This window comes from Hakea prostrata, chromosome 2 (assembly GCF_041222555.1).
Source record: "Hakea prostrata isolate BN-2017 chromosome 2, UWA_Hpros_2, whole genome shotgun sequence".
Lineage (NCBI taxonomy): Eukaryota > Viridiplantae > Streptophyta > Magnoliopsida > Proteales > Proteaceae > Hakea > Hakea prostrata.
In genome coordinates, this window is record NC_142601.1 from 66,123,421 (window position 1) to 66,374,129 (window position 250,709).

Sequence of the window (250,709 nt, forward strand, 5' to 3'; positions counted from 1 at the left end):
AGGGATTGAGTTAAAGTAGTATATTCAGAATCCTTTCACGATATTTTTTTCGGAACAAGGAAGAGAAATGGAGGAGCAACTCATCCTTCCAATAATGTCTTTGATGGTAGTCTTGTTGTTCATCTTTCACCAGTAGCAAAATCAACAAAAACTTTGAAGGTCTTCAAACCCTGAACGATGGAGAGGTTTGAGAACCAAAAAAAATTCAAAGGTGGTAAAAAAATGAAGAACATTCCTTGCCTGATTCCCTTTGCCAACGTAATCATGAATAATAAAGGTCTCCGCCAGCGGCTTATGTTGTGGTCAGCCAACTAAAGCTTGCCTTGCTTCGCTTCTCTCCTCACCTTATTAAATTAAAATAGTCATTAATTAATCAATAAGTAAAAATAATTAGGTCATTTTAAATTTTAGAATTTTTTTGAAAGATATGTGTAAGAAATGATGGAACAACATAGAGGGAGAAAGACCGGCCTCGTTCGTATGTTCTATTAAAAAAAATAAAATTTAATGGAACTTTGGGGTTTAAAAGGGTTGTTCTAATTCTAAATGTAGGTTCATTTTTCTTTCTTTTGTTTTTGTTCATGATTTTTTTTTTTTGATAAGCAAATTTCATTAAAAAGACCCAACAAAACACAAGCATCCTTAGATACAAGATCAATGATTCAAAGAGCGGAAATAGACCAACAAGTCCAACTAGAGATGGACAAGGCCTTTCTAGCAAAGGAATGGGTAAAAAAAATTTCTTCGCTAGAAATATAGATCCTAGTTACATGTAAGGGTTTTCCATGCACGTTTTGGTTGAAATCCATTAAAGGAGATTTTATATGATTATATGATAATTAAACTATACTATAAGGTGATATCAATAATTATTCTTTTATATATTTTTTTAGTGATTGTCAATAATAATCTTAGTATTCTCCTATTTGCTATAGACACCATCCAAATCTTCATGTCATTCCAATAAACCTAGTGCAGAGGTAAAACCCATTTATCTAAATCTATTTTCTTTATATTCCATACGTTGGTTGGTTGGTTAAAGCTAGCTTCAACATTTATTTCATGCCTGGAGATTAGCATAACAATTAGATTAGACCATATTAAAAACATGTGAGTTCATCCTTGTATTTTAAGTGTATGATAAAGGATGTGTGCATTTGATTATCGTCTATTACAGGTTCTTGGATAACTCTACACAAAAATTAAAAAGATTTATGGCTATTTTTTCACAATGTTTTTAACATGTACTATACTTCTCTCAAAAACAAGAGGATTTTTTTATCAGCTACTAGAACCCCGGCCCATTAGGAGAAGATGCACTTGACAAATGGTGTTTTTTTGTTTGGTAAAGAGAATTTTCATTCCAAACATCAAGAAGGGGATAGACTTCCAACAGGCTAGAAGCCCATAGTAGAACACAACCACTTAGTCTTCCCTGCCAAAGTGAGGGCCTTCTAGGCTAGGGAATGGGCAATCCGATTATCCTCCCTAGAGAGAAACAAGAAAGAGCAAAACTCAAATTTCTTGTATATCCTGACATATGTGAGATAGATACAACAAAAGAAATCAAAGTTCTCCAAACAAACATAAAAAAGTCGGTACCATAGATTACTATTAGCTATACAAATAAAAAAGAAAAAGTTACGACAAATTGCAAGCTTGAAGGTGACTAGTCTTTATGAATGAGAACTGTGGTCCCTTCACCATAAAAACCCCACCCAAAATGTTTTAGGCTCTCTCTTGGCATCAATTTTCATTCTTTTGTTTATAAACATTAAATTTTTTTTTTTAAATATTCAAAATAAATTTTATTAAAAAATGAAAATTTGTGGTAACCTTGCAAACCTTGGTATCAATTATCATGAAAATGACAAGGTATCACAGATTTTCACACCTGAGTATTTATTTAAACTAGCCACAAACCCCACATCTATTTTATTACTTAGATAACTTTACACTTCTTCACCCAGAAAAACAACAACTTATACACATTTACATCAATATAATTTAGTTGAAACAGAAGGATCAGATCCCACTAGAAAAGATATTCTTTAAAAAAGAAAAAACTGAAAGTACAAATAAAATTTCACCAAATAAATACGCAAGAATTGGGTATTGTAACCGCCCAGTTTTTTTTCTTTTCAAAAGATACTTATGCTAAAAGGAAAAAACATCCTCTGATCCCTACTTATACAGGAATTCCAAGCCCCTAGGTAAACTTAACAATGAATTAAAACCCATTAACACTGAATTCAAATAGTGCAATTGGGATTCTTAGTTGTGATCAGAGCGAGCATAAAACTCCCTAGGGCTTTTCCAACTATTCTTATTCTTTTCCAAGACATCTTATAGCAACGACAAAAGTAACCTGAAGAAGTTCTTGAGCAACAACAAAAGCTGAACAAACCCAGCCCACAACTCTGGTCTTACACAGTCCCGTACAACAATCATACTGGATTAATGAACAACGTGATGATGGGGTCTTTCAGAACTTCTGAGGCATTAGTGTATCCATCTTTATGCTTATATATTACATCCACCATACGCGTAAAATTGAGCATTCGTAACAGCAATGGCGTTGGAATGATAGTTGGTTTGATGCATCCTTGATTTATGTCTTTCCATGCCTCTTCTATTTTTCTTCGAAACTCATCATATGCCTCTTGCTCGGTGACACTGTGTTGTTTCACATAGCACTCAACACTAGAGCAAACATGTCCTCTTTCTTGTTCCATCTTCAAAACAAATAATTTTACATCTCAATTGGTGTTAGATATCATATCCTTAGTTCCTAGTATAGAGTTTAATTTTATATATATCTGGTGTGGGTGCTAGCTAGCTGGCGTTTATATATTTACCTTGTGGGACACGATATCATCCATAAGCCGACATATTGCTGATGAAGCCTTGACAAGGGGAGGATCATTGACTGCCCAATCTAATATCTCCTCTGTCACAATGTCTCCCATGCCAATGAAAGATGTCACAATAAGCATATTGTAACCAGCAGAGGTTAGTGCAGTTTGCATATATTCTTCGAATGTTGGAACATATCCTTGGTTAAACCATTTGGCTTCTTTCAAGTAGGCTCTGACTGTTTTCTTCATCTGTAACAAAACCAAATAAATCATGATTTGAGTCCAGTACTAATAATTTCTAGCTATTGGGTAATTGAAAGGAAAAGAAAGGTGTAACACGATGATATGTGTGACTCACTGCTTCGATCGCATAATTAAGTCGATAAGATTGTCCTTCCTTTCTCAAATCTTCCTCAATTTCACTGTAAAGATTTAGGATTGCAGAGTAAAGCACTTTCATGTATTCAGGAAGTTGGTCTATGTCACTTGTGCCCCACCTGAAAATTTTAGCATCAAATTTGCTTCAAATCAACAATATTGTATGCAAAGGGAACAAATACTGAACTTATATTGAACATGAACTCATTGATTTTCACCTAAGTAATAGCAGCATATACTTATGCACGTATATATATATATATATATATAAAAGTATCAAACCTTTCAATTACATCTGTGAACAGCTCAAGTTCTTCCAATGTTCCATACACATCGTAGGTATCATCAATGATTGAAGTAATGGCTATAACTCTAGTTGTGATCATTCTAGCAAGAGAGTAATGCGCCTCAAAGTACACCCCCACTGACCAAAAATAGCATTCTACCAATCGGTCTCTGACAAAAGGAAACTTGGTTGCAAAGTCCTGTGCTCTCCACCATCTGCATGTGTTAATGGGTATATGAATATGACTAGAGCTCGTAAAAAATATGCATAAGCACACAAAGTTCCATGCATCAAACCACAAAAATTGAAGTGAAAAATATACTTGGACAAATTAAGAACTAATAAATTAACCCACCTTGAGAGTTGGCTTAGTTCTTGTCTATGAATTGACTGTAGTGAGTTGAAATCCAACTTTGCTAGCTTCAGTAGAGTTTCATTTCTTGTCTCCAATTGTTCATAAACAGAGATGTAATGCCTCGCTTCTAATCTTGGCATGCCCTTGTGGAGGGGTTGCTTTAAGGCTTGCGTCACTTGTGTTGCAAGAAGAGGCGTTAAATCATCAGTGACCACTACAAATTTAAGTTGAGAGGTTGTGAATGCTAGCGCTTCATCTAGAATGTCTTCTCCATGTACCCTAAGGTGTGTAGCTTCATACAAGCATAGCAAACCAGGGACATCTGCAATCAAGTCCTTCTTAAAGCTGCCTTTGCTGTCCTTGAACCCATCGAAAACATCTAAAAGGCAGTTGGAAACTTGATAATGAGATAACCTTGCAAAAGATGCCAGCATTAATGCTTATGAGGAAGGATGAAACAAAATGAGTATTCACATCACTTACTGCATGGGACTTTATACCCTTCTTGTCTCAGTAACCTAAACCAAAGAGAGATGGTGTAGAGATGGTTTCCATCATATCCATCAGGGGGGCTATCTTGCATTTGCTCTAGCACCTCCTTTATTTCTCCTTCGAAGTAGTATGCCACACCAAGCCGTTGTAATGAATCAACCAAGTTCAATTTCTTTGAAGGATCAATGACATGAGCACTTAACATCCTCTTCACTTCTTCTTTCATCTCTTCAATATGTTCACCATAAGCATTATCTGCCTGCATTTTACACCAGTAATAATAAGACACATAAATAAAGGAATAACTAAAACTATAGTAGATAGTTGTGACTCTCTCTCTCTCTCTCTTTTGTGTGTGTGAGAGTGTGAGAGTTACCATGTCATGAGGAGCATATTTGAGGAATCGATCACCCCAAATGTTGGGTTCAAAATTTGCTGATCGACGAGTACGATCTGTTTTTTCATTGTGAATCAAATGCTGGTGGGCAGGAGGAGCGAAAGAGAGAACATCCGACATCTTCCTGATGACACAAAGTTTGAGACAAGAAGCAAGAACAAAGCACCAGCTATGATACCTGAGATACAAAGTTTTTGTATGATCTACTACTATTTATACCGATTCTGCATTGGAGTTAAATGCTATTTGTGATCACATTAAATGTTCTGGCCATAAAATAATTTAATTTTTTTTGAAAAAAGATCTTTTTTCTTCTGATAACACAGTCATCACCAATGGTTATAAACATTTATGTTCTTCTTTTGTGAGTAGTTAATGGTCGTTAATTTTCTTATATTCTCCCATTTGTTGTGGACACTATCCAAATCCTTAGGCCATTCCAAGAAAACCAGTGCATAGATTTGAAAAAAATATATATATATTTATGTGGTTATTATTTGATAGTGTTTTTCACGTGTATTATATACAGTCTTATTAGAAACAAGAGAATCTTTTATTAGCTATCTAGACCTCACTTGAGGGACATACTTCTAACATATTCTAAGGAGATACAACAAAAGATAATAAAAATTCACCTCACAAATATCAAAGAATTAGTATGATAAATTATTAGTAGCCACAAAATTAATAAAGACAGAAATAAGACACGTTACAAGCTTAGTTTAAAGGCTTTTTCTTGATATCAATTTTTATCCTCTTGTATATAAACATAAAAAAAATTAAATATTAAAAATAAATTCTGTTCAAAAATTGAAAATTTGTCGCACCACTTCAAATCTTGGGATTAACTATCTTAAAAATTAATAGCAAGGTGGACTAATCATATACTTCTAAATTATAATAATAATAATAATAATAATAATAATAATAATAATAATAATAATAATAATAATAATAATAATAATAATAATAATAATAATAATAATAATAATAATAATAATAATAATAATAATAATAATAATAATAATAATAATAATAATAATAATAATAATAATAATAATAATAATAATAATAATAATAATAATAATAATAATAATAATAATAATAATAATAATAATAATAATAATAATATAAAAAAAGATAGCCATAATATAGGAAAGTGAGCCCACCTGTGTAGTTTCATTGTCTTAGGTGTCCTTAGATAATTTTACACCAACAAAAATCTATGGCTTTCATTTCATGATTGTTTTACACAAAAACATGTTTCATAACTTTTATATATAGAAACAAAAGGATCAGAATTTTACCTGAGAAATATATTTCTGAAAATTAAAAAGAGATGCGACAAAAGAACTAAAAGTTCACCAAACAAAAATCCAAGGAACTGGTACGATAGATTATTAGCTACACAATTAACAAAGATAAAATTAAGACAAAATAAGATACAAGTTTGAAGACAACTAGTCTCTATAGGTGAAAATTGTGATTAACTTACCATGAAAGCCCACCCCAATGGTGGATTAGTAGAGCGGTTAAAAGTCCAACTTCCCACGGGGAGGTCCTGGGTTCGCATCCATCCGGCGGCACCTATATTAGTAATATTCCTCCCACCCTATATATAAACTCTTTAGATTCCAAAAAAAAAAAAAAAAAGGTTTTGTATTTCAATAAATATAAATAACAATTACTTGGTTTTATAAAGTGTGTGGAGTTTGGATCACTACCAATTCAGAGGAGAACCATACATTTTTCAACCACATAATAGTAGAATGACCCACCTTTGAATGTTGACAAAGATTGATTAGACGTGAGAACCACTGGAGTTCAGAGTTCTTACATAAGTTCTCTGATTGTGCACTGAGAAGCATCAGAAGAGCATATTGCTTATCCTTGACGAGAAAAAGATCCAAGGGTATGGATTTCCTTTTATGAGCACCACCCAAAATCTTAAAGGTGATAGTGAATGGAAAACTTGTGTCCATAAACAAGAGGTGTGTTTTGTTGTCTTCTGTCCAGTCGTTCATTTCATGAATGATTTTCCCTATATTTGTTTCATTTGTATGTTAACATAAAAATAGGACTGGTTTGGTTGTTGGCCTTTCTTTCCTTCAATACCTCTCCCATTAGTCAGGAATATTTCTCTCAAATGAGTGGTGGTTTTGAGGGATAGTTAAAAGTTTCTTGTTTTTATTTTGAAGAACTATCCAAGCAAATGGGACCAACGACAATGAAACAAACATCTCTTAGTAATCACCATACGCCTAAAATGTATGGATGGATTTTACTAATAAAAAGAAAAATGGATGGACCACTTTAATTTTCCAATAGTTGGATGATGACCATAAAGGAGGATGATAGAAATATTATTAAGTATAAGCATTAATGCATGGCTTAAAAGTTTTATACGAGGAAAGATAATGTGTTGCAAAGCCTAATACATAGAAAAAGGGACCTTAATCTTCCATTTTAACTATTATAACGATACAGTTGTAACTTATAATTCGAATGACAGGCTCCTCAATACGAAGACTGTGTTTAATGCATTTCAACTACAATAGGCATGGGACGTCCTAATTATAAGACCTTACCAGCTTTCTTTTTCTTTAACAAATTTATTTAGATGTGGCACCCATTGCCGTGTTCAATAGAGGCCAGTAAATGCTTCTGTAAGGAGAAAAGATTTAATTCGAATTGAAGGAATTAAAAGAACTAACGGCTGACCAAAGATAACCTTAGAGAAGTGATACGTGATGCATAGCTCGAATCCGTGTTTAGTATAGTTTCAAAAAGAATAGATTAGAAGGCAAAAATCCATATAACAGACGCCATTTAGGAGACAAATTATTTGTTGTTAATGTTGTATTGCTGTAAGACATCAGTCTAAGGTAAGGTATGGCTAGAACATGTCACAACTCATTGGGCTAAAGAAACACTATACTGTACGCGGGAAGGTACAATTAAACCATGCATGTTTTTCGTTTCCTCCTCCAGGGTTCATAAATTCCATGCCATGGCCCTAACTCGGTGTCCTGGACTCCTGGGCATCATAGGTCTTCCTCCTTTTTGGATTCCTGTTTGATAATTTTATGTACAGGAAGATGTTTGAACTTCTTTCTTTTTCTCCTAGCTAGCTAGTGCACACCAACATTTGATTCAAAATTCGAAGCTGGTTCTCTCTCTTTGGTTTCGGTTACTAAGGCAACAAGGGTATAGAGTCTTCTGTAGTAAGTGAAATGAACACTCATTTTGGTTATCTCACTATCAAGCTTCCAATTTCCTTGCAAACATTTTCGATAAGTTCAAGAACAAGAAAGGAAACTTCAAGGGGGACTTAATCCTTTATGTGCTTGGCTTGCTATCCTTGTATATATGAAGCTACACATTTTAGGGTACAGGGCAAAGATATTCTAGATGAAGCACAGGCATTCACAACCTCTCAACTTAAATCTATAGTTGATGATTTAAAGCCTCCTCTTGCAGCACAAGTGATCCATGCATTGACACAGCCCCGGCCTCCACAAAGGTATGTCAAGATTAGAAGAAAGACATTACACCTCTATCTACAAAAAAAAAACTGGAGACAAGGGATGAAACTCTATTGAAGCTTGCAAAGTTGGATTTCAATTTACGCCAGTCACTTCAAAAGCAGAAGCTAAGCCAACTTTCAAGGTAAGTTTACTAATTCCTTGTCAAGTTGTCATAATATCTTTTTCTCGTTTTTTGTGGTTTCATAGATGCGAATTTCTATTCATATATGTGTTTTGAGTAGCACTAGTCTAGTCATGTTCATGTGTATCCCATAAATGCATGTAGATGGCGAACTTGACTTTGCAACTCAGCTTTCTTCTGCCAGAGATAAAAACATATTTTTGGGCAGTGGGACAAGGTTTAAAGTAGACCTGTAAACGGATCGGATTCGGCTTGAATACACCAGTATTCGAATCCGAATTCGATTAGCAAAATCGCTATCCAAATCCGAATCTGAATCCGCTAGAAATTTAGAGGAGGCATCCGAATTCAAATCCAGAACTTTATTGGATATTCGATAATAATCGAATTTGATAAACTATCCGATTATTGATTGGTAATTATCAAAAAAAAAAAAAATCCCAATTTCCAATTTTTGATTACGGATTACCAATTACTGGTTTCGGAGGTTGATTATTAATTCCTTTTCTAGAAAAAAGTATTTAATACTTTATTATAACTGATTAATTTCCGATTATTTGATTACCGATCATCGGTTTCCGAATCCGATAATCATCCCTTTTTAGAGAAAGAAATGTTGAATATTGATAAATTTTTATTCGGATATTATCTAATAAGCAATAATTCGAATCCGAATCCGGTTGCTTGACGGACCGATATGGATATTTTTCGGTAAGAGAAATCCCGAATATGGACATCTTTAAACGAATACAAATACGAATTCGAAAGTGAATTTGGTCTACCCATTTACAGGTCTAGTATCAAGTAACGAATTGGTCAAGTGAAACCCACATTTAGGGGTATCTACGGTTCGAGTTGGGGCGGTTTCGGGCCGGGCCTAACGGTTTCGGGCTGAAAAACACTCAAAACAACAAAAAAAAAAAGGGGGGGTGCGGTTTGGGTTCGGGCTGACTAATGATTTGGGCTAATGGTTTAGAATTGGGTTTACTAACGGTTTGGGTTCGGGTTTACTAGCGGTATGTTTTGAGTACCTTGTTAATATGTGAGATTTATCAAGAGTATGTGAACATATATAAGCATTAAGTTATCTCCAAGTCTTTTGGGTTGGGTATTTACAATCAAAAACTTTTTTCTACAAAGATTTATAAAATTTATAGAACTAATATACAAAAGAAAACTGGCATCATGATGAATTTTAATGGGTTGTTTCTGCTTATTTTCCTCCTTCTTCTTGACGCTTTTAAAAATGGATCAAAATAAAACATTAAAAGATTTTCAAATTATAATACATTTGCTAAATATTTACTAAACCCATCTTCCAAATGGCAAAGGCTTTAACAAGCTTATTGTTTGTATATTCCAAATCAAAATAATAAAAGAAAACAAATGGATACTTGGGGGTTTTCTTGTCTTTTACATTTAAATTTATTTTATTTTATTTCTTTATAACGGGTTTAATGGGCTGGTTCGGGTTCGGGCTGGTTTCGTGCCAAACGGTTCGGGCTAGCGGGCCACACACGGGCTGGCCCGGCCCAGCCCAAACCATTGCGGGTTGAAGTTGTTTAGCCCAAACACAGCCCATTAAGCTTTGGTTTGGGCCGATTCGGTCCGGTTTTAACGATTCGGGTTAGGTTTTGACACCCTTACCCGCATTGATTACTAAGTTTAGTATTTCATTCAAAGCCTTCATTTTTCTAATGCACCTCTGCATGATCGGCTTCCATCTCTGTAGACAGAAAGAATGTGTTATTTTTTAAATTCCATGAAAAACGAAGCTTCTACTTATCTAACTCAAATTCACCGGAGATGTGTATCCTCATTAGCACAGACTCACTTGAAGAAACCTCTCGCTCAAAACCTATTCTTAAATTCAGACAGTGATCTCAGTGTCATAAGCCGCCTCTGTAGAGAGAAGAAATTGAAAGAAGCAATAGAAGTTCTATTCCTACAGAGACCATTAAGGCAAACAAGTCAAATCCTTGATGTTTTAGATCATTCATTGACCTGCGCTACTGCTTCAATATATTCTTCCCTTCTACAACTATGCCTTCAACAACGAGCTCTTCAGGAGGGCAGAAGGGTCCATAACCACATTAAGAGTTCTGGTTTCGTTCCTGGGGTGTTTATCTGTAATCGCCTTCTTGACATGTACTCAAAGTGTGACAGCCTTGTCGATGCCCAGAAACTGTTTGATGAAATGATTGATACGGATTTGTGTTCTTGGAACACCATGATTGCGGGTTATACAAAGATGGGTCAGCTTAACAAAGCTCGCCAACTATTCGAAGAAATGCCCGAGAGGGATAATTTTTCTTGGAGTTCAATGATCTCTGGGTATGCTCGCAATGACCAGCCCAGGGAATCTTTGGAATTGTATAGAGAAATGCAAAGAACCGACAATCTAAAATCTAACAAATTCACTGTGTCCAGTGCTCTTGCAGCTTCTGCTGCGCTTCGGTGCCTAAGGAGTGGGAAAGAGATTCATGGTCATATACTTAGAACGCAGTTGGATTCAGATGACATAGTTTGGAGTGCATTGTCAGATATGTATGGTAAATGTGGAAGTATAGATGAGGCCCGGCACATCTTTGATAAGATGTTGGACCAAGATGTTGTTTCATGGACTACAATGATAGGAAGATACCTTGAAAGTGGGAGGATGAAAGAAGGGTTTGAGTTGTTCTCCGACCTTTTAACATCAGGGGTCAAACCTAATGAGTATACATTTGCTGGGATTCTGACTGCTTGCTCGTCTCAAGCTGCAGAGGATGTTGGGAAACAGGTCCACGCGAACATGACTCGGATTGGGTTTGATCCATCCTCATTTGCTGCTAGTGCACTTGTCCATCTGTATTGTAAGTGTGGAAACATTGAGAGTGCACAAAAAGTTTTCAAAACAATGCCTCAACCAGATGTGGTCTCCTGGACTTCCATGATTGTTGGTTATGCACAGAATGGTCAACCACTGGAGGCCGTTCATTACTTTGAATTGCTACTCAAATCAGGCACTAGGCCCGATAGTGTTACTTTTGTTGGGGTCCTTTCTGCATGCACCCATGCTGGATTAGTGGATAAAGGTCTAGAGTATTTTCGTACAATTAAAGAGGAACATGGGTTGACATACACAACTGATCATTTTGCTTGCATAGTTGACCTGCTTGGTCGTTCTGGACAATTTAAGAAAGCTGAAGAGATTATTAATAATATGCCAATCAAGCCTGATAAGTTCTTATGGGCGTCATTACTTGGTGGTTGTAGACTTCATGGAAATCTTAGACTGGCAAAACGAGCTGCTGAAGCATTGTTTGAAATAGAGCCTGAGAATGCAGCAACCTATGTAACATTGGCCAACATCTATGCCACCAATGGGATGTGGGACGAAGTGGAGAAGATCAGAATGGCTATGGATGACAAGGGGGTGGTTAAATTACCAGGTTCTAGTAAGATCAAGATCAAAGGAAAGGTCCATGAGTTCTTGGTGGGAGATGAAGCACACCCCCAAACTGAAGAAATCCATAAATTTATGGAATATCTTTCTATTAGAATGAAGGAGGAAGGAAATATTCCTGAGACATACTTTTTACTATATGATGTGGGAGAAGGGCATAAGGTACTTCGCTTTGTTTACCACCAGATGTAGCCTTTCTACTCATTCTTTCCTTAAAAGCGTTTTTGCATCTGACATCTAATATGTTATTTATTGTCTGGTTTCCCGTCTGGTTGTATCTTTGTTTGCTCCTCCCCCCCCCCCCCCCCCCTTCCATTTCTGTTTATCACTTGGTTTGTAATAATGAGTGATTTTCATTTCTTCCCAATTATATCCTGTTGTGGTTCAGGATATTGATACTGCTGGCTAGTGATGAACTTGAAGAATATTATTCTTATGTGCAATGACTGGTGGCTGGGGGCTGGTATTTATGAGTATGCGATCATTTTCAAAGAAAAAAGTCTGTTGTTTCAGAGAAGAAGAGTCATTGCATATCTGCAGTCATACCAGATATTGAATTTCAAGGATCACATCTGGACACACTGCTTGGCAGACCTTCTGTAAGGCAAACTGTTCAACATTGCCAATACTTTGTATGCAATTGCATTTCTTTTGATTTCCTTTATAACGGCATAACACTGTTTTCTCCGATGATACTTGCTCAGAGATGTTAGAGGTCTAAAATGACTGATTATACAGGTCAATGCATCTTTCCTTGCACAAGGAGTATACGAGTACCCATCATTTATATGAAAAGATTTTATTTTTCCCCCTTATTTAATCTTTACATCATTAGGTATTGCATTCAATCACCTTTAGGTATCTTGGAGAATATTTGGATTTCTATTATCTAATTTTTTTGGGGGGTAAAAGAATGAAGGTTTGTTGTGTTTCTGAGAATCATACTCTGATTTGACTAAAAAATCCCAATTCTCTGAGAGGGATGACCACTATGGGAAACATCCGATCTCCCTGAACAAGTCTAGTACTTAAACTAATGTTTCTAGGTGATTTGTTGTAATTGCTGCTTTTTTGTTTGAATATAGAACAAGATAATGAATTATGTGATGCCATCACAAATGATGGGGTCTGTGCTGCCTCTGAATTTTATAAATGGAAGTCCCCTAGTACCTGTAAAGTAGTTATGTTATTCTAATATATGTATTTGTTTGAAGGTATCCTAAAGAAAGGTTAAATTAATATTCTTCTTTTAACATTCTATTTTTCATCGATTCTAAGGCTGAATTTATATTCTCCTTTTACATTCTTTTTCATTAAATTCATGTACAAAGCATAAGTATCTTCCTTCTGCAGGTGCTGTCTTCGCGCAGAGTTTGGTGGACGTAATGATAAGTAAAGCATTATAAACTATTTACCCAAGAATGATTAAATTTCGTCAGGGCTTCAAGCAGGGGCAACTGATCAAGTGTATGCAGTTTTTACTATTGCATGGATTACCAGACTGGGATCAAACCAAAAAGAGTGGATCATTACTCAGTAACACCAACAGTTGGTAATAGAGATAGTGTAAGTTGGGAGTTGGGACTAAATAAAAGAAATTCCACTGTGGCTTTAAGTTGGTAGAATGATCAAGAAATACTCTCCCATGATCCCGATTTAGAGTATCCTCCATTGCTGCGGGAGAGCCTGTTGCATTGGCTGTTCTTTTGATACAACAAAAGTGTTGAAAAGGTTCTCTAGTGTTTGCCATGCCAGAGGTCCATGACAGGAACTTGAAAGGCTCCGTTCTCAATATGATGTTTCAGTACCATTACCAAGAAGATAAAATGGGGGCATAGAACGGCACCTGAAGAGATCTGAACTGGATTCTGATGACAACAACTGAGTTCTTCTAAATGCTTTGTGTGGATGAGCATGTTGGAAACGTCCCAGAGTTTGGTTTAAACCTTTTCATGATAGAACAGCATGAGGGAGGCCATCCTTATAACAAATGGCTGCTATGTTGTGTCAGCTGTTCTGATAGATTATTGCATCCAAGAACCTTGTGGCGGACAGATATTCCTTCCGGTGATTTTGGTGGAAAATTTTGTGGGAAGGCTGTGTTTCTGGTTTTTCCAAACAAGCCTTGTTCTTCAATGGTTCACAGGTAATGGATATTCTTTTTCCTAATAATTTTCATGGTATTGTATCGGTTTATGGGGAATTCAAATGGGAGTAAAAGCTGAATTATCACTTGATGACATGCAAATAAACATAGCAAGTTTTATCTCAGTGGCCCTATTACGTTTACATCCACAGAGAGAGGTGCTACATTTATAATACCATTCAGTCCATGTCGATTTCTCTGTTTTTTTTTTTTTTTTTTTTTGGTAAACCGATTTCTCTGTTTTCATTCACTCAAAATAAGAAGCTTACCAAGACAAGCTTTTCCACAATTGGCATAAATTCTTTCGTAAAGGAATCGGACCTCCACGTGGCCAAATGATACCAGAAAACACAGGAACATAACTGAAAACCATAACTCAAAATAACAGTGGCTAAGAGTTCAGGAATTGAGAGCTTGAAATTGTTCACAACAGAAGCCATAACCCAATTCACGGGGATCAGACTCTGGTCAAGCCCCGCATGAATTGTAACATGAGATAGGCATCTAGGGATAAAATGTGAAAGAAATCTATAGTCACCCAAACTCCAAAAAGTTTCCATTCCAAACTGTCAGTCTCACCGGAAAATGAATTAGTCATTGTTAACGTGACAATCTGACTATAAATGCATAATGCAATCAAGAGAAACCATTCCAAAGATAAGGTACCAGTGTGGTACACAGGTAAAGCCCGTCTGTCGTCATAGTTCATAGGGAAAAGGGCAAAAACATTCCATCATAAGCCATCAAAATCATGCATTGGTGGCTGGCTCAGGCTCTGTACCGGGCTGCTGGTCCTTGACTACAGCAGGAGCTTCCTGAGTCGAATCTGGGCCCCCATTAATAGCTATGTCTTTAGCAGCAGATGCGTCTCTGGCTGCTGCTTCCACCGTAGTTGGTGAAGGACCTTTTCCTCCTTTGGCATCCTTCCCATCCTTGGCTTCCTTACCATCCTTTGCAGGTGCAGGTGGGGGAGGTATCATGTGAGGTGGTGGTGAGTGCTTCAGCTTCACGATTATCTGCCTCATCCTCGAAAGATCGGTGGGCTTCCCAGGTTTTGGACCTTGGACAACCACAATTGATGGTTTCTTCTCTTGCTCTTTCTTTCCTCTCCTCTTCTCAATATTGGGGACCTCGTAAGGGATGAACTCTGCTATTGCTTTCCAATACTGCTTGTCTGCCTCTTTGTGGAACTTCTCTTGATTAGCCAAGAAAAGCTGTCCGAACAAACGTTTTCATATTATCAAAAATGAAATCTGGATTCAAAAAACAAAAATAGTAAATTGGAGAAAAATGCTTCAGCAGCTTTCTACCTTTTCTCTTTCTCTGTTGTTAGCTTTGTTGGTATCACAGTTAAGTATCCTTTTCTCATAGAAAGCTTGCTTATAATCTTCAGCTTCCTTAATAATCTGGGCCCGCATCTCCTTTTCCTTCCTCTCCTTCTCCTCAAGATGAATGGCATTTTGGCTGGCACCAATTGACACAAATAAGTTAACCACCCTTATGTATGTATGCATGCAAAACCCAACTATATAATCACCCATGAGAAATAGTGTGGATCTAAGTAAACAAGACAAAACCATACAAGCAATTTTTTTTTGAATTGAGTACTGGGATTCAAAAGACTTAAGAAATCCATACATTACATTTGATTTATTTCTCTTCCCACTGTTATTAAGGTCATCCTTAGCGTGTTGGTCAAGTGCTCACTTGTTGGAATATAGTGTGTTGGTCAAGTGCTCACTTCTTGGAATACTAAGGCACAAGTTTAAGTCCTGGAAATAGCCTTTCAGGAAACAAGGTAAGGTTGAATACAGTTGACCATCCCCTGACCTTGCTACAAGCAGGAGCCTCACGCACTACGTATTTTTCCCCCTTTCCTTTATTATTTGCATCATAATTTGTTTTTTAAAAAAAAAATTAAAGGGATTAGGAATGTTGTCCCCAGACTGTGGTAGTAAAGAAAAGAATCACTAGCAGCAATTTCCCAACATATTAAACAGAAAAATGAAGAAAAAAAACATGTAGGCAATTGTAATGTACTTGATCAGGATCAGATGACCTAGATAAGAAACTTGTGACGGCGACTATGTGCAATGATTTTTTTTTTTTTAATCCCAATCAAAGCTAGCCCTAAAATTAAACAGGCCATCAATTAATTCAGAACCAAACAAACTCAACAAGTACCTCCAACATGGTGGCATCCTTTATAGAATCATAGAAGGATGCTAAGGAAAACAAAATCTTAGAAGGCATATCATACAACTGGTGATCGACACCAACTCTAAGTATGCTGGACTTTCAAATCCTACTTTTGAATTGGTCATTAATGCACTTGGATCTACATTTTTCACCATTATTTTCCTTGTTAGTCCATAAAATTGCAGAACATTAATAAAATCTACCTCTTATGGCAAGATTTTCAAGACTTTTGAATCACAAACACCCCCCCCCCCAAAAGGGAAAAAAAAATCCTATATGTGGAGATTTTTGCTTCTACCAGGTTCCATTTTCTAGGGTTTTGCCTGATTACAACTATTTTCTGGTCTGACTCTCAATGTGAATCCCATTTTAAGTTTTTGGGGTTTTAAAACTAGGTTAAGTTCCTACACTTTTTTCTTTTCTTTCTTTCTCTTCTTCTTCTTCTTCTTCTTCTTCTTTTTTTTTTTTTTTTGGGGGGGGGGGGGGGGGGGTTCTGTATGCAGGGTGGAGGAGAGGGTGATAGATGCAGTTCTAAGAAGCAAGATAGCTGAATGACGAGACAGGTAATTAGGTTTTCATGGAGCTGAATAAGAATTAATGAGACATTGCATGTTTGGATTTTAAAAGTTCAAAGTTTTGAGCTCATGTATGATTTAACTAGGGAAACTCAGGGCTTCATAGGCATGACTCATGAGACAAATATAGGAGTCTTCGTGGAGGCAGCAAACTGTTTAATGACTATTGAAAGGTTTTTTATTTTTTTAATAATATTTTAGGGTCAATTGTTGCTTCTTTTTTTGTTTGAGGGGGGGGGAGGTGGAGGTGGAGGTGTGGATCAAATTTTTAATACTAAACAACGACAATACTTGTTTGAACATTAAGAAGCAAGGGTCTGATCTTAAGACTTGGTACCACGGATGGACCCAAACGACTATCACAAAATTAACCCTAGACTTCCCAAGTTGGAGTAAATAAACAAACAGCAAGCTGGCCCAACCATCTGTACAACCATCTATCCCCTACAGTGCTTCATGATTCCATGACATAAGGAAGCTCTCAGACAGGCCATGCTCAATAATTACAATTTACAGGTTCAAATCAAACTTTGTGCTCACGACTATTCCCCCTCGCTCTTATTGTCTATGTAGTCATTTATACAGATTTTCAATTTTTGTCCTTAGAAAGAAGGAAATGCGAAAAGACACAGGGTGCACAGTAAAATGAGAAATGCAACTATCAAACAAGTGGTGCTAACTTTGGAATTTCTGCTGCATATAAATTCAAGCGTGCCTAGGCATGGAAGAAAATTCGATCGAAATGGTTGAAATTTCAGTCGAAATGCCTGCAAAAATCCAAATCGAAACGAAATTTAGTGGTAGGCACGAAATGTATCCATATCGTTTCGTATCGACCAAAATTTCAATCGATATGAATCGCTATTTCGGCCCGATACCATATCGGGCCGAAACGACCCTTCCACAGGTTATAAAATACCCAAAATCGAGTCATTTTAGACATTTTGACGCTGTTTCGACATTTCAAGCGATATTGCCCTCTCCATTTTGACCTCATTTTAAAATTTTTGTTGATTTCTCTTGCTTTCATCTCATTCTACACCTAATTTCTAGTATTCCATTCCTTCAAACACTTGATTTGCTCCTCCATTTGTGCATTTTCTCAAATCTTGCAAGGTGAGTAACCAACTTCCTCATTTTTTGATTTTTGTTTCATTTAAGATTTTTGTTTCATTTGTGCCTTAAATCATGTTAGATTGCTTCCAAATTTATATATGTTTACTTTAGAGTGTTGATCTATGAATTTGTAGTGTCAAAATTATTTTTTGATTCTTCCTACTATTTTTTTATTTTTCTGTTATTAAAAATTATTTACTAAATTATGTATCTTGTTAAAAATGTTTATGTATAGTACATGAATAAACTTCAAATGAATGTATGTGAGAGTTGAGACACCATATTGCTGTGATGGTGTTGAATTAATTTTTTTTTCTGTTAATTATGTAATTTTACTGTATTTAATATATATTTAAATAATTAAAAAATATATTTAAATATTAAAAAATAATTAATTTCTGTTTTAAATTTAAAAATCGGAGAGTATTAGTGGAAGCATGTATGCAATTTTTTGAGCATGTTGTGTATATTTTATATATTTTAAAATTATTTATATATTAAAAAGAGCAAATTGCAATGACACCCCAAAATGGAGGCTTTAAAGCACTGACACCCCACTTTATGTTTAAAAAACACAAACACCCCAATTCATTAAACACACTAGTCCATTCTGTTAGTGAAACTGTTAGTCCATTGTTTGTTTTTCTTTAATTCCAAAAATACCCTTATTAAAATATTAGGAAAAATTTAAATGAACATGTAAAATTACCGGAAAACCCTTAGAAAAGTACATGTGGGTGAAGGGAGAGGGATTCTCCCTTCACCCATCTTCTACCTCTACCCCTCTCTGCCTGTTGGTGTTAGGGTCCAACGGCCATGGAGAAGATGCTAGGTCCAGTGCGGTTCTCATGTTGCTTTGATCTGGTCTAATCTCTGTCAGGGTACAGAATGGAGGAACCAATGCTCCATACTAAAGAGAGGATGAACTGCACTGGGCTCAATAAGATCTCCACTAGTTCCACAACTAAGCTGCAAGAAGAACTAATTGATCGATTAACAAACAATCCAGGAAGCTTTCAGCAGAGTTGCAGAGCAGAGAGAGAGAGAGAGGGGATAGAAAGAGAGGACAAGAGCGTTTCAGTTGGGTTTGAAAAGATGGAGAGCGTTGTCCGAAATAAAACCCTTTCTCCCAATCATCCGATTTGCCCCACAACTGCAAGTAGAAGATCAATCGATCGCTTGAAAATGGGAAATGCCGAACACTTACCCGCCATATCAATCGGTTGTAACCATACGAGAAAATAGACACAGAGACAAAGAAAGGAGGAGCATTGATTGTCCTTTTTCTTCTTCGGGTAAAATAGATAAGGGTTTGTGACTGAAATTTGAGAAGGAAAAAAAAAAAGCCAAATCTTCTTATTCGAATTTATGAGGATCTCGGTTGAAACCCACTTCAAATGAACATTCCTCATCCCCATAATCCAAGTAATGGAGATCTTTCAAAACCCAACAAATCTCAGGCGTTGTTCCGCCATCAGTTCCATTAATTTCTCTCCTAACCCACCACATGACTTCGCTGCTACATTCCAAATCTGAACTCAAATAGAGAAGAGAGAAGAGGGAGAGAGAGGGAAATGGCGGTGGTTGCCCGTAGAGAAGGGGCGATGAGAAGAGGGTCCTGACTCTCTGGCTGGGCTGAGCAGAGCCATTTCTGGCGCTGGTTGTCTGAACAAGAGCTTGTTACTACATTAAGACATATACTCCAGATGGGAATAAGGAAACCCAAAAGCTCAGCGAGAGGCCCAGCATTGATTGTGTTAGAACCGAAAGGAATGATCTAATAGTTCGACTGATCGTTAAAAACCACTTAACGGCTTTCTCAAAATTATGCAGAAATAGCATGGTACCTAAGTACTTAATCCTTGAGATCATTTCCCAAGAATCAATCGACTCAACCAGAGGTCCACTGGTGCGCATGAGCATGGATCGAACACGCAATAAGAGAAATAGGGGCGGGCTGTGGTCGCCGACGGGGAAGGGATCTGATCGCCGGCAGTGGACGATTTTTAGTGGCGGTGACTATTTTCCGATGTGGGATGGGAAGAAGATGGGTGAAGGGAGAATCCCTTCACCCACCTTTGGTTGGGTGAATATTTTAAATACTCTAAAGATAAGGATATTTTTGTCATTTTCTTTCATGAAATTTTCTTTTATTTTTTGATAAATGAAAATAAGATTTATTAGAGAATAAGTTTGATAAAGAAGGGTATACTAGTCTTTGCGATAATATAACTAACCACTCTAACAGAATAGGACCTATGTGTTTTTCAAACATAAAGTGGGGTGTCAGTGCTTTAAGGTATCTATTTTGGGGTGCCAGTGCAATTTGCTCTATTAAAAAAATACTTATATAGTTATACATATATTTTTTTTATATATTTAAAAATAGGAGGTTATTATTAGAAGCATGTATGTCATTTTTGGAGCATATTGTGGAGCTTTTCAAGATACTTCGTGTGTGTTTCTTGTATCAAGCACTCTATTTTAAAGATGTCAGACATAGCTTGGGATCGTGGGAGGCCACTGACAGCTGATAAGAGGAAGAGCAAGTGTAATTACTGTAAGAAATAAATAGGAGGAGGTGGGGCCACTAGATTGAAGGTGCATCTAGCTGGTGGCAACAGGGATGTAACAGGGTGCCCAAAGGTGCCTGTAGAGGTCAAGAGGGCAATGGCCTCATATATTAGTGGTATACAAAGCAAAAGAGGAAAGAGAAGAAAACACAGAGGAATGAGTTCGAGGATGCCTGCTTAGATGACCTTCCAGATCCTGAGGGTTATGGTAGGGATGAGCCAGGAGACAGTGACCCTGATCCAGAGGCCGATCAGTTGAGGAGGGCGATGATGATGAGTAGGGAGCAACAGAGGATTGATGACATGAGGAGGCAACAGAGGGGTCTGGGTTGTGGGTCCTCTAGAGAGCCAGTTGGTATGGGAGGCACAGGTGGCTCCCAAGTCCCTATGAGGTCTCAAAGTGTGAGGCAGGAGCTCCTATCCCACGGGCCCCTACAAGGGGTCGAGCTTCCTCAGCACATCTTACAGATCCGGATCTTGAGATTCTTCGCAATGATCCGGCCCTATTTGCGAGGCCTGAGCATAAACAGAGGAAGTTGAAGCACTTATGGGGGAGTGTGAAGGAGAAAGTGGGGATGGCTTTCTCCAAATGGGCGCATTACCATAGTGGTCCAGCACATACAGCCTAGGGGGCCTACTACAGAGATATGATTGAGCAGATAGGCAGGGCTGGGAGTGGTGTATAGGGCCCCACTCCATATGAGATATATAATGTGTATTTGCCTAAGCATAAAGAGGACATAAATGAGTACATTAAGGGATTAAAGCCCATGCGGAATCATTATGGAGTGACTCTGATGGCTGATGGTTGGACTGGTCCCACTAGACAGTCTATCATCAATTTCATGTTGAATTGTGATGGGAGGACAGTGTTCCTCAAGTCAGTAGATGCATCCGGTGAGAAGAAGGATGCAAAATACATTTACATATTGCTGAAGCAAGTGGTGAAGGAGGTTGGAGTGGAAAATGTAGTTCAAATTGTGACTGATAATGGCTCCAATTACAAGAAAGCTGGGTTGAAGATGCAGGAGAACTCCAGGTATCTAAAGTCTAAACATATAGTATTAATTTTCATTTGTAAATACATATATTTACATTACACATATACATGTACACTTTATAACTTTGTATTGATGGCTTGATGCCTTGATGGATGGACATATATAGGCTCTTTTGGACTCCTTGTGCTACTCACTGCATTGACTTAATGTTGAAGGAGATTGGAAAGGTCAAGCTTGTGAAGAATACCGTGGACCAAGCTCGACATGTTAGCACCTTCATATATAACCACACCTATGCATTAAGGATGATGAGGGACAAGTGTCAGGGTGAGTTAGTGAGGCCAGGCATAACCAGATTTGCTACTAATTGGATAGCACTGCAGAGCTTTGAGAGTAGGAAGACTGGCCTTAGGAGTATGTTTGCATCAGAGGAGTGGTTTAACTGGGAGGGTTCTTCATCAGTGGGAGGAAGGAGAGCTCAGTTGCCTATCCTTGATGAGACTTTCTGGCACAATGTGAGGATAGTGGTGAAGATGCTTGAGCCTGTGGTGAATGTGTTGAGGATGGTAGATCAGCAAAGAAAGCGTACTCTAGCACACATATTTGCTGCAGTAGATAGGATGAAGCAGCAAGTTGCTCGAGTCCACCCACGCGGCAACAAGAAAGTCCTTCAAATCATCAACAGTATATGGGAGTCTATGTTGCAGCATCCACTGCATAAGGCTGGTGAGTTGTTAAGTCTAGTATTTAATTTAATTTTCATTATGTTATCACACTATTAAGCATTAACTATTCTCTTTTATGACATACTTTTTCTTACACAGCATACTATTTAAATCCCAAGTACCATTACAAAGACAATCTTGGGATGATGCAAGATTTGATGGATGCTGTCCAAACTATAGTAGAGAAGTTCAAACCGGATACAGCTAAACAAGCAGTCATCCTTAGAAAAGGTGAGATAGTGATTAGAATCATTCGATATTCACAATTCGTAGTTTTATACTAAGTCATTAACCTAGTAACTAGTTATTGTTTTTTCTCTTTATATATTAGAAAAAGGCTTTTAGGGATGCCACTGGGAGCTTCGGTTGTGTTGTGGCCGTATCGGGACGGGAAATCGCCCCTGCGGGTAAGTTCATTCATTTATTTCGTTATACATTTAATTATTATATTCTATCTTTAATTTAGTTATTTAAGTATTAAAATGACTTGGAGTCTATGTTTGTTGCAGCTGAGTGGTGGTTGCAATTTGGATGTGATTCACACAACTTGAGTAGGATTGCAAGCAAAGTGCTCTCCCAAACATGTTCTGCCACTGGTTGTGAGCGAAATTGGAGCACCTTCAGCCTCATTCACTCGAAGAGGCGCAACCGATTGGGTGTGAAGCGTCTAGAGGACCTTGTCTACCTACACTATAATATGAGACTGAGAGAGGATCATATTAGACAGCAGATGGATAGAGAGCACCAATATCGAGTTGGCCGACATATTTGAGATGGATGATGATGATAACCCAGTAGTTGACTGGATCAGGGATAGTGGAGACGGATTGCTGGATGAGGATGGAGGTCTTCCCAATAGTCAGATTGCAGAGGAGATGGGGGCTGATGCGTGGGGGCTTCATGGCCTAGGAGGGGAGGCCACATGCAGAGCTCACCCGTCCCTTCGTGCCACACCTTAGTGCATCCACCCAAAGTGAGGATTTGATTTTCTGGTCCGACATTGAGGATGAGGTGACTCAGGCCTCCGGCGATGACGACGATGGTGGTGATGATGACGGTGATGATGGAGGGGATGAAGGAGGGTGTGGGACCTCATGATCAGGATTCAGCTAATCCTAGGGACAGACCACCACCACCACCAGCAGTACGTGAGAGTCAAGGGGGGGGGGGAGGACGACCACCGAGATTCACAGGAGAGAGTCAGTTCACCCACGCGACACAGGAATCAAACCATACTGGAGTTGCATCTCGAGGCAAAAATGTTTCCTCTACATATTCGAGGAAGGGGAAGGGGAGACAGCACGGCTGGTGCACAGAGGACACGCCATCATATGGGTCCTACAGTCCATCCGATGCCAAGAGCTTGGTGGGATCTATGAGATCGATGAGCATTGATGATGCTAGAGACTCCTCCACCTCCAGAGGATCCGGATGGCATAGGCCTGCAAAGTCCTCATATGATACTGTTGTGGAGAGTATTGGTTCTACCGAGTCGACTTATGGTTATGGTCCTTATGGACCATATGGTGTCCCACCTGGCTATCAGATTCAAGGTCAGGCCAGTCAGCCACGACTGGAGCCTTATGGTTATGGAGCGGCCTATGGAGCTTATGGTGTCCCTCCCACTGTCGATTATCGAAGTCAGCCACTGCGACCTTATCAGTATCCTTATCCTTCTCCTGAGAGCCAGGGGCAAGGTGCTCTTTCATTTGTTGAGCAGATCTTCCACACTATTCCACAGCCACAAGGCCCACCACCACCAGTTCCTTTGGAGATTCACAACTTCCCACCGTTAGGGAATCTTATGCATGTGGATGAGGCCACATACAGAGGTCCAGTTCTTGACTATGTCCAAAACTATATGGGGCGGGGTGTCACGGCCTTAGTTATTGACTAAGCCAACCGTGCCGACACTTAGCGCTTTCTTGCACTAAGTCAGCCTAAAACCCAGCTAGATAGAGTAGAAGAAAGCTTAGAGCTCAAAGAGAACCTTGAGAGAACTTGTATTGATCACTTACTTGATTCTTTGTACAAATGAATCCCTCCCCTATTTATAGGTGAGGTAGGATACAATGAATGGTTATGATTTGTACAAGTGTCAATAATCTAAAGGTTAGGAATATTCTAGTGGGTCTAGATATTTCTAGGGATATTTCTAGAGACAAGATACTTTCTAAATGTAGATTCCTCTAGAATCTCCCTCCTTTCTAGAATGTGGGCTAAGTGTAGCCCATTAGTATTCTTTCTAAGTTGGGCTGGGCCAAGTGTGGCCCATTAGTAACTTTAGCTAAGTTGGGCTAGACCATGTATGGCCCATTAATATTAATATCATTGAACTTATAATAAATTGGGTCTTGTCATTCTAATTAGGCCGTGTCAGGGGGCAAACATCATGGGAGTTATATTGTCATTTGTATGGGGTGCAGAAGGAAGAGGGAGACCTTGAGGCTTGAATAGAATAGACTTGTAAGTAATAACATTCCAGCTTCTTCTCTGATTCATGTACTAATGTACTATATACTTGGAATGTTGGATGTTACATTTTCAGTAGTTTTTTAGTAAACTAGTAGTTTATAGTGTTTATTATGCTTGAAATAGCTAGTATGCAAAAATCCAAATCAATTTGAGTGCATTTGAGGCTCGAAATTGAGTTTTCAAGAATCAGGAAAAAAGTATCCAGTTTCGATCAAAATTTTGACCAAAACCTCGAAATTTCGACCTTTTCCAAGGTTGAAATGTTCATTTCGATCGAAATTTTTACCTTGTGTCTAGGACATCCAAATGAGGGAGATGTCATTAAGACCCACAGTAGAACACGCCGAACTCTACCACCCCCACCCCCAAAAAAAAAATAAAGAAAAAGAAAAAGAATAAAAAGTAAGAACTAATGGAACCAAGTTGAGGTTGAGGTTGAGGTTCAGAATATAAAAACAAGTGGTATTCAAGAAAATAAGAGAGTTGATTCTCAAGGGAAGAGGTAACTTGCATGTGACACCCACATTGGTTGGGTTTTGAATTCTGGTTTCTATGTAACAAATGCGATGCAGTAGATCATGTAGCTGACAGAGTGTTGTGCATTAGAAGAACTAAGAGCCAATCCTGCAGGACCTCTCAGAGAAACAACTCAAATTGGATGGAAAAAAAGGTAGTAAAGAAATTCAATATCTAAGACTTAGGGTGTTACTCTGGAAAGTCTAAGAAAGCAGTTCTGGGAAAAAGCTTTGCCCTTGTTTTCTTAGCTTTGTTTTAAGACATCATAAAGGTCCAAGCAGCCAAGGATATGTCGCAATCTATAAGGATCATCATATTTCCTTGGCCTTGCTTTCCCTGCAATCTTCTTAGCTTTATTTCGGGCAAGTTTGTATCTTCAGGCCTTCTCCATGTTTTAAGACATGCTATCTTGGTCTTAATGGCTGCTTGGACAAAATCATTCACTGCCAGTTCTCCCTACGAGCATGTCATACACCTTTCGCTTCCCAGTTTCCCCCAACACCTCTGTAGCAACCTTCTTCATACAGTCATCTCTTTCCACGTCGTATTCAAGTCTCCCACAAGTTCCCACTTTCCTTTGTATGAGTATTGCTTGACCACTTATCCACAAATGGTTTCAAAGACTATTTTGATCTCCACCAACTATCTTAAGAGGCAACCAAGGACCACCATTCTGTACTTGATGGCTAGGCTCTTGATAAGAACCTTCTATTCACGCTAAAAATCAATACGAAAATACAAGAAATATCAAGGATAAAGCTGGTTTTAATGGTGCCAGTCACCCCCAACACCTCACGGTGCCCTTCAGCCTACGGCTGCCCAAAACTCACTCACATAACATTCGATGCCCTTGCTATTCAATTTCCCCTCTATTTATTACCCCTCAACTAACCCTAATACTCTCTCTCCTCCACATGGCGCCATCCTAGGGCCCTAACAGCTCTCTACAGGAATCACCTTACAATCATTATAGAACAAGTTGTTGGACCTTCTTCTTAGGAAGAAATCTATTTGGTGGGTATGAAGCCCATTTATTGTAGGTAACTAGGTGCCTCTCTCTTTTTAGAGAAGGTATTCACAAAGGAAATAACATAAGCAACTGCAGTTCTACAACTGATGCTCCCTCATCTATTTCTCCAAATCCAAAACCTACATGCAATTCTACTTGAGGTGCATAGGCATTTATTATATTGACCTTCTCTTTTTCCAACTCAAACTTGCTGGATATAATTCTATCTCCAACTCTTTAACATCTACCAAATACCTCTAGAGAACAAATAAGATACTTGAAACTTTTCTTGCTTCTTTCTTATATATAAGAAAGAAGAAACGTAAAAGGATACAAAGCAGAAGGGAATATGTAAAGGAAGAAGAGTCAGTCTCTCTGCCCCTCATCCTCTCATTCACAGACTCTCAATAAACCATCACCGTATCCAACAGCTTCGACTATATTTCTTATCTTCAATTTCTATCCTTTGCTCAGCCTCATACTCTTATTTAAAATACTTCAATTACAACGAAACCCAGTCTCAATCTAAATTAAGACACTAAATAGACTCTTAACTCTATGTTCCTTCTAATTATGAAATTAGAGACTAACCAAAAAAGAAGACTGAAAAAGTCTCAGAATTCCCCCTAAGCCAGCTGTTAAAGTGGACCACAACACTCTTCACATTAACAGAGACATACAAACAGCAATATATGGTACTATCAAATCAACACTAACTTCTAAAGTTTAATTTTAGATTGTTTCCTTCTGCATTCTTGGATCCACATCAGCTCTCCCCATCGTTAAGGGGAAAAAATCTCAGCCTTGATATGGTAGACGTGTTGAAGCTGACTTGCATAATGAATCTCCAATTGGGAAGCAGAATGTGACAATCATCAATCACATCTGCCTTCTCTCCTTAGATCTGATATCCAATAATATGAAGTCAACATTGAACCAGGGAAAACCAGTGAGAGATCAAAACCCAGCCTTGATATGGAAGAAGTGTTGATTGAAGCCAACTTGCATAATGAATCTTCAATTGCAAGTAGAACATGACAACCATCAATACATCTGCCTTCTCTCCTAAGCTCTGATATCCAATAACACAAAGTCAACATTGAACCAGGGAAAACCAGTGAGTAATCAATTGCAGCCAGGATCGACACAATGAGGAGAAACAGATAGGATAACTGAAACTCTACTTGCCTTTTGTTTCCGCTATATGTGAAAGAATAAACAATAAAGGATAAGAAGAAAATGGGAATATAAATTTGTGGGGCAAGGGTGAGAGAAATAGGGTCTGTCTGCCTTTCATCCTCCCACATACAGTATCCCATCAGTAATCAGAAGATCACTGAGGCTCACAACTTCAATAATAATTCATATCTTCAATCTTTGTCCTCTGCTCAGCCTCATAGTCGTTTTTATAAAAGCTCTAATACCAAGCAACTCAATCCCGATCTAAACAAGAAACTAAATGACTGGAAAAGGAAACTACTAACTCAGTCAAACCCAAATTTAGAAACTCAAGTCTATCTTCAAATTTTGAAATTAGAAAACCGAAAAGAATGTCAGAAATACTCCTCTAAGCCAGCTATCAAGGTGGACCACAGCACGTTCATCCGAGCAATAGCACGTGGTCGGTCACATGTAAAGTAATTTTTGCACTAATTATTTGTTGCAATTTTCTTCTTCATGCTTCAATATACATTATACCCACTCCATCTCTTTACTTAAGTCTCTTGAATATGAAAGCTTAAAGTTACCAACACTTACATCATTTTCTTCCCTTCCGTGTCTCTCAAATACAGGCAATGTTAACCATTCTTCTCCCCATAATATCTATAACTTCTAAACTCATCTATTAGTAATTCAACAGTCCAAGATGCTAATCTAATCTTGCACTTCTGGACTAGGTTCCGAACACACTTGTCTGCCATGCACAAGCCCTTGTAAACTTCACAAAGATAAGAATTTCTTAATCATTCAAACTTGACAAATTTATTAGAAGATTGTGGTAAATCAACCGAGTTTTCTTCTGAGGGAACCTTTGACCACCCATGGATACAATTCTCTTCAAGAGATTAAGCCTTTAATAATAATTAATCTGATAAATCTAACCATCTAGCTAAATCATAACGTATCCTCCACCCCAAGCCCCAAGGTAATGCACTTCAATCTTGCATTTAATGTTGGACAGTTCAGAGAAAGAAACTAAAGAAGAATGTTATCCCTACCAGAGCTAGGTTGCATCTCAGAGCTGCAATACTTCAAAACAAGAATAATTTAGCTGCTTGTACAAGATGAGACTTCTCTCATACTCGACAACCAAGATCAATGCTCAGATTTCAGAAAACCCCTTTATTGGGCCAACAACTTCTCATGGTAGCTCGACCAATTGAAAATGAAAATACAGAGGAGAAGCTGAGCATCCATATTTGAGAAATGAGAGAACAGACTACATTTTCAGAAGAGTACATATCAGCTCATCATGATAATTATTAAGAAATGACTTTCTAAGTTTTTTAACTATTATTGTTCAGTTTCTAGGGTCGGTCGTTTTTCCATTCAACTAGTGAAATCTGGAGTTTTAATATTACCATACGACCAAAACTATACATAAAATGCATTAAGTTTAACAGTACAGAATACCAAAAATTAGAACCGCAAACCAAGACTCCGGAATCACAAATAGAAAGAGTTCGAAGATTTTCTTCAGAAAAATCTAGATAACAGCATCCCCACAAAACCTAAACCTGGAACTCATAATAAAAGGAACAGAAGCGGATCTGACCGTGTAAGTAAGAAACGAGGTAATAACAAAGGTAACTCCAAATCAAAAAATAAAAAGAAACAAATACACATCTCAATTCCCAGAATTTTCAACAGATCAGCAGAATTAAGGTCTAAATCAAAAGACAACTAGAAACCTAAACCTCACCGACGCCATTCGCGAAGAGCACCTCCTTCCTCTTGCATTTCTTCCGGAGGGGGAAGCATCGGCCCATCGGATGTGAACAAACCATCGTCGTCAGCACTAATGTCGTAAGGCTTCCCATTTCCGTTCGACTGGGGCATTCCAGAGAAGGGAGAAGACGAATAATCGTTGTTCTGAGCATCGAAACCATACATTTCAGGGGAAGGTGAGATCCCATCGACAGAATGGGACATATGATGAACTGCAACATCATCCTCAGCAGGAAAACTGTCATGATAACCAGACGATGGTGGAGGTTCGTCAATTACATCTTCCACTTTGCCTTCTTCCTCTTCGGCGAAATTCGAGTAAGATTCGTAACGCTGAGACGGCAATCGAGGATCGTAACCTAAATATCCGTCGTCGTCAAATGGACGTGTTGAGTTCCTCATCACCTCGTCGCCGTCGTTACTGAATGTATCAAACGACGACATCTCTCAATTACTGTGTACCAGAAGAACTATTTCTCTGCAGATGCCAGATAAGTAGATCGATCGATAGGAAAACCGATCAGAAAGTCTTCGCAAAGCTCTTCTTTCTTACTTTCCAATCCTCGCGGAAATGATAAATGAGTTCGCGGATCTCACAGAATGACAGAATGGCTAAAGACGATGGAGATCTGATTTGATAAAAAACTGTTCCAGATTTGATCCGAGCCAATCCAGCTTTTCTTGACTCGAAGAATCTGGTTTCTTACGTTGGGTCACACTTTATGGGAGAGAGGGTTTTTCTTTTTACCTTTCCCGGTGATAAACATGGGAGAGGAAGCGTTTGTACTTTGTAGAATCATCAATTCAGGCGTTTGTGAACAATTCACGAGTGAAAATTCTGGAGAACCGAGTAAAGACTTGAAGAGTTACCATCCTACAGCTATATTTTTAGGGATATTTATATTTACCTCCCGAGGCACCGTATAATTTCAATTTTCTCCAATCAATTTTTCTATTTTAACATATCTCCCTGTTTTCCAAGTTAATTGATTTGTAAACCTCATCAAGTTGCAATATTTATGCAAACCTCCCTGTTTAATAATTGTCTTTAAGGTATCATTTGTTTGCTAAATAAAAAAGAGTGAGAAAAATAAATGTGAAACTCATACGTAATGAGTTTGAAGAGAAAATTTGTACAAGAGAATTTTAATTTTATCATGTCCCTTACTTTTTGACAAATTTCTCACAAAGTTTCCCTAAATACAACGGAATTTAGAAAGAGATGGGCCGAAAAAGTATCATGTTACATTAGCAGGCTTAATTTGAGAAAGCTTATCTACCCACTTTTCCACACATTGAACCAAACAAGACAATAAGCAATGCTCTGAAATTTCATAAAAAATTTTACTTTTTTTATCCCATTTTTTTCCATCCCACTTCAAATTTCAACAAACAAACAATGACCAATTGTCAACAAGATTTCAATTCACAAAATGCCTTCCAATTCCATTCGTTTGGGGTATTAATTTGGGTCCAAAAACTTGAAATTGTCACTCTAAAACCTCCCTAACCCACAGGTACTAAATGAGTAAGTAATATCCACCAGGTACAATTTACTAATGAAATTACCCAGTTTACTCCTATTTTTACTCAAAGAAAATGCAATCTTCTTGTCCAACAATTAGTTTATTAATTTTCTAGCCATGCAACACTGGTGGAGAGGGGAGGGGAAGAAAAGGAGCAACATTTTACAAGGGAAAAATTAACTCTGCCAAGAAAAATGCTTTCATTGTAAACTTACATTGGTAGTTTTCCCATGCTATAACTGCAATAGCTCCAGCTACTTGGTTTTAACTTTTAAATGCTCCACAACAGTTTACCTCTTCTGAAAATTCAGTTTTCCTATACAGTACGCAAAAACAAATGCAAAGGCAAAAGGATAGATAATAAGAACAAAAGCCACTGTGTTCAAACTCTTATGGTTAAATCCAAAGTAACTGCTGATGAAGGCAGACACTGTTTGGGTTTTACCAAGCGCCATTATCTCTTTTTCTACGTCTCCATATTGTGAAGTGAGAAGGCCATTCAGTGTCCAGGACGTTGGGACCAAATAATAAAGCCAAAGCCACCAAACCGGAATGTGCTGTAAGAAAGAAATGCATCAGAACCAAAAATTGATTCAACATAAAACTAGTTTTTTTGCCAAGTAGGCATAGAACTGAGGACTCGTCCAATACTCAGTCCATCCCTTGCAAATTTAGACAGGACTATGGTCACAACTTGTGGCCTTCAGTTTCTCAAGATCCAGACCTGAACATTGTGAAAATTCACACATAGAGATTCGACCAATTTCCTCCCCAAACTGGGAGCATGAAATGAAGTCACAAACATGGAAGTAATCAAATGATAAAAAATCAATGTATCTCAATGAATTCATCAAAGGATAAGATAACTGGCTTACCGGCTTGGGCATCAAGAACCCAGCAAAAAGGTTCATCACTATGTTACAGGCAGGGGACAGTACAGTGGCGATATGGATGTTTGGTGTAGCAGCAACAAGAAGCATCCCAAGGTAATTGAAGCTGAGAAGCACACAGAACATGGCATAGAAGTACCAAAATATCTTATAAGCTGATGCGTGGTACCCAATCATGGGATATGTGATAATCACATACATACAAACTTGACAGAAGACATAGGGAAGCTCAATTACCACCTACACAACAAAAACAAATGCTGTGAGGTAGCTGAAATTATTGTGAAAAATATAATAACATCTAACCCTTAAGAGGATACCAAGACCATTTCCCCGAAGTAGGAGAATCTGACTTCCTGCTGACGGCAATACTGAAGGTAGGAAGTCAGATTTCTAAGTGATACTTCTTTTATATGTCCGAAATGCCTAGATGTTAACTCTATATCTTGTTTTGTGCTTATACATATATCTTTTCTGACGTTTAGCAAAAAGAAGATAAAAAGTGATTGCAATCCTGGGATCTGGATTGGGAAGTCAAATACCAAAAAAACTAACCTACATTGAATCAAGTAAGAAGTTTATGAGAGTGGTCTAGACCTGTGCAAATGAATAGGCCCACGGAGAATACATTCCAGCAGCTCTTTCTCTGTAAAGAACAGTACGCTCTGTAGACACAAACTGTAAAACTGATGTGGAATTGTTTATGCCTATCTGGAGCACAGCAACATACATCCCTCCAAGTATATTGAACAAATCTTGCTCAGTGTTTCTGAAAATAATACAAAGAGAACTATGTCAGTATAGCATTGCATATCATTTCCAAAAAATATTGGTCACTATTCATACCTTAGAAGAACTAAACCTGAATGTGTTATTACCTTTTAAATCAGGCCATTTGCTTAGTTAAAATGCTCTTTCTATCAAGTAAACTAACATGCATAGAGGCAAAAGTAAGAAAATAGTTTCAAGTGGCAATTTGATATTTCAAATGAACCAATTTGTAGGTATGACTTAAAAAATCAAATAATAGATTATGCATTATTTGGTTCAACTTTCTTCATTGAAATTTGCAATTATATATGAAGCCAGCTACAATTCAAACATAACACGAATTATATTATATCGAACTGATAGACATATAGTATTGGATACTGGAGTTATCCTTTCAAGTGGAATCAGTCAAATGACAAATTTTAGCCAGCTACAGTTGTGCACAGTTTGCCACAGAAGCTCCAGTAAACAAATTATTTTATATTGTTCTCTCATAAAATTATAGACTACACAAAATTTCAGTTGGCTGTAATGGACTTACATTTTCTGCCCCTGATTCCAATACAGTGCTCCAAATAGCAGTGATGCAATAAAAGTAAATGCGAATCGCCTTAGATTATAACTAGGACTTCTCCAGTAAGATAACTTCTGTTTCCACAAGCATACTTTGAATTGTCCCCATCCATTTTGTGGAAATGGGGTTGGAAATTGCAGATCTTTTGCGGCAGAAGATGGCGAACTTAATTTACTTGCAAGCTCATTGTTGTCCCTAAGATAAGGAGTAAAATGCTTAGTATCTTATTTAAGAAAAGGATGGTTGTTTTAACATGAAATATTCAACAACCAAAACTAGCACAATATATGACAGTCATGCAACTTCTAATACCCAACTTAAATTCATCAAATGGGTACACCTGTGACCAAACCCAAAATTTTAGTCAATTGAAGGCCTCAGAACAGCCTAAAACTACACTAAGAAATAAGCTGAGTTATCTAATTAATGAACTCTTGTAAAGTAACCTATTGGTCTAATTTTCATTAAGAACTTGGTCATTAGTTAGAAAAATTAGTTCTATGAGAAAATGACCGCATAAATGACAGGTTAACATTTGATAGGACATGGTTTGGTAATTTGGTTCAATTCACTGTTCACAATCAAATCTAGATATGCATTGGTCCTCCCGACATGAGTAAGAACTGGAAAATAATACATTGTTTAAAAAATAAAAATAAAAAGAAAGAAAATTTGATGTAAAAATAGGTGTGAAATAACCCCAGTGAGGACCAAATACAACTAAAAAATCAAACAGGTTTCAAATAGGAAAATATATGGTTCCCTTCAATAAATAACAGTAGGTAAAGAAAAAAAAACACATACATATTTTGACAGCACCTTGTAAGATTATTACAAAACCCAAGTTGCATATTCAAACAAGGAAGAATTAAAGCTTGCCCAACTATTAATCTAGTGACTTAGATAAGGGAGTCTAGATCCGGACCGCACTCCCCTCACACTCTTCAACCACATATTTAGGAAGGGGGCCAACTTTTGAGCCCTAACAAGGAGGACCAGAGGTGAGTTCGCCTCTTAAAAGTGTGATGGAGGAGTGTGAGGGGAGCCGGTCCTTTACCCTCGCAGGTAGAGGACATCAACTCTAAAAGATGAAATAGAAAAGGAAACAAATTATTTAAAAGATAACTTTGACCAAGCAATCCATCGTCAGCGATTTGCTTTGAGTGAGTCAAAAACAGCCAGATGCATGGGCTGGCCAGGGCCCCGGACTATACTGGTTGACCCAAAGGCTCACTAATCTGGTCCTTTTATTTAAGATTTAATGAATCTGATTCCGTGGTTCCTGTGTGTATACATTTGGCCCAGAAACCTCTCTATGTAATTAGTTACTTGGGTTGCAAAATCTTTGGATCGAGGGATGAAATTCTTGAACACTATCCAAAATATGCAGATAACAGATAGCTAACAAACATCTTTTGTGTGTGGGTGTTTGTGTATGAATGAATAGGTAACAACATCTTGTTTAGCTATCTATGAAATGATCACCTAGGTAAGAAATTATCAATTAAGTACAGTAATAAAAAGATATTATGAAAAAAATCCCAATGTGCAGATCCTTCGATATTATGTCAGTATAATATTTCTCCTTAGGAAGTTCCGCAAAACATTAATGCTTCGATAGTAGATACACTTACTTGTATAAAGCAGAGTCCTTATAAATTTGTGCAAAATCTACACCAACTTCTGTCTCAGCAGATGTGGACGTGATATCCAATACCCATGTTGCAGGGTTGAAATTATCCTTGATCTTTGGTACACCAGATATGCCCTAGCAGGAAAATGCAGAAAAGTGAAACAAAGGTTTACCACTTTTCCCTAATAGACGTAGTATATAGAAATACAGATGATGTATACAGGAAAATATGTCAAGGCAATTAATTAATAAAAATATGATGTCAAAGAAAACTCACCTCGAAGTATTCAATAACTTTACTTGAATGTTGGCCTAATGGTCCAGCATAGATCATCCATCCACCAGTTTTCATTAGAATCAACTATACAAGTTATACAATATACATTAGAAGTTAGAACAAAAATTAAATAATAATGAACAGTTCAATAACCTGCTTATCATGCACATCAGAACTTGTTGCAATTACACAGTTTTGGTTATAAAAAAACATTGTATATATTTCTAGCTCAATGCCATAATCATCATTACTCCTATGAGAGACAACAAAGATTCTTATCTTGACATTTGGCATGTCAAAAACTTCATATTCATATTTTGTTTACATAAACTACAACTTGAGATCATACCTCATCAAATGCTTCAAATATGTCAATACTTGGTTGGTGGATGGTGCAAACAATTGTCCGTCCTGTGTCAGCCACATTTCTTACTGCTCGTATAACTATGGCAGCTGCTCTAGCATCCAGACCCGATGTAGGTTCATCCAGGAAGATAATAGATGGATTGGCAACAAGCTCCACAGCTATTGTGAGACGTTTGCGCTGCTCGGTAGACAAGCCATCAACCCCAGGAGTTCCTACCAAGGAATCTTTAATTCCATCAAGCTCAATAGTCTCAAGAACTTCATTTATGAATTCCTATGGAAAACACACCAAAACAATTCTAAGTAGCAGATTATTTAAAGGAAAAAAAAGGGTATATATACAGTCAATTATTTTATGAAGCCCTACAGATTTTGCAATTGCATCAATTTGAGGTGGAAGCCGTAACCAAGCAGAATACAAAACCGACTCTTGAACTGTGATTTGAGGAGAATGTATATCATTCTGCTCACAATAACCTGATATCCTCGCAAAAGTCTCTTGAACCTTGGGATACCCACCAATCATTATTGTCCCTTCAATATATCCACCAGTTTTTCTTCCAGAAAGAACATCCATGAGAGTTGTTTTACCAGCTCCGCTGACACCCATCAACGCTGTTAGGACCCCAGGCCTAAATGAACCAGTAATATCATGTAGAAGTTGCAGCTTTTTTTGTGTGAAACCTCGCTCTCGCATTTCCTAGTATCCAAATGTTAAAATAAACATCATCTTTTTGTCTAATAGCTTCTTACAAAAAGAAAATGCCTTGAAATGAACATAAGTGGATTGCTCTGTTCATTACCAAAGGAGTGTCGATGTAGTATTGAAGATCTTGAAACACAACTGTTAAGGGCTCAAAAGGTAGGACCATCTTTCCTGCAGAATTAGTAGCAGCATTCATGAATAAAATGAGAGACATTGGAAATTCACCCTTGTACAACAAGTTGGGAAAGATTTATTTGGCTTCTTTTCATAATTTGCCAAGGCAAATAGGCCACCAAAATTACTGGAGGAGTGTCCTAGGCAAACAAGGTACCAGCCTAAACAAGGTACCAACCTAAGTGTTTCCTAGGCCTCATAAGCTTGCAGTATATGACTGTAAAAAAATTTATATACCAATGTAAGCCATATGAATGTAATATGAAAGAAAATATGCTAGTAATGACTAATAATGAGAGAATCAACATATTATAAAGGAAGAACCCAAAGACAAAAAATAGAAAAGTGAAATTGCAGGAGCAATAATGAAGAAGATATTTTTCAGGATGTCAAAATGAATATACAATTTCTTTTCTAACAAGAAATCCTCTCGGAAGTCTGAGTTGCCAGAAATGTAATCGGTGTCCTGATGTCCCTCCCCAGCATCCTCCCCCGATGCTTCCACTTACTGCTTCTTCCTGCTCTGTTTTGAGCCCCTGGTCGTCTCTATTTTCAGCCTCCAAATAATCCCCATCTTCTGGTCAAAACCTTAGCTTCATCCCCACCTTGACGACGGAGCCTCTGTTAATGCCCCCTGCCCTCAAACCTGGTATTCTTTAATGGCAGTTTGCTCTTGTCAGCCAATTTCTGGGGCCTCACCCCACACTCAACAATGTCAAAACTTCCCTGTCCAAACAGTGGGAAATCCAAGGAAATCTCGATGTCTTCCTGCTTGACAACGACTTTTTTGCAATTCAAATTTTCTTTCTTCGAAGGATAGGACTCTCGAGGGTGCACCTGGTTGGCAGGCAACAAGCCTATTTTCCTACGCCAATGGGAGAGATCCTCTTAGCATCACAACGTCAACTACAGCACTCTTCCCTTGTGTGTGTCTTTGCCACGTTTTCCTCTAGAATTCTGGAATGCTGACTGCCTAGCTGAATTGGTTAGCTCCTTGGATATCCCATACGATCTGACAATTGAACTCTGAAGATGGATCGACTGTCGTTTGCAAGGATATGTGTGGAATTCTCTGCTTCAGAGTCTCCTCCCTCCCTGATCTCCATTGAAGACGATGAAGGATTCATTTTTTACCAACAAGCCAGTTGTCCTCCCCACTGCTCCTTCTGCGAAGTGTTTGGCCATCACACCAACACCTGCAAACCTGTTTCTGCTCATCCATTTTTGCCTACAGCTGCTTCATCGCCTGTAGCTGGCCAACTTGTTGCTGCAATATTGGAGATTGCCCTCCTGTTGGTCCCTTGCCGCCCAATGCTGGATGTAGTACCCCCCCCCCTCACCCTCAATCTTCTCATGAACCTAGTCAAGGACATGGGAAGTCAAGGCACCACCACAAATGTTTGCAGGAGCAAACTGCTTCTGGCTCTCCCCTGAATTGAGCCCATCCCTCCTTCCTGCTGCCCAAGGGAATAACCGATGCTGATAGGCTGCCTGCTATTGTCATCGCTGTGCCTGCCGAGTGCCGAACTCGTTGTCACTACACCCAGCATACCTTCTCTGCCATGCTGATGACCACTGGTTTTCAACATTCCACAAGGACTTCACATGCTGGTCCATTGCAAGGACCTCCCCAAGCCTCCACTTTCAATGTGATCGCTTTGCCACCAACCCCCATCAATCAACCTGTCACCTCTTCCCTGTTAGGGCCTAGGCCTCTAACCTGCTCCATACCTACAGCCTGCTTCACCCCTGTTTTGCCACCTTCTCTTCTTCTTCTTCACAACTTTCCATTTTGGCACAACCCCTGCTCTATCCAAGTTACCCTCTCACCCCTATATGTCTTTTGGCGCCATTGCCAATTCCTCCCTTACTGTTGTTTTGTCCTTAGCCCCTTACACAACATCCCAGGGTCCCACCACCTCACTCCTTCCTTCCTCCTCTTTATCCTTCCATTCTCTTCACCTCTCTCGTACCTTTCCCTCAAGGCCACAGCACCCTCCATCCCACACATCCTTTGCAGCTTCCACCCTTAAAGCAAATCCCAATCCATCTGATTCAACTCTCCCCAAACAAATCCTCCCCTTGACAAAAACCATCTTTGTTCAAACACCCATACACCCTCTACCCCTCACCCACATGCCGATCCCATCCCAACCCCCTCTCAAACCCAATACAGTTCTGTTCCCACCCCGTCTCTTGGATCTAATTCCTTTATAGATCCCAAGATCTTTGAAACCCCCTCCTCTCTTGGTGACCATCTAAGTGAGACTTTCAGAATCCCTCCCCACCTTTAGAGGCCATCCGGTTGGTTCTCCCCCTTATATGCCTATTGTTCCTGTACCTACTCTATTCAAAGCTAGGACTCCTATGCCAGGCACGGTAGTGCCCGCCTTGCTCTTCCCATGATTAACCCTAGCTAAACAAGTTGATCCTGAAGTTGCAATCACCTTCTCCAAGGCCTCTTTTTGTGCCCTTCTCATAATTCATGTCCTTTGTGACAATACATGCCAGGTTGCCTCCTCTATGATTCCCTCATAGTCCCTTCTCACCAACTATGACCATTCACCTAATGGTCATATATGGATTCTTTGGGACCCAACTAAAATCCAAATCTCCCTTTTCATCTTCCCAAATTCTCCATCTTTGCACCTCCTTCCCTTCCTCGCCTAATCACTTCTTCCACCCCATCATCTATGCTTTTAATTGCACTCTTGACCATGTTCCCACAAGAGAGGTTTTATCCTTGCTTAGCTCCTCTATCAATTTGCACCCTTGGGGCATTGATGAAACTTCAATGTGTGGAAAAATCCACCCATGAGAAGATTAGTGGCTGCTCCATTGATCGGAATGATGTTTATGCCTTTAATGCCTGCATTGAGGATATTGCTATGGCTGAGCTTCGCTGGTCAGGATCTCCTTACATAGCACAGCCATAGATCTCGCCAGGCCTTTATTGCTTCAAAGCTTGACTAATTCTTTGTGAACAAGGCTTGGCTTTCCTACTTTCCTCCTACACAGTCTCTCGGTCCAGTCCCCATGCTACTTTCACATCCATCCCTCCTCCTTTGACTATAAGCCTTTCAAACTCTTCAAACATGTATCCCTCCTTTCTTTCCACAGTTCGTGAAGACTGGGATAAACTGGTTTACTGCTTCTCCATTCCCCTTATTGCCTTTGCCAAGAAGCTTTGCAACTTCAAAATTGCCCTTAAAGGCTGGATCACATCCACTATTTGACTCCTTTAGGTTCTCTAGGGTCTGGTTATGGCTTTTGAGATCCTTCCCAGGCTCTACTATTTGTAATGTGGTTGGCAAGTTGGTGTTTGCTAAGCCATCTCTCACTTATGGTGGGAGTGAAACCTTAGACCCTAGATCCTTGAACTTGATCTAGAAAGCCATCTGCTTTGATGTCTCTTCTAAACTTTAGTTTGCTAGCCTGTCCCCCTCTTTTGGATATCCCAAAAGAACATGCATATTGTTGTTACCTAAGGTTTTGGTTCTTCTCTATTGCCATAGTCGCTTGTAGCACCAACCCCCCCCCCCCTTTTTCTCCCCTTCCCCCTAAATATTCTTACTTTACCCCTCTTTGGGGTTTTGGTAGTCATATTCATCAAAAAAAACATATGAAGAATAAATAAATAAAATACAATATAATATAAACATATGCATTGAAAAACATACAATACACAATCAATATAACCTTGTGAGGCACCAACAAAGCAGGATATTTCCTTGCATCCAAGAAAAAGCCTAGATACCTAGGTGGTGCCTAGCAGCCTCGGTGATGCCCTGACAACTCTGCAACTGTTCATGACTTAAAATTTTGATAGATATATTTTTCACTTAATAAAATAAACAACTAAAAATAATGCTCACCTTTTTTGGTTTCTTTAGTTCTTTTAGGATGACTGTCTCTGGGCTTATCTTCTACACAAACATTCACAGAATCATCGCTTCCTTGAATTTGGGAAAACTTTTCAAACGTAATAATAGCACGAGACTTTCCAGGAGCTGCAGAAATGTAGCATTTGACTAAAATACCATATAGCCTACACCATTCTATGGAAAAATCACCATGAAAAGAATGAGAAACTTACGCTTTGAAAAAGTTAAGGTCAATGTAAATGCAATATTAAAAAGTATTGCAAAGCCAAATAAGACACCAATTGATATCCAATAAAAGTTGCCTTCAAAGTTGAGGCCACGACTTTCAAGTATTTGTTGACTTAGGGTACTGTTTATAGACATCTAAGAAGGAGAACAAACAGTAGTAAGTATTGACAAATCGATGATCAAAATTTTGGTTTACAGAGAGCACAACAAATTATTAGTGAAGAATTTGTCTATTCAACAAACAGAACTGGGATCACTCAAGTACATGAAGGACTTTCATTTCCACAATGGTGAGTAAGAGACCAATCCATTGGTTATGACAACACGTTCTAGAAAAGAATCTGGTCAAAGCATCTAACCTATTCATCACAAATAAGAAAGAGAGAGGAAAATGGGGCAAAAGAACCTAGTAATCGAACGAGAGGGGAAAACGGGGGAAAACGGGGCAAAAAAAAAATCACTAAAATCTCCTTGGGGCCAGGGGCCAAGCCCACACAGACAATATTTAGAGTTCCTTCCTAAAGAGGAGAAAAAATGTTCAACATTAAAAATTTTTTAGGACATCAAAAAAGATTACTTACTTTCAAATTTGTCAAAAACAACTCAACTCCCAATAACCCCCAAGAGTGTGTGTGTGTGTGTTTGTATGTGTGTTTATGCATTTGTGTTAATAACAATATCCCACTTCACGAAAAGCCAATATTTCTACAAAAGTTAAGCCTATCTATTCCTTGTTGAAGGCATGGTGTGTTCTTCACTTCTTCATACAATATTTGATTTTCCAAAATAGACAAAATCTCGACCACAAACACATGCAGGTGCATATAAGCATATCTTTTACCTATTGTTTTCCGAAATATAAGCATCTATAACATGAATTATTTATCAAAAGTCACATTCCTCCACATGAATTATTTGTTGAAAGCTGTTATTTTCTTCCCTATGCCCTCAAGGTGTTGTCAATTTGGAAACATTTTAAACCATGCGCTTCTAATACATCTTTTCCAATTTTATGCATAAAAGGTTGTCCCTTGTGTAAAGGTAAGGTTGCTCTATTGTCAGTCTGTGACCAAATGGTCATGGTTCCAAGTCAGGGAACAGCCTCTTTGTGAAAGCAGGGGTAAGGCATCATACATTATGATTATCTCCAAACCCGGCAGTAGCAGGAGCCTCACCCACTGGATACCCCCTTTTAAATATAGCTAATAAAGTTTGATATCTGATAAGCTTGCTTTGAAGTAAATCTCCTATAAGTATGCATGCTTCCAATGTTTATATTTTTGTTAGTTACATCATCTAACAGTAGGAAAAAGAGCCATTCTACTTTTCCTCCACTCAATAAACGCAAAAAAATTTATATACAAACACAGAGTAATTTCTACATAGACAACTATTATGAAGCCATTCTTCGATTTGGAAGGCCGTTCTTGGCCAACCTCACTGAGTAGCTATTAGCTAGTGCCATCATATAGATTACTGACTTCTCAACTTTTTGGCCAATTTAAATTAGTAGGCTACTTGGCTAGTCAAATCTTGAAAAGAATATTCTCATTCTAAGGTACACATTTAATCTGGTTGACAGCTAATACTGCAATCCAGCCATTAAACAGGGACAATGCCACTTCGCCCTTTGGAAAACCCAAATTCAGTCATACATTCTTAGTCATATAAATTTTGATATAGATAGAGTTATGGATTCTGCCATGTGGTGATCATTTGATGATTCTTAGCTTATGGGTTGAACTTCCATGCAGAAAAAATTAGTAAATATATATATATATATATGCCCATCTAGAAGTTCTGGTAGACATTGCCTTTGTAGAATAATACCTTTCTAATAAGAATCAACCAAAATAGGTGGTTTGAAGCCTACCTTTTGCCAACGAGGAGCAAGAAATTCATTTACTGTGATGCCTATTTCCCCATACGTCAATGGAGAAACCCAAAAACCCCACTTCAGCCATACTGGCATATATGCTGCAGCCAAAGCATCTCTCAGTGTTTCCAGTTCAAACAAATAGGGCAGACATAATTTACAAAAAGAATATAAAGACTTACGTTGAGGGATAACAAAGCCACTAAATAAAAGGAGCACCAACCACATAAATACGCCAGCTGTCATAGCTGCGACAGTAGTTCGAAAAACCGAGGCAACAAACCGGAACATGGATATCGACATTAGATGCAGAGCAAAAAGTAGAACGAACTGGAAAAGGAACCTAAGAGACACACATGCAAATAAGTCAGAGATTGGAAACTACTGAGAGCAGTATCATTCAAAATCTCCTAACTGGAACATTTTTTATATAGATATATGTGTTCACACAGAACCACAGAACCAGTACGTAGTTAAATAAATATTGCAGAATGAGAATGATGAGGTGGATGAATGGAAACTAGAAAGATAAAACAAAAAATGAAAATAGTCCAGGTAATTTGGGACTGGATTCAATAGTGAAAGGTTAAGGGAGAGCCAATTTTAAGCGGTTTGAGCATCTAAAATGCAGACCATTGGATGAACTGGTAACAAGTGATAAGATGCTTGATTAAAGGAACTAAAATCATAAATATGAGGCAAAAATCACTTTAGCAGAACTAGTGAAAGAGACGTGGAGGTATTCGGATTAACATCCCATATGACCTTAAATAGAGTTAAAATTACGAAACAAAATTCAAGTAGCTGACTTCGTTGTCATTACATCAGACAAATCCTAGGTGTTGGAGGAGGGAAAAATCAACACAAACCAAAAAGGTGTCAAGCCTATGCAATCAGGGTGATGCCAGGCAATGCCTTGACAACTATGGGACTAGCCAACCCCAAATAGTTGGATAAGGCTTTTGAGTTGAGGTGACTAGTAAATTAGCTTCCCAAATCAAGAAGATTTTCAACAGTGTTACCAGAAAATTGGTACACCTCAGAAGAGGTAGAACCATTGAATTCTACTGACACGATATGTCAGTAGTAATCACAAAACTTGCTAGCATAAAATATTCATACCTATCACATCTCTTTAATCAATATAATATAGTTGAGTAATCTTGTAGATGTAGCTCTAAGTTGGAATGGTTTTGCATTTAATGCCAAATGGGTGGCAAAACCATCAACTGCAGGATAGTTTGTAATAAATCCCTTTAGATTTTGCATGGGCAAGACTTCTCTATAGAATATTCACCTTGCAAAATCAGGACTGTACCCAATGACATAGTAAGTAAGAGCAGACCAAATTAAGGACTCCATCAGTGAAATTGGAATTTTCACGATAACTGCTGGAATTGCATAAGCCCAAGCTGGGTAAAAGCAAGACTCTCTTTGTCTGTAGAAAACAGGAAGTCTTGAAACTGTCATAGACAACTCAGGGTATCCATCAGCCATCACTACCATAAGCCCTAAAAATAGAGAACCCATATAATAGTTTGCATGCTCTAGATCAACACCCATTCGAGTCCGTAAAAATGTAGTCATAGTGATGAATCCAATGATGATAAGCTGCAAGAAGTACATATCCAAGCAGGTGTTAGATGTATAGGGATTCAGGCCCTTTTTATCAGGAAGAGGAAAGACTGTCAAATTTAGCGACATTAATTTACCTGAATAGACTTGAACATATAGACAAAAGAATTTCGCCTCATGAGCAGAAATTCCCTGCTCATACAAGCTTTGAAGAGCTCCCATTTACTTAGAGAGTACTTATTAAACGATATAGCATTTTTATGGCTTTGAGACTTATCATATGGCTCTGAAAGCTCTTCATAAAGCTTACGACCGATATTTGATGCCTTGAATTTCCTAGAAAATTCATCCGCGGAAACATAGCTATATGGTTTTTGAGTGGAGTACCAGTATTGTGCTTGATCATTCTTAGAGACGATCTGAAATGGAAAGAAACAATACTAAAAGGTTATATATGAAGCAAAAGAGAGCAGAGAGCAGAGAGCAGAGAGAGAGAGAGAGAGAGCATAATCAAAGTTACAAACACACTTACCTCTTGGAGGAAATCAGCAGCTCCTTTTCTTTCGGGGCACCTAAATCCACAAGTCTCAAAGAACTCAATGACACCATCACGAGGACCATGGTAGACAATTTTCCCATCTGCAATCAATACAATGTCATCAAAGAGGTCATAGGTCTCTGGTGGTGGCTGAAGAAGTGAAATAAATGCTGTGGCATCCGTGAGATGCACCAAGTGTTGAAGACAAGAAACAATTTGAAAGGTGGTAGAACTGTCTAAGCCAGTTGAAATTTCATCCATAAATAGAGCCTTTGTTGGACCCACAATCATCTCCCCTATGTAACAGAAATTAAAAGAAGGTTATTGTAAGGACAATATTGAATTAACCCCTGCAAATTGATATCCAAAACAAATTTAGATGTGTGGAAAGCTATCTGATATCCAAATTACCTGTTGTCAACCTCTTCTTTTGACCACCTGAGATACCTCTTTTCATTGGATCTCCAACCATGGAATCAGCACAAATGTCAAGTCCAAGAATCTGAGTTGATTTAGGTGTGTAAAACAAATCATTATATTAGAAGGGAATATGAGTTGTACATAAGGAATAAGAAGTAAGCAAGACTTGGACGGCATTACTACCTTTAATATGTAGTCTGTTTGGAGGCCTTTTCCTATCCCTTCAACAGAAATTGCCTGTTAGAACAATTTGTGAACCATTGCTTCAGAACTGGGAACAGAATAACCAAATGCAAGCTACAATGTAAAGAAAGAGTTCCATGGCATCTTGATACAACAGTAAGGTTGCTCCATCCTAACCAAGTGTTCACAAGTTCAAGTCTTTTTCCATCTTGTATTGGTGATTTACATGGCTTCTTCAATTCTAAAGTAAAATTATTTGCTTAATAATGACCATTTCAGTTAACCCAACCCCCATCTTATAATCTAGTCTTTGGGCTGCCCATTTGATTTGACAAAATAAGGACCACATATGTCAAATATAGAACCATAGAAAACTGATTTGGACCTTTTACAGATGATCGGATTAGTCAATTGTTTTGCTTATGCAATAAATCGATTAGAGAACACTGCCAGTAGGTTTCCTCCAATATCATTGCAAAAGTGCTATCCAAATCATTTCTGTAAAATCACATTAGGATGCCCATATTGATCTAGTAGCAACTCGAAAATGAAGTATGAACATATAGCAACAGAGGGGAGCACATGGCCTTCCAGTCCTTCCCACATGTTTAGGAAACTTCTGAACAACTCAAAAGACTTTGGCTTGAGCTGTCATACCTCCCAAGCTTACGTATGTTCGTTATCCCATATTACCTGTGATATGACTTCAAATGAATGATAAGTAAGCCATTCTAGATCTATTTTCTTTAATTCTGTCATTTGTTACTGTAGGCAACATACACATGGAAAACAAATAATTTGAGAGAGATATCTAGAAATGGTAATAGGTACCTTCATATAAGTATCTACATATGGATCTGGGAGAATCCCTTCTTGCTTCTCCCTTGTGTTAACCTCCATCATAGTATCTTAAGACACAGAAGAAAGATTAATATCAAGTCACAAACTTAAACAAATGGGAAGCCAAAAGCAAAAGCAACCATCTGGCTAATACCAAAAGAAGGAGAAGGCTTGCTGTTGTTGTTGTCTAAATAATAACAAAAGAAGATTTACCTGCTCGGCTGCCAACACCCTGAAAACATGCTGAGAAATCAATTGTTTCCCTCACAGTCATCTCAGGAAGGTGCAGATCATGTTGGCTAATGTATGCTGATGTTTTATGAGGAATGAACTCTTCCAGTTTGTAACCATTGTAAGAGATTTCCCCTGTGACCTAAAAGTTGCACTGACAATAATAATCTCAAATCTATGATAAAAGGCATAAATGTAATATAAAAGGTGTAGAGAAAAGCTATGACAAATTTTTTATCCAACAGAATGATGTATAGATTTTAATGTCATTTTTATAACAAATCTTGTTTGATAACTTCAATAGTCATGGTAGGCATGTAAATAGACAGTTGGAATCCTGGACCCAGTTCAGATGTATAACCATTTATGTGAAAATATATCTGGATAAATTGAAATAAAAAACAAACTCAGACAGTTTTTAGTATCTGAATGGAAATTAGATTATATAATTCACTTACACCTTACACATTGCATATTATCCAGACCAAACTTGAGCAAATTTCATCTTTTTAATTGAAATGATTTATATTACCCATTAGGCATTCGTTATTTAATGAACCTACAAAAAAAATGCTGTAATTATTTTAATATTTGTTTTGGTATTTTAGTAAACTAGTAATGCAATTATTGTAATAAGCATTCGTCTAAAAACAATCTAGGAATATGAATAGAAAGTAATAAAGGATGAGAAGTATACTAAAGTTTACTCAGAAGTGTAAGAGTCAACGGGTATATAAGGAAATTAATAAAAATATTTGATGGAATGTTAGGCAGTAAAAATGTAGCCATGATTTTTGAGTTCCAGTACGTAGACCAAATGATACACTGCAAGCAAAAGTTCCTAGACTCATGGAGATATAGAACAGCATGTAAGTTATCATGCTTGCATATCCATCATTTAAGTCTCCAACAATTATTCCAATAATTGCATATCCGAATGACCTATACACTAAGAAATTGATCCATCCTTTTACTCTCAGTCTTTTTCTAATATTATCGAATTGAAGTTTGGATACCCCAATTCTTAGTGGATATGAATTCAGATAAACAAAATACCCAACACATAAAAAATCGCCTTCAGATAGCAGCTTTGCTATTTGGAAATGAACTTAGATACCAATTTATCCACCCCAACTATTTCTAGAGCTAGGAAATGTAAGCTAAGAAACCCTTTCTACGTGGAAAATATTATAACTGCTTATTTTAAAGCTCAATCTGCCAAAAAAAAAGCAACAGCCTATACAAACTCAAGCAGACACATGAACACATGACACTGAAGTGATCATGTGCCAGGGGAGCACAATTTCATGTCCCTGGGATGGAAAACTGGACCTCACTGATTCCATGCCATGACCACTAAGGCACTAACCATAGAAGTTCAAAATATTGAGCAACATTAAACACGATATATATTAACTGAAGAAAGAATCTTATTTTCTAGACTATAATTTAGCCAACATGATAAACAAGTTAGATGATGTCAATCCACAACTCATAACGAGGATACAATACCAACTTGACTGAATCATCTTTGCTGAGTATTTGAAGCGAATAGTCACTACTAAGCAATTCTTAGAAAAGAAAACTTTTGTGGATACCAAAATTTTTGGTTTAGCTTAGCGTAATCACCCTATGCATTTTATTCTTCAGATTAGATTGTTCAAGGCTTTCCCACAAGGATTAAGTTTGGAGGAACCTTAAGAGATTGATCTAGCTTTCCAGAAAGGGCCAATAAGAAGGTGGTTTTCCCACTGCCTGGAGGACCAAGTAATAGAGTCATCCTGCAACACAAATTAAAGCTATGTAAGTCAACTTTAACTTTTATATTACCATAATCCTTATTCAGTAGGTTTGCATTCAAAAACAAACAATTAGAGAAGGAACACATTTCAAAGCTTTTCAGTGGTTAACTGGACGACCATCATCATTGCTGTCAAGTAATGATTGTGTGGAAAAAGCTTTTAGAAACTTGGTATAATGCAGCACAAAGACTAGTTTCCATATTCCATTTGTCTAACCTAGTCCATTCTTGGCCAAAATTCCTGATATTCATATAATACCCAAGGCCCCATTTTATGTATTTTTCTCCCTACACCTCAATTATCCATTTCTCCCCCAAGTATAATGAATACTCGAAAAACTCTTTATGGTACTTAAAACATGAGCACACCAAACTGAATTGGCAGACTGAAAGAGAATTCTAAAGGACTCATGGAGGAACTAGTAAAGAAACTACTTGGATAGAAAGTGACTGCATAGGAATTCTGAGCCATCCTTCTCCACATTCAACTATAAGTGCATTTACCTAATTTATCGTATATTGGTGAGATGAACAGGATCCCAGTATTCTTCAGGATTGAGAAGCTCTACATTATTTTTTCTCTGTTGAACAGGTCCCTGTTTGTATCCCTTGATAATGCTTAATCATTTTTGCAATTCTACTATCCCAAATCACCATCAACCCCCCCCCCAAAAAAAAAAAAAAAAGAACATTAGAACCTTTAAAACTTCAACTAATATCAATAGCTAAAACACTGAAAATCTTCATTTAAATAGCTTTCTGATTCTCTTACACTTGGACCACCTATTTCATGTATCTGAAGACAAGGCACAACATAGAGCATGAGAAAGAAGAGGTGTTCATCAGGTGACAGCATATCATATCTTGACAGGCTGAGAGAAGCTCTTCAACATGTTCTTATTTTTTATATTTGATAACATGGTTATTGTTGAAATGAACACCAAGAAATCACAAATAGAAACTGAAACAAAATAATGGAACACAAAGATTTAATGTAGTTTACACACCAATGCAATGTGTTACGTACACCAGCGAAGAACAACTTTCACTGTGTAGGGAAGAAGATTAAAATGGAGATCTCTCAAAACCACAACAACAGCATTACAAGACTCTCACCCAAAACCCTAAGGATAAAATCCCAATTCTCACAATTACTCTATAAGAGAACATAAGGTACATATTTATAGAGTTTCAATCGGGTAACCAAGTCGACCCTTTGGGTTGGGTCGTGCCATACAGCAGAGGCTATGCCCCCACACCCCCATCAAGAAGGATATCAATCATAGGCTCCAGGACAGGCCCTCTACTTCCATCACAAATCTCAAAGAATGCGTCATTCAGGTCACCCATCAAAATATGTCAGGGCAGGTCAATCTTCAAAGTTGGGTAAACAAATTCTGGTCATACATAACAGCTATTAATTGATATTTCCTCGTTGTTATAAGTCTTAAAATTTTCTTGGTATTTAACATAGCTTTGGAATTGCATCATTTTAAATTAATAATGTAATAGAAATAGCTTGTCCTTGTGGTAAGATAGTTGATACTCATTGATAATTAATTAGTCATAAGAGTTCCTCTACAAGTTTGGATAACCTCACAATCTTTTTGAAATCCATTCAAAAAGTAACTCATATCTGCATTGTATTTAGTTTTATACCACTTGTTTTTTATCCATCTGCATTTGCATTTAAGCATGTCTAACACTTAGCTTCAGCTTTATTTTTTTCTCCCTGAGAAAATTGCATATAGCATGCAAGATTTGCTGGTAATAACTGTAACTAAATGTGAATGTATATTTGTCATTATACCAGTATCCTTGGAAGTCAATGAACTCAAATACAGACCTAAATCTTGTTCTAGCTAGCAACTCACCCAAAGCTTTAGTTGGATGTTTGTGGTACTTAGACAGTATTGATTTTATCGATTGGTTCTTTCATGAAGTGGACCGTTGTAAACAGACAAAAAATGAAGCACAATGCACACAGCACAAATGTTCGGATTTGGATCCAAATATCCAGGATCCATGTAACCAATCCCATCTAGTTGGGATAAGGCTTCTTGTTGTTGTTGTGTTGTTTACCAAAGACATCCATTTAATGTAATCATTTGACAAGAAGAGAAAATTAGAAGAATGGTACCGTCTGGTGATCAATGATCCTATTACCCAACTCATTACTTAGTCATATGATTTTTTTAAAAGAACATCAAATGGTAGAATCTCAATGTGAGAGCACTAATTTCTGTATGCACATGATGACTTGGCATAAAGAAAAAGGAAACATTAATAATTGCTGATCCCTTGCTGAAAATTTTCTAAATTAAAAACTTGAACTTCCAATTTTCTACCTCCTGGGTTTGATGATGCCACTGACATCTTTGAGGATGCTAATCTTCTCAACATGAGACTTGAAACCTGGTATCTTGGCAAAGGCCTGTGCAATAGAAAGGTCCAGTATCAAGAAGATATCAATAAATATATCATATGGGTAAAAAACTGCTGCAAAGAAAACAGGAGGGCCTTGAACGATTCCAAAACTCCAAGACAGGAAACAGGATTATCCAATTATTAGTTATAAAGTTTACCGAGTCCCAATTGTCGTTACTAATTTCAAAGTCATGGAGGTACAATATTCATTCCCCCCCCCCAAACACTTTCTTTTTCTTTTTTCTTGAGGAAGGGGGGTGGGGGGGGGAGGGAGGCAATTCATTATGAGTCAGAAGAAAGTTTACCAAAGGAAAACGCTGACAATTAAGTGAGGTTCACAAGTCAAAAGAAGAACATTTGGCTTGAGATCATTAGGACCCTAGATGATCCTCAGGTCTTAGTGATTCACCATGAGGAAGTTTGAAGGGCTCCATGGGCTTTTCAGTAATATGTGCTTATTTAGGGTTCACCATATATCCGTAGCAAGTTGAGTTTCTTTGTAATCTGAGATGAACCCACTGATAGTGAAGCAGATTCCATACCATCACCACAGGAAACTTGTTGAACCATGGAAGTCCTTGCGTGTGAGTGTGTGATAGACTGTTTCTAATTACGAAGGTTATCACTTTTCTAAAGAATGAGACAAGCAAGAGAGAAATTGGTTATTCTACGTAGCAATCAGGAACAAAAATAAATATCAATAAGTCACTTTTTGTAATGCTAAAAATTGTCAAATTTCTTTTCAAACATCCAAACCTCAAAGACAGCTCAACTTAGATCGCCAAAATGGCAAAATCCAAAGCCGTTTTCTGATTTCCATAAAACTCAAGTTGTAGTTTTTCTCTATCGATTCATTCCTTGGAACCATTCATCAAGTGTACGCCTCCCAAAAAACAAAAAAAATCAGCGGAATCAACTTAAATGCTTCAAATCGCACAAGGAAAACCTTGGTCCTATATTTTTCTAATAAATTAAATCATCTCTAAGTCTAAGCATGAGTTTTCCCGTGAAATAGACATTTCGGTGGGGGTTGAAGCGGAGAGGAAGAAGCAATAATATAAACCAACCTAATCTCGTGAAAGTTTTCCACTGACCTTAGAATGTTAAGACGCATGAGAACTGAGAGAAAGGCCGATAGCGAGAAGTTCCTCATCCTCACAATTGATCTTTGATTATACTTTTTTGCAGTCTTTCCAACTTCTGGTAATAAAGAGAGAAGTGATCGAATTGGCGGGAAACTACACGAACAGGCTGGGCCGGTGGACCGACACACAAACCGATCAGATCGGTTTCAACCAAAAAAAAAAATCAAAAACAAACGAAATAACCAAATTGGTGCGTCCACAAAGAAACCGAATCGACAGACGGAACAGTAACCTAAGCCCTAACCCTAGGCATTGCCAAGTGCGAACCATTGAGTTCACTTTGGAGCCGACATCTATTCATGGGTGGGTCCCACAGATTCCATGGAAAACAAGGCGAAAATCAGCCGCTGGATCCAACTGGCTTAGAACGGTTGGGATGTCGGTTAGAGTGTCTCGTTGTAATTCGTGGTTAACAGCCTAGGAGACGATTCAGACTCGTGTCTTTATATGTGAAGGGTGTCAATCCGTACAGTTTTGATAATTCGATAGTCCGACAATACAACAACGAAACAGACGCCACCAAGCACGGCAGTAGTTGACCAAAACGGTCGGCGTTGGTATTAAACGCGGAAACGGTTTAAACACGGTATTTAATGCAATACAATTTTAGTACAAACAAACCCATGCTACTTTTTTTATTAGTTCATTAAAATCTTAATGAAATTACAAACAAACAATCAATAAAATTTGATATTAACAAAGGAAAAGCAAGTAGATCTAATTAACAAAGACAAGGCAAATAAATCTAAGAAAATGAATGAAGGACAAAGCAAAATATTGAAATAGAATATTAGGGATAGGGTAAAGGTAAAATGTTTTAATTGTAAAGTTATATTTATATCTTTAAATTTGGTACGATACAAAATCAGTACGGTTTCGATACATATATACCGACAGTATGAGTACCTAAAACGGTACCGTACTGTCAAAATTTGGTTTGGGTATGTATAGTATCGAATTTTGAACAATGCCATATGGTGCGGTTTTAGACGGTAAAGTTCAATACGATTAAAATATTCTAGTACACACAATTGACACCCTTATATGCATGTGACTTTATGTGACAAGCAAGACTGTGGGGCTTTGAGTTGTTTTGATTTAACCTGAACCCCAAACAGAGTAGGCTACCAGCCCAAGCCCAACCCGAAGCCCAACTTGATTATGATCTTTCAAAATTCAAATTCAAAGGTTTAAATTTGGTTTTCTGTGTTTGGATTAGGGAGGGGTTTCATACTTTTATTGATTGGATTTTGTAGGTGGGCCACTCTGCAACTACGTGAGATTTTATCATGGTGGTCCACTTAAATCTGCATGAGATTTTACATCAAAATTAATCAAAGAGCCTTTCAATATTTAAACACAAGCAAGCTCCACAAGAATCTAGAAAAATGAAAAAATGAAAAGAAATAAAGGAGAGTAGAGCTTGTTATTTCTACGATACATTAAGTATATATAGCCTTCTCATTGGTAACGTTACGTACCGTTCTAAATAATTTATGAAAATGAGAGTGAATTCATCATGTTTTACCAATATAAAAAATAAAAATTCGTCATGATACTTACAGTAAAGGTGCTTCTTACTGCATGCCATAAGGTGGGGAGAGGCTTCCCATGAACTACCTCACATTCTGCTTCAACCGATAAATTTTTATATCTCACCTCCACTGCAGGCAACTTCACTCCAACCCTAAAGAAACCAAGAAAATAATTTCAGAAGCCATTGGAGAAACTCCCAGTTGGCCAAGGAGCTTTGAAACAACAGTTACAAACATGTTAGTGCAACTATCAGGTTGTGAGTTCAAAACATTAAATTGAAGTAGTAAAGCCTCCAGATCAACAATACTGCATTAGTTTTATATGTGGGTTTACATATAATTCAACACCAGAGATGAAGGAGAAAGAGTTTACGTACTTATCAATTCTTTCTCTAAGTTTCTGCAACAATCGGAGGTCATCATTCTCGATGTGTTTGATGAGCTTCTCTATGAACGCATGACGTTCTAGAGCTTCAAGTTTGGTAACATCAACTACCCGTTTTCCTTTGGCATCTCCAGTTTTGCTTTGGTTGTTAGAATCATCGTCCATCAGAGACAACCTCAATCTCTGATAAGAAGGTAGTCTCTCAATTGCAGCCCACTGTAAACAAAGCTCATCAACTTCAGCTGCTGCAGAAACAACATCACCATCACCATCACTCGTGAAACTCGTCTTCGAATTGTTTCGGGAACTTGAACTATGGCCTTGAAATGAATGCCGCAAATTTCTTCCAATTTCAGCTAACTCAATTCGCAGTGATTCGATATCATCTTCCCCAGCAAATTGAGCCATCTTTGATAGCAGAAGACAGCTAGCTCCAAAGTTTCAGAAAAACAAATTTGATGGATGAACAAGTGGGGAGAGAAGGAATTTTATAGCTAGCCAGCCATCTTGAGCCCTACCCAGATATTTTTTGTTAATAAGTTTTCTGTGCATGGAACAAAATCACGCAAGCTAATAAAATCATGGAATCTAAGTATGTAAGCATCTTGGATGACACGAGTATTTGAATCTCTATTTTGTTTTCCTTTTATGGTATGAGACATGCCTTTAGATACAAAAACTGTAGTAACTAGCTACTATGCTTGTATTGAATGGTAAAAGATTAGAACTACATATACATCAACCAGATTTTTCCCTCTCCCATATTCTACCCTGCATGAACCTAGACCTACCTGATGTTATTATTCAAATTAACCCATGCAGGTAAGAAGAAAATTCTCTCAATAACTACCAGGGTTACATGGCTCATGCATGGTCGAGCATTTTCATCCACCTACATATGTATAGTCATCAGTATCTTGTCACTGGGGACATCAACATCAATCACCGGTTACTATTAAACTCTTCATGCACCTATCCATGGTTTCAGCTTAAGTGCGAATGTCATATCCCTAATGGGGCCCAATTTAGTATATGAATGTTAAATTATGCTAACCTAGTATGAGATAGATTAAAGAACTTGTTCATCGGCTTCAGAATTTTTAAAGTACTGATCAAGTACGTAACTTTTAGTATAAAAAACTAACACCACGTTAAAGTTCGAAATTTGAAAAACATAAACCTACCTAAGAGAAGACAACCTGGAGTTAATATGCCCTCAACCATGCCATGTAAGTTGACAAAGACAGGATCGAAGTTCTCTAGTAATTGTTTTTATATATGAATAGTGGAACCGTCTCTTCACTCTTCAGAAGTTCATTTAACCTCTGATCTTTTTTCTTTTTCTTTTTTAGTTAAAAGATTTGATCTAAAGAAATTAAATAAATAAGAACACAACCTAGTGAATTTATGGGAGAAAGGATCTCCATCAACTTAGAGAAGAAAACGACAGGAGCAAATGTTATATAGATGTTTTAACTTCCCATCAATTTCTTTTTAAGAGATTCATAATCTTCTCCATGATAGTCTTCTGTTTTCTCTCATCAGAATGCAAACTTCTTGCCCAGCAAAATTTGAATTATTTTCTCGTTAATTAATTTATCCGATTAATTGGAATTCCGGAATCATAATTCATCCATTCTCAGAGCAAATATGTCATTTTCTATGCAATACCAGTCTTAGCACCATAACATTTATCATTTCAACCAATTTAGTTGCCAGTGCGCTTTCCCATCTTCCAAAATCTTTGGCATAACAAATAAATTTCTGGTCGTAAGCTTCACATGGAACAAATAAAAAATTTTCCCATTTGGTTACAGATGGATCCAAATGAGGAAGCCAAATAATGGTGAAGTAGTGGGTCAGACTGAACCTAACTCAATGTTCAAGAACAAGTTCCACTTGTAGGAAAAAAAATCAACCATACCATGAAAAGTGCTTTCTTCATGTTTAGTAGTGCAATGCTTCAATTGGAATGGCTTCAGCAACTTGATTACATACCTTTTAAGTGTTCTACAGCAGTTATCTCTTCTGGAAATTGAGTTTTCCTATACAGTAGGCAAAAGCAGATGCAAAGGCAACAGGGTAGGCAATAAGAACAACAGCCACTAGGTTCAAACTGAAGCTAAATCCAAAGTAATTACTAATGAAGGTAGATACTGGTTGGGTTTCACCAAGCGCCGATATCTCTGTCTGCAAATCTCCATATTGTGAAGCGAGGAGACCATTCAGTGCCCAGGATGTTGGGATCAAATAATACAACCAAATCCACCAACTCGGTATTTGCTGTAAGAAAGAAAAACATCAGAATCCACAATTGTTTCAACATAGACTCAACTTCTCTCTTCTTCTCTTTTTTGGGTAAAATAGGTTTAAGATGAGGACACATCCACATATCCAGTCCAATGCATACAAATTTACACGGGACTAGGATCGGCTGATCATATCGGAACTAACCAAGATGAAAGGATCCATCATTCTGGACTAAAGTTTGATCAAGGTTGAAAGCTGGACAAAATGAGAACTCCCATGTAGAGATGCAACTGATTCCATGCTCGAATTGGAGCATGAAATGAAGCACACAAATGACAGGAAATGAATGCAATTCAAGGAATTTATTAAATTAATAAGATAATTGGCTTACCGGTCTGGGTACCAAGAACCCAGCAAGAAGGTTCAGCAATGTGTTGCAGGCAGAGGCCATTATGGTAGCCACATGAATGCTTGGGGTCACAGCTACAAGAAGCATCCCAAGGTAATTGAAACAGAGCAGCACACAGAACATGACATAGAAGTACCAGAATATCTTATAAGCTGATGGATAGTACCCAATCATGGGATATGTGATGATCACATAAATACAAACTTGAGAGAAGACATAGGGAAGCTCAATTACCACCTACACAAAAAAGGTTTCTGCTTTTAGGTAGCTGAATAACTGTGAAAACATATAAATCAAACACTTAGGAAGATATTAAGACCATTTATCCAAGTAGGAAATCTGAGTACCTGCCAATGGCAATGCCAAAGGTGGGATCTTAGAATTCTTTGTAATACTTCATGTATCCATCTGGGTATGCTTAGACATTAATTCTGTATTTTCTTTTTTCCTAATACATATATTTTTCTGACCTTAATGAGAAGAAATAAAAAGCAATCCTGGTATCCGAATTAGGATAGAGACATCAATTTTGGAATAAACAACTTTTTTCTCACTTGATCCTAACGTCTTGAACCTCAAAGCAGTACGAAAAAATTCTCAAGCTTCATATCAACACATGCTAAAATCTAGGTTGACCTAAGTATAGAAGTCCAAGAGAGTTGTCTAGACCTGTGCAAATGAATATGCCCACGAAGAATACATTCCAGCGGCTCTTTCCCTGTATAAAACAGTCCGCTCCATTGTTACAAATGGTAACACTGATGTGCAATTGTTGACGCCTATCATGAGCACAGCAACATACATCCCACCAAGTATATTGAACAAGTCCTGCTCAGTATTTCTGAAAACAAAATCAAGAGAAATATTAAATAACTGGTATTGCATTGTATATCCCTTCAAATATTAAACTCAGGTATTGGAAACATTCAAGTGGTTTGGCACTCTCGTAAAATAATAGAAAATTTACAATTTGAATGGAGTATGGACTTACATCTTCTGCCCCTGCTTCCAAAACAATGCTCCAAATAACAGAGACGCAATAAATGTAAATGCAGATCGCCTTAAATTATAATTAGGACTTCTCCAGTAGGCCAAATTTTGTTTCCACAAGCATACTTTAAATTGTCCCCAACCATTTTGTGGAAAACGGGTTGGAAAATGCAAATCCTCTGAATCAGGAGGTGGAGTACTCAATTTCTTTACAAGCTCCTTGTTGTCCCTATAATCAAAGGAGTAAAATGCTTAGTATCTTACTCAACAGTACCATGGTTCTACAACACAAAATAAGCTACTGTACAACCAATAGCAAGTTTGCTTTGTATCCTTATACAGGAAAGATAAGATAGTTATACAACTTTGGTGTTCAACTGAATTTCATCCAACAGGTAAACAGGTTACTAACCCCAAAATGTTTAGGCAATTGAAGGTTTCAATACAGCCACAAAAGTACGCTAAATAAATTAGTCATATATGTATATACATATATACATATATAAGGCCCTGTGGGGATTTGAATTCCTGACCTCTTACGAGTTGTCGGGTCTTCTGCCAACTAAGCCAACCCCTTGGGTTAGATAAATGAGCCTTATTATCTAATCAATGGAATCTCCTATAAGAAGTGATCTGCTGTCCTTTATCTTTATTTAGAACTCTAGGCATCAATTGGATAATTGGGTCACTACAAAAACACAAAATCCAAACTAGGCTTGAGGGAATGTCACATGGAATCTCCTATAAGAAGTGATCTGTTGTCCTTTATCTTTATTTAGAACTCTAGGCATCAATTGGATAATTGGGTCACTACAAAAACACAAAATCCAAACTAGGGTTGAGGAAATGTCAGATAAATGGCTGGTTAGCACTAGCTAGGACATGCCTCTTTGGTTGGATTTACAGCAGCTAACAAGTGTATATGCTTCACTATCTGCTCAGTAGTTATTCATTTCACCTGTCTAACATGAATGACTAAGCCAAAAAATCTTTGTGATGGTGGTCAATTACTGGGTTTTTATTCCAAAAATATGCAAAATATAGCTCGTCAACAACATCCAGTTTATTTAATTAAAAAAATGATCTAAAAGGTATGAAAAAATCTTTTATTCCAGTAATAAAAAGATATATGGAAAAATTTATGGTTCAGATCCTATTATTTTCAATTGATAGGGTCAGATCTCTTCTTTTGAGGAAATTCAAAATCAATAAATGCATAAACTTACTCATATAAGATGGAATCCTTATAAAGTTGCGCAAAATCGACTCCAAGTTCTGTCTCGGCAGATGCAGATGTGACATCTAACATCCATGTTGCTGGGTTGTACTTATTCTTAATCTTTGGCACCCCAGGAATGCTCTAGTAGGAAAAAGCAGAGAAATGAAAAATAAAAGTATGTTGAAGCACAAAAATAGAAGAAAAATGTCAAAGACAACTTACCTCAAAGTATTCAATAACCCTACTTGAATGTTGGCCCAATGGTCCAGCATAAATTATCCGTCCTCCAGTTTTCATCAGAACCAACTATGGGAGTTGTAGAATATGCGTTAGAATAATACCCTGATTATTATGCTTCGTGAAAGCTAGATTCTTAACTTGACACTTTACATGGTCAAAACTTTGTATTTATATTTTGCTCATGCAAACTGCAACTTGATTACATGGTCAAAACTTTGTATTTATATTTTGCTCATGCAAACTGCAACTTGAGGTCATATGACTCATACCTCATCAAATGCTTCAAATATGTCAATGCTTGGTTGGTGTATGGTGCAAACAACTGTTCGTCCTGTATCGACCACATTTCTTACTGCCCGCATAACAATGGCAGCTGCTCTAGCATCCAAACCTGATGTAGGTTCATCCAGGAAGACTATAGATGGGTTGGCAACAAGCTCCACAGCTATTGTAAGCCTTTTGCGTTGCTCAGTAGACAAACCATTAATACCAGGAATGCCTACCAAAGAATCTTTAATTCCATCCAGCTCAATAGTATCAAGAACTTCATTTACAAATTCCTGTGAAAGAACATGTTGTACCAATTCTAGTATTAGTTTCATTCTTTTTAACCCAATAATTATTTTAATTTTATATATAAGGATGTCATACAGCTTTTGCATTTGCATCAATTTCAGGTGAAAGCCGCAACCAAGCAGAATACATCACTGACTCTTGGACAGTGATTTGAGGAGAATGTATATCATTTTGCTCACAATAGCCCGAAATCCTGGCAAAGGTCTCTTGAACCTTGGGATAACCACCAATCGTTATTGTCCCTTCAATATATCCACCAGTTTTTCTTCCAGAAAGAACATCCATAAGAGTTGTTTTACCAGCTCCACTGACACCCATTAATGCGGTAAGAACACCTGGCCGAAATGAACCAGTAATATCATGAAGAAGTTGTAGCCTTTTTTTTGTGAAACCTTGCTCTTTCATTTCCTGTTAGAAAAAGTTAACATAAACATCATTTTTGCATCTTAAATAATTCTTGCAGACAGAAAATCCTTGGAAACAAATTTAAGTCGATCGTTTCAGGTTGATTACCAAAGGAGTGTCAATGTAGTACTGAAGATCTTCAAATGCAACTGATAAGGGTTTAAAAGGTAGGACCATCTTTTCTGTGAAATCAATAGCAGCATTCATGAGAAAGATTAGGGACATTGAAAAGTTATAGTTACAATACAAGATGGGGATAGGGAAGAACCATATTGGTTGTGGTTTGTAACTTTAAATTCTGACTGTCACTCCTTCCCTTGAAAAATAAAATCAATAATTAAAGAATATGGTCACCTTTTCTGGTGTCCGCAACTATTTTAGGATTGGATTTGTTCTCCGCATGAATTTTGACTTTATCATCACTTCCTTGCATTTGGGAAAGCTTTTCATGTGAAATAATAGCACGAGACTTTCCAGGAGCTGCATACTTATAGATTTGGTCAATACTAATATACTGTATGTCCTGTTTTCCTGGCAAACCCACTAATAAAAGAAAAGGAAACTTACACTTTGAAAAAGTTAAGGTCAATATGAAGCCAATATTAAAAAGTATAGCAAAGCCAAGTAAGATGCCAAATGCTATCCAGTAAAAGTAACTTGGGAAGTTCAGACCACGGGTTTGCAGTATTTGTTGACCTAGAGTAGTGTTTGCTGACAGCTGAAAAGGCAAAAAGAACAATAGTATAAGTATTGCCAACTTTATTTCGGGTGAATATAAGTATTGCCAATTTGATGATCAAATTTTGAGTTAATAGAATATAAGATTAATTATGGATAAAGAACTTATTTATTCAGCAATAGAGAACAACAATTAATTAACTATACAAAGGATAACTATAAATGTCCATGTGTCAATGATGGTACCAATCCATTGGTTAACACAACACATTTTCAGGAGAAAAAAAATGATGATCTATTGTACAATGGGAAGGGTGGATGAGCTAACATGGTGGACGAACAAGAGGGGAAACAGGGCAAAAGAAAGATTTACAAAAGGACTAATGGGAGCAATAGTTAGGAAAACAATACTTAATGTTCTCTTTATGAGATAATATTGAGTACTTTGAAAAGATCCTGGGAACCTTGAGTGTGTTTCGGGTGTGTGGGTTAAGAACAAGATCCACCCTCAAGATACCAATATTTCTAATCAGAAATAAGTATACTATTTCATTTTGTTAAATAAATAATCACACGTCCTACCTTTAGTCTTTCTTCATACTGTATTTATTCTCCAAAGAACAAATTATAGATTACAAATATGTAAAGGTGTATATAAGCTTTTTCTTTTCACTTCCTATCATTAGTCTCTCTTTATACCCTTTTTTTCTTCCCCCAAATAGAAGAAATTATAGATTACAAACACATAGAGATACATATAAGCATTTCTTTTACTAAGCTTTTTCTTTTGAAACATAAACATATAGAACATGAATTGATCATCAAAAGTAAGCCTTTTTTTGCATCATGAAATTTTCTTTCATTCTTTTCTTTCATGCAATTTTCTTTCACTCTATTAACAATGCTTCAAACTCGTGCTTTGCAGATACAGATCCTCTGCTAATGTTAAGTTCAGCTAATAATGGATAAATACTCCATTATTTTTTGAGTAATTATACTCTGAGCATATGTGAACAATGACATCTTTCCAATGTGTATAGCTATGTTATTTATATTTTCTTATGACCGAATAAGGAACTAATCTACTTTGCCTCTATTATAAGAAGGCAAAATACTTTCTACAAATATATATTGAAGGACTCATCCCCAAGATCAAGGCTTCAAAACAACCTCTCAGCAAAAATTCTTGGGGTACACCCAGTCTCAACTAATTGGTCCATCATGTATAACACTCACTCCTTATAAATCAACAAAATCAAGTCATTTGATGCTCACCATTTGCCAACGAGGAGCAAGAAATTCATTTAGCGACAGGCCTATTTCCCCATACGACAACGGGGACACCCAAAATCCCCACTTCAACCAAACTGGCATGTATGCTGCAAAGAAAACATCTTTCAGTATTTCCAATTTAAAAGGCAGCCAAGACTTCATTAACCAAAAAAGTAGAGAGCCTTACGTTGTGGGATAACAAAGCCACTAAACAAAAGGAGGCACAACCAAGTCATTGCACCAGCAGTCATAGCTGCAACAGTAGTTTGAGCAATTGAGGCAATAAATCGGAACATGGACATTGACGTCAGATGCACAGCAAAAAGTAGGATGAACTGGCTTAGAAACCTAAGTAAATACATTATGTAAAGAAGAATCAGAGACTGGAAATAATTGAGAACAGTAATCATCCAAAATCTTCTAAGTGGACTACTTCTAATATACAAGCATGTTTATAAAGAAAAGAGTGTATAAATAAAATAAGTATAGCTGAAATTAGGATTTTAAGGTGGATGAGTATTAAATCTAAAAAAGCTAGAAATAAACTTATAACAGTGGTTATTTAGGACTGAGTTCCATTAAGTTATAAGTTGAAGGAGAGCCATCAGAGTTGTTTTTGATCATGTACAGATAGGAGCCAAAGACCATTGAGTGCACACCTAAGGGGTGATATGATGCAGATTAAAGAAATTAGAAGCACAAATGGTAAGGCAAAATTCACTTTTAGTGAACTACTGAAAAGATAAATGGTTTGGGTAGAGTTGAAATATTCTAAACCACCCCCCCCCCCCAAAAAAAAAAAAAGATGGAGTCAAATGGAAAATATGATTTGTATAGTTGACTCCATTTATTTGGAATGGGGCTTTAGAATTGACGTGAGTTCTAATTTGTAAATCATGGTTAAAAATCAAGAAAATTCTTATGTGTCAACTAGATAAAAGTTGTCAACTGAAAGATTGTTTTGTGCGAAAATATCCTCATTATTGATTCCCCTTGTGCTCCATATCTCCCCTCCATGACCATGTGCCCTTATGATCGTAAGTGTTCAATATGCCCCCATTAAAGTCATGTAGCAAAATGCTTCCCACACTAGGGACATGGGAAAACCTCTCCCATAGTTTATACAAAAATCTCTAGATTCAGTACAGTAAAGATTCTCCATAGAATACCTACCTTGTGAATTCAGGACTATATCCAATGACATAATAAGTAAGAGCACACCAAATTAAAGACGCAACCATTGAAAGTGGAATTTTCAGAATAGCTGCTGGAATTGCATAAGCCCAAGCTGGGTAAAAGCAAGACTCTCTTTGTTTGTAGAACACAGAAATTCTTGAAACTGTCATAGATAACTCGGGGTATCCATCAGCTATCATTACCATAAGACCAAAAAACAAAGAGCCCATATAATAGTTTGCATGCAGCAAATCAACACTCATTCGAGTCCGTATAAAAATTGTCATAGTAATGGATGCAATGATGACCAGCTGCAAGATGTAATATCGAGGTAGATGTTAGACAGCATAGGATAGTAGGAATCTTTTGAACAATCGGAGGAATGAATACCAAATGTAGTGGAATGAATTACCTGAACAGATTTGAAAACATATACAAATGAATTTCGCCTCATGAGCAGAAATTCCCTGCTCATGCAAGCTTTAAAGAGCTCCCATTTGCTTAAAGAGTACATATTGAAAGATATAGCTTTTTTATGGCTCTGAGATTTATCATATGGTAGTGAAAGCTCTTCATTGAGCTTATGTCCAATACTGGACTCCCTAAATTTTCGAGAAAACTCATCCACAGAAATATAACTATATGGTCTTTCTGTGGAGTACCAATATTGTGCTTGATCATTCTTAGAGACAACCTGAAATGAAACGAAATTAGAAAGTTAAATATTTTTGCTTAATTTGCAAAGACAGAGGCAGAAGGGGGAGTAATCAAAATTGCTAGCATGTTTACCTCTTGTAGGAAATCAGCAGCACCTTTTCTTTCGGGGCACCTAAATCCACATGTCTCAAAGAATTCAAGGATATGATCACGAGGACCATGGTAGACAATTTTTCCTTCTGCCATCAATACAATATCATCAAAGAGATCATAGGTCTCTGGTGCCGGCTGAAGAAGTGAAATAAATGCTGTAGCATCTGTTAGACGCACCAAGTGTTGAAGACAGGAAACTATCTGAAAGGTAGTAGAGCTGTCTAAGCCAGTAGATATTTCATCCATAAATAGAGCTTTTGTTGGACCCACAATCATCTCCCCTATATAATGTCATTAATAGAAGATATTATTGTAAGGACTTAAGTAAAATTCAGTTTGACTCATAGAGATTGATTCAAACATAGAACCATACTTAGATGCAGAGACTGCTGCAACATTGCTTTCCATTTTTTAATGCAAATTACCTGTTGTTAATCTCTTCTTTTGGCCACCTGAGATACCTCTTCTCATTGCATCTCCAACCATTGAATCAGCACAGAAATCAAGTCCAAGAATCTGACTTGATAAAGGTGTGCAAAAGGAAAATATCATTAATATAGCATAAATAATCGTTTACACGACAAATAAGAAGGAAGCCACTGTTGTTACTTGGGGTTTCAGTAGTATCTTTCGACCTTCCTCTTGAAGGCTGTTCCCCCCTCCCCCCAAAAAAACCACCCACCTGTCTTTTTCCCCCTTGCATCCTCTCTTCCTTTCCAGGGTTTTTGGTAATGACTATTTATTCATCCAAGAGGGGAAAAAAAACAAAAGAAGCCAGATTTTCAGATTTGGCAGCACTACTACCTTTAAAATGTAGTCTGTCTGGAGGCTTTTCCCCGTACCTTCAACAGAAATTGCCTGTTTAAACAGTTGGTAAGCGTTGTTATGGAACTCAAACATCCAAATATAACCAACTGCAAGCCACAACTATAGGAGTGAAAAAAGAAAGAAAAAGATGAGTTCATGCTGTATTAGTGATTTATGTGGCCTTCCTCAATTATGGGAGGAGAAGCATCTACCTCCAGTAGCAATTTCAGTCAAACAATTTTATCATTTACTCTTTAGGTCACCTGTTGGGTTTGAATAGATAAAAAACAATGATACTAAATACATTAGCCTTTTATAAATTTAATCAAGGGGGAAAAGAAGAAAAAAACAGATACTGACTTTGAAATTTTTATGGAAGATCTGATAAGTTAAGTTACGCTTATTTGACCAATCAGCTATCGTTTGTAAATTTCCCTTAAGTTCAAGAATTTGCGATGCTGTGGAATTCTAATAAAACTCCAAAATAGAGTTTAAACCCACAGGGTGAGGAAGGGAAGGATATAGGCTTTCGACATCTATTAGTAACAAATTTCCAATAAGGTATGAACAGAGATCAAGTCAAAGACTTCAGCATGAGCTGTCATATCTCCTAGATTTTATGTGTACAACTACTAAATAATGCCAAGTCTCCTGGCTCTATCTCCTTTGATTATGTCATGCGTTATCATACCTAAGCAGCATGCATATGGATTAGGAATCAAATTGAGAAGTCTATAAATACTAGTAGGTACCTTCATGTAAGTATCTACATCTGGATCTGGGAGGATTGCTTCTTCCTTCTCCCTTTTGCTAACCTCCATCATTATGTCTTGATACATATATATCAATTCACAGTCTCAAACAAACAAGTATATGAAAACCAAAAGAAACATTGGAATTATACCAAAAGAGTAGAGTACCTGTTCGGCTTCCAACACCTTGAAAACATGCAGAATAATCAATTGTTTCCCTCACAGTCATCTCAGGAATGTGTAGGTCATGTTGACTTATATATGCTGATGTTTTCTGAGGAATAAACTCGTCCAGTTTGTAACCATTGTAAGAGATCTCCCCTGTGACCTACAAGAAGTATTTAACAAAGTAGATTGAATATTTCATGATTTTGACATCCAAGGTAGAGATGCAAATATATAATGAATCTGAATACTGATGTCCTGCTTCCTCGATATCCCTTCTGACTAATGCTTACTGTTGTAGATATTATTTCAGAATCTATAAATAATAGCTTATATATATATATATACACACACACTATTTCTACTAAAATTTTATACAGCAGAAGACAAATGTACTTCCATCTTAAGTTATTTAATACTAAAGTAATTAACTATTTAACTTATTTTAGGCTTAATTAATTAACAAATTAACCAGAAATCAATTAAAATTTGGATATTTCAATCCTCAATGGGAATCATTCCGAAGATGAGAATGAGATATCCTTCTAATACGAATTTGGATCAGATTGCAGATTTCTAGTTGGGACTAATTTGCCTTGTTTGCAACCTAATTCAAGGGCTAGAAAAATGCAATCTATGGGAAAAGCGTATCATTACAACTCTTTCATCATTCAATTATGCAAACTTCTGTCTTTCCTTTTGAAGGCCTTGACTATACATAAAGGCTTAGAGTCTTTCAACTACATAGCGAGCGTGTTAATCAGGTTTTATGATGTGAAGATATCATTCCAATACTCGTAACAAGGACATACAACAATATTCGTGAACTCTCTTTACCACGTGACCAAAGTTTCAAAAGATGCATTATAAAGCTATTCTTAAGAACAAATTTTTTTGGTAAAAATCATATTATTTTATATAGATTAACAACCAAGTACATTTTTCTGCTTTAAGTTGGAACATCCAAGGCTTTAACACGAGCACTAAGTGTGGACAAACCTTGAGAGACTCATCTAGTTTTCCTGAAAGGGCCAATAACAAAGTGGTTTTTCCACTGCCCGGAGGACCAAGTAATAACGCCATCCTGCAACACAAAAAACATAAGTGAACTTTATTATATTTCTTCAAATTCGTCTTTGGCATCTTTCCCTCCAAAAACAATCAACTAGAGAAGGAATTTACTTCAAAGCTTTTCATTTGGACTATAATGTCTTGTATTTAGCAGTACAGTAGCCAAGAGCCTATTCTCTCTAGTAATGATTTGTGGAAGTACAGACATTCCAAAATGAATAGCAAAAAGCACAAACACCCCAAGGATATGTCAAATTGGCAGACCTTAAAATATCTCTTAAGGAATTTGCTAACGGAGTGTACCATTTTGCAAATTTAAGAGACATTTTGAGGTGTCTCTCCCAATTAGTTATACTCTTGATTTGTTTGTACTTTTTGCTATACATTTTGGAGTGTCCCTGAAATTTTCCCATGATATTATATTTCTGGATTTGTTTTCAGCCCAAATTTCATATCTTTATAAAATTGTCAGATCACTTACATAAGGAATTTTCTCCAAAAAAATCTGACTTATCCCAACCCCCCCCCCCTCTCTTTTCACTGAATTAGAATTCATACTTGAAAACTACTATACGACCGTGAACATGATTTACACCAAAATAGATTCACAATTTAAATGATGATTCTAAAAGGACTCTTGAGGATCTAGTGTAGGAACTACATATGGCTGCCATGTGGTTGACATGACTACCATGGACTCATGGAGGTGCCGGCTGCACTATCTTCTGATACATTAAAATTTACTTGGAGTTTTATTTAAATTAATGGATATAGGTGCTATGAATAGAACTCCAGCAGCAAGGCCTACTTCAAAAGAATGTAATTGAATTTCCTTCTAGAAGTAATTAATCAATGCACTGTATCTAGTTTTAGATTGCTTCGTTTTCTTTTTTATTCTCTCTGATTTTTCTAGCCTCAATATCATTTTGCTCCTCAAGAAATAAAATTGCAAATCAAATTCATGGTTACTGATCGAGTAGAACAGATTATTAATGGAAAATAATGCACAATAAGACAAATATAGCAGTTTGACCCCAAGAGAGAACCATTTAATGCAATCATCTTTTGACATGAGGAGAAAATTAGGAGAAATGATATACAATAAAGAGCATACCAGTGCACAAGGCTACTGGTACTGAGAGGGCCTGGAGAGGTCATACGCAGCCTTACCCTACTTCCACAGAGAGGCTGATTCCAAAACTTGAACCTATGACTACTTCGTAACAATTGAGCAACATTTACTGTTGCACCAAGGCTTTTCGCCTGCGCTCAGATGATCCTATTATTCAAAAGGATTTCTTAAAAGGTCACATCTAATAATTGAATCTACCTTTTATGAGCATTAATATCTATAATCACAATGATATTAAAAAGAAAATGAGAAAAAACTTATGATGCCTAATTCCTTTCTGAATTATTTACCAGACAAGAAACTTGATTGAACTTTAACTACCTCCCAGGTTTTATGATGCCATTGACATCTTTGAGGATGCTAATCTTCGCTACTTGAGACTTGAAACCTGGTAGCTTGGAAAAGGCCTATGCAATTAAAAAAATCCAACATTAGAAAGGAAGATTGTAAAAATTAATCTATAGAAAAGCAGAGGGCCCAAAATGACACCAAAACTCTAACACAGGAATCATCAGTAGTCAGTATTTAGTTAGAAAGTCCAGTGAACCCCATAGCTGTTACCATGTACAAATGGGTGAGCTTGGGACATAAAACCTATTTTCTATTGTTTTTCATATAAAAGTTGGGAGAAGAATGTCTATTTTCAGTCCAAGAGACAAAAAAAGGAAGCGAAAAGCTTTTAATGATCAAATTCAAATAGTCAAAAGAAGCACATCTGGTTTGAGCTCCTTGGGACCCACAGATTAGCCCAGGGCCCTCTAATTATCTCATGAACATAGAAACTAGGACCCATGACCAAAGCACTCACACAAATCAAAAAAAAAAAAAATAGAATGAAGATCTTAGGCCAATAGAGAAGTTTGTTCATGATTAACCATGTCATGCATGCATTATGTTGGTGTGTTTGTAACCTCCTACAAAAGTTTTCCTTTAAATTCCAAATGAATGTAGGGAAGAGTAACAATGGATTCAAGTTCAATCAATATCTAAGGTGAATGGTGAGTCAAATAAATGGGTGATCATGGAACTTACCAGAAAAAGCTTGCTTCTGAGGGAGTTCCATAAGGTAGGGAGAGGTTTGCCATGAACTACCTCGCACTTGGCATCAACGGACAAATTTTTGTATCTCACTTCCACTGTCGGCAATTTCACTCCAACTCTACAAAAAGCAGCTCAACAATATCAAATGCTATCAGAGAAACCTTTGGCATAATTCTTCATATAGTTTCTTAGAGAAAGAAAACAGTGATTCCTTTTTTTTTCCCTCTGCCTACTAGGCTGCATTTTGAACCTGGTACCTCATTGTTTATCTCTTTCCTCTCCCACTATTAGATGACATATTTAGCAGATTTTTTTTTTGGGGGGGGGAGGGAGGATTGAGGTTCACTCAGACCAACTTAGGCGCACCTTGTCTACTCCTCGGGGGTGGGTTCATATCCTCTGCAGCACCCAAGAGAGCGGACATCCATCAGCCAGCTACCAATGAACGCCATGTGTCCTTTATGAATTTTCTACCATTAAATTATAATATTCTTAAACTGGCCTAACCAATTTGGTTCATTAATCAAACCAAATCGTGAATAATCCAATGGTTATAGATTCATAGGGGGCACGAGGCGTTCATTGGCAGCTAACTCAACAGGGCTGGGCTAGGCTAGGCTTTTGCAATTCCAAACCCAGCCCTATATTATTCTAATCTAAAACCATTCCTGCTCTAACCTTAATTTAGGGCCAAAGATTATTATCCCTGACCCTAAGCCCTACAAGGCCAAGCCAAGTCCATTCCCTCCCTGATTGTCCCTAATTGGACTGGGTCGGGACAGGTTGTCCCTGGCCCTGATTGGCCCTAATTTGCCCTATCTCTAGCCCTAATTGGCCCTAGCCCCGGTCCTGATTGGCCCTATCCTTGATGGAGTATGTTTTCATTCACAATTGTTTGATAAATTACTCTTGCTACCTTAAAATTTCAAAAATAAATTTGACGACTGAAATTCTTATAATTTACCTTGACCAAAATGCCCTTCATGTTAAAAGAACCGATGTTTCGAATACCCAAACTAGCCCAGGTATTAGGATCCTTTTATCGAATTACCTCACCAGAGCGAATTGGTAACAACAACAGAAACCCTCCCCTGTTTCACGATCAAATCATCTGCAGCAGCAAAGCTGCGTGTTCACGATGGTTGATGTGAACAAAGCTGCGTGTTTGCTGAAAACGTAGTTGTAGTGTTCATCATACTCGACGCCTAATTCGTCCAAGAACATGTGAGTCGATCTAGAGATGACCATGGCGGAGAAAAAGCGAACCACCGAGCCAGGCATTACTGCGGGGCTGTTGGATTGTTCGGCGATAACTACGCGGCCAAGAATATTAACCGTCTCAATCTTCCCCCCTCATTTTTCTTCCATTCAAAACTCCCAATGGCATAATCAGATTGCTCCATGTAATGATTTAGGAACTCATGAGGAGTGACTACGATTTCTCAGCACAAACGGACCCAGAAGAGAAAACCAATCCCTGGAGTGTTGTTAGTTGTTTTTCCTTCTAATTTATGAGAAAAGTACAGCGGATCCGTTCTTATACCCTTCCACTTCTTCTTCTTCTTGACTAACACCATTACGCCTTTCTCTGCAACTTCCTCAAGCCACCAACAAAGGAAACCAGTGAATAGTTTACCCTTTTCCCTGCTTAATCTTCTTAGCCCTTACTCTTCCAACTCCAGCAACATCAGCATATCCACCACTGCCTCAAAGGCTTTCTGACTATCCTCCACCGCGTCAAATGCCTTACGCTTATCCTCCATTGCCTCAACTCTACGCCCATTCTCCTTGTTAAAATTGATTCTTCATTTGGGTTGTAATCCCACAACTTCGTGCTCTGTGGGTTATATTATACTTACAAAATCAAAATAGGAAACACATCAGTAGGGATGGTTACATGAGAGTTTCTGTTGGTGGAATGAAGAAGGAGAGAAAGATTAAAAATGGAGTTGCAGCGCCGCGCAGCTGAAGCTCCGGCAATGTAGCTGTCGGAAGTTTAACTGTCATTGCTGGGATTCTTCTTTTGAGCCCTAACGCGTTCTTTCGTGAAGACGACTTTTGGAGGGAAAATCTGGAACGTGGAACAAAGCATATACCGAAGGTAGATTTGACATTTGACATTTAGAGATATACCACGGTCGATCCGCCGGTCCACCCACCCCCAATAGGGGCAAAAAAATTTGTACCAAAAAATAAACCTTGAAAAGGGCACGTTTGGTTACGTTTTTAAAAAAAGTGTTTAGCGTTCTTCTGTTCTTTTAGAAAGGAAGAACAGGTCAAAGGCATTTGTTAAAATGGTTCATTCTGATGTTCTTTAAGAACGGATCAGTCAAAAAAGTGGTCAGAAGAACGCTTTTTGTGAAACATCAGAAAGATATTTTTGCCAAATAGAAAGTGAGAAAATCGGCCCGATTGAAACCTTAAAACGAGTTTATCAAACACCAACTAATTATAATAGTGTTCTAGAAATATTTTCAGAACGGATTTATCAAACACTCGTTTCCAAGTAAAGAACGGCCTTTTAGCATAGAAACACTAAAAAATGATTTTGCATAAGAACTAATCTTTCTTAACTAAAACGTTACCAAACGCATGTTTATAGTTAATAGAAAAGTTTCAAGGGTATGGGAAACTTTTGATCCCAAACCCCTTAAGTTATCCCTAATATTAACTATGTCCCTGAGTTTTTGAATTTATAAGTAAAGCCCTCTATTACTAACCCTTTTAGTCTTAATTAATTTTTATTTATTCATTTCCAATAATACCCGGCATCTTAAGTTTAAAAACACTACCATGAACCATATCGAAAATTTGTGAGGATTTAAAGTTTAAACAGGAAGAAGTCATCGACAGTAAAGGAAGATAAATAGATGAGCCCAGCTTTAGGGTTTTACATTTAAGATTATTCTTTTTTCTTTTTTTTTTTGAAAAGTTTTAACTTGTTTATATCACTATTTAGCTGTGATTTCATAAGGATAAGTTATGCTATTGATATATTTCCACTCTATATGAAGGCTGGTTGATAACTTACATAAATTTGGATGTGGCATTGAAAATTTTCCTTTTAAACACTAAAAAATGAAGATTGACTCTCTTTTCTAACATGTATCTCACCTTTGGAGATTTTTTTAACTGCTGATTTTGTTGTGGATTGTGATTCATGAGGTTATGTTGATTTTGGATTCAAGATTCTCAACTAACTCTTCAAAAACATAAGTCAAAGAGCTCCTTGCTATTCTACATATAGCGAGGCTTTTGTTTCTGTCCAATACATAATAACTGAAGCTAACTTTAGTTGGTTAATCCGATTAATTCATCGATGGTCAGCAAGTATGATGGTTCTAATGATGATCTGAACGTATTTCGTGTGCTTTTTATTTGTGTGTATGTGTGATTAAAATAGATGAGAGAATACCTGTCAACTCTTTTTCTAAGTTTCTGCAATAGTCGAAGATTATCATTTTCTATGTGTTTGATGAGCTTCTCTATGATTGCATGCCTCTCTAGAGCTCTAAGCTTGGTAACATCAACGACCCTTTTCCCTTTAGCATCTGATTCAGTTTCTTTCTTGCCATTGATAGAATCATCAAACAAGGACAACCTCAACCTCTGATAAGTGGGTAGTCTCTCAATCACAGCCCATTGTAGATTAAGCTCATCATCATCTTGTCTTCTTCAGCTGTAGAAGCAACATGATCAGCATCAGAAATGTCACTAATGGAGTTCCTCTTTGAAGAGAACAGCTGAAATGAATGTCGCAAGCTTCTTCCAATTGCAGCTAACTCTATTCTAAGTGATTCCATATCATCTTCCCCAACCAACTGAGCCATTTCTGAAGGCTCTAAAGTGTTTCAAATTTGTTGGGAATCAAAAATGGAAGATGAGATAGACATTTATAACTTCCACAATTAGAAAGGCATTCCTTTCCTTAGAGGTGTGATTAGAATATAGCACAGTCAAATTTAGTTAGCTTTTTGTCTTTTTCAAAGGACATTTGTATGGAAATAACATTTAAAAGGATTTCACAAACTCATGCAAAATATAGGGTCATTATCAAAAAGGTATAATTCTTGAGCATATTTTTGCTGTACACAAACGAAATGACATTATTATACTTGTAGTCAGAAAACTTTATACAGTAATAAAAGGGTAAAAATGTAAGATTATAAATTATTAGGCACCTGCTGTGAATAAAATAAATAAATTTAAAATTTTTTTGCGTGTCTTGTAAGAACTTTTGTGGATGAACTCACAATATATATTGATAACATCATGCAATCAATCACACTAAACTCGTGAATGATGCAATAGGATGAAATCCTTATTTCTTTAAAGGGTAAAAGTTTGACCCACTCTCTTTTTATTTTATGACAATAATTTTGTGATGTTTACCAAAAACAAAAACAATAATATTGTAATGCAGAGAATGCAATTTCACTTTTTTAGTTGATATAACCTTCTCTATTTGAGCTTTATTTTTTTTTCATTTAATGTGCGAGCCATGCTTTTGTATACAAATAACATACTATCAAAGTAAAGAAAGAAATGATAAACTGAACATTGGTATTTAATTTGCACCAGTTTTAGTTAGTGTTTATCAGTGGATGTATAAAATATTCAACATATCCATATCAAATTTGGTGGGATTCTTTTTGTTTTTTTTTCTCCTTTTCTTTTACATATATATTCAACGTGCCCATATCAAATTTGGTGGGATTTTATTTTTATTTTTTTTGGGGGGGCGGCGCAGAGGGTTGGGGGCTTTCATGTTGGCGGCCATGGATTTGGGAAATTGGCTAATCATAATATTATCAAAAGAGGCATCTTTATAAATTGTGTATTGACATTTATCTTAAACGTGCCAATATCAAATTTGGTGGGATTTTTTTTTTGGGGAGGGGGGGGGGGGGGGGGGGAGAGGGTTGGGGGCTTTCATGTTGGCGGCCATGGATTTGGGAAATTGGCTAATCATAGTATTATCAAAAGAGGCATCTCTATAAGTTGTGTATTGACATTTATCTTAAACAAATAACCTTATTGCAACACCCATAACTCCTTTTTTTTTTTGTTTTTGGACTGTTTGTTTATGTATATGGCGGAGGAGGGTAATTTAAATGTGCATGAAATCCCAACCCTAAGAAGATTTTAACTCTTGACCTCTTATTTATGAAGAGTTTATCTTTGCCACACCATAATCCTTAGAATTTGATCATCTCTCTCACCAAAACACACATGTAGGGTATCGACTTGAACAACATTGAGCATATACCCACCACCCTCTCCAATAAAAGAAAGAACTTCGCCAAAAAAAAAAGAAAAAAAGAAAGAACAAGAACGTTTCATGTACAACATTGGTCATTGCTATGGTTGACAATGAGCTAGTAAGCCTCTAGCATCTTTCAGCTGCAAATTTTGTCTTTGACCATTTGATGAGATTTACAAGTTTCTTGTTCATCTTAGTCATCACATGAGAACTTATTGACTTTCATCCCTCTGAAAAAATAACTCCTGCTTTCTCATTTACGGAAATTAGTATGCTAAACTTAATAATAAAGTTCATGCATGAAGAAATACTCATGGGAAAATGGGAATTAGATCTCAAATGGAATTTGATCTTATTATCTAAGAGACTGCTCTCTCTTTCTATTTTCTTCTCTACAAACACTGTATACAGCTATAATTTTGTATACAAGGAGGACCATGTTTAAAATCCATAAACTCCCAGACTGTTCTTAAGCTAGGCTTCTGTCAACTATAGAGGACCAACATAATATTTAGTGCAAACAAGAGAAACAGGAAAGAGTAACACAGCTTTATGACATCTACCTCCTTTGGAAATTTAGTTTACCCATACAAAATGCATAAAGACATGCAGTGGCCAGAGGAAAAACAATAATCAAAATAGCCACAACATATAATTGGTCATGGTGAAAACCAAAGTAGTCTCTTATGAAGTTTGATATTGTTTTAGTTTCACCAAACACCATTATCTCCTTATTTGAATTTCCATATTGTGAAGTGAGGAGACCATTTAGTGCCCAGGCCGTAGGTGTCAAATAGTACAACCACAACCACCACTTGGGAATATGCTGCAAGAAGGGTGAAGAGCATCAAATCTACAATTTGGCAAGCATGAACTCTAAACATATAATTGGATAATGAAATAAAACATTGTAATTATGCTGTTGAATGTGTTACCATATTTCAATCTGAAAGTCCAGACAAGGTGCAAGAAAAATTTACATACCTGTGGGAAATTGAAGGATTCATGGATAGAGTTATTAGAAGTTTTGGTACCCATTTATGACATATTGTTATATTCATGGGGGTAACTCAGAGACTAAGTGATGTTAATGTGGACACCCTATACCATTTACATGTCAAATTTAGGGTCTTAGTTTCAATCATATAGATGATCACAATGAACCACATGTCTGCCTTTCTAATTCTCCCAGACAATATCTTTCACAAATTTGTGGTTTGAAATATTTTTTATAATTGAAAAGTATAAGAGTCTATTCAGATTCAAACCAGGGAGACGTGTTGACAATCTCCCAATCAGTAAGTTGAGGCTTCAGGTCCTCAATTGACTTTCCACCAGTTGAGTCACCACTCAAAACCTGGCAATATATACTTTTTATACATTTTCTTTTCTTTTCTTTTCTTTTTGGGTGGGGTGGGGTTCCTGCATGAATGTCAAAGAATCATGGAGGGCAGAGTTTCTGACTTTCTAAGAGGAAGGGAAGATCATTTCATCCCATCTTGATGCAGTGCACGATTCCCTCTGCAGTTGTTTTTCCAATAATTGTATTCAACAAAAGCCCCAAGAGTACAAAGGGATGCCCAATATGAAGGTGGGAAGAGGGAAGAAGGAAAAAACATGAACAATTCCACTTCCCAGCCCAGGGATGGTTAAGTGCCAACAAACTTCAAGGAATATAGTTCTAGGGGAGATGACCCAAGGGGCAATCATAATTATAATATCAAAGGAGATGGGTGCCCAGAACCACAGGTCAACATTGAATCCAGAGTCTACCTTCACAGGTGTCTCTTTCACTCCATATGTGGTAAAACATAGCACAGAAGGAAAGGGATGAGAAAATTGTGCCAAGAAGCAAACAGGCGACACGGGTAAATGAAGAGAACTGAGAGAATAGAGGAAACAGGGAACTCGTAGCTATAGAGCCACTGAAGGACATTTGGCTGCCTTTCTGTTATGCCACATGTGAAATATTTACAAAGATCCACACTTAATCATGGTTTGATATTGAGTACCAACACATTTAAGTATAATATACTAAACTTCATGATATGTAAGCAGTGGGACTTGGCACAGTGGTTGGTGGATCATAGTTGTAGTCTGAGGTCTAGGTATGGAAACACACTCAGCAGATGAGGTAAGGCTGAGAAGGAAAAATTTGACCCCAACCCCCCACCACCCACCCCACCCCCCAAAAAAAAAAAACTTTGCTTCTCAGGGAGCCCTCAGCACTGGGTTCACCCTTTTTAAAATTAAAATTCACTTGAAATACTAGGTGGTGCATATCAAAATTCTTTGAAAGGTCAGAATGAACATATTGCCAATGCATTAGGTAGAGAATCTACCAAAATTTAGGAGGTCAATCATTCAATCATTTCCCCAATGTAAACAATTTCCACAGAAACCTCGAAGTGGTGTCCATGCAAATGTATTGAGATAAGATAAACTTCCACTAGTATCACAAAAACCTGGGGAGACCCGAAGAACAAATACAGAGGATAAACAATCATGCTCAAAAGCTTCTCAAATTTTCAGAGAAATAGACCCACAAATCTGCAAATCAGGAAATCCCCAGAATGCTGTATAAAAGATAGATGGTTAGTGCTTACCGGTTTCGGTATCAAGTATCCAGAAAATATATTCATCATTGCATAGAAAGCAGAAGATATAATGGCAGCAACATGAGCATTTGGTGTGGAAGCCACAAGCAGTATCCCAAGGTAATTGAAGAAAAGACTTAAGCAGAACGTAACATAGAGGCACCAGAATATCTTATATGCTGACACTCCAAACCCAATCATAGGATAAGTGATTATGACGTAAATAAGAGATTGAGCAAACAGATAGGGAAGCTCAATTACCACCTGCAAAGATCAAGCCCTTTTTCATAAACTGAAAAAGTACCAAATAGATAACAATAGAATTTCTTAGTAAATTATTGGACCAACTACTTGGACATGCTATACGAATCCTGCACCAATTCCACTTTTTTGAAGGCCACACCTGTTGTTGACTCATATACAATGATGTTGAATACCTTGCACATTCATCAACTTGTGAATGGTCCAGGGTCAACGGTTCAACCATCAAGGTTGGGCTGGGACAAATAAAAATCATTATAGGGCTTTGACATAGTTAAATATCAAATATACTTATGTACCAATTGAAGTTGTGAAAGTTAATGCATCCAGTATACTATTGGCTTATTTCAAAGATATTATTGACATGTTATCCGGCCTACTTTCCTAGTGATACAGTGTGTTTGTTCCCTAGCCAAGAATTAGGGTATTATTTCTATCCTATATAGCTCGGACAGTGAGCAACTATTAGGCTTAAGATCCTTGGGATGATTTCTCTACCATGAAGCTTGGTCTTCTGGGTTAGACATAATCAAATTGTACCAAAGTGGGATTTCAATGCACCAGTGCCATGTGGAGTCCTATGGCCCAGAGCTGCAGTAAGTGCTCCATGATCAGGATCCTACATTGCCTAGAAGTGTGAACTGTTGGGCTTAAGATCTAGCCAAGGGCCTATCCACAAATGTATGTCATTAACCTTCTACTTGGGGCACCAAGTGGCAAAGACAGTGACCAGATTGCTTGGGCTGAGCCAGGTCCAACCATCATTGGTGTGGTGTGGGAGATCCAAATACCCCTTCCCTCCCCTCCCAACCCACACATACTGATTTAGTGGAGAAAATTCTCCTATATACAATATATATGAGCTTAAAAGAGGGTCATAAATTTACTTCCCGATGTTGGACTTGTGTGTTCTTTCCTTCTTCATAGAATATGAATAATAGTGTTAGTTACCTAATAAGCCCAGATGGCTAGAGCCGGAGGAGACACACACAAAAAAAAAAAAGCGAGAGGGAGAGAGGTTGACCTGTGCCAATGAATACCCCCAAGAGGAGTACATTCCAGAAAATCTTTCCCTGTAAAAAACAGTGCGCTCTACTGCAACAAATGGTTGGACTGCTGAGCAATTGTTTACACCCAAGAAAAGCATACCAGCAAACATAGAACCAAATATGTTGAATAGGTCTTGCTGGTTCTCTCTGCCAAAAAAAAAAATGAAACGAATTATTTTAGTGCTTGGAATAGTCTACTCCCTAGTTCTTTGACATAAGAATTAGATATGGTAACCCCTCTCAAGTTGGATCGTTTTGGTTAACTGAATATACTTCTTTTCCAATCAAAACAAAAGAAAATTTTATGTATGCAAAAGTATAAAGGTCAAAAGAAATTCAGGAAAAAGGTGGCGGAATTTGTGTCATGAGTCCTACGGTGTCAGGTGTCTATCTCCCTTTGCCCTTAGAAATGATTCCCCTAATCCTCCATAATACCTCATCCCGCAACACCATTGGTGCCTGCTCTACCATGAGCCTATCCCTCTACCTAAGATCTCTCTTGATTAACTAAAAAAATGCTTCTTTTTCAAGTTTTTTTTTTTTAAAAAAAAAGGATAAATTTATCCTTGCAAAACTACCTTAGATTAACTTTCTAATTTTGTTTAGGCAAAAGTTCAAAGGAGAATCAGATTAGGTTTTATTGTCGCTATCATAAATGCATTGTCAATTGAGTTAAATTCACTTACATATTCTTTCCTTGCTTCCAGAATAGTACTCCGAACACCACAGATGACATAAATGTGAACATGAAGCGCCTTATATTATAATCTGGACTTCTCCAATATAACAAATTTTGTTTCCACAGGCATGCTTTGAACTGGCCCCAACTGTTCTGTGGAAAACGGGTAGAAAAATGCAAATCCTTTGAACCAGGAGGTGGAATGCATAATTGCTTAACCAATTCTTTGTTTTCCCTACAATGAAAGGAAAAATGAATTGTTATGAAGAAGATCTCCAAAGTGGAGCAATTTTTTGGAGTCAATTGTTATGTTTCTATGTAAATCAAACAATATTAAGAACCCCCACATGTACAACTACATTTTTATAGGAATAAAAAATACTAAAAACTCCAACACAAGCATTAGTTATCAATCAGCCACTCCTGTTTAATGTTATGTTCTTCACTTCTTCCTCTATAACATGTTTGGTCACAATTTAACTTGAGGGGTTATGTAATGGCCATAGCCTCAAAATCTCCAAAATATAGATGAATGATAATCTTCAAAATGAGTTGCTCTATTCAGTAACACTGACATTAAAAACTTGCATTGGTTGGGAATTGGGATAATAAGGCTGCTAGGAAAACCACAAAACCTGTGACTGTAATGTTAGAGTTTATGGATAAGTGACAAGTTTATTGTAACTTGTAAGTCATATTAAGTTATAATTTTCTCTTTCGTTCTTTTTTACCTTTTACCTCCCTTGGGAATTCATTGGTAATTCCAAGAATTTTGGTAATGAACCATATAGGCGAGCTGCACTGAAGCATACCCCCATGATTTCAGTCTCAACTCTTTCTCTCTTCTCAGCTGCTAAACCTTGTTCCTTTGGTTGAATCATTCCATACCTAGTTTCCAACCAGCCTAACATGTATAATATTAACCCACTGTTTCTTCCCACTAAAATAAGCCTCTTATGGTAATGTAACTTCATCATGAAGCCTCCCACAATTATTGAAGTTGAACTGAGAATATTCTTTGAGCAAACATTATTGTCCTATTTAGAGGATGAAGGGCCTACTAGCCTTGGATGTGTGCCTTACTGCACAAATCATAAAAATTGTGAGGTTAAGTATCCTAGGATAAGGTGGTGGAGCTTAAAAGGAGATTACTTGAAATCTTTCACTCATTAAGTGGTCAAACAAAGAAAGTGAGAATTTGAAGGGGACACTAATACGATTTAGAATAAGAAAGCTATGTGTATTAGGAAGGTGGCTAAAGATATCATAGGTGAATCAAAGGAGAGAGACTTGGTGGTGGGCTGGTGAGGTTCAAGCAGCCATTAAGAATAAGAGAGCTAGCTTTATGACATGGCAAAGGACTAAGCATGTAGAGGACCTACAAAGATCTTAGGCTCTTTTTGGTATTAATTCTCATTCTCTATTATGCCTATTTAAAAGAAATAAGTACAAGAATTCATTATTGGTTAAGAATGAAAAATGGTTTGGTGAATTTTATAGAAAATAAATTATGAATGAAAATAAGTTTGGTGTCAAAATAAAAATTGGTAGTAAATAATAGGAACAAGTGATAAAGAGGGAAAACTATGATTTTATTTTAAAAATGTGTATTTACTATTTCCCTCATCTAACCATAAAATTTTAAGTAAACTGGCATAAATGAAAAGAATGAAATTTCACCATAATTCATAATAGACAAAAAATTCATTATGAATTTTTGAAGTTTTTCTATTATTTTAAATAAAAATAAAACTGATAATAGATGCCAAACAACTTAAAATAATGAAAAAACCTCATAATAGAAAATGAGAATTGATACCAAAAAGAGCCTTAGTTGGATAGAAATGAAGCTTAAAAGATTATGGGAAAAACAAGAAGAAGAAATACGAAGATCTATATAATAAGCTAAGCACTAAGGAAGGGAAAAAAACCATTTATAAAGTAGCAAAAATAAGGGACAGGAAGAGTAGAGATCTCAACCAAGTTAGATGTATTAAAAGTGAAGATGGTAAAGCACTTGTACGTGCCAAGGACAAGCTATAATACCTAATTTGACCAGAATACCTATTTTTGACCTAACTAGACCCTAACCCTAATTTGACCAAAATACCTATTTTGGACCTATCCGAACCTATTGTTCATAGGTGAACCTATCTGATTAATCTAGAACTACATCAACTGCTAACTTGATAACCTAGTATTCTTTACCTTCTAACTCTGATCAGCTTCTGTCATTGACTTCCAGTTGGTCTCTGATCAATCTAGAACTACATCAACTGCTAACTTGATAACCTAGTATTCTTTACCTTCTAACTTTGATTTGCTTCTGTTAGTGATGTTCTGCTGTAACTATCAATTATCCTAGTGCAGATTGGCTCCGAGTTGAACCCATTCTCCATTAATAGGATAGTCATACAACCATCTCCATGTATAGTGCAGAATGTTGAGTGACCAAGAAGCATCATATTGATAAAATCACTGTTGCAGAGTGAGGGTGCTGAGATGGATGAGTGGCAAAACTAGGAATCTAGGAAAGATAAAGTAAGGATTGATCCTATCAGAGCAGGATTGGGAGTATCTTCCATAAATCATAAGCCATGAGCCTATGAGGAAGCCATTTGAGGTGGCATGGCTATGTTCAATGAATGCTTATGGATGGTGAAGTATGAAGGAGTAACTAAATAAGATTAAAGAGGCAAAAAGAGAGGGCAGTTCTAAAATGACCTTACAGAAGCAGAATTTTCAGCTACTCTCAAGAAGAACTGAAAACTTTCCATTTGCTGAGTAAATTATTGATTAATCAGACTATGATGGCTTTGCATGATAATGGTAACCATAACTCAAGAAAGACTGAAAATCTTGAGCCCACCTTGCACAAGTGAAGTTTGGAGCTTCCTAGGAGCTTTACCTTGAAATTGCTAAACTCATTATATTATCGTAAATTTATTAACTGTTCTCATGTATGAAATTATGAACTTCAGTAATGATAAACTACTTACTTGTATGAAGCAGACTCTCTATAAATTTGGGCAAAATCGATATCAAGCTCTACTTCTACTTCTGTAGATGTAACTTCTAACATCCAGGTGGCTGGATTATAGTTGTCCTTCATTTTCTGAATCCCAGAGATACCCTACCACGAAGATTTAAGGTTTGATCATTTTGTATCCACTGTAAGAATTATCATATCTTGAGAACAGGATGATCCAGAAAAAGTGTTATGGTAAACAGCACATATCAAACACATTACCGGTTTCACAAATACATGCATACCTCAAAATATTCAATAATCCTACTTGAATGCTGACCAAGGGGTCCAGAGTAGACCATCTGTCCTCCAGTTTTCAATAAAATCAACTGCCAAAAGAAGAAAATTTCCATTAGTTTGTTAAAAACCTATAATCTGGGTAATTTGTGTAGCACTTGATACAAAACACTACCCTATATAAAGTTTTAAAAAATTTTGATTTAATGTGGGATTCTCAAGTTTATTGTTGTTAAGTAGAATCTTAATTTCAGCAGATGGTAATGTGCTTTTAAGCTTAAAATAAGCTATGGATATAAGCACACCGTGAAAAGCCACAGTAATTCAAGGGAGTTTTTTTTTTTTTTTTTTTGTCCTTGGCAGAATCTGACACATGGAAGACTAGATAGAACTGAAGTTTCCTGAACAGACAGAGACCTCAAGATCACCTACTCAGATGCGATGTTTCAGTCAAAATAGAGATCTCATATGGCGAAATAAAGGTTAGAAAATCTAGTGAAGAAATGAATCTTCAGAGAAATGGATGGTTGAAACATACAAGGAAATACACATCCGCTGGGGGAATATAAGATTAACTCTCAGTTTGAAATTAAATATGTAGCCAAATTAACTCTAGTTTGAAATTAAATGTGTAGCCAAATAGACCTCCTATATGGCTGAACTTGCTGGATCACTTTCCAAGTGGCAAAACAAGGTGCCTAACTAGAAACCTCTAGAGTTTCCAGTCAATTAAAAACTAACCATTAGCATCCTATCACTGTTAGGTGGCAATAGTTACTAGCAGCGGTGCAAGTTTGGCCTTGAAGGTCCAACCCAACCTAAGCCCAAACAGGGTTTGGGCTCAAAATTCTGGCCCTAAAGGGCTGGTCAGTGCCAGGCCAGGGCGGCCCTGATTAGGGTAAGGGATGAGTGTACAACAAGGGCTGACCTCGGCCTGTTCTATCCCTACCACATTTTAGGTGACTTTTGCTAAAGTAGAGCAACAATATGGAATTATGCATTGTATGATTGTTTTGTGGTTATGGTCAGGGACTCAGGATCAAGGTTAGGATCACGGCCAGGGCAGGGTTAAGTATTTAACCTGAACCGACCTGATAGGGTTTTAAAAAGCCCAGTTCAACCCATCCCTTTTGCAGCCCTAGTTAATAGTGCTCTTCCTATACAAACTGTAAAAATGTGATTCGAAGAGATAACACCCCATTTCCTGGTGTACCATATGCCCAACCTCACCTCCCTCCTTTTCTATATTATGTAGGTGGTGTAATTGCCTTTTTAGGAAGTTAATGTTTTTTCTCTTAGTTACTTGCAAATAAGTAATACATAATTTGATATTATACCTCATCAAAAGCCTCGAATATTTCGATGCTTGGCTGATGGATGGTGCAAACAATTGTTCGTCCGGTATCAACCACATTCTTCACTACCCGCATGACAATTGCTGCTGCTCTTGCATCTAGACCTGATGTGGGTTCATCCATAAAAATAATTGACGGGTTTGCAACAAGCTCAACAGCTATAGTGAGACGCTTCCTTTGCTCGGTAGTTAGACCACTAACTCCAGGCATGCCAACCAATTTATCTTTAATTTCATCAAGCTCGATTGTTTCAAGGACTTCGTTGATAAATTTCTGCACAAAGAACATATAACTCATTATTCTGTCATTAGATTCTCTTCTTGTTAACAATTAATGAAAACTAAATTCTTCATAAAAGATCTCATACAGTTTTTGTATTTGAATTAATTTCAGGTGAGAGCCGCAGCCAAGCAGAATACATCACAGACTCTTCTACAGTGATCTGTGGAGAATGTATGTCACTTTGTTCACAATAACCTGATATCCTTGCAAATGTCTCTTGAACTTTTGGATATCCACTAAGCCTTATTTCTCCCTCAATTGTCCCACTTGATTTTCTTCCAGAGAGAACATCCAACAGAGTGGTTTTTCCAGCTCCACTAACACCCATCAATGCTGTAAGAACACCAGGCCTAAATGCACCAGTAATATCCTGAAGAAGTTGCAGCTTTCTCTTTGTGATGCCCTGTTCTCTCACTTCCTATTATCAAATCAACAATAAACTAGAATTGTCAGTCAATTTCCAAAACTTCTAACATTAAGAGAATAATTTTTCAATGATTACCGTAGGAACATCAAGGTAGTACTGAAGATCCTGGAATGTTATTGTCAGAGGCTCAAAAGGTAAAACCATTCGTCCTGTCCAACCAGCTGTGTCATTTTAAATAATACAAGAAAAATAACATGCCATTACCAAAAAACCAGAGACAAAGTGAAGCTAGTAATGAATAAGCCTACCAAATGATTCAAACACTATTACTGATTACATAATCTCAAAGATAGGATAAAAAACTGAAGTTACCGGCTCACCTTTCATAGGTTCTGCAACGATTTTTTGATGAGCAGTACTAAGCATCTCTTTTACATAACCATCATTCTGTTCATCTTTCCCTCGTAATTGGGAGGCATTCTCATGAGAAATAATTGCACGAGAGAGCCCAGGAGCTACAAGCAATTAGAAATCAGGTTAATAATCCACCATTTGAATGCTACTTTGTTTTTCTATTTGAAAAGAAGTCATATTGCATGGAAGATGAACTTACGCTTCAGAAAAGTTAAGGCCAGTGTAAATCCAATATTAAAAAGAATCATATAACCGAATAAGACACCAAGCGATATCCAATAATAGTAGCTGGCAAAGTTCAACCCATGGCTCTCAAGTATTTGGTGTCCAATAGTAGCATTTACCGATGCCTGCATGAGAAGCACAGAGAAAGTAATTAAGAAAGATAAGTTGCAGAGGTCCTCTCCAAGTTGATACTCTGTTCTAAATATCTCTCAAGAGATCGAAGGTTGTATGAGACTTCTAGAAGTTTACTTATCCAATTCTAATGAAAATTATGAAGAAATAGATTATAAGGTTTCTTATTCTTAACATGATTGTCACCATGGAGGTTCTGTAATGTGAATGAAGGTGAGAGATTCATGACTTACATGTTACATAATAAGGTTCACTAGACTCATGTTTCCTGAGATGCCAATTCTCCTACATAAAGGGAGGCTAACAAAGAATGTAACAAGCTGAGGTTTTCCAGGTTTTAACAGTGACAAAATCTTATTATGATGGGTGGACTTCTTTTAGAAGTGAAGAGGGTTGTGAAGGCGTGGACTTTTTCTGAGGGTTGTGAATGCATCTCTTTAGGTAAGAGAAAACGCAAACAAAATAATTAATTGGGAACATGTTTGCTCACCTTTTGCCATCGAGGAGCAAGAAACTCATTCACAGTCATGCCTATTTCTCCATATGACAATGGAGAAACCCAAAATGCCCACTTCAACCAAGATGGCATTGAGTCTACAACCAATATTATTAACTTAATATGTAAGTTTCAAAAGTTGTACTAGATTTCTTTTGAAAAAAAAGAAAAAAAGGGGAAGAGTTGTAGAAAGCCTTACTTTTTGGAATTATAAAGCCACTAAATAGAAAAAGGAATAACCAAGCCGTAAGTCCTCCTGTGAAGGCAGAAATTGCAGTTTGGGTGACTGAGGCAATGAATCGGAACATGGATATTGTTGTTTGATGCACAGCAAAAAGTAGAATCAGTTGGCAAAGAAACCTGGGACACAATAAAAACATTGAAATTACACACAAGAACTCAAACAAGATTGGCACAAAAGATATTCTAAGTGGGGTACATAGAGAGAAGAGATAGATACTAAAAATTATGATCATATATATATTGAGTAATTGAAACAGGACCACAATTCAATCTGTGCTGGGTGCAAGGTTTTTTGGAAAGTGACCGATGAGAGCAATCTAAGTTCCAGTAGAACTGTATTTTCCTTCAGTAAAGGAAAGTGCAAACCCAGTGCCACAGGCTTCCATATAAACAAAGTTCCAGCCCAAGGGGGGGGGGGGGATTTTTCCTGCGCTGCCTTACCCCACCAATTTTTGCTGAGAGGCCATTCCAGTACCTTGAGTGAGGCTACAACTGTAGCCCACCAACCATTTCACCAAGGCCCACCTCAGGCAGAGTCCCGGAGGGCATTATTAAGTCTATCATTAGTCCATGCAATATCTATCAACTAAACCCCATCCCACCCCTAAACAGATACGTCATGATCAAGTTCTAGCCAAACTTATAAAACTTATTATTTCCTTACGTAATGTTGATTGAGGAATTCAATTCTCCAAAAGTAATCACCTTTGAAATTCAGGACTGTATCCAATGACATAGTACGTTAGAGTTGTCCAAACTAAGGACTGTACCACTGAAATTGGAACCTTTAAGATAGCTGTTGGAATAGCATAACACCAGGCTGGGTAAAAGCAACATTCTCTCTGTTTGTAGAAAACAGCAAGCCTTGACACTGACATCGACAATTCTGGGTATCCATCAGAAAGCATCATTATAATCCCAAGAAATAAGGAACCCATATAATAGTTTGCATGGAATACATCAATATCCATCTCAGTCCGTAGGAAAAGAGTCATAGCGATGCATGAGATGATGACAAGCTGCAGCACAACAGTCTCAAGAAGTTATTTAAAGCTTAAGAAATTGTTGATTAAAAGAGAACACTTGGAAATAGTAGTCACCTGAACTGCTTTGAATATATATATGAAGGAATTCCGCTTCATTAGAATGACTTCTCTGTTCATGCAAGCTTTGAAGATCTCCCATTTACCTTGAGAGTACAAGTCAAACGATAAAGCGTTTATATGGCTATGAGATTTGTCAACTGGCTCTGAAAGCTCCTCTTCTAGCTTCCGCCCAATATGAAAAGTCTTAAATTTCTCACGGAACTGGTCCACAGAAACATAACCATATGGTTTTTCTTTGGGCCACCAGTATTGTTCTTGATCCTTTCTGGAGAGAATCTGCATTCAGGAGAAACTTGAAAGTCAGGTAGCTTTTTACACAAACGCAGGGGGAGGAAAGCGAGCAAGGTAAACTCACTTCTTGAAGAAAGTCTGCAGCGCCTTTTCTTTCTGGACACTTAAACCCACAATCTTCAAAAAAATCAAGAATGTGATTCTTTGGACCGTGGTACACAATCTTTCCTTCTGCCATCAAGACAATATCATCAAAGAGATCATAGGTCTCTGGTGCAGGCTGAAGCAGTGATATTAATGCTGTTGCATCTGTGAGATGAACTAGGTGTTGAAGACAAGAAACAATCTGAAAGGTAGTGGAGCTATCTAATCCATTTGATATTTCATCCATGAACAGAGCTTTTGTTGGACCCACAATCATCTCCCCTACATGATACAATTGGATAACAAAATTACTCATCAGTGAAATTGAAAAACGTAGGAAACCCTGAGATGTTTTAACAGGTAACTGCAGATGGTGAGCAAAAGAATGGAAGAGAAGAACTAGATTACAAAGGAAGGCAGGAAAAGGAAAGAAAGAGACTCCTAGCTGAAATGGGAAAGTCAAAGATCTAATGCTAATTACCCATGACAAGGACACCATCGCTATTGTGGTAGAATTCTTAACAAAAATGATAGCGTCGAACTTAAGGTTCATTGAACTATTTCAACTCACATATATATTCATATTACCTGTAGTCAATCTCTTCTTCTGACCTCCAGATATACCCCTTCTCATGGCATCTCCAACCAATGTATCAGCACAAATATCAAGTCCAAGAATCTGAACAAAGTGTGCAAAAAAATAAAGCACCAATGCTACACATTCATAATAACATAGAGAAAGAACAATCATGAAACATTTTCAGCAGAGAATCACCTTCAAGATATAATCTGTTTGTAGTGTTTTTCCTGTGCTTTTGACTGAAATTGCCTACAAAAAAAAAAGTTTCTAAATCACTGTTTTGCACAAAAATATTTCTAATTATTATTTTGCACACAAGAATCATCCAAATGTATCCAACTGGAGATTAACTATAAAGACAGCATGAATGCCATGTTGCACTATTTACCTATCATGATCAGTATTTTTATCTTATTTTGAGAGCTTCCCATGCCAATAATGCTTATACAAATCTTTAAAATGGTTTTGTCCAGTAAAAGACCCACATGACCAGGGAGGAGAGAGATGCCAGCCACATGGTCAGAATATCAGAGGATGTGGGAATGCATTTCCACACTGTTGGCATATGGTCTTTTTCCCTTTTTCAACAACACTCTTGATTTTACATAAATCCATGATTTTCTAAATGTGAATCTTTCATGTGTCATTATTTTGTAGAATATAGTCCTCGACTGATTCTCGTTAATATAATAACTAAGCTCATGTGTCATTAATCATCTATACGTACCTATTCAGAAAACCTAGGACTTAACAAGTAATGAATGAAAAGAAAGGAAAAAAAAGACCTTAATATGTACCTTCATATAGGTATCTACATCTGGATCTGGGATAATTCCTGCCTGTTTCTCCCTTCTAGTAACTTCCTCCATTATCTCTACATACATACAAGACCTGGTGAACTCATGGGCAAAACTTACACAAGAAGGAACTTCCATCAGAATATGAATCATAGTAAGCCAACGAAAGTCTACCTGCTCTACTTCCAACTCCTTGACAACAAGCAGAGAAATCAATTGTTTCCCTCACAGTCATCTCAACAATGTGCTGGTCAAATTGGCTAATGTAAGCAGATGTTTTTTGTGGAACAAACTCATCTAGCTTATAACCATTGTAGGTGATATCCCCTGTGACCTATAAGTTGCAATTAAAATAATCACAAAGCTGTGACAAAGTAATTTATAGAAAGTGGTAACAGAAGTTAAGTGTATAGTCAATAGAGAGAACTCTAGAATTGTGTACAAATTCTAAACTAATTTCAACACATTTCAAAATTTGAATGTAATTAAGAGAGATGAACATAATACACTTGCTATGGCTATGTTTATCTAAATGAATGATTTTATTGCATATGATGAAGGTTGACTATAGAAGAAAAGAGAGGAGGCCTATGGGCTATTTATAATTTTCATTTACCGATTGTCTAAGTTGTCCTGGGTTCAGAAGGTCAAGTTTTGTTAATCATAGGTCATAGCATCCTCTAGTTGCTTCAAGGGTTAGAGAGTCAAGTCCAGCAGCAGTAGTTGTTAAGCCTTCAAAGCTAATTACATTATTACATAATGACCCTTGAGGCCACTCACACAAGGTGATTAGTGGTCTTCATTGCTTTTCATGAAAGTTGAATGGTTCGCAATAACCTCAGTATGATCCAGTCCATGCATTTGCGCAGCCAGCATCCATGGGATTAGTCAAGCCCAAGGCTTGGATACCCGTGTTAGCCCAAAAAATAAAATAAAATAGTGACCATTTATATCCTATCAACAGATCTATAAACATCTTCATGAGCCATGACAAACATTTTCATGAGGTATAACAGATTACCAGCCAGTTTTGATTATAGAAGAAGGTTCAAAGAACAACCTTGAGAGATTGGTTTAGTTTTCCTGAAAGGGCTAACAGCAATGTTGTTTTTCCAGAACTGGGAGGACCAAGCAGTAGTGTCATCCTGCAATATAAACAAGCCTACATGATGTCAAATTTAGCACATATCTTACCCTAATTTTCTCATGCAGCTTATCGTCTCAAAAATAGCAGTTTGAAAATTGTTATTATTTTTTACGCATTCAAAAAATCAAAGGAGACGAAAATTTGTTTCAGGCAAATATCTATTCTCTTAATAAATGAACATATGACAGGCTCTAACCTCAGACTATTAATGCCAAAGCAAAACATTAGGAATGCAAAAGTTAAATTTTCAATGATGGCCTTCCTCGACAAAAAGATATAATAACTGTGATAGAAACATAAAGAAAACAATTTTCAAATATTTCCTAACTTGATAAATAGGATTGCCTATTTCTTACCTCCCTGGCTTGATTACACCATTTATGTCTTTAAGGATGTCGACCTTGGTTACTTGCGAATATAAACCAGACAGCATTGCAATGGCCTACCAAAAGGAAATATCAAATATTTAGAAATAAATAACAAAGCTTGAAAGCTCCTCTACTAAAAGGGAAGTGGAATAATCAACAAATTTAAGAACTTTACTACAATACTGCTGATCCAAGGGGAGTTGGAACTCTCTGTTCAATCTCTCCCCTAACCATGCGTAGGGTTTGCAATTGCACTGCGTTGAGCCTTGCAGCATGATGGACGATTGGTGTTCCTTTGTCCTTCGGGCTGTTATGGAGGAAGAGAAGAGAATCTATATACAGCAAGAAGAATGTCCTTCTCAATTGTGAAAGATTCCTTTTACGGCAATGCAAAGGGGCTAGAGAATTGGTGATATCCATGACAGATTCACCTTGGAGAAGGACAAACTCAAAGCTGCTAATAAAATGGTGGAACTGGAAAGGAATGGTGATTTAGGGTTTCTGCGCGTTGCTCCTTCCAATGGATTCCAATCAACCAAAACAAGGAGGACGCACCACAACAATGGTCCTTTCCTTGTACCGGAGGTGAGCGAATGATTCTGCGGGTTCTTCTCATCCATTGAACAACTCGGCCTACGAAAGTTTTGAGCCTCCAACTCCAGCATCCAGGTGAATTGCAGCGGCTCCGATCAACAAGGGAAGTGCTCCATTCTCAGGAGTCGGTGACACCGGCCCTCATTTCTGCCCGTTATAAATCAAAAGATTCACCCAGAATTTTCCCGCTTTAACCCCTCGATGCCAGTTTCTTTTGGACCGATTCCGATTTGAATCAGAATCAGAATCGACAAGCCATTAGTGATCCTTTGATTTTAAAAGCCATCAGTTTCAGGGTTCCACCCCAATGGCAAATTCACCAAGGCTGCGTTTGTTTGTTGGAATAAGGGGAATCTGGATCCTCAGCCCGTCGGGGTAGCACAGAGTGCTCCCCGACGGGTTCCTGACCACACAAAACGTGGGGCCCACGGGTAAAATTAAAAATGTTTTTTTTGTTTTTTCCAAAAAGTGTTTTTCACGTGGGCCCCACTGCTTTGTGTGGTTAGAAACCGTCGGAGGAGCACTTTGTGATAAAATTGTTGTAAAATTATTGTAAAAATTGTTGTAAAAAGTAAACTTTTTTCTTTAATGCGTGGAATTTTGTGAAAAAAGTGTGGAAATCAAAAAATGGGACCATGTTTTTTTTTTTTTTCATCATTGTTTTTCACTCCACCTTTACAAACGCACGCAGCCTTAGGAATCATGGCTTAATTATGTTTAAGTTATTCAAATTTTAAAAAACTTAAATGGCCCTTTGTGCAGTAAAAATGATGTAATGAATCTAATGATCCCCATTTAACTCACTTGCCATTTTCCTCGTTAGTCAACAATTTTTTGGTTCACATCCACCCTAATGGAAAAGTTAAGAATTTATTACATTCATATCCTAATTGGGTTTTAATTCTGACCCTTGGATAATTAATTGTCACATGTTACATTTAGGGAGTGAAAATTATCGAGAATGTGCACCCAGCCCAATTTTTATCTCCACCATGTGTCTCTCCCCACCGCTACTTCTCAACTACAAGTCTTCTTCTCTAACCACCACCATAACTCCTACCTGGTTTTGTAATCAAACAATTATCCGAATTACCATCTGTAATCTAGTCAGGTGGGTCAGTAATCTTCAATGCCAAATATTGATGATTTCAAAATGGAGTCCGGATCCTCACCCCGTGCTCCCCTAATGGCTTCTCGACCACACAAACATGTGGGGCCCAGATGTGAAATTTTATATTGTTATATTTTTTTCAAAATATGTTTTTTCACCTGTGGGCCCCACATGTTTGTGTGGTCGAGAAGCCGTGAAAGTAACCGGAGCTTCCACCACCACCACCGTTGCCGGTGGAGGCGTGAGGATCGCTGCTGGACATTTTGAGGGATGATGGAAGGGATCGCTGCTCAGAAATTTCTTTCAACTTGTCCTTTTACGAATTTTGGGGGTGGGGTAAATGCTTTTCAGAGAGACAGAGACGGTGGTGGGTGATTTGTAATTTATTAATACACTTACTCATGAGCATTGAAGTCATCTTTTATTTTAATTATTTAACGGTAGGAAGTCAAAACCAGGGAACGACATTTCGGATATTCCCCCCCCAAAAATACAATTTATATTATACTTACTATAGAAATTTCGCCCTAATTTTTTTTAAGTATTTTTATGCAATAATTTTGGTAAATTTGATGCTTATCCTAATCTGATGCAAATATGTGGTAAATTTGAATTATTTCCTAAAAATTATTCCATTTAAATTCTCTTACCTAGTCACATTTAATATGTTACCTTATAAAGCCTACATCATTAGGACATAATTGGAACGATTATCAAATCACTCTGAAGATTATTTTATAAGATTCATTACTAATTTAAATTGTTTGCATAAATTATGTCATGTATACACTCTTCCCTAATCACATTTGGCATGTTGACTTTGATAATTTAAATTATTTCTTAATATATATTTCCATTTAAATCTCCGCCTAGCCACATTTAATGTGTTACCTTCTAAGGCCTAAATCATTCGGACATAGTTGAAAAGATTAACCGACGATTCTATTACAAAATATCTTCATAATTAAATTGTTTCCATAAATTATTTCATGTATATATTCTTCCCTAACCACATTTGGCATGTTGACTTTTGAGGACTAGATCACTAGAATATAGTTGGTAAGATTGCTCATTAATCTTGATGATTTTACTATAAAAAGTTTTTCTATTTATAAGTTATTCTCTGTAGATTTTCTTCCGAATTACATTTAACACATTAACTTTTGAGTCTTGAATCATTGTGATAAAATTGGTAAGATTTGATACAATTCGAAATCGCCTAAAAAGTCAAGAAATAGTATAAAAGCATACACAAAAAAGTTAAAAATATTTTTTTCCGAAATATCAATATCGCGATATCTCATGATATATCGCCGATATCGCCGTTTCTCGCTATCTAATAATTTAAATTTCACGAATTAGAAACTTCTTTCCATGGTCAAAACTATTAGCTATGAATAAATTAATGTAATATTCAAGATGGTGACACGTAGTATTTACTACTAAGGTGGGGAATCTTGAATTTCACCCCTACTCTAGTGTGTAAAAAACTCTTTTTTAAATTTCTTCGAGAAACTTTCAATGTCGCCCCTTGAGTTTCCCTATAAAATTAATGCTACTCATGAGTTATATAATTTATCAATTAGACCCCTTATATGATGATAAAAATATTTAAAGACACTGTCTATGATAAAAAACCACAGCTGAGTATTGATATAAGCAAATTAAATATTTCAATATTTCAAAAGGAAGATAATAACTTTGAACAAAAAATACATGCTCAATCATAAGTCCTCACAAAGTTGTAGAGATATGCATCACAAATAATGTTTTTAAATTTAGAATGTTAGGGTAATATTGGAAATGAATAAGTGTTCTATCTAATAAATTAAATAACTCAAGCGCTAGCATTATTATTAGGAGGTAACTCATGGGTGGCTCTGAAAATTTCTAATTTTTTTTTATAGTCGGTTGCTAATGAATAGAGGCCAAGCCATGATTTAACACGGGGTCGAATAATAGTGAATGTTGTGTCTTGGTTTCTATGAATTTCTCCGATGGGGTCAAGCGTTATTATTTCACACATGAAGAGAGGACTATATGTCTCTCCTATATGAAAATTTCAACAAATCAAGAGGAAGGGGAGCTAAGTGTTAAACATGAAATTAAAGACAACAGTTGAAATATTTGCAAAGAAACTTCCAATAAAAGAAGGCAGGCCCATTACCCCCCTGGCCCAGGGAAGCTCCACTCCAATTAACGAAGGTAGTGATTTTCAAATGGTGGAGGTCTATTAGAAATTTATAGTGGCATAGTAAGCCTTTTATCTATGATAAGATGACTCATTCTCAAGTGTTTTAATTTTTTTTTTCAATTCAAGAATGTATATGAAATTTAGAAAACTGAATATAATTTAATCATTGGTAAAGCTTCGAGTTAGTGAGTCGGATACTTACATAAAGCTTGCTTCTAATGCTGCTCCATAAAGTAGTAAGAGGTTTACCATGAACTACCTCACACTCTGCTTGAACACAAAGGTTTTTATATCTCACTTCTACGGTAGGTACTGTAACACCAGCTCTACACAATACCAGTATGATTATATTAGAAATAATAAGCATATGAGTTATCCATACACTTTAATTGTCAAATTTAAAAACTGTGATTTATAATTCTCAAGGCATTACCCTAAGGTTCTATAGTATTCTTACATGATCCTATGAAAGTTAATACTATTACGAACCATGCTTTGACCTCCATTTCATGCTTATAATTTATATTTTTTTTAGGAAAAAGAACTTTATTTATTAATGCTTATAATTAACATATATACAGCTAGACGAATCTTACTTGACATGATCCCAATTCATGTATATAATTCATGAGCCAAATATTTTTTTCTGGTGGCAAGTTCACAGCATGGTGATTGACTAAAGCAATAATAAAATAGGAGATAGAAAGAAAGAAAGAACTAAAGAATGAATGAATGGATGAGAAGCTTACTTGTAAATTCTATCTCTAAGCTTCTGCAACAATCGAAGGTTATCGTTCTCGACGTGTTTGATGAATTTCTGAATGAACACACGTCTTTCTAGCGCTGTAAGCTTCGTGACATTGACCACTCGTTTCCCTCTCGTGTCGTTGTTGTTGTTGTTCTCGTTTTCATGGATGAAATCATCAAAAACCGAATACTTGAGGCGTTCAAAAGTGGGTATCCTCTCAATCTCAGCCCACTTGGAAACAATAAACTCATCAAGAACATTAGCATCAACAGCATCTCCATCAGCAATACCAAGTTCATCTATCACAGAACTAGCTCTGGGGTTGCTTCGAAAGCTTCGAAATGATGAACGAATACTCCTTCCAATCTCTGCTAGTTCGATTCGGAATGATTCTCTCTGATCTTCTTCCCCAGTCGTCATCTTACGAAGCTCTCACTGGAGAGGAAGTTTCAGAACTCAAAGGTGAGAACTAGTTCATGAAATAGAATAGTCTGGGTTAATTCATATATATTTATCTAAGCACTTCCCTTGATCTTTTGTTTTTGCAAATACTTGAGGCAATGCCGTAATGCAGTGCGTCATTTTTGAATCACAAAATGGAACGAAATCACTATTTATTTTTGTATCAACAGAATAAAATATATTTAGATGCATCTCTTCGCCTGATACTACGGAAGAAACCATTAGAGACTGATAATTACTCATTTAAAAATTAGAGATGACAGAAGGAAGTGTACATTGTCAGAGTACTTATATTTTTCTGAAATACGTTTCTCTTTCACAGTCACTATCGTGTCTCCCCCTCTTTGGTAAGTCTCACTCCTTTTTTTCTTTTTTTTCATTCTCTCCTAATTGAATTTACTGGCCTCATTCTATTTTACTTATAAATATCCTTGTTACCAATTTGTAGAAAATAAAGCTTTATTTGTTTAAGAAAAAACCACGAGAGATATTACATTTTAGAGAGTCATAGAACACGATCCATGATAAAAGTAGAGGTGGGATATGGTGGTACATGAATCAATCCTGAGATAGTGTTGCAGATTTGGTCTACTCATTGGCAGTGAAGTTTGCTTCACGATGTACATGTGTGAATGAACAATCCATGAAAGCTGTCACCAGCTTGAGAATATATTGAATAATGAGAGTTTTTCAGCTACGATAGGATGTTAGATGCGTAATAGCCTGCACTAGCACATGATTGTCACTTTCCGCAATGATATAGGGAATCTGGAAATCTAGAGCAAGAATGAATCCATGCCTAATGGATGGTGCTTCAATAGTAAGATAATCCTAACAACCCATTCCTTGGCCAAAGGCAATACCACATGATGATTAGAGTCACATGCTATACCGCCAATCCCAGAGCGTTTTGGATCAGGAAAGGAGGATCCATCAACATTGAACTTAATCTAATCTGGCTGCGGAGGATCCCAAGGAGCGTAGGTATCTTGTTTGAGGGATTTTGTGGGGAGGGAGGGGAGTAATCAGTAATCGCTTGTTGTACAACATCTTAATGCCTAAGGAGTTGGGGAGAGTGTGTGATAATATTATAGTATCCCCAAAGACTCCAAAGTACAATGAGGGTGTTTAGGTTTTGCTGTTTATGAGGGGATGATGGGGTAAATAGGGTGACACAAGCTTGAAATTGGGGGCATAAGGGTTTTGAGGGGTCCCACAGTTGAAGTTGAAGGGTGTGCTGGATGACAGGTTGTTACCAAACCTGTCAACTGGATAAATTATGTTTGAATCAATTAGGGCCAAGCCTGCAAACAAAGAAAGAGGGATTAAAGTGGCCAATCCTGTGCATCAAATAACTGCCTCCGACTGATTTTGCTTGAGGGCAACACTGCTCCTAGTAATCAAATACCCATATGCATTTTGGAGTTTAGAGCAAATTTGAACCGTTGAATGAAGTGTTCATTCATTAGTTCAGATTTGCCCTGAACCCCAAAATGCATCTGGACTATGCGCTGTTGGGAGCGGTGTTGCTCCCAAGCATGATTCGTCTCCAACACCCAAATCATATTCAATAACAAATACAAAAACCCATATGCAAGATTTAAGCTTTAACAAAGTTAGGAAAATAGCTTAGGCTTAAAGAAAATATACCCTTGATGTGGTGCTAGATACGATTTCAAGCATGCGTCATAGTTAGCAAAGGATTTTTCTAGAATCGGTGTCTATTTAAGATTAAGCGTTAGGAAATTTATTCAGCCCAGCAAACTTTTAAAAAAAAATGATGTGACTTATGAATGAACTTCAACCTTTTAAGCGATGTTGAGACACATATCACACATCTAAAAGGAAATGAATGGTCCATTTCATTGTCAAAAATTAACTGAATATTAGTCCGATCGATTAGGCATGCATGATTAAAGTTGATTCCCAAATTCCTAACACGTGTGTATCAAGTGGCACCATGCATGACAACGTACGCATATTGCCAATCTACTTTGTTGGGCCCATTCAAAAGGGTTCAGGTGTATATGTACTGATTTTAGCTGATGATTTGCTTGGTGGATACGGATATCAAAATCGGATTGGATTTGAAACAAATCCCATACAAACAGGTTGAAGAGATATTATTTTCTTTTTATAAGATTCATTTATATTCGTTGCTCGCAATTTGTATTGTTTATACATTATTAATCTTTTTTTTTTTTGGTATACAAACAAAAAAAAAAAATATTCTAATTTTTTAGTATTTATATGTTCTTCGCAGACCAGCTTTTAATAGTGCAAGTGCATCAACATGGTGATTTATATTTAATATTTTTTTATTGTGAGGTCAACTGTGTGTACCCGAGTGGAAAAACTATAATATCTACTTATTTGTCAAATTTCAAACTTCATACTAACTTGCCACATAGCTCCAACAAAAGTGACCAGTGACTACCAAACGTGTTAAAACGGTAACTTAAAATTTTTTAAATAATGTAATAAGTAACAGACCAATCGGGTCGAACCCTGGTTGGTTTGGTTAATTTCGATCGGGACCAGAAGACGAGGTTCCTTAGAGGCAAAGGAACTCTATGATTATGAAAAAGAACGTGATCCAATCAGATTTGAGAGAGGAAATAACAATTAACTTGAATTAGGCTGCGTTTGTTTGCTGGAATAAATGTGGGGTTGAAAAATTCTTGAAAAATGTGTAGATTTTTAACTTTTCCCTTAAATCCCAAAATACTAGTTTGTTTGGTTGCTTGGGGTGGAAAAGTGGAAAACAAGTTTTCTTGATTCAAGGAAACTTGTCTGCTAATGTGGCAGCCCAACTTTTCCACCCCATGCCATTTTAAAACCCCACATATTTGGTGGGACTTTGTGAAAAAGTTGTGAAAAATAAAAAGTGAGACCCACCCCTATCACTTTTTCACAAAACCCTTTATTTTTCTTTCCTTTTCCCTCACCCCACTACACATGGGACCCACATGTTTTTTTTTCCCACCCCACCTTTGCAAACAAAATCAATCTTAGGGGATTAAACCTTACGATCGAATGGCTTTATAAAAAAATCTTTAATTGATCTAACGGTTGAAGTTGCAAGTTACCGAAAATATCTCTGATAATGCTATTTCAGAGTTGAATTTGTCACTTCCATTCTTCAACAAGTATTAAAATTATATTAAAAGATTACCATATATATATATATATATATATATATATAAAAGGAAAAACTATAGATTACTTGGGATTCCTCAAAATCTCAATTCTTAATATTTTCCAATCAACCCAATTTCCGCTTTCTAAGCTCTTTGCTGCAGGGTTGCTATTTTTTGGGACAATCGCCTTTTCCAAATATTTTTGCTAATTATAGATTTTTAAAATTAGAACAGATGGTTTCTCGATTGATTGAAACAAAGACTTTTCTTTTTTTAAATAAATAAAGCTATATACTTGTTTCTTATTATAATTAAAATTATCCTATCATTTATAATGTCAAAATTACACTAAATGTTTTTCCTATTTTAAAAATAAGGAAGACACATATTATATTATAAGAGAAGAAGAGTTACAATGCATTTTTTATGAAAGAATGAAAAATGCGAGATGATTAGGTAGTTGTATTGGGTCATAAGAGATAACTTGACCAGCAAAAAACAAGCTACCCAACTAGTCAGCACCTCTATTAATCTCTCTAACCCCATGTTCGAATTCACAGAAGATGGAGTTCGCTAATTTCTTTTGGGATGCCTAGGATAGCCCATGCCACTTTGAAAGAGTCCAAAAAGGTTCGAACTACGACATAAAAATATGATTGCACAATCACACAATAGAGTTGCCTCTAAGAAGCAAATAAGGGACTTTGCTTTGGACCTATGCCATAATAGCAAGTATTGAATGTATTTGCTACAAAGAAAATTATAATTACGCCCTCGGATTGCCGGATTGGTATTTTGTCTGAGATACGGTTTAGGCTTCTGGACCATGAACTCCGAGTCTAACAAACCCAATGACGAAACCTGGAACTGACTCCACTTTCCATATTCGGAGATCCAATTGTCTTCATATTCCCATTAACCAAATTGATTCTCTCACTTAGGCTACGTTTGTTTGCTGGAATAAAGGTGGGGTGGAAAAAAAAGGGTGAGAAAATTCTTGAAAAAAAACAAAATTTTGTTACTTTTCTAAGGCTGCGTTTGTTTGCTAGAATAAAAGTGAGGTGGGAAAAAAGGATGACAAAATTCTTGAAAAAAGTGTAGATTTCTTATTTTTTCACTTAAATCCTAAAATTGTAGATTGTTTGGTTGCTTAGGGTGGGAAAGTGAGAGACAAATCAAGGAAACTTGTCTGGTGAGGTGATAGTCCAACTTTCCCACCCCAATATTTTTTAAAACCTCACAAATTTAATGGGATTTTGTGAAAATATTTGAAAATATTTGAAAAAGTAAAAAATGGGACCCACCATTATCACTTTTTCACAAAATTCTTTCCGTTCCTTTGTTTCTTCTTCACTTCACTATACATGGAGCCCACGTATATATATTTTTTTCTATCAATTTTTTTCCACCCCCACCTTTGCAAACAAACACAGCCTTAAGGCGGAAAGAAGTTTTTCTTCTCTGCCACATCCAAAGAAAATCAAGAAAAAGAAGTCATGAAGAAACAGAAAAAACAAGAGGCGACGCAAGTTTATCTCTCAGATGATCTGAAGGGTGAAATATTCTTGAGGTTACCTATAATGAGTCTCGTGAAATTCAGGTACGTGATCAGAGACTATTCTCGTCTTCATAACCCTAAATTCTATAACATACACTTGAATCGGCGGATTAAACTGGACAAGGGATCAACTATAATCATCACTACTGCTACCAAGATATATAAACTAGATATTGATACATTTAGTTCCGTGAAACTTGATTTTCCTTACGAGAATCCCAAATGCTCGAAGCCAATTGTGTTGGTAGGTTCTTGTAATGGGTTGTTGTGCTTAACCCACAAGTCATTATTTTACGGGCATATTGTGTATCTATGGAATCCTGTTACTGGAGACTACAAGGAATTGCCACCAAATAGTCATGACATGACTCTCCAAGCTAGAGTTGCTTTAGGGTTTGGTTATGATCACAATTCTTGCAAATTCAAGGTGGTGGTAATCTCACATCTGAGGACGAAAAAGAATGGCCTCCCTAAAGTTCAAGGGAGTGTGTATACACTTGGGACAGGTTCTTGGAGAAGCATTGAAGAAGTTAAGTACCCTATTTGGAATTCAATATCCACACGAGTTTTTGGAGGTTGTCCCCATTGGATTAAACCTAATTCAAAGCTCATTGTTTCATTTGATGTTGGAAATGAGAAGTTCAAGAAAATTCCATGGCCCGATTTTGGTGGTAATTCTAAATCACGAATAGTGGATTTTGCTGCATTGGGCGATTATCTTTCTATATATGCCCATTATTTTGATTTGGAACAACGATTTGAATTGTGGGTGAGGGTGGATGATGGATTGGAGAATGCTTGGACTAAGCAGCTCTCTGTTAGTCAGTCAGACATACCTAGGAGTTTTCCAAGTATTCCTTGGAGATGTTACGGCTTCAAGCATGGTCGGGTTTTATCATGGAGCAGAGGTGGACCAATTTTATTTGACCTGGAGGCCAAATATGAGAGAAAGTGGTCAATTCTTGGTAACCCAATCAGGTTTGATGTTTATTCTTATATCGAGAGTCTCGCTATGGTATCCATGGAAGACACAAAGTTGTTTTACCATAAATCATAAAAAGAAGTAAGGAATTACAGGTGAGATATGGATTTTCTTTACCCTTCATTAGTTGTTGTAGTTGAAGATGAATTTTAAGTCTTTGGTACCTAACATTGGAAGTTCTAAATTTTGGTTCTTTTTGCTTAGCAATTAGCTAGAGAAATTATAGGTCACCAACCCTTAGCCAGATACTGCATTGAATATCAGACTTTGATGTCCATTATGTTTATTTCCATATTGTTTTCCCTTGCTTCCTTTTAGGTGGCTTTATATTTGTTAAATGCATCTATGTTAATGTGCTTCAGTAGTTTGAAAGCAAGAAAGCAAAATCATGTGCCTAGGATTTGATTTATTAGAGCTCAACATTGCCGAATTACACATGGCCTAGTGGGATTTAAAGAAAAAACACCACATTAGTCAGCAAAAACAATTGAAGGGGAAAAAGAGTAGCTAAACGCTGAAATATTCGCTTTAAACTTTGCAAGTTGCATTATATTTGTTACAAAGCATTACAACATACTGTACAAAAATAAACTACTACTAAATGCTGTGTAGGATTTCTTGTTTTGGCTTCTAATTTCTGTTTGTCGGTCTATTACCGGTCTATTATCCTTAGTTGATTCGTTGTATAAAGAACATGCTATTTAGTTTTCAAACTATCTAGGCATAATATCCATATCATTATCTGATTATAGGTTAATTTGCAGTCGGATGAGTCTTGGTAAAATATTTTGAAAGATGTATGGAAAGCCATTTCCTTTTGAAGAACGTGGATGAAGAAACAATTCTAACAATTCTTTGTACAACAACAACAACAACAACAGTACTTTTGAAAGATGTATGGAGAGCCATTTCCTTTTGAAGAACCTAGATGAAGAAACAATTCTTTGTACAACAACAACAATAACAGCAAGCCTTGTGCCAACTTAATGGGGGAGGCTACATGGATCCTTGCCTTGAAATAGTTCTAATTGAAGGTATAGTAGATACAAGGCCTAACTAATGCATATCTTTTCTAAGAAGTTCTTCTAAGGCTATCATATTATTGCCTCTTAGTTCTATTTCCTTTGATCTGAATTAAACCACTTATCTCCATACAAAGGCACACGTAAAAGCCTCCATTAAATTGGTCATCCCATCTCAATCAATTTTCTCATACCTTATCATTTATCGGAGCTACTCTAGGCCAGCTCTAATATGATCACTCCTTACCTTATCCTTTCTAGTTTTGTCATTCATCCATCTTAGCATCCTTATTTTTGCTACATTGAGTATGTCTATATGATTCTTCTTTGTTTGCTTAAAAAAAAAAAATTTGCAAAAAATAAAACCCTAAAACTGCAGGTGGTAAGGTTTATATTTTTGGTCCGAAAATTTGGCCACAAACAATGTGGTCCAAGGAGGAAAGTCCTGATGTAAACCAGGTCTAGGGCTAGGGGTATTTTAGTAATTTGCATAGACTTAGGGTTTGCCCAGGAAATTCCTGCAACGGAAAGGGACTTCGAGTATTCCAGGGCTTGCTGTCACAGAACTTCAGACTTGTATTCTTCTGAAAAACTAAATTCAAAAGTCAGAATTAGGGTTAGGATGGACGCGGCTAGGGTTTGGGATGGGGAAGGCCTTGCTGCAACTGTAGTTCAGAGCTACTGGAGCTGCTGTTCTGCAGTTTCAGAACTGAGGTGATTGGTCTGGGACTTGTAATTCAGAACTTGAGATAAAGGCGGATTTCAAAGAACTTGAAATTCTGCAGAATCTCAAGGAAGAAGATGAAGTGCAGGTTTCCTAAGATTAGGGAAATAGGACTGAATTGCAGAAAATAATGATAGGGCCTGAGCCTAAGGTTTCCTGCGATTTTAATGGAGGTGAAAGGGGTTTGAACAAGGCTAGGAGTCAAGGTTTCCTAGTGGGAGTAGGATGTGCTGCCATGAGGAAGAGGGCAAGAGGGGGGAGGGTCAAAATGGCTAGGGGAGGGGCTGGGGCTTGAAGGAAACTAAAGGGGGTAGGGTAGTTTCTAGGTCTTTCAAGGAGGAGGGAGGCTGCAGTGGTGACGGATGGTGCTCTAGGGTTGTGCAGGAAAGGGGAAAGGGTAGGGGATGCTTTGAATTTACTTGTTAACAGCTGGTAGAAGGCTTGAAGGCTTTGATGATTACTTGAGAACTGCTGGATTGTTAAACAAGATGAAGAACTTGAACAAAACACTCAACCAAGGCCTACCCAACAAGGAGACCCTGGTCCTCAACTCAATCAAACTTGTTAATCATCAAAAAACTGAAAATAACATTGCATGAAGAAGCTATTTATAGCCTTAAAAAGAAAGACTCTTAACACAACTTTGAAATTCCTCATCAGATAAGGTTCCAATTACATCTTGCATTGGACTCTTATTAGATAAGCAACTCCTAATAGATAAGATAAGGAATCACAACTAAGAACAACTCCTAACAGATAAGATAAGGAATCTTATCTTATCACAACTAACTTTAAAACAACTTCCACTCACAATAAAATTCTCTAAACAATACCAAACCTAACTCAAATTAGCAAACTGGACTCAATGAAAATTTGACTCACAATAAAATTCTCTAAACAAAACAAATCCTAACTCAAATTAGCAAACTAGACTCAACGAAAAATCTGGAAAATAGTTTCAGACATAAAATAAGGGCTAAAAATGCCCAAAGTACCCCTCAAAATGGATTCAGCCAGCTTAAGGTGGCTTCTTGGAGCCATCCTGGAGCCCCACTTAGAATTTTGGCCAGGAGGTCTTTGTGCTCACATCAAGTCCTCCAACTATCTCCGCCGTCAACCAATAAGAGACAGTGTTCATGGAAGACGAAGCTTGCCTAATAACTGCCTGCAGTTATTACTTATTTTGGGCAGAAACAATGAAATTTGATCTTCCAAATCAGATGAACATGATCAGTCCAGAAAAAGAATTCACTATGATTTCTATGACTTGCCAGAGGCAATCTGTAGTACTCAAAAGCTAATGCACATAGGCCAGAACAACAAAGGATAACTGGGAAAAGGATGTCTTCAGATGAAGAATATTCTTCCTCCAATAACTTCAGTTGCAGTGGTGTGGAATCCTACTAATACACGATCAATAGACTAGGCTTCTAAGAGAAAGAAAGCAAAATAGGTGGTTGTATATCAAAAAAGTAAGGAGAATCCCTAACCAAACTCAAAACATAAATAAAAGGGGAACCCTAGGTACTAAACTGAAAGCTAAAAAGGACTCCCAAATGCTCAAGGTTATCGTATAACAATAACAAAATCTGAATCAGCACTTGGTCATAGGAAAGAGAGAAGGTCCCTTGTACTCATGCAGTCATGCCTAAGGGAAAATGCCATACTATTATACTCTATTTTCAAGGCCTTGGTGATAATGGATCAAGGTACCATTGATGCTTTTCAGTTGCCATTGTCATAGATATTCAGTATGTGTTTTTCTTATGAAAAATTAAGGTTCAACTGCTTTTCTATTTTTTAAATCTAAATGACATTATTCACTAGAACCGTTCGTTCCAAATATTAATAATGAGCTGGAATTATAACCAAGCCAATTGGTAAAATATTTCTTTATATTTCAGTTTATCTAGTAGTTTTTTGTCAATGGTATATAATTGTACCATGTCATGGTGGGTGGAATTTATGTTTGCCTAGGGAACTCTATGGCCTATGCATGACACATCAACGGTGTATGGTTTCATACTTGGGATGTAACTTTACTTCCAGTGCCCTCAATTCTGTGCCGGGATACCTGTTTGACTCAGGTAAGATTTGAGTGAGTCATTTGTGAACTGTCTACAGGGGTTGACCTTTAGTTTCTTCAATAATTCTTATTCTTTCATTGAAACTTTGCAGATCAATTTCTCTTTTGCAAAGCATGTCTATTTTGTTTTCCAACTTAATCAGAAGAAGACTTAATCAATTCCATTTGCTTTCAGGACCATCACTAATCAAGAAGATCTCATGAAATAACCAGAGTTTGAGCTGCTTGGTGCATTGATTTTTTATTTTTCCCATTTCACCTACGGAAGGAATTTCTTTGTGCAGACTCTACTTGTGCAGAAGCCCTTGGACTAGGCCTGCTATATATCTAAGGAGTTTGTTAGATCAATTTTAAGTTTTTATTCAATCCTAACTTACTGCACTAACATTCATTTTTTTTTCTGTCCAACATTGAATTTTACTGTTGAAGATTTCATGACTGGTTTTATATGTGCCTTTTCAAGCTTGCTGTTGTGTTTTTGTTTGATTATTTTTTAACATAGATTCCTTTGTTAATTAATCAAGGTTATTTGGATTCATAGCTTTCACAGAGATGCAGTCAGAATTTGTATTAGTGAGTTGATATATCTCACCCATAAACAAGAGTTTATGATTCTTTTAGAAACCCATCTCGTGGTGTTGTTTTCATTTTCATGGATGAAATCATCAAAAACCAAGTACTTGAGGCGATCAAAAGTGGGTATATATCCTCTCAATCTCAGCCCACTTAGAAACAATAAACTCATTAAGAACATCAGTGTCAACAGCATCTCCATCAGCAATATCATGATCAAGCTCATGTATCGCGGAACTAGCTCTGTGATTGCTTTGGAAGCTTCAAAATGATGATCGAATGCTCCTTCCAATCTCTGCTAATTCGATTGGAATAATTCTTTCTAATCTTCTTCCCCAGCCAGCAACCCCGCCGCCATTTTACGAAGCTCTCCCTGGAGAAGTTTGAACTCAGAGGTGAGAATTGGTTCATAAAGTGGAATCTGGGTTTATATGTATATAATCTAACGACTTCCCTTCTGTTGTCTTTGCAACTACTTGAGGCAATGCCGTGATGCAGTGCGTCATTTTGAACAAAAAAATAATAATTTATAATTAGGCCCTCGGATTGCCGGATTGGTACTTTTTCTCAAATACGGTTTAGGCTTCTGGGCCATAAAGTCCGAGTCTAACAAACCCAATGACGAAACCCGGAACTGACTCCACTTTGCATAATGGGAGATCCGATCGTCTTTATATTCCCGTTAACCAAATTGATCCTCTCGCTTAGGCTAAGATTGTTTGCCGGAATAAAGGTGGGGTGAGAAAATTTTTGGAAAAAACAAACTTTTATTACTTTTCTAAGATTGCGTTTGTTTGCAGGAATGAGAAAATTTTTGGAAAAAACAAACTTTTATTACTTTTCTAAGATTGCGTTTGTTTGCAGGAATAAAGGTGGGGTGGGAAAAAGGGATTGGAAATTTTTTTAAAAAGTGTAGATTTTTTATTTTTTCCCTTAAATTTTAAAATTGTAGATTGTTTGGTTGCTTAGGGTGGAAAAGCGAGAGACAAGCTTCATTAAATCAAGAAAACTTATTTAGTGAGATGGCAGCCCAACTTTCCCACCTCAAGACATTTTAAAACTTGGTGGGATTTTTTGAAAAAATTTAGAAAAGTAAAAAGTGGGACCAGCTACTATCACTTTTTCACAAAATCTTTTTCGTTCTTTCTTTTTCTTCCTCGCTCCACTATACATGGAGACCACATATATTTATATATTTGTTTACTTCTTTTTTTCCACCACACCTTGCCAAACAAACGCAGCCTTAGGGCGAAAAGAAGTTATTCTTCTATGCCACACCCAAAGAAAATCAGGAAAAGGAAGTCATGAAGAAACCGAAACAACAAGAGACGAAGAAAGTTTGTCTCTCAGATGATTTGAAGGGTGAAATCTTCTTGAGGTTACCTATAACCAGTCTCGTGAAATTCAGGTACGTGATCAGAGACTATTCTCGTCTTCATAACCCTAAATTCTATAACATACACTTGAATCGGCGGATTAAACTGGACGAGGGATCAACTATAATCATCACTACTGCTACCAAGATATATAAACTAGATATTGATACATTTAGTTCCGTGGAACTTGATTTTCCTTTCCGGAATCCCAAATACTCGAAGAAGTCAATAGTGTTGGTAGGTTCTTGTAATGGGTTGTTGTGCTTAACCCACAAGTCATTATTTTACGGGCATATTGTGTATCTATGGAATCCGGTTACTGGAGACTACAAGGAATTGCCACCAAATAGTCATGATATGACTTTCCAAGCTAGAGTTGCTTTAGGGTTTGGTTATGATCACATTTCATGCAAATTCAAGGTGGTGGTAATCTCACATCTGAGGGCGAAAAAGAATGGCATCCCTAAAGTTCAAGGGAGTGTGTATACACTTGGGACAGCTTCTTGGAGAAGCATTGAAGAAGTTAAGTACCCTCTTTGGGATTCAATATCCACACGAGTTTTTGGAGGTTGTCCCCATTGGATTAACCCTCATTCAAAGCTCATTGTTTCATTTGATGTTGGAAATGAGAAGTTCAAGGAAATTCCATGGCCCGTCTTTGGTAATTCTAAAGTACGAGTAGCGGATTTTGCTGCATTGGGTGATCATCTTTCTATATGTGCCCATGTTTTTGATTTGGAACGACGATTTGAATTGTGGGTGAGGGTGGATGATGGATTGGAGAATGCTTGGACCAAGCAGCTCTCTGTTAGTCAGTCAGACTTACCTAGAAGTCTTCCAAGTTTTCCTTGGACATTTTACGGCTTCAAGCGTGGTCAGGTTTTATCATGGAGCAGAGGTGGACCAACTTTATTTGACCTGGAGACCAAATATGAGAGAAAGTGGTCAATTCTTGGTAACCCAAGCAACTTTGATGTTTATTCTTATATCGAGAGTCTCGCTATGGAAGACACAAGGATGTTTTACCATAACTCATAAAAAAGAAGTAAAGAATTACAGGTGAGATATGGATTTTCTTTACCTTCATTAGTTGTTGTAGTTGAAGATGAACTTTAGGTCTTTGGTACCTAAGATTGGAAGTTCTAAATTTTGGTTCTTTTTGCTTAGCAATTAGCTAGACAAATTATAGGTCACCAACCCTTAGCCAGATACTGTATTGAATATCAGACTTTGATGTCCATTATGTGTATTTCCATATTGTTTTCCCTTGCTTCCTTTTAGGTGGCTTTATTTGTTAAATGCATCTATGTTAATGTGCTTCAGTAGTTTGAAAGCAAGAAAGCAAAATCATGTGCCTAGGATTTGATTTATTAGAGCTCAACATTGCCAAATTACACATGGCATAGTGGAATTTAAAGAAAAAACACCACATTAGTCAGCAAAAACAATTGAAGGGGGAAAAAGAGCAGCTAAACACTGAAATAACTTGGCTTTAAACTTTGCAAGTTGCATTATATTTGTTACAAAGCATTACAACATACTGTACAAAAATAAACTACTAATTGCTGTGTAGGATTTCTTGTTTTGGCTTCTAATTTCTGTTTGTCGGTCTATTACCGGTCTATTATCCTTAGTTGATACGTTGTATAAAGAACATGCTGCTTAGTTTTCAAACTATCTAGGCATAATATCCATATCATTATCTGATTATAGGTTAATTTGCAGTCGGATGAGTCTTGGTAAAATATTTTGAAAGATGTATGGAAAGCCATTTCCTTTTGAAGAACGTGGATGAAGAAACAATTCTAACAATTCTTTGTACAACAACAACAACAACAGTACTTTTGAAAGATGTATGGAGAGCCATTTCCTTTTGAAGAACCTAGATGAAGAAACAATTCTTTGTACAACAACAACGATAACAGCAAGCCTTGTGCCAACTTAATGGGGTGGCTACATGGATCCTTGCCTTGAGATAGTTCTAATTGAAGGTATAGTAGATACAAGGCCTAACGACTGCATATCTTTTCTAAGAAGTTCTTCTAAGGCTCTCATATTATTGCCTCTTAGTTCTATTTCCTTTGATCTGAATTAAACCACTTATCTCCATACAAAGGCACGTAAAAGCCTCCACTAAATTGGTCATCCCATCTCAATCAATTTTCTCATACCTTATCATTTATCGGAGCTACTCTAGGCCAGCTCTAATATGATCACTCCTTACCTTATCCTTTCTAGTTTTGTCACTCATCCATCTTAGCATCCTTATTTTTGCTACACTGAGTTTGTCTATATGATTCTTCTTTGTTTGCTTAAAAAAAAAAAAATTTGCAAAAAATAAAACCCTAAAACTGCAGGTGGTAAGGTTTATCTTTTCGGTCCGAAAATTTGGCCACAAACAATGTGGTCCAAGGAGGAAAGTCCTGAGGTAAACCAGGTCTGGGCTAGGGGTATTTTAGTAATTTGCATAGACTTAGGGTTTGCCCAGGAAATTCCAGCAACGGAAAGGGACTTCGAGTATTCCAGGGCTTGCTGTCACAGAACTTCAGACTTTTATTCTTCTGAAAAACTAAATTCAAGATTTGAAATTTGGATTCAAAAGTCAGAATTAGGGTTAGGATGGACTCGGCTAGGGTTTGGGATGGGGAAGGCCTTGCTGCAACTGTAGTTCAGAGCTACTGGAGCTGCTGTTCTGCAGTTTCAGAACTGAGGTGATTGGTCTGGGACTTGTAATATGTTCAGAACTTGAGATAATGTCGGATTTCAAAGAACTTGAAATTCTGCAGAATCTCAAGGAAGAAGATGAAATGCAGGTTTTCTAAGATTAGGGAAATAGGACTGAATTGCAGAAAATAATGATAGGGCCTGAGCCTAAGGTTTCCTGCAATTTTAATGGAGGTGAAAGGGGTTTGAACAAGGCTAGGAGTCAAGGTTTCCTAGTGGGAGTAGGATGTGCTGCCATGAGGAAGAGGGCAAGAGGGGGAGGGGCTGGGGCTTGAAGGAAACTAAAGGGGGGTAGGGTAGTTTCTAGGTCTTTCAAGGAGGAGGGAGGCTGCGGTGGTGACGGATGGTGCTCTAGGGTTGTGCAGGAAAGGGGAAAGGGTAGGGGATGCTTTGAATTTACTTGTTAACAGCTGGTAGAAGGCTTGAAGGCTTTGATGATTACTTGAGAACTGCTGGATTGTTAAACAAGATGAAGAACTTGAACAAAACACTCAACCAAGGCCTACCCAACAAGGAGACCCTGGTCCTCAACTCAATCAAACTTGTTAATCATCAAAAAACTGAAAATAACATTGCATGAAGAAGCTATTTATAGCCTTAAAAAGAAAGACTCTAACACAACTTTGAAATTCCTCGTCAGATAAGGTTCCAATTACATCTTGGATTGGACTCTTATTAGATAAGCAACTCCTAATAGATAAGATAAGGAATCACAACTAAGAACAACTGCTAACACAACTTATCACAACTTAACACAAATTCCTTATCTTATCACAACTAACTTCAAAACAACTTCCACTCACAATAAAATTCTCTAAACAATACCAAACCTAACTCAAATTAGCAAACTGGACTCAATGAAAATTTGACTCACAATAAAATTCTCTATATACAAAAACAATCCTAACTCAAATTAGCAAACTAGACTCAACGAAAATTCTGGAAAATAGTTTCAGACATAAAATAAGGGCTAAAAATGCTCAAAGTACCCCTCAAAATGGATTCAGCCAGCTTAAGGTGGCTTCTTGGAGCCATCCTGGAGCCCCACTTAGAATTTTGGCCAGGAGGTCTTTGTGCTCACATCAAGTCCTCCAAATATCTCCGCCGTCAACCAATAAGAGACAGTGTTCATGGAAGACGAAGCTTGCCTAATAACTGCCTGCAGTTATTTTGGGCAGAAACAATGAAAATTGATCTTCCAAATCAAATGAACATGATCAGTCCAGAAAAAGAATTCACTATGATTTCTATGACTTGCCAGAGGCAATCTGTAGTACTCAAAGTTAATGCACATAGGCCAGAACAACAAAGGATAACTGGAAAAAGGATGTCTTCAGATGAAGAATATTCTTCCTCCAATAACTTCAGTTGCAGTGGTGTGGAATCCTACTAATACACGATCAATAGACTAGGCTTCTAAGAGAAAGAAAGCAAAAAAGGTGGTTGTATATCAAAAAAGTAAGTAGAATTCCTAACCAATCTCAAAGCATAAATAAAAGGGGAACCCCAGGTACTAAAGTGAAAGCTAAAAAGGACTCCCAAATGCTCAAGGGAAAGCTCAATTATCGTTTAACAATAACAAAATCTGAATCAGCACTTGGTCATGGGAAAGAGAGAAGGTCCCTTGTACTCATGCAGTCATGCCTAAGGGAAAATGCCATACTATTATACTCTATTTTCAAGGCCTTGGTGATAATGGATCAAGGTACCATTGATGCTTTTCAGTTGCCGTGGTCATAGATATTCAGTATGTGTTTTTCTTATGAAAAATTAAGGTTCAACTGCTTTTCTATTTTTTAAATCTAAATGAAATTATTCACTGGAACCGTTCTTTCCAAATATTAATTATGAGCTGGAATTATAACCAAGTCAATTGGTAAAATATTTCTTTATATTTCAGTTTATCTAGTAGTTTTTGGTCAATGGTATATCGTTGTACCATGTCATAGTGGGTGGAATTTATGTTTGTTAGAAAACTCTATGGCCTATGCATGACACATCAACGGTGTATGGTTTCATACTTGGGATGTAACTCTACTTCCAGTGCCCTCAATTCTGTGCTTGGATACCTGTTTGACTCAGGTAAGATTTGAGTGAGTCATTTGTGAACTGTCTACCGGGGTTGACCTTTATTTTCTTGTATAATTCTTATTCCTTCAGCGAAACTTTGCAGATCAATTTCTCTTTTGCAAAGCATGTCTATTTTGTTTTCCAACTTAATCAGAAAAGAAGACTTAAATCAATTCCATTTGCTTTCAGGACCATCACTAATCAAGAAGATCTCATGAAATAACAAGAGTTTGAGCTGGCTTGGTGCATTGATTCTTTATTTTTCCCATTTCGCCTGGAAGGAATTTCTTGTGCACACTCTACTTGTGCAGAAGCCCTTGGACTAGGCTTGCTATATATCTAAGGATTTTGTTAGATCAATTTTAAGTTTTTATGGAGCTGATCCGGACTCCTAACTTACTGCAGTAGCATTCATTTTTTCTTCTGTCCAACATTGAAGATTTGATGACTGGTTTTATATGTGCCTTTTCAAGTTTGCTGCTGCGTTTTTGGTCTGATTATTTTTTAACATAGATTCCTTTGTTAATTAATCAAGGTTATTTGGGTTCAAAGCTTTCTCAGAGATGCAGTTAGAATTTGTATTAGTGAGTTGATATATCTCACCCATAAACTCTAATTCTTTTAGAAACCCATCTCGTGGTGGTGTTTTCATTTTCATGGATGAAATCGTCAAAAACCAAATACTTGAGGCGTTCAAAAGTGGGTATATATCCTCTCAATCTCAGCCCACTTAGAAACAATAAACTCATTAAGAACATCAGTGTCAACAGCATCTCCATCAGCAATATCATGATCAAGCTCATGTATCGCGGAACTAGCTCTGTGATTGCTTTGAAAGCTTCAAAATGATGATCGAATGCTCCTTCCAGTATCTGCTAATTCGATTGGAAATAATTCTTTCTAATCTTCTTCCCCAGCCAGCAACCCCGCCGCCATTTTACGAAGCTCTCACTGGAGAAGTTTGAACTCAGAGGTGAGAACTGGTTCATAAAGTAGAATCTGGGTTTATAAATTTATAATCTAACGGCTGCCCTTCTGTTGTCTTTTGCAACTCCTTGAGGCAATGCCGTAATGCAGTGCGTCATTTGGAACAAGTAAAAAAAACTCACCATGTATATATTAATTGATGCCTTGATGAATTGGGTAGAGAGAAAGAGAGATCTTGAGCTGCAGAAAAGGCCTTAAAGAGAAAGGGGGCTCACCAGCGTGGCCATGGATGCTCTGATGTTGCAGCATGTGACCCGTCTCGAAAGCCGAGGAGGAGTGGGGTGAGTCATCGTGTGGCTACACCTGGTGGTAGATTGCTCAGGCAGGTGAAGGAAATCTCCATCAATGAGTTTCAGTCTTCTGGGTCTTGTGGGAATACTAGTAATGGCGGTGAGGGCTTATCTGTGCCGGAGAAGGTCGAGGTCGTGAAAGGTGGCAGGGCAGCAGTTGAGGCACAATGTGACACTATCCAACATTAGATATCATACCAGAGGCCTTGTGATGGCAGGTGACAAGTTCCCAACAATCTCTGAAATTTCTCATACCTGTTCCCCCAACAACTGTTCTATTCAGTGCTTTCTCATGGGAAAAACATTGCCCAACGCTCCTCCCCTCAGAATGTTAAGATGAAGGCTACTACTGCAAGGAACCATACTCTCACAACATCTGAAATGTCAACACCATCTAAGCGACCATGTAAAGTAAAGAATCTCAGTAAGAAAGCCATTATGCAGGGATTGCAGTATTGCACTCTGGAAGTTAATATCAGCTTCAATGAATCAAATTGAGAGGAGTATTTTTTTTATCCTCTTGACCCGATGGGCTCTAATGAATATTTTTAGTTGGAACCACCGTGGGTTGGGGAACTCACGAAACAGTTCGGGCATTGGGAAATTACCTCAAATTTGACCCCCCGGATATTGTTTTTTCTTAGGCTGCGTTTGTTTGCTAGAATAAAGGTGGGTGGGAAAAAAGGGTGGGAAAATTTTTAAAAAAAGTGTAGATTTCTTATTTTTCCTTTAAATCCCAAAATGGTAGATTGTTTGGTTACTTGGGGTGGGAAAGTGGGAATTAAAAAAACTTGTCTGGTTGATGTGGCGCCCAACTTTCCCACCCCATGCTATTTTAAAACCCCACATATTTGTAGGATTTTGTGGGAAAGTTGGGAAAAGTAAAAAGTGGGACCCACCCCTATCACTTTTTCACAAAACCATTTCCTTTCCTTCTCCCTCACCCCCACTACACATGGGACCCACATGTAGGTCCTACATATAGTGGGGTGAGGGAGAAGAAAAGGAAAGGAAATGGTTTTGTGGAAAAGTGATGGGGTGGGTCCCACTTTTTACTTTTCCCAATTTTCCCATAAAATCCCACTAAATATGTGGGGTTTTAAAATAGCATGGGGTGGGAAAGTTGAACTGCCACATCAGCAGACAAGGTTCTTTGATTCAAGGAACCTTGTCTCCCACTTTCCCACCCCAAACAACCAAACACTCTACCATTTTAGGATTTAAAGAAAAAGTAAGAAATTTACACATTTTTCAAGAATTTTCCCACCCCACCTTTATTCCAGCAAACAAAAGCAGCTTATTATGGAATCAATGTGTGAGGATGATAAGGTTAATCCGGTTGTGAAAAAAAATCAACTCCGGAACTTGTCATGTAGTTTCTCCCTGGCGTTGTAGAAAGGGTGGGCTCGTGTTGATGTGGCACTCAGAAGAAGTAAAGTTAAAAGTGTGTTTGGCTGACAGTAATTTTGGGATTGTTGTGTTATTGATCAAGAAGGGAATGAGTTTTACTTTTACCCTCCTATGGTAAACCCGAAAAGCAATTTAGACAGAGGGAATAGGACAAACTCATCTCCAGCGGAAGGTATAGAGTGATGATTGGTTGGCGGTGGGGACTTCAATTCCCACCTCAGCTGGGAATTGGGATGAGGAGGAAGGTGGGAACCGAACTGGTCAAAGGGATTCTGAGCTATTCAGAGACACGATGAACCAATGTCAACTATTGGATTGGGGTGCCAATGGACCTACATACACGTGGCACAACATGAGGGGTTCGGATACAATTAGGGTGTGGCTAGACAGGGTCATGCTCCATGGAGGGTGGAGACTTAAATTTGGTAATGATGGTCAAACCAGCCTTTGCATCAGACCATAATCCTATTCTTGGAAACACGAAGGGAGGCGTGGTGAAAGGGAGGAGGCCCTTCAGGTTTGAGGCAGCATGGATGAGGAGTGAACAATGTAGGGAAGTGGTGTAAACTAGCAAGGGGGTCAGCGGCCAATATTCTTTTGAGAAAGATGGCGAGATGTCAAATGGAGTTGAGAAGATAGATAAAAAGGACTTTGGCCATATCCAAACTCAGATTGATCAGTTGAAGCCTGAAAGCTCGATTAACAGTTATACAAAGTAAGCCCTATTTTGGAGAGAATTTGTGTTTGGAGATGGAGGTACAAGCTCTACTGGAGGAACAATTGGAGAGAGAATATGTTATGGAGACAAAAATCAAGGATCACATGGATAAGGGGGGAAATTGCAATCCGTCTTTCTTCCATGCATCAACTCTTCAAAGGAGATAGAGACATAAAATCCTCAATTTGAAGGTGAGTAATGGGGAGTGGATCAAGTCATTAAGATGTGTATGCAGGGTTGAACCACCATCTTGAGGCAGCGATATCATCAGAAGTAATTGATCAAGAGGCTTTGCGATCGGTCCTACAATAGGTACAATGCTTGATCACCGAGGAACTTAACGATAAAGTGTGCATCTCCCCTTCTCAAGATGAAGTTTTGAAAACATTGGCAGATAATGGCCCATTAAGAGCCCTGGTCTTGATGGTTTCCCACCCCTGTTTTACGGATTTTCATTTGCGGCAGCCGCTGCTGCCAGCAGCTAGCAGCTGCGATCGCGCCACGTGCGCTGACGTAAATCTGACGGTTATAGATACATGTGTGGGATGTAAATGTCAATATGAATTTTTTTTATTTTACAAAATCTCTACTAATTTTTTTATATTTACAAATACAACTCCCTGTGTTCACCAACTCCGACTGAGATGAATTCGATTTGGGTTTTTCGATTCTCCCACTTTTCCTTCCTCTCTTCTTTTCCACTTGTTCCCGTTTTCACTTCACCTAAGTTGCTGTAAAGAAATCTTTGATGGATGAGGCAGCAGTCAAATAGTTAAGGGCATTCCTCAATGTCTATTTTTTTCTCTTCAATCTCATAGCAGTGTCTTCCAACTCCAGCAGAGCTTGTTGCTCCATGGGATCACCTTCGAAAGTACTGCCAACAAAGGAGAACGGCGTGGGAAACATATTCCGCCTCAAATCTTTGGTGTTAGCCTCTAGTTTACCATTCACTCGGTTAGAATAACGGATAACATTCTTCATGTAGGTCGTGACATCATTGGCTAGGGTTTCGACATTATTGTCGCCGTCCGGCGAGGGTCTATCTTCCATCCAACTGACCTTGCCGACCAAGTAAGGACTGTTACGAACAATTGTGAAACACGGAATCTCTCCTGACCTTTGCATGTTATATAGAATCGGTCATCGAGGAGGCGTTCATGCTTGATAACCTCGCCGACGCAGCAACATCGGCAGTGCCGTAGTTGAAGTTGTGGTAGACGACACCGAACGACACCGAATCGGAGATTGGTCTGGAGAAGGGTGTGCATCATGATGCGATGTCGGAATTCAAAGATCTGCAAGGCAATGATGGATTCAGGGAAGAGCACTAGCGGGAGAAAGGGAAGAGAGGAAGAAGAAAGTGGGAGAATCAAAAAGCCCTAAATCGAATGCATCCTCCTGTGTTCTGTGTTCAGGGAGTTGTATTTGTAAATTTTAAAAAATTCGTTCAGATTTTGTAAAATAAAAAAATTATATTTACACTTATATTTCTGCCCTTTAATTCATAACATTAGATTTGCATCTGCGCACGTGGCGCGATCGCAGCCGTTAACTGCTGGCAGCAGAGGCTGCCGCAAATAAAAATCCCTGTTTTACCAACAATTTTGGGCCATCACCAAAGATGATGTGTACAAATTAATTGTTGATTTCTTTGAGTATGGAGTGTTGCATTAGAACCTTAAATAGAATATTCATATGCCCCATTCCCAAGGTTGCCTCTTAGGAAAAAGAGGAGAATTTTAGGCTTATTATAGCTTGTGTGTGGTGTTGTTGTCAAGATTATATCTGAAATCATGACTAAGAGATTGAAGGGTCCGAGGGATATTATTGCACCTAACTAGTCACCTTTTGTTCATTGATCTCTGATGACATCTTTATTGTTCATGAGTTGTTTCATTATATAAACTATCAAAAGAAAAGGAAAGCAATGTTTTTGGCACTTAAGTTTGATATGAAGAAGGCAAACGACAAGTTGAAGTGGCAATTTATTAAAGCAATGTTATTAAAGATGGGGTTCTTAGAGAGGTGGGTGTTTTGATCAGGAAATGCATATGTTCAGTATACCTTCATGGTGAAGGGCACGGAGAGGAATTCCTTTATTCCTATTAGAGGTATTCAACAAGGAGACCTGCTTTTCCCTTTTTTGTTCATCCTGTGCTTGCAAGTTCTTTTGGTTGTCATTGGTGAAGCAGAGGAGAGGGGTTTGGTACAAGGGATTAGTGAGTCTCATTCGTTGTTTATATCATACTATTATTATAAAAGTACGAACTCATAGAATAAGGATATATATATATATTTGTTGTTGGAAATGAGATTAATCGGAGCAGCTTGTACACACCACGATTACATCCTCAATGGAGCTTTTATATATATTCTTATTAATCCAATCGTGAATCGGCCAGAGAAAATCAAGAATAAGAGTAGTTTTTTTTTTTTTTTTTAAAATTTTTTTATTTTTTGGGGTCGATCAAGAATAAGACTAGTTATGAAGATACAGCTGCAAGAAGAAGAGTGGAAATTGTGTCATATTCACTGCCGCTACCGGAGAGAATTAAGGAGAAGAGAAGTTATGAAGAAACGGAAACGGAAACGGAAACAGAGTAAACTGGGAAAGGAGACGACGATGGTACAAGTGAGTAATCTCCCAGATGATTTAAAGGGTGAAATTTTATTGAGGCTACCTATAATGGCTCTCGCGAAATTCAGGTACGTGATCAGAGACTACAGTCGTCTCCATTACCCTAAATTCTTTAACATACTCTTGAACCGACAGATTGAACTCGATAAGGGATCAACTATAATCATCACTACTGCTACCAGAATGTATAAAGTAGATATTGGCGCATTTAACTCCCCTGCAGTTAATCTTGAATTTCCATTTCCGAATACCAAAAGCTCGGAGTCAATTGTGCTGGTAGGTTCTTGTAATGGTTTGTTGTTGTGCTCAACCCATAAGTCATTATTTTACGGGCGTATTGTGTATCTATGGAATCCTGTTACTGGAGACTGCATGCAATTGCCACCACACAGTCATGATATGACTCTCGAAACTAAAGTTGTTTTAGGGTTTGGTTATGATCACAATTCTTGTAAATTCAAGGTGGTGCTAGTCTCATATTCGACGAATAAAAGGACTGGTCTCCCAAAAGTTGAAGCAAGTGTTTATACGCTTGGCACAAGTTCTTGGAGAAGCATTGAACAAGTTCAGTACCCTCTTTGGAAGGCAAAGAGCACACGAGTCTTTGGAGGTTGTCCCCATTGGATTATGCCTAACATGAAGCTCATTGTTTTATTTGATGTTAGAAAGGAGAAGTTCAAGGAAATTCCTTTGCCTGTCTTTGATAATTCCAGTACAATAGTAGTGGATTTAGCTGCATTGGGTGATCATCTTTCTATATTTACCCGTGTTCCTGATTTGGAACAACGATTTGAATTGTGGGTGAGGATGGATAATGAATTGGAGAATGCTTGGACTAAGCAGCTCTTCTTTAGATCGTCGGACTTACCTACAAGTCTAAGTTATGAGAGGGGTGTTCGAATCCATCCTTCTATGCTACAGTTTTACGGCATCAAGAATGGTCAGGTTTTATCATGGAGCAGAGGTGGACCAGCTTTATATGACCTAGAGACGAGATGTGTGAGAAAGTGGTCACTTCCTGGTCACCCACGCTTCTTTAGTGTTTATTCCTATACCGAGAGTCTCGCTATGGTTTCCATGGAAGACACAAGGATGTTCATCAGAACTCATTAAAAAGAGTAAGGAATTACAGGTGAGATATGGATTTTCCTTAGCCTTCATTAGTTGTTGTAGTTGAAGATGAATTTTAGATATCTGGTACCTAAAATTGGAAGTTTTAAATTTTGTTTCTTTTTACTTAGAAATTATTGGTCACCAGCCCTTAGGCAAATATTGTATTGAATATCAGACTTTAATGTCCAGTATGTTTACTTCCATATTGTTTTCCCTTGCTTCTTTCTTGGTGCCTTTATACTTGTTAAATGCTCTATGTTGATGTGCTTCAGTAGTTTTAAAGGCAAGAAAGCAAAATCATGTGTCAGGATTTGATTTATTAGAGCTCAACATTGCCAAATTACAGATGGCATAGTCAGATTCAAAGAACAAAAACCACATTAGTCAGGCAAAAACAATTGAAGGGGGTAAAAGAGTAGCTGAAGACTGAAATGATTTGTCTTTAAACTTTGCAATTTGCATTATATTTTTTACAAAGCATTACAGCATACTGTATAAAACTAAACTGCTACTGATTGCTGTGAGGGATATCTTATTAACAATTAAGGTTCATCTGCTTTTCTACTTTTAAAATCTAAATGACATTATTCACTGGAACTGTTCTTCCAAATATTGATTATTTATGAGCTGGAATCATAACCAAGTTAATTGGTAAAACATTGCTTTATGTTTCAGTGTAAGGTGTATCTAGTAGTTTTTGGTCAATGGTATATCATTGTACCATATCATAGTGGGTGGGATTTATGTTTGCTAGAGAACTCTGGCCTATGCATGACACATCAAGGGTGTATACAACATGGACTAAGGTTTCATATTTGGGATGTAACTCTGCTTCCAATGCCCTTCAATTCTGTGCCTGGATAACTATTTGACTTAGATAAGATTGAGGGAGTCATTTGTGAACTGGACCTTTATTTTATTGTATAATTCTTATTCCTTTGATGAAACTTTGCAGATCAATTTCTCTTTGCAAAGCATGTTTGTTTTGTTAATCGGCTTAATCAGAAAAGAAGACTAAATCAGTTACATTTGTTTACAGGACCATCACTAATCCAGATCTCATGAAATAACCAGAGTTTGAGCTGCTTGGTGCATTGAGTTTTCATTCTTCCCATTTCACATACTGAAGGAGTTTCTTGTGCAGAAGCCCTTGGCGCGGGGCTTGCCGTATATCTAAGGAGTTTGTTGGATTAATTTTAAGTTTTTGATTCCATCCTAACTTACTGCAGTAGCATTCATTCCCCCCCCCCTTCAACATTGAATATTAATGTTGAAAATTTCATTACTGATTTTGTATGTGCCTTTTCAGCTTGCTGCTGTGTTTTCTATCAGATTATTTTTAAACATAGATCCTTTTAATAATTAATCAAGGTTATTTGGATTCGAAGCTTTCACAGAGATGCAATCAGAATTCGTATTAGTGAGCTGATATATCTCGCCCATAAACAGAGATTATGATTCTTTTAGAAATTCATCTTTTCCTCTTCCTTTTTTAAGGATAAACAGCTGCGGATCTGTCTCTTCCAAATTAAGCCTTTTTAACAATTAAGCTTCATTGAAACCAACCTACAAACCTCTCAACAGACAATCTGGTTATTAATAAAGATTATATTGACATCAACACCATTGACAGTCTTCGGAGGATGCTCAAAAACTGTATGTATGTAAAGTGTGTGTTTGTTTACCCTAGTCTAAAAACAAAAGGTTACCTGTTTGTAAATCCACTTACGAATCTGAGAAAGAAAAAAGTTACTTCACTGCAAGTATAAAATGTTGGAGACCAGCTTCTCCAAGTAACTGATTTCTCAATTGTGGAAGGGCCAAAAAAGATAGAAAGTTTACAGGTTCTAGACATTGGTGTTTAAGAGTAGGGAATAATTATTGGTGTCTACACAGTCATTGTTTTTGGGTCACCAACCAAAGTGGGTATAGTGGGTATTTGTCCTTCTCTAACTTGTACAAGTGTTTGGCAATATATATTAAGGTGAATAATATTTGATACAGCAGACCAACTTCTCTATGTTGTCAGTAGGTGACAGTGGGGAGGAAAGAGTAACACAGTGAATCTGTTCCATTCCTCATTTTCATACACATTGGTAGGTAATACAGGTTTTAGAAAACTTGAATTACAATTTATATACAGTTAGGAGAACTTTTACATTTGTTAAACTATTTAGAGCCTATAGTCAATGTGAAACAAAAATATTTAGTATTGAATGAGGAGTGAATGAGGAGAGAAAGCTGAGGACTCAAATATTTTTCCAGAAAACTCACAGACTCTAAAATCCAAGATTTCTGAGCCTTGAACAATGAAAATAGAGCAGCAAACAAGAGTTTCTTCTGCTACTGTGTTTCCTTGTTGTGCATGCACAAGGTCTGGTTGCACCTGCTTTGGTATGCATGTAAACTAAGACCAGGAATTTTCAGAACATCCCTCTCATCCATGGATCTCCTTACACCCTCAGCATCCTCAAACCTTCCAACGCTGGTTAATATATTAGACAATAGAACATAATCTCCACTGTACCCTTTTTCCATCTCCAACACCTTCCTCATTACTCTCTCACCCATCTCCACATTCCCATGGAAGCTACAAGCACCCAAAAGAGTCCTCCAAACAATCACATTAACAATCTCTTTGGGTATTTGCATCACCATTTTCTCTGCATCCTCTAACCTTCCAGCCCTTCCTAACATGTCTACTACACAACCATAATGCTTAATATTTGGCAAGATTCGATAAGTGTTAACCATTTTTCTGTAAAACTCAAGTCCTTCATCAACCAAACCTCCATGGCTGCAAGCATTCAGAAGACTCAAGAAAGTCACCTCGTTAGGACTCAAGCCCGTTTGCTCCATCTTCTCAAACCACTCAACCGCTTCAGTTGTCATTCCGTGCATGGCGAATGCAGTAATTATTGATGTCCATGAGACCAAGTTCTGACTCATAGTCGATATATCTTCGAACATTCTGAATGCACTATTTATGCACCCACATTTAGCATATGCATCTATAAATGAATGAGTAACACGAATGTCAAGAGCATTAAAACCAGCTTTTGCACTGTAGGAGTGAATTGACTGGCATATATCAAGTGCCCCAAGATTTGATATCGAAGGAAGGATGGCCAAGATTGTTAATTCATTAGGTTTTATGTCATCAGATATCATCATCCAGGTAAAGAAACGCAGGGCTTCCACAGGTTGATTCATCCGGCTATACCCATCAATCATACATGTCCAGGAGACAACATTCCGACTAAGCATTCTATCAAAAAGTGACTGAGCCATACCAATCTCGCCCCCTTTTACCAAACCACTGATCATGACGTTCCAAGTTACTAAATTTCGTTCAGGCATTTCATCGAACACTGTTTTAGCTTCAACTAGCCTGCCACAAACCGAGTACATGTTAACCAAAGCTGTCTGCACGTATACATGAAACCCGTATCCCACCTTGATGACATGAGCAAACACCTGACTTCCTTTGATGGGTTGGTCCAAGTTAGCACAAGCCTTCAAGAGGAAAGAATATGAGAAGCTATCAGGCGTATATGAAGATGCAGCCGGAACTCCCAGGACTTGTTTATAAAGTTTCAAAGCTTCATCAGGGAAAATGCCAAGTGAGTATTCCCTAAGTAAAGTGTTCCAGATAAGAATCCCAGCATTGCCCACGTTAAATCGACAGAACCCAATTGTGATCAATTTGGAATGGATTTGGAGCAAGTGGCTTCTTGTTGGGTGTTTGGCCAGCAAAGAAAGTAACTGCTTCTCATCAGGTTGACTCACCAACGCATGGGTTTCGATGAAGTGTTCTGAAGGAGAATTCAACGAAGCCAAAAGCGAGCCAGTAGAACTACGAACAATCAAATTCACACGATTCGGAGATTTCAAACTAAGCATAATTTGAAATTTCCAGTTACAAGTTCAGACAATTTATAAAGCCGCTCTTCCTAATAACGATTAGAGATTTTATAGCTAAGTTCCACGCATTTCTACTCGGAGCATACATAGATCAGTTAATCATGAATATTAACAGAAACAAGATCGATGTCAAGATTATCTTGAAATTTGCCATGATACCCCCACAATATTTGGCATGTGGCAAATTTTGTGAGGGATCAACCCAGAAAATTATAGCACTTACGATCATGAATCACATCCATCACTATCATTTTGTAAGTTTTGACAATTTTACGATTCAAATTTTCTCCCAAGATTTGCAAGAAACTAAGTAAATTTTAGTCTTTTCTCATTCCGCTATCAGCAATAGCAACTCTAGAGGGTCTAGAGAAGTCCTGTATGGTGAACAAACAAAGCCAGTAAGCCACTACACCTTACCCTTTTGCAACCCCTCTTTAGTGCAGTTAACCGGAAAAACAAAGAAAATGATTCTGTGGGCCACCAAAGAGGTAGGCAAACACTCTTCCAATCCCTTTCATTTTCACCTGATATGAAACCCTCCACCAAAATGGGGAAAACAAACCCCCTTGAGATAACTCCAGCTTCCCTAGTTCTATGTTAATTTGTTCATGAATCAACCAACAATGATAAAGGACAGGGCAAAAATGAAATGTAATAACATAGAGAGGGTAGCTCAAAATGTCAATTTTAAAAAGGGGGACAAAACGCATCATTAAGTTGCTTAGCTTTAAATGGTACTTGTTCAAGCTACAACATCTGGATTTCAAGCTACAGAGCTTGGATCGTTTTCATTGATATTATAACTGGGGAATTGAAAGTTCTCTTCAGTAGATTAGAAGGGGTTCACTTGAGTTGAACAGCAACTTGTCATCATTCAAGCTGAACCAAGGAAGAACAAAATTCTCATTTGTGAAGACTGTCACCAAATAGCAGAAAGAGAACGAAGTTCAATAATACTGCGATAGATCCCTGCAAATTCATAAGACCAAGCAACCATGTCTTAGCACTAGCAAGAAGAAAATGTCAATTATATGTGAAAAAACTAAAATCCCAGTGTACACACCCGACAAAAATTTAATAGAAGGAAATGCTATACAAAAGCTTCCGCCGATGTTGTTTCTCAAATGCAGCAACAATGTCATCAATTGAATCCTCCCAAGATTCAGTACCTTCAATCTATGTATCAGAAGGAACATCAGAACACCATATGTATCAAAAGCCAGAATAGGCAAGATAAAATGAGAGATTAGGACTTAACCACCACTGTACCTGTTGACAGAGTTCCAGAGCAAGCCTAGCTCCAACAGCTGCCTCCTCATGGTTATCTTTCACATCCAAGTTTAATACTAGTACAGTTTTCATAAGAACATGCTCTCGGCTCTGAAGATCTGCAAAAGTTTATGCACTGCTTAGGCACCTAAAACAACTGCAATTGTGGTTCTACACATTTTTCACCATAATAGAGAAATTGATGCTCTGCAGGTGTGCTCAAGAAAGTAAGAGAAGGCCGCAAAGATTAAACTGGGCAGTGTTTGGGTTGATTTATTTTAATTGCTTCTGCCCTTGTGAACCAGTTGGTTCAATGAAGTAGTGGTACAGTTCAGCAGTCTAGTAGATGTTAATTGATTTCTTTTCTATTCTATTTATTATTAACTCACAACAATTAGTACACGTCCATTTAAAAACTGACTTGGGACTCATATTCCGAGGAAAAGGGGACTGTTGGAAACATCCATTCTTGGAAACCTTCTAATTTGGGACCATTGCTCCTCCTTTCAATTATTCTAAAAAGCAACCCAAGAGGGCACAAGAGAACCTACGCTTTCTATTTCAACTCATTGCTGCTGTTTGCATGTTTGTTTATTCTCCAATGGAAGTTCCTTGATGTTTAAGGAGGGAGCCAGTTGCTGATCCAGTTGAGTCTTTGCAGTGGGAAGCCAGGGATGCTGATATCTTTAGTGTTCTTCATCCTTAGATCAATCTATTGCTGTTAGGAATTTTTTTTTCCAATCAACCTTCATAGTTGCAGGTTCAGATCACAAGCCCTGGTTGGTTTCTAATTCTGTTAATTCTTTCTAGTTCAATCACCTCAACCCGCAGCAAAATCCCATCATCAACATCCTACCATCTACAGGTCAAACTACAACCCGCAAAAGACCCAGACCCACTCCAACAAGTTTGCTGGTCCCTCAAATTCATGGATCTGCTAGTACCACCTTTCCCTTCAACCTGCCCAGAAATTAATTCCCGCAAGTTTTATCCCCAGATTACAAAATAGGTAGTAAACGTTTTAACCTGCTGACTACAAAATTCAGACCAACATCTTTTATTCCCTGTTCTGTTCCAGGATGCTAACTGCTCTGCAACAGCCTGACTTTCTTCTGTTCTGTTCCATAAACTTATTACATAGCCTTACACACGCCCTGGGTTGAGATCCTATTCTGGGATCATTTGAAGTTTTCAAATCTGTCCTATATTCATAGTTATCTAGGCGATGGTGTCCGAACTCCCTTGATGATTGCCTAGGGTGGCTAAGGCACCTAGGTTGATCAATTTGACCACAAAGTTTTATAAGCCGAGGGAAAAAAATCCTGTCCTCAAGTATAGACAGAGAAAGTAAGTCAAATCCCAAACAAATCCTAAAAGAACAAAATCTTCAAAGTGAAAAGGTAAAACCAAAAGGTCTAGAATATACAACTTGAAAGAAATATATATATATATAATGTGCCAATGTGGGGCTGAACCATTGAACCAAAGAACCGGAAGAATAAATCGATCTCAATAAGGGTGCAACACATTATTCTTTGTCCTAGCAACACGGTTGCCTGAGAACTCATCATCCATCCATAACTCTGTTGAAACTAGACTGATCTAAGCAATGGTTAAAATCAGCCTCTCACGAGTCCCTGTCCCTTCATGGTTCTCCTCTCGTCTGGTGCATTTCTCCTCCTCCTCCCTCAATCTCCTCTTGGTGAGAAGGTAAGTTCGACATCCCCCTCTCTCCCATTGTTTCTTTTGTTTCTTCTTCTCTGTTTGTTGCAGCTACAGTACCATGAACAATAGCGCCATAAAGTGGAAAACATGAATTTCTTCTACTTGTTCTTCACCAATTGTCTTCCCTCCACTGATCCACAAAAAAAAAAAAAAAAAAAACCAATTCTACTCAGATTCCTTTCCCCCTTCCTGCATGTTATAGTCTTACTTGCTAATGCACTGTTCTACAGGTTATTTGCATTGACTATCTTGCCATTTCTCTGTTTATTGTCTGCATATTTAAAGACTTAACGTGGCAGCCAATTTTCCTACTAAAAGTTGGAATTGTATTAAGGTGAAAAAGGAATCTACAGAAAGGAACACCGTCAGCAGGAACTAAAAAAAATCAAAACCTGCTATGCTACACCCGTCCTATAGAAGCATCATTTTTTTGGGTGAGGAGGAAAGCAAGCAGCTACAAAGAAAAATAAATGAGCAGGGGCACTTAAAACCAATGGAATTTGGATCTTCCTTGGGCATGACTATGCAACTCATCCAATATCTAAGCTGGCCAGAATCTAACTGAGAGAACAAATCCAACTTTGTTGCCAATTTTATAAGAAAATAAGCCACATGGTTGCTTCACTGTAGCCTTCAGTAATCTTCCAAAATGGAGTTCAGATATTTTTAAGCTCCGACTAGTGCTACCAAACAAACCAGGAAACCAAGTCCATTGAGACCATAAACACCACTGCCACTAAGTCACACATGATCCATAAAAAGGTCAGCATGAGACGAGCACCTCTTTTCCCCTCCAAGTTAAGGCAATGAACTCTGCCAAAATGTTGTGGATGTATCCATGAAAATTCTAAAGAAATCACCTTTACATCCTCCACCTGCCCCTTCCTGGGTTGCCAAGAGAGCTACTGTGATATTCAATTCAACCAGCCAGCCTGAGAGGCAGAGAAAGTTAACGCATTGTTCAATGCTTCAACGAACTCTGTTTTACTCTGATGTTTAACAAACATCCTGCTCCCAGTCAGTAGTTTTTGTCCATGCCTAGGGTTTATTACTTTTAACATAGCTTACCAAACAGCCTTCATAGGAACCCCGGCCTTTATGTTTTCCTGGACATCAGCATCCCAGTACACGAGAGTCCTGCAACTGCAGGGTCTGACATGGACAAACATGTGCAGCTATGTTTTGAAGTCTCTATTCAGTTTTGAACTCGTAACCAAAACTTGCAATAGTGCAACTTAACCATTGTACCAAGACTAACCGATGTAGACAAGAATATGGAGACAGTAAACTAACCTTAATAGCTAATGCCTCAAATGATCAAAGCCCAATTTAATATTTTAAATCATCCCTATGATAACATTTTAGACCACAAATACCTCTCCTTGACGTTGAACCACTTCTTCAATTTTCATCAAATGCTCATGTGAAAATTTCTGGGCTAGCATCCACTTGGAGGGAAAAAAAGAAGAAGAGTGAAAGAAAGAAAAGAAACAAATATGAGGCTTGTACTTTCATAGTGCTGAACCCTTCGTGCTCATAAAGAGTAGCTGTTATCTGTGCCTCAAAGTGTTTTACCTGGTTGGAAGATTGACGGACTCTTAACATATTTGATGGTGACCCAAATGATCTGTTCTTCTGAGATCTGTGATGGTACTAGAGGGCTTGGGCCAGCCCAAACATGGAATCTGTCGCCAATGGATCAACCTGCTTGCCCGTTTGATGTATTATTTATATGCCTTATTGTTATCCTGTAAAGCATGGAAAGATTTGGGCTCTCGACTTAGGATTTTGGATGAAAGCCTATAATGCTGTTTTTGGGGTGTTTGAAAGATCTCCATTGTAATATTCTTCCATTATATAGTGAAAACTTCTTTAGCTTCATGTACCACATGATGTTGGTGTGTGAATCACATTAAATCTTTGTGTAATCTTCGATTTGTTTTCATTTTTGTTTGTTCTTTCCTTGGTGTTCATTCTAACAATGGTATTATGTTTGCCATTAGAATTTTAGCCTAATACCACAGCTAATACCATAAGAAAGGAATCCACAAAAAGTATCAAAGACAAATGGCCATTAAACTAACAATACATCTCTAAATAGCAGCCTAACTTGAACCATAATAACTATTCAAAGCCCTGATGCAGTTCAGAGAAAATCAAAAGAAAGAGGACTAGGGAAGACTATCATAATCTACATTCATGTTTCAAGCAAAAATTATTATCGAATTATAACAATAAAAACTACTCAAAACTCTGTTCATTTGATTCAATATATATAGGACAGAACATTATCCAGATTACCCTACCAGCAATAAACAGCCAATGCAATGAAAAACATATTAACCTTCAACAACCATATCAAAAACCTTTTCTTCGAATGTAAATACCACATCAAAGGAACCATCAGCAGCATTGTCTTGCCAACGTTGAGGGGCAAGTTTCACGGTAGAATTCCTTTTAAGCATTGGCAAGATACCATTCCTCTTGTATCTGTACAACGTTAGGGATATAAACTGGCTTAAATTTCACAGCAGATCTAATAGTGAAAAATAGTTCATCTCGTTTGGTACACACACAAAAAACGGTAAAATCATAAGGTCCACTTCTCAACCTTTCTGAACTTGCTCCAACGGAACCACCACTCAGAGAAGATTGGAAACATCAGTGAATCAAAACATGTACCAAAAAACTAACTACGAGAGTTTAGAATCACTTTTTCCTTTATTACTTCCTGAGGATCAGAGAAGACGAATGACTATCATAGCTAAAGCTCATACTTGGATCGCATTCATTCTCAATTCATAGCACATAGATTTTTCCGTTGCCTGATTGATCAAGCACCTTAAATTGGTTAACCATCAACTCATTCAATGTGAAATGTCAACTAGTTCACTACAGTTTCAAGGTTAACTTGCAACAGTAATCAGCTTGATTTAATGTGCACAGTGCAGCATGGGAATCTAAACTATTTAGGGATCCATTGCCCTAATGTCTAAATTTCAGTTAATTAGAAAGACTAGTTCTGGGTCGTATGAATGGAGAAACAGCGATCGTGAATTAACCATAACTTCTTTGAAGGTATGGCAACTAAATCATCCATGACATAAGAAAAAATAAACTTAAAACCTCGAAAGATTGGCACAAACAGAAACAATATACGAAACCCAATTCTCAAACAAGTCAAATCAGTATTCCACTAAGCTAAACATTAAAATTATCCGCACCCTAAGATACCCAAATAAGATTTCTATCCACGCTTCAAAGTGCAAGAAAAGGATACAATTCAGGGTCTTTCCGTCTAAGATCATCGAACATCTGCTTGTACGGCGTACCAAACTCGTAAACGTTAGGTTCCCTTAATGACGGCCCAGGAAGCTTAACATGACCTCCAGTACCATAAGAGGAGACATCTAATCCCTCCCTTTTGAGTAGCGAATGAGCTTCCATGCTCCGATTCTGATTCGAAGAACAAACCATGGCGTATCGAAGTTTCATTTTTTTCCAAATACACGAACGGCGAAGTTGCAATTGGAGAAGAATAATAGAGAAAACCTTGAAGATTCTAAACTGAAACCCTAACACAGAGGTAATACGGAGGTTTATAAGAAATCAAGGAGTCTTCCGGGTTTGCTTTGAAAAAGCAAAGAATTGCTGAGCAAATAAAAATGGAGAATGATTTACAAAAATACTATAAGTTGGCTATGTTCTTGTCTACGGGTTTGCTTTATGCGCCCATGGTCGGAGCCGATTCAGAACCAGCGGAAATTTTCAGCTCTACCATCTCAACTTGTGCATTTCAATTATTTTTTTATGGGTGCATTTCAAATTTTCAATCCACCAGGTGCATCTCAACATGTTTCCATGAAAAAATTTAGGAATATAAATATTTTTTTCTTGGCATTTTGCATTTCGATTGAATACACGAGTCAAACACCCAATTATGTGGATAGGAACCTTACCCGGAAGGGTTGCCCTATTATATATAAAGAGCAAAAAAAAAAAAAAAAAAAAAAAAAACCTATTGATAAAAAATCAACAATTCTAAATAAGAGAACAAAAGTTTTAATCCCATCAAGACCAACACTGTAATTTTCCCTGGAGTTCAACTTTAGTGCTGCTCATGAACTGCATAGTTTCATTCTATCAAGAAAAAAAATTCCTATCTCCAAATTTTCACTTCTACCATAAACCAAAAAGAAAAATCCCTTGATATTCTTACATCGTTTTTCCTTTTTTTTTTTTTTTTTTTCCTTTTCCCAAACAGTTGAGTTACTGTTATTTTACTAAGTACTGTGAATTTCATATTTTTATTATTTTTTCAATAATTCGATCGTGTCCAGCCCATGGTCTTGACTCCTGCTATAACTCTCACATTTTATTTGGGTATATTAAAATTTTTTTTTTAATCATATAGATTGAACTACTAAATCCACAAGTCAATTTTGCATGAGCCATAAATTTAAATTTCAACAGCATAACCCCCGCTACAAGAAAAGCTTTTGCATCAAATCTGATTATGTAGACATTAATTCATCCATCTCTCTCCTGTTTAACCAACGTTGCTCCACAATGATGTACAACATGCTTTACATTGCCAAGCTTGGGAAGGACTAACTCAAACCGTAGTTCTAATGGTGTGTAAATATCTTGGGTTTCTATACAATTTACAAAGCTAGATCCATTCAATTATGTGTTACAACAGATTACACCTTAAATCAGTGAACATCTTCACACATTGATGAGCTGCAACGGTAGAGAAGACAGGATCATTGCAAAGGTACTGGTAAATTAGCATCAAGCATAGACCTGCACAAGGCTCACAACATCAAAGCCAGAAATGATGAATTTGTAATATCTACAATATAATTCATGGGCAGACCATGTACTAAATGCAGGAAAACTTCATTTTCCTAATCAATAGAAGCCACAAAGGCATGAAGCAACCAAAAATCAAAGCATTTCAGTTGAACTTCTATACTCTCGCATCAATTCCAACATATTAATAGATTATTAGTTCATGGTCAGTTTCTAGCTCTAAACTTATACCAACATGAACACAGAGAAGCTTCAAAAAGAAGACTTCAGAAGTTATAACTCGGATGACTCAAGCAAAATGAGCAAGCATTGCAATTTCATTTTTGACTTTAGCACACTTCACACAAACTAACAGAAGGTTAGCCAAAGAAGCCAGTCAATGATTCAGTAAAATGCAGGGACTGCTAACAATAATTCACCTGCAGTACACAGATGGGGGTTAGTAATCCTGCCTGCTCTTTATTATTGCTCATAAATGATTCAGTCATGTACATGACAAAATGATGCATTTCCAACTAGATGCTGCATAAGCATTACATTTTGTTATGCCACCAACAAACCAGGGTGAACTGTTTGATTTAGAACGAATGGTTTGGCTGTTGGTCCAATCAGAGAGATAATAATGAACTGCTGGATACATTCTGGAAAGTGACATTCGAGGAAGCTAGCTTTATGATAAGCACCACATTTGGAGTGAATTCTTAAGCGATGTCATCAAAGATGTTAATTCTTAGGAGATGAATCAAAGATGTTACTTATCGGAGAGAATCAAAAGTGACATTTAATGCACCGTCCCATTATCTTGAAAACTTCACGTCAACCGGCCAAGAAATCATTGTACATTAATTGCACATCAAATCAAAGGATAACATGAGGTGTGTTGCACTTAAAGCTTTTTCAAGAAGATTTGGGTCTTGGCTTTGAGAAAACAACAACATTTACTCTCCTAAAATAACTCTTAGAATTGAATGTTCTTTGAATTCTAACTCCACACTACGAAGTTTTGTGTTATCCTATCATTTTTAGCCAGGCTCAAGTAAGGCCTAAGTACTTGAGATAACCATCTAGAATATTTTTTTCTAGCTAACCACTAGATGTTATACGAGTGCCACTAACAAAAGTAAACTTCCACATCAACATGTATTCATATATATCAATGAAAGGTAGAAATCGAAATTATGACACCCATAACCTCAGGTCACTATTACTGGCAATGAAGGGTAGAGATCAAGAGTAACCCTGTTAAAAACCTGAGTGGATCAAATAATAAATAAATGAAAAGCATATTTCCTGATGACTTGCAAGTTTATGAATGAAGTGTTGAACTTTTGAAAAAGAAAAAAAAAAACAGAATCAGAGTTTGGTACAGTTATTCAAAGAAAGGAACCCTCAAAATTGAAACCCATATAAGATAACACATAATAAAGCATAGTTCCATCGGAAGCAGATAAAAACACAAATATGAATAGCTATCTGAATTGAAAGTCCATAAAAAGGAAGAAGGAAACTTACAATTGGTTGACCATAACAAGGATTCGAAAAAACAGACATCATTGTCAGTTCCAGGGGAGAATGCATCAAATTGTCATCAATCTTGCCTTCTAATACACACCACTTGAAAGATTGATATTGTTTACTGGGTCAAATGGACGAGGCAATAGCAGTCTTTACTTCCATGATTAGTTGGATATATATAGACCCAAAACATTACCAACACTTCACTAATTAACGGCAATTGCAAGTCCAAGGTTCAATCAATGAAGCCGAAATGCCCAGTAGGTTGTTTGAAAAAACTTTTTAAGTCTCTTAAAAACTCCTGAATAAGAGAAAAGATAATTCCCTGGACTTGCCATAGCAGTTAACTGTGTAATATAGGCAATAATGATGTCATGGTTATCCCACCTCATCATAGAAATGAAAAACCTCCATCGCCTCACTCATTTGACCCAATAAACAGTAACCAATGTATTGAAGATAACTAACTACATTTGAACTCCTGCCTTCAAAATTCTTATGAAGTGTGCACCTGACAGGCTTTGCCTGTGAATCTGTGATAAGTTCACCAGTGAATGTGAAAAGAACTAAATTGATGGAAAACATGGCTATACTCCATATTGAGGACGAGATGAAAGAAAAGGGAAAATCTGCAATTCTCTTTGAAGAAGTATCTGAGTCACTAAAACCAGAAATCTTACACCAACATGCTGGAGATCATCCTTTGTACAACGAAGCTCTGCCTATAATGCTCTGTAATCGTGACTGCTTACGGTATCAATCAGCAACTCTTTAACTTACAGTCAAGGAGAATTAGGTTAACTTATACAGTTATACCTAGCCGCTTTTACCAGAAAAAGAAAAGAAAAACCCTAGCCGCTGATGTTTGGTCTTATCTACCTCGATGTGTGACACGTTTCACTCTTAGATCCAACGGTTGCAATTTGAAGTGGGTAAAATAATAAATAGTGTTAGATATATAAAAAAAAAGGTAAAGTTGGAAGAGAATGAGAGTTTTCTTGATTATATCTGTAATTCGTGTGAGCTTGATTTGAAATAGTGTTTGTCACAAGGAAAAAATGATAGGACTCTGCAACTAGGGTTTCACTGAAGATGAAGATGGATTTGGGGTTTCGTTCGTTCTTTTTGTATTTTGTTGGTTTGGAAGAATCCCGGTTTGGTTTAAGTGGATATATTCGCCACATGGTCATTTCAACGACTCAGATTAAACTTTATCAATTAGTGCAATCGCAAGTTCGCAACCATGAAAATCACAGACTGCACAAGCAGATTAAAGGTTAATTTGGTCATTATTTGTTTATAAACATCCAAGTGGTTGTAAAAATCTTTGGATTCATGAAATCTAGAGATTCACATTTTTACAATAAAAACGTGAATATGTAGATTTATGGGTATGGGGTAAAATCTAAATATTTTATCTTTACTATAAAGGCGTTAAATATTTACGCATTCACAAAAATCACATTTGTGAACAGTTAATTTTATGAACTATGACTCCATAGATTTGGAATATCTAAATATTTGAAATCTCCAGACAACCCTTAAATAATTCTTTATAATAATAATAAAAATAAGAATGTTAAATACAAGAACGTTGTACACCATGTATGATCTTTTTTTAAATAGTGGGACAAGTAAACCTCACAGTTTGCTAGTATGTATAATTCCATTATTGGTACACGTCTAAGTAGCAAAATAAAACTTTGATAAAGTCTAAGTTGAAAAATCATGAAAATATTTGGAACATATAAATCTCAATAATTCATATTAAGTGTATGGTTGGATTATACAATATTAATACATTTTATTTACAAAACTAGTTTGACACGGACGAGTGATTAATGACAATACAATACATGTAAATTTAATGTTGATCTACAAGGTCAAGAGTTTTGAATATGTTTAAAGTCAGAGGCAAAGTCTTGTCCTATATATATATAATATACTTTCTTTATCGTCTCTTCATATATAAAACTACCTATGAGAAAGTTGTTGAGGCACACAAACCTCATAAATAAATAAAAAAGATGTATTGTTGATATGAAAACTTAAGTATATTTATATTATATTAATGAAAGTATGAGGTACAATTTTATCAATAGAAAACCCACAAGATTATAGAAGATGAAGTTTTAATTTGAACAAATTCCACTGGCACCCCAAAATAGATACCTTAAAATACTGACACCCCGCTTTATATTTAAAAAAATACACAAACCTCAAAATTAGATTTTCATTGGATATATTTATCTAATTTGTCATTTAAAAACATAAATATCTCTTTTAAATTTTTTTTAAGTTTTTTTTTTGTATCTAAGTTTCATCTAGACCAGCTTGCACGCACCTTGCTTACATCCTCAGAGAGAGCTTTGTCGTTCACATATGGACCTTACCTTTGCCAACCCTGCATTGACTAATTTTTTTTTGAAGTTTTGCCAAATAATAAGTAAAATACAACTCTCACTTTAAATATTAATTATTTATTAATTAAGCATACTAATGTGAAGAACCACAATGTTGACCTTAGATTTTAAAGACCATTATGAAGTTTTATATATAAAAAGGAAAACATTAAACTCTCTACATGACTACATCTATGTATCTTTGGTACATAGACGGGATCAAAAGACCCAAAAAATAGACAGAAATAAGATTAGCTAGTTTGAAAATAAACACAGAGAATCTCCATTAAATCCGGAGGTGGCTCCTGAATAAAAGACCATAAATTTTCTGGATCCATAAAGAACCTAGACAACCAATCTGCAGCTTGATTATCAATTCTTTCCACCTGACTGAAACGAATATGCCCTTTAGAGACGAATAGATGTTGAATTCCTTCAGTTATCTTGCCATACTTTCCCCTCTCTTTATGACTTGAATCAAGCAAAGAGACTGCCTTCAATAATTGACCCAAAGAGCTCGTTCAGTTGTTAATTGGTTTCCATGTCTGGTGGTTTTGTTCACTTCTTCTTTCTTTAATAATATGATTTTTATAATTTAAAAATATTTTTTAATTATAAAATAAAAATAATATAAATTCATCTTGCCGCCTAAAGTACAGGCACATACATATATGAAACGAGTAAAAATCTATCATTTCTTGATGTGTTTCTTGAAAGCATGTCTTCAACTAAGCTTGGATGTGTGGGTTGGTGGCATTCTAATTGGAAATATACCAAACAAGAAGACCTTTTGGGAAATAATGGCAGACAAGGTCAGTTCTAGGTTTGATTTCATGTAGCTTAAAGAGATATGAATGATTAAGATTCCACTCAAATATATTCATCTGTGTCACAGATTCCACACAAACCACCCTTTTTTTCTGGTTAACCCACCAATCAATGAAAACTTGTATTTCTTTAATAAGATTATTATGATTCACAATTTCTTTTAAGTACCCAAAGTCAACTACAGAACTAGTTATAACTTCTAATTACCGGGTCCACCCTATGAGATAAGTTCAAGAGAAGGGATTCACATCCGCTCTAATTCATTTTTCTGTAATACACTACTATAATTGGGATACTTGACATTATGTTATAAAATTTTATAAGGAATACATTAGAGACACTTTCTAATTGGTTTTTAAGTAAAGAGGTCATGGGTTCGACCCTTGTAGACGACAAGCATCCCCCTGAGGATGTAATCAAAGTGTGCACAAGGTGCCCGGATGAACCTCAGATACCAAAAAAATAAAAATAAAAATGCTGAGCATTACAATCATAGAGTGTATTAAAGAGATTTGTATGAAAATAAATTACAAAGGATGTGAGGTAGAATAAGTCGAGGGTTAAGACAGGACAAGCATATGATAAATATGATTTTGCCTAGGAGCAGCGCTGTTCCTAGCAATCAAAAACCCAGATGCATTATAAAATTTAGAGCAAATCTGGACCATTAAGTGAAGTGTTCATTCAATTGTTCAGATTTTCTCTTTTCTCTAAGCTTCAAATTGAATATGGACCATACTTTGCTGAGAGCAACGCAGCTCCCAAGCACGATGGTGTTCTTGTCCTTTTGACTTTTGGTTTTTGAAGTGAGCCCCAGTCTAATTTTGGCCCGATCGATTGTTGGTTGAGACTGAACCTTCATATTTAATGCAAATGCAAATTGAGACGAAATTTTTTTTTTTTAATTTTATTATAATTATTTTGGTATCATTATATTTATAGAAGCAAACGTACATACTAATTTCTATTAAATACGTGTCCTTATATGTACAAAACATGGACGAGTTGGACAATTACATACTAATAAAACCATGCAATATTCACCCAGAAAGAAAAAGAAAAAAAATTGTCATAAACAACTGCTTCTCTCCCTAGAACCTGCCCCAAAACGCATAAACACAATAGTGCACAGGTGACAATCTTGTTCTGATTCTTGAAGCCATGTAGTGTTTGTAGGCAGCTTTCTGTGACTAAGTGGCAATTAAGTTGGAAGGAATCCAAACAAGATGACCCTCTGGAAAGATGTGACAGACAGGGTTTCCAGGCTTGATTCCAAGAAGTTGAAAAGAGATGTGATTAGGGTTCCAATTACTGGTATCCATGTGGCAAACTGCAACAGCTTCTACGTTTTCTCCAGATTTCTCACCCACCAGAGAAACCTTGTAAAGCTTGCTATTACTTGTCTGGTGGCAATAGAAAACTGTGAAAGGGTAAGACATGGGGTGACAACCCACCTGCTTTGGAACCCAAATCTCAATGGGTACTTCATCTATGGTGTAGTTCTGTAAAACTGCAACTTGTGGTGGAGATCTATGGATTTTGGAACTCAGAACATTGAAAGAAGAAGACGATGAAGAAGCAAGGATGCTGCGAACAGAGTCAAGCATGGATTCTAAAGATGTAGCACAGAATTTAGTTTCCCCTTCAACACTTTTGAATTCACACTCTCTCAGAGTATTTTCCATGGCTTTGGCTTGTGGGGATTCTTTTGAGATGGAGAAGATCTGGAGAAGGTCAGAGAGCTTACTTAATGTAAACGGAAGGGAATCAGCTTCGTCTCTGGACAAGAAATGTGAAGTGGGATGAGAAGGATGATCTCTTGCACTAGGAAAATACAAAGGCACCTTCTTCCCCATCTTGAAATCACTGGTTGAGAAGAACATCTTGACTGCAAGGTCATTCATCATCATCATATGATCCATGTGTGGTGCAGATGAATGAGATTCATGATCCATATCTGCCTCTACTAATTGCTTCCTGTTTGTTCTTGAACAAAGAGTGCTGCTAACAAACTGCAGATGAAAGGAACTATCATCAGCACTGAACATTTTAAAAGATGATAAACAAACATAGATGAAGAAGAAGAAGAAGAAGAAACTGATATATATGATTGAAGACAAAGCAATTAATGAAGTGTTAATTTAAATTTCTCAACTGGGCTTACCATGAGAAGTAAGATTGAAGTCAAGACAGTGAGAGAAAGCGATGAGGCCATCTTGTCGTTGATGAATAAACTAAAACAGCAGTAGTAGGGGAAAAGGAAAACCTGAAATCTATCTCTATTCCTTCATTCACTTTGTTGGGCAAGTGGGCAACTGATCTCTTGCCTGTCTTTATAGCTAGAAGCCTCAGACCCTGAAACATTTTTTAAAGCATTATTTATATTTGGTGAGGTGATGAATCAGTGAATGTAGACAAAGACAAACTATATTGCACACACACGTAGCCATTTGACTTTGGAGGCATTTATGTGTTTTTTTAAGTGAGAATCATGATGCAATCTGAAGGAGAGATTTGCTCCACTTACAATAAAATGATAAATTAAGAAGCATCAGTGATAATAATTGTAGGGAATAATGATGCATGACCACACCAATGGAGTTGGAGTTGGAGTTGGAGTTGGAGTTGGAGTCAAGGTCAATTGAAATTTGTTTATACTTTTTATTCATTTTGGTTTGGGTTTTGAGTTAATGAGTTATTTGGGGAAGGGAAACACTCAATTGATAATACTATATTATTGAAATCTGGTGGAGAAATATAATTATTTAAATAATTTGAGCATTTGGGTAGCTAATGGATTTATAAGGAACTCATTAAGATAAATCAGGGCAACCCGATTCAACCCGACCCTATCAAGGTGAGCCGGATTTAGCGAAACCCTAATACATTCTCTTATAACGTTCTAAATGAAAAGAAATTCAAATTTAGTAATGAGATAGTGGAGGAAATTGATAACCTAAATACGTATGTTTTTTATTAAAAAATAAAAAAATCTTTTTCTTTATCTTATGTGTTGATTTTTTTGTATAATTTATATAGATGATGTATTATTTAATGAATTTTGTTTACATTCAATTGCACGTTTTACTACATAGATCAGTCTAACGAAATGGGTTAACATCCTCTGCGGCGCTCTAAGTAGCGGCCGCGCTCTAAGTAGCGGCCATCCAGCGGCCGCTACCCAATGAGCGCCACGTGGTCATAACTAAATCCTAACCATTAACTTTTAGAAAAACGTTTTCACTTGTAAACCGATAAAAATAGGCCGGTTCACTGGACCAAACCCCACCATGACTAAAAAAAAATAATCAATGTTCGAGATTTCGATTGATGCTAGATCTTTAATTTATAATTATAATTATGTTGTATAATTTTGATTCATTAGTTTTTAAAGTTCTTGTTTGAGGTATATTTCTAATTAAATATTTTTCTTTGTGTTGTAAGAGTTTTTTTTTTTTTTTTTTTTTTGAAATAGCTAAGTGGAAGCTTGGCAAAACTAGAAGTGATTAAATAGTTGGGAAAATTCTTTTAAGTTGGCCATTATACTAGTTGGAGTACTTAAACTTGAAATGTTAGTCATTTCATGACGAGACAGGATCAGCTCTCCGATAGAGAACACAAAATGCTCCTTGACAACTTTCCGACCACACAAAACAGTGGGGCCCACGGTGATAAACACTTTTTGAAAAACATTAAAAAAATTTCAAAATTTCACCTGTGGGCTCCACTATGTTTTTGTGGTTGGGAAGCCGGGTGTTCACCCGATGGAGAGATGATCCCGATTTATTCATGACAGTCTAGTCTTAGGTGAACCAAGTCATGCCTCTTTACCCAAAAAAAACTAAGTCATGTATTTTCATTATACAAAATACTGAGAGCACTATTAAAGTCAAATCTTAAATGTTCTAATACCACATTTGAATGTGGGTCTCTACATTTTTTTCTCTATCAAACTTGCAAAGTGGAATTTGTGATTTATTGTAGCTGTGCTTAAAGAATGAAATATACAATTGTCACCTCTTTTACAAGAGCTTTTGAGCTAGTAGTGGATGTAGATTTTCGTTCGGTAAGTATCCGGTGAAATATCTTTTGTATTTCTTTCTTTCCTTTGATGTGTCTGTATTTCTTTCAAGTTCATGAATGAAGTTAAAAAGGTACGTAACGGATTGGTAGGAGAAGAGGATTGGCATATGCAAAAGCAAAGGTATTGTTTTTTCCCTCCATTGCTCTGTATTAGAGTTCTGGACAAAAAAGGGGGTTCTTGAACTTTTCCTTATATTGAGTATTGAGGTTGTACTATGACAATCAATCTTGAATGCTTTGGTATTACATGTGAAAGTAGGTCTCAACATTCTCTTTATGTATTGAACTTGCAAAATGAGATCCGTGATCTTTCATGAATCATCCTTTATATAAGAGCTCTGAACAACAAATGAAGGGTTTTCATTGCAAGTTATTAGTCATGAAGAGGTTTAAAAGAATATGAATCTAATTGGTAGCAACATAACTGTTTGTATGAAGATTTTCTTTAACATGGGATATTTAGACTCCACCTGCAATATAAATGCTTGTTTTCTTCATTTTTTTTTTTTCAAATATTTTTCAATCTTATCCTCCTATACTGTACCTTTCTGGAGATTAATTAAATTTAAATGTGTTTAGCTTTATTGGAAGCAACAAGATCTAAGATCACTCACAATATATATAACATGCAAGTGTCATCTGGGGAGAATAGGATCTTACAGCTGATACACTTAGGCTAGCTAGCAAAGAAATCTAAGAACACGATGAATCATTAAGAACAGATCAGTATCTAAAACTAACCATAATTATAAACTTCTAAGGTTGGAAGCTCCTGAACTAAAAATGAGAGACAGTAGTTGAATACCCCCATTACTCTCATGTTTCAACTATGAATGTACAATAGAGAAACAATTTTTTTTTATGAGGCAACTATAATTTTTAAGTTAGTAGCAACTTGTTGAATTTTCACTCGATCTATATGATCTAGGCAATTTGGTTCTTTATTGTTTCAATACAATCAACTCTTTAGTTTGTTTTTCTTTGAACTGCAGTTCTAGTTCTAGTAGCTTGATTTTTGGAAGGAACAATATTAACTAATTTTTTTGTTAAGATGAATCATAAGTACCTATATTGTGCATAAAATTTTGAGAAGAAATTATTGCATGATTCCATTTTAAGAAACCTCTCTAAATGGTTTACCATTTTTGAGCCACATGATGATTGGCTTTTGATGATTTACAACCACGAGAGTAATTTAAAATTTGCCATGGCACAATACGTATCTATTAACCTGGTTAATTATGTTAATATGCATGCTTGTTTACTCATGCAAGATTGAGAAGAGAAAACCTACAGTGACTCCTCAGCTATCGCAAAGATCAAAGATCCTCTCCTCATGGGTTTCTCCATACTGCATTACTAGAAGAAAGTATGTAATCATTCGCTCATTAGTTCTTGTTACAACACCAAAATATATCACAAATCACGACTCCCTCATTGTGGATTGGATAGATAATGTTAAATTAGATATTGCAAATTTAAGCACATCAATGATTTTTCCATATCTCAAGAAAAAATTTCTAATCAAGTTCTAAATAATTGTTAGTTTTCTCCAATATCTTAACCTTTTCCTCGTAGTTTTTCCGTATTCTTGAGTTTAGATTATAAACAATAATTGAACGGGTCCAAACTGCTATCAAGTGCAATTATGTGGTTTAGGGAGTTTTTGTACATAAATGTCATGCCAATTATTTGTAAGTATTTGCATCTTCTCACAACAATTGAATGGAGAATTTTTATTTTTATTGCTTGAACATTTTCAATTTTTATCATTCATATTATGTGAGAAGCCAAATAGTTTGTTAGGGAAGATCATTCATAAGTTTTAGGTTTTTAAGTATTGTGTGCGTCCCAAGTAATGTGTTGAAGGGTTGAAGCATTTTATAAATTTGTATTAAACTTTTGCATAAAGTCTGACACAGGGCTAAGAGACTTTTTTTTAGTAGCAAAGATTTACAAAATAGTGTAGGCCCCACACTCATACAAGTTTGAAAGAATGAAGATATATTTGGATCAGAGTCGGGCGAATTCGAATATTCGATTCACAACTCAAAAACCTTCTCTCTGTCTCCCGATCCCCGCTGTAACTCACTAACTCATCCGTTTCTCTCTCCACCGTCATATTGAATCAGCAATTTTCTCCACTGTTTGATCTTAAAACCTGCAGTTTTGGGATCAACTGAGGAGTTCAATTGGCCTTTGCATGGTGGGATTAAAAGTTAAAGACATCACTGTAAGAACCCTTTTTTGCGATTCCTGATTCATTCGTTCATTTTGGTTGAACAAATCAATAGCAAACCTTATGGAAATAGAGAAAGGGGACTCCGAGTCAAGAGACCCTATTTCAGTCCCATCTTCAGAGAAGCAAAAGGGTATCAAGATTGAAGGGTATCCTATCGAGGGTCTCTCCATTGGAGGACAAGAGACGTGCATAATTTTCCCTTCGCTCAAGATTGCCTTTGACATTGGCAGGTGCCCTCAGCGTGCCATCTCCCAGGAGTTCCTCTTTATTTCGCATGGTCACATGGATCATATAGTGAGTAATCATTTCTTGCTGTATATTCCAATGCCCAGTGCTATTAGGTATTAAGGTGATAAAATCGTGGTCTTCGTTTTTTATTTGGATGGCTGAAGCTCTTTGCTGAACTGAACTCATTGTGGGAATTTTGCAGAGGAATTGGTGTTATCAATTATATTTCCAGTTGTTATATTTACCATTCACTGAGATTTTCCTATGGTGGTTTTTAGGGTTTTCTTCACTCCATTCTATTGATTTGAAGAATGTATCTTTTATGCTAGTATTTCAATTGGGTTCGTTATGCTAATGCACTATAACCCTCGATCAACTATATTCTCTTTTATTTATTCCTTGAAGTTTCCACTAGTGTTTTTGATTCCTTGGAGGTTTGCCTATGTTGTTAGTCGTAGAGTTGAATGTTCAGAGGAAATTCAGAGGGGTTGGGAGTTGAATTTAGAAGATAGGGGGACTGAGGAAGAAGAAACGCTGAGAGGAGAGTAGAGTTGAGAGATGGGAAACAATATTCTTCATTGCCTCTTCATTGTCTGTTTTTTTTGCATACAGACACATAAGGTCAGTGTGAGTGAGAACAGATGATGCATAACCCAGGTCCTTCATTTTCTGAATATGGGTTAAGCATTTATCTTGTTCCCCGTTCAAGAGTTAGAATCCTAGCTAGGTGAAGATCCACTGGCACTGGATGGCGGGCGGAGTGGAAGCAGAACTGGAAAAGGCTGCAATTCCAGAGACACGGTTGACTGAGCAGAGGCATCGTGTCAAGAATCTCCTTACGTAACACTTCAGGAGAGCTCCATATGTCTTCTCATTTTAGTGAAATAACTTTTAGTAGCATTAGGTCCATGAACTTCGCCAATCAGATCTAATTCAACTGCATGGTCACCTCTGGTGAAAACCTGGAAACCCGATCTTATACATCCATTTAGGAACCCTATTATTTGGTACTTTCTCAAAAAGAGTGGTAAAAAAGAGCACCACTCTTTTTGTTACTGCAGAAATCAGTGAGGAGAGGCTTGATGCTAACCAGGGAATCCAAGTTGCAACTGAAAGCAGATGTGGGCTGTGGACATCAAATCTATAGTGTAACACTAAATGTTTTTCTGTTGTTGAGGCTTGAGACTTGTAGATGGAACTTCTTTTTGGAAACTTTCCCATTCCTTCCATTCCTTCTCTACTTGAAAGGCCACCAACCATGACTTCAACAGCAACATTAACACACAGCATTTGTGGGCTGAGTTGGTCCTTACAATGTGATACCGATCCTTTGAATCTAACTGGAATAGGCATGAAAGAGCTCTGTGACAAAGATTGACCTGTTGATATGCTTTCACTTGCCATTCTTGCTGCTGTTCTAGAAGTAAAAACACATGGTAAAAGATTAGCATTTGGTACCTTCCCTCTAGAAGAAAATGTCACACACTTATCTGTGACTTCACCAGCTTCTTCTGATTCTTGTGTGTTGACATTAATAACCCAAATAGAATTTTCAGGTATCCATATGGTTTTTATGCTAATCTTAGTAACCCTGCTTAGGTATTCTTGATTTTTTTTTCCATTCCAAACCACCTGTTTCTATTTTTCTTTGCAGGAACAGACCTGACCCTGAGGAGGTAAGGGCCTTGAAGAACCTGTGTGATAAGGTGTATTTGTTTTGTAATTTGAAGATGAAGTTTCCTTGCTCATAGTCATTCCCAGAAGCTGATCTTAAAATGAAGACAGCAGGGTAATTAGGAAACCCCTTGTGCACATTAATCTCAAATTCCCCTTTCCCTCTTCTCATTGCTCTAACGTTTTTAATGTGCTGCATACCATTTCTAGCATCCAACCGTTTACATGTTCCAAGGTGAAGGGCTGCCCTGTGATTTTCTTATGACAATAAGCAGTAATGGCCAATAAAATCCATGTGCTAATGGTTCTAAGCAAGTGGAATCCATGGCATTGCATGAATCCTTAAAGAACATACTAAGTGACCAATTATCCTGCCATGGCATTTCTTCGAACACTCCAGGGGGAGAAATAGTAGTCTGAGGTCTCTCACCAGGATCAAAAGGCTGAAGTACATTTAGTGTTGCATTTCTACAAACAGGTGGTGGGTGAGAGAGTTGGAACTTCCCCATTAGAAAGAACCGTAAAAAGGTTCAAATGTGAGTAATTCCAAAGCAATTGAATCTTCCCACAATCAAATACGGAATCTAAAATTTTGGGCCAGTAACTGCGAGAGGTGAAGTATGCTACCTCCATCAACCAGGAGTAACTCAGAGGAACTCATCAACAAGCCTTGGTGTTGCATCATTGCTGTTGTTGGCTGATCAGCAAGCAGATTTGCCTTCACCTCAATTGGGTCCAAATGATGGATTTGAATCACAGAGGAAGACTCTGTCAGTGGTAGACTTGGTGTAACGCCATGGGGTTCCTCATTTTCTGAGTCTGGTGGTGGGGGCGAATGTGGCAGAACTTGGGATCTGGCTTCTAGCCCAACCTCCTTTGTCATCTCTGGCACCAGAATAACATTGTGGGTTTTGGCCTGGGGTTGCTCAACCTCTTCTGCCGATGTAGCCACCTCCACGGCACTACCTTGTAAAGCTTCTTTTCTCAACATCTCCGGTGATGGCTCAGGTGAGACAGACGGTGGACATGGGCTGGGTATAGGGGCAGCGCACCAATTTGTTCAATGCACTGATCAAGCTTCCTTTCCATTGATGATAGGAGAACAAATAGTTCTGCACTAATCGCATGTAGATCACCATCCATCTGAATCCTGCAGGTCGGATCAATGTTATGAACCCAAATTTGTGAAGCTTGGAGCAAAGGAAATTCAGAGGGGTTGGCAGTAGAATTTAGAAGATAGGGGGACTGAGGAAGAAGAACCGCAGAGAGGAGAGGAGAGTTGAGAGATGGGAAACAATATTCTTCATTGCCTTGTCATTCCATACCCTATTACATTTATAGAAGGGACTACTTCCCTATTCTTAGGACCATTTTACCAGTGATATTCCCTAACATGACCTACACATTCCCTTGCAATTACCCGCATATACCCAGAGTTGTAACATTTTGATTCCTTGGAGGTTTGTCTATATTGTTAGTCATAGAGTTCCATGTTCACAGAGTATAATAGCTATTGTAGTTCATATGATCTTGCCTTATTTGGTTACAATGCTTTTAGTTGCTGCTGAAATGACTGCAGGAAATTCCAGCGTTATTTGTTAATGAATATAATTTTATTGCTGAAATGAGTGATTTTAGTTCTATGCTTATGTGTGTACGGGTGTATTTGTGTCAGGGAGGACTTCCAATGTATGTTGCCACCCGAGGCTTGTTCAGTATGAAACCACCTACAATAATTGTACCCAGAGCTATAAAGGAAAATGTAGAAAATCTGTTTGAGGTGCACAGAGCAATGGACCAATCTGAATTGAAGCACAATCTAATTGGGTTGAATGTGGGTAAAGTTCTACCTGTATTCTGAAGTGGTTAGCCTTACCCTGCCAAGAACTGGTTAGCTCTCAGAAATTTTATAGTTGTTCACATGCAGGTGAAGAATTTCAATTGAGGAAAGATCTCAAAGTAAGAGCATTCAAAACTTACCATATCATACCAAGCCAGGTAATGTTGGTGATTTATGATTTTGTTCATCTTCTATGCACTTTATAAAGAATTCCTTTGAAAACCAGTCTTCTTTTGTATTTGTATCTGCTTGTGCTAATTTCCATAACTTTGTGGTAGGGTTATATTATTTACTCTGTGAAGCATAAACTCAAGCAAGAGTATATTGGCCTTTCTGGGAATGAGATCAAGAACTTGAAGTTTTCAGGTGTGGAGGTCTGTCTTCGCATTCATACCCCCAGTAACATCTATTTATATTTGTATTTCTAAGGTTATTGTTATACATGCATTTCCCCTTGAGGGTCTTGAATGCAGTAACAGAATCATCTAGATACTTGCAGATTACAAACACTGTCGTGAATCCCGAGATCGCTTTTACGGGAGACACCACGTCTGACTTCATAGCTGACCCTGACAATGAGGATGCTTTGAGGGCAAGGATACTCGTGATGGAGGTTTCAATTGCATTCTTGTTGTATTCTTCTGTCATGCAACTTTCCTAGTGTTGTTCATTACTTCGTTCTCATGTTTTGCATTTGCTTTTTTCCCAGTTTGATTCTTTTGGCCGTTCAAAAAAAAAATACTGTGGTTTTTTATTATTTGCAAAGACAAAAGGATAGACCAAGTTATAGAGAGTTTCAAATCATAGAGGCTTAGGTTCCTGGGATGATGGTTGGGAAAGTTTATGGTTTTACTAGTAAGGTATAACCGTATAACTTTGTCTGGATCATCTATCCTTGTGAGTATTAGACAACCATTAGATTTTCATGTGCCATATGGCAATCCCGTGGCATTGTGATACTTTTCCGGACAAGTGAACTGTAAATCTCTACTGGGTGGCTGTTTCCCACTAACTTTCCAGGCAAGGTTTTGAGTATCCTATCATATCTGCTGATACTAAATTACATGTTTCGTATATTTGAGGCACTGATACAATACCTTCAAAATAGGCCTGATGCAAATATGATATGCTGAATGTAGTATGGTGCCGGCTGCCTACCTGGTACACCAATAAAATAATACAGCAAGGATCCGAGTAGCCGACCCATTTCAGTTGCTTGATGTTTTTGTTGATTATGATACCTTAAGAATTTGGTATTAATACAGTTAAGAATTCTCATCCCTTGTATAAAATCAATTGATTGGACTTGCATTGTCGTACATGATTTTCCTTTTATACGTGATATATTTTACATTATTCTTGTTTATCGTTTTATACTTTAGAAATGTATTTTGCATGTCTGTAGCATTTCCATATGTTTCTTGACCATTTTATGCTTTAAAATGTATTTTCCTTGAGTGCTACGCATAAATACGTCGTTGAGTAGCTATTAGGACCTGTGAGATGCTCGTCCACTCTTGCTTTCTTTTTTGCTTCCTTGGTGGTGAAATGTATTCTCATTATTCTTTTCCTCTAAAACACAGAGCACCTTTGTTGACAATGCAATGACAGTGGAACATGCGAGAGATTATGGACACACTCACTTGTCTGAGGTCAATTCTTTGAAGCAGATACCAGTATCCATTATGTCGTAACAACCTGGTATATGTGCTTGGGCCTTCTAACTGATTGCTCTTTGTTCTTGCAGATAGTTGATTATGCTGATAAGTTCGAGAACAAAGCAATTCTTTTAATACATTTCTCAGCTCGCTACCACGCTGATGTGAGTCATGATACTTTCTAGTTTTCTTTCTTTATTCAAATTTTCTGGAATGGAATTTGGATCAGTGAAGTTTTGTATGGTTAAAACCTTATGCATCCAGTCATAGTGATTCCTAAACGGCATCCCTCATTTTCTAGTCCAAAATATCATTGCAAATGCTTCGCTCTGGCTACTTGTTGGATAGCACTCGATGTTTTTAAGCAGAATAACATTAACTTCACAGTCAATGAGATTCTTTTATACTGACCATACTTTATATAATTTATCAGGAGATTCAATCAGCTGTTTCGTCCGTGCCACATCCTTTGGGTGGTCGAGTATTTGCATTTACAGAAGGTTTTTGATGAGAGATTTAGAGATTATGGTATGAGTATTATTCTTCTGGGAAAATGTTTGTAACCTACTCATTTTCCCCCCAAACCTTGTGTGGTCATTTGAGATGATGTGTCAGTGACAACCCTAAGCATATTATACAAGTTCAACAAATGTAAATGATAACAGTGGATTCCAATTTTTTCAGGGGGAAGCAGTTCAAGCATATCATGAAAGAATTAGTCAGGACAGATGGCCAAGGAGAACTCTGGATTGTATTGCTAACAAGAATCAGCAGCAGTTGGATATTTATACAAGCTTTTTATTTTTATGATGCTCAAGAAGCCTCAGAAAAGGTCACCGGCACGGGGTGCCTCAAGATTGAACTTCAGTTGAAAGAAACAACACGAAGAAGGATCTGAGAGAAGAAGCCACTGGTATTCGGTTTTGCTGATTAATTCTGTTTCTGATTTCCTTATGAAATACTAGGATGGTTTCAATCTGAAACCCTAGATTTGTGGAATTTCCTTGTGTATTCATCTCTATTTCATCACATTCCTATGTTTTGATTGAATACGGGATTCCCCTCTTGAGCTTTCCTCTGTTGTTGCTTTACGACATTTGCGGAGATCATCTTTTCTTTTGAAACTAAGGATTGTACCATTTGCAGAGATTTTCTTTTGAGTTCTTTAGTGTGGCTATAGTAAGTAGGGGTAAAACTCTGGTCTTCTTCATTTAGTGGAAAAAATTACGAATGGCCTACTTTTAACAAAATGAGAATTTATTCATTATTGAATTCCAATTTTAAAATATAAATTATCATTTTGCCCATACGCTAGGTTTTATGACTAAATTACCCTTATAACTTTTACTCTTAGGTAGGTGAAGCATCTTTCTTTACTCTTCTTCACGCATCTTTTACTTACACCTTGCTTGTCAAAAAATACATATAGTGCTGGCGTCTTGCCGTAAATCACCTATTGATATCCCTTGTTGAAATCTCACTTTCTCCATGTTTAAACAAGTCCACACGAAAAATTTGGGATAATTATTTTTAAGGTTTTGATGAAAAAAAAACCCTTCTTGCAATGACTTTTGGGTGCTTTTAATATATCTCCCTCTAAGGTGTTTTACAAGCTAGCTAAAAAATAAGGTTCTGAGTCTTTTGACTACAAAACAAAACTTAAAGTAAGATTCTTAACAACATGTTTGTTGAAGAGTAATCACTAATTTTAATTTTGAATCCAATAAAGCTCTTCATCTCTAGTACTATTGTGTTATGCTCAATCGCTCAAAGAACAAAGAAATTAGGCTAATAGAAGCTTGGATTGATAAAGAAATTTTGTCCCTCAAATGTTTAACAAGAACAATAAATATTCAGCTTCTTCAAAAGAAGTACAAAACAAGGATTTATAAGGTGATAAGCAACCTAGAACAACAAAATTGCGAAAATGTCACTAAAAACAGAAAAATGCCCAAAAAGCTCCCAAAATGACGATGAAAAGACGATGTCGTTCACCACAGAGCCGTGAGTCTCGCTTGCGGGCACGTGTGCATCGCTTTCTCTTTTTTTTTTCAATGCCTCTATTCTTTGTATTAGGTTCAATGGATGATGAATTATACAAGAACCAGTTAGAAAAAGGGCAAAAAAAGTTCAAATTGCGGCAGTAGCATCGATTGTCATGCTTATGTAATCTTCTGCAATGTCAAAAATTTTGACTAGTTAATTCAAACAAGTCCCCCCTTCCCACCCAAATCCCAGAAACCATGGCTAGACATCATTACTTGAAATTTGAAACACTGGAGTCCCAAAATTCGTGAGAAAGCTTCTTCAAAGTGTTTTGTTCAATGCAAATGACCCAACTCCCCCTCCATCAAGGGTTATTTTCATATTGACTTTAAGATAACATATAGAATGAACAAGAATTTGAAAGAAGTTTACATATTTCAGTTCTCTTAATTAGACTTCATTTTCAACTAAACTCCTAAACAATAACAAAACTATTACGAATACTTGTGAGACTTACACATATTCAGTTTGATCCCAACCGTTAACCCAAAAAAAAAAATAAAAAAAGTTTGATAACAACCACAGGTGTTCTCTTTTGCTCGTCTAGATGTTGAGTGTTGGTTTAAGATTTGAAATTTGGTTTTATTTTGTTTGAAATGAACATCTTCTCATCCAAGCTCAAGACCAATCACTTTCACTTTGGGGAATTATTTTCTAGAGAAAGTTGCAGAGATGTGATTGATTACAATGGTTAGAAGTAGTTGGATAATACATTAGTGGATCTTAGATTTCTTCCAGGTGCTTTCAGCCTTTCTGGTGTTGAAAAGGATGTCCAACAAATGAAAAACGAAAATGAAAATCCATTAGACCATTTATGGGTTCAGCAGTTACATCAGTATGCATTCGGATAGGTTACCATATGCTTCATATGTTGTGGCTTGAACTCTTGTACCTGACTTCGAAAATGGACCGGCATCGATATATTTTGGTAGGTGATTCGAACAATCTGATTCAGAAAATTTGTGATGGAAGCATCCGACTTAATGGATTCAGGATTTTCGCCTCAGGGTTTTGAGTGCGATTTTTGGAATGATTTCCATTCTGTTCTTCTTCTACATGGTGAAAGTTTTTCTTCTTTGCCAACGAAACACAACACATTAACATGTGAAACACGATAGATCTTTGCATATTTTCTTTTTGTTTATATTTCTATCCATGATCTATTTGTTAGTATTATTTCAACACCATATTTCAACACAGCCTCGGTAAGCTCGAACTTGGATTGGGACGAGAGGTGTCTCAATCCATTGTTACCTAAATGATAAAGACGGCATTAATCAGGTTTAATGTCACTAAGTGTGGAAACAAAGCTAGTTAGGAATGGATGAAACAGTACTTCATAGTGACTCAGAAGATCATCATTTTGACTTTGTGCAAATCTGTCCAAAAATTTTTCGTCACACCCAACAAAAAAATACGCGTCCCCGCCCCCCCAATATTTTTCGTCACCAACTAATTCCTTTAATTTTTCCGTTTTCCCCCCCCCCACCCCCCCCCCCCCCAAGAAAAGCGAACAAGTTTAAAGGTAAAATGATGTATAAATGTGGTCAATAAAGCTAATTTTCTATTATACTCTCCTATATCAACGTGGTTAAAGGAAATTTTGGAAAAAAAAATCTTATAGGTATTCAAAATCAAAATGTATTGCATAAAACTATCTATCTTTTATCTCTTATTCTTTTTCTTCCCCCTTTCAAGCAAGAAATTGACAAAAAGCTTTTCTCAATTATTTATTGTTTCTTTTTTTTTCTTTTGTTATTCTTTTTAATTTGATTTATATATGTTCTTTATCTTGAATTTTGTTATTTGATTTTGTATTGTGAATAAAATGTCTATAGAGTAGGAACTAACCATTGATTTTTTTTTGTTTGGATTACTTTTAGGGTTTAAGTGTGTATATTTTTTATATTATTGCTTTAATTTACCTATATTATTTCGGAAAAAAATCATTATCAATAATTTATCATTATTCAGTGGCTCTAGTTAGCATGTTCACGCTGGTTTCTTTCATGGCTGGATTATGATTCAGATTAGTGATTTCAAATTTTATTATTTTTATTGTTTCTGGAAGGAAAGAGACAAGATGAAACATGCTGGGTATCATGGCGGCCTACTATTTAATCTTGTTGCTTCTTCAATACCCATGAGATTTTAAAGCTTAATTATTATAAGCCATCAGCTAATGTGGACTCTTTGACCATAGAATTTTGAGATTAGTTCAATAAAAGGTCAAAAGCAATGTCAGCTAGGGAGTGATTATGCGACTGTATCTATATTAGAATCAATAACTAACTTAGATAATAAATGGTCTAAGTAGATCAAATGACAGAATTTCTCTACTTAAGAGTTTGTCTCTTTGCATTTTTTCCAAGTGAGATCAAAGGTAAATTGGATTCTTACGATGTATTTGATAACAGTTTGGTTTTCTCTCCTTCTTAGAGAATAGAACAAGTGACAGATGTTTGATAAGAGAAAAAATATCAGGGAGAAGTCGTGTGAAGAACGAGTTTTGTAGAAAATGAAAAATGTTCTGTCGAGGGAACACATACTTGATACAATGATCTCGATGGTAAAATCCTCTTGAGACCACCCCACTCCGTCCTTGTTCAAAGACCCTCCTTTGTCATGTACTCCCAACTAGTGTTTTTGCTCGAAAATTAGAATTTTCAGATTGTGAGCCCAATTGAGAGGGAGAACCACAACAGATTTATCAGAAGTTCGTTTCCAAATAAAAAACGATTGTCCAATACAAAAACATGTAAAGAAAATTTTACACAAGAAAAATGTTACTTGATCACCATATGTAAGCATCAAAATGCTAAAAATTATAACCTAATATTTTTTTAAAAGAAAAAAAAGAATATATATATATATATATCCCTATGCATACCTCAATTGTCAATTTTGCCATTCAATCGATTTCTTGACATTAGAGATAATAAAATACACATAAACATAATAGCCAACCTAGCTATAGATTTGATCATTTGCTCTGGTCAATATAATAAGATGACCCTAAACCCCATAAGTGTGAACCTAAAAAATGATATAATATTGCAAGCTAGCCACCTTTGGTATGCAATTCAGTGAGATATTTTTGAAAATACATTCCAGTTCATTGACCAACGTGGCTATCTTGTGGGACCCTCAAACAGTTGAACATTGACTCATTCTCACATACCACCCATGCATTTTCAATTGTTTAAAATTTGCAGACCCAACTTATGATATGTAGTAATTAATTTGGTTCAGTTTCATTTCAGCTAAATCTATCACTTTCCTTCCAACTTCCTAGCAGTTATTTTGAGTTAAAACATCAAATCATCAATGATAGATAGCAAGTGAGCGAGAAAGAGAGAGAGATTTTCCATTAAGAACTTGAAATAGAACTACTATATCAGCTTTGGTTTCTACAAGAACAGATGATCAACTGCAATATTAATAATTAATACTGCAAAATTTCCCATAGAACTTCCTATGAAGTACTTGTATTATTCTATGCATCAAAGGTTAATTCTTACAGAAGCAACTAGAAGCAAAGAAGCCCTAAATCAAAGTTTAATACTTACAGGAGGAGGAGGAGAGGGAAAAAAGAAAAAGAAAAAATAAAGAAAGAAACCCTATTTGCCACCTTATCTGCTACCATACAGCTGAAAGGTTGGATCTATGGCAAACTCAACTATGGATGCAAGCTCATCCCAGTTCCCTTCTCTGAATAAATCATTCCCATTGCTATTTGGAAAGCTTGGATACAATGAAGTTAATGGTGTTTGGGCTATAGAATTCAACTGGGTTGAGAACAACTGGTCCTTTTCATCGATGTAATTAATAGCTGTTGGCTTCTTATCATTCTGTTGAGTGACAGAACTAGCTACAAAGCTTTTGCTCTTTTCTGTAATATCAGACTCGAAGCTGCATGTTTGAGAACTTGAATCAGCAACTGGGTTTTGTTTGTTGCTTGTGCTTCTTTTCCATTCTGTTGTGTACTTATAATTAGTCACGTTTCGCTTGAAGATTCGACATAGTGTCCAGATTTCCTGTCACCACAAAACCCGTAAATCATATTAACTCATGTTTAATTCACTGCAGTAGAAATGATCAAGACAGAAGATTAAATAAAAGAAATAGTCTTACAGCTTCTTGAGCAGTGTTCTTAGAATTGGGATTGTTGGAGCTTTTCCCATTTGCCGGAAGCCGAAATTCATGCATCATCCAGTCAGTTTTGGTGCCTTTTCCAGCCCTTCCTCTGTAGTAAACTAAGGATTTCTTGAGGCCTATGCAGTCATGGTTTTCTGCAACAGAGTATATTGGCCTATCGATGCCGGTTGCTTTCCAAAAGCCAGATCCTGTTACTCTATTAGGTCTTATGCTGTTCCTATACTTTCTCCCTCTAACACAAAAGAAATACCACTCCTTGTCCCCAGCTGTAGTGATTTCTGTATTTGCACAAGACAAAGAAAAGATAATATCAATTAGACTGAAGCTTCAGAATTTGCCGTTGGGAAACAAGACAGCTAGAGTAAGAATGTAACCAAGAAAAGAGAAGGATTATTAAAAAATGTAACCAAGAAAAGAAAAGAAAAGAATTATTATATTTTTTTTACAAAATGATATCATTTCGAGCACCTACCCTCGGAAGGTTTGTGCTGATCACCTTATGTTTCTTTATAGCACAATAAGGGTGACCAGGCCACTTTGGTAGAACCCAAATGGGACCCACTTCTAATTTGATTCATTTCATTAGTACCTAAAGGTGGACATTACACTTGTTGTATAGTAGAAAAACATGAAGAGAACAAATTTCTTTACCCTAACCAACAAAGGATCCAGACTCTCATGGGCATTGGGGGTCTGGGGAGCCTTCCTATATTAGTCACTTTTCAATCTGGAACATTTTTTATAAACTGACCAACAGGAATTTCCTTACTGAATTCCTAAAAAGCATTAAAGTAGCTTTACATGAGATTTGGCTCATCTCCAAAGAGCTCAGCCTTTTTAGGGAGTGGTAGGAAAGCAATGGTGGACTGGAATTGGACACTATAAGGGCGGCGAGAAAATTTATGTCGGTTCTCTCTCTCTCTCTTAGCCCCACAAAGAGAGGGATGGGTATGAAAGAACACCGGAGAAGCATCCAGCTGAAGCTATCCAAATATCTAGAGATAAGTTAGAAATGAAATAAAAACGAAAAGAAAACTTACTTGGGAGATCCCATGGATCGTACTTATAGATGTCAATCTGTTTGATGAGTTCAATACTAATTGGCTTCTTTTCCACCTTCCTTCTCAGGTAAAACCCAACAAGCTCTTCATCTGTAGGATGAAACCTGAATCCTGGAAGTAGAACATCATCATCTTTGCTACTATCCCAATCACTCAGCTTATCTAACTCCATGTCTCTCCTCCTCTCTACCTTCTGCTAACTTGCTGGTGCTGGTTCTCTATGTTGTAGACAAGAAAGAGAGAGAGAGATTGATTTATGACTATTCCAGAGAACCGTACTTGCCCATATATAGAAGATCAAACTATATAAGGTGGAGGCGAATGCTTGGTCCAAGTCTTGAGGTTTGAATTCTTAAGCTTTAGGGGCAGAAAGGTCTTCAACCCAACTTTTTCTTTTGATTCTCTCAGAACACTAACAAGGTACCTCTCTCACATTACACTGTGCTGGCGTTTTGTGTGATAAGCTAAAGAGGTTGCTGCTTGCTTGAGGCCACGTAAAAGCCCATATGACGTAGTCGCTTGTGTGTGTGGGGGGGTTAAAAATTGATTTAATTTTCAAGTGTTAGGTGAAGAGTCATAAGTGAGAGAGCTCAAGTTGTTTGACTATTATTCGGTGGAATTTTGACTTGCAAAAGCTGACATTGTCAAAAGCCAGAGAGAGATAGAGCAGAAATCAGTTTTTATTTTTATGGAAGCAGAAATCATCATTTTGTCCCATACTAAAAAATGTCAATTTGTGGGTCATCCCTGCTTGATGGGTAAGATTTGTGAATAAGTCAATTGATGGAGACCAGAAGAGATTTCATATCAATCGTTGATGTGGTGTCTTCTGTTCAAGCAATGGTCCACACATTGAATGGCTCAGGATCATCACATAACCAGTGGTGCAGACATGAATTTGATAATCTAGCTTTAAAACAACTTGGCCAGAGCAGTGGGTCACAGTTATAAAATAGAAATAAATGCAGGTTGTTTTCATAGCCAATATGAATTCCTTGTTTACTTCCTATGCTTATCCTTCTGGATGGAAAGAAGTAGCATGCATTATAATACCGTGGGTTATCAACTTCAGAACAATGTGTTAACTTAACTTTAAAATGCAGTAGCTTTGTTTCCTTCGCTACCATATGTTTTTGGTAAAACGTGTAGATGTAGATCTGTTTCCTTCTCTACTAAATGTTTTTGGCGTGTAGATGTAGCTCTGTTGTTTATAGGTGTTGCTGATAAGGTTGAATGGATCTAGTGTTTAATCCATTAACGTTCACACAAGTGTGTTCTACTGTCAGAAGCTCCTGACCCACCATCGTTTGAGATTAAAGAGTTAGCATAGACTGCAGAAGCCATCTTAGGCTTGGAGGTTTAGATCGAGGGTGCCTTGCTAAACCAAGAACAGATACTTTTGTTAAGAACATCCCTGTATGAATAGCAATCATGGACTTTAATTTCGTAATCATTTCCTTTCTGAATTATCTGAACATTTGATCATTAAGATAAATGTCAATTAAGCATTTTGTTATGTGAACAGAAGTGAGATAGAAGCACCTTCAGCTATTTGCCGAGAACAAAGAAGGAGTTTGTTTTCAGTATTAAGAGGAGGTTGACACAGCTGAGTGCTTGAAGCAGAAGATGATAAACTGCTAGCAATTTAATTGACAAAGAGAGAATTAATTTTTTTTTTCGGTAAGAGACAAGAGAGAATAATATTCATTATTCAAACCAAAAGATAACAAGTGAATTTACAGGAACCCTTACATGTATTCCATTTGAAATAAATTTGTGAATGGTTCCAAACTAAGTGACAACTCTGAGAGTAACAGTTCTTAATTAGATTTTAATTTGCTTTCTCAAAATTATTTTAATGCCAAGTGTACTTCACAACCCTAGCTAGAAAATATTACTGATTGATGCAAGGAAGGTGAAATGAAACTTTCAAATATGTATTTATTTTGATGATATACATGTCACCTACTTAATTCCTCATTGCACCCTCAATAATTGGTCGCATTTGCATTATTTTCCTTTTTCTTTTGCTGACTGGAGAGAAAAATATATTACAACAAAGACAAGACATTTAAAAGTCTTATATTACAATTGACAAGTTGGAATAATTAAATGATGCAAGAGCAATTAAATGCATAGAAAAAGAAATCTCTTAAGTTTTAAGTATCTTTCAAGTTTCATTCTTTTTATTGTTCTTAATAATAAATTCTAAAATTTGGTTTGCACCTTGGAAGTGAGAGTGTCAAGCAACTGCAAAGAAAAGGATCTCGCTTTTTTAATCAATTATAATTAGCTCTCTAGTACCTTTCTTCTTAGTTATAATATCCTTGTAGAAAAACATTTTCCTTAATTCATCCAAAAAAGTGAGAAAAAAGTACAGATGCAGCATTTGTAGAAGAAAAGAATATTTATATTATCTTTTTTAGATTTTTTCTAGATATGATCACATTTTCTATATAAGTGGAGTTTCAAATGGAACATATTTATACGTAACTTAGTAACTCATGTGATTGGCTGTTCTTTAGTTTTTCTTATTTCGCAAGTTTATTTGAATATGATCATGGAAGTTTGTAATACATTTGAATTCTCAGTTTTGATAATTGGGTTTGGTATATATGGCGGCACGTCTACATTTCTCCAACCCCATAAAATATCTAAGGAAATTGCCTCACTGGGTCCTGAAATTCCGGTTTAAATTTTTATTTTTTTCTTAAACCTTTGACAAAAATCGAATATTGCCTTAGAACATGAGTTAGTCAACAGCTCAACGTTTCAGACTATAAAGCTTTGATCAACAAATTCAATTCAATTGTTGAATGCATGACCATTTAGAGAAAACAATGCTTATAATAGGATGAATAACTGAAGGTCCAAGACAAATAGTCCTTGATTTATGCCAAGAATGCTTCATCTAAATCCTATTAAATTGTTTAATTAAGTTCTTAAGTTAGTTTTTTGGAATTATCATATGTATATGCCACTACTTTTGACCTTAGAAAGTAAGACAAATTTTAAAAATTGTTCTTAGAAACTGGGCACCAAATACAGTATGATGATCTCAATGACCTTTCTGTACAATAACAGGAATCACCAGCCCAACATTCTGGTTCAGATTATTAGCTAGAAACCCCTAAACTCATCTCTTTCAGTTCTTATCTTAACTATTCATGAATGTTGAACTTATACCAAACCTCTTGAAGTTTGCACCATATTGAATCTAGCTAGCTACTAGAATGTTAAGAAATGCAAGAAAATTTCTTATCTGTCATTATCATATGCAAAACTACAAGAAACCAGCAACCCATTTGTCCATCACTCTTACAGTCTTATGTACAGGTGTCATTTTGAAGAACCACCAACAAAAAGCTAACTAAACAGTAATCTGAACCTAAAGTCTCTTACGAGAAGTTGACAACAAATAGAAGTAATAGATCTGGAAATTTTCAGTGTATATCCTGTTGGGGTCTCTCTTTTTGAATAGAATTGAAAAATGATTATATCATGAGGTGTTCCTGTAAGATATGTTTCATTGTCAACTTCACACCCACCAATCTTTTGTGACAATAAAAGTTGTAAAAGTCATTTTTTGTTCATTTTCTCGGGCAACAAGTTTCAGTTCTTCCCCAGATACAAGATCCAAGCTAAAAGAGATAACTGTTTTATATGAATGCATTGGATCCCGTCTCTCTCTCTCTCTCTCTCTCTCTTTCTCTGGGGAATGAATCGGAGGTCCAAAATGGTATGTTTCCGTTAACACGAAAAGGATGGAACTGGTGAATAACCCAAGAAAAAGTCAAAGTCGGACTTCAAATTAAACATAATCATTCAAGATAGAACCTTCCAGATTAATTACAGAATTGATAAGAACACAGTCAAATATTTCTCAAATGTTTAATATATTGGGCAGCTTACGCTGACATTAAGGGACCTGCACCTCTTTGATTAGAAGTTAGACATGAACCAGATGACCAAGGAAAACCAGTAATGGCCTAAGAATCACAAGAAGAATACTTCTTCTTTTTTTCTCCTTTTTTTTCTTTCTTCCTGTGAGAACTCAAAAAGATATTTAACTCACTGATTTCATAACTAGGGTTTTCTCAGTAACCTTTTGCAGCTTACGGTTCGACCCAGAAGGAGGTTCATGGTGCATCAAGGAGAAAGAAAGAGTGGGTAGCTACTAGCTAGGGTTCAAACCCATTAAATACTCAGTATCTTAGTCACCTTCTATATGTTGGCAGTGACATGCTAAGCGGTTTCTTTAGTGTTTGACATTTGTTTTTGGAAAGAGTCAAAAATATTAATGCGAAAGAGAGAAGGCAAGCATTTAATGGTATTTCCATGCATGTCTTTTGATATCTGAATTATTTGAAGTGGTCCAATTGAATTTTTTTTCTTTTTTTATTTTTAGTTAAAGGCTTCATTTATTCAATTCGAAAGGATTACACTCATGAAGAAGAAGAAAAACTACAAAAAGTATATGCATGAAAACACAAGATTAGATCCGAAGTAAGAAGCGAAAATTGATCAAACTGTCGTCCATGTAATATTGTGGATACCATTTGAAGTGGTCCAATTTTGCAGGCATGCAAGATTGAAGTTGAAAGATGATATGACCCAACAATGACTAGTTACAGAAGCTGTAATGGCATTAATGGGAGCATTGCAAGATGAAATGATCGGACAATGAGCAATTAAGGAAGCTATAATCGAATTAATGGAGGCACTGGTTTTCTTTTACGCCGGCTGCCTGATCTGCTCATCAAATTTGTTCTCTTTGGTCCCATTTTGAGGGTACCATTCACATCTATATCTTCAATATCTTCATTGACTTCAATTTTGTTTTTCTTGAATCAAAATAAATAGAGGTGAGTAACTATATTTGAAAGTTTCTCTTATTAACTCCATCTAACAGGACAAGAATTAAACAACTTCAAGGAAACTGTCATAGAAATATTGTTTTCAGGTTTGAGTTCCTGTGTCCTTTTCATGTAAATAGATTAGAAGGCTTGTTTCATCATCTCTCTTGAACTCCTCTATGTCACTTGTTCAAAGAATTCCTTTACAAAAATTAATACTTTTTTATCAACCAAAATCAATAAAAAGTAATTTTTCCACTCAAGGGTTACTTTTCTACTTCTACCCATATGATAGGAAGATCATTTTCGACTTTAATTAATGAATGTCAATCCTCATCTGTGTGAAAGCTCCTCATCAAATGAAGATTCTATTTTGCTTCTATATTCCCAATTGAAAGACTATTGAAATACACAACAAACATTTTTTTCAAAGAAAATCAAGACCCTCAATTGTTACAATTCTCATGTTTTGACTCTGGACAAAAGTACAACGATTTATTTATGTATTTTTAAAAGAATTTTAATCGAGGGAGAATAAACTATCATATAGGGACCAGTTAGACTAAGATTTAATTGTGGATTTGTAGTTCATCATGTAAGTTTTCATTGTTTTTCATGTATATCTTATTGTTTTGTGTGAAAATTGAAAGCCCTATCCATAAACTTGTCATGGCTAACTTGAGAGTTTTAACCACCAACCTTTTCACTGAGTACAGACGAGGGAGTTTGAACATAAACAATTGAGATTTGACGAACTTGGCACTCAGACCAAGAGGGATCAAATTTGATTTTTGGGCCCTGAATCAAGGGTAGCTTCAGCCGGATTGATACCTCTTAGCAAAGAGATCATAAGTTTGATTCTTATTGATGACATATGTAATATTTTTGAAAAATAAATATATGTCAATATGTGTATTCTCTATCCATTATCAAAATTCTCCATAAATATTGACGCGGTAAATTCAAAATTTTCATTTTTTAGTATTCAAGTTCAAATGATCGGTATTCATTTTATATGGAGTAGGAAAAAACCCCACAAATAGAGAAAAAAGTGATTTTGTCTACGAAGAGGGCCATAGCAAAAACAAAATTAATACAATCCAATAAGCGTAATATTATACAGACCCAGAGATAAAAGAGAGAATAAAAAGAGGCCCAAGCCCAAGCCCAACCTCCAGCCCATCCCAGCCCTAAGATTGATTTAAGATGTTTCACTCAGGCCCAACGCTGTTGAGCTTGGCCCAGTTTAACTTGGTCCCAATTGACCTTAATTTGGGTAACTTGTGCAGTCACTCTGTAAAATTTGGACAAAGAAAAAAGTAAAAATCAATTTGTGTGCACAAAATTTTTTTCAATGCCACCCGTTAAGATACTTTATAATATTAATGTTATTCATTGAGTTATTTAATTTATCAATTAGATCCTCTATTGTCAACATTGTAAGTCTTAATTAGTTTTTTTTATATCTATTTTCAATATTATATTTATCGGAAAAAAAATGAAAATAAAAATAATAACGCAAGAATAGAAATCACATAGATTCAAGAATGAAAAAAGATATTTTAGACTTGAAAACAGTAGATACAAAAAAGATGTAAAAGGAGAAAGAAAAAGTGAATCGTGCGTGGGGTTTTTAATCATGAGGGTATTCAATAATGTGAAAAAAATTAACTTGGCTAGTAAATTTTAGATAAAAAAGTGAGAATTTTTCACTAAAAAATGTCTTCTAATCTCAACCATTTATTTAGTATATTACACGTATCGCGCTGTCCATTTATTTAGTAAATTACACATATCGCGCTGTCGTCCTTTAAGGCGGTGACCCACAACCCGTTTGTCTATCGGATATAACCCGGTGACCCACGATCCGTTTTTCTATCGGATATGGATCCATTATCCGGATCGGTTGTTGCCTTGCTGCGTTGTCTAGAATGTTTCCAGCACTAACGCCTTTGGCTTTCCCATCTTAAAGGTACTTTGCGCTGCTGCTGTCTATTCGATTCTGCAATTCTCATTCGCAACATCTGGTTAGTCCTTCTTCCTCCCTCTCTGTGTCTGCTTTTTTTTTTTTCCTTAGTGAAATTTCGAGGGTTTGGCCAAAGGAATCTCTTTGGGTTTTTATTTCGTCGTCCGATTGAGTTATTTTGATTGTTTTACACCAACTATTGAAATTTAGGCATCGGTAGGTTTATCCCTAGCCATGTTGAATGGTGTAGCTAAAGACTGGATCTCTTTGAAGCCAAATAGGTTATTGAATTGCAAGTACTTCAAACTGGATTGAACTAATTGCGATCTATTTTTTTTTCTTTTTTTCCTGAGAAATTTGACCAGCCCACATTGAGTTTGCTTAACGTCATTCATCATCGTTTTGGTCTTGCTTTTGGTTGCTTCAAGTTTTTGTTAGAAAAGTACAACTGGTTTTGGAATTGGATCTGACTCGAGTAACTTAGTCAGGAGTCTCACTCCATTCCAACTTCTTTGAGGTTGCTGTGCACACTTCTCAGAGGTTTTGAGTCAGTCATCGAACCAAGGAGCTTGAAGCTCACTGCCCTCTGCAGCTTTGCTCTGTTCCTTACATCATTCGCACTAAGGAAAAAAAATCAGGAGAAGGTGGTTATGGGGAGACTCACCCACCACACCCAGCCACCACAGCCAGGTGTGCGATGCGGGTTGAACCACTGGTATATAAACCGGGGTTGGCAAACCCAAAAAAAAAAAAGTGAGGTACAGCCGCACATGAATGTGAAATATAATTTAAGACTCGTTTTTTATATCAATTCTCATTGTATATTATGAGTTTTTTTAATTGTTTTAAATTGTTTGGGATTCATTATTATTTTTATTTTTATTTAAAATAATAAAAAAACCTTCAAAATCCACAATGGATTAAAAGTCGATTATGGATTATTCTTGAAAAGTTATTCTCTTCCTTTATGCGGGGGTATACTTAAAATTTTGAAGTTAAGATAGGGGTATATCAGTAAAAACACATTATTTTATAAAATCACTTCTCAAACCCTACCGCATCTCTCATTTCCTGGAAAAATTCTTGTCAAGTCTACGGCGGCTTCTCTCAGACCCTCCTTCCCTGTCTCAAGGAAGCTCTCGATTCTTGCAAAAACAATTTCTCAATTCTGAAGGTGGATCTGCATTGATGAATTTCTTTTCTAGTTCTCTCTATTTTCTTGTTTCGGAGTTTTGAAAGGATTTATTTTTAATTTTATTTCATTTCTTTTTGGACGATCTGTATCACAAAGCTCTCCGTCGATGCTTCCTCCTGGTTGAGAAATCGTTGAGCAGTTTTAGATTTTTATAATACAAATTAACCGAGTAATTTACCTGATGTTTTGGATAATCTCTTCTTTTGGTTTTCGAATTTTTGGGTTCAGCTCTATTTCCTTGATCGATGTTGATCTTATTTTGTGACTGTTTGGTTAATGAACAGATTCAGTTTACCTGAAGCTTCACTGCCCAAAAGCTCATCAGCAATTCCAAGGGTTAGCAGACTAAGCAGGGCCTCAAAGATCGACTGACCTCAAAGACTTCTCCCCTGCAAAAGCCTCGAGTTTCAGTTGACCGTTCCTAAGGTAAGTGAAAGAAAGGACAGATTCTATTTTCATCGGTCATTGTTTTAACTTCCTAACAATTTAGGTGCCTGCCGATTAACAATCTGGAAAATACCGACTGATGTGTTTTGCTTAACATGGTCTTGGTGAATGTGCTACATTAGAATAACAACTTTGTTTCCAAGTGAAGGATGTTATTTTTTCTTGGAGTGGTCAGTGCATCAATTCTCCATGTGTAAAATACTGTGATTGGTATTGTCATGTATGCCTTGAAAATTAATGTGTATGTTGAACCACAAGTGAAAACAGAACTTCTATCAGAGTCTTCTAACTTTAACTTTGTACATGCTTGGGAAAATGGTGAGCATACAAAGCTATTATCCCCCAACTAGTGTCAATCATGTTCAGTGGATTTCATAATTTGTCTTTTAAAATTGCTAGGCAATGGGCTTGGTTTCCTTTTTCTATCTGAACACAAAAGGAAAAAAGAAAGCAAGCAAGAAAGATGATAAATTTGGACTGAATTCATCTTAGTTATTTGTGTTGCTTCAGCCATTCGGCTTTTGCAGTTTTCTCTTTCAGATTTAGTTTTGTGAAAATTTTCTCAACTCCTTTTCCTTAGAATAAGCAGATACTTTTTGATCTGTACCTCCTGATTTGTAAGACTGTTCACAACTCAAATGAAAAAAAAACTATATTTGGGATGCTGCACCTGCAAAATAAAGAAACAGTTAACACGTGATGCATGTACACAACATACTACAGGCACATATGTCCAAGAAGTTCAAAGCTCACACAAACATGTATCTGTTTTTCTTTTCACATGTAATACAAAATAAAACATGCAAGGTCAAAATAATCAAAACCAAAAATCTACATATAAATCATCTAAGCATAGATACCCAAGTCAAAACCATGAAGTGATGCTCTTATGGATTGATGAAACTGAGATTTTCAAAGTACGTGTTGTCTTATATCAAGTATTGTATCGCATTGGTATGTATAATCTAGCGGGCCCTTTTAAAAGGAAGAGTTAGAAATACTAAAGTGTCTCCCTGGAAGATGTAAATTATTGCGGAAGCTATTGGAGGGCTAAGTTTTAACTAGATCTGCTTGTAAATTTTCTGCTGGAAGTATCCTAAGGCCAAGGATTGAAGTATCGAAGTTTAGTATTGTATCATTAGGGGAATTAAAAACAGCATTGTTTCATATGAAGTATTGTGTCGTACAAGAAAATATTGAATTGTCTGCATGGAAGATGTAAATTATCTCGGAAGGAGTTTGGCTCTAAGGTTTGGTAAGGTTTAGTATTGCATCAAATCAGTTTGTATAATTTGTGTTCTCCTTTGAAAACAAAATGAAGAGGTGTATGGATATGCATTGTATTGATTTGATTGCATCCAGTATAGTAAAGTACCAAAAAAAAAAAAAACTCTTGTCAGAGGGGGATTTTTATTTTTTATTTTTTGGGGGTTGGGGGTGGTGGGGTATAAACATATCCAGGAATATTCCAAGAATGTAGGCTATGTTATGCAAGTCAAGCCAATAAAGATCATAATCTTCTGCATTTTATTGCCATTGGGTAAATGTGGGACCACTAGTCATCAATTTAGAATGAACAAGGGATCTACTCATCAAGGCAAAGACATTGTTAATAGCTGACCAACATGTTGATGATGAAGTACTCTAAATTTTAGATCATCTAGGTTACACCAAATGTATTGTAATCTTTGTCGTCTATCTAATCTATTCAATTTCTTCTTTACACCATTAATATGTTGATTTGCGCTGATTAATTGTGGTATTTTAGTCTTTATATTGTTATTTTTTAATCTATGCTATTCAATTTGAAAGCAGTGGTAGCGATGATGATGAGGTCTTGGACATTGCCGATGTGGTAGGCCGCATAGAACAATTACGATGGGAATCATATCGAAAGAAAATTGCAAAACAAATTGTGGAAGCTTATTAGGATAGATGATGAATGTATAGATACTTATTTTCTTTATAAGTATTTGGTGTAATTTTAATTTTAGTAGACATTACATTGATATTGTAGTAAGTATGATTGTTTTCTTGGAAAATTTATAGTTTATATGAATATTGTTAAGCTAATATTTTGTTTGATGCATTTTTTGGTAATTAGTTAATTGTTAATATTTAGATTAATAGAAAAAAATTTGTATTAATTTCTAGAAAATTTTCATTTTGACATACCAAACTTATTTTTCATTCTATAATTTATTGTCGACAAATGTCACCAAACCATTTTTCATTCTTGACCAATAAGGAATTCTTATACTTATTTATTTTAAATAGTCATAATAGACAATGAGAATTGATACCAAAAAGAGCCTAAATTGAGTTATTATGTATCCTTTAGAATTTCTTGTGTTACGCTGTGACCTAGAGAAGCAGGTCATTGGATCCAAAACCCTAGAGGGAAGTAAGGTTGCGGTTAGGTAGGAAGCCTGCTTTGCAGCCCAAGTGGGAGACATAAACTTATATTTTCCTCTTTCTCTTCTTTTTCCTTTACTTTTGGAGGTGGTATTTTGTACCAGCTTCTGCAATATGCACCCCCGTTATCTTTGTCCATGGTTCAGTTTCAGTTTCAGGTTGAGTTTTAGGTAATATCAGGACTGTTTTATTGCTTAGCAACTGATAATGTTTGCTTTTTAATCTTTTTTGCAATTCTAATAATTCTAACCAGCCTTTTTATATGATTGCCCTGTTTGATAGCATCATGTGTCAATCTTATTTAGTGTACTACTGAACATCTTGATGTTGTTTGATTGTGTTGATGTTCTCATATAACATCTGGGATTCAACAGAGTATCAAGATTGATATCGCAACAAATTTTGGTACAGGTGTTCATGAATGAACCAGAATATTAGAAGAAAGTGTTGATGCTGTGTGCTGGGCATTGGTGCATGTTTGTAGATACCTTTTTTAAACAGAGATTAAGAAACATAAAATAAGCTCTGAGCCCATCTGTCAATGGCGGACTACCATTTTGTTTATAAGGATGTTGAAGGAGCATCCACACAATGGGATGATATACAGAGAAAACTAGGTAATCTACCTGCCAAGCCTGCTCCTTTCAAACCTCCTAGCTTTGTTCCTGCTCAAGATGAAGACTTAAAGCCCAAGGACAAAGCTTGGATTGATGAGAAAACTGAAGAAGAGCTTGAAGAGCTTGAGGACGATGACACTCTTGAAGATGATCGGTTTCTTGAAGAGTACAGGTTCATTTTATGAATTCAGTCTTTCTCCCTTCCCGCAAAACTCTTTTTAAAAAGCATTTTTTTTTCCTGCATGGTCTCTTGTCTTAACTTTTAAATCCAGTTTGAAAATTGTAGCTTTTTATTGTGTCTAAAAGGAAGAAGAGGCTGGCAGAAATGAGAGAAACATGCAGGGTTTCAAGGTTTGGATCAGTTATTCCAATATCAGGATCAGATTTTGTTCGGGAGGTTTCACAGGCCCCAACAGATGTTTGGGTTGTTGTATTTCTGTTCAAGGAAGGGTAATGTTTGATCTTTTTCATCCTTCTTATCACTTGACTATTTTATTTTCTTGAGACTTCTTAGTTTTAGCTGTGCTGGATTTCAAATGATTTATTGTATACCTTGTTGAGTTGGGAAAAGTTGGTTCTATGATGTGGGCTGCTTACAATGTTATGACATCATGAGTGTATAGTTTATGATTTTCTTTTATTCATTTTTTCAAGAAAAATATCCATTAGAGATTGCACAAGCATGTCAAATTCAGAGATGCTTATGCTTTAGGATGTTAGTGGAGCATCTTGAATTAGTAGTTATAACTCTAGCGTGTCAAATTTACTATGCTGATTCTCTCCTGCATGCTAGATATTATTTGTCTATGCATACTTGCTTGTCAGCTGCTTTTGTCTTATTGATATTTGTCATAATTTCTAACAGAATTCCAGAATGTGGTCAACTGATGCCTTGTCTAGAAGAACTGGCTGCAAGATATCGAGAAACAAAGTTTGTTAAGATAATATCTACGGATTGTATTCCAAACTACCCAGACCGCAATCTTCCTACACTACTGGTGTACAATAATGGGGCTGTCAAAGCAACATATGTTGGCTTGCATCATTTTGGTCGAAGGTGCACACCTGAAGGTATTTGTTTAATCAGTGTTTTTTAGTGTCCATTTACATTGCTTTTCATGGGCATTGTCAACAATTTACTCCAGATTTTTATGGAAAAATTTTACTTGACTGTGGGTTAGGGTTGTCTTGGATCAGAGCTAATGTATTCAGTTTGCTTTTGGTTTTTTTTTTTTTTTTTTTTTTTTTTTTTTTGGGGGGGGGGGGGGTTGTTGAGTGAACCTGTTTGCTTTTTTTTTTTTTGTGAGACTTTGAGATCAAGTCTGTCAATGATATATATCAGGAGGTCTTGGGTGTCAGCCTCTTGGTTCTCATCTTCCCTCCTTCCCCATAGAGTATACTTGTAAGATTTAGGTAATGAGATTGGTTCTTATTAAAAATCTGTTTCTATTTGCACTCTTTTAAGTGTTGACTCATTTGTTCTCTAGGTCTTGATGGATTTCTTAGTTATGTCTTTATTAGTTGTATTTTCTGAAAGAGGTGGATAGGCTATGGTTTTTCACTAATAATTGGAGACTCTCAGAACTGACCTAGGTTGGGTTTCATTAGTTATTTATTTAATTGAGATTGTCCAATGGTGCTTGATTATATCTGATTGGCATGCCCCTTGGGTGATCGAAAGTGTGCTGGAAGCATGTCTTCAGGATTTGAGGCACCGTTTGTGGCTTGGACACCTCTCTTTATATCAAAACCATATTTTGTACAAACTATGATACACTTTCTACCTCTTCATCCCAAACTCTGTTTGGTTTCCTGTTTGAGTGGCATGGTGCATAATTGCTGATGTGGTAGTGCCACAGTGGGTATTGGCTTGAGGTGTAGGCTGCATGACCATGACCATCAGATCGGCAAATGGAGCAGCAATGAATGGGTGCACAATGCCATACCACCAGTCCTCACATGGCTGGGCCAAGTTGCTAAGCAGCAGGGCACCAGGGGCCATACATGGCCGTTTCAGAAGTGTTTTATAACAGAAACCTTTGTTGGTCATGACCACAGTACCGGGCTATTAGTCATGCTAAATTTTGTTTTCCAGGAGCTTTGTTGAAATTGCTGTTGCCTCCGTTTCTCTAATCCTTTTGTTGGTCTTTGTGAATAACTTTTACTACTCAGTTGGCTCGATCATTCTAAACTCACCTGTTTTTAAATTATCAGGTATTGCTCTAGCCCTATGCCAGTCAAATCCAGTTCTAGATGATGGTCAGAGTGGAAGTGACCCATCAGGAAAGGCCATCATTGATGGAGTCCGTAAGAGGTTTATAGAGAAGGTTGTGACACAGCATGAAGATGATGAGGATGGATCCTCGAGTGATTAGAATCTCGGGGCTCTGCCATTCTCATGTGATGGAAGGCAATGCTTTGTGACATAGGGCCAGTGTAACACAGATGGTTAATTAAATACTTCTACAGCATGCCAGTATATTTTATCAAGATTTGTGTGCAGGTTCGTTGAGCATGGTATTTATAGTTTGTTTTGGGACATCTTTAATTTGTCTTTCTTGCCAAAGCTCCATCATATGAATGAGGTAGATGATACTTCAACTTGTTGAGAATTATGTTATTATTGTCTTGATTAAACTAGGGTTGAATCTCTGCTGTACCTTCTTACGTATTCATACGGATTCCTTTCGGATGAAGTTGGTGATCTAACGTTTCTACATTTTAATAGTATTCTTCTTTGTAATTGATCGTGGCATTAACCAATCAAAATAAAGTCTTATACTAACCTAGTTATCGGTGAGCACTTTCGGATGAGTTGGTGATCTAACGTTCACTTTTAATAGTATTCTTCTTTGTAATTGTCGTGTCATTCCAATCAAAATAAGTCTTATACTACCTAGTTCAGAAGAGTATTCATACGGATTCTTTTCGGATGAAGTTGGTGATCTAACGTTTCTACATTTTAATAGTATTCTTCTTTGTAATTGATCGTGTCGTTAACAAATCAAAAATAAAGTCTTATACTAACCTAGTTATCAGAAAGTAAGGGGTCGAACCAGGGGAATTAAAAGACTATGTTACCAAGACCAAGGTTGAATTGAAAAATCCTAGTTGAAAGTAAATTTGAGTTTTTTTATTTTATTTTAAAAAACCAAAGAAATTAACTTAATAATTAGTGAGCAAAGAAAAGATGATTTAGAGAAAAGATGTACTTTTCTTCTTCTTTTGTCTCTATATCAGTCCAAAAGAAGAATTCTCTTACTCATTAGAAACAAAGATTAAAAATGAGCACATATTGGGGAGGCTTTCATTTGCCATGAGACTCAAAAACGTATAAGAAACAAATATTATATACACTCCCTTAACATGATTCGGTTATCTAATTTAAACTAAATTTTAATTTTATTTAAACCCACCCATAAATTTGAATTTTATTTAAATTCTAGTTTGTTGGATAACCTTTGAATTACTTAAATTCCACGTGGCACAATCCTATGAGGGAATTACTGGGAATTGTAGGGAAAGGAATTACAGAGGATGTGAATCCGTTTTTATTTTTATTTTTTATGCATCCTTACTTTAGAATGATTGAGTTAAGTGATAAAATTTCAATTTTCCTCTTTTACTTTCAAATTTGATTCATCTTTTAGGGAAAAATAAAAAAAAGAATGTAAGAAGGGATTTTTATTTGTATTGATCTTTTGGGATGCTTTAAGAGCAGATTTTCGGATTAACCCACAACTATTAAGAGGCAATCTACTATGAGAGACACTTTGTTCTATGTCATTTGAATTAAATCTATAAATGAATTTATAAAGCAGAAGAAACTTATTGACAAATGACCTTACCACTGCAAATTAAGAAGTTTCTTCTCAGGTGGGACTGTGGAAGGTGTTAAGAAATGCCTAGTTCGTCGCCAAAGATGATTGTAGAGACGGTACGATCCATCGTGGATCAACGACCCAAGAAGAGACTCATTCTTGTAGGATTGAAAATCCAGAGATGGGTTTTTTTCATGGGAGATCCAACATCCAAGAACCTAAGTTTATAAATTTCAAATATATCTATAAAAGTAAAATAAAAAAGATTAATTTACACTTAAGTCCATACGCAATCGTTAGATTTATTGATATACATGTGGCAAAATCATAAGTGGCAGTGGCAGCAGCCGCTGTAAATAAAAATCCAGGAACGAGTGAATAAGACTCAACAATGGTAAATAAGTCTTTTTCTATTTTAAAACGAGGGTTAGATTATTGGTTTCCTTCTGATCTTGTTGTCATAAAACCGGACCAGCTAACGAACCGGACGAATAACCCACAATAAGACCAACTGATACCCCTATCCAACGAGGCAATAACCTGTTCCATGCAACAAAATAAAATAATATTAAAGTATATAATTCGGGTTTCGACTTTCGAAACCACAAACGGAATGTGAAAGAAAACACCTCATTTTTGCTTCAGTTACATCCGAGCTCTCCTCTCTCTCTCGCTCTCTGATCTCTGCAACTATGGAGTCTGCCTCTTGCTCGATTCTTTACACTCTTAATTTTTCGGGCAACCGAACTCTTGAACTGAAGAAATCCTTTCTTCATTCCATCCCGTCCTTTGCTTCTACTTCCCGGAGGAATTTCAGATATTGCGGCAAAAGCCTGCAGTTCAATCGAGTTCTTGCTTCGAACTCATTCTCTGAGCCTCTTGCTGAGAATCCATCTCAAGAACAACTCGCTGTCATTCTTGAAGTGGAAGGGTGAGTTTTATGTTTGGCTTGCTTGATATCCATTTTGATTTATGGTTTAGTTAGTTCTTTGCATCTCGACTGTTTCTGGCGTCAGTCTTCCCTTTATATTGTTTTCTTTTTGTTCTGCAATTAATTTACTGCTATTTACTTCTGCTTATTTGTCCAATTATCCGAGAATCAACCTCTCGCGGAGTAGATGGATTTTGCCTTTAAAATTTTTTTATTTTTATTTTTTATTATTATTTTTTTTTTACGATTAGTTTTCCAATTACTTAATTTATTCTTGAATGCTTATTGGTCCTTGTCAACCTCGATTGCGAAATAACTTGAAATCTTGGCCAGTAGATTTAGTCAGAGCCTGAATTTAGAATGATTTGAATAACTATCGCATCTATTCTACTTCAAAATAGAGAAATCTTACTTTCCTGGATGAGGTTGACCTGGATTTAGAATGATTTGACAGTTCTTATGTTAGGTTTTTTTATTAAAATCTATATTATCTATATATTAAGTTTCAAAATTAGTCTTTGCATTTCTTTTATTTAATTGTTTTGTTTGTGTGTGGGACCCATGAGGTAAGGGTGGTAATGAGGCACCATGTGTAAAGGAGGCACTTCATGACCTTGGTTATGAGACTCTTCATGACATTGGTCATGGGTCTTAAAGGTCTTGAAGTTCTAACTCTTGACATTCATTTCTCATTTCAACTTCATGACCATTCATGGCCATTACCATGAGTGGGGTTAAGGTCTTTGAATGGATTCAATCCTATTCATTCCAAAGAAGTGAATATGAGAGTTACTTCTCCAAGTAATGGGGAGGTTAGGTCAAGGGGTTTTATTCACATTAGTGGAGGAGGGACAAGCCATTGATTCTCCCCCTTGTGAGGAGGTATGGTTTAGGCCTATATAAACCCAACTCTTTCCTTGCATGTGGTGTGCAATTGAGACACTCTTCACTCTGACATTATTTGTGTTACTAAGTTAATTTCTTTATTTGAATTTGTCTAAGTGTTGTGCTCTAGCTTTTGGCTCCTTGAAGGGACTAGAAGAACTACCTTATCTTCTAGTTGGAGGTTGCTTTATTTTGGAGGTGGTGGTGCGAAGAACCCTTGGTAGTAGGGTGCATCAATTACCTTAAAGGCAACACTCAAGGTGTGACTCAACCTCATCGATTGGTGGTTCGTTCGGTTGCAACTTCAAGTTCTCCGGATTTGCTAAAGATCTTCATCTCTCAATTGTATTGCAATTTCATTTTTGTGTGTTTGAAGAATTTGTAATGCAATTACCCCAACATCTTAAGTTTTGAGTTATCTAATCCAACAATTCAAACGTATTCCTGGATGCGATTGGCTGTTGACTGAACACATTGTGTAATTCTTTGGTTCTTTAACTACAAAGATGGAAATGTTGATTTAAGTGCAGATTACCTGCCCTTAATTGAAATGAAAAATATAATTGAAGTAGAACTAAAGTTGATTGACCTAGTCTGAACTCTAGAATGTGCGAGGTGAAGGTAAAATGTAACTCAGTCTCATGACTGGGCATTTACATTCCCATTAAATATCTCTCTCATAGGCTTTTTTATAAAGGTGAGCTAGAAGCCGACAGAAGATGTAAATAGACACTATACATGGCAAAGATTGGATAAAAAAAGAACATAAAAGTACATTTATTGCTCATAGGTATGTATAAAGAGTTATAAATGATAGTTACTGAATCATACTTAGATATAGCTGGGAATCCATCTTGTCTGGTTGCACAAATGGAAAATACATGTAAGTTATAAATTTTCTTTTGTTTATTTTGGATGTGGACTTCTCCTCCCCTAACTTGGACTTTTCGTTAAATCATATCATTCAAGTAAAATCGGTTGTTGCTGATCTCCCAAAGAAGAAAAGTGGCATGTTAATATCTATCAAGTCCTTTATTAAAGATTTTTTGCTGGGACTTGTTAAATGCTGCTCATTTCATATTGCACGAAAGTGCTAAAACAATCCACTTGGACAAGGTTTGAAGAGATCATCCCTGTTGCAAGTTTGTCTCAACTTGAATCTGGAGATTCTGATGATTGGTCAAAATGGCTGATCTATTACCAACTCAAGCAATGGATGGAGATCAGACTCAAAGAGATCCTAAGATACCACTCCTTGTCTCGTTGTTTGGTGTGTATGGATAATGAGAATAGATATTTTGATAGCTTTGTGGGATTGCTTTTGTCTGTTGAGCCCTCCTACATTATCTTTGTCATAGATGACAGAGTGGCTTAGACTAAAATATTCTTCTGTTGTAATTTATTTTTTATTTCAAAAATATATAGGTGATGTTGGATCATTGTGTTGGTTTTTTTTTCTTACTCATTTCCCTTTTTCAGTGTCCTTATGGATGTATATCGCTTGGGCAACCGTCAAGCCTTCAATGTAGGTGCGCATCGTGTGACACAAATGAGCTAAGGACCAGAAGTTTCTTGTTACTTCATATATGGCATGTCATTTGGTGCTTATCAATGATCTGCTAATAGCACTATGCTACTTTCCTCTTGATGTCATCAGCATTTCAAAAACTTGGGCTGGACTGTGCAAATTGGACTGAACCAATTTACTTAGACCTTTTACGGTGAGCTTACTGAACCTTCATGGTCTTGTCAGTATCATTGTTACATCTGCTGGAGGTTCTGCCATACCACAAGTCCTTAGTTGATTAAACTTATTTACGGGCTGATTATGATATTATAGATGACATAGTGCCGTCTTTGTGTAACATATTTCTGTAACTCTGTTTAGCAATGGAGTCATATTTGTAGATTTTCAGTTATGTGATTTTCTCAGATATGATATTTCTTATGTCAGAGACATCATTTAACAGTTCAATTTTTAAGTCTTTGAATTTTGGGGCCTTGCTTTGCCCTTCTGTTTTAGAGCCTTATAACGAGCTCACAGTTGATTTGCAGGAAGTCTAGCGGTGATGAGGAAATGATGTTGGCCTTGTATTTTAACAGGGTAAATAATTTTCTTGTTTTGATGAATAAAACATCATTATTGAAACTTCAGATGGGGTATCTTTCTCTCAGAGATATTGGTATTGGTGTCTGCCAATACTGATCTGGAATCTGGATTGGCTGGGTATTGGTCAATTGTACTCTACTTTCCATTTAAAATTGTTTTTCTTTTATTGGCCTTGGCTGATGCTAACCGGATATACCAATACCTCAATCCATGCTCCCCCCCCCCCCAAAAAAAAAAAAAAAAACCCAGTTCAGAAAATGATTCTCTAACTTTTCATTTAAAGTTGATTTATTTTATTTTATTTTTTATGATGTTATCCTTGATCCTATTCCAATACCCATTTAAAATTGGCCTTGACTGATACCAATAATGATCTGGCTGATCTGATAACAATATCTCAATCTGTGGTCTTTCTCTGTTCAGAGAGAATCATTCCAGTTTTTTTACCAACTCTGAGTAGTTTCATTAATATGTTGTTTTTACTATCTATTGCAGATTGGTTGGCCTACTTCGTTGCCCACCAGTGAGAAGGAAACATTTATGAAAAGTGTTTTGAGGGAAAAGGTGCTAATTTGTTCCCTACTAATAATAAGTAAATAGTTGTCAAAATTGTTCTGCTGGAATAAAGTAGTTGGTTAATTTGTTTTGTACAAGACTCACTTCTTGGAAGTTCCTTCTTGAGTAAATACATTCTTCCTTGTGTATGTTTATACCTCGGAGCAAATTGAACAGTGTCAACTGTGCTGCTTCGAGTGAAGTAATTCTACTCACTGCAACCCTGGAAACTTCAAGTATGAATTTCCAGTAAGTTTGCATCGTGATTTTCCTATATGGTGTCGATTTGACAGTTCATATGGAATGATTTACCATTTAGATTATTTTCTGGTTTCATATGGTGTGATTTTATTTGGCAGAAAGCTAATTTTAAAAAACATAATGAGCTCCCTTGCTTTCTATTTTTGTCATTATTAAAATTATTTGGATCAAGTTGGTGGACCGTATGGTGATTGCAGATGCTACTGGTCCAGTCCTTACATATAGATTTCACGAACTTAGTTGCTATATATTATGTAGTTCTGTGTAACTGGATAAAGAAGCTCTCTGCATTTCTTTTTGCAACCTTTGAGGAGACTGATGAATTGGTTTTATATTTTACAGTTTTATATTTGATCTTCTCTTATTAGGGGGTTGGCCTTGGTGCAGTAGTTGGTGGCCACAGTCGTAGCCTGAAGTCAAGGCATCAAAACATATGGTGCAGATGCCTTCAGCAGCAGTTAAGGCTGCATAGGAATGCAATAGCCTTAACCCCAGCCTCTCAGCAAAAACTACTAGGCTGTATAGGAAAATTGCCCCCCGGACTTTAGTTGTGTGAAAGCCTTTGGCACCGAGTTTGCTGTTTTTTATTTGATTTTCTCTAATTCATGAGCATGTGCATATGGTGTTTGCTTACCTTATATGTTTGTATACGTAGATTTGATGGTGCCAATTATTGAATTGCGGGTTTCTTTCTTTTTTTGGGTGGACAGAAGAATGCATTGGAAGAGTTTGTGACAGCGAAAAGTTTGCCTTTACGACCTGGAATTGAAGAGTAAGTCTTTTAATTATTTTCTTGCAGTATCTCATCTTCTAGGGTACAAGTTCTAACTCTCTTGGCTGGATATCTACTTTGTAAATTATATTCTATAAACCGTCGACAGTAGTATACTCTTGGTTTCTAGAGTGTGCTTTACTGCAGTTTGCTACAGATTCTATATTTGCTCCTCATAGAGGTAATGTGGTGATTCCCCGTTTTATCTGAAATTTCCTTTTTCAGTTTTCGCTACCTTTTTGAAAAGTTTGATTACTAGTAAAACAGTTTTTGCCTTTGTTGGATATCATTTGATTCACTATATTGGATTCATCTTTTGAATACTAGTACACTTACACGTGCATATGCACGAGTAGCCATATACGATGGTATATAGAAATATCAGACAGTTGAGAGGATTAACATATCTCTATATATGGCATGGGTAATTATTTTAAAAAAAATGGTAATTAATTAGTTTTCAGATTTGTGTAGAGAATTACTAATAGATCTCATATACTTTGTCTACAAAGTTTGAACATTTGATAAAACTTGTCAAAATTAAGTTGGGTCAGCTCTCAACTAGATAAACCCATTCCAAGTAATGCTCATAGGTGACCATTAGTTATTAGGTTGTTGGATGTATTATGAAGGCAAATAATATTTCAAATTATATAATGTGAAGTACTAAATACAAGTGAATTAAGTGAACACAATAAAATGTTTAAAATTGTGATGTTTATAGAAATACTAGTCACGTGAGGCATTTTAAGAGTACTTCATTTCTTTTTTCTTTTTTTCCTAGTAATTTTGTACTACTTTGTTCATACATCATGCTTAAGTTATAATTGTGGAACAAAGTTGTATTGAAATGGTATTAAGTTAATATGATAAGAGGATTTTTTAGTGTTTATTGATATTCTAATTTTGGTTAAAAAATTATATATACATATAGTATTTTTTTCCCCCTCTTCTATAGTAGTGGGCAAGTAACTTCTCTCCTACAATTGAGAGGAGGGGAGAGAATAACTAATTAGTTAAATTAAACACTATGATAATAAATGAAAAAAATATTTATGTAATACAAAAATTAATTAATATAGAACACAGAAAATGATTATCAAGTAATTATGTATTATTGAACATGGGATGGCAATTAATATTGATTACTATTATATTGTGAAATAAAATTACAGTTTTGGGTATTATTTATTATTCTATACAAATCAAATGATTAAGGACTTTTAAGGAAATAGAAATGTAGCCATTTCTCTTGAGTTCATGTTTTTATAATAGTAGTATGATAGTATGTGTATTCCTACTGATTAATCTTTAAAATGATGGGAGATTCATCTAGTTCAATCTTTTTATTTGTATACAGTAAATTTCGTTATTTACTGCCATCCATTTCTTATCTGATTGACATTCTTTATTTGTAGTTTTATTGATGATGCACTTCAGCAAGGTATACCTGTGGTAATTGTAACGACTTACAGCAGAAGTTGTGATCAAATGGCCAGGTTTTTCTTTCAGACTTCAACTCCAAGTTAGAACCTTATTATGTAGGTTTTGATTGTTTAGATTGAACATATGCAGATTTTTTTATATTTTTATATCCACATGGTGTTATGTTTACTGTCTATAGGCAGAAAAAAAGTAAGTGGAGGGAGACGGGGAGAATACCACATCCGTGATCCATCCACAGTTGTCCTGGTGCCAAGATTAGCCATGGCAGTTGCCACCTACATGATGCCTTGGTGAGGCTAACGTGGCCCAAGGCAAGCGCCTTATGTTGTGTCCCAACCATATTTCTAAGTAATTTTCATCAGATTTAGGTCTTGTCTTCCACCCTGTTTCTACCAGGCCACAAAATCAAGTAATGCCAAGTTCCTGGCAAGTTAGTGTTTTTTCCCATCTTGATTCTGGAGTGGGTTTCATTGGCCATATGGCCAAGATAGTCCTGAAACATGGCATTCACCATGCCTTCTAAAACAATGGAAACATTGATTTACAAATTCAAATCCAGTGGTGCTTTCCTGCAGGTTGGTAAGCTATGCCTTTATGGAATAGTTGAGCTTTTTATCCTGAAGTCAAGACTGACAGCTTTTTAGTTTCTCTTGAATGTAGCCTTCTTCCTTTCATTGTGAAGGCTTTTAAAATGAGTTTCTAAACCCAATCCCTTAGGCTTCTAGAATTCCAGTGCCTTGTGTTCCGAGGTGGCCCAGTCAGCACGTTGGCACTATGCATCCATCCTGATTTAAAGAGCAGCATAGAGGCCATCAATTTATCAGCCAAGACTTGGACTTTTTCCCAATCACTGGGCCTTTATTCACTTCGGCTTCGTCTCATAGTTGCTGTCTGAGTTTTCTTTGAGTCTTACCATGTTTTTATAAATTTTCATATATAACATGGAAAAAACTTAATTCCTTCTATTTTATTGTACACTGTTAGGTCCATAATTGAAAAACTTGGTCATGATAGAGTTTCAAAGATAAAGACTGTTGGAAAGGAAGAAGTGGAACAAAGTCTTTATGGTCAACTTGTGTATGGTGAATGTTTTAATTCTGGTATGGATGAGCAACTAGCAAAGGAAGCAACTAAAGCAGGTAAGTATTGATCCTTTTTTTTCTTGCATTTTGTTCAAGTGGGAAAGTATTACCGTACAGCGAGATTTTGTACTAAGGTTTGTACCTGTTGTTCTGGAGCAGTCTCTGCTGAGAAGCAAAGGATCGCTGAGGAGGTTGCTTCAGTGCTGAAACTGAAAGTTGAGATTGACACCACTTCATCTGAAAGGTCTGTTCATTTTTCGTTAAGTTCGGAAGGTTTTTTCGTTAAACAATATAGATATATTTGATTCTTGTTGCCTCCTTGTTTACGTGTATTTTAGATGATTGAGGAAAGCATAAGAAGCATCTTTTAGTGGATGTGGTAGGGAAAGCATTGCTAGCTCACTTTTGAGGCAGTGAGGTGATGCCATTTGAGTTTCATTGGAAAAGTTCATTTAATTTGAACTACTTCTATTCTTGGCCAGCATCTTGTGAAGAATGAAGCAACATTTTTGTCCAATTTATTTATAATTCAATATGCAGGACAGCACACTTTTTTTTTTTTTGGGGGGGGGGGGGGACACCCTGCCGCCCTCTTTTCCCTCACCTCTCCTCTCTCCTCCACCTCCCAAAAAATATAAAATAACAAAAAGGGGAAAAAGAAAAAAAAAAATAGATGTTTAGTTTTTCTTGTATCTACGTATCTCCCTCTTATAAAAATGGTTCCACATTTTTCTCTTTAAACAAATTCCAGAATGTAAACTTTATGGGTCCCTCTTTTCTTTCATTCATGATCCTACCTCTATTAAGTTCTTCCCCTCATTCTTTGGTCAAGAAGAAACAGAAAACCTAATTTCTTTCCTGTTATATAACCCCCTGTGAGCATATCTGTGTCTAAACAGAGTATGGCATGGAGAGCCAATATCATCATGATTGTTCCTGGGCGTTGGCATACTCACTATTTTGGTAGTCTTAAATTTTTCAAAACTTTCTTATCATGGGCTAATCTCATTTTAGGTGAACTTGACAAGTGAGCAGGCAAGACTTAGGGTCTATCTGTTCACAAAATCTAACCTGCCTTTTGTCATGGCACATGGAAAATATATTGGATCAACCGAATGCTTAGGATCCACTATTCAGTGCATTTTTAGCTGTCCCTGTAGTCACACAATTTTCTGGACACATTCTGATAACTTCCATCTGAAACCACTCCTAAGTTTAGAAAGCAGAATTCTATCATTTTTCTGATTTTACTTTGCAGTATCTGACACCTTACCCCAATTTCAGAATATGTCGTTGTCTTAGTGCCAATTTTTAACTGAAAAATGAGAAGTCAAAAATGGAGATAGAGTTTGGAAGCAATTGGTGGGGAACATTTTGGGTTTCCGAAGACTTTACCTTTGGATCTTTTTGTGAATCTCTTTTGTATATGCTGTAGCATATCTTATAAAGGAAGATCTCTTTTGTTGGCAATACATAGAAAAAGAAATAATTTTGATGGATTCTCTATCATCATCTTGGCCACCAGATAGCCTGCAATGCTCCAAGTCTGGAACTTGCTTGCTTCCCAATATAATGCCCAGTCTTCGCATCATAGTACCCTGGCCATCCATCCTTCGAGATCCGATGCTCCACCAAATCTATGGCTCCCTTGGCGACCTGAGGCCTACCGCTCTTGATGCATGCTGCTGTCAACAGCCATAATAGTACAACATCAACAACAGGAAGTTATATCAGTGAGGAGTCTATAGAGGGTTCTTTCCATTTTTTGTACAGGGGTGGGATGTTCCAATAATCTGTTTCCCATGGTATTCATGCATAACTTTTAGCATAATATATGACTGTTTTCCTTTTTTTAATGTGCACAGACTGTATTATTGAAAAGAAAGATAAAGCTTCTGCATCTGATATGTCAAATTGTCAATTAGTTGGATACCTGAATACAGAGATCCTTCCATTATTGTTAACCAATGAAGTTGCTAGATTTTCAATTTTTAATTTTTGGAGTCACGAGAACTGAGAATCCTCTTTCTTTGTGCTTTATTCAGCATTCGAGATATTGTGGCAACATTGCGTGCAGCAGCAGAAAATGCAGGGTTGCCTGTCCAAAATTGCGTGCTTATTGCAGGAAGTCAATCTGGGGTAATGGGAGCTGAGCGAATAGGCATGCCCTGCGTTGTCCTTCGCAGTAGGTTGGTCCTTGTTCTTGAATCTTTTCCTTGTTCTTGAATCTTTTAATCATGCCTTAATTTAAACTTTGCCTAAGGCCCTGTTTTAGAAGGGTCTAATTGTTTCACTGTTTTTTTGCCACTTGGATGGATTACTTGGCAATTCTGCCACTATTTAGAGATTATATGATCTTGATTAGCCACGCGTCAAATTTGAGAGCTTAATTTAGTCAAATAGCCAGTTGTATATTCTCATGCATGCTTTTGACTAATGGGCCTGGGAGTTTGGATGTGAGAATGGGAGACCGGCTGAGTGGCTTTGCTTTCTGTTTATTATCTCATGCCTTTACTGGAACTCTTCCTCTGTCCTGAATTTTTAAAGCTCCGCTAGTGCACTGGGAAAACTTGCTTGGGCTGGAATTTGAAATGTGAACTTGAAACCTATGGGTCTCCACCATGGGGCAGATTTGTAGTGCTGCTTTATTAAGGCTACCCAAGTGGACTATCTAGAAAACGTATCAACAATAACACCAAATCTTGAGATTTGCTAGGATCATTTATCACTCTGAAGAAAGGTGTTCAGTGAATGAACAGTGAATGATTGAACCCAAATCAAGCGTTATTACATATTTTGCTGTAATCCTTTCATGTCTAAATAATTACGTCATGTAGCCCTTTTCCAACTCGTTTATCATCAATTGATGTATTCTTCAAAGGTCTCATATTTGATTCTCTTCTAACTTAGTTGTTTGATTTAATTGTTGTTCCTATAGCTTGACTTCAAGAGCTGAGTTTCCTTCGGCGAAGGCTATAATGGATGGGTTTGGAGGGGCAGACCTTACAATCTCGAAGCTACTCAATAAAAGATGGTTGTGACTTCTATGTTGTAAATCCTTTCTGAAATGTCACTTTTTTTCTGCTGTAGAATATGATTCAATTTCGAATCCCCTAAGAAGATGATTGACAAAGACAAGTTGTCTACCATTTGTTCACATTTTGAAAATTTTTGGTTCAGTTCACATGTTCTCTGCACAGTAAGCACCAACTGATTTGCATTCTTATCATCGTAAAACACTGTCACAGTAATCAAATGTTGCTGCTGTTGTTGCCAACCATCAGTGGAAGGTTAATGGAATAGGGAGGCTCGTGGAATCATCTTTGTTTCAATGGGTTGGCTTTCACTCACAGGGCTCTATCGGACAGGCCACCTGTTTTCTCCTTGTTTCTCCTGATAATAATGGAAAATGCTTCACCTTCAATTTTATTCTTCATAATCTAGTCTTTTAAATTTGCTGGCTTGTGAAATTTCCTTTCCAAGGGATTCAAGATTCCTGATGGGTAAATGGAAATACAACATTTTTCTTTCCAAATTTAGAGGATGAAATCATTCTTGCGAAATCAGTTCTGGAATCTCCATGCCTTTTCAGAGTTTCTGAAGTGTTTGTTAGCATTATAAGGACTAAAGAAAGTCTTATTTCCTACCGTCATGGGATGATTCGGTTGATAAAGCCCAACACTTCACGAATCAGGAGTAAGAGGTGAAGAATTTGAATCTCCTCGCCACCCGCCAGGATGATTTCTCTCCCATATTTTCACCTTGGAATTTGAAATTTCTAGATTTGATTTTGAGAGAGTATCATTTTATATCAAGTGTTTTATCCTATTGATCAGTACATTTTGGGGTTGCCTTTTACAAAAGAGTGAGACATGTTAATATGTATCGTATCGATTTTATCCAATAGGCGGTTATTGGAGGGTACCTACCCTATTTGCTCCAGGTTTCCACTGTTGCCGATCTTTCCGATTCCGACCAATTCGATTATTTGTTCCGGGTTCTGAAACCCTAATAACTCGGCTATCATGCTGTACCTGGTATCCTTGATCCGATTCTCGTGTTTCGGTTTTCGAAACCCGTTGTCCATAGATTCATTGAAGAGAATAGTTTTGGCTTTGGCCACGCTGCCGTCACAGCGTCATAGTTCTTAGATTCCCTTCATTTGTCCTTTCACAGTTCTTAAAACCCCTTATTTCCCTCTCTGTCTCAACTCCGTAACTCCGTATAGAAGGTTACTGATTCCTCACTTCCTCAAACAGCCGCGAAGCTCAGGTCTTGGATTTCCAATAGTATATGATTTTTTCGTGCTCGAGTTCAACCTGACGACGCTTAGTTCATTCTTCCAACCAACGAATACCTCTCTTTATTGCAAATGCAAGGTGTCGATCACTTCTGACCGTTCTTTCATCAATATAAACGAAAGAAAGAGTAAGTTTTTTCTTTCTATTTTGTTCTGATTCCTCAGTCATGTTTGTGGGTTCTTCATCATTTCACCATACGCGAAGCTAAACTATCATTAATCGTGTTGATTCTATCACTTTATGTTAATTAGATTGAGAGAGAGGAATTGTTAGTTATAATGTTATCGGTATTCTCGTCTACTTGTATCCGACTTCTGTATGTCGTTTCGAGAGAGAGATAGAGAGAGAGAGGCAGGCAGAAAATCTTTGCTGTTCTTACTCCGTTACTTCGACTGTGACCAAATCACCACCCATTAGTTATAATGCTATCTGTATTCTCGTACATTTATAATGAAATTTTGTAAAATGCGAAGAACATTATCTATATTTAAGGAGCCTCCAGTCTTTTTGCCTGAAATTAGTACTACGCATAATAATTGCTAATCGAGGATACAATTTCTAATGTTATGCGGTGAGACCTAAAATTGCCATTTGTTTTTCAATGCCCAAAACCTCCACTTCAAATACTTTAATTATCAATGTTCGACACATTTGGTTTTTTTCACTTTTAGTGTGGTTTTTCCTCCCTTTCTTAAATTTGATTTCTCACTTTTAGTGTGGTTCCCCCCCCCCCCCCCCTTCTTAAATTTGATTTCCATGGACTGCTGGTGTTATATAGTGGTTACATACAAAGGGTGGAGTGAAGGATAAAGCATAGGTGCCTTATTTAGGGCTCATTTTTTTAAATGTGGGGATTCCTCCTTTGGAAGATAATGAGAAACTGCCTGCCCATTTGGACCCATTATCTTCTTTATGTAGGGCTCCTATGACAAACGTTTTTCATGAAATCAGTAAATAGCAGTCATTCAGATGACATTTTATCATTCACTTAATTTTCCATTTGGATCTATTATTTACTTTATCTGTATTGGTATTTGGTCTCTGTGATTTAGAGTGAAACTAAGTCTACTATTTACATCATATTTCCCTCCTCCCCCCCCCCCCCTCCCCCCCCCCCCCCCCCCCCCCCCCCCCCCCCGGCTCTTTCCTTTTTGAAAGAAATAATATTCCTGAACCCTTTTCAGGATCAGAAAACACTCATCAATCATGGTGGCTAAGATTGCTTTTGACTTGTAAAATGTTGTACTGAAATTTACTCAAGCCCTTACACTACTTTGATTTTGCAGAAGAAGCTTCAGTTTTCTACCGAAGGTCATTGCAAATCTTCCAATCATTATCAGTGATGGAACCAGTCCAAAGTGACCAAAAGATCCTTGACAACTCAACCAATGATGATTTACATCCTCCTGTCCTGTCAAAACCAGACCAGAGTGACCAAAAGATCCTTGACAACTCAACCAATGACGATTCACATCCTCCTGTCCTGTCCAAAAACGCCCAAAAGAAGCTTCTGAAGCAGCAGAGATTTGAAGCAAATAAGGCAAGGAAGAAAGCTGCCATTAAAGAGCAAAAGCAAAAGAAAGCAGTGGAAAAGCGTCGAGAATGGGACGAGAAATTAGCAGGTTTATCTGAAGATGAGAAAGCGAAATTGATAGAGTCCCGAATTGAGCTCAGGAGGGAGAGAATGGAAAAAGTATTGGAGGAAAGGGGGAAAAAGATTGAAAGACTTACTAGAGCCAAAGAAGAAGGCCAGAAGATCATTATTGATCTTGAATTCTCCGATCTTATGACACCTACTGAGATTCACAGTCTTGTGCAACAGGTATTGTTTCTTCCTTTGACATTATTTATAAGATAATAATCTTTCCTCCTTATAGGGTAAATGGAGTGAGTTGCCCTGTTTATTTCCAGCTAAATTTGAAATACCAGTGAACATACTTGAGGTCATACATGTATTTGTGGTTATGGAAAGGGTGTGAAGACAATATTTATTACTTAAGTAGTTAAGTGGTATTACGTTCATGATTTACTCCATTAGTTGGCCATCCCTACACATGTACCTCCAGATTTGATGGTTTCAGATTTACTTGCCGTACAGTGCCTGTGAACTTTCACAGTTTCATTTATGTTGTAGTGGGATTAGTGTTCATGGGATTGTAGGATTATGTGATTTGCAAAATTCTGCTGGAAATGACACTTTCTGCCTGTCGTAAGATGGGTGTCATAGCATATAAGGATTAGTGGAGGTTTTGGGGAAAAAAAAAAAAAAAAAAAATACACCCGCCCCCCGGCCCCCAACCCTCTCATCCCATCTTTCTTCTATATCCCCAAAGGTTCTGGTTCAGCACCACCTCTTGGTTATTTGGTGGTGATAACCTAAATCATAGAGGGCTTCTGTCATCTTCTTTCTTCTCTGAGGTTTGCGATTTCATGACCTGAGGAAGTAACTTTTTGGTGTTTGATCCCATGTTTTGATTTCATCCCTAGTACCTTTTTCTTAAAGAAAAACCATTTCCCATCTTACTATGACATGAATAACTTCTAACTTTTTAACCCAAAAAAAAAACTTCTTCTTTCTTGTTTCTTTAGAATAACTACAGTGGGCATTTTGTTTTATGACCCAAATGAATGTTGCAGTTTCTACCATTTACTGACTTGTGAATAAATATGAAATTTAAGGTAATCTCATCATAAATGTGTTGTTAATTGTCTGTTGGAACTTGCAGATTATGTATTGCTATGCAGTAAATGGGAAATCTTCTTTGCCAGGTCATCTTTGGTTGACTGGATGCAGGGGAGAAATAGAGACACAGTTGCAAAGGCTCCCAGGATTTGACAAGTGGACAATTGAGAAGGAGAGCAGATCATATGTTGAAGCTCTGCAAGATCAGAAGGATAATTTAGTCTATCTTACAGCCGATTCAGAAACTGTGCTTGATGAACTTGACTCAAATAAAATATACATTATTGGTGGCTTGGTGGATCGAAATAGGTGGAAAGGACTGACCAGGAAAAAAGCAGAGGAGCAGGGCATCCAAACTGCGAAGCTTCCTATTGGAAATTACTTGAAGATGTTGAGTTCTCAGGTGCTGTTCCTAATAATTTTTCTTTGTTAAATTATGTGATGTTCCTAATGTTGGAATCTTATTGGCTAGGATTTATGCTTTGGCTACAGTTTTTTATGCATATCTTAGATTTTAGACTTGGCTCAACTAAGCCTAAGCACATCTTGGCATCATATACACAATCATGCCCTGCATACTCATTTTTGAGGTGCGTCTGCTCTTTCTGCTTTCTACTTTCTAATGGCCCATCTCTAGAATATTTTAGAGGAAAATTTTTTTTGGCTCTAATGTATATCCAGTGATTTAATTATTCTTCCACTTTGATCAACCATCAAAGACAACCATTAAAATTTTTAAATGGTTTACTGAATTCATGAGGTTCTGCTCAAGCTGATCAGACTGAAGTCTGCTCCTCCAAACTAGATGTGTGTGACGGTTAGCATTGACCATCTGATGCTTTTTTCTGTCTGCTAAACAGTGTCATAGTATGTTGACGGTCATTAAATCGAATCAGTTTTCACATTGGACATAGATAACTAGGAATAAAGTCCACAGGGACATGTTCTTGCATGCCGTCATAAAAATTTTCCCTTGGAAAAACTGAAATACATGCCTAGGTGATGGTGGCCTTCTATTATTTATTTATCTCTTTTTGGATATTATTTCCTTGAATAACCAACCACTGATGAACTTGAGTGAAGCAGGTGCTGACGGTGAACCAAGTTGTTGAGATACTGCTGAAATTCTTGGAAACAAGAGATTGGAAGATGGCTTTCTTCCAGGTGATTCCCCAGAGAAAAAGAAATGAATCTGAAGCAGAAGTTGAAGAAGGTAACGGTGAGGAGGATGATTCTGGTGAGAGAAAAAAGAAGTGTATTGAGCAATCCTCCATTGAAGATGGGAATTTATCTCCTTGATACTGTATGGAACTAAACCCAAATTAGGGGAGGGATATTTTGTTCAGCAGGAAGAGTTGTAACCAAATGGATTCAGTCTTGCAGTTCTTCATTATATAATTATGGCTTTCTGAAAATCCTTTTTAATCCCTATTTTAGATAACTTCTGGGGGTTTAGTCTAAGGGCAATTGTTACAACTTCTCACTTTGCCATTTCGGTGACACCAAAGATGCACCTTCAGAAAAGAGAGTTGCATTGTATACTGAATTTGCCCATCAATATGCCAAAGCCAAATTGATGCTTGGTGAGACAGTAAGCAAGTCCACCATACTAATGCATACCAATCATGGGTTGCTCAAGTGCATTTCATCAAACATCTCTGGTGAAGCCACCGAACTAATCATTTCCATTAACTAAGAATCTCCTTTGGCTTTAAATATGCATAACCCCAGGAATACGGTACGCGAATTTATCAAGAAAACAATCACCAGGCCTGGCTCTGGATGTCAAGATAGAAAAAACCACATAAACAGGGCACATTGCTGCTGCCGCTGTAGGGTTTGAGAAGGATATCTGAAATCTAAATTGGGGTATTTCGCCATTAGATATTACGGTTCAAACCCAATTGAGCTCGACCATTAGAAAACAGAGGATCAGCGGAAGTAAAGCTTTCCATTTCATCGCCGCAGATGAGATTCTGCTCTTCAACTGGTCTATTTCCCCGCCTGTACTGGAGATCATCTCTCGCAGGTTCAATCTCTGCAACCGAAGCAACATTTAGCTTCCACGCCACTCACAAAGAGGTAACTCTTGATCACTACCCTGACGTCGTTACAGAGAAAGACAAGGGTTGTATTCTTTACTTGAAACGTTTTTGCTTATTAATCAATAAACTCTCCAAAAACCATAGAGATTATGGTGCTTTGCGTGCTCTGGATTCTATGCTAACCGAAACCAATTATCTAGATTCTGCAACTTCTGTCCTGGTAATCGAGGGCCTGTCCCGATTGAGGAAACTTGGCAGAGCTATGGCTGTTTTATCAAATCTGAGAAAAAGTGGGAAAGTATCTGATTACTTCCTGTATAGTTTGGTAATCCTTTGTTTGGTTAAAGAGGGTAAAGTTAAGGAAGCTGATACTATATGGGATGAGGTTTGTGGGTCTGAATCATCTTCGAACCGAAGAATTGATGCATCTGATTTCGTTGTATATCTCTCAAAATCTGGAAAAATTTTCGAGCTTGATAGAATTAGCGCAAGGGTTTTAATGGGTGGTGGGGCTTTAAGGGAGCAGAGCTATATTGCCCTCATTGGGGCTCTGTGTAGGGAAAACGAGGCTTTTCTAGCGAAGGAGGTTCTTCAAGAGATGAAGAACCAGGGGATGAGACCTGATGACCTTACCTACCTTATAATGTTTCAGAGCTTCTGTAAAATGGGAGACTTGTTCGAAGGGGATTCAATTTTGAGAGAATTGATTAGGAGGGAGTTTAGTATGGATATATGCATATATGGGAGCTTCATATATGGGCTTTGTAAATCATCTAAGTTTAGAGAAGCTGATAAGTTGTTTCGGAGATTGATAAGAAGAGATCACTCCGGAGTTTCTGGAGTTAGGAATTTAAAAATGGGGAAGAGAGCCATCTTCCAATTGGATTGCCATGGTGCCATTCCTGAGGTAATGGTCTATGGATGTTATTGCAGATCCTTGTGTGCTGTGGGAAGACTAGATGATGCTGAAACCTTACTGAAGGAGATGCTGAAGAAGAGAACTCTGCCTCAGATTTGTGTTTACAAGGCTTTCATTAAGGCTCTTTTTCATGCTGGTCGTGCTGAGGATGCGATCAGATTCTTTAGTGTTGAGAAAAATAGAGGATTTGTTGCTGCAGAGGAGTTAGGGGCATCTGTTGTTGAAGGGCTCTGTGAAATGGGTAATGTTGATGATGCTTGGAGGATATTCAATGAGATTATCATCAGCAAACAGTACTATCCAGCAGCAAGCATTGTTAATTGTATGCTTAGTGGTTACTGGAAAGTGGGAAGACTTGCTGAAGTGGAGAGTCTGTTTGATAGCATTCAGAAGGGGAGTTTCTCAGGATTACCTGATGTCTCCACATATGTTGTCATGGTTGATGGGTACTGCAAACAAGGTAATATTATGAAGGCACTTCATATATTTGAAGAAATGCTCCATAAAAATTTGCCAGTTAACGGGACATCTTATGCAATCATTATTAGAGGACTCTGTGTGTGTGGGAGGGTTGAGGAAGCACACAAGTACTTGAATGAAATGATTCAGAATAATTGTTTGACTTCATATGTTGAATGGAAGGTGCTTTTTGACTTGACATTTGGTGCAGACGGATATGGTCTTTCATTTGACTAATGAACTTGTCTGTCCGAGGGAAAAGTCTTCTTCAGAGTTAGAATGTAAACTCTCATTGGGTTATGATATATTGATGTAACTTCATGTCTCTCTGATATTTTGGGGGTTATTTTTATCTTCAATATATGTGAATTTTTTTGGAGACCCTCAAAAGTTCTTGGAGGAACATGTCAAACCTCTTTTCCCAAAAAGTTCAGAACATCAATTTTCAGTGGCCCGTGGAGTGGCAATTTCTTGTGAAGTTTCTCTAGCACATTGTCCTCCATGAAGTTTCTCTTGCAGAGCCCTTGTTGGTTTAGTGTCATTTTGTACATGCTGGTTTGCCAACTTATGATTGCTCACAACCCTGTAGATCAAAATCAAACATGAACCCTAGACTTGACTGTTGGTGCTGAGCCCATCTGCAATGGAATTCTTCTAATACTTTTTAACACCTTCCCTCAATGGGATTCTTGAATCCTTAAAACACCCGAAGAACAAGCCTGAAACCCTAAAAAGCAAGGTTCCACATCTAAAGATCCAGTCTTTGGCATCATTATATCGAAAACAGCGAACAGGAGTTTCAACTAGGGTTTTGACAGGCAAAAACATGCAAGAAGACATCAAGATACAGTAAAACACACCATAAATAGACGAAACTAAACAGACACACCCAGACGCAGAAGAGATTGAAGAGAACAGCCTTCAGAAGAGTAAATCATCACTAGGCCGAAGAGAAGCAAAGAAAGAGGGGAAGAAAGAAGAGACGAGCAGCAATCCGTCGATTTGCGATTCAGATTGAAAACTACAACATTGCAATCACAATCCCCGTAGGGGACTCCTCTGTTTTCTTGTCCACATGCTCTTCGCGTTGCCGCTTCAAATCTTTTCTTCCATTACCCAACTGTCTGCCTTCTCTTCCCCGTTTGCTTCGTCGCTCTCTCTCCTATTTATAGGGAAAAAAGGAGAAGATTATTTAAGTTACCGAATATACCCCTTCAATTTTCACTTAATTACTTGTTACATGTCTCCGTGGTACATCGTAGTTGTAACGTTGTCCTCTTTATAACACCAGCCACCCCGTGATCGAATAAGGCATTGTTTGACTACTAAAAAAATAATTTAGAGATGAAATTTCTAGTGGATCCCACTTAGACCTCACTGCTATTGTGCTATGAAGAGACCGAGAAGTGATCCCAACTCCTAATACCAAATGCTAGACTTCGAAGTTCCAAAGTAAAGAAGCCATAAGTGGTCTCAATCTTAAATAGATGGTTGGAAAGCATAATTCTCTACCCCATCAGAAAAATTATCCCAAACTCCAACCTACTATCCTTACGCCTACATAGTCACATTTGAGAACTTCTCCACCAATATCAAAGAATCAAAACCACCGCCCTCTCTAATTAGGGTTCAACTTCAATGCTGTTCAATTAATGCACAACACTGAACTGCTTACGGTCGAGATTCAAAGTGGTAGTCAAATCTCAACCACCCGTTTTGCTTTTTTTTCTTTCCCTTCACTCGATGTAGTTCAATAAAAGAAAGAAAAATGGTTGAGATTGGCTTTTGATCCTCACCATTCAAATGTTGTGCATCAATTACACAACACTGAAACACAATTACCCTAATTAAGGTAGTATACATACCAATAAGAACGATTTAACATTGCATTTGCAAGATGAAAAGGGGTAGAGATGGGTTTCCTCTAATAATCTAGGCAATCTCGATGATCATGAATTACAATTTTCCAAATACATTTATGAGCCAAGCACTGTGAAGTAGTTGGTTGAAGCTCTGCAGAAATAACTTAAACATGCAGTATCCACATTGCCAGACATACACTAACCATAGCTTTTCACACAATTATCAATACAATACGTTTTGAAGGCTGTATTATCGAGCTCAAGAATACACTTCATTTCAGTCAATAAGCCCTCTCATACATCTTCCAAACCACGCGGCAGGAAATTTTCTTTTGAACTTTGCAAGCAGAAGTGAACCAAGGAGGTTAACACCTTTGAACTCGACCTGTCCATCCAGATGTAGAGAAGTCCATATCATCTGTTACATCAGCTGGAGCAGTCCACTGGTTAGGTTACAGCCAAACAAGAAGATCAAATGCAACTTCACGAGATAAATCTCTGACCAAGTTGACATCACATGCAAAATATAACAATCCCTGATTCTATTAACAGTATTGACATTGCCCGAGCCATCAAAATGAAACCACTGATTCAGGTTGTGCTGAAGTATGTAGTCGAGATACAGCCGTATCCGTCTCCTCATTCTCTTCAAAAATGAAAGGCCTCCCACTGCTAGGCTTCCTATCATTGAATAGACATTTATAAGAACTAGGAGTGTTCCAAACTCTAAATGAGATACATTGTCAAAATAAATAAACAATAAAGCGCAACACATCAAAGCTTAAACACCACTGAATCTATTCATAGAAGCTTCTTCTGTACTTTGGAGGACATTAAATTTATGTTTTAATAACCTATACAGGCAAGTAATTTAGCTCATCAAAACCTTCTATTGATCTGTATCAATTTCATGGTTGCTTCAGTTGAATCTAAACATGCAAGTAATACAAGCTTCAGAAAAGGGAGTCTGGAAATGTTTAATCCAGATAAAGCTTCTCAAAGAAGCCATACTACCTTAACCAAAGGGAATGACAGCATAAACTTGCTACCATATGTAATGTGTCGCCCATATCCAAGTCCCTGCAATCTTCAATTGTGATTGAATACAAAGTCCTTTTGGGCAATCCTTTTTGGTGGTGGGGGGGGGGGGGGAGAGAGAGAGAGAGAAGGATACATTTAAAGAAAATGGCCTCTCCGCTAATATAATCTAGATGACATTGTCCCGAAATAGGCATTGAGTTCTATGGCACCACACGACAAGTCATTTGAGGCTGATTAGGGTCCACAGTTTCCAGTTTACAAGACATTTTCCAGGCTAGACAGCTTCTCGCATAGTCAAATGAAGCATTGAAAACTCTCAATTGCCACGAGGGGTGAATGGGCTAATGAGTGGATACATGGACTACATGGAACAGTAAATGACTAAATTTGGGTCTGAAATCCAACATGTGTTCAATCCAGGCCATTCCCTCCAGATCTAAAGTAGAAATTACAGCAGCATCCTTCCACATGGAACAAACAGGTGTACCACCATGGTAGAATCATGGTTGGTCCAACTAAAGATCTTTTTTTGCCAAGTTTTATTGTTACATTCTTAGTTTTGGCAATTTATCATTACATTCACAACTATCAGAATAATCTTAGAACTATTCCCAGAAGTGCATCAACATATAACTGCTTCATGCATACAAAAAGTGGAATGAAAACAACCCCAAGGATTTGGTACCAGGATAACTCACATCAAGATAGACATCCTATGAGTAACCTCCAATACAAAATCCAGACCATAGAATCAAAGTGAAGTGCAAAGAATGATAGACTAACCTTTGGCAGACATTACTCTCTTCTGACAATGCCTTCTCCAACCTCTCCTCAAAGGGGGTCGCGTGCCAGCTTACTGTTTGATCCTATACAGAGGATTTAAAATAACAGGAAAAATCCTCTCCTAAATATAACTCCCAAAGCCCAAAAGATAAAAATAATAAAATACACAGTAACCAGAAACGCATGCTATATAAAAGAATATGAATATAGATGAAAACAAATTATAAGATTACCTCCTTGTATTTGTTAGTTGAATTTGGGATTCCATTACCATCCCACCACTTAGGCGAGACATGGGGAATCTCATCTGCGTTCCAGTGTGCGGCAACCATCCCAATTATAGGTCTATCCTGATCTGACATTTTAGAAGATCTTCCAATAGATCTAGACCCATCACTGCTATTTTGACTCCTATCATTCCTTGATGAAGATGGCTTTAGCCACTGAGCCAAGCTTGCATCCAGCTTCATGTCTTTGCCAGCTGTAGCTGCTTCATCATGAAACATTTCTGACGTACACTGAGGAGTTGCATGTCCACTTTGCTCAAAAGATTCTCTAGGTTGACCAATATGCTGGTCAGTACCATCTTCTTCTTTCAGAACCTTCCACTGAGAGAAGTTCTCAACAGGATTGAGAACTGGATAGACATACTGGGACCTGATCCGAGCATTCTTCTCATTTACATGATTCTGTTGGCTTACTGGAAAAATGGTTCCAGGAGTTTGCATTTCATCAGTTAGTCTCAATGGTGTTGGATAGGGAGAACATTTAGATCCATTATGATTACTTGGGGCATCGGATTGCCTAGAACTGCCATCTGATGGATGCTCACATTCAAACCGGACACTCTTGTTCCTGCATTTGATATTTTCTGTCAGATGCTCAGGAGTCGCTGAGAAGAGTTTATCATCATTAATTGGGTGAACAAATTCTAAAACTTCTGTTCCAGGGCCCTCAACCTTGCTATCTTCTTTGATATCATTCTGCTCTATCATGTTTCCTTTGGACAAACAGCTTTTGGAAGTAATGGATAAATCAAATCTTTTACCCAAAAAAAAAAAATTTGAGTAAATCAAATGTCAGTCAGCTATACAAAATTGAGAAATAAATAACTAAATTCCTGTATTCATGATACAAAATCATCCTATGAGTAATCTGCCAGAAGGGTCATCTATATTAGAGACATCCTATAAATATTACCCCATACTTCACAGATCTTATCCAAGAGGTTTATGTCTCACTTTTTTTTTCTTTTTTCTCTTCCCATCCTGAACACTCCAAAGGAAGAAAGATGTTGAATGGTAGCAGTCAATCAAATAAATCAACCAACACATAAGATAATGATGCTCACATTATTGTAACTATCACTTATGGAAGGCCAGTTCCATGTTTACCAAACAATTTCCTCAATGCAACTAGTTATGAAAAATGATAAAACAGTAGTTTACAAAAGAGAGAAATCAAACCTGCTAGGCACATTCTCAGAAGGACCCAATTCACCTCCCAGATCTTCACAAAGCTTAGCGGGGGAAATCGAAACCTGACCCGGTTCCTCCTCCCAGTGGATTTTCTTGACAGAAGAACTGGAAAGCCATGAATGCAACTTGGAAGGTTTTGAGTCTCCATCACAAGTTGGTGAACTTTTCACTTTTTCTGATGCATTTCGAATTTCTGCGGGAGTTTCCACGAGTGTGCCACAGGCTTTAAGGAATTTAGCCTGTCAAGAGAATCATAAGCATGAGCTCATATGGGGCACAGTAGTATAAAATGGCGAAGGCATGAAGGATGAATAGCCAAACTTCTAGTCTGGCGAACTTCAACAAAGAAACAGCATATTGAAGTTCCAGAAGCTCTAATCAACTTCTTATCTTAGAATTAAACATGATCAACAAAATGAAAGATAATACATTTGCATTAGAAAAAGGAGAGCTAAAAGAAAAAAGAAAAAAATCATTAGCCATAAACTAAGGCATATTTGTCATCATCCATCTGAGGTTATACCATTCATGGTACAAGATTGACTAATCCACTATAAGGTAATAAAACCTATCTGTTATGTTATGAAGGAACCATTAATAAAAGCTTGACTTCTTGTAACTCCAGCATCTCCACTTCAGTTACTGGAGTGGATCAAGTTGTCCACAATAACAATCAAAGCCGAAACAAGATGATGATTCAACGATATAAGCTCACTTGGAGTTAAATTAGTTGAAGTATATTCAGAAGTACAGCCACTTAGAAAATGGGAATCCATTCATGTGGATGCTGACTTTGAGACACTTCATTCACCAATTTTTGAATAGGTTATTGAAGCAATTGGTTAAATTTTTTAGTATATAATATGTATTTATATTGGTAGTGTAACTCCACAGATGCAAGTATGAACAAAATTTTCACCTTTTTGTGTTTCATTCTATAGAGAATCACATCAGCATCTCGGTACTACTTCAAGGCATTAGACAAAGATAGGCAACTTTTGTATATTTCTTTTTCTGATAAATATATATTAACCAAATGAGTTAATATACACTTCTAGTGCAAATTGAAAATGCACTAGAAATCAAAAGCCGAAATTGTCAAAACACCACATGAAATGTCAACACACTATCATATCATGCATAAAAATAAAAATAAAGTGATTTATGCAAGCACTTTAATTTTCAGTTCCACGGATAAGAAATTTAAGGACATTAAAAATAAAAAATAAAATAAAATAAAAATAAAAAAATAAAAAAAACCCAACCCAACCCAAACAAGCTAATCTGTCTACTGGTTCAATAAGCAGTATGTTACTCATTATATTTGAACTTCACAATCTGCTCCTAAAAACCTAAAAGGTAAGGCATATTTATAGAAATTACAAAAATAAACACTATACTGTCGAGATTAGAGTGGAAATCATCAGCAGTTTACCGGCACTAAAAAAATAATCATTTTTTAAAATCCAGATGTATCTTTTTGAACAGAAAATGGGTCCTCATATAGGGATGCAAATAAAGATGCACCACGGACTTCAAATACAATCAACAAGGACACAATTTTGAATTGTCATTTTCTCACAGCTAGCACATGGTCCAATACCATCAATTCAATCATGAAATGCAAAACTAACACAGCCATTAATTGCGGGGGGAAAAATAGGAACAAACCTCATCTCTGAGATCCTTCAGTTCATCATCTCTTTCAAGCAGTGCAGATCCTAGAGTGTGACATCCTTTGCTCTTGCTAGGAGACGATTCTCTCTCTTTGGGGGATTTGGGGGAATCAAAATTATAGCCAGCAGTAGACTAAGTTTCTTACGGTAGAAAATGAAATGCTGAAAAACTAATAATTTCTACATGATCAAATTCTTCAAATAAAAAAGCCCTGAATGGCAACATGCAAATTCCAACTCCAACTCCAACTCCACATTTCCTGATCCTAACAAATTTAAAGGACAAACCAACTGAATTTACCTTCAGAAAGAAATAACGATCCTAGATTATTTCCTGATAGCGAAGCATCCTGGGGAGAAGAAATCCGTTCAGTGTTCTCAGCATCAATCAAATAAACGAAAGGTTTAAACCCATTAAAGGAAAAATTCAAGATGAAAGGAAACCCATCACAATAAATGAGATTTCATAAAAAGAAAAAATTTAACCAGACCCTCTTCTTTGATGGCGCTGCGTCGGAGACAACATGAGCAAGAGGCGGATTTTCATATTTGACGCGAAAACATCCAAAGAGACAGCCCATCCTCCTCAGGAAGCTTATGACGAACCGAAAATCACTCCCTGATTAGATCACATTACCATGAATCAGAACAGAAACGACACTAAAGCTCTTATCAGAAAAATCTTTACTCGATTAAAAAAAAATTAAGAGGGTTTAAAACCCTCTTTTTGTTGCAGAGCTGGGAGAAAGAGGGTTTATCTGTTTGTACGCACATGGAGAACGAGGTCGAGAGAGAGAAACGAGGCGAGTCGAACCGGACTCTTGTCTGGATTCCATTGTGTAATGTGTTTCTGTGGGGTTTGGTTTGTTGCTGCTTAGGTCGTTTTTGAAATTTAAATTTGGTTTTCAGAAAACGAGGGAAAATAATAACGCCATCATATGTAGTGTAGATACATAACCAGTAGGACCCACGTCGCTAGATCGATCTTGACCGTCGATTTAGTGAGTCATGAGTTTTACCAAAAAAGAACCAGTAGGACCCACGTCGCTAGAGCTATCTTGACCGTCGATTTAGTGAGTCATGATGTCCTTTGGTCCGATTTCGCGAGGTAAGATATCACCGCATGTGGACCCTCATTGACGGGACGGATCTCTACTCCCGAAATCGTAGCCATTCATAACCTTAATCTCAACGGGCAACTACAGTGAGATGCCTCCATACGCTTTTCTTTTTAATACCGAATTAAATATCATTAATTTTGATTTTGATTTTTGGGAAAAGTGGTTTTAACAGAATCTACGGCTCTCCCGTCTTCAAGACAAAAGATTCCAGATTGGCCGTTCATATGTAGAGTGGAACTGGGCCCACAGTCTAGTCATCTACTTCAGAGAACCCTGAACCGTTTGATCGTCATTTTTGAACAAAAAAAAATAAAAATATGGTGAAAACAACAGATCTTCTGGGTGAAACGTTTGAATTGCTTTTCTAAGGAGCAAACAGTGACCATCCACCGACTTGAAAATCTCTGTTTTTGTGAATGTGTATGTGGGGTTTGGCCCCTGGGGAGGGTTTGTTCATCACTGTGCCTCTTAGATAGATTTTCTTAACCAATTTACTGTAGATCTCAGCTTATCTCCAAGGTTTGATTCAAATTCTGATATAGATACAAAAACCCTAAAGTTTGGCATATGATGATAATGATGAATTCCATTTGGATTAGTCTTCATTAGACTTGGTTGGCTTTTTTGACCTTGGTACATATAGCCTAGGAAGCTATGGGTTGATGCAGGGGTGTAACGAAATAGCCAAAAATGGAGGATTTGATCCTAGGTCAGTGGGTCATGGGTCATTTTCTAGGTGTGAGATTAGATGTTTAATCCTCTATTAGTCATTTCAATGGTTTGTAGATTCATCCATGTTTGTGTGACAAGAAAAGAATTAATTATGGCAATGCAACTTTAAATATGAAGACAGAAACACTAAAGAAAAAAATACAAAAGGTTAAGAAGATTTCGATCTCTACAGTTGACAGGACAGTGTTGCACATCACTAAAGTTAAACACTGTTGAAAAAAACCCTATTCATGGCTGAGCCTATGCTGTGCCTTGGGCTAAGCAAAGCTCGTTTTCTCTTCTTGGTTTTGGCCTATGCTGGTCAGCCTGGCTGAACCCTGACACGTGTAGTGTGGAAGATTATTGGAATCTATAAACATATAATATGTATCTAAACAATAATAGAATATTCACATTCTCACACCAAACATGGGGAGTTTATTTGTAACGTTTGTTTTTCTCTCATAAATTTTGTTAAGAATAGACACCAAAGAGATGAGGTGCATGTAAATGAACTCTTTTTATATAATAAAGAGTTTTTTTTCTTATGAATGTCTTTAATGAGTCACAAATTAATATTGGGTCCCTTTAATATAATATATTACGTGCCAGTCCTAACCAGATTAACATAGTTAGTCGTCATTAAGTATATTCAAATTTTAAACGTGGAAGGACCAGAATACCCCTCAGATTATTTAATACATCGTGTTATTATATTTTTTTCTTTTTTGAAGTAAATATTTTTTTAATAATATAAGTAATGCTTAATGTCCAATTATCTTTTTTTAAAACCATATATTAACACAATGTATTAAATAACTTGAAGGACACTTTGGTCCATTCATGTATGAAATTTGAATATATTTAGTGGCTACAAACGGTGTTAGTTTGCTTGATTCTCACCCGTAATATATTTCATTAAGGGGATCCAATATTAGTTTGTGATTCACTAATGTTGCATCTCTTTAATGTAATATATTAAGTGTATGTCAACCAAACTAACAACCTTAATTGCGATTAAGTATATTCAAATTTCAAATGTGGAGGGACCAAAATACCCCTCAGGTTATTTAATATATTGTGATATTATATAAATTTATTTTTTTTGGAATATTTATATTTTTTAACCATATAATTAATGCTTGATGACCAATTATTTCTTTTTAAAACCATATATTAACACAATGTATTAAATAACTTGAAGGATACTTTAGTCCCTTAAAGTTTGAAATTTGAATATATTTAATGCTAACAAATGATGTTAGTTTTCTTGGCACTTACAATTAATATATTGCATTAAGGGATCCAATGTATTTGTCCGTCATGCAAACTTTTAGTTTATATATGGTTTACCTCCCATCCTTGACTGTTTGATCAATCCATGATTTTCCTTTGTAACCACCTGATGTAGGGTTTTTCCCATTTCCTTTGAGTTGGTTGAGGTTTCTATATTAGGCAGGATTGTCTGTCTCAAATTTAAAATGATCACGTCTCCTTCTATAACCGTTCAGGTTCCTTCATATTTACGATACCTCTTAACTTGATTCTTGAACCGGTCCCGACCGTGGTTCAGTCCGATTGATTTTCTTACACTTATCAAATTGGGTTAAAATTTCTATTGGCTATTTAAGTGGCTTAAATTATGTATTACCTAAAGTAAAATTACGTTTGGTGCACAACTAATAGTCGTCTAGCTAGTGCTCAGTTAAATCCCAAAATGAAATGACCAAAATACACTCATAATATTAATTTATTAAACTACTATTATGTCTCATCTCATATCCAACCCTTATGTAGGTGAAAGATACCATTACCAGAAACCACATCCCTCTCCCCCAAAAAACCACCATTGACCCACGCTCTTCGTTTCGAAAAATCACTTGCAAAATACACTCCTAATATTAATTTACTAAGCTACTCTTATGTCTCATCTCATATCCAACTCTTAAGTAGGTGAAAGGTACCAATACTAGAAACAACACACCCACTCCCCAAACAACGATTATTGCCTCACCTTTCTTATGTCAGAAATCAGTTGCAAATTTCAATTTTAAAAAAATATTATTTTGACCATACAAAAAAAAAAACCTAGTTGAACCTTAGTTCTCAAAAATTTAAAAATAAAAAAAAAATTTGAAAAAGAAAGAAACATTGAAATATCAAAAGTACAAAAATGTTTTTTTGAAACCAATTTGACATGAATAAATAAATAAAAACTTACTTTTATTGGAAGTTTACCAAGGAAAAAAAAGGGAAAAAAAAAAGGCCATGGTCAGGGTAGAATTCGTTGACCGACGGATGGGTATTTTCGACCATTTGTATGCTTGAACGGTTGTAACGGTTGTTTCAAGACACCGGAAGTTAGCCCTTTCTTTCTACCCAAAGAAAGAAAAAAACGTTAAAATTTTCCCCCAAAATATTCCACCCAAAAGAAAATTTCATAAATGCTATTCACATTCTTTTTGGGTAGAGAGAAAAGCAGAAGCTCTTCCGTACGTTTAAATGTAACAGTAGCGCTGTGTGATTGACAGCTCGGTCGAATCGAAGGAAAACCAGGAGGAGCATGCTGGGCCATGGAATGGAGAGGATCAAATCTTCATTCTCTGAATTATATTGCTTCCTCAAACATCTCTATTTAGAGTCCGTCGAAGAATTAATAGATCAAATTTCAAATACTAATAGGAGTTTTCTGACAGAAGAGAGATCTCTCAACTGTTTGGAGTTTAGTTCTTGAGGGGATCGAGAACCAGCAATGAAGGGGAGAAACCAACTCCAGCTTCTACTTCTACTTCAATTCTTCATCTTCATTCTCTTCTCCAGTACTGTTCGAGCTTTCAATTACTCCGACGCACTCACCAAGAGTCTACTCTACTTCGAAACTCAACGATCAGGCCGATTACCTTATTATCAAAGAGTCACCTGGCGATCCGATTCTGGTCTCACCGATGGTCTCCAACAAGGTGTAAGTTTTCGATTTGATTAATTAATTTGCTTCTTCAAGTTCAAGAACGTTCATTTAGTTAATTTACAGAGTAATCATATCATATCATATCATATCAGGTCGACCTGGTCGGAGGATATTATGATGCAGGTGACAATGTCAAGTTTGGGCTTCCGATGGCTTTCACCATGACAATGTTATCATGGAACGTAATTGAATATGGCGAACAGATTGAAGCGATCGGCGCCGACGAATACAAGCATGCATTGCAAGCAATCAAATGGGGAACTGATTATTTGATCAAAACTCACTCTAGCCCTAACGTCTTATGGGTACAGGTATTAACAATTTAAACAGTTTTTTGATTAATTAGTTCCAGAAATTGTATTGAGAAACTGATAAATCGATATATAGGTGGGTGATGGAGACACCGATCATTACTGCTGGCAACGTCCAGAGGACATGACAACGCCGAGAAGGGCTTACAAGGTCGACGAGAAGAATCCAGGTTCGGAAGTTGCAGGAGAGACAGCGGCAGCCATGGCCGCAGCATCAATCGTGTTTCAGAATTCAGATCCTCATTACTCGCGTCTACTTTTGCTTCACGCAACACAGGTGAGACCTGCAGAGACTCTACTTGGGTTTTATGTAGAATTAATATCACCATCACTTTGGATCCTTCGTCTGGTTAATCAATAGGGCAAATTACATATATACTCCTTGAGTATGCAAGTTTGCCACAGAGTCTGGATTCTATCTCATCCCCTTTAGTACAGATATGTATTTTTCTCATACTTCTCTATCACACGTACAATACTACCGCCCATTTCTGAGTACTGAGAAAATGAATCCGGATCTCCTAGTAGTTACCGTGTGGGTCCTATCATTATAATGTGGTGGAAAAGCATGAAATGAGCACATACCTCTTCCTTGACAGAGAGGTGACAAGAAATTATCCAGTCCATTTCACCCTCCATCTCTGACAAGGAAATGGACCATCATTTCTTTGTGGATTTGTGACATGTGTCCTAACATCACATCAAAGAGTTGATCTTTATTTGTAAGTCACGTCAAAGGATTGTGATTAAATTTTTAAAAAAAATTGATGTGACTTATAAATGGATCTCAATCTTTGGATGTGATATTAAGATACTTGTCACACATTTACAAGAAAATGGATCATCTGTCTGAGATGATCCGGACTTTGAGTTTGCAAATTGTTAGGTTTACAATTTTGGAATTTAGTATATTACGATAATGATCTTTATGTTTAACATGCATTAATTTAAATTTTAAATAGAATAAAAACATAATTAGCTTTCTAGAAACTTTACATAAATGAGAAAAAAAGTTTAAAAATTATTTAAAAGTCATCATGGTTGCTCTTTTATTTCTTCCTTTTTTTTTTGAAAGTCCAAACAAGTTTGATGGAGGAGGGCATTTTGAGAATTTTGAAAATATTATATATGCTGAGACATCACTTAACTTTTTTTTTTCAAAGACTTTGTTTAAGTCAATATTCTAGTTCATTAATTCTCATTAAAGAATCATTTGTCTCCCCTCCTTTGAGATATAAAATTTAAAAACATATTTTTCAAAGGACTTGCAAGATGGAGTTTTTAAATTCTCACCATGTATGTTACCCGTTGAAGTTAGATTCATCGTATGCCAAATTTTATTCTATGTTGTTATTATAGGATCCAAAATTTGTTGACTCTTCCGTTTAATTAAGTCATAAACTTTAGTTTGAATGTTTCGTAAACTAAAATGAAGTACATAGGCTAAAGATAGATTTTTCACAATGTTTCAATTCAACCCAAACTGAGACTTTGGTTTAACATTAGTGTACGAAACTCCTTCTCATTGCAAGCGTCCAAAACTAGTTCTTTCTAACAATATAAAAAAATAGTTCCAATTGGTATTTTCTTCATAACATCCTATAACAAATGTCATATCTCGATTTTAATACACAAATACTATCAAAAGAACACAAAATTCAGATGACCCATGGATATTAATTTTTTATAGCTCACGAGGGACATTTTAGAAATCAAATAAATGCGAAGTTAGATTCAGTCAATCAATATTCTTAACACGGCAACAATAAATTGTTCATGTTGAGATTTCTCTCTCCTTGGTATCACTTGTTTAATATAAGATTAACATGATATATCATCCATCATGAAAAGGCTGATTTGAAAAAGTCTACTTAGGTGGTGATCTTTACGATTGGTTTACCAAAAAAAAAAAAAGAAAATGCCGATCATTACAAAGATGTACATTTTAGTTCATATCGATCTGTTCCAAGGTCCATTTCAGCTTCCCATGTCCGTTTCAATTGTCCAACTCGCAAGTTGAAAAAGACAACCAAACGTCCCCTCTTCCAAAATGACCTGAAATGGTCTAGTACTCTAGTTGACCCGGCATGCTTTGGTGTGACCTATTGATTAGATTGTTTTACTGATATATTGAACTAATTGAAGGGTTTGATAACTACAGTTTTGATTTATATACATGCTTGTTTAGAAATAGAGTGAAATTGACTGTTAGCTCAGATCCATCAGAGGATTAATTTCATAGGTTTTCATGGATTTTGTAGGTATTTGAGTTTGGAAATAAGTACAGAGGGAAGTACCACCACAGTGTTGCAGCAGCAAAGAACTACTATACGTCAGTAAGTGGCTACAAAGATGAGTTGTTATGGGGAGCTTTGTGGCTTTATAAGGCCACTGGCAATGAAGATTATTTCAAATACATTATCCAGAATGCTCAGAGCTTTGGTGGAATTGGTTGGGAGATCAAAGAGTTCAGCTGGGACGTAAAGTACGCAGGTGTTCAAATAATTGCTTCTATGGTTAGTTTCTTCATGAACAATCTCTGGTTTAGATTTTCATCAACACAAGCTGGAATTGCATCCCTCAAGCTGTCTATTTTTCATGTTTGCAGTTGATGGATGAAGCAGAAACTGAAGAGCAAATGGCTGTTCTGGAACAGTATAGGTCGAAAGCTGAAATTTATCTATGTGCATGCCTCAATAAAACCCAGAATTTTAATGTTGATCGCACACCAGGAGGTTTACTATACATTCGGGAATGGAACAACATGCAGTATGTATCAACAGCGGTATTCCTTCTCACGGTTTACTCGGATCACTTGCAGAGCTCAAATCAGAAACTACATTGCCAACGAGGAATAGTGGAACCACATGAAATGCTCTCATTTGCCAAATCTCAGGTGGATTACATATTGGGCTCCAACCCAATGGGAATGAGTTACTTAGTAGGGTTTGGATTAAGGTTTCCATTGAGAGTACACCACAGAGGCTCTTCAATTGTGTCTTATCGACAGAACAAAGATTTCATAGGTTGCACACAAGGGTATCATTACTGGTTTGGAAGGAAAGGAGCAAACCCTAATGTTCTGGTGGGGGCCTTGGTTGGTGGCCCTGATCCTCATGATCATTTCAAGGACAGACGTGATGATTATGGGCAGTCTGAGGCTTGCACCTACAATACTGCTCCATTGGTTGGAATTTTCGCAAAATTGCATCACTTGGAGCAGCAAACTGACCATATAAACCAGTCAACAGCTTGTTCTTCTGTATATATTTGATCATTCAATCAGATCAGAATAAATTGAGATTTTAAGAAAATTTAGTTCATTCTTTTCTATGCCTTTTCTAGGTGTTCTTATTTGTTCATTGATTTGTTCATTGATAGGAACTGGCATGCTTGCCCAATGCATTCATGATGCTTCAGCCATTTTGAGATTGGAAGACGATGGATCATAATGTAATTAAGAAGCCTTACTTCTGATTTCATAAAGATATTGTATATTCATCTATATTAATGAAGAAATAAAAAGAGCTTAATTTTGTGCAGTGATGGATACACCCCCGTACTGTTTTATGGTTGCATACAACCATGTTGTACCACATGATCATTTAATAAACCCTTAGGTGTACTAATTCTTGAGCAAACAAGGTCAAGTTTCGTACCTCTCCAAGGTCAATCCAGGACAGAAATGAAAATCTATTTGGTATTAAGTTTTCACAATCAGCATAAATTAACAACTGAAGATATTGAGCTTTATATAGTGTTTTTATGTAAAATTTTTAACTTCCCACAAGGCCACAAGTAACATGGAAAAAATGAATGAAAATAGATGATTTTCAGAGTTGATCGAACACGCTAAAACAAAGAAATGAAGTCATTTTTTTCTGAGGCACATTTATCATATTTGCCTGCTACTTCCAGCTTAGGACATACCGAATCCAAGGAGCGAAAAGATCAAACAAAATAATACTCCCAAAGAAGATCAGTGAAACTAATTTCCATTGAAACAAGCTTTTAAATTGCATATATAGTTTCTTGCCATATGAGTACCTTTCTAAGTACTTCTTTTCAAATGAAAAATAAAAGGAAGGATAAGACTTAAAACATTCTTATGCAATCAAAAGTATGTGAGTATATTCATCAAATATATATATATATATATATATATATATTGGATTCATCTAGAAAAAATATTAATTTCCCATATATTTAACTTCTGCATGGTGAAATTGTCATCTTAATTGCAGTGCACCACCTAGTTCATCCACGTGGTGCACGATACCGTACTTGAGATCAATTTGACCTTTGCGTTGGTATACCACCTTTGGTATTACGTTTCCACAATTAGCATTAAAACAACTGGAACTAATTGAGCATACAACTTCAGTAATTAGGCACACAACTTTACGTAGTCTTTTATGTAAATTGTTAACTTTTCATGATTAACGTAAAAAAAATGAATAGAAATAGATAATTCTCATAATCGAATTCACAATCGTAAAGGAATGAAGTCATTTTTCTTAGCAACTCCAAAGCCCTCTATCCATCAAATAACTATTACTACATAATTAAAAGCATCACCTGAAAATCATATATCTTCTCAAAAAACAATAATATGTAAGGCTTTGAAGGTGACAAGATAACAAATGCAACCACATTTAAATAAATCAACAAGGTAAATAGTACTTGATAATATAAAAACCGTAAATGTAAAAGCTATAGAGCCTTGAAAATTTGTACGTCGTAGTCTCACACAATACTAGATAATATTCTTCTAAAAAGATCTCTAGAATAATCCTTACAATCAAGTATTAAAATTGTTAACTTTTCACGATTGACGTATTAAAAATGGATAGAAATAGATAATTCTCATAGTCAAATACACTACAGTAAAGGAATGAAGTCATTTTCTTAGCTACTCCAAAGCCCTCTGATTACTACATAATTAAAAGCATCACCCGGAAATAATTTTACTTCTCAAAAAACAATAATATGTAATGCTTTGAAGGTGACAAGATTTCAAGTCCAACCACATTCAAAGAAATCAACAAGGTAAACAGTACATGATAATATAAAAACCATCAATGTAAAAGCTATAGTCTTGAAAATTTGTACTTTGCAGTCTCACACAATACTAGATAATATTCTTCTAAAAAGATCTCTAGAGTAATCCTTACAGCCAAATATTAAAATGTAAAGCTAAAAAGTCTAGATAACATAAAAAGATCTTCAGAATAATCCTGGCAGCTAAGCCATAAAGAGTATTATCATATGAAAATTAGATCATAGACTACTGCACAGATTGCCATGAAATAAGACTGTTGAAGTGCGGCAAACAATGATATCTGTTCGCCTTGACCTTTGGTGCCATCTTCACCTGCTTCGTTTTCAAGTCAGCCATATAAACTGGACTATCAGGAATATCTCCATGAACAAATAATATGAATTGACCATTGCAAAGGCTACCAATTGGCACGACAAAATGCAAGAAATCTGTACGACCGAATCGTTTGATTCGTGGGAGGATCAAGTGTGTTCTAGTCCAATAAAATTTTCGCCTTAAGTGATCTGCTTCATCAGGTAAATGTTCGTTCAGATTCCATACTTCAACATATCCATTGTACACAAATCTGGCAATCAGTGACATAACCCCTCCTAGATCCACTAGATTATAATCCATAGGTGTGATAGGAATCGGCCAATAAGGATATGGGACTCCAATCTTGTGAGAAGTTTCAGTGGCAGTGTTTATGAGAAACAAGAATTCTGTGTCATCCTGATGATCAGGGTTTAGTGCATAAACAGAACCATTAACGGATAAGGGTTCTTTCATGGTAGAAGAAACCAATTGAGGCCCATTCACAGGTCTCCATTCATTAGAACCCACAGTAATTATCATATAAATGATAGAATTAGCTTCTTCATCAATCATCTGGCACACCACCTTGTATTCTCTTGTTTCCTTGACGTAAGTGAACCCAATTGCTGCATGCAGAGATAAAGGACAAGTATCCAAAGGCAATTTCATACCCTTTTTAGCAAAAGGGTTTCCTATGGATAAATCTCCATGTTCAGGAAGATGTCTCGCCAACAGAAGTCCATTGCATGAAGCACAAGCTGGCTCCTCTAAATGCATACCCATGTTATCAACTTTCACCTTCCCATCTTCCATTTTTATAAATCTAAGTGAATAGCCATGAGGGCCATGTATTTGCATCATTATTCCATTTTTCCCGTTAGGGAAGTTGGAATTAGCAAAGCCAGGATCAGATATGATGAGGTTGTACCACTGTTTGCATACAATCCTTAAATTGTACAGGGTAGTAGCATCTAACCGCTTTAGAATGTTGTAGAAGATGTTTTCATCGAAATTTAAAACATCAAGAGAAGCAGATACCTTTTTTTGTCTTTTGGTCTGGTTCTTGGCCATTTCAGATTGGTTGAAAACCTAAACAAACATTTAAATATCGATCATGTCAGACAAGCCAAAGAAAGAAAAAGAAGAAGGCAAAGTACTATTTCGATCGATGAGTAAAACCCTTACCTAGGGTTTGGGCTGAACTGCTCGATAAAGCTGAAAGGCTAAAAGAGAGCTCTTGCAGAGAAAATTCAGATGCAGAATGCCCTGAACTCAATAGCGAACTCTTTATACTTGAGCGGAAACGCGTGAAACCCTAAAAATCGAAGTTTAGAAAGTAACGTCGGAGTGCAACAACTGCAAGTGTCGCTTCCAAACGGAAGAGTTACCCGAAAATACCGCTTACCCCAAAATGGCCCCACTAAAGCCCACGTGTCATTTGAATGGAATAAGGAAAAATACACGTGGACAACCTCCACCAATCAGATACTCCGGCGTAACCCAGAAAGATTATTTATTTACTTTTCTTTGTAGATTTAAGGTTGGTTGCCCTAATTAAGACCCTATATTTGCGATATGCTTCTGCGTTTGCCCAAAAACACTGATTTCTTAGGGTTTTTTTTTTTTTTTTTGAGAATTATCCGCCGAAAGAGCTATGACTTCAGAGAATCGAGGTAAGAATCCAATTTCCTTTTCACGTTGAGCTTCAGTCATTTTTGTTTGTTCATTTCTACTCACCTGAAATGACAAACAAGATGGCCAAAAGAGAGAATCTGCTTCTCTTGTTAGTGTGGATTTTGATGAGAACATCTTTTACAATATTCTTAAGAGAATGGAAGCACACAACTTATACAATTAAAGGTTGGTTTGAAATAAATGGTATGACCTGATGTCTGATCCCTATTTTGCTAATGCCTTATCTTATGCTGAACCTGGTGTGTTGATACAAATTAAATGAAAACACAGAACGGCTACTCACTGAGTTTTATAAAGATGATGGAAGGCAAGATCAGGGTATAGGATCTGCGTACGTACCTGTTTTCCAAGGCCTGTAACCATTTCATGCAATGACCTTATCTTGTTGGAAAACTTACCGAAACCCGGAGACCTAACATTAGGCTACATTGTTACTGATAAAGCCATGACATTGTCTATGCATTCTCGTAATTTACCAGTGCACAATGGTTTTGGGTTCACAGATGTGAAGGAAACTGGAGAATACAAATTGTTTGCCAGATATTGGATGAAACTAATGGTCTCCTTGCTTATGTGATACTAACTCTTGGTGCTCTACTGAATCATCAGTGAATCATAATCATGATTCGACCTCTGTTAACAGATTCGTTCACTCAATACATTTTGATGATGGTGATACAAATTTTTGTTGCCGTTTCCTATAGATACTCTAGATATGAAACTTCTTATCGAACTCAACTCCCATATTATGCACACCATTCCATTAAGCCTAGGGTAGAGTTTAACCTAATTGATTTGGGAGTGGTTTTATCTTTAATAGCAGCATATGGTGCGAAGCAGAAGTGTGGGCTTTGGAAGACTTTTATCAGCAAAATTGATTAGAAAGCATCGCATCATCAATCAAATTCAAAGATTTAGTCATAGAGATTATGAATTTTTCCTTACAGCAATTGGTAGCCTTGGAAATGGAAAACTGACATTTTTTTGATAAATATGCATCAATTTCTTGCTGCCATGTGTTTGATGTTGAAATGCACCGGGTGAAGATGCTATCTCATGTCAAGGCAAACACCTTCCATTGTATGTCTCACCTGAACAGCCTCATTTCATGTGAACCATCGGAGAAGCCTGATGATACCTGCCAAGGTTGATAGATTTGATCTCAAGGATCTTATCTATGTTTCATGTTTTATGAAGATTTACAAGTATACTTTCATTATCTAGAGATGTTCTTGGACAAACCAAATATGCTTTGTAGTTTCATATCTTAGCTTTGTATTCTGGGATTACCCTATTGATGGCAATGCCAAAGGTGGCCTGGTCTAACTCCAACTGTTTTGTTTATGTATTCATCTAGATATACTTGGATGATAATTGGTTTCAACTCCTACTCTTTAATTTTTCCTTTGTTCATCCGGATATGCTTGATGTGAATCTTAGAATCTCTTTGCTTTTATTATATTTATTCTTGTGATTCCAATACCTAAACCTTTTAGCCGAAACTGATGCTTTTCATTTGCAAGTGTTAATGTTTTCTATACACTGTTGGGTCCCAAGATTTTCTGTGTGTTTAAATTTGTTATTTTGTCACCTTCCAAGCTTTATATATAAAAACTGTCTTGACATATATTGAGGGAGAGCTATGATTTTCCAAGTAAAGGTTTCAATTATGTATTTATGCAATGGCTAGAGGATTCTTGAGTAAATCTTCTATGGGTATTGGAATATTGGATATTGTGTCCAACCGAACAAGTTTAATGTGGTATACGTATTGTGAAGGTGGCCAACTTAGTTAAGAAGGGCAAAAAGGGAAATAGAGTTGTTGATTCCGTTTTCGCTTTTGTAAAGGATGTTGACGAGCCTTTGAATTTTTCTCTAAGAGATCGATAACTTGCTAACGCATTTTAATTATTCACTTGTATGAAGTATGTTTATAAGTCTTTACATTTTTGTCTCTGAGAGACAAGTGTTTGCTTGTGTTTCACTTACATTTCGTTTGGTTTTTGTAATTCTGAAGAATGTTGTTTTTCAATATTTTCAGATTTCAATATTTGTGTTATTTTTATTTTTATTTTTTCATTAAGTTTTATTTATTTTCAAATATTGGTTTTTTTAGATTCTTTTTTAATTTCAGTATTTTTAAAGTTTTATTTCTGATCATTCATTTTGATTTTGCTTCAAGAGCTTTGATAGAATGTAATTGTGTGGGGAGATCTCCGAGAATCATGACTTTCATAAATCATATGAATTAAAAGAAGAAGAAAAATAATGCTGATTTGTTAAAGAATCAGATTTTTGAAAACCAAATGACCATTAATTGGAGAACTGAAATTCTGAAGAATCACATTCTAAAGCATCATGTAAATCAAAGGTATTGTTAGCTAGGCTGGGATATAAAGTACGCAGGTGTTCAAATAATTGCTTCAATGGTTAGTTTCTTCAATCTCTGGTTTAGATTTTCATTCACTCAAGCTGGAATTGCATCCCTCAAGCTGTCTATTTTTCCTGTTTGCAGTTGATGGACGAAGCAGAAACCGAAGAGCATGCAAATGGCTGTGCTTGAACAGTATAGGTCGAAAGCTGAAATTTATCTATGTGCATGCCTCAATAAAACCCAGAAATTTAATGTTGATCGCACACCAGGAAGTTTACTATTCATTCGGGAATGGAACAATATGCAGTATGTATCAACAGCAGTATTCCTTCTCACTGTTTACTCAGATCACTTACAGAGCTCAAATCAGAAACTACATTGCCAAAGAGGAATAGTGGAACCACATGAAATGCTCTCATTTGCCAAATCTCAGGTGGATTACATACTGGGCTCCAACCCAATGGGAATGAGTTACTTAGTAGGGTTTGGATTAAGGTTTCCATTGAGAGTACACCACAGAGGCTCTTCAATTGTGTCTTATCGACAGAACAAAGATTTCATAGGTTGCACACAAGGGTACCATTATTGGTTTGGAAGGAAAGGAGCAAACCCTAATGTTCTGGTGGGGGCCTTGGTTGGTGGCCCTGATCCTCATGATCATTTCAAGGACAGACGTGATGATTATGGGCAGTCTGAGGCTTGCACCTACAACACTGCTCCATTGGTTGGAGTTTTCGCAAAATTATATCACTTAGAGCTGCAAACTGACCATATAAACCAGTCAACAGCTTGTTCTTCTGTCTATATTTGATCATTCAATCAGATCAGAATAAATTGAGATTTTAAGAAAATTTAGTTCATTCTTTAATTTCTATGCCTTTTCTAGGTTCTTATTTGTTCATTGATAGGAACTGGCATGCTTGCCCAATGCATTCATGATGCTAGCTTCAGCCATTGTGAGATTGGAAGATGATGGATCATAATGTAATTAAGAACTTCTGATTTCATGAAGAGGCTGCTTAATTTCCAGATATTGTATATTCATCTATATTAATGAAGAAATAAGAATTTTGTGCAGTGATGGATACACCACGTACTGTTTTATGGTTGCATACAACCTAGTTGTACCACATGATCATTTAATAAACCCTTTGGTGTACTAATTCTTGAGGAAGCAAGGTCAAGTTTCGGACCTCTCCAAGGTCAATCCATGACAGAAATGAAAATCTATTTGGTATTAAGTTTTCACAATCAGCATAAATTAACAACTGATGATATTGAGCTTTATATAGTGTTTTTATGTAAATTTTTAACTTCCCATAAGTAAAATGGAAAAAAATGAATGAAAATAGATGATTCTCAGAATTGATCGAACATGCTACAACAGAAAATGAAGTTTTTTTTCTTCTTTGTCCTAAGGCACATTTACCATATTTACCTATATATATGTAATTAAGGAGCCAAAAGATCAAAGAAAATGGTACTCCCAGAGAAGCTCAGTGAAACTAATTTCCATAGAAACAAGCTTTTAAATTGCATAATTTTTGCCATGAGTGCCTTGTTAAGTACTTCCTTTCAAATGAAAAATAAAAGGAAGGATAAGAAAAACATTCTTATGCAATCAAAAGTATGTGATTATATTCATCATTTTTTTTTTCATCTAGAAAAAAATAATAATTTACCCATATATTTAACTTTTGCATGGTGAAATTGACATCTTAATTGTAGTGCACCACCTAGTTCATCCACGTGGTGCATGATACCGTACTCGAGATCAATTTGACCTTTACTTTGGTATATCATATTTGTTATTACGTTTCCACAATTAGCATTAAACACTGGAAATAATTGTGCATACAACTTTAATAATTAGGCACACAACTTTACATAGTCTTTTACTTAAATTGTTACTTTCCACGATTAACGTAGTAGAAATAGATAATTTTCATAAATCGAACTCACTATGGTAAAGGAATGAAGTCATTTTTTCTTAGCAACTCCCAAGCCCTCTATTCATCATATAACTGTTACTACATAATTAAAAGCATTACCTGAAAATCATATTTCTTCCCAAAAAATAATAATATGTAATGCTTTGAAGGTGACAAGATAACAAATCCAACCACATTTAAATAAATCAACAAGGTAAATAGTACTTGATAATATAAAAACCATCAACGTAAATTCTATAGAGTCTTGAAAATTTGTGCGTCGCAGTCTCGCACAATACTAGATAATATTCTTCTAAAAAGATCTCTAGAATAATCCTAACAATCAAGTATTAAAATTGTTAATTTTTCACCATTAACGTATTAAAAAAGGATAGAAATAGATAATTCTCATAGTCAAATACACTACAGTAAAGGAATGAAGTCATTTTCATAGCTACTCCAAAGCCCTCTTATTACTACATAACTAAAAGCATCACCCGGAAATAATTTTACTTCTCAAAAAACAATAATATGTAATGCTTTGAAGGTGACAAGATAACAAATCCAACCACATTTAAAGAAATCAACAAAGTAAAACAGTACTTGATAATATAAACACCATCAATGTAAAAGCTATAGAGTCTTGAAAATTAGTACTTTGCAGTCTCACACAATACTAGATAATATTCTTCTAAAAAGATCTCTAGAATAATCCTTACAACCATATTAAAATGTAAAGCTAAATGGTCTTGAGAAGTTGTACTAGCTAGATAACATAAAAAGATCTTCAGAATAATCCTGGCAGCCAAGCCATTAATTGAGTAATATCATATGAAAACTAGATCATAGACAACTGCACAGATTCCCATGAAATAAGGCTGTTGAAGTGCGGCAAACAATGATATCTGTTCGCCTTGACCTTTGGTACCATCTTCACCTGCTTCGTTTTCAAGTCAGCCATATAAACTGGACTATCAGGAGTAGCTGCATGAACAAATAATATGAATTGACCATTGCAAAGGCTACCAATTGGCACGACAAAATGCAAGAAATCCATACGACCGAATCGTTTGATTCGTGGAGGGATCAAGTGTGTTCTAGTCCAATAAAATTTCTGCCTTAAGTGATCTGCTTCTTCAGGTGGACGTTCGTTCAGATTCCACAGTTCAACATATCCCTTGTACTCGAATCCTGCAACCAGAGACATTACTCCTCCTTGATCCACTAGATTATAATCCCCGGGTGCCATATGAATCGGCCAATTATGATATGGGACTCCAATGCTGTGAGAAGTTTCAGTGGCAGTGTTTATGAGAAACAAGAATTCTCTACCACCCTGATCAGGGATTAGTGCATAAACAGAACCATTAACGGATAAGGGTTCTTTCATGCTAGAAGAAACATATTGAGGCCCATTCACAGGTCTCCATTCATTAGAACCCACAGTGATTATCATATAAATGATAGAATTAGCTTCTTCATCAATCATCTGACACACCACCTTGTATTCTCTTGTTTCCTTGACGTAAGTGAACCCAATTGCTGCATGCAGAGATAAAGCACAAGTATCCAAAGGCAATTTCATACCCTTTTTAGCAAAAGGGTTTCCTATGGATAAATCTCCATGTTCAGGAAGATCTCTCGCCAACAAAAGTCCATTGCATGAAGCACAAGCTGGCTCCTCTAAATGCATACCCATGTTATCAACTGTCACCTTCCCATCTACCATCTTTAGAAATCTAAGTGAATAGCCATGACGGCCATGTATTTGAATCATTATTCCATTTTCCCCATTAGGGAAGTTGGAATTAGCAAAGCCAGGATCAGATATCAATTCGTACCACTGTTTGCATACAATCCTTAAATTGTACAGGGTAGTAGCATCTAACCGCCTGAGAATATTATAAAAGATGTTCTCATCGAAATTCACAACATCAAGAGAAGCAGATACCTTTTTTTGTCTTTTGGTCTGGTTCTTGGCCATTTCAGATTGGTTGAACACCTAAACAAACATTTAAATATCGATCATGTCAGCCAAGACAAAGAAAGAAAAAGCCGGAGTACTATTCCGATCGATGAGTAAAACTCTTACCTAGGGTTTGGGCTGAACTGCTCGATAAAGCTGAAAGTCCGAAAGAGAGCTCTTGCAGAGAAATCTCAGATACAGAATGCTCTGAACTCAATAGCGAACCCTTTATACTTGAGCAGAAACGCGTGAAACCCTAAAAATCTACGTTAGAAGGTAACGTCGGAGTGCAAGAACTACAAATGTCGCTTCCAAACGGGTGAGTTACCCGAAATACCGCTTACCCCGAAAATGGCCCCACTAAAGTCCACGTGTCATTTGAATGGAAAAAGGAAAATACACGTGGACAGCATCGACCAATCTACTTTTCAATGTAGATTTCTGAAGACGACAAAATGTTTCATCCGGTTAAGGTTGGCTGCCCTAATTAAGACCCTATATTCGCGATATGCTTCTGGGTTTGCCCAAAAACACTGATTTCTAAGGTTGGTTTTGCGTTTTTTTTGTTTTTTTTTTTTGGATTTTGAGAATTGTCCGCCGAAAGAGCTATGACTTCACAGAATCGAGGTAAGAATTTAATTTCCTTTTCACATTGAGCTTCAGTCATTTTCTCTGCTGGGTTTGTTCATTTCTACTCATCTGAAATGACAAACAAGATGGCAAAAAGAGAGAATACTTCTGCTTCTCTTGTCAGTGTGGATTTTTATGAGAACATCTTTTACGGTATTCTTAAGAGAATGGAAGCACACACCTTATACAAATACAGTTTAAGGTTGATTTGCAACAAATGGTAAGACCTGATGTCTGATCCCTATTTTGCTAATGCCAATTTATCTTATGCTGAACCTGGTGTGTTGATACAAATTAAATCAAAACACACAATGGCTACTCACTGGGTTTTATAAAGACGATGGAAGGCAAGATCAGGGTATAGGATCTGCGTACGTATTTCATCCAATGACATTGTCTGTGCATTCTCGTAATTTACCAGTGCACAATGGTTTTGGGTTCACAGTTGTGAAGGAAACTGGAGAATACAAATTGTTTGCCAGATATTGGATGAAACTAATGGTCTCCTTGCGTATATGATACTAACTCTTGGTGCTCTACTGAATCATCAGTGAATCATAATCATGATTCGACATCTGTTAACAGATTCGTTCACTCAATACATTTTGGTGATGGTGATACAAATTTTTGTTGCTGTTTCCTATAGACACTCTAGATCGATGAAACTTCTTGTAGACCCAACTCCCATATTATGGGACACCATTCCATTAAGCCTAGGCCCTAGGGTAGAGTGTAACCTAATTGATTTGGGAGAGGTTTTATCTTTAATAGCAGCATATGGTGCACAAGCAGAATTGTGAGCATTGGAAGACTTTTATCAGCAAAATTGGATTAGAAAGCATCGCATCATCAATCAAATTGAAAGATTTGGTCGTAGAGATTATGAATTTTTCCTTACAGCAATTGGTAGCCTTGGAAATGGAAAACTCATGACATTTTTTTTTGATAAATATGCATCAATTTCTTGCTGTTATGTATTTGATCTTGAAATGCACCGGGTGAAGTTGCTATCTCATGTCAAGGCAAACAGCTTTCATTGTATGTATCACCTGAACAGCCTCATTTCATGCGAACCGTCAGAGAAGCCTGATGATACCTGTGGCCAGGTCTAACGCCAACTGTTTTGTTTGTGTATTCATCTAGATATACTTGGATGATAATTGGTTTTAAATCCTACTCTTTAATTTTTCATTTGCTCATCCGGATATGCTTGTGAAGGTGGCCAACTTAGTTAAGACGGGCAAAAAGGGAAATAGAGTTGTTGATTCTGTTTTCACTTTTGTAAAGGATGTTGACGAGTTTTTGAATTTTTCTCTAAGAGATCAATAACTTGCTAGTGCAGCTTAATTGTTTACTCGTGTGAAGTATGTTGACAAGTCTTTACATTTTGTCTCTAAGAGATAAAAGTTTGCTTGTGTTTCACTTACATCATTAGGTAATAACATTGTTCTGAATTGAAGTAAGTTTTGCTTCAGATTGCTCATGAAAATGGTATTATTTTTTGCACCAAAAAAGCTACTTCTCAAGATTTTCGTAATTCCAATTTTCATTTATTGATTCTGTATGATTGACTCCCTTGGGTGTCGTATATCAGTCTGTACAAGTATAAGGTCAACCTCAATTGGTTTCCTTTTGTAGTGTCTGGTAAGCTGATTAGGAAAATATATATAGAACACATTCTTATCGAATGTCCCTTTGCTCGAGCAACATGGTTTGTTTTAATTAATTTTTCCTGCTTCATCTTCCTAGAGAAGAACAATCACCTGCATCAGCTTGTATTGACGTAGAGTGCTCATCCTAATACCTCGGTTGACGAGAAGAAAGAAATCTCAAGATTGGGATGCCTCGGGTGTTGGACACTATTGTTTGTGATGATTGATCTGATCTTCAATAGGAAAAGGTGGATCCTCATAGAAGTTGTACAACAAGCAAGGAAGGCACTCATGAAGTTTGTTGTGAAAAATGACAACGCAAGTGTACACTGCCGTAATAAGTAATATAATGATAAAAGAATCGTTACCTGGAGGACTGTAGAGTAAGTACCAAATTGATTATATCAATTTTATCATTATATTACTTGATCGAACACCGGATGACCATCCGATGAAGGCTTGATCGAAACTGGACAGAGACACTAAAAAACGGAATTTTTCCCTTTTCCTTCTTTGAATAGGATTATTTTTCATCTTTTTCTTTCTTTGATCCAATCCCAAATAAGAAATAAAATCTTAAAGCATGCAAGCAATCCTTCCCTCCATGTTTTTGACTTGAGAAAGCTTTTAGAGTGCTTTATAACTTGATGAACAATACTTTCTTTTCTAGAGTGGAATAAAACCCAACTTTGTTCCATTAAGGCTCTCTTCACCAAATTTTCCGAAAATCCCCCTATAGATTTGATTGATAATTTCCTACAAACATAAGTAATAAATTTTAATTAGGATTTGCTAGAAAATACATAAAATCACCAAAATTATAGAAATTAAAGTAAATTTGTGCAACATATTCATTTTTGTATAATATTAAAATTAATTGATATGAAACAATTACAAACACTAAAAATATATCAAAATAATCATCTAAAATAATATACATGAAATTAACTTATCAAAGTTCATTGTTACTAGTCTAGTAGAGCACCATGCCCTAAGCACCAATCGATATGCTCTGAAGTGCGTCGTTGTCATCAAAAGAACAAATAAAAGATTGCTTCATAGTTCATACATAGCTGGCAATTAGGCTACCGTTAAGATCCAGCGTGAGTTCACGGCGGTCTTCCTAAGATGCTCTCTTTACGGTATAGATTTGTCCAGTTCGTTTACCCTTTATTATGAATTTGAAAGTTGAAACCCTTCTGTCTCTGGCTCAGAAAATCGTCTGTCACCTTTACTTTATCTTTCTTCTTCTTCTTCCGGATTCACTTCAACCTTCAATCCGTAGGAAGGGGATTCGGTGGGCGACAGGGCGAGAGAAGGAGAGTGTGTTTTGTCGAAGGAAGAGAAAGTGCTCCTTTTTGCAGATCGGACCTGCATTCTCTCCGGTTAGTTTCTTTAAGTCGCTTTGCAATACTTTCAGTTTCTGTTGATATTTGACTTGGGTTTTTAAGCTTGAGCTGATGGGTAATGGAAATTGTGTTCATTTCTTCTTCTGACGAAGTTCCCTGTGCTGCATTTCGTGTTATGGATCGGCTGTTTTAGGGAACTGATGCATTTTAGGCGGATAAGATTGTTGATGGTTATTTTCCTGTAATGCAGTTTCTGATGTTTATGGGGTATTGTTAAATTGATGAAATATGATCTTGGTAGTTTGATCTGGTGACTTCTTGGAGGCAGCTGTGTTCAGAAATGGATCTAAATGATTTGGGGTGTTTAACAATTGATAGGAATTTCAAATGAGAAGTTCTTTATTTTCTTTTTTCAATTAGTTAGGTTAATGAGATATCACTGGAATGTCAATTCGATTGACAATCCTGAAACCACAGGATTTGGGCTTTTGTCTGCAGTAATGTGAATGACGGAAAAGATTAATATTTTCAAGGTTTTATGACTAAAATCGATTTTAAGGGTATTATTGAGACCTTTCTATCCTGTTGCATATTTAATGTAAATTTTCACTAGTGCTGCTGGTTTTGGATTTTTACCCATATGCATACAGGCCAGAATACCAATCAGGCTGCATTCCTGGCCAAAGAATGAATTTTATTCTTAGCCAATGCCAGAGCACTACCAGTTTTTTGATGATTAAATCTGATTCTTTGTTCTTGCAATTAACGAATCCTTCAAAACCCCTCATATTCCTGAGCTCCTTGAATGAGGATGTCAATTCAAAACAATTACTCTTGGGCTTCAAAAGTCTAGTTTTTTGAGAAATATACTTCATAATATTTCTTTCTTTTTCTTTAAAAGAAAAAAGTTTCAGAACAAATCATCCCTAATAAACTATTCTCCTTATAGGCTCCACATAGACTACTCAATCCTCCTTACTTCCTTCTTGTTCTCATATTTATTTGATATGCTTGACCTTTATTATTTGCATACCTACAGTGACACTGTGACGGGCAAAGAATGGTCGCACAGGGCTTTACTGTGGACTTGAGCGAACCTCTTGTCTTCCAGGTTGTTTCTCATTTCCATACTCCATTTCTTTTACTATTGAATCTTGAGAAAATCCTGTTTGTTTCTTTCCCGTTGGTTGTATACAATATCAATTTCAAAGTCCAGCAATTCAAGTTGTTCCCTCATTTCAAATATGCTACTTTATTTTTATACTGAAAACACACTCTTATGCACAGTTTCTTTTATTTTTTACCTTGTAAATTCCTTCATAGGTTGGCCACCTTGGTGAATCCTACCAAGAATGGGTTCATCAGCCCATTGTTACAAAAGAAGGTCCACGTTTTTTTGCTAGTGACTTCTGGGAGGTACTACATACTTTGTCTCTTGCTTTACTTTTCTCTTTGAAAATGTAATATAATGAAAAGAAGAAAAAAAGTAAATAACAAGTATTACATAATTCCTTTTCAGAGGAAAATACCAGTACCATAGTTTTTGTGCTTAGATAATTTTTCACATATTCATTTGCACACAAGGAATTTCACAACTAATTAGAACCTCAGAGTAAATAGCAGATGCTTCTTGAAACCCCATTCTTATTTGTTTTCTCTATTTGGAGGGGTTAACTGAAACTAATAACTCACTGTTTCCTCCGTTTGCTTCTTTCCACTTACTGTGAAGTTGATCCTTTTGATTCTTTTGCCACTTGAAACAGTTCTTGACTAAGACGGTATGGTGGGCGATTCCCGTCATTTGGCTTCCAGTTGTGTCTTGGTGCATCCTCACATCTATCCGGATGGGCCATACTCTTCCTCAAGTATCTCTATTGGTTGCTGGTGGAGTATTTATATGGACTTTAATGGAATACACTTTGCACCGCTTCCTTTTCCACATTGAAACAAAAAGTTATTGGTATTTCCCCACCCCTTCCAATTTTTGCTTAACTATTCCTGTAGTTGGGGGTACACTGGTAGAAAGACTAAAGATTGTTAACCTCTTTCTACAGGGGAAATACTATGCATTATCTTCTTCATGGCTGCCATCATAAGCACCCTATGGATGCATTACGTCTTGTTTTTCCTCCTGCTGGGACAGCTGTTTTATCTATACCAGTATGTTGCATGCTCCCCTCTACGGTTCTCCTTGTTCCATTGGCTTGATTTGTGAGTGAAGTTGTTATCTGCAACTAGGAAAACTAAGAATATAAACTTCCACATGCGCATGCTCAGTACTGGATAGATAGGATATGTGATGTCAATTGTAAAACAGTCAATCATGTATATCCTACTTCATGCAGAGGCATGAAGTATATATTATCATGCTCATGGGTGCCCAAAGGAAGGCTTATCATCATGATAAATGAGTATGAACTCTCTTTTCACCATTTTCCTTATCATGCTTTAAAGTCCCTGAGTAAATATTAAGGTTCTACCAAAACATTTTTTTCCTTTGTTATTAAATAATGATCTTTCAAAACAATCAAAAAAAGATGGCAGGAGAAAAGTGTCTTTTAACTTTTTATATATTAACTAGGCCTTGGGTTCTCAAGAAAAAGATGTCTGGAGAATAATCTCTTGATGAGTGATTTATTTCTGCCATGTGTTGGTCTGATGTGATCATTCCAACCTGTTGATAAATTATTGCAACTGTGGGATTGTTTAAAATTCAATTTCAAAGTTCATCTCTACTGGATGACTTCCACATAGTGGATATCTGTTCCTTCCTGAGAACCTTAGCCAAACCTTTACTATGGATCCTTTTGCCAAACCTTAACCATGAATTGGAGTCGGTGAAGGAATCATGTGACAAATTTTATTGTTGGATAGATTGCAAAATATGTAGATTGCTGATCTTTAAATTTTGAAGCAAACTAAACCGTTTGCCTCCACCCATACATCGAATCTTCTTCTTCTTTTTTTAAACTATATCAATGATCCGAATATTGATCAAAGTTAACCTTTTGAGTCCTCCACATGTTGTGGTACTTTTAGACTGGACCTGCTATTTAACTATGAAGTGGCAGTTAAAAATACCTGAGAGCATTCATCAAGATATACTTATCCTGGCATTTGCCCATTGGTGTACTGATTTTATTATTCTCTAATTCATGGTTATCTATTATTTACAGTTTTGGAACCTGCTTAAGCTTGTTTCTACTCCTTCTACTACTCCTGCTTTGTTTGGTGGCTTCTTATTGGGCTATGTAATGTACGACGTCACCCATTACTACCTCCACCATGGGAAGCCATCGACTGAAGTGCCTCGAAAGCTGAAGGTGAGTGATAAAGTTGAAAGAGTTTATTTCTTTTGTGGAAATAAATTTGTGCAGGAAGAGTATTTGTCAGAATAAGACTAAGGGAAGCTCTTTCTCCTGTGGTATTGTGAATTTGGCGGGCTTTGGTGCAACAGTCAAGTTTGCTCCATTGACCAAATGGTCATGCATTTGAGTTTGGAAACAGCTCTCCTCTGCATAAGTAGGGGTCGGGCTGCATATGTTATGATCCTCCACAGACCCTGATGTGGCGTGAGCTCGTTCAAGCACATAAACCTGAGATTAGTAGTGTTGATCAAAATGAAAAGTCTTATGCTTAGTTGGCCTAATTGATACTGTAAGTCAACTGCAACCCCATCACCCACGGATGCATGGTTGGTCCTGACATTCAGCATCTTGGCTGTTTCTCTCAGTGAAAACCCTTTTCTTCTTTTCCTTAAAAATGTATTTCAGTTGACAAGTAGTTGATTTCTAGAAAAATAAACAAATGAGCATTTAACACAGTTACAATGATGGTTATGATTTCCCCTTGCTTGTTTTGTACAGAAATATCACTTGAACCATCACTTCAGGATTCAAACCATGGGATTTGGGATAACATCTTCATTGTGGGACAAGGTTTTCAGAACTCTTCCTCCTTCCAGCACGGTTCAGAGGACAAATCATTGAAAGATAGAGGAAAAAAATTGCAATTGGGTGTTTGGAGGTATTAGCATCACTTTCTGAGATTTAGGGGGCCTGATATACATTGACTATCATTGTGGTTAAATTTGTCTTCCAGTTTATTGCATGCTAAACTAAGCCTGTTTCTTTTAACAGAGTTTTGATCTTTGTTTATATTTTGTCTTCTTTCTTTCTTCCTGTTTTGTCTGCCATTCATAGCAGCTTCCTCAGATTCAGAAGGTTATTGTGGTGTCCCTGTCTCCTGGTGGTTGTGATTTGCCTGCCTGCATTCTTTACTGGGAGTACTTTGGAACCTTCATCTGCAACTCCTGCAGCAAAACAATTAAGAAATCTTTTTTGCTTGTACAGCACTTTAGACTTGTGGAATGAAATCTGTAATAGCATGTATTTTCAATGTTGTATTAATTCTTTTCACCTGTAATTCGAATTGCCACCCCCTGAGTTTTTCCCTAAAATTAATGCCATCTCTTGAGTTATCCAATTCATTAGTCGGATCTTCTGTGGGGGAAAAAATTCCCTAGCTTGAAGAAAACCCTACATGGAAAATTTCCCTTAGAAGAATGGTTAGTAAATCACTGTTAAATATTTTCGCTTCACCCCCTTCATCCATGGGCAAAATGATAATTTCAAAGTCAAAGTTAACAAAAAAAAAAAAAACTATAGATTGGGTGTTTTGTAATATTTCTAAGTTCATCAGGTTGGATAAAAACTGACATGTTGGTCACTTTTGAGTGGAATTTATAATAGCCTTAATTTTAACCACTCCTATAATGGTATGATCAGTAACACCTTGACTTAGAAAACCTGAATCAATATGGACTCAAGTAATAGATCTATGTTGGTTAAGTCTAAAACCCGACAGATTTAGCATGAACCGAAGGTTTTATTTATTTTGAAGCAAAAAAATACAAGTTTTATAATAATAAAAAACGGCTCCAGCTTGAGCATGGCTATTCCGAGGTGGTTGGAAATCGGTTAGACTTTATAGTTAGTTGATTTGATAAGAATTTACCCAAAATTAGGGATTGAATTGGTTGATATTTTTTCAGTAGGAAGGTGTTTTTCATATTGATATAGGGGATGAGGATAATCCATATGCTTGGACGAGAATTGAAAATTTGATCGACTTCTAAATTATATCCTTCTGATCTCAGATGAAAGTAGCATGAATCTTTAAATCCGCACCGCCTAAACAGAAAACTTCAACACGCTATAAGAGACCTTAAAATTGATTGCTAATATCAAACGACCCCTTAATATTGTCACTAAACAGTCGTATTAGTTTTTTTTTTTTTTTTTAAATAAAAAAAGTTGAGAATAATATATAAAACTTTTCATGACATGTACATACTGTTGAAGGGGAACCCTTAAAATTGATTGCTAATATCAAAGCCCCCCAGTAAATTTGCATGATTGGTGACACCAACCAGTTAGTGAAATCCATGCATTTTTCTACCCAAAAAAATTAAAGAAAAATTCATGCATTTGATGTGAGCAATGTACACCAGAACTATAAACCATTGCATGATATTTGCTTTTAAGACAAATCCTTCCCATCCCCAGAGCAATGCATATTTATTCAGGAAAATTTAATTATGGCAATGCAACCTTAAATGTTAAGATTGAAACATTGAAGGAAACCAATTGTATGAATTTATTTAGTAAGTACAAAAATAATAATTTTGTGCTTTTTTTTTCAATAAGAAATCTCGTTGAACTTAAAAGTTCTATCAGGAACAGAAATATTGATAAGCAGATTAACAAATTTAAAATTCCTTTTTATTATTCATCATTTTTATTTAGAATAATTATTACTTTTATTGAATTATTGACAAAACCCTCTCTTATGTTAGACTTTTATGTAAAAGTATAATTATATCTTTTATTCATGTTTTACCGCACGCCTACCTGCTTCAAGCTTGCAACCACAAAGCGGCCTTATAAGTAAAATTTGAACTGGGTCGGTCCACTGCATCTTTTCTATCTCTTGAGTAATTCCTACCGATCAAGATTGATTAGAGTAACAACTAATCTAAATTGTTGGTTTTGTGAAGAAGTCAACCTCAACATTTGTTTCTCTATTCCGATAAATGATTTTTCAATCTATTGCTTTTAAATATTATTCATATATTGGTTGGACTTCTCCCGATGCACTCGTTGGGAGATTTTCTCCAAGGAGAGAAGCTGAACCCTCAATGCTATAGCAATAAGTGATTTGTCAAAAAGTCATTTAATCGAAATTTTTTGAAAAATATTGAAAGAAAATTATCAAATTGATGAAGGTTGTATACAAGAACTGCATCACTTTCCTTCTTGTCCTTATAATATGTTTTTATTCCATGCACTTTATTGATACTCTTCTTGACTAATTTCATTGTTTATCTACAGCTGTATATGGAGAGAGAAGATTAATATCATAGAGCATAATAACATGGTGTGATTGTTTTCTGCTAATAATATGGTGTTACTGTTACAAGTTAGGTTTGGATTTTTACCAAATATGTAGACCTCTACAAAGTTGACCCTGAACAACTCATAAGTAAGTTTCTTTTATCAATTTCATATTCTCTTCTTAATTTCACTTATTTTGGTTTTTTAGTTTATTCTAAATAATTGAAAATGTTTTTTCTAATTTTTTCTACTTTACGTTTTTAATATCATCTTTTATTCAATAAATTTATTTTCACTAATCTTACATCATGATTATCAATTATGCAGAGAAATAAGAAATACAAAAAGAGAGTAAAAGACTTTTAAGTATCACCATGGAAATAGCAGACAATGTTCTTCCGAAGCCCAAGATATGTCTTTTTTTAAAGTGACTTCAAGATTAAGTGCCATAAAAAAGAAATTCTTGTCTTTTTTGGAGATGTCAAAATCAGGAAACAAAAAACAAATTGTATCATGCAAGAAATATCGAATAGGAAAGTAATGCACAAAAAATAATTGATTTTACCTGCTTAATTCTCTCACTTTTCTTTTTTTTTTACTTTTCCTTTTGTTTTCTTTTCCAGTTACATTCTCTCTATTATATTATTGAAAGGAATAGAAAAATTTGTCTTACAAATTCTTCTCTTTAATTTTTTTCCCAATTGGATAAACGGGTCTTATGTAAAGTATATAAGATTAGCCGTAAAAGTGTCTGATGGGCAAGTTAAGAAGCAAATGAAGAAAAACAACAAAAAGAGTGCTGTGGTGGCACTGGAAGAAGATATGAACATAGCTATGGTAGGTATGGCAATGGAAGGATAAATGAATATATCATACAATTAACTGCTACAGATGATGGAAGAATATACCAATTACACAGCTATAGATGGTTTCCATGATTCTGCAGCCTTGAACTAATTACAAACCATAGATGGTTTCTGAATACCTGAACTTGTTTTCATGATTTCAGTTCAAGTTCACTAGGTTATTCCAATGCCTGGAACTTTGGTTGCCTCTCTGGGAATTTGGGATTGTATACCGGTGGGATCAGATTGGAACAAACCTACACATTGATGCTATAGAATTTGTAACTATCCGATTTGATTTTGATTTATTTCCAAGAAAGTGTCAATATCAATCTAGTGCATGATTATATTGGAGTTATCCCTTGGGGCAAGCATGAATAGCATTATGGTTGAAGGTGACTTCATAACTGTTATGGGTTCCATGAGATCAAGGGAGCTAGTTTATCAATTCTTAGCAGAATTTTCAATGTTGTTACAAGTTCCAAGTGAGACTGCTCTGTAATCATGCTTGAATAGATTAAACAGCCAATTCATTACAAACATAGGTCATGCAGAAGATGAAAAATGACAGTAACACAGAATTTTGATTGAATGTTAAAATTAATCATATTATTCACATATATGTCACAAGAAGTTACTGATAAAGCAAATATTAAGTTTCGGTAGGCATTTTAAATTGGTACCTCAAGGAAGCTCATCTATTTTCACAATGTGATGGCATTGTACCCCTAATGAAGGTGGTTGATGATTTTTTACATTTACAAGTTTTCAACAGGGAAACCAGTAACTGGTCTTGTTTTTGAGGCCAATGACCGAAGCTCTACAATCTCCTCATCTGTGAGTCGCCACCCAAGAGCACCTGCAAATTCTTTAGCTTGTTCTGCATTTTTGGCTCCAGGGATAGGTATGACATTCTCCTGGGCTATAAGCCAGTTCAGAACCACCTGCATGCAGAACCTTGTTCCTAAGATTTTTGGTAAATTAATAAATAGCCTATTTCTCTGAGAGATATGCTAATGTGCATGGTAGGTATGCACTACACATAAAGCCTCGACTTAAGATGTTTTGGAACGTTAGCTCTTCTAAGCTGCATGAAGAGAGGGATTCTTTTTTTCTTAACAGCTTTCTAAAATAATGGTAAAAGAAGTTGAGATAGAACCTGTGTGGGAGTTTTGCTGTAGTTCTGTCCTATCTCTTGGATTCTATCCAACAGAGGCTGGAGCTGCATAGCACCAGCAGAACAACAGAAAAGAAAAACGGTTAGCACAGGTTGGAATGTAGCTGGGAGCATCTATACTTCATTCTGGGTTGAATGCAATGGCAAATGTATAACCTATGGCAGGTTTGTCAACAAATTCTGGCATGCATAAGTACCAGTCCCATTAAAATATCAAAAACCAATATAACACTATTTCTGAAAGACTTAGTCCCTGTAAAAGTCTGCAGACCATAATAACAGTTTATCTAAATGACTCTAAGGCTGCACTTGGGTTGTTTTTATTGAAGCCAAGAAAATTAGAACCCAGAGGTGTAATTGTAACTATGGGTTGTAGGATCATCCTAAATCCTGTCAATTTTTTGGAATCATAAGGATCAGAGCATAGGAACATTGTGAGATTATGAAATATTGCACGAAAGCAAGCCAAGCAAATAACCAAGACTGATATAGGATAATTTGGGTGGGTCACAGTGCATCATCATACAGGGGAGGCCTCATCTTTAATGGGGAGTGTAATTTTTAGTTAAACAGTTTCACCATGGCCAGTTCACCTTCCTTTTCCCTCAGTTTTTTGCCAATAGAATAGGTTTCTGCCTTAAATGGCATGATATGGTTGAATGGTCAAAACTGTAACCTTTGTTCATGGTGAAAAATATGAATATATGATTCATATTTTCATTCACCTCACAATTGCAAGAAAACCCTGCAGACTGAAGTTTGTTCCCCTTATGGTTGTCTGGAGGCTACTGAAAAACAGAATATCAAGCTCTTGGCATCACAAGGATGCTGTTGGAAAAGATTTCATAGTGCCATTGATGGTTGTGTGGACTGAGAGAGGAAAGGGACCAGAGACAGGTTGCCTCTTTGTAGACTGGAATAGAAGTGGCCTTCCATGATTTAATAAACTTCGTCAATTTCATTGTAACTCATATGAACATCAAACCCAAAGCCCAGATGGGGAATTTGGAACTTCAGGTGAAAGCTACTTGATGCTGCTGCTTCAGTTTCTGTGTCTGGTTGAAGGAATTTTCTTGCTTTGTGAGGAAGTATCAGTGGTGTGCAGGAATAATGGATCCAGGAATCAAAATCAAACGCGACCAATCAAAAGTTATCATGGTCATATCCAGATGCTCTAATTATGATTGTGAACATTATTCCTAGTGGATGATGTTAAATTAGAATGTGCTGTTTTATGACCTTTATGAGGAACTCAGGAGTGTATATCCGGCCTCGGGGACCAGAGGGTGGATTATCTGGTGTGTATTTTCCTGTAAGAGCACCTACACATTCAAATGATAGTGATTAATGAACAGATACATTAGACAAGATTATAAATAAATAGAAAGAGATCGGTGTGTAGAATTGAATAAACTTCTGAAGCAATCCTTTTGGACTCAAAAATGAAAACTAAAAAAGGTGAACACTTATCTCAATTGAGCACTACCAAAAAAAGAACCTGTAAAATTGACAGCTTGATGAAATTTCTCTAGGCAAAGAACAAGTGAAGAAGACACAAGGTCAACTAAAAGTCAGCAACTTTTGTAAAGCTTGAGAAGGAAGTATTGAAGGAAATGTTTGAAGTGGGACACAGGGGGGAGAAAATATTTATAGGTGCTGGGGTAAAAAAAAAATTCCACATAAAAGTAATGGAAAGTTTATTTAACCCTCCATAGTATCATTAAATGACTGACTTGCTATACAAATACTCAACTTAAAAAGTACAGTTGAAAATGATGAAATAGCAGTTGTCTAGATTCTCCTTAAGTTCTAACTTCTAATTTTTAGCAGAAGGTTTCTAGGTACATATGGATGTAGGAATCCCACCTTGAGCAATCGGAGAATACGCAATCAAAGTGATCCCCAACTCATCACAGGTGGCTTTCACACCATTTTCCTCTGGAGCTCTGTATATGAGGCTGTAATTTACCTGGTTGGAAGCCAGTGGAATACCTCTCTTCTTAAGCTGCTCATAAGCCTCACGGAGACGTCTTTCTGAAATCCATAACAGGTATTAATCAAAGCTCCAAGTTGAGCAAGAAAGAACTATAAAATTCACTTGGAACAGATGATTTGTTAACTTGAAACCATGGGTTTTCGTACAAATTTTGCTCTAGTTAAAATAGATTTGTCAAAGTCCTTGGCATGGTTGCACAACCTTGGAATCCCCAAAAATGATTAGATGGCCTAAAGAGAAGAAACAAGATTTAATCTTTTGTAATCCAAAGACATCTAATTTGTTTCCCTTGCTACCATTTTTCTGCACAAAAACCATAAACATTATCTTGCTGAAAACGAGAAAAATTACCATTGTAATTTGATACACCAACAGCCTTCACAAGGCCCTGCTCAACCGCATCTCCAAGGCCATCAATGTAACCTGTAAAAATCTTCTTATTATCTAAGTGAGAAGAGTCTTAAAACACTGAGCATAAGAATGATAAAATACTAGTGCTCATTGAGACAGTGACTTGTTTTCCTTAAGAATGTGGCGAAAGTAATATTGACTAACCTTCATTTCCCCAGACTCCTGGCCTGAATTAACATAACAACTTTCATTATCTATTATGTTTTCCCAGAGATTCACAAAAGCTAATAACCATATGCTCATGAAATACAAACCAATGAAGCTGGTATAGTTCCACTGAAGAAAGGCCAAGACGGCACAGGGAATCCTTAAGGGCTGAGACAACACTTCCACGACCAAACCTCCATGGCAGAGCTGCAAACTTGGTTGCAACAGCAGCCTCTACTGATGGATCTTTCTCTTTCCTTTCCTTTATGAATCTACAGAAAAAGAGTAAACATAGATGAAAGATAGGAATAGATCTCAAAAACAGGGGAGAGAATTAAAAACATAGCATTTCATTCTTATTAACTTTGGTGACCATACTCAATTCAGTTCTCTAGCCTCAAGAAGAATCACACTGTTATGGTTAATACAGAAATCAAGAAAAGTTTTCATAGCTTAACAGGAAGGTCATGTGATTGGTGTTACCTTCCCAGTAATGTTTCTGAATTAACTGCACCCAGAGACAACTGAAAGAGCAGAAAATATATTCAACGCAAAATTTTATCAAGTAATGCTGTGGACGAAGGGGTAAATAATGGAAGAAACCTAGATTCTCACCGTTGAGCCATAAACCTCAGCTGTATCAAAGAGAGTTATGCCACAGTCAATACTGGCCTGGAAGGCCCCATTGGCCGCCTTCAGCTTCCTATCTGTCATTATTAAGAGGTAAATCACTAATAATGTTTACACTCTCCAAATGAGACAATTCTCGCACAGATCAACCTGAATTAATGCTCCTTGGAAAATAAAAGTTTAGTGACAGATTACAAATCAAGGCTTTATGGTCCCTTGCAGGATGAGAATATAAAATGGTTCAATCTCAAGATATGGAATGTTTGCACATACAAAAATTAGTCAATTTGGCTTCTAGATAAAGCATTACAGATTGACTAATGTCACTGTGAACCCTTTGTTGAAAATTTGAAAATACATGTCCCATTAAGATATTAAGTTTCATCCAAATGGATTTGGAGATCATTGCAGGAAACAGAATTTATGGAAATGAAACAAGTGATGGTTTCAGCTTAATATTTAATTTATAAATTAGATAATTTTTCTGTGAAAAAAAAGGAACAAATTGACTATCAAAAAGGCTTCATTGACTGTAGCCCCCCCACCCCCCAAAAAAAAAAAAAAAAAAAAAAATTAATGGCAAACACTTCCATTATCCAATGCAACGAACATGAAGAACTCATAACCAAATGGAGAACCAATGAGAAAACAAAATAATACATCTCAACAGAACCTAAAATTATCTACAAATATGCAATGAGTTAGCCATCCAAAAATGATAAGATTAAGAAACTCAATAGTCACATTCATGAATGATTAAATAGAACAACTCCAGAATTACATGTAAACTGCAGGAAGATGATGAACTGAATACAAATTAGAGTTCTACCTTTCAACTTTTCTCCTAACAATGTTGAGATATTGTAACTTTTAAAGAATACTATCTGATTTGATTTATCACAGTATGAAAAGATAAGAAGTTCTCCATCTCTTTCATATCATTTTCGTTTTGCCTGGAACATACCATCCCACTCGAAGTTATTCCAGTAGCTGGTGTCACCCCAAGACCAAGCCCCAATTCCAAGCTTCGTGACCTTCAAATCAGAACCACCCACCTTTACCTTATCTTCTTCTGTTTTCAAAGAAGCAAATTCCTCAGATGCAACTGCTCTTATTCTCAGAACTCTTCTCTGATGAAACAAAGAGAAACTTGAACTGGTAATTGGAAGAGCCATGATACCCACAAAAAATCTAGAGCCAAATCAAAAACCGTATTAGGTTTTTCCCAAATCCTCAACCTTACGGTTGAAATACTTTCCCTCTGGTGGGTCCTATTATTTTCTTCTCCTTACTCCAATAATCACTTCTGGGTTTGAGGGGATTCTCGATTGTACCCAGATTCAGAAAACATGAGTTTGGTTAGTCCGGATTTGAAGCAGCAACAAAAGGAGGCATAGATTTGTTGTGATTCACAATATTTGAGTTTCCACAAAAATTTGTTGGGACGAAAAACCATTTGTGGCCTCTGTAATGCATACGTTGACCCATCAGATCTCCAGAAAGTTTTACAACCGTGATGTCACTTTCTTTGAACGTCGATGAGAATCGCATCAAAATCTTCCTCAGTTTTCTTTGTTTGAAAAAAATCCTTCCTCTTTACTTTTCCTTCACTTCCTAGTTCGTACAGAATCTTCTTCTGCGGAAATTTTTCTAAATTCTAAATATAGTAATGTCAAATTTCTAACAAAAATGAGCAAATTGATTCGGAAATGCTATCTTATTATTCTGATGAAAATTCATCATATGTAGTCTTTTGGTGGTGTGATTGGTTAACATTTCAGACTTTCAAAACCAACAGCACAAGATTACATATATTAAAGCCAATGTTAAAGTAGTTGAAGACCCACTTCCCTAGGGGAAGTCTTGGGTTCACATCCATTCATGCGCTCAAGCTGGCCCAGATGAACCTCAGATAAAATAAATAGATTACTATATTGATGAGAATAAAAGCTACAATTTTAAGAATTCCCTATCATAAGTCTGAATAGGAGTTTTATTTTATTTTTATTTTTTTCAAAGGGAGCTTAAAACTTGAAAGTATCTCTTCATTCATCACATATCTCTTCATTGGTAACTAAAATGTTGATCAAGTAAAGTTGATGAAATTACGAGCATGGATGGAGAAGCATTTGCATGTCTTTCCTTATATGAGTTTATTGGTTGCACTAAATTTCGAGATGAACCATAATTTCTCATATGTTGTGGTGTGGAAAAAAACAAGCTCAACCAATTACAAATAAGAAATTATGAATGGTCGGTTTTTCAAGAACAGTATATACAAAATGAGACCATGAAATGGACATATGCTCTAAAATACTTTTATTACCAATTTTAAATTGTGGGTCTCCCCTTCTGCGCCCCTAGAACCCTTTTTTTTTTTCACAATAAAGATGTGGGGATACTGGTGGCCAAGCAGGAGGTGGGAACTGTAATTTTTGGTAAGGTGTAGAAAGATAATGGGTGAAGAGGGGATCTCTTCATCAGGGTTGAGTATGGAATGAGATGAGAAATTTGAACATTTAATGTTCGAAATCTGAATTATCTAATAGAATCTAACTAACAATGTTATGTATGAATAACTAGTAATATTAGAGTGAATCACAAGTAATTTTTTCATCACAAGTAATTTTTTCATCTTAAAGGATACAACATCAGTTTCAGCATTACTTAGGAATCACAAATAAAAAACTCAATCTAGTATAATTTGTGATTCTTTTGGATCTCATCTAAGATTGATCGGTCAAATATAGGAAAAAATATCATCTGACACATCACTCAAAAAATTCGCAAAATATAGTTCACACCATCAACAAAGAAAGGCTTGAAGATTCGAGGGTTAATTTAGAGCAAGTTGCACCGACGACCCAAAATGGAGGCCTTAAAGCATTGACACCCAACTTTATGTTTGAAAAATATAAAGACCCCAAAATTAGATTTTCATTGGACAAATTAGTCCAATTTGTCCTTAAAAACCGTTAAATCATTGTTTATTTTCTTTAAATTCTAAAAATATCCTTATAATAAACAGTAACTTACGATTTTCAGTGAATAATTGAATTAATGTACCAAATGAAAAAACCCAATTTTGGGGTCTTTGTGTTTTTCAAACATGAAGTGTGGTGTAAGTGTTTTAAGTGTTCCATTTTGGAGTGTCAATGCAATTTGCTCTTTAATTTTATCATCTTCTTTTAGGCATTCTATTTCTTATTTTTTTATTTTCCATTAAAACTCATAAATCCAAAGTAACAGGAAAATTGAATGCCTTCAAGGTAGAGTATAAGATCAAGCTTGTAGATAACTGGAAAAATAAACATATGAATTTACTAATTGTGTTCCCGACCAACTTCTTGAGGATTTTTCTGGCCATGAGTTTGTATCTCTTCCCTGTTTAATTAGTATGTAAAAGATAGAAAATATATCTTCTTCATTATTTTCTAGATACCTTTATAGTCATGCCATTATGATGTAATTGATAGTCAATCTTATAGATGGTAATTTACTAAACTCTTACTTGTGTCATTACTTCATTTTAATGCCAAATTATATCTTCTCTAAGTAACTATCTTAAAAATAATGTGATTGACAGAAAAAATAGCAAAATTTATTTCATTGATGATGAATTACATCATCAAAATTTCTTTGTGCATGGTTCACGTACAATTTTCACTATAACACCAATAGCACACGATTATATAAACATAATAAAAGCTACAATTTTCTCCAAAAATCCCTTAGTTTTGGTTCTAATCAATTATTGTTGTCTCATCATACAAATATGAATGCCTAACTTTGAGTTCTCTTTATCAAAAAATTTGAGAGACTTGATTGAATTTCCAAGTCCAATGTCAGCCATTAGTTGCTACGGCCGGTACCATTGAAACCATCAGCAACATCATCTCCATTGCCTTTGGTTTTTTGACACCCATTTGCACAAGCCTTCTCACAAGCTTCGGTGGTAGCAGAAGGGACTTTCATGCATACAGGCATACATCCTTGCACGCATGAATCGAGTTCTTCTTCAGTGACTTTAAAACTAGCCCAGATGACCATTACGAAGATCAAAGGCATGATAATCCCTTTGTTGCTATCCATTTGTATCTTGATCTTCCTTTCTATCCTTTTCAAGAACTAAAGAACTTAACTTGGGTTTGTGGGATTGCAGGTTAAGGGAATTAACAAGAAAACATACAAGAAGAAGAAGATTTGATGCATCTGTGTCTCACTTAAAAGGGTTTTTTAATTGCACTAATTTTGGAAAGAACATCGATTTCTCAAATATTGTGGTGTAGAAAGAAACGAGATCTCTACCCACAAAAAAGAAAAAAGAAAAAAAAAAACAAGGTCAACCAGAGTTGTGATCTAAGTTTAGTTTTAAAATAGTAATCAATTTTCAATGGTTTGACCAAAAAAACATAGGAGATTATAGTTTTTGCCAAAAAAATGCGAGCAAGCCAATACGTCTCTATTTTTATCGTAGATGTCGAAACAGTACCCTTTTGATGAGTATCCTTATTCCCGGAAGAAAGGAAGATAGATTAAATTTTATTTTTTTTGGTGAAAGGAAGAAAATGGATGATCGGGTTCTATTATTTGAGATTTTTCGAATTATGATACTATAGAATCACTAAAAAAAAAATTAGAAACAAGTGGTTAAGGGCAACATTATAATGTCACAAAGTATTAAGGACAATTTAGAAATTATGCATTATCTAACTATGACTTAACAGAAGAGTGTTCCATTGTGTATTTTAAGAGACACTTTGGGGGTGTCTCTACCGATATATTTCTAAAGTGTTTGTAGTTTTCACTATTTATTTTGGGGTGCCCTTCAAAAATTTCCTTTGAAATATCATCACGAGACTACTAAATAATGAAAAAAATTAAGCATTGATATTTCAATCAAGTTAGTTTAGAATTCTTAAAATCTTACATATTTGAGTCAATTTGGGTACGTACGCCTTGGGGAGGCCCTAGCTCTAAGGAATCAAATTCTTAGGCCATTGGCTTCTTACAATTTTACTTATGAGATGTTGTTCTTTACCAACTGAAAGCCACCATTTGGGATTAACACATTTTATTTATTTAGGCTAAGAATATCCTCCATTATGAACAACTCTAATAAAGTATATGAGAGGTCCAATTAGGTTATATACCATAGTTTTGTCGTTGAAATTCTAAATTGAAAATTTCCATTTTGGTCATATTTGTCAATAGTTACAGTAAAATATCATTTCATACTACTATTATAAAATCATAAATTCGAGAAAACTGATGACATTTTATTTTCTAAAGTACCCTCAATTATATTAACTAATTGGATATATTAATATGTCTACAATTGTAATAATAATAATTTACCAAAAAAATTTTTGTAGTAATAACATATAATATTTGATACTTAATGAATCTATTATTAAATATAATTTGAAATGACATATAATAATGCAACCAATTGAAACTCATATGTATTTAATTTTTCTTTGAAAATGTGCGTGCATTTTTTCAAACAGAATTTGTTATGAATCAATGCAATTTTAATATTTGTTACGAACCTTTTCTTTTTCACTTCATCTTAAACCAACCACCCAAATAAGACGATATAACATTTACTTGATCTTAGATTAACATGTACGTGCATCATATGTAAGTAGCAATGAATTGGGAAAAAATTACGTGCATCATATGTAAATAGCAATGAATTGGGAAAAAATTAATAAAATATATTATTGAGGATGGAACATATTCATCAAAAAATTTTAATGGTGTGAGATCACGCAGGATTCACAAAACCATTATACATAACAAAAGCTACTACAATTCTCAAAGCTCCCTAGCTTAGGTATATTTGTTACTAGGAAGAAATTTGGTTGTAATTGATTATTCTTGGGTCATCCATCATAAGAATATGAATGCTTAACACTCTTAGAAGTCTCTTAATCCTATGGAGAGCCTTAATTTAACCCTGAACGCTAGAACTAGCAGAAGAACGAGCTGCAATAAACTTTTGAAGAACAGCTTCTACATTGTTGTCCACGTTACGACATGCATTTTTACAAACTTGCATGCAAACGTTGTTGTCAACATTTTTACGAGCTCCCATACAAATAGGAATACATCGTGGAACACATAGATCGAGCTCTCCACTGACTTGACCAGATGCCATGACAACCATGTTAGAGATCAAAAACATAATCACAATCACCTTATTACAAGCCATTATTATGATGATCCGACTTTCTTTCTTTCAGAAATTCAATGACTTGAGTTTGTGAGAGAGAGAGAGAGGAACGATACTTTGAATATTATCAAATGCAGTTGCTGCACAATGTGCAAGGATAGAGGGATTTGGATGTGTTATTTATATACAAATTTGTTAGTCATGTTAATTTTAGAAACGAACGTTGATCTCTCAAATGTTGGGGTGTGGAAAGAAACAAGGTCAGCCAATACAAGAACAAAATTTATGAGGTAACCATGACAAGTCGGAAATCTTAGACTCCCAGATGTTGGGTCTTTCCACGCTTTTGCACTCCATATATATTAGGAGGAATTCATCATTCCTGTGAAGTCATTTTATCAGTATTTAAAGGAAATGTGTGGCGAGAAGATGTGAGAGGAGCGCAAACTTGTGGGTCTAGATTTGGAAAACTTATTGCCCGAACTACCAAACTCAAACACAAAAACTAATGATATTAGAATCTATTTTGAAGTTCCTTATTAATGATCATGAAACAAGCGAGAAAATCTTGAAATATGAATCTGATGATAAAGGACACTATAAAGATGAGGAAATACTAAGAAAATGCTTTGAAGTGCAAGAAGTACTGTGACAGAAAAAACGAAGAAGGTCTTGGAAGCCATGGATCGTGGAGAATAATACTACATGGGATGGATAGAGAATAGCAAATTATGGGATAGGAGTTTGGATTTAGTAGTTGAAATAGGTCTTGGTTTGGTGACTGTTTGAGTTTCTGGGTTGTTGCGATTCCAGAAGCGTGTTAATAATATATGTGTTGCATGCTTATTGTCCATGTTAGCTTATCTCCTCCTCACCCATGCACGTAGAGTAAGATGTACATATTTTTAATTTTGTGTCAGGTTATTGACCTTTGTTGTTCAACTAACTCTTAACTTCTACGGTCTACCTTGGAAGTATGGGTGACAAAGGTTCAGTTTGGGGTGGTTTTGGTTTGGGTTTAATGGTTCCAGGCTAGAAATACAAAGCCTAAACACGGCTTATTTGCAAAATAATAGTTTCAACTCGGTTTCAGTTTGGAGCAAGTCTGGCTGCTTCGGGTTGAATAACAGTTTGGGCTAGCTAACGGTTTGGATTCAGGTTGTGACGGTTTTGAGACCATTATCAACCCATTATTAAACCGTTATAGCCCCACCTAGAACCGTTGTAAACTATTAAATCTTCCAAACACAATGAAGCAATCAAATAGAAGGTGGTTCTATACTTAAATGTATGAGTTACAATTGAAGCATCCGATTTGTTGGACACTTCTTGTTGGATGCTAGAGTTAGATTCTGCTACCTTGTTTGGAACCTCTTCAACGACCTTGGATGCTAGTGCTTCCTCTTGGTTAACTAACGGGCTAACCGCATATGGGTTGGCTCGAACCAACCCGAACAACCCCCTTAACCCCAGACACAACCCATTAAGGGTTGGTTTGAACTGATTAGGACTAGGTACAACCATCAGTCATAAATAACAAATGAAATAACATTCTTAAGTACATTTGGAACATCCATTAATAGAATTTCATGTCATTGAATTAAATTGAAAACCAGTGAGAAATTAACCATCTCTACATAAAGCTGTCGATAGCCAATGTCAATAGCATCTCTGATGATTACTGATTATGGTGTCACTAATTCAGAAAATCAACTTAAGCTATGATCAGTTTTAATCTGGCTGATCCACCATACTTAATTCGTTAGTCAGAAAACCTTGGTTTTTCAATTAATCTGTTGAAAAAAAAAGCAAAGAATGTATTAATGTGATCAACCAGAGTTGTGATCTAAGCTTAGTTTTAAAATAGTAATCAATTTTCAATGGTTTTGATCAGAAAACTTAGGAGATCATAGTTTTTGCCAAACAATGCGAGCAGATCAATACGTCTCTATTTTTATTGTAGTTGTCGAAAATGGTATTCTTTTGATGGGTATCCTCATTCTCGAAAGGATGGAAGATACATAATTTTTTTTTTTTGGTAAAAGGAAGAAAATGAATGACCGGATTCTATTATTTGAGATTTATCGAATTACGATACTATAAATCACTAAAAAATATAAAATTAGAAGCAAGTGGTTAAGGGCAACATTATAATGTCACAAGATACTAAGGACAATTTAGAAATTATGAATTATTTAACTATGACTTAACAGAAGAGTGTTCTATTGTGTATTTTAAGAGACACTTTGGGGGTGTCTCTGTTGTTTTCACTATTTATTTTGTGGTGCTCCTCAAAAATTTCCTTTGAAAATATCATCACTAGACTAGTAAATAATGAAAAAATTATGCACCGTTATTTAAATCAAGTTACTTTAGAATTCTTAAAATCTTACATATTCGAGTCAATTTGGGTACGTCTTGGGAGAGGCCCTAGCTCTAAAGAATCAAATTCTTAGGCCCTTGGCTTCTTACAGTTTTACTTATGAAATGTTGTTCTTTACCAACTGAAGCCACCGTTGGAGATTAACACATTTTATTTATTTAGGCTAAGAGTATCCTCCATTATGAACAACTCTAATAAAGTATTTGAGAGGTCCAATTAGGTTACATACCATAGTTTTGTCATTGAAATTCTAAATTGAAAATTTTCCATTTTGGTCATATTTGTCAATGTTACAGTAAAATATCATGTCATACTACTATTATAAAATCACAAATTAGAGAAAATTGACAACATTTTCTTTTCTAAAATACCCTCAATTATATTAACCAATTGGATATTATTAATATGTCTATAATTGTAATAATAACAATTTATCCCCAAAAAATTGTAATAATAATAACATATAATATTTGATATTGATTAACAAATCTGTTATTAAATATAATTTGAAATGACATCTAAGAATGCAACCAATTGAAACTCATATGTATTCAATTTTTCTTTGAAAATGTGCGTGCATTTTTCAAACAAAATTTGAAAAGGCATCCAACTCAAAGTTCTTCAAATTATATACGAACACCCATTTTAATTTATTCTTTGGACAAAACCCATAAAAGTTCTCTTACGAATCAATGCAATCCTAACATTTGTTACGAACCTTTTCTTTTTCACTTCATTGATCTTGAAACCAACAACCAAAATCAGACGATATAACATTCACTTGATCTTGGATTAACATGTGCATCATATGTAAGTAGCAATGAATTGGAAGAAAAAAAATAATAAAAAATATATATTATTGGTAATGGAACAAATTCATCAAAATTTTTAAATGGTGTGAGATCACACAGGATTCACAAAACCATTATACATAATAAAAGCTACTACAATTCTCAAAGCTCCCTAGCTTAGATATATTTGTTACTAGGAAGAAATTTGGTTATAATTGATTATTCTTGGGTCATCCATCATAAGAATGTGAATGCTTAACCTGAAACTCTTAGAAGTCTCTTAATCTTATGGAGAGACTTAAATTCAACCTTGAGTGCTAGAACTACCAGTAGAACGAGCTGCAATAAACTTTTGAAGAACAGCTTCTACATTGTTGTCCATGTTACGACATGCATTTTTACAAACATGCATGCAAATGTTGTTGTCAACACTTTTATGAGCTCCCATACAAAAAGGAATACATCGTGGAACACATAGATCGAGCTCTCCAGTGCCTTGACCAGATGCCATGACAACCATGTTAGAGATCAAAAACATAATCACAATCACCTTATTACAAGCCATTATTATGATGATCCGACTTTCTTTCTTTTAGAAATTCAATGACTTGAGTTTGGGAGAGAGAGAGAGGAACGATACTTTGAATATTATCAAATGCAGTTGCTGCACAATGTGCAAGGATAGAGGGATTTGGATGTGTTATTTATATATGGATTTGTTAGTCATGCTAATTTTAGAAATGAACGTTGATCTCTCAAATGTTTGGGTGTGGAAAGAAACAAGGTCAGCCAATACAAGAACAAAATTTATGAGGTAACCATGACAAGTCGGAAATCTTAGACTCCCAGATGATAGGTCTCTCTGCACCTTTTCACTACATATTAGAGGAGGAATCCATCATCCATGTGAAGGTCATTTTATTGATCAGTATTTAAAGGAAATGTGTAGTGAGAAGATGTGAGAGGAGCGCAAACCTGTGGATCTAGATTTGGAAAACTTATTGCCTGAACTACCAAACTCAAACACAAAATTTAATGATATTAGAATCTATTTTGAAGTTCCTTATTAGTTGATCATGACACAAGCTAGAAAATCTTGAAATATGAATCTGATGAGAAAGTACACTATAAAGATGAGGAAATACTAAGAAAGTGCAAGAAGTACTGTGACAGAAAAAATGAAGAAGGTCTTGGAAGCCATGGCTGTAAAAGAAAATATGGATCATGGAGAATAATACTACATGGGATGGATAGAGAATAGCAAATTATGGGATAGGAGTTTGGATTTAGTAGTTGAAATAGGTCTTGGTTTGGTGACTGTTTGAGTTTCTGGGTTGTTGCAGTTCCAGAAGCTTGTTAATAATATATGCGTTGCATGCTCATTGTCCATGTTAGCTTATCTCCTCACCCATGCACGTAGAGTAATATGTACGTATTTCTAATTTTGTGTCAGCAGGTTATTGTCCTTTGTTGTTCAACTAACTCTTAACTTCTACCTTGGAAGTATATATGGGTGCGTGCAGTTTGGGGTGATTTTGGTTTGGATTTAATGGTTTTGGGTTGAAAATACAAAGCTCAAATACAACATATTTGTAAAATAATAGTTTTGGTTCATAATGGATCGAACCAACCTGAACAACCCTCTTAATCCAGACAAAACCCATTAAAGGTTGGTTTGAACTGATTTAGACTATAATGGATGGGTTTTGATTTGTATTTAAAGATTCAAATTGCAAATTGACACCCTACTTAGAAGATAGAGATAAGAAATTAACTAACTAAGATGCCTTTTTTTTATGTCGTACTCTGGATTTTCTTCTCTTCTTCGATGATGAAAACTCAAAATATTTAATTGCTTCTTTTTTTTTTTTTTTTTTTTTTTTTGGAGGTAAAAAGTTCATTTATCGAATAAATAACTGGTTTAACTAGGGTTTAAGAACTTGGAATTGAATAGCAGTCAAACTGTCGATCATAGAATTGATAAGGGAGTTGGTACATTGTTGAACTTCCTTAGAATTGCAAAAGATACAACCCATCAGTCATAAATAACAAATGAAATAACATTCTTAAGTACATTTCGAACATCCATTAATAGAATTCCAACAGATATAATTGAAAAACAAAGGTTTTCTGATGTGAGAGAGAGAGAACTCATGTGTTTCATTAAAATCAATCCAGTCCCAAATGAATACAATAAGTATAAGGCTACACCGAACTAATACACAATCCATAGAAAATGGAATCATAAAAATAGTACAAATGAATCAAGACCCAGAAAGACAAAATGGATAAAGCAAACACTCACACGCTAGCAGAACACTGCATACATAGATTATCTAGCTAATAGCATCACAGAGAGCAAATACTCCATTAACTACTAGTGCCTCTCTTCACAATCAACAACCACTTCACAAAGGTCTAGGAGTATCAGATTGCATCCATGAAGATCGATCTCAAGGACTAGTTGTTGAAGCAGAAGGTGGTGGGGAAAGGAAGGGGATAGATGGGATTGTCGTTGGAATATTGAAGGGGATAGATGGGATTGTCGTTGGTATATTGAAGGGGATGGAAGGGATGGTGGGAATTGCAACAGAGGGCAATGGTGGCACTGTGGCCTTAGGGATTGAAGGGATTGTAGGCATGGTCGGCATGGTTGGGATGGTCGGCATTCCGGCAGGTTGTGGTGGTAATGTTGGCTTGGGCAGAGGTGGCACTTGGGCAGTTGGCAATGGTGGTGGCAATGTTGCCTTAGGCAAAGGTGGTACTTGGGCAGTTGGCAATGGTGATGGCAATGTTGGCTTGGGCAAAGGTGGTACTTGGGCAGTTGGCAATGGTGATGGCAATGTTGGCTTGGGCAAAGGTGGTACTTGGGCAGTTGGCAATGGTGAGGGCAATGTTGGTTTTGGCATTGAGGGGATGGTTGGTAGAGGTGGTGTAGGAGGAATTTTTTGAAGTAGATTGCGAGCAGCGAAGCAGGTGCTGATGCTTTGAAGTGACACAAGTGCCACCATGACAGTAAAAATAGAAGAAAGTCTTGGATGAAGCAGCCATGGTTGAGAGGCGGAAACAGGTAGACCTTGAAGCTGCTAGTTAAATGAGGGAGGCATGCAATTAATAAACAACACTTGAATGGATGAAGAGAAGCAGAGCTGAGGAAGTATATATAGAAAAGGAAAAGTAGGGGAGAGATTATTTTCAAAATAGATCTGGGGTAGGTTGAGTCGTTTGGAAAACGGGGTGAGGTAGCTGTTTATTGTCATAGTTGGTTTAACTCTCCTTACCCACATTGAGCAAGGTGTCCAAGACTCCATGTAATCATCTCAGAAATAGATTTAGTCTCTTTTTTAAATTGCTTTTGTCCCCATACATTAAATGCCCAGGACAAACGGCCTAGCACGCCATGGGATCGAAATCTCAATATCTCGCCCACTCATTGCATCTTTTTGTTTAAAGCAACAAGTAGCCAAGCTGAAATCTGGGCTGCCCAGATTCTGATCCAGTGGGTGCAAGACAGAAGCAAGGTCTGTCTCTCTTACTTTCCCAAAAATAAAGAGAAACAAAAAAATAGGTTTTCTCTCTGAACTGAAATTTAAAAGACTATATATATATATATGGAAGAACGGAAGAACTCAGCTGACACTTGAATCGTGTGCCAGTGTCCTCAGAGTAAGATATTCTAAGGTATTTTTCATTCTTCAAAATAATAACTACACACTCACTGTCACATCCTGTTTCAGAGAACTAAACTCATGACAAATCCATGGGAATAAATTACTGGGTAGATTTCCTCAAACAATAGGAGCAAATTTGCTAAGAGCAACTCAACCCAACCAGTATAGAATAAGTTATATCAGGTACTTAGTAGTTACATATTGAAGTGATTGAACGCACAGGTAAACACTCATGATATCAAGAGTTTATTAAGTGAAAGATAAGAGAGTGGTCACAAGGATATCAATATTAAAGTAAATAAGTATTACAAAATACTGCTACATACCTCAATGGATGAACTATCAAGAGTTCTTCCCATATCAGAACCATATAATGGGTGTAATTAGTCTATGTATAGAGCATAATAAAAGCCTCCTGACCTTCTATCCTCTCTGTTCCAATTGTCACTCAACCCCTTCCCATCAATCAGGGAAAATATTGGGGACAACCCCCCAAAGAAAAAGAAAAAAAGACTGTAACGTTATGCAGCTGGTGCTACAGATTTTCCATCATCATTTCCATCATCGTCGTCATCATCATCATCGTTGTCATCATAATCATCTTCTTCATAAGTACACGAATGACGAATCATCTCGCCGTGACGGTTTCGATAAGGGGGGGAACTACCAGTAATTAACAACACAGTAATGGATACACATTCATCCTTTATATATGAATGTTTGAAACTGAAAATGTGTGTGATTGGTAATATCCTTCATTCTGAGTTGATTTAAGCTGAAAATTTGCAATTGTTCATATTCAGATACAGAGCCCTCCTCACCATACATTTTTATGGGGCCCACACTTTAAGGTTGCTCATGGAGATTGTCTGTCTAACACATTCCGCATGTGGAAGCAACAGTCTTTGCACACTCTCAGGTTCTCTTGTCACGCGCAGTTCACAATCCATGGTCCACTGTTTCAGGTTCCAAAGTATATGAGTCCGGGTTCCTCCGCCGCACAATAAGGGTGGGCCCATCTTTAAGTACAGACAAAATGTGCAGGACGGTCAAGCCAAAGGTGAGAACTCTGGTTGGCTTCATGTGGGTCCCACATGTGTTTTGTTGTTTAATGAAGAAGCATGAGGAAAGCACGTACATCTTGTCTGATGGGGTGGTGATCCGGATTCTGAACTCACGTACTATTACAACCTCTTGTCCAGAACATGGCTGGCTAGATGCTAAAGCCCATTGAAGTATTAAGATAATGTTTAAGCCCAATGAGATTTAAATGGGCTTGGGCCCAGTATTGATTGTATTGGACTTCTGTTAAGATGTTAGACCTGGCCATTCCAAACCCAAGCCCATTCCCTGCAAAAAGCCCAATGCAAAAATAATTGCCGCGTGACACCACTAAAATATCCAAGAACCTTATCCATTTCGACATCTAAAATCCAAAATCAATCTGTTTCTAGTGGCTTCTTCTCAAAGGGCACTCGTAGACTTTCATGAACTGAAATCAAAGAATCAAGAATTCTCAGGAGAATCCATGGCTTCCACTGCATGTTTCCTTCACCAAAGATGAACACTGATTTCTTGCCCTACAACGGAAATGGATTTAAGCTTCTGATTCCATCGAAATGGAACCCTAGCAATGAGGTTGAATACCCAGGTCACTTCTGGTCAAAACCATTGAAAATTGATTACTATTTTAAAACTAAGCTTAGATCACAAATCTGGTTGATCACATGAATACATTCTTTGCTTTTTTTTTTTTTCCAACAGATTAATTGAAAAACCTAGGTTTTCTGACTAACGAAGTATGGTGGATCAGCCAGATTAAAATTGATCTTAGCTTAAGTTGATTTTCTGAATTAGTGACACCATAATCAGTAATCATCAGAGATGCTATTGATCACATTGGCTATCGACAGCTTTATGTATAGATCGGTAATTTCTCACTGGTTTTCAATTTAATTCAGTGGCATGGAATTCTATTAATGGATGTTCGAAATGAACTTAAGAATGTTATTTCAATTCATTTGTGATTTATGACTGACTGACGGTTGTACCTAGTGCTAATCAGTTCAAACCAACCCTTAATGGGTTGTTTTTGGGGTTAAGGGGTTGTTCGGGTTGGTTCTAGCCAACCCATATGCGGTTAGCCCGTTAGTTAACCAAGAGGAAGCATTAGCATCCAAGGTCGTTGAAGAGGCTCCAAACAAGGTAGCAAAATCTAACTCTAGCATCCAAGAAGAAGTGTCCAACAAATCGGATGCTTCAATTGTAACTCATACATTTAAGCATAGAACGACCTTCTATTTAACAGTTACAACGGTTCTAGGTGGGGCTATAACGGGTTGATAATAGTCGATCTAAAAACAGTCACAACCTGAATCCAAACCGCCAAACTGTTATTCAACCCGAAGCAGCCTGACTTGCATCAAACTAAAACCGAGTTGAAACTATTATTAAACCCAAACCAAAACCACGCCAAACTGAACGTTTGCCCCAACCCAAGGGGTAGAATTAGTTGAACAACAAAGGTCAATAACTTGACACAAAATAAAAAATACGTACATCTTACTCTACGTGCATGGGTGAGGAGATAAGCTAACATGGACAATAAGCATGCAACACAAATATTATTAACACGCTTCTGGAATCGCAACAACCCAGAAACTCTAACAGTCACCAAACCAAGACCTATTTCAACTACTAAAACCAAACTCCTATCCCATAATTTGCTATTCTCTATACATCCCATGTAGTATTATTCTCCACGATCCATGGCTTCCAAGACCTTCTTCGTTTTTTCTGTCACAGTACTTCTTGCACTTCTAAGCATTTTCTTAGTATTTCTTCATCTTTATAGTGTCCTTTATCATCAGATTCATATTTCAAGATTTTCTCGCTTGTGTCATGATCATTAATAAGGAACTTCAAAATAGATTCTAATATCATTAATTTTTGTGTTTGAGTTTAGTAGTTTGGGCAATAAGTTTTCCAAATCTAGACCCTAGCCTCCACATCTTCTCACCCAAACGCGTGCAATAAAGTAAAATAAAATCTAAAAATGAAATTTCACTTTCCTTAAATCCTAAAATGGTAGAGTGTTTGGGCTTGGGTGGGAAAGTAAACAAGGTTCTAATCAAGGAACCGTTTAATGGCAACTTCCCACCCCATCTATTTAAAACCCACATATTGGGGGATTTTGTGGGAAAGTTGGGAAAAGTAAAAAGTGGGACCCCCCCAATACTTTCCCAAAACCCTTCCTTTTTCTTCTCACCCCACTACGTGTGGGACCAATAAGTTTTCAAATCTAGACCCCTTTTTTCCCACCCCACCTTTGCAAACAAACGCAGCCTTAAATACTGATAAAATGACTTCACATAAATGATGAATTCCTCCTAATATATATGGAGTGCAAAGGCGTGGAAAGACCCATCATCTGGGAGTCTAAGATTTCCGACTTGTCATAGTTGCCTCATAAATTTTGTTCTTGTATTGGCTGACCTTGTTTCTTTCCACACCCCAACATTTGAGAGATCAACGTTCGTTTCTAAAATTAACATGACTAACAAATCCATATATAAATAACACATCCAAATCCCTCTATCCTTGCACATTGTGCAGCAACTGCATTTGATAATATTCAAAGTATCGTTCCTCTCTCTCTCTCTCTCACAAACTCAAGTCATTGAATTTCTGAAAGAAAGAAAGTCGGATCATCATAATAATGGCTTGTAATAAGGTGATTGTGATTATGTTTTTGATCTCTAACATGGTTGTCATGGCATCTGGTCAAGTCAGTGGAGAGCTCGATCTATGTGTTCCACGATGTATTCCTATTTGTATGGGAGCTCGTAAAAATGTTGACAACAACGTTTGCATGCAAGTTTGTAAAAATGCATGTCGTAACGTGGACAACAATGTAGAAGCTGTTCTTCAAAAGTTTATTGCAGCTCGTTCTACTGGTAGTTCTAGCACTCAAGGTTGAATTTAAGTCTCTCCATAAGATTAAGAGACTTCTAAGAGTTTCAGGTTAAGCATTCACATTCTTATGATGGATGACCCAAGAATAATCAATTATAACCAAATTTCTTCCTAGTAACAAATATATCTAAGCTAGGGAGCTTTGAGAATTGTAGTAGCTTTTATTATGTATAATGGTTTTGTGAATCCTGTGTGATCTCACACCATTTAAAAGTTTTGATGAATTTGTTCCATTACCAATAATATATATTTTTTTTTCTTCCAATTCATTGCTACTTACATATGATGCAAAGGTTAATCCAAGATCAAGTGAATGTTATATCGTCTAATTTTGGTTGTTGGTTTCAAGATCAAGGAAGTGAAAAAGAAAAGGTTCATAACAAATGTTAGGATTGCATTGATTCATAAGAGAACTTCTATGGGTTTTGTCCAAAGAATAAATTAAAATGGGTGTTCGTATATAATTTGAAGAACTTTGAGTTGGATGCCTTTTCAAATTCTGTTTGAAAAATACACGCACATTTTCAAAGAAAAATTGAATACATATGAGTTTCAATTGGTTGCATTCTTTAGATGTCATTTCAAAGTATATTTAATAACAGATTTGTTAATCAGTATCAAATATTATATGTTATTATTACAATTTTTTTGGGATAAATTGTTATTATTACAATTATAGACATATTAATGATATCCAATTGGTTAATATAATTAAGGGTATTTTAGAAAAGAAATGTTGTCAGTTTTCTCTAATTTGTGATTTTAGAATAGTAGTATGACATAATATTTTATTGTAACATTGACAAATATGACCAAAATGGAAATTTTCAATTTAGAATTTCAATGACAAAACTATGGTATATAATCTAATTGGACCTCTCAGATACTTTATTAGAGTTGTTCATAATGGAGGATATTCTTAGCCTAAATAAATAAAATGTGTTAATCCCCAACGGTGGCTTCAATTGGTAAAGAACAACATCTCATAAGTAAAACTGTAAGAAGCCCAGGGCCTAAGAATTTGATTCATTAGAGCTAGGGCCTCTCCCAAGGCGTACCCAAACTGACTTGAATATGTAAGATTTTAAGAATTCTAAAGTAACCTGATTTAAATATCAATGCATAATTTTTTTCATTATTTACTAGTCTAGTGATGATATTTTCAAAGGAAATTTTTGAGGAGCACCCCAAAATAAATAGTGAAAACAACAGCGACACCCCCAAAGTGTCTCTTAAAATACATAATAGGACATTCTCTTCTATTAAGTCATATTTAAATAATTCATAATTTCTAAATTGTCCTTAATATCTTGTGACATTATAATGTTGCCCTTAACCACTTGCTTCTAATTTTTCTTTTTTAGTGATTTACAGTATCGTAATTCAATAAATCTCAAATAATAGAATCCGGTCATCCATTTTCTTCTTTTTACCAAAAGGAAAAAAAATTTATGTATCTTCCATCCTTTCGAGAATGAGGATATCCATCAGAAGGATACCGTTTTCGACAACTACAATAAAAATAGAGACGTATTGGTCTGCTTGCATTGTTTGGCAAAAACTATGATCTCCTAAGTTTACTGGAGGCTACTTATTGCATAACTGCTATCCATGACCAAGCCAAGGTCACCACCAGTATATGACTATTTCATGCAAACAGGTCAGCAAAGAAAGGTGTCTGATTTCTTAACAGTAAGGCTATCTCTCAGGTTGAAAGATCTGAGATTTGGTTGTTTTTATTCCACTGGAAACTCCTAGAGATATCATTTCCATTTTGAGTACTAGTTTATGTTGAATGATAAAATTCTCATTGTTTTAGAAGTTATGACTGCTACATTAAAATGATGTATTCAGGAAAACAAAAAGAAAAGACCTGGCAATTAGAAAGCTATAAAAGATGGCCAATCTAGTCTACTTTGCAAGAAAAACAGGAAAACCAACTGACTGATTGCACCTATGACCCAGTTGACATACAAAGACTGTTCTATCTTGGTTCTACATCCAAACTGGTTTTGTGACATACCAAATAATGCATGCATTGGTGGAATTTTGGCCGTAGAGGCATTCAATGGCATTTCTACCCCTGGTTGTGTCCCTTCCTCTCCCATACAAGAGTGAGATCTTGTTTTTTTTTTCTCTATAGCATATTTTGTGTTCCTAAACTCATTGCAGCCATATTGCAGCAAACTTGTTGGCTAGTGACTACTTGAAAAGGCAGACAGAAACTAAAATTTCAATTCATTAGTACTGAACCCTTACATAGACATAGCAAACAGCAGGCAACTGTAACTTAGATATAACTCTTTCAAGCCTAATCTTACCGAAGAACTTCAACCTCACAGAGGAGGTGGCGTTGCAGAGATTGTAATACCAGGAATGTTTAAAGGTGGTAAGAATGGGATTCCAGAGATTTTAGGCAGTGCTGGAATTCCAGGCATCCAAAATAGAGGTGTTAGTGGAATTGTGATTTCAGGTGGATTTGGGAGCTCTGGAGTTTGCGGGATTGGGGGTGGAAGTTGGAGACCTGGGATTCAGTGGGGCTGGGGGTGGTGAGAGTACTAGTGGGGGAATTGAGGGTACTAGTGGGATCTGTGGGTCTTGGGGTGGTGAGGGTACTAGTGGGATCTGTGGGTCTAGGGGTGGTGAGGGTACTAGTGGGATCTGTGGGTCTGGGGGTGGTGAGGGTACTAGTGGGATCTGTGGGTCTGGGGGTGGTGAGGGTACTAGTGGGATCTGTGGGTCTAGGGGAGGAAAAGGGAGCTGTGGGTTTGAGGGTACAAGTGGGCTCTGTGGAAGAGGGAGTTGTGGGATTGAGGGTACTAGTGGGATCTGTTGAATTGGGGGTGGAAGTGGGAGTTCTGGGACTAAAGGTACAAGTGGGGTCTGTGGAAGAGGTACCAAATCTAAATTTTCATCTTCAGACCTTGTGGGTAATTGACTGAACACTGTGTTGTCTTCTCCACCTTCATTTTCATTTCCTCTGTTCTCCTTCTTCTCTTCAATAGGATCCTTCAGTGGCCGAGCATCATTAAGGAAAGCAAGATTGATGAGAAGACACAACCCAAACAAGATGAACATGAAGAGTTGCTTTGAAAAAGTCATTTTCTGGGAGAGATGGAAAGAGGTTGAGGAGGGGTCTGCATGTATCCACAGTTCAACTTCTTGATATAAAGGTTCTGAAGGATTGTGCCCACCTACTTGCTGTTGACTTATGAAGGAGATAGTTCAAATCAGCGAAGGTGTCATAAATTTGCATTCATGTCCACAGGTGTCTTTTACTAAGGAGTTGGTACGGAGTTCTGAGATATTTAATGAAGAATTAAGAGAGAGAGACAGAGAGACTGGCACAAGGCACGGAGACTGTAAAGGATTGATAGACGGGTAGATGGTTCAAGAATGTGAAGGATGGACCCTGATGAAATTTGTCTTTCGCTCAGTAATTCTGCATGTTTACACTGAACAGAAGGAAAAGTTTCATAGCTTGATCCAACTAAATGGTCTTTCTTTTTTTAGACTGGCATATACCTCAAGCCAAATGAAACAGGAAGATCAACTCAAAACAGGGAAAAAGTAAGAAGGATTAAGAGGAGGATACCAGTAGAGTTTAACCAATCCTGAACTGTATATTCATCCTATACCCAAAGAAAAAGAAGGGAATATTCATCCGAAAGAATCCTGAACCATAATCGGGTATAATTTATTAATATCAGAGCCCAGCAAAGATGTAGCAATGCAGCATTGCAGTTTTTTTCTGGTAGAAATGCAGCAATTCAGTTCGATGCATGGGAACTGAACATCCATGTAATGAAAACCTAAGCATATCATCCTTCAAACAAGCAGCGAGGAGGTGATTCAGAAGATTATTCAGAAAGCAAACTCAATTATGGAGATCTGATACCATCTAATTTGATAATTTCAGCTCCAGAGAATTCAATTCTTATTCTTTTGAGGGTTTCTTATTCAATTTGATAGCCTTGAGTTTTTGTTGGGAATTAAAGAGAAGGAAGTAAATTGAGGTGTGAGTATATTTTGTTGAGAGTGCTGCAGGTTCTTTCAATTTTGCCTGGAGATATAAAATGTGAGTATGTTTTGTACTGTTCGTTATTTAACATGAAAACAAAATGCTGGCAGTGGACTTCTTGTTTTGAACAAGAGATTCTTAGTGTGAGAGAATTGAGTAATGAGATCTGCAATGGATACTTTTTATAATGTGGATGGCTACTTATTGCATAACTGCTATACATGACCAAGCCATGGTCACTACCAATATATGAAAATTATTTCATGCAAACAGGTCAGCCAAGAAAGGTGTGTGATTTCTCAAACCATAAGGCTATCTCTCTCGTTAAAAGATCTGAGGTTTTAGTTATTTTTGTTATTTCACTCGGAACTCCTTGAGATTTCATTTCCATTTTGAATACTAGTTTATATTGAATGGTATGATTCTCATAGTTTTGGAAGTCATGACTGCTGCATTAAACTGCCAAGGAGACAGATTCCTATTTGATCTGGTCCAAAGGTGCTGACTTGGGAAGAAAGGTAGCTTACCAGAAAGAAAAAACATGTTGTATTCAGAAACCAAAAAACAAAAAAAGCAACAAAGAGAAAAGGTTCTGGAAATTAGAAAGGATTAAAAGATGGCCAATTTAATATAGTTTGCAAGAAAAACAGTGCAAACTGGTTTTTTTATACCAAATAATGCATGCATTGGTGGAATCTTGGCCTTAAGAGACATCCAGTGGCATTTCTACCCCTGATTGTATCCCATCCTCCCCCATACAAGAGTGAGATCTTGTTTTTCTCCCTAACATTTTTTGTGTTTCTAAATTCATTCATATTGCAGCAAACTTATTGACTAGAGACTACTTAATAAGGAAGACAGAAAATAAAATTTTCATTCATAAGTACTAAACCCTTACATAAACATAGCAAACAGCAGTAACTTAGATATAACTCATTAGAGCCTAGTCTTATTGAAGAACTTCAACCTCACAGAGGTGGCGGTGGAGCAGAAACTGTAATACCAGGAATGATTCCAGAGATTATAGGCAGTTGTGGATTTACAGGTATCCCAAATAGAGGTGTTAGTGGAATTTTGATTTGAGATGGATTTGGGAGCTCTGGAGCTTGTGGGGTTGGGGGTGGAAGTTGGAAACTTGGGACAGGGGGTACTGGTAAGATCTGTGAGACTGGTGGGGGTGGTGAGGGTACTGGGGGTGGAAGTTGGAAACTTGGGACAGGGGGTACTGGTAAGATCTGTGAGACTGGTGGGGGTGGTGAGTGTACTGGGGGTGGAAGTTGGAAACTTGGAACAGGGGGTACTGGTAAGATCTGTGAGACTGGTTGTGGAAGTGATAGTTCTGGAATGGAAGGCTCAAGTGGGCTCTGTTGAAGAGGAAACAAATCTAAATTTTCACCTTCAAAGGACTTTGTGGGTGTTTGACTGAAAGCTGTGTTGTCTTCTCCACCATCATTTTCATTTCCAGTACTGTTAACCTTCTTCTCTTCAATAAGATCCTTCAGTGGCCGAGCATCACTAAGAGAAGCAAGATTAATGAGAAGAAACAACACAAACACGAAGATTATCAGCAAGATTGAAGAAGTCATTTTCTGGGAGAGATGGAGAGAGGTTGAGGAGGGTTCTGTGCATATATGTATGTATCGACAACACAGCTCATAGTTCTTCTGAGGTGATAGATATATATATAAAGGTTCTGGAGGATTGTGGCATGGTGAAGAAGATAACTTCGAATCAGGAAAGGTGCCATAAATTTGCATTCATGAACTTTGACTCTCTCTAACTAACTATAATTATCTGCATTTTTTCCCAGAAGGAGAAGTTTGAAAGCTTGATCCAGTTAAATGACTTTCTTTCCATTATAAGGTCATGATGGCACATCTCAAGCCAAATGAAACAGGAAGATCAATTCAATTCTGAACTGTAATCTTGTATAAGGTTATATACATATCAGACTCCAGTAAACATGCAGCAATGCAGTTCAATGCATGGGAATTGAACATCCATGAAAAGAAAAACTTGAGCATGTCATCATTCAAATTTCAAACAAGTCTTATATGGTATGAAATCTGAAGTTCCTTTCTACCAGTTCAAAAACAGAAATGGTATTAATGACCTTTTAAACAATGAAGCGTTGGCTTTTGTTGGGAATTAAGGCGAAGGAAGAAGGGTTGAAAAACGTAAATGGAGCTGTGACTTTGTATGAATTTGGAATTTTCAAAGAAAGTGACCGGATAAAGGAAACGACTATATGGTGTCTCGGTAAGTGCAAAGGTTATAATTTAATT

At 36.6% G+C, this 250,709-nt stretch overlaps 24 protein-coding genes and 2 pseudogenes across 44 annotated transcripts; 13 read left to right on the forward strand and 13 right to left on the reverse strand.

Annotated features, from left to right (window-relative positions):
• Positions 1–1,929: 1,929 nt before the first annotated feature.
• On the reverse strand, positions 1,930–4,957 carry LOC149025751 ((-)-germacrene D synthase-like). The gene is made up of 7 exons (XM_089145954.1): positions 4,746–4,957; positions 4,361–4,628; positions 3,878–4,256; positions 3,519–3,737; positions 3,217–3,355; positions 2,859–3,107; positions 1,930–2,735 (listed from the first exon to the last, which is right to left on the reverse strand). The coding sequence occupies exons 1-7, from the start codon at positions 4,884–4,886 to the stop codon at positions 2,448–2,450; spliced, it is 1,683 nt and encodes a 560-aa protein (XP_089002080.1). The 5' UTR covers positions 4,887–4,957; the 3' UTR covers positions 1,930–2,447.
• A 5,196-nt stretch (positions 4,958–10,153) lies between these two features.
• Positions 10,154–12,341, forward strand: LOC149025752 (pentatricopeptide repeat-containing protein At4g37170-like). Its single transcript, XM_089143183.1, has 2 exons — positions 10,154–12,045; positions 12,272–12,341. Exons 1-2 carry the CDS (start codon positions 10,177–10,179, stop codon positions 12,290–12,292), a joined length of 1,890 nt encoding a protein of 629 aa, XP_088999309.1. The 5' UTR covers positions 10,154–10,176; the 3' UTR covers positions 12,293–12,341.
• Positions 12,342–14,222: 1,881 nt separating this feature from the next.
• On the reverse strand, positions 14,223–29,939 carry LOC149025753 (clathrin light chain 1-like). Its single transcript, XM_089145955.1, has 3 exons — positions 29,142–29,939; positions 15,340–15,493; positions 14,223–15,243 (listed from the first exon to the last, which is right to left on the reverse strand). The coding sequence occupies exons 1-3, from the start codon at positions 29,609–29,611 to the stop codon at positions 14,779–14,781; spliced, it is 1,089 nt and encodes a 362-aa protein (XP_089002081.1). The 5' UTR covers positions 29,612–29,939; the 3' UTR covers positions 14,223–14,778.
• An 877-nt stretch (positions 29,940–30,816) lies between these two features.
• Positions 30,817–51,463, reverse strand: LOC149025754 (pleiotropic drug resistance protein 3-like). Of its 5 annotated transcripts, XM_089145957.1 has the most exons (24): positions 51,182–51,463; positions 50,009–50,094; positions 48,165–48,297; positions 47,556–47,640; positions 45,842–46,001; positions 45,620–45,696; positions 44,789–44,842; positions 44,597–44,687; positions 44,180–44,481; positions 43,785–44,066; positions 43,370–43,683; positions 42,255–42,415; positions 42,070–42,173; positions 40,181–40,331; positions 39,960–40,094; positions 36,008–36,081; positions 35,572–35,904; positions 35,188–35,478; positions 34,839–34,922; positions 34,563–34,696; positions 32,896–33,123; positions 32,181–32,352; positions 31,569–31,823; positions 30,817–31,250 (listed from the first exon to the last, which is right to left on the reverse strand). In XM_089145957.1, exons 4-24 carry the CDS (start codon positions 47,637–47,639, stop codon positions 30,984–30,986), a joined length of 3,753 nt encoding a protein of 1,250 aa, XP_089002083.1. In that variant the 5' UTR covers position 47,640; positions 48,165–48,297; positions 50,009–50,094; positions 51,182–51,463; the 3' UTR covers positions 30,817–30,983. The 5 variants fall into 5 exon arrangements, with proteins under 5 accessions (XP_089002083.1, XP_089002082.1, XP_089002084.1 ...); XM_089145956.1 differs by lacking the exon at positions 48,165–48,297; XM_089145958.1 differs by lacking the exons at positions 48,165–48,297; positions 51,182–51,463 and adding an exon at positions 50,844–51,175.
• Positions 50,005–53,560, reverse strand: LOC149025755 (pleiotropic drug resistance protein 3-like). The gene is made up of 3 exons (XM_089143598.1): positions 53,145–53,560; positions 52,796–52,919; positions 50,005–50,094 (listed from the first exon to the last, which is right to left on the reverse strand). Exons 1-3 carry the CDS (start codon positions 53,558–53,560, stop codon positions 50,005–50,007), a joined length of 630 nt encoding a protein of 209 aa, XP_088999724.1.
• A 1,236-nt stretch (positions 53,561–54,796) lies between these two features.
• LOC149025756 (pleiotropic drug resistance protein 3-like) lies at positions 54,797–71,975 on the reverse strand (annotated as a pseudogene). Its single transcript, XR_016171781.1, has 23 exons — positions 71,561–71,975; positions 68,137–68,263; positions 67,426–67,511; positions 65,901–65,985; positions 64,905–65,064; positions 64,737–64,813; positions 63,982–64,035; positions 63,603–63,693; positions 63,157–63,458; positions 62,780–63,061; positions 62,365–62,678; positions 61,379–61,539; positions 61,195–61,298; positions 59,596–59,959; positions 59,350–59,423; positions 58,912–59,244; positions 58,530–58,820; positions 58,243–58,326; positions 58,028–58,161; positions 56,803–57,030; positions 56,481–56,652; positions 55,794–56,048; positions 54,797–55,435 (listed from the first exon to the last, which is right to left on the reverse strand). The product of XR_016171781.1 is annotated as a pleiotropic drug resistance protein 3-like (transcript).
• Positions 71,976–73,466: 1,491 nt separating this feature from the next.
• On the reverse strand, positions 73,467–94,346 carry LOC149025757 (pleiotropic drug resistance protein 3-like). Of its 3 annotated transcripts, none has more exons than XM_089145962.1 (24): positions 93,795–94,346; positions 93,248–93,371; positions 89,135–89,220; positions 88,692–88,776; positions 87,806–87,965; positions 87,632–87,708; positions 87,030–87,083; positions 86,843–86,933; positions 86,235–86,536; positions 85,874–86,155; positions 85,479–85,792; positions 84,730–84,890; positions 84,525–84,628; positions 83,877–84,027; positions 83,644–83,778; positions 83,399–83,472; positions 82,982–83,314; positions 82,597–82,887; positions 81,268–81,351; positions 80,994–81,127; positions 78,002–78,229; positions 77,291–77,462; positions 76,015–76,269; positions 73,470–74,234 (listed from the first exon to the last, which is right to left on the reverse strand). In XM_089145962.1, exons 1-24 carry the CDS (start codon positions 94,211–94,213, stop codon positions 73,968–73,970), a joined length of 4,383 nt encoding a protein of 1,460 aa, XP_089002088.1. In that variant the 5' UTR covers positions 94,214–94,346; the 3' UTR covers positions 73,470–73,967. The 3 variants fall into 3 exon arrangements, with proteins under 3 accessions (XP_089002090.1, XP_089002088.1, XP_089002087.1); XM_089145961.1 differs by having other exon boundaries at positions 73,477–74,234; positions 83,399–83,484; XM_089145964.1 differs by lacking the exons at positions 93,248–93,371; positions 93,795–94,346 and adding an exon at positions 89,322–90,933 and having other exon boundaries at positions 73,467–74,234; positions 83,399–83,484.
• Positions 94,347–98,824: 4,478 nt separating this feature from the next.
• On the forward strand, positions 98,825–104,216 carry LOC149025758 (F-box protein CPR1-like). 6 transcript variants are annotated; one of them, XR_016171782.1, is made up of 4 exons: positions 98,825–100,030; positions 100,688–100,969; positions 103,659–103,768; positions 103,943–104,216. XR_016171782.1 is itself a non-coding variant. In XM_089145965.1 (2 exons), the coding sequence occupies exon 1, from the start codon at positions 98,892–98,894 to the stop codon at positions 100,008–100,010; it is 1,119 nt and encodes a 372-aa protein (XP_089002091.1). In that variant the 5' UTR covers positions 98,825–98,891; the 3' UTR covers positions 100,011–100,030; positions 103,943–104,216. The 6 variants fall into 6 exon arrangements, 1 of the variants encoding a protein (XP_089002091.1); XR_016171783.1 differs by having other exon boundaries at positions 100,700–100,969; XR_016171785.1 differs by lacking the exon at positions 103,659–103,768.
• Positions 104,217–105,563: 1,347 nt separating this feature from the next.
• LOC149025759 (F-box protein CPR1-like) lies at positions 105,564–112,225 on the forward strand. 3 transcript variants are annotated; one of them, XR_016171788.1, is made up of 3 exons: positions 105,564–106,775; positions 107,430–107,707; positions 110,700–112,225. XR_016171788.1 is itself a non-coding variant. In XM_089145966.1 (2 exons), the coding sequence occupies exon 1, from the start codon at positions 105,645–105,647 to the stop codon at positions 106,752–106,754; it is 1,110 nt and encodes a 369-aa protein (XP_089002092.1). In that variant the 5' UTR covers positions 105,564–105,644; the 3' UTR covers positions 106,755–106,775; positions 110,700–112,225. The 3 variants fall into 3 exon arrangements, 1 of the variants encoding a protein (XP_089002092.1); XR_016171787.1 differs by having other exon boundaries at positions 107,442–107,707; XM_089145966.1 differs by lacking the exon at positions 107,430–107,707.
• A 4,167-nt stretch (positions 112,226–116,392) lies between these two features.
• On the forward strand, positions 116,393–119,050 carry LOC149025760 (F-box/kelch-repeat protein At3g17530-like). The gene is made up of 2 exons (XM_089143184.1): positions 116,393–117,685; positions 118,706–119,050. Exon 1 carries the CDS (start codon positions 116,401–116,403, stop codon positions 117,664–117,666), a length of 1,266 nt encoding a protein of 421 aa, XP_088999310.1. The 5' UTR covers positions 116,393–116,400; the 3' UTR covers positions 117,667–117,685; positions 118,706–119,050.
• A 956-nt stretch (positions 119,051–120,006) lies between these two features.
• Positions 120,007–122,108, reverse strand: LOC149025761 (pentatricopeptide repeat-containing protein At1g09220, mitochondrial-like). The gene has a single exon (XM_089145967.1). It carries the CDS (start codon positions 121,567–121,569, stop codon positions 120,010–120,012), a length of 1,560 nt encoding a protein of 519 aa, XP_089002093.1. The 5' UTR covers positions 121,570–122,108; the 3' UTR covers positions 120,007–120,009.
• Positions 122,109–122,238: 130 nt separating this feature from the next.
• Positions 122,239–128,391, reverse strand: LOC149025762 (uncharacterized). Of its 2 annotated transcripts, none has more exons than XM_089145969.1 (5): positions 127,865–128,391; positions 126,929–127,074; positions 122,860–122,978; positions 122,687–122,766; positions 122,239–122,559 (listed from the first exon to the last, which is right to left on the reverse strand). In XM_089145969.1, exons 1-5 carry the CDS (start codon positions 128,077–128,079, stop codon positions 122,538–122,540), a joined length of 582 nt encoding a protein of 193 aa, XP_089002095.1. In that variant the 5' UTR covers positions 128,080–128,391; the 3' UTR covers positions 122,239–122,537. The 2 variants fall into 2 exon arrangements, with proteins under 2 accessions (XP_089002095.1, XP_089002094.1); XM_089145968.1 differs by having other exon boundaries at positions 122,242–122,559; positions 122,654–122,766; positions 127,865–128,388.
• A 6,607-nt stretch (positions 128,392–134,998) lies between these two features.
• Positions 134,999–136,458, reverse strand: LOC149025763 (BURP domain-containing protein BNM2A-like). Its single transcript, XM_089143185.1, has 2 exons — positions 136,309–136,458; positions 134,999–136,156 (listed from the first exon to the last, which is right to left on the reverse strand). Exons 1-2 carry the CDS (start codon positions 136,357–136,359, stop codon positions 135,335–135,337), a joined length of 873 nt encoding a protein of 290 aa, XP_088999311.1. The 5' UTR covers positions 136,360–136,458; the 3' UTR covers positions 134,999–135,334.
• A 3,825-nt stretch (positions 136,459–140,283) lies between these two features.
• Positions 140,284–147,113, forward strand: TRZ1 (tRNAse Z1). The gene is made up of 9 exons (XM_089145970.1): positions 140,284–140,763; positions 144,047–144,209; positions 144,299–144,369; positions 144,490–144,585; positions 144,711–144,824; positions 145,795–145,863; positions 145,959–146,033; positions 146,303–146,397; positions 146,554–147,113. The coding sequence occupies exons 1-8, from the start codon at positions 140,530–140,532 to the stop codon at positions 146,375–146,377; spliced, it is 897 nt and encodes a 298-aa protein (XP_089002096.1). The 5' UTR covers positions 140,284–140,529; the 3' UTR covers positions 146,378–146,397; positions 146,554–147,113.
• Positions 147,114–151,246: 4,133 nt separating this feature from the next.
• LOC149025765 (transcription factor JUNGBRUNNEN 1-like) lies at positions 151,247–153,418 on the reverse strand. Its single transcript, XM_089143186.1, has 3 exons — positions 153,114–153,418; positions 152,050–152,351; positions 151,247–151,952 (listed from the first exon to the last, which is right to left on the reverse strand). Exons 1-3 carry the CDS (start codon positions 153,304–153,306, stop codon positions 151,548–151,550), a joined length of 900 nt encoding a protein of 299 aa, XP_088999312.1. The 5' UTR covers positions 153,307–153,418; the 3' UTR covers positions 151,247–151,547.
• A 6,507-nt stretch (positions 153,419–159,925) lies between these two features.
• Positions 159,926–167,120, forward strand: LOC149025766 (Thioredoxin superfamily protein). Of its 3 annotated transcripts, none has more exons than XM_089145974.1 (6): positions 159,926–160,017; positions 161,436–161,577; positions 164,425–164,802; positions 164,937–165,080; positions 165,496–165,701; positions 166,845–167,120. In XM_089145974.1, the coding sequence occupies exons 3-6, from the start codon at positions 164,555–164,557 to the stop codon at positions 167,003–167,005; spliced, it is 759 nt and encodes a 252-aa protein (XP_089002100.1). In that variant the 5' UTR covers positions 159,926–160,017; positions 161,436–161,577; positions 164,425–164,554; the 3' UTR covers positions 167,006–167,120. The 3 variants fall into 3 exon arrangements, with proteins under 3 accessions (XP_089002100.1, XP_089002098.1, XP_089002097.1); XM_089145972.1 differs by lacking the exon at positions 159,926–160,017 and adding an exon at positions 160,979–161,130 and having other exon boundaries at positions 164,388–164,802; XM_089145971.1 differs by lacking the exon at positions 159,926–160,017 and adding an exon at positions 160,979–161,130.
• A 1,946-nt stretch (positions 167,121–169,066) lies between these two features.
• LOC149025767 (Haloacid dehalogenase-like hydrolase (HAD) superfamily protein) lies at positions 169,067–179,754 on the forward strand. Its single transcript, XM_089145975.1, has 11 exons — positions 169,067–169,382; positions 171,747–171,796; positions 171,925–171,988; positions 172,323–172,371; positions 172,873–172,941; positions 173,904–173,965; positions 175,384–175,464; positions 176,396–176,550; positions 176,653–176,737; positions 178,539–178,682; positions 179,432–179,754. The coding sequence occupies exons 1-11, from the start codon at positions 169,144–169,146 to the stop codon at positions 179,532–179,534; spliced, it is 1,101 nt and encodes a 366-aa protein (XP_089002101.1). The 5' UTR covers positions 169,067–169,143; the 3' UTR covers positions 179,535–179,754.
• Positions 179,755–179,996: 242 nt separating this feature from the next.
• Positions 179,997–184,886, forward strand: TRM10 (tRNA (guanine(9)-N1)-methyltransferase-like protein). The gene is made up of 4 exons (XM_089145976.1): positions 179,997–180,921; positions 182,081–182,616; positions 183,521–183,880; positions 184,564–184,886. The coding sequence occupies exons 2-4, from the start codon at positions 182,137–182,139 to the stop codon at positions 184,774–184,776; spliced, it is 1,053 nt and encodes a 350-aa protein (XP_089002102.1). The 5' UTR covers positions 179,997–180,921; positions 182,081–182,136; the 3' UTR covers positions 184,777–184,886.
• Positions 184,887–185,007: 121 nt separating this feature from the next.
• Positions 185,008–187,189, forward strand: LOC149025769 (uncharacterized). The gene has a single exon (XM_089143187.1). The coding sequence runs from the start codon at positions 185,446–185,448 to the stop codon at positions 187,135–187,137; it is 1,692 nt and encodes a 563-aa protein (XP_088999313.1). The 5' UTR covers positions 185,008–185,445; the 3' UTR covers positions 187,138–187,189.
• Positions 187,190–188,711: 1,522 nt separating this feature from the next.
• On the reverse strand, positions 188,712–194,587 carry JASON (aspartyl/glutamyl-tRNA(Asn/Gln) amidotransferase subunit). Of its 2 annotated transcripts, none has more exons than XM_089145977.1 (8): positions 194,513–194,587; positions 194,232–194,359; positions 194,042–194,090; positions 193,736–193,830; positions 192,053–192,303; positions 190,820–191,627; positions 190,587–190,669; positions 188,712–189,443 (listed from the first exon to the last, which is right to left on the reverse strand). In XM_089145977.1, the coding sequence occupies exons 1-8, from the start codon at positions 194,574–194,576 to the stop codon at positions 189,335–189,337; spliced, it is 1,587 nt and encodes a 528-aa protein (XP_089002103.1). In that variant the 5' UTR covers positions 194,577–194,587; the 3' UTR covers positions 188,712–189,334. The 2 variants fall into 2 exon arrangements, with proteins under 2 accessions (XP_089002103.1, XP_089002104.1); XM_089145978.1 differs by having other exon boundaries at positions 188,716–189,443; positions 190,820–191,441.
• Positions 194,588–197,997: 3,410 nt separating this feature from the next.
• On the forward strand, positions 197,998–202,358 carry LOC149025771 (endoglucanase 11-like). The gene is made up of 5 exons (XM_089143188.1): positions 197,998–198,534; positions 198,633–198,851; positions 198,928–199,128; positions 201,113–201,367; positions 201,460–202,358. The coding sequence occupies exons 1-5, from the start codon at positions 198,325–198,327 to the stop codon at positions 202,123–202,125; spliced, it is 1,551 nt and encodes a 516-aa protein (XP_088999314.1). The 5' UTR covers positions 197,998–198,324; the 3' UTR covers positions 202,126–202,358.
• A 6,093-nt stretch (positions 202,359–208,451) lies between these two features.
• Positions 208,452–209,087, forward strand: LOC149025772 (endoglucanase 11 pseudogene; annotated as a pseudogene).
• A 1,958-nt stretch (positions 209,088–211,045) lies between these two features.
• LOC149025773 (putative F-box/kelch-repeat protein At3g17570) lies at positions 211,046–212,191 on the reverse strand. Its single transcript, XM_089143599.1, has one exon. The coding sequence runs from the start codon at positions 212,189–212,191 to the stop codon at positions 211,046–211,048; it is 1,146 nt and encodes a 381-aa protein (XP_088999725.1).
• A 3,436-nt stretch (positions 212,192–215,627) lies between these two features.
• Positions 215,628–220,460, forward strand: LOC149025774 (dihydroceramide fatty acyl 2-hydroxylase FAH1-like). 3 transcript variants are annotated; one of them, XM_089145980.1, is made up of 8 exons: positions 215,629–215,840; positions 216,844–216,915; positions 217,128–217,220; positions 217,568–217,764; positions 217,859–217,964; positions 218,981–219,127; positions 219,671–219,830; positions 220,007–220,459. In XM_089145980.1, exons 2-7 carry the CDS (start codon positions 216,865–216,867, stop codon positions 219,791–219,793), a joined length of 717 nt encoding a protein of 238 aa, XP_089002106.1. In that variant the 5' UTR covers positions 215,629–215,840; positions 216,844–216,864; the 3' UTR covers positions 219,794–219,830; positions 220,007–220,459. The 3 variants fall into 3 exon arrangements, with proteins under 3 accessions (XP_089002107.1, XP_089002106.1, XP_089002105.1); XM_089145979.1 differs by having other exon boundaries at positions 220,010–220,455; XM_089145981.1 differs by lacking the exon at positions 217,128–217,220 and having other exon boundaries at positions 215,628–215,840; positions 220,010–220,460.
• Positions 220,461–223,428: 2,968 nt separating this feature from the next.
• On the reverse strand, positions 223,429–229,170 carry LOC149025775 (NAD(P)-linked oxidoreductase superfamily protein). The gene is made up of 10 exons (XM_089145982.1): positions 228,370–229,170; positions 227,391–227,482; positions 227,259–227,299; positions 226,883–227,047; positions 226,773–226,795; positions 226,569–226,640; positions 226,088–226,255; positions 225,461–225,543; positions 224,204–224,266; positions 223,429–223,988 (listed from the first exon to the last, which is right to left on the reverse strand). The coding sequence occupies exons 1-10, from the start codon at positions 228,578–228,580 to the stop codon at positions 223,803–223,805; spliced, it is 1,104 nt and encodes a 367-aa protein (XP_089002108.1). The 5' UTR covers positions 228,581–229,170; the 3' UTR covers positions 223,429–223,802.
• Positions 229,171–237,935: 8,765 nt separating this feature from the next.
• LOC149025776 (uncharacterized) lies at positions 237,936–240,358 on the forward strand. Its single transcript, XM_089143600.1, has 3 exons — positions 237,936–237,962; positions 238,101–238,178; positions 239,098–240,358. Exons 1-3 carry the CDS (start codon positions 237,936–237,938, stop codon positions 239,707–239,709), a joined length of 717 nt encoding a protein of 238 aa, XP_088999726.1. The 3' UTR covers positions 239,710–240,358.
• The last annotated feature ends 10,351 nt before the right edge of the window (positions 240,359–250,709 follow it).

Bases quoted from the DNA above. Each gene is read 5' to 3' on its own strand.
- LOC149025754 (XM_089145956.1), bottom strand. From the start codon at position 47,639: ATGACTCTATTACTTGGTCCTCCAGGCAGTGGGAAAACCACCTTCTTA. The intron at 34,923-35,187 runs GTATGATCTCAA...TAACTTGTATAG, and splicing joins TATTTGAAGCATTTGATGAG to TTGATTCTAATGAAAACTGG. The intron at 34,697-34,838 runs GTGAGTTTTCTT...TTTTCCTGCTAG, and splicing joins AAGTTATTGAATACTTCGAG to GGCATATCTGGTGTACCAAA.
- LOC149025763 (XM_089143185.1), bottom strand. From the start codon at position 136,359: ATGGCCTCATCGCTTTCTCTCACTGTCTTGACTTCAATCTTACTTCTC. The intron at 136,157-136,308 runs GTAAGCCCAGTT...TTTCATCTGCAG, and splicing joins CTTCAATCTTACTTCTCATG to TTTGTTAGCAGCACTCTTTG.
- LOC149025766 (XM_089145974.1), top strand. From the start codon at position 164,555: ATGGCGGACTACCATTTTGTTTATAAGGATGTTGAAGGAGCATCCACA. The intron at 164,803-164,936 runs GTTCATTTTATG...TGTGTCTAAAAG, and splicing joins CGGTTTCTTGAAGAGTACAG to GAAGAAGAGGCTGGCAGAAA. The intron at 165,702-166,844 runs GTATTTGTTTAA...TTAAATTATCAG, and splicing joins TCGAAGGTGCACACCTGAAG to GTATTGCTCTAGCCCTATGC.
- LOC149025759 (XM_089145966.1), top strand. From the start codon at position 105,645: ATGAAGAAACCGAAACAACAAGAGACGAAGAAAGTTTGTCTCTCAGAT.
- LOC149025769 (XM_089143187.1), top strand. From the start codon at position 185,446: ATGAGATTCTGCTCTTCAACTGGTCTATTTCCCCGCCTGTACTGGAGA.
- LOC149025775 (XM_089145982.1), bottom strand. From the start codon at position 228,580: ATGGCTCTTCCAATTACCAGTTCAAGTTTCTCTTTGTTTCATCAGAGA. The intron at 225,544-226,087 runs GTGGGATTCCTA...TTGAATGTGTAG, and splicing joins GTATTCTCCGATTGCTCAAG to GTGCTCTTACAGGAAAATAC. The intron at 224,267-225,460 runs GTCATAAAACAG...GGTGCTATGCAG, and splicing joins CTCCTGAGTTCCTCATAAAG to CTCCAGCCTCTGTTGGATAG.
- LOC149025776 (XM_089143600.1), top strand. From the start codon at position 237,936: ATGAAGAAGGTCTTGGAAGCCATGGCT. The intron at 237,963-238,100 runs GTAAAAGAAAAT...GGGTTGTTGCAG, and splicing joins AGGTCTTGGAAGCCATGGCT to TTCCAGAAGCTTGTTAATAA. The intron at 238,179-239,097 runs GTAATATGTACG...TAGATTATCTAG, and splicing joins TCCTCACCCATGCACGTAGA to CTAATAGCATCACAGAGAGC.
- LOC149025774 (XM_089145980.1), top strand. From the start codon at position 216,865: ATGGTCGCACAGGGCTTTACTGTGGACTTGAGCGAACCTCTTGTCTTC. The intron at 217,221-217,567 runs GTACTACATACT...CACTTGAAACAG, and splicing joins TTGCTAGTGACTTCTGGGAG to TTCTTGACTAAGACGGTATG. The intron at 217,765-217,858 runs GTATTTCCCCAC...CTCTTTCTACAG, and splicing joins ATTGAAACAAAAAGTTATTG to GGGAAATACTATGCATTATC.
- LOC149025753 (XM_089145955.1), bottom strand. From the start codon at position 29,611: ATGTCGTCGTTTGATACATTCAGTAACGACGGCGACGAGGTGATGAGG. The intron at 15,494-29,141 runs GTGAGGTTTAGG...AATTGGTGCCAG, and splicing joins GCTCTTCGCGAATGGCGTCG to CCAAAATGCCATTCATCTTG. The intron at 15,244-15,339 runs GTAGAAAGCTGC...TTGTTCGGACAG, and splicing joins ACAACAGAGAAAGAGAAAAG to CTTTTCTTGGCTAATCAAGA.
- TRM10 (XM_089145976.1), top strand. From the start codon at position 182,137: ATGGAACCAGTCCAAAGTGACCAAAAGATCCTTGACAACTCAACCAAT. The intron at 182,617-183,520 runs GTATTGTTTCTT...TGGAACTTGCAG, and splicing joins TTCACAGTCTTGTGCAACAG to ATTATGTATTGCTATGCAGT. The intron at 183,881-184,563 runs GTGCTGTTCCTA...TGAGTGAAGCAG, and splicing joins TGAAGATGTTGAGTTCTCAG to GTGCTGACGGTGAACCAAGT.
- LOC149025773 (XM_089143599.1), bottom strand. From the start codon at position 212,191: ATGGCCAAGAACCAGACCAAAAGACAAAAAAAGGTATCTGCTTCTCTT.
- TRZ1 (XM_089145970.1), top strand. From the start codon at position 140,530: ATGGAAATAGAGAAAGGGGACTCCGAGTCAAGAGACCCTATTTCAGTC. The intron at 144,586-144,710 runs GTCTGTCTTCGC...AGATACTTGCAG, and splicing joins TGAAGTTTTCAGGTGTGGAG to ATTACAAACACTGTCGTGAA. The intron at 145,864-145,958 runs GTCAATTCTTTG...TTGTTCTTGCAG, and splicing joins GACACACTCACTTGTCTGAG to ATAGTTGATTATGCTGATAA.
- LOC149025760 (XM_089143184.1), top strand. From the start codon at position 116,401: ATGAAGATACAGCTGCAAGAAGAAGAGTGGAAATTGTGTCATATTCAC.
- LOC149025761 (XM_089145967.1), bottom strand. From the start codon at position 121,569: ATGCTTAGTTTGAAATCTCCGAATCGTGTGAATTTGATTGTTCGTAGT.
- LOC149025771 (XM_089143188.1), top strand. From the start codon at position 198,325: ATGAAGGGGAGAAACCAACTCCAGCTTCTACTTCTACTTCAATTCTTC. The intron at 198,535-198,632 runs GTAAGTTTTCGA...ATATCATATCAG, and splicing joins CCGATGGTCTCCAACAAGGT to GTCGACCTGGTCGGAGGATA. The intron at 199,129-201,112 runs GTGAGACCTGCA...TGGATTTTGTAG, and splicing joins TTTTGCTTCACGCAACACAG to GTATTTGAGTTTGGAAATAA.
- LOC149025755 (XM_089143598.1), bottom strand. From the start codon at position 53,560: ATGGCTCAATTTGCTGGGGAAGATGATATCGAATCACTGCGAATTGAG. The intron at 52,920-53,144 runs GTACGTAAACTC...TGGTTTCTTTAG, and splicing joins CTTAGAGAAAGAATTGATAA to GGTTGGAGTGAAGTTGCCTG. The intron at 50,095-52,795 runs GTAAGTATCATG...TCTATTGCACAG, and splicing joins CAGTAAGAAGCACCTTTACT to GCCTTTGCCAAGATACCAGG.
- LOC149025752 (XM_089143183.1), top strand. From the start codon at position 10,177: ATGTGTTATTTTTTAAATTCCATGAAAAACGAAGCTTCTACTTATCTA. The intron at 12,046-12,271 runs GTACTTCGCTTT...GTTGTGGTTCAG, and splicing joins ATGTGGGAGAAGGGCATAAG to GATATTGATACTGCTGGCTA.
- LOC149025758 (XM_089145965.1), top strand. From the start codon at position 98,892: ATGAAGAAACAGAAAAAACAAGAGGCGACGCAAGTTTATCTCTCAGAT.
- LOC149025767 (XM_089145975.1), top strand. From the start codon at position 169,144: ATGGAGTCTGCCTCTTGCTCGATTCTTTACACTCTTAATTTTTCGGGC. The intron at 172,372-172,872 runs GTAAATAATTTT...TATCTATTGCAG, and splicing joins TGGCCTTGTATTTTAACAGG to ATTGGTTGGCCTACTTCGTT. The intron at 173,966-175,383 runs GTAAGTCTTTTA...CTTTATTTGTAG, and splicing joins TTACGACCTGGAATTGAAGA to TTTTATTGATGATGCACTTC.
- LOC149025762 (XM_089145969.1), bottom strand. From the start codon at position 128,079: ATGAAACTTCGATACGCCATGGTTTGTTCTTCGAATCAGAATCGGAGC. The intron at 127,075-127,864 runs GTATCCTTTTCT...AACGTTGTACAG, and splicing joins AGACGGAAAGACCCTGAATT to ATACAAGAGGAATGGTATCT. The intron at 122,560-122,686 runs GTATAGCATTTC...ATGAATTTGCAG, and splicing joins CAACATCGGCGGAAGCTTTT to GGATCTATCGCAGTATTATT.
- LOC149025757 (XM_089145961.1), bottom strand. From the start codon at position 94,213: ATGACGACTGGGGAAGAAGATCAGAGAGAATCATTCCGAATCGAACTA. The intron at 86,934-87,029 runs GTGATTCTCTGC...CACTTTGTTCAG, and splicing joins AAACAGATTATATCTTGAAG to ATTCTTGGACTTGATATTTG. The intron at 81,352-82,596 runs GTATAATATCAA...TTCTTTTGGCAG, and splicing joins TATTCGAGGCTTTTGATGAG to TTGATTTTATTGAAAACTGG.
- LOC149025751 (XM_089145954.1), bottom strand. From the start codon at position 4,886: ATGTCGGATGTTCTCTCTTTCGCTCCTCCTGCCCACCAGCATTTGATT. The intron at 4,629-4,745 runs GTAACTCTCACA...TGTAAAATGCAG, and splicing joins AATATGCTCCTCATGACATG to GCAGATAATGCTTATGGTGA. The intron at 4,257-4,360 runs GTAAGTGATGTG...ACTGCCTTTTAG, and splicing joins AGGGTATAAAGTCCCATGCA to ATGTTTTCGATGGGTTCAAG.
- JASON (XM_089145977.1), bottom strand. From the start codon at position 194,576: ATGGAATCCAGACAAGAGTCCGGTTCGACTCGCCTCGTTTCTCTCTCT. The intron at 194,091-194,231 runs GTCTGGTTAAAT...TCTTCTCCCCAG, and splicing joins CAGCGCCATCAAAGAAGAGG to GATGCTTCGCTATCAGGAAA. The intron at 192,304-193,735 runs GTTTGTTCCTAT...TTCTCTTGACAG, and splicing joins TGAAGGATCTCAGAGATGAG to GCTAAATTCCTTAAAGCCTG.
- LOC149025765 (XM_089143186.1), bottom strand. From the start codon at position 153,306: ATGGAGTTAGATAAGCTGAGTGATTGGGATAGTAGCAAAGATGATGAT. The intron at 152,352-153,113 runs GTAAGTTTTCTT...GTGCAAATACAG, and splicing joins CGATCCATGGGATCTCCCAA to AAATCACTACAGCTGGGGAC. The intron at 151,953-152,049 runs GTAAGACTATTT...TTGTGGTGACAG, and splicing joins AGAACACTGCTCAAGAAGCT to GAAATCTGGACACTATGTCG.